Source organism: Aotus nancymaae, unplaced genomic scaffold, assembly GCF_030222135.1.
Source record: "Aotus nancymaae isolate 86718 unplaced genomic scaffold, 86718_ANA_hifiasm-v0.15.2.pri h1tg000067l, whole genome shotgun sequence".
Taxonomy (NCBI): domain Eukaryota; kingdom Metazoa; phylum Chordata; class Mammalia; order Primates; family Aotidae; genus Aotus; species Aotus nancymaae.
The window spans coordinates 6,948,078-7,204,178 of record NW_026988482.1 but is presented as its reverse complement, the minus strand read 5'-3'; the positions used below and the strand labels follow the sequence as shown (position 1 = coordinate 7,204,178).

Genomic DNA, 256,101 nt, shown 5'->3' with positions numbered 1-256,101 from the left:
CGGCCTCCCAAAGTGCTGGGATTACAGGCGTGAGCCACCGCGCCCGGCCACCAGAGGATTTTTAAATTAAAAAAAGTGTCTTGGCAGATGGATGGGATGCAGACTCAGTACTTTTTATACCTTTTTTTTTTTTTAATGGAATCTCACTGTCACCCAGGCTGGAGTGCAGTGGTGTAATCTCGGCTCACTGCGACCTCCCAAGTTAAAGGTTCTGTTGTTGTTGTCCCTAAATCAGCAATATACAAATCTATACAGGGTTCCAATAGCATCTCATTTGTTTCAAAATATTCATCTCCCCAGTTATTTGTTTTGATAATTATTTAGAAGAAAGGTTCTTTCTAGTTTTCTCTTCAAAGTGTTAATTGAGGGCTGAGTGCAGTGGCTCATGCCTGTAATCCCAGCACTTGGGAGCCCGAGGCAGGCAGATCACTTGAGATCAGGAGTTTGAGACTACCCTGGCCAATGTGGTGAAACCCCATCCCTACTGAGAATGCAAAAATTAGCTGGGTGTGGTGGTACATGCCTGTGGTCCCAGCTGCTTGGGAGGCTGAGGCAAGTGAATCACAACCCGGAAGGTGGAGGTTGCAGGGAGCTGAGATTGCGACACTATGCTCCAGCCTGTACAACAGAATGAGACTCTGTCTCAACAAATAAACATACCAGCCTGGCCATCATGGTGAAACCTCGTCTTTATTAAAGTACAAAAAAAAAAAACACTAGCTGGTCATGGTGGTGTATGCCTGTAGTCCCCAGCTACTCGGGAGGCTGAGGAAGGAGAATCACTTGAACCCGGGAGGCAGAGGTTGGCAGTGAGCCAAATCACACCACTGCACTCAGCCCGGGCAACCAAGCAAGACTGTCTTAGAATTATCATACAACTCAGCAATTCTACCCCTGGGTTTATATCCAAACAATTGTAAACATAGGTCCACACAAAAATGTGTACGTGGATGTTCATAGCAGCATTATTAGTGACAGCCACAAACCAGAAACAACCCAAATGTTCCTTCAACTGATGAACTGATTAATAAAATGTGATATATCCATACAATGGAATATTATTTGGCAATAAAAAGGAATGAAGCACTGATACATGCTGACATGAATGAACCTTCAAAACATTTTAAGTGAAAGAAGCCAGTCACAAAAGACCGTATGTTACATGATTTAATACAGGTGAAATGTGCGGAACAGAGACCTCCACGGAGAGAAAGTAGATGAGTAGTTTCCTAGGAATGGCAGCTTGCAGGAGGGGTGGGAAGTGACTGCAAATAGGTCCGGCTGCCACTTTGGGCAGGAGGAAAATATTCTAAAACTGATTGTGGTGATAATCACATACCTTTGTAAATATACTAAAAAGTGATGGAATTTTGCACTTTAAGCAGATGGATTTCATCTTAATAAAGCTGCTAAGCACTTCCAGTCATCTAAAGACACTGTGAAGAGAGTGGGCCAGGAGTGGCGGCTAACGCCTATAATCCTAGCACTCTGGAAGGCTGAGGCCGGAGGATCCCTTGAGCCCAGGAGTTCAAGACCAGCTTGGGTAACATAGGGAGACCCTGTCTTTTAAGAGAAAAAAATAGGCCAGGTGTGGTGTCTCATGCCTGTAATGCCAGCACTTTGGGAGGCCAAGGCGGGCAGATCATCTGAGGTCAGGAGTTTGAGAACAGCCTGGCTAACATGCTGAAACCCTGTTTCTACTAAAAATACAAAAAAATTAGCTAGGCATGGTGGCTCACACTTGTAATCCCAGCACTTTGGGAATCTGAGGTGGGTGGGTGGATCACTTGAGGCCAGGAGTTCGAAACCAGCCTGGCCAACATGGTGAACTCCCATCTCTACTTAAAAAAAAAAAAAAGCAAAAATTAGCTAGGCGTGGTGGTGCATGCCTGTAGTCCCAGCTACTGGGGAGGCTGAGACACAAGAATATCTTGAACCTGGGAGGCGGTGATCTGAGATCACGCCCCATACTCCAGCCTGGGTGACAGAATGAGACTCTGTCTCAAAAAAAAGTATAAGAATGTTCATAGTAGCTTTATTCATAATACATCCAAACTGAAAACAACTCAAATGTCCTTCAACAGGAAATAAATTGTGGCATATTATATAATGAAACACAATACAGGAATAAAAATACCGAGTACCTGCTGCAGTTTGTTACAGGGATGAACTCACAGACATCATGTTGAGTGAAATAAACCAAACACAGAAGAGTACGTAATATATGATTCCATTGATGTGAAGTTCAAGAACAAGCAAAACCAATGGTTGTTGATAGAACTCAGAAGAGTGATTGCTTCTTGAGGTTGTATTGCCTGGGAAAGAGCATAAGAGAGCCTTTCATGGTACCAGAAATATTCTGTATCTTGATCTATGTGTGGTTATACAGGTATAGACATATATACACATATATAGTTATATGTAAGATTCATCAAGCTCTATAATTAAAACTGTATATATACATTTAAAATTGTATATTTTTCAGTGTATAAATTATACCTCAAAACATTAAAGTTGTGAAATTTATATAAACGAAGGATATTTTTAAATTATCATTAATAGCATCAAAGTGATAAGATACTGCATCTATAAACAAGAAGTACTGCATCTAAAAGTAGGGTCAGGCGTGGTGGCTGATGCCTGTAATCCCAGAACTTTGGGAGGCCGAGGAGGGCGGATTGCCTGAGCTCAGGAGTTTGAGACCAGCCTGGCCAACATGGTGAAACCCTGTTTCTACTAAGAATGCAAAAATTAGCTGGGTGGGATGACATATGCCTGTAGTCCCAGCTACTTGGGAGGCTGAGGCAGGAGAATCACTTGAACCCAGGAGACTGATATTCCGTCTCAAAAACAAAAAATAAAATAATAAAACAAAATAAAATAAAACCAGGAACAATAGGAGAACAAGATACAGCTCTTGAAAATTAAAAACAAGGCCAGGTGCAGTGTCTCATGCCTGTAATCCCAGCGCTTTGGGATGCCAAGGCGGGCAGACTACCTGAGGTCAGCAGTTCGAGACTAGCCTGGCCAACAAGGTGAAACCCCATCTCTATTAAAAATAGAAAAATTAGCCAGGCGTGGTGGCACATACCTGTGATCCCAGCTACTCGGGAGGCTGAGGCAGAAGAATTGCTTGAGCCCAGGAGATGGAGGTTGTGGTGAGCCAAGATCGTACCACTGCACACTCCAGCCTGGGCGACAACAGTGAGACTAAGTCTCAAAAACAATAAAATAAAATAAAACCAGGAACAATCGGAGAACAAGAGAGAGGTCTTAAAAATTAAAAATAGGCCGGGCTGTGTAACTCATACCTGTAATCTCAGCACTTTGAGGGGCTGAGGCAGGTGGATGTCACTTGAGCTCAGAAGTTTGAGACTACTCTGGGCAACATGGTGAAACCCTGTCTACACACAAAAAATATAAAAATTAGCCACAGGTGGTGATGCTTGCCTGTGGTGTCAGCTACTCAGGAGGGTGAGGTGGGAGGACCCCTTGAGCCTGGGAGGTCAAGGCTGCAGTGAGCTGTGATTATACCATTTCACTCCAGCTTGGGTGACACAGTGAGACCTTGTCTCAAAAAAATAAAAACACCATAGGCCAGGCATGATGGCTCAGGCCTGTAATCCCAGCACTTTGGGAGGCAAGACAGGTGGATCACTTGAGTCCAGGAGAATGAGACCAACTTGGGCAACATGGCAAAACCCCAGGTCTACAAAAAATACAAAAATTAGCCAGGTGTGGTGGCACATGCCTGTAGTCCCAGCTACTTTGGAGGCTGAGGTGGGAGAATTACCTGAGCACAGGAGGTCAAGGCTGCAGTGAACTGAGATTGTGCCACTGCAGTCTAGCCTGGGCAACAGAGCAAGACCCTGTTTAAAAAAAAGAAGAAATTAAAAACATTATAGATGGAATTTTAGTTCAATCAAAGGTTGAAAGGTAAAGTTGAGGAAACTCCCAGAAAGTGTAATAAAACACAAAAACCAAAGAGATGGAAAATATGGGTAATAAAAATTTAGAAATGTATTCCATGTGATTGGGAATAATAGAAATTGCAGAAAGACAGAATATGGAAGGGAGGAAATTATTTCAGATATGGTGCAAGTAGATTTCCCCAAGCTTCATGAATGTCACCTCATTGGAAGTCGCCCTACTGAAAAGGCCTACTGTGTACCCAGCACACAATGCCATGTTGTGAAATTTAAGAATACAGGTAGGGAAGGAAGAGAGGGAAGGAGAGAGAGAGAGCGAGAACACAGTTTTCATTCCAAGAAATAAAAAACAGAGTGGCATTGGAACTTTTCAAAAGCAACACGGGATGCTAAAAAATAGCAGAGAAGTGACTACAAAATTCTGAAGAAAAATTATTATTATTATTTTGAAACAGGGTCTTGCTTTGTCACCCAGCTGGAGTTCAGTGGCGTGATCTTGGTTCACTCACTGCAGCCTCGACCTCTCTGGCTCAAGGGATCCTCCCACTTCAGCTTCCCAAGTAGCTGGGACCACAGGTGCGTACCACCACGCCCAGCTAATTTTTTTGTATTTTTTGTAGAGACAGGATTTTGCTATATTGCCCAGGCTGGTCTCGAACTCCTGAGCTCCAGGGATCCACCTGCTTCGGCCTCCCAAAGTGCTAGGATTACAGCCATGAGCCACCGCGACAGGCCAAGAAAAATTATTTTCAACCTAAAATTCTATACTTATCTAAATTTGAGTCAAGTATGAGAGTTAAATAAGGACATGTTAAGGCACACAAAGACATCCCTTCTTAAAAAACAAAAACACCCTGTGCGACTTTTGAGGAATCACCTACATGATGTGCTTTGGCAAATAAGGAAGATGAAGTGTTTTTGTATTCAGAGACAATACTGAAAGGCTTTCACAGATTTGAAGTAGTCAAAGTTAGATATATGCACATACAAAATTTTAACAATGAAAAAAACCCATTTGAATTCAAGGCTATAAAACAAAACTTGTAGGGAATATGAAACCCATTCATGGCGGGGCGTGGTGGCTCATGCCTGTAATCCCAGCACTTTGGGAGGCCAAGGTGGGCAGATCACTTGCCCTCAGGAATTCGAGACCAGACTGTCCAACGTGGCAAAATGCCATGTCTACTAAAAATACAAAAATTAGCTGGGCGTAGTGGCAGGTGCCTGTAATCCCAGCTACTCAGGAGGCTGAGTCAGGAGAATCACTTGAACCTGGGAGAAGGAGGTTACAGTGAGCCGAGATCACGCCACTGCTCCAGCCTGGGTGATAGAGCCAAACTCAGTCTCAAAAAAAAAAGAAAGTCATTCATGCTATGTTATAGTACTAGACTCAGAAGTGAACAGTATTCAGGTGGTCAAAATAGGGTAAACAAACACTTCCTCTCAACTCTGAAAAGTGTCATATCCCTAAATGGTGAAGATGGGAGGAGGAACACGGTGTATAAGAGAAGCATGCTCAGTCTTCAAGGAACTGATTATAATTGACTTGAAGTAGAATAAAAAATAAATGTGCAAAAGTGTGTACTTAGTTGTGTGTGTCCTAATGTTGGCATGCTCGTCACACTTTTCCTGCATTACATTTTTGCTTTCAAAGGGGTTAATGCTTCCGAATCGTGTGGTCTGGGAACTCTGAAAACAGGCTCCTCTGTTTGATGCCCCTCTTATTTCTTTTCTTTTTTGAGATGGAGTTTTGCTCTTGTTGCTCAGGCTGGAGTGTAATGGTGCCATCTCGGCTCACTGCAATCTGTTTCCTGAATTCAAGTGATTCTCCTGCCTCAGCCTCATGAGTAGCTGGGATTATAGGCACGTGCCTCTGTGGCTGGCTAATTTTTTGTATTTTTAGTAGAGACAGGGTTTCACCATGTTGGTCAGGCTGGTCTTGAACTCCTAACCTCAGGTGATCCACCTGCCTTGGCCTCCCAAAGTGCTGGGATTACAGGTGTGAGCCACTGCACGGTGTCCCTCTTATTTCTACTGAGAACTTTGCATGCCTTTTGGCTCAGTTGTGTGGCCTTTCAGGAAATTTAACTACACGACTACTGATCAAAACTGACCTGTCAGGAAATCAAGAAATGGACAGAGTTCAAAAGAATGTGGAAAAAAATGAAACTCTACTTAGATAAAGCAAAGGATATGAGAAAGTAAAACTCATTGTGAAGGATGAGGCTGTGTTTATGAGCTGCAGTCTTGCTAGTGATTTCAGAGATTAGCTTGTTCTCTAGGATTTACATTAGCAACACTTGCAAACCTAAAGTGTTGGACTGTAGATTTAAAAAGAAAACACAAATTTCATGCTGTATACAGAGCAGTTCTACAAACAAAGTGGGGTTTTTTTGTTTTTGTTTTTGTTTTTAAGATGGAGTCTCACTCTGTCACCCTGGCTGGAGTGCAGTGGTGCAATCTCGGCTCACTGCAACCTCCACCTCCCAGTTTGGTTCAAGCAATTCTCCTGCCTCAGCCTCCTGAGTAGCTGGGATTATAGGCATTAGCCACGTCGCCTGGCTAATTTTTGTATTTTTGGTAGAGCTGGGGTTTTGCTATGTGCTGGGATTACAGGTGTTAGCCACCGTGCCTGGCATGAACAAAGTGTTTCTATTGTTTTAAATGTGGTGAGGCCAGGCGCAGTGGCTCACACCTGTAATCCCAGCACTCTGGGAGGCCAAGGTGGGCAGATCACTTGAGGTCCGGTGTTTGAGACCACCCCGGCCAACGTGGTGAAACCCTGTCTCTACTAAAAATACAGAAATTGGCCAGGTGTGGTGGCAGGCACCTATAATCCCAGCTACTTGGGAGGCTGAGGCAGGAGAATTGCTTGAACCTGGGAGGTGGAGGTTGCAGTGAGCTGAGTGAGACCTTGCCACTGCACTCCAGCCTGGGTGACAGAGGGAGACTCTGTCTCAAAAAAAAAAAACAACATCAATTTTATGAGATCATGTGAAACAAAAAATATCTTTTAAAGTCATTCGATTATTTAATAAGCAGTTATTGTGTTAGACATTTTCCGATGTACCGAGACTGAAGGTAAAAGGCTGGGGCAGAAGGATACGAAGAAAAACTGGCACATGCAGGTCCCTAATTCGACGGCGTTTCTTCTGTCTACTAGAGGAAACCAGACAGGTACTGCGGTGAAGATAGCACAGTGTAGAAAATTATCAAACAGGGGGCGCGGTGGCTCACACCTGTAATCCCAGAACTTTGTGAGGCCGAGGTGGGCAGATCACAAGGTCAGGAGATCAAGACCAACCTGGCCAATGTGGTGAAACCCCGTCTCTACTAAAAATGCAAACATATGGTGGTCGTGGTGGCACGTGCCTGTAATCCCAGCTACTTGGGAGCCTGAGGCAGAAGAATCGCTTGAACCAGGGAGTTGGAGGTTGCAGTGAGCCAAGATCACACCACTACACTCCAGCCTGGCAACAAAGTGAGACTCCGTCTCAAAAAGAAAAAATAAAAAAGAAAGAAAAAAATAAAAGAGGCACAGATATAAGCCAAAAGCAGCAGCCATCCTTTTGAATTGGAGGCATGAGTGCTGGGGTCAGGAAGGACGGGCCCTATGAGCCTGTGCTTTGGAGGATGGGTGGAGCATGTGGCTGGACTTTGTAAAACCAAGGCCCTTGGCCAGGCACATGGCTCACGCCTGTAATCCCAGCACTTTGGGAGGCGGAGGCACGTGGATCACGGGAGGTCGGGAGTCGAGACCAGCTTGGCCAACATGGAGAAACCCTATATCTTCAAAATATACAAAATTAGCTGGGCGTGGTGGGGCATGCCTGTAATCCCAGCTACTCAGGAGGCTGAGGCAGGAGAATCGCTTGAACCCAGGAAGTGGAGGTTGTGGTGAGCCGAGATCATGCCACTGCATTACAGCCTGGGTAACAAGAGTGAAACTTCATCTCAAACAAAAGAAAAAAAAAACCGAGCCCCACCAGAAAGAAATTACAGATATTTCTGACCCTTGTTAAGGGATTAGTAAGATTTATAGAGTTAATGGTGCAGTCTGGACCTGAGGGCTGGAATCAATTTCCCTGAGACGTTCACTTCCATCCAGCAGAAAGTAGGAGGCTGTCCAGCGAGTCACTCTCTGACCAGAAACTGCTGACACCAGGCACAAGCAGGTTGCTGACTCAGGCGGAGGGGAGCATCCGAACCCTCATCACCCTCAGTGCCTGAATCTTCACTGCAGCCATTGGAGCGGGGCCAGACTTGCAAATGGCCTTTCATGCCACTTACCAAGAGAGAGTGTTCACTACTTTTTCTCCCCTGGGCAGAGGAATACATGACAGTGACTTTCTTGGTATTCTCTCCTGACGGAAGTCAGTGAATTCAAAAGGTAGAGAGTCGGGTAAACTGCATTTCTGTACAGGCCCAAGGCTGGAAGTTGTACAAATATAATCGCGTTTGTGGGTTTGCCTATTTATCATCACATCATTGAAAACCAGATGGATGTCAGTTGACAGAGGAAGAGAAGATTTATGCAAAAAAAAAAAAAAAACCCAGCCGGGCGCAGTGGCTCACACCTGTAATCCCAGCACTTTGGGAGGCTGAGGCAGGTGGATCACGAGGTCAAGAGATCGAGACCATCCTGGTCAACATGGTGAAACCCCATCTCTACTAAAAATACAAAAAAATTAACTGGGCATGGTGGCACGTGCCTGTAATCCCAGCTACTCAGGAGGCGGAGGTTGCGGTGAGCTGAGATTGCGCCATTGCACTCCAGCCTGGGTAACAAGAGCAAAAGTCCATCTCAAAAAAAAAAAAAAAAAAATGGATGAAACATTTTTGTGAAGTTTAAAGACAGGGAAAACAATATCATATTTGTGGAGACACCTACATGTGAAGTAAGATGATAAAAACAAGCATGATGGGCCGGGCGCATGGCTCACACCTGTAATCCCAGAACTTTGGGAGGTCGAGGTGGGCAGATCACAAGGTCAGGAGTTCGAGAACAGCCTGGCCAAGATGGTAAAACCCCATCGCTACTAAAAATACAGAAAAAATTAGCCGGGTGTGATGGCATTCGCCTGCAATCCCAGCTACTCGGGAGGCTGAGGCAGGAGAATTGCTTGAACACAGGAGGTGGAGGTTGCAGTGAGCCAAGATCATGCCACTGCACTCCAGCCTGGGCCACAGAGCAAGACTCTGTCTCAAAAAACAAACAAAACCCACAAACAACAGCAGCAAAGAAAAACAAGCATGAGGATAATAAATGCAGGAGGCATACATACAGAGCTTCTGCTTGTGTTTGTATGCTCTATTTCACAGTCTGAGTGATAATGAGGAGGGTGTTTCCCATTATTCTGTATACTCTTGTGTGTGCCAGTATTTGATATTTAATAATATTTAAACATTTAATAATTTTTTTGTCTCAAGAAGTATTTTACCTTTTTCTGAGCTTTATTGGAATATCCTGAATAGCTGGGATTACAGGCATGCACCACCATACCTGGCTAATTTTTGTATATTTAGTAGAGATGAGGTTTCGCCATATTGGCCAGGCTGGTCTCAAACCCCTGACCTCAGGTGATCTGCCCACCTCGGCCTCCCAAAGTGCTGGGATTACAGATATGAGCCACCTCACTCGGCCAAAACGGACCTACTCTTATGTGTTCAATTGTTTTTTTACCAAAGTATCCAAGGAGCTTGATAGGGAAATTAAGTCTGTTCAACAAATGATACTGGCACAGTTGTCTATGTAAAAAGATATTAAGTAATTTGTTTTCCAGGTTTTTTTTTTTTTTGAGACGGAGTCTTGCTCTGTCACCCAGGCTGGAGTGCAGTGGTGCGATCTTAGCTCACTGCAACGTCTGCCTCTCAGGTTCAAGTGATTCTCCTGCCTCAGCCTCCCAAGTAGCTGGGATCACAGGCTCGTGACGCCACACCTGGTTAATTTTTTTTTTTTAAGTAGAGTCACACTCCTGACCTCAAGTGATCTTCCCATCTCAGCCTCCCAAAGTGCTGGGATTACAGGTGTCAGCCACCGCGCCCAGCCTGTTTTTTTGTTTTTAATACTGAAAACATTTTTTGCTTTCCTGTAGATGTGCCTGTGCATCACATGTTAATGACAAAAAGAAAACTACACACAAACTAATAAAAATAACTGCATCTTCTCATCCCTGTTTAACAGATGAGGACACAGATCCAAGGACGCACATCCAGGACTTGGAAGAATAGATGATGGATCTGGGGCCTACCTGAGGCCACCACGTTTGCTCTTACAAAATTAAATGTAAATCTGTAGGACTTCAGCAGGGAGGTGCTTATCTGATCGAGAGCCTGACTTTAGCATAAGATTAGTCATCTGTACAAATCACTAATATCCAGGAGGTTGGGGTAGCTGGAATTGTTGGCCCATCAAATACAACTGTTGATAAACAATCAGTATCAAAACTTTTGATGTGGTCATTTCATCTTTAGGAAGCAATCCCAAAGACAAACAGACATGTGTTTGCCAAATCAGATTTTCATTACAGGCCTATTTATAATAGCAAAAATTTGGGAACAGTAGAAATATTCAACAATAGAGAAATGTTTAAATAAATCCCAGCGTATTCATGATGAATGATTATGCAGACATTCAAAATAATTTTTTGAAGAATGTTTCAAATGTTTACAATATATTAAGTAAAAGATGATATGATATAAATAGATAAAGTCATAAATAGAGTACACCCAACTTTCCTTATTCTAACTGGTTTTGCTAACATTTTATTATCCTGACCCTCAAAGACCAACTTTCAGGAGAAGAAAGATATTTATCTTTCTGTTTTATAAACCAAAACAAACACACACACAAAACCAATTTACTCCCACCTGGATCTTCGTCCCACTTGAGCCAAACAAGCTCCTCTGCGGAAAACTGATACTCTCAACACTGAGATTTGTTTTGCATAAAAGGGTTCCAGCCCGGGTTCCTCACCTGTGTGTTTCTTCTCACTTTTAGCGGAAGTCAATTTGTCCCAAGAAGAAACAGTACTTGCTGATTACTCAGCTGCCTTCCAGGTGTGGAGACAGTATCTGGGAGCCCAGCACTGTGTCTGGTCTGCAGAATCTGAACAGTTACCTGGAGCAGTGCGAGCAAACCTAGAGGCTTCAGCTTGGCATCCTGGGTGGGTCTCTTCTTTGTTAGGTTTGCTTCCATACGCTCCATATATCAGGCAGAAGATAACAGGGCCGCCATCTTCAGAAAAGGTCGATCTATGTTAGAGTGTTGGGCTGCATAAGCTACCCTACCTCAGGGATCCTCCTGCCCAGGAATTTTATAGCCAGCCTCATTCAGCTGCAGCCTTCTGGGACTACTGAGAAAGCTCAACAAGCAGAGACCTAGGTATAGCTCACCTGCTAAGGTCTAGGGCTGCTAGCACCCTGCTCCCAAAGGTGATGAAAGTAGGGTAGTCTGTTGCACCAGAACAATTGGCTATGGTCTTAGCAAGACAAGTCCACCCTTATGATGAGTTCCGCAGTGGCATTGCTCAAGACCATCCAAACTCTGATTACGGACGTAGTGACATCCACCAGACCCACATTAACACAATTCCCTCTAAACGACAATCATTGCGGCACTTGTCAGCACCTGAAAGTTAACCTACTGCACCTGCTCCAACCCTACCTCCCTTCCTACTACAAAATCATAATGAATCCCACATGAGTCCGTCTTCCTCTTAGAGCCACAACCTAACTTAGGCCAGAATAGCAGTTCCAACAGCATATGCTGCCTAGAATAGTCTACTGGTAAATATCCCTCTTTAATTGTTATTGGCATATAAAATACATACAGTCGAGTACATAAAGGGCACTTCAGTGTGTGCAGTTCAACAAATTCATGCGCACGTATACACCCATGTGACTATTCTGCAGATCATTATAAAACATTTCCAGAAATAAAAAGAAAAAACAAAACAAAAAAACATTTTTAAACTACAAAAGCCTCCTCTATTCTCCCTAGTCAATACTGAAGTTACCACTGTTCTGAATCTTATTACTAGAGTTTTCTTTCTTTCTTCTTTTTTTTTTTTTAGATGGAGTCTTGCTCTGTCACCTAGACTGTAGTGCAATGGCAAAATCTCAGCTCATTGAAACCTCTGCCTCCCAGGTGCAAGCAATATCGGCTAACTGTAACCTCCGCCTCCTACGTTCAAGAGATCTTGTCTCACTGCAACCTCCACCTCCCAGGTTCAGGCAATTCTCCTGCCTCAGCCTCCCAGGTAGCTGGGATTACAGGTGCATGCCACCACTCCCGGCTCATTTTTGTATTTTTAGTAGAGAAGAGATTTCACCCTGTTAGCCAGGATGGTCTCCATCTCCTGACCTCGTGATCCACCCTCCGCGGCCTCCCAAAGTGCTGCGGTTACAGTGCTGGGGTTACAGTGCTGGGGTTACAGAGCTGGGGTTACAGTGCTGGGGTTACAGTGCTGGGATTACAGTGCTGGGGTTACAGTGCTGGGGTTACAGAGCTGGGGTTACAGTGCTGGGGTTACAGAGCTGGGGTTACAGAGCTGGGGTTACAGTGCTGGGATTACAGAACTGGGATTACAGTGCTGGGGTTACAGAGCTGGGGTTACAGTGCTGGGGTTACAGAGCTGGGATTACAGTGCTGGGGTTACAGAGCTGGGGTTACAGTGCTGGGGTTACAGAGCTGGGGTTACAGTGCTGGGGTTACAGTGCTGGGATTACAGTGCTGGGGTTACAGTGCTGGGGTTACAGTGCTGGGGTTACAGAGCTGGGGTTACAGAGCTGGGATTACAGTGCTGGGGTTATAGAGCTGGGGTTACAGTGCTGGGGTTACAGTGCTGGGGTTACAGAGCTGGGATTACAGTGCTGGGGTTACAGAGCTGGGGTTACAGTGCTGGGGTTACAGAGCTGGGATTACAGTGCTGGGGTTACAGTGCTGGGGTTACAGAGCTGGGATTACAGTGCTGGGGTTACAGAGCTGGGATTACAGAGCTGGGGTTACAGTGCTGGGGTTACAGAGCTGGGATTACAGTGCTGGGGTTACAGAGCTGGGGTTACAGAGCTGGGGTTACAGAGCTGGGGTTACAGTGCTGGGATTTCAGTGCTGGGATTACAGTGCTGGGGTTACAGTGCTGGGGTTACAGAGCTGGGGTTACAGAGCTGGGGTTACAGTGCTGGGATTACAGTGCTGGGGTTACAGAGCTGGGGTTACAGTGCTGGGGTTACAGTGCTGGGATTACAGAGCTGGGATTACAGTGCTGGGATTACAGTGCTGGGGTTACAGAGCTGGGGTTACAGTGCTGGGGTTACAGAGCTGGGGTTACAGAGCTGGGGTTACAGTGCTGGGATTACAGTGCTGGGGTTACAGTGCTGGGGTTACAGTGCTGGGATTACAGTGCTGGGGTTACAGTGCTGGGATTACAGTGCTGGGATTACAGAGCTGGGGTTACAGAGCTGGGGTTACAGTGCTGGGATTTCAGTGCTGGGGTTACAGTGCTGGGGTTACAGTGCTGGGATTACAGTGCTGGGGTTACAGTGCTGGGGTTACAGTGCTGGGATTACAGTGCTGGGGTTACAGTGCTGGGATTACAGTGCTGGGATTACAGAGCTGGGGTTACAGAGCTGGGGTTACAGTGCTGGGATTTCAGTGCTGGGGTTACAGTGCTGGGATTACAGTGCTGGGATTACAGAGCTGGGGTTACAGTGCTGGGATTTCAGTGCTGGGGTTACAGTACTGGGGTTACAGTGCTGGGATTACACAGCTTGGGTTACAGTGCTGGGGTTACAGTGCTGGGGTTACAGAGCTGGGGTTACAGTGCTGGGGTTACAGCGCTGGGGTTACAGTGCTGGGGTTACAGTGCTGGGATTACAGTGCTGGGATTACAGTGCTGGGGTTACAGCGCTGGGGTTACAGCGCTGGGGTTACAGTGCTGTGGTTACAGCGCTGGGGTTACAGTGCTGGGATTACAGTGCTGGGGTTACAGCGCTGGGGTTACAGAGCCACCGAGCCTGGCCCCAGTTTTCTTTTCATACTCCTGGTCTGGCTCCTTTTGCTCGGTTGATCTGTGAGACTCAGTTACATTGTTGCATGTAGCAGTAGTTTGTTCTTTTTTGTTACTGCAGCATTCCATTATCTACCGACGTCACAACGTATTTGTCCATTCTCCATTTTTTCTTTTCTTTTTTCTTTTTTGAGATGAAGTCTCACTCTGTCACCCAGGCTAGAGTGCGGTGGCATGATCTTGGCTCACTGCAGCCTCTGCCTCCCGGGTTCCAGAGATTCTCCTGCCTCAGCCTCCCGGCTGGCTATGATTACAGGTACATGCCACCATGCCCAGCTAATTTTTGTATTTTTAGTAGAGACGGGTTTTTGCCATGTTGGTCAAGCTGGTCTTGAACTCCCAACCTCAGGTGATCCACCCGCCTTGGCCTCCCAAAGTGCTGGGCTCACAGGCATGAGCCACCGTGCCCTGCCTGCCCATTCTCCTTTTGATGGATGTGTGGGTTGTCACCCGCTTGAAGTTGCCATGAATGAAATTGCTATGGATGCTCTTGAACACATTGCTTGGTGGACATATGCACTTATTTCTCATGGGTGTATAACCAGGAGTGGAATTACCGGGTTACAACATACGTGTGTTCAGTTTTCATAAATCTTGCAAGACACTTTTCCAGAGTAGCTGAACCAATGTACACTCCCACCAGCAACATACAAGAATTCTAGTTGCTCCGTAATTTCACCAGTAATTAACATTAGTGTGGGTATATGGTGGTATACCATTGTGGTTTTAATTTGTATTTCTCCAATGTTTATTGGTTATTCAATTTGAGTTTCTCCAATTTTTTTTTTTTTTTTTTTTTTTTGAAACAGAGGCTCACTCTGTTGCCCAGTCTGGAGTTCAGTGATGTGATCTCGGCTCACTGCAACCTCTGTCTCCCAGGTTCAAGTGACTCTCCTGCCTCAGCCTCCTGAGTAGCTGGGATTACAGGTGCTCACCACCACACCTGGCTAAGTTTTGGATTTTTAGTAGAGCTGGGGTTTTGCCATGTTGGCCAGGCTGGTCTTGAACTCCTGACCTGAGGTGATCCGCCCATCTTGGCCTCCCAAAGTGCTGGGATTATAGGCATGAGCCACCGCGCCCGGCTGAGTTTATCCAATATTATTGGCCACTTGGATATCTTCTTTTTAAATGAAATGCCTGATTTGGTGTTTCATCCATTTTATTTTTACAATTTATTATGACCTGGGGAACAAGAAGTAGTTTCGTCCATTTTAAAGCAAGAGACGCTGCTGTTGTTTTCATTAACTTGTAGTTCTTTATATATTCGGACCACAAATTTGTGCTAGATAGTGCTATTGTCAACATGGTTAAGCTAGAAATCATGATTCTTCTGAGTGACAGGTCTCACTCTGTCACTCAGGCTGGAATGCAGTGGTGTGATCATGGTTCACTGCAGTCTCAACCTCTTGGCTCCAACGATCCTCCCGTCTGAGCCTCCCAAGTAGCTAGGACTACATGGACATGCCACCATTACCAGCTAATTTTTTTAAAGTTATTTTTTGTAAAGATGGGGTCTTGCTATATTGCCCTGGCTGATCTCAAACTCCTGGCCTCCAGTGATCCCTTCACCTTGTCCTCCCAAAGGGCTGGGATTACAGGTGTGAGCCACCGCGCCCAGCCCATTTTTCATCTTTTGAGGTTAGATTGAATTTCGGAAATGACCGAAGCCCTTCATGTCCAGGCTGCAGCAAGGTGGATGATTGATAGAGGAGTTAACATTTTGTTCAAAACTCAAAACAACGTGAAGGGAAGCTGGAGCTGATTTCTGGAGAAGAGCAAGGAAGAGCATCCTCTCCGTCATGACACCCTGACAATTGATGATTTTGTTCTGTCTTGGGCCTGGCCCATTCACAGTGGAACAGGAATGACCAGGAAGGACAGGGCACACTTGATTGCCTTAGGCATCTGTTTCTTTGTGTTTTACTGATTCGCAATAGTCCACCGTGTCTTTGATGTTCTCAACTTCTTCAAAAGGAAGAAGTAATCTTAACACAATGTGCAAAAATGTACACTTAACTTTTCTTCTGAGTAAATCAAGAAAAAAAATATGGTCTGAGAATTGGTGTTTAATTTCTCTCTCTCCCTGCTGCTCTGCCTCCTTTTGCTCTCCTGGTCCCTTATTTGTAGGCACTGCCCTCTTCTTTGATTTCTCCATACTCCCACTCTTTTTTCCTTTTTTTTTTTTTTTTTTTTTTGAGATGGAGTCTCACTCTGTCACCCAGGTTGGAGTGCAGTAGTGTGATCTCGGCTCACTGCAACCTCTGCCTCCTGGGTTCAAGTAATTCTCCTGCCTCAGCCTCACAAGTAGTTGGAATTACATATGCATGCTACCATGCCCGGCTAATTTTTGTATTTTTGGTAGAGACAGGGTTTTACCATGTTGGTCAGGCTGGTCTCGAACTCCTGACCTTGTGATCTGCCCACCTCGGCCTCCCAAAGTGCTGGGATTACAGGTGTGAGCCGCCACGCCCAGCCGATACTCCCACTCTTTACATCAACACTAATCAATAATAATTCCACATAGACAATGCCTCAAATCTCTCTCTCTCTGGACTCCAGGCTTAATTTTCTGTTGCCTACTCTACAGCTCTTCCTGAAGGTTTCCATTCTTCTACTCACTCATTGGTCCTTTCAGAGACATTTATTCTAAAGGCCTTTCCTAGTCTAGGGACCAGTCATGTGGTCAAAGATACCTCTTGGGATTCCAGCCTCCAGCCATTTGATTCACTACCATCCATCTGAGTTTTCCAAACTCAGGCCCTAGACCTTGAAGAACACAGAAGCTTTAACCCTGTCAAGCTCTCCTCAAATTGCATATTCTTTTTTTTTTTTTTTTTTTTTTGAGACGGAGTTTCGCTCTTGTTACCCAGGCTGGAGTGCAATGGCGCGATCTCGGCTCACCGCAACCTCCGCCTCCTGGGTTCAGGCAATTCTCCTGCCTCAGCCTCCTGAGTAGCTGGAACTACAGGCACGCGCCACCATGCCCAGCTAATTTTTTTGTATTTTTAGTAGAGACGAGGTTTCACCATGTTGACCAGGATGGTCTCGATCTCTTGACCTCGTGATCCACCCGCCTCGGCCTCCCAAAGTGCTGGGATTACAGGCGTGAGCCACCGAGCCCAGCCCCAAATTGCATATTCTTTTTTTTTTTTTTTTTTTCTTTTTTCTGAGACAGAGTCTTGCTCTGTCGCCAGGCAGCAGGCTGGAGTGCAGTGGCACAATCTCGGCTCACTGCAATCTCCTCCTCCCGGGTTCAAGCAATTCTCCTGCCTCAGCCTCCTGAGTAGCTGGGATTACAGGCACGCGCAACCACGCCCAGCTAATTTTTGTATTTTTTAGTAGAGATGGGGTTTCACGATGTTGGCCAGGATGGTTTCGATCTCCTGACCTCGTGATCCGCCCTCCTTGGCCTCCCAAAGTGCTGGGATTACAGGCGTGAGCCACCGCGCCTGGCAAATTGCATATTCTTAAGCAAAATAAATTACTGTTGTTCTACACCACTAAGTTTTGAGAGCGATTTGTTATGCAGGAATACGTAAAGAGAACAGAGGAAATAAACGGAAGATTCACCTGGGGCTCATTACGTTGTATGATATAAGGTAAAAATCCGAGCTAATTCTTTTCCACGTGGTGACCCCAGTGTCTCAGTACCTGTAAATGTCAGAATGTCTTGCTCATATTTTGTTACAGCATTGAATATCATGATTAACACATAATAAGTATTAAAAATTTTTGTTGAGGCTGGGCGCGGTGGCTCACGCCTATAATCCTAGCACTTTGGGAGGCCAAGGCTGGTGGATCACGAGGTCGGGAGACTGAGACCATCCTGGTGCACATGGTGAAACCCTGTCTCTACTAAAAATACAAAATTAGCTGGGCATGGTGGTGCATACCTGTAATCCCAGCTACTCAGGAGGCTAAGGCAGAAGAATCGCTTAAGCCTGAGAGGTGGAGGTTGCAGTGAGCCAGATCACACCACTGCACTCCAGCCTGGGTGACAGAGCAAGACTCCACCTCAAAAAAAAAAAAAAAAAAAATTGCGGGCTGGGCACAGTGGCTCATGCCTGTAATCCCAGCACTTTAGAAGGCCGAGGCGGGCAGATCATGATGTCAGGAGTTCGAGACCAGCCTGGCCAATATGATGAAAGCCTGTCTCTACTAAAAATAGAAAAAATTAGCCAGGTGTGGTAGTGGGCACCTGTAATTCCAGGTACCCGGGAGGCTGAGGCAGGAGAATTGCTTGAGCAGGAGGCAGAGGTTGCAGTGAGCCAAGATCGCGCCACTGCACTCCAGCCTGGGAGACAAAGTGAGACTGTCTCAAATAAATAAATAAATAAAAAGTAAAAATTTTAAAAAAGTTTTAAAATGCTTGTTGAATGGAACTCTATATATCCAACAGGCAAGGATTATCTCTTCTATATTCACACACTCCTTTATCACATTATAGTTTTATTGTTTTCTTTGAATAAATCTCTGGTTGTAAATGAAGTCAATAAAATTTTATTACTATTGTGAAAAGAAGCTGTTTATATTGCATTTTCACTGTATGAAAATAGAACAGAAAAATATAATGAATTTTTATCATATACTGTAAAATCTTGCTTTAATTTAAATTTTAAATACTTCCAGTTTTAGGCTGACATCTGTGATAATGGAATCAAAAGATAACATTAAGAAAATGAAAACACCAAAAATTGAGAGGAGATATTTGCAAATCATGTATCTGATAAAAAACTTGTGTCCAGAATATATAGAGCTCTTACACTTCAATAATAAGGCAAACAACACTCAGTTTGAAAAATGGGCAAAAGACTTGAATAAACATTTCACCAAAAAAGACGTGCAAGTGGCTAATAAGCACAGGGAAATGTGCTCAGCATCACTAGTCGTTACAGAAATGCAACTTTAAACCACAAAGAGATAGTGCGCCACACACAGTAAAATGGCTATAATTACAAAGACAGAAAAGAGCAAGTGTTGGCGAGGAAGCAGAGAAACTGGAACCCAAACGGAAAAATGGCAGAGCCACTTTGGAAAACAGGTAGTGGCTTTCTTTGTTGTTGTTTTTTTTGTTTTTGAGATGAAGTTTCACTCCTGTTGCCCAGGCTGGAGGGCAGTGGCGCAATGGCTCACCGCAACCTCCACCTCCCGGGTCTGAGCGATTCTCCTGCCTCAGTTTCCAGAGTAGCTGGGATTACAGGCATGTGCCACTACGCCTGGCAAATTTTGTATTTTTAGTAGAGACGGGGGTTTCTCCTTGTTAGTCATGCTGGTCTCGAACTCCTGACCTCAGGTAATCTGCCCGCCTCAGCCTCCCAAAGTGCTGGGATTCCAGGCGTGAGCCACTGCACCCAGCCAGGTAGTGTTTTTAAAATATAAATTTGTGTCCCAAAACCCAGCCCTTCAATTCCTAGGAATGTACCCAACGAAAATAAAAACATATCCACACACAAAAAAATGCAATCAAATGTTCATAGCAGAATTCTTCATAATAGCTCAAAACTGGAAACAACCTAAATGTCCATTTCCTGATGAATAAACAAAATGTGGGCTGAGATAGGTGGATCACCTGAGGTCAGGAGTTCGAGACCAGCCTGGCCAACATGGCGAAATTCCGTCTGTACTAAAAATACAAAAATTAGCTGGGCATGATGGCACAATCCTGAGAGGCTGAGGTAGGAGAATCAGTTGAACCCAGAAGGCGGAGGTTGCAGTGAGTCGAGATCACGCCATTGCACTCCAGCCTGGGCGACAGAGCTAGACTCCGTCTCAAAAAAACAAAACAAAACAAAAATATGGTATATCCATATAATGGAATATGATTTGGCAACAAAAATGAATGTGATTCAAATACATGCTTCAACATGGATGAACTTCAAAACATTATGCTAAGTAACACATTATGCCAAGTGACAGAAGCCAGACACAACCACTATATTTTATATGATTTCATTTACATAAAATGTCCAGGAGAGGAAAATTTATAGTAACAGATGGCAAATCTGTGGTAGCCTGGGACTGGGGGTGGGAGGAGACAGTAACTGCATGAGGTGAGTTTTTGGAGTAATAAGAATGTTCTATAATGAACTGTGATGGTAATTGTACAACTTTATACATTTCTTCTTCTTTTTTGAGACAAGAGTTTTGATCGTATTGCCCAGGCTAGAGTACAATGGCATGATCTCATTCACTGCAACCTCTGCCTCCAGGATTCAAGTGATTCTCCTGCTTCAGCCTCCCAAGTTGCTGGGATTACAGGCGCCCGCCACCATGCCTGGTTAATTTTTGTTTGTTTGTTTTTTTGAGACCAAGTCTCGCTCTGTTGCCCAGGCTAGAGTGCAATGACATGATCTCGGTTCACTGCAACCTCCACCTCCCAGGTTCAAGCTATTCTCCTGCTTCAGCCTCCCGAGTAGCTGGTACTACAGGCAAGTGTCACCATGCCCAGCTAATTTTTATAATTTTAGTAGAAATGGGGTTTTCTCATGTTGGTCAAGCTGGTCTTGAACTCCTGACCTCAGTGATCCACTCGCCTTGGCCTCCCAAAGTGCTGGGATTACAGGCGTGAGCCACTGCGCCCGGCCTTTGTATTTTCAGTAGAGACAGGGTTTTGCCATATCAGCCAGACTGGCCTGGAACTCCTGACCTCAGGTAATCTGCCTGCTTCGGCCTCCCAAAATGTCGGGAGTTCAGGCGTGAGCCACCGCACCCAGCCACACATTTCTTATAAGTCATTGAATTATACACTTACAATGGCTGAATGTGTAAATTATACCTCAATAAAGCTGTTTCTTAAAAATAGGTACCTAATTATGTTAGTGTTTTAATCAAGAAAGGATGCTGAATTGTAATCAGAGCCAGGAAGCTGGCAGAAATCTCTATTGAGTCAGAAGAGATGGCTTTTTTTTTTCAGAGGGAAGCAATTGTTCCCAGAGGAGTCTATTGAGGAAAGTCTGAGCCACCTTGTGGAAAAGGAGTGTTGAACTCTATGTCCTGTTGATGCCAGCTGTTTCTGTTAACTCCACTCATCATTCAACAGAAGTCATTCAGTGCTTACTCAATGGCCAAGGATTACTTGTCAAACTGGAGGAGGATAATAAAAACTGAAAAGGCAAGGTCTGGCCTCTGACTTGTCAGCATTTCGAAACTTGTGGCTCCATTTAGCCGTCTTGGCCTTTCTTCCTGTCTAGCTACCACCCTCTCTCCTAGACTTCACAGCCGACATCCTTGCTTTTTCCACTTCCTCTGGCTTTTTTTCCTTTTTACCTATAGTTCAATCATATAGGAAGGTATAGAGAAAAATATATGAACATCAATGCTCCGGTTAGCTGTTAATCTTATACATCTTTTTTAGATCTTAATCTTAGGTCTTTTGTTTATTTTTACTTTTATTTATTTATTAATTTATTTATTTTGAGACAGAGTCTCACTCTGTCACCCAGGCTGGAGTGCAGTGGCAGGATCTCAGCTCATTGCAACCTCCACCTCCTGGATTCAGGCGATTTTCCTGCCTCAGCCTCCTGAGTAGCTGGGACTACAGGCGCATGCCACCATGCCCAGTGAATTTTTGTATTTTTAGTAGAGACAAGGTTTCACCATACTGGCCAGGTCTGTCTCAAACTCCTGACCTCAAGTGATTCACCTGCCTCGGCCTCCCAAAGTGCTGGGATTACAGGCATGAGCCACTGCCCCCAGCCATAAGCAAGGTTTTTATGGGCTCTATACCTAGGAGGGGAAATGCTGGGTGATATGGTATACGGTTTTGCAAACTTGATAGACAGTTCTAAATTTCTGCTCAATTGTACAACTGACGCATATTAGCAGCACCTGAGAATTCCCATTTGTCCACACCTTTGTCAACATACAGTTTTATTAAATTTTACCTACATTAAAGTTCTAGACCAGGTGTGATGGCTCATGCCTGTCATCCCAGCACTTTGGAAGGCCGAGGTGGGTGGATCGTTTCACTCTAGGAGTTCGAGACCAGCCTGAGCAACATGGCGAGACCTTGTTTCTACAAAAGATACAAAAAAATGAGCCAGGCATGGTGGCACACACCTGTAGTCCCAGCTACTCTGGAGGCCGAGGAGGGAGGATTGCTTGAGCCTGGGAAGCTGAGGTTGTAGTGAGGCGTGATCATGCTACTGCATTCCAGCCTGAATGACAGAGTGGAGGTCTCAAAAAAAAGGTACAATATGGTAACCCACGGTGGTGGTTTTTAATTTGCCTCTTCCCGATTACAAGGAGGTTGAGCATATTTCACGTATTTGTTGGCACTTCAGATTTCCTCCTCTGTAAGTTTTCTGTTATTCCTTGACTATTTTCATATTAGATTATTTGTCTTTTTCTTATTAATTTGTTGTGGCTTTTCGATCTTTGTTATATGCATTTATCTTTTTTCCATCTACTTTTCTTTATTTCTCATGATCTTTGCTAAACAGAATTTTAAAAGTTTGAATGTTAACAAATATATAAGCTTTCCTTTGCGATTGTGTTTTTTCTATCTTGTTAAGAAAGCCAGTGGGGTGTGGTGGCTCACACCTGTAATCCCAGCACTTTGGGAAGCTGAGGCGGGAAAACTACTTGAGCGAAGGTGGAAACCAGCCCCGGCAACATGGTGAGACCCTGTCTCTGAAAAATTAGAAGAAATTAGTTGGGCGTGGTGGAGCGTGTCTTTGGTCTAACCTACTTGGGAGGCTGAGGCAGGAGGATCACTTGAGCCCAGGAGGTCCAGGCTGCAGTGAGCTGTGATAGTGCCACTGAACTCCAACCTGGATGACAGAGTGAGACCCTGTCTCAAAAAAAACAAAAAAAATGAAAGGAAAAGAAGAAAGAAGCCAAGTGCAGTGGCTCACGCCTGTAATCCCAGCACTTTGGGAGGCCGAGGTGGGTGGATCACCTGAGGTCAGGAGTACAAGACGAGTCTGGCCAAATGGTGAAACCCTGTCTCTACTGAAAATACAAAATTAGTCAGGCGTGGTGGAACGCACCTGTAATCCCAGCTACTGGGAGGCTGAGGCAGGAGAATCTCTTGAACCCGGGAGGTGGAGGTTGCAGTAAGCTGAGATCGTGCCACTACACTCCAGCTTTCGTGGCAAGAGTGAAAAATAAATAAGTAAATAACAATTTCAACACTGCCACCAATCAGATGATTGCCATAAACAGTTTACAAAGTTTTGAACAGTCCTCTTTTTCCTCAGAGTATATTCTACTTGGATAAGGAATTATGACTACATTTTAAACTAACTTGGAACAGGTCCTCTCTGTCTGTGCCGCGAACTTGATATACAGTTCAGTTCTTTCATTTTGTTTTGCTTTCCATTTTTAAGAGATTGCTTTTACATTTTCATTTTGTTTTATAATTATGTAAATATTTACATAGTTCCTAAATCAAATTTATGAACAAACAAAAAATTTAAATATTAGCTTTATTCCTCTTTTTACTCTCTCCTTCTACAGATAACCTTTCAAAAAATGTTACGGCTTATCCCCCACATACATTTTTTTTACCTTTAGACAGAGTCTCATTCTACACCCAGGCTGGAGTGCAATGACAAGATCTTGGCTCACTGTAACCTCGGTCTCCTGGGTTCAAGTGATTCTCCTGCCTCAGCCCCGTGACTAGCTGGGACTACAGGCACTCGCCACTATACCTGGCTAATTTTTTTGTATTTTTAGTAGAGACGGGGTTTCACCATGTTGGCCAGGCTGGTCTCGAACTCCTGACCTCAGGTAATCTGCCTGCCTCAGCCTCCCAAAGTGCTGGGATTACAGGCATGAGCCACTGCACCCGGCCCCATACTTTTTAAATTCAAGCAATTCATTTACATAAATAGTTTTCATTATGAGATCCATTTTACGTGCTCTCTCCCTCTATTTCTCTCTCAGCAGATTTTCTGGTGTTGAGGAATATACCTCAACAACCCTCCTTGAATCCCTTCGCACGGAAGGAGGGCCTGCCAGGGAGAAGAATCAGGCACAGTTATTGGGACCAATCACGACTCCTCAGGGCAAGAAGGCACTGCTGGGGATCAGGAAAGAACGCAGTCCCAACCAGCTGTGGCACCCTGAGTGCGGCAGGGGAAGGTGGAAGCGTGGCTGGAGATTTTCTTCTCACAGAGGGTCCATTTTCCCCTGCCAGACAATTAAGCGGAGGTTCCTCCAGATGACCTGGATGTGTGATCTGTTTTCCTCTGATTTCACTATTTGTAGAAACATAAGGTTTGTGGAGAACTTTGAGAAATCACATTTTTTGTTTCCTGGCTAGGGATGGGAGGTGAGGAACACGAGGTTCTTCTCCCAAACCCAGCCCACCACTGCCCAGGAGCCACTTCGGTCTCTACCTTTCAGTGGCCCTCGTGCCAAGTGGCTGCCTTGGACGGCCTCTGCAGGTTCCATGTGTCTGTGGGGTAGACATGACCCACTATACCGCTCAACGCTTCCTTATTTCTGGAAGCTAGAACAGTATGAACCCTAACTGCGTGTTCTCAGTTCTTGGAGGACCTCAGGGACTACACTGTGAATCGGTCAGATATCCCAGCTTCCGGAGGGCCATCACCCTGGATTCCAGTCCCTCATAGCCCATGATCCATCATCACATCAATCTCGGGATTCCCCTGGCTCTCTGTGACCATCCCCTGCATCTTCCTCTTCCACTCAGCCCTGGAGGACAACACCTCCTGCTTGTACGCAGACACCAATTCCACTGACCCTAAACCATGATTCTAGGTATTATATGAGTGAGGTACTAGATTTCCTAGCGGTGGCAACTCTAACACCTGGTCGGTCACCTGTGAGGGGCACAGGCTGGAGGACAGACAGAGGAACTGGACAGCTGCCTCAAGCGCCTTTACCATCTCTAGGAATCGCCTTCCTTTGGGAGGGGAAGTCTCTCTAGGGTCAGGCCCCAGATATCAAAGCATCAGAAACACAAAAAACAAAAAGGTGTGACTCATATGGTAGTCCCTTCTCATCCTTGGTTTCACTTTCTGCGGTGTTAGTGACCGACAGTCAAATTGTGGTCTGAAAATATTAAGTGTATTAAATGGAAAACCCCAGAAATGAACTTTTTTTTGAGTGGAGTCTTGCTCTGTTGCCCAGGCTAGAGTGCAGTGGCACGATCTCGGCTCACTGCAACCTCCACCTCCTGGGTTCAAGCAATTCTCTTGCCTCAGCCTCCAGAGTAGCTGGGATAGCTGGGATTACAGGTGCATGGCACCATGCCAGGCTAATTTTTTTTTGTATTTTTGTAGAGACAGGTTTTCGCCAGTTGCTCAGGCTGGTCTCGAACTCCTAACTTTAAGTGATCTGCCTACTTTGGCCTCCCAAAGTGCTGGGATTACAGGCATGAGCCACCGCACCTGGCCTATTTATAAATTTTAAGTTGTGAACCATTCTGAATAGCACGATAAAATCTCGCACCCATCTGCTCCACCTCACCCAGGACAGGAATCACCCCTTTGTCCAGCATAATCATGCTGTAAACACTACCCACCCATTAGTCACTTAGTAGCTGTCTTGGCTGTCAATCAAAAAACATTCCTATGGAGTCCAGTACTATGTGCAGCTTTAGGCATCCACCGAGGATCTCGGAATGTATCCCCTGGGATCAGGAAGCGCTACTGTATATTCACGCCGGGTTCAGAACACTACTCAGACATGTACTTGTTTGTTGACACATCATCTTCCTTTGCAGGTCTGTAGGACAAAAGATTGAAATCCAGTCAATTTGTCTTGATATCTTCAGCACATAAGCGCAGTGTATCCTGGCACACTGCATGCAGCCAGAGCCAGAAAGGCGGGCCAGGGAGTGGCAAACATCAGCGAGAGAGATCAAGGATGGCTCTAGCTGGATTCTCCTTCTATCCACATGGGAAGATGAGGTCCCTCAGGGTTCTGCCTGGGGACGTTTTCTCTTCTCACCCTCTCCTCACACGGCTCATTTCTGACTGTGGCTTCACTGTTGCAGTAAGCAGTTAACTCCCTTCTCTGTATGCCCAGCTCCAGGTCGTATATGAAGGTGGCCACAGGGCTTCCCTCCATGGAGGTCTTCCTGGCGTCTAAAACTCACTGTGTTCAAGATGAATCGCCAGCTTCTTCCCCAAACTGGCTCCTCTTCCTTCATCCTCCATTTCCGTGTGTGTCCCCCTCCCTCTCCCACGTTTTACCTGGAAGCCTGGAAGCATCATTAACTTCCGCTCTCCCCTGGCCTCTCATCCCCTCAGCCATTCAGTTCTGCTGAGTCCATCTTGTACATAACTTGTGAGCGGGTCCATCGCACCCCCTCTCTGCCAATACGCTGCACAAGCCACCATCCTTTCTTATCTGGACACGCAGCAACAACCTCCTAGGAGGTCTCTCTGCCTTTGCCTTCTCGTTAAAGTAGATATACTTTTATTTCAGTCACAGAATCAGGGCTAATTTTAATGCAGGTCAATTTTTGTTTTTGTTTTTAATTATTATTATTATTATTATTATTGAGATGGAATTTCAGTCTCGTTGCCCAGGCTGGAGTGCAGTGGCATGATCTCAGCTCATGCCTGTGCTTCCAACCTCTGCCACCTGGGTTCAAGTAATTCTTTTTTTTTTTTTTGAGACAGAATCTAGCTCTGTTGCCCAGGCTGGAGTGCAGTGGCACAATCTCGACTCACTGCAGCCTCCTCCTCCCAGATTCAAGTGATTCTCCTGCCTCAGCCTCCTGAGTAGCTGGGATTAGAGACACCTGCCACCACGCCCAGCTAATTTTTGTATTTTTAGTAGAGACGGGGTTTCACTGTTTTGGTCAGGCTAGTCTCGAACTCCTGATCTCATGATCCACCCGCCTCAGCCTCCCAAAGTGCTGGGATTACAAGTGTGAGCCACCATGCCCGGCCAAAGATTCAAGTGATTCTTCTGCCTCAGTCTCCAGAGTAGCTGGGATTACAGGCACGCACCACCACTTCCGGCTAATTTTTGTATGTTTAGTAGAGACAGGGTTGCACCATGTTGTCCAGGCTGGTCTTGATCTCCTGGCTTCCAGTGATCCGCCCGCAGCCTTCCAAAGTGCTGGGATTACAGGTGTCAGCCATCACACCTCGCCTGGATATATGAATGTTTTAACAAACAAAGTTGTAATAGTTGACACGCTGAAAGAAACAAGGGGGCAAGACCGTGGTATCTTACTATCCCTTTAAAACATGATAAAGCTTATGGGAGAAGTCCTTCCTCCACCTTATCAGCCACAGGAATGACAAGATGACATGGGTGACAAGAGGCTGCGACAGCCAAGTTGTCAACACACGGTGCAGGCGGAAGTGCAGAAGATTGTGCAGGCTTCACGGGAGACTGGGTGGGCATCAGGACACCACGCCTGGAGCAGAGCAGAGAACAAGATTGCTCAGAGTGTGAAGATCAGCGCCTGTAGCTTCAGAGGAGTTGGGGTTAAGGAATTGAAGACAAAACAAACAAAAATCCTCAATTATCAGTACTTCTGGATATGCCATCCGCTTTGGATCGTGTCATTTGACTATGACTCACAAGAAATACATTTTTACATTGTAATGTAATACAAAAATATATAAGAAACAAAATTTTCAAAAAGAATATATGTTGTTACGTGTGACAAAGTAAAAGTATATCAAAATTTGACCAGACACGGTGTCTCATGCCTGTAATCCCAGCCCTTTGGGAGGCCAAGGTGGGTGAACTATGAGGTCAAGATATCGAGACCATCCTGGCCAACGTGGTGAAACCCCGTCTCTACTAAAAATACAAAAATTAGTTGGGCGTGGTGGCGCGCACCTGTAGTCCCAGCTACTTGGGAGGCTGAGGCAGGAGAATTGCTTGAACCGGGGAGGTGGAGGTTGTAGTGAGCCGAGGTCTCACCACTGCACTCCAGTTTGGGCAACAGAGCGAGACTCTGTCTCAAAAAAAAAAAAAAAAGTATATAAAAATTTGTATTAAAGATTAACAGAGGCCAGGCTCGGTGGCTTACACCTGTAATCCCAAAACTTTGGCAGCCTGAGGCAGGCAGATCATCTGAGGTCAGAGTTCAAGACCAGCCTGGCCAATATGGTGAAACCCCATCTCTACTAAAAATATAAAATTTAGCCGGATGCAGTGGTGCACTCCTGTAATCCCAGCTATTGAGGAGGCTGAGGCAGAAGAATTGCTTGAATCCGGGAGGTGGGGGTTGCAGTGAGAGAAATTTCAAATAAACACTACAAAAACAAAAATTGGAAAACACTGGGATTATAAAAAGGTGGGCTAGGCATGGCTTATGCCTGTCAGCACTTTGGGAGGCTAAGGTGGGAGGATCACATTCGAAACCCTGGATGCCACGAGTTCAAGGCGAGCTTGGGCAACACAGTGACTCGTTTCTTCTGAAAAATGTAAAAAGCAATAAGGAATACCTATATATACTGCTACAGAGTGGCGCCCTGGACATATTAGCAAACGAGGAAAGAAACCCCCAAAATTGCATATGGTATGCTAGAGAGAAGGAAAGGTAGAGGAAACAGGCATGGAAAACCCCTTCTGAACACATCTTGTTTTACACATTTGACCATGGAATCATGTAAACATTTTATATAAGCATAGAATATGTATCTTGTTTTTATTTTTATTTTTTTCAGAGCCAGGGTCTCACTGTCTTACCCAGGCTGGAGGGCAGTGGCATGACCATAGCTCACTGTAGCCTCAACCTCCTGAGTTCAAGCAAGCAATCTCCCCTTCTCGGCCTCCTGACTAGCTAGGACTATAGGTGTGCACTGCTCTACCCAGCTAATTTACTTATCTGCTAATTTTTATTTTTTTTAAATAGAGACAAGATTTCACCATGTTGCCCAGAGTGGTTTTGAACTCCTAAGCTCAAAGCATTCATCTGCTCCAGCCTCTCAAAGTACTGGGAATACAGATGTAAGTGACCACGCCTGGCCAATCTTTTAAATTTTGTGTAGAGACAAGGTCTTGCTATGGTCCCCAGGGTAGCCTTGAACATGTCTCAAGTGATCCTCCCGCCTTGACCTCCCAAAGCCCTGGGATTACAGGTGTGAGCCACCATGCCAACCAAATATGCATTTAAAACATCAACTCCAAAATATCAAAAGCAAAATGAGATAAACAACCCTAATTTATGTATGTTGAGTTGGTGGTATAACCATACAAATATGAATTATTTTAAATGAGTTGAAAATGCTCTAATTTGACTGTATATTCTTAGTGGGATATACCCTAAGGACAAAAACAATTGAAAAAAAAAATCTGTTTTGAACAATCATGTTTGTGTTAGTGTCAGTACTGTTATTCTAAGACTGTTGTGTGTGCATTTTGAGATAAAGCAAAAGGCTGGTTATACTGGTTTTTGGTGTGGGAAGAAAAGAAGTAGATTGAGATAGATGAAGTTAAGAAAAAATCCTGTATTCCTGAGTTTGAATTGGAAGTATCACTATATGGCCAGGTGCAGTGGCTCACGCCTGTAATCCCAACACTTTGGGAGACCAAAGTGGGTGGATCATTTGAGGTCAGGAGTTCAAGACCAGCTTGGCCAACATGGTGAAAACCCATCTCTATTAAAAATACAAACATTAACCAGGTATGGTGGTGCATGCCTGTAATCCCAGCTACTCAGGAGGCTGAGGCAGGAGAATCGCTTGAGCCTGGGAGGCGGAGGTTGCAGTGAGCCAAGATCACACCACTGCACTCCAGCCTGGGCAACAGAGTGAGACTCTGTCTCAAAAAAAAAAAAAAGAGTATCACTATAAATTCATGATGTACTTTATTATTTTTTAAAAAGAGCTTTTTTCTAGCTATGTTCATTGAAAAAGCCTAGAAACAAGCCCCAATCAAGCATCAATGAACACTTTATTCAGATTGTGATATCCAAAATCCATTTTGCACTTAAAAGAAACAGATCTCTAGAGAAATGATTGATTCCAGGTCTGGGGCAGAAAATATACAAACTGAGCCTGAAACATTTCAGAAAATAAGAAAACCACTAAAGGCTACTGAGAGTGTGTTAAGATGACCCAAAAGCACATTTGAAGACGTGTCCACTGCCCCAGAATGGGACAATTGCCCAAATGCCCCAAAATGTCCATGAGAATAATAATTGTAATTATTTGAAATTCCCCAAATATGCTCATGAGTTCATGATGACACTCAAAATTGGTCACCTTTGGAAGACTCAGTGGAACCACATCATTAATTTGAAATCTGATAACTTAAGGGGGAAAATGGCAAGCATTTATCCTGCCTTTTAGACATGAATTTCACTTCAGAGTAAACAAACAGTGGATGAGTTTCTCTTTATATACTTTGGGAGGCTGAGGCGGGTGGATCACCCGAGGTCAGGAGTTCGAGACCAGGCTGGCTAGCATGGTGAAAACCCCATCTCTACTAAAAGTACAAAATAGCCGGACTTGGTGGTGGGCACCTATAATCCCAGATACTTGGGTGGCTGAGGCAGGAGAATCGCTTGAACCCAGGAGGCAGAGGTTGCAGTGAGCTGAGACCGTGCCATTGCACTCCAGCCTGGGCAACAAGAATGAAACTCCATCTTAAAAAAAAAACAGAAAAAATTTCTCTTTATAGAAATAGTTCAGCTGATAAATGAAGAAAGAATGATATTGTCATTTTGTAAACAATAATAAAATAATAGATCTCAGTATCATTCATCAACAGCTGCTAACATCACATAGAGACAACTAGACATCAGGTATGTTCTGTTAGAAATATACAACTGCTATGTATGTCTTCCAGAAAGATCAAACCTCCATCTGATCAAGCCTCCAGATTTAACTACTAATTTAGAAGAAATAAAGAACAGAGGCTGGGCGCGGTGGCTAACACCTGTAACCCCAGCATTTTGGGAGACTAAGGCAAGTGGATCACTTGAGGTCTGGGGTTCAAGACCAGCCTGACCAGCAAAACCGCATTGCTACTAAAAATACAAAAATTAGCAGGGCCTGGTGGAGCACACCTGTAATTCCAGATATTCTGGAGGCTGAGGCAGGAGAATTACTAGAATCTAAGACAGAGTAAGACTCTGTCTCAAAAAAAAAAAAGAAAAGAAAACATGTTCAGTAACACCACATGGACACATCAGCAAAATCCAAAATCTAGACTATGAAAAAAATACAGGATAAATTAATTGTTGGAGAAAAAAAAAGAAAGGGAAGAGGGTTATCTGTTAGGGTTCAGTCAGGGAAGTAGAACCATTTTGGGCACTATAAAGAATTTATTTATTTATTTATTTATTTTTGAGACGGAGTTTTGCTCTTCTTGCCCAGGATAGAGTGCAATGGCGTAATCTCGGCTCACTGCAACCTTCGCCTTCCGGGTTCAAGCGATTCTCCTGTTTCAGCCTCCTGAGCAGCTGGGATTACAGGCTGGCATCACCATGGCCGGCTAATTTTGTATTTTTAGTAGAGACCGGGGTTCACCATGTTGGTCAGGCTGGTCTTGAACTCCCGACCTCAGGTGATCCACCCACCTCGGCCTCCCAAAGTACTGGGATTACAGGCATGAGCCACAGCGCCTGGCCAATATAAGGAATTATGGGGCTTTGACCTGACATAATTCAAGGAGTTGGCTAATCAGTCTATGTAAGTCACCTGCATCTGCTGCTGGGCCTGAAGTTGGGGCAGCTGGCAGTCACAAAGAGATAATGAACGTGAAGCAGGGAAGAACGGCAACAAGCTGGAACACATGTCTGTCTGTCCCTGGAGCCCATGCTGGTCTTTCACCAACGTTAGGCCTCTGGCTTCAGTGATGCAGGTGATCTGCAGAAAAGCTAGGGCAATTCTTGATAGAGCTGCACATACCTCTGGCCCGGGATTTGGTGACGCTGAAGAAGGCATCTGGAGGGAGCTGAGGCGCTTTGGTCTGGCTGCTACCCCACACCAACAAGCCTGCCAGCTGACAACATGCACAAAATACAACGGTGCCTGACATTCTGCCAAACTTCTAGGCATAAAAATGGCTGCTACTTCACTTCTGCTTCCAAATCCCTTACGGCCAACTCTAATTTACAGCTATGCAGGGATGAGGTTTCTGGAATATAGCTAATAAAATATAGTTTAGTGGCTGGTCACAGTGGCCCATGCCTGTAATCCCAGCACTTTGGGAGGCTGAAGCAGATGGATCACTTGAGGCCAGGAGTTCAATACCAGCCTGGCCAACATGGTGAAACCCCATTTCTACCAAAAATACAAAAATTAGCCAGGCGTGGTGGCATGTGCCTGTAGTCCCAGCTACTCAGGAGGCTGAGGCAGGAGAATCACTTGAACCCAGGAGGTGGAAGTTGCAGTGAGCCGAGGTGACACCACTGCACTCCAGCCTGGGAGCCAGAACGAGACTCTGCTCATAAAAAGAAAAAAATATATATGTAATATATATACTTAAGCTAAGCTGATACAATACAAATTCACCAGTCACCTCTTGGCACTCTTACATACCTCTTTTTTTTTTTTTTTGGAGACTCGCTCTGTCACCCAGGCTGAGAGTGCGGTGGTGTGATCTCGGCTCACCACAACCTCTGCCTCCTGGGTTCAAGCAATTCTCCTGACTCAGCCTCGTGAGTAGCTGGGATTACAGGTGCGCACCACCACGCCCAGCTAATTTTCTATTTTTAGTAGAGACAGGGTTTCACCATGTTGGTCAGGCTGGTCTCGAACTCCTGACCTTGTGATATGCCCGCCTCAGCCTCCCAAAGTGCTGGGATTACAGGCATGAGCCACTGTGCCCGGCGTATACCTCTTATTATTTTTATTTTTATTTTTATTTTTTCTTGAGATGGAGTTTCGCTCTTGTTGCCCAGGCTGGAGTGCAAGGGCACAATCTCAGCTCACTGCAACATCCACCTCCTGGGTTCAAGTGATTTTCCTGCTTCAGCCTCCCAAGTAGCTGAATTACAGGCATGAGCCACCATGCCTGGCTAATTTTGTATTTTTAATAGAGACAACTTCACCATGTTGGTCATGCTCGTCTTGAACTCCTGACCTTAAGTGATCCACCCGCCTCAGCCTCCCAAAGTGCTGGGATTACAGGCTGAGCCACTGCACCTGGCCTTACATACCTCTTTTAATCATACTTAGCTTCCAAGTGGAGAAAATAACAAAATCATGCCTCTGCCTAATACAATTTAACTATTCCTCATTCAAACAAAAATATGCTAACGTTTTCCCAAAGAATGCATACAAATGATAGAGGAGCTAGAAAGAAATTATTTAGGCAGGTCGTGAGGGTAAAAGAGTCCTTGGTGAGGTTTCCTTAAAATAAAAAGCAGCCCCCAAATCATTTCTTTTCTAACAAAAAGGAGCCTGAAAAATCAAGCTGCAAGCATAGATAACAAGCTAAAAGCTTGCACAGGTAAATGCGGCCAGCTGTGCCAATAGAAAAGGGCTACCTGGAAGCCAGGTATATTCAATATGGAGGTTACCCTTTCCCTTTTCTTTGTCACCACACGTGCAGTAATTAGCAGGTAACATGGTGCTGGCCAGGTAGAGACCTCATCTGCAAATCCAAAATAATAAAAGATTAGGGTGGGATGGCCAGCTTCGTGCGCTGTGCAAATGGCACACCAGGTCTGACCAATCTCTTGTGCCCTATGTAAATTAGATGCCATCTCCTCAAGCTCGGCTATTAAATACCCTCCCCCAACCCCTCTCATCCATTTCACCACAGGACCTGAAGACCCACTCAGAGGCCCCTCTCTCTGAAGAAGAGAGAGACTTTCTCTCTCTCTCTTTCACCCACTATACCTCTGCCCTTAAATTCACTCCTTTTTTGTGTCTGTGTCCTCGATTTTCTTGGCATGAGGCAAGAAACCTCGGGTATTGTCCCAGACAAATGAGGCCACCTCACAAAGTTCCTTTATTTATCTTTGGGGGAGTTTATTCCTCTTCTAGCTAGGTTATACTCTCCCTTGATATACTGTCACTAAAATACTGAGATAGGAAGTTAGTTACTATTAACATTTCTTAGCCGGGCTCGGTGGCTCACGCCCATAATCCCAGCACTTTGGGAGGCTGAGACAGGCAGATCACCTGATGTCAGGAGTTCGAGACCAGCCTGGCCAACATGGCGAACCCCCATCTCTACTAAAATTACAAAAATTAGCCAGATGTGGTGGCATGCACCTATAATCCTAGCTACGTGGGAGGCTGAGGCAGGAGAATTGCTTGAACCCAGGAGACGGAGGTTACAGTGAGCTGAGATCACACCACTGCACTCCAACCTGGGCGACAGAGCGAGACTCCATCTCAAAACACACACACACACACACACACACACACACACACACACACACACACCATTTCTTGTATTAATGGTAGGGGACTGGCTGGGGAAAGGAAAAATGTGTGTTAATATAAATACAAATAGTTTCATATCAAAATAAGGAAGGAATATTTCTAACTATTACAGTCCGTGTTTTCACAACGGATTGTAGGGTCATAGCCAGCATTTATAACTACTTTCATCCATTAACCATTATCCCTGTCATTTGCTCTCAGTACCAAACAGCTGGTTATGGTTCCTTGCCTGGTAAGGTGAAGAAAACCTTTACTCCTGAAGAATCTCGTCTGTTAGCCGTCCTGCCTGGCTGGGTTAGTTGTAGTTGTCTACTGACCAATCACTGAACATGGAAGCACACACAATATGCACCTAAAATAAGCTGACAATGAGGCTTTCTGACTGTCATAGAATGACTAGAAACTGCACGGGTAACTTTACATCACTTTCCTTTCTTCTTAAATATTCAAAGGGATTATCACATTTTTTATGCTGTGTTTCCAAGAATCATTTTTATTTTGAAGGTTTTAAGCTTTCATTTGTGAGAACACCAATACCAAAGAATACATTGTCAGACCAGGTGCGGTGGCTCACGCCTGTAATCCCAGCACTTTGGGATGCTGAGGCTGGTGGATCACCTGAGGTCAGGAGTTCTAGACCAACCTGTCCCAACACAGTGAAATCCCGTCTCTACTAAAAATACAACAACTAGCCAGGTATGGTGGTGCACACCTGTAATTTCAGCTACTCAGGAGGCTAAGGCAGGAGAATCACTTGAACCCAGGAGGCAGAAGTTGCAGTGAGTCAAGATCACGCCACTGCACTCCAACCTGGGTGACAGCGTGAGACTACATCTCAAGAAGAAACAGTCTGGGCACGGCAGCTCATACCTGTCATCCCAGCACTTTGGGAGGCCGAGGCGGACAGATCACCTGAGGTTAGGAGTTTGAGACTAGCCTGGCCAACATGGTGAAACCCTGTCTCTACTAAAAATACAAAAAAAAAAAAAATTGCTGGGCATGGTGGCGTATGCCTGTAATCCCAGCTACTCCTTGGGAGGCTGAGGCAGGAGAATTGCCTGAACCCGGGAGGCAGAGCTTGCAGTGAGCCTGGATCACACCACTGCACTGCAGCCTGGGCGACAGAGCAAGACTCCATCTCAAAAAAAAAAAAAAATGAAAAAGAAAAAGCAAAGAATACATGTCACTTTCACTGGTTTGGCTTTTGAATGTTTAATATAACCATATTTTAAATAATTTTTATTATGTTGTCTTACATTTGTGTTTTTTCTTTAAAATGTAAGATCAAAATCAGCTTATTAGAATAAGTATTTTTCTCAATTTGTCGTAATTTATACTTTCAGATCCATCAGTTAAACTTGAATCTGCCTTTGTATTTCTTCTATTCAATAATCATTTTAAAAGTATTTTGTATAATAAATTGTCACAGACTCAAAATGTCTTGCATTGATAATAATGCCTTTTCTGAAAAAGACTGAAAAATCTTTTTTTTTTGAAACAGGGTCCCTGTCACCCAGGCTGGATGGAGTGCAGTGGCATGATCACCACTCACTGCAGCCTTGATCTCCAGGGCTCAGATGATCTTCCCACCTCAGCCTCCCAAGTAGCTGGGACCATAAGTATGCATCATCATGCCTGGCTAATTTTTGTATTTTTTGTAGAGACAGGGTTTTGCCATGTTGCCCATGGCTGGGTCTTGAACTCCTGGGCTCAAGCCATCTGCCTGCTTTGGCCTCCCAAAGCGTTGGGATTACAGGAATTAGTCTCTGCGATGCCCTGAAAGCTCTTATCTACATTCATTAGAAAGTCTCAATTTGCCAACAGCAGATACGATAACATTAAACTTTGCTTCAACTTTATCTGCAACCCTGTAACACTGACCTCCCCGTTACAATGACAGTCCAATTCACCAGGATATACCAGGGGAGAAAAGACCAAATCCTAACCAGCTCAAGTATTTTCCACTTCTCTCGCCCAACACGTTGCAGTTGGGCAGAGGATATGCAGTTTTTGCTAAGCATCCTTATGATGAACTCTGGTGTTTTCTACTCCATTATACTCTAGTATATTCTATTACATTTAAAAAAAAAAGCGACTGGGTACAGTGGCTCACACCTGTAATCACAGCACTTTGGGAGGCCAAGGCGGGCGGATCACAAGGTCAGGAGATGAAGACCATCCTGGCCCACATGGTGAAACCCCATCTCTACTAAAACTACAAAAATTACCCGGGTGTGGTGGCATGTGCCTGTAGTCCCAGCTACTCGGGAGGCTGAGGCAGGAGAATCACTTGAACCCAGGAGGCAGAGGTTATAGTGAGCGAAGATTGCGCCACTGCACTCCAGCCTGGTGACAGAGTGAGACTCTGTCTCAAAAATAAATGAATAAATAAATAAATAAATAAATAAAATAATCGCGTTGAGAGCCACTAACTTCATGACACATTAATGGATTGTGACTTGCAATTTGAAAGCCACTACTCCATGGTGGGTTATATTTACAATATTAAAATTTCCTCCTCTTTATTAATGTTTAAATTCATTTAACCTTTTGAGTCTCTGTATCTTTGTTTTTATTCTCCACATTTGTGCTCTTTGATTTCCACTGCTCCTCACAGAGATCTGTACAGGGCAGGGATATTGTGGAAATTATGAGTATGTGAGTTTGTAGGCCATGACGTGATTTCCCGCTGCCTTCAAAGAGAAAAGTCAACCTGAGGAGGCAAGACCTCAGTCCTCGTAGATTTCCTTGTAAGTCTTCCTCTCATACAACATCTCAGGAGCAAGTCTTAAATCATTCTTGCCCAGGTGTGGTGGCTCATGCCTGTAATCCCAGCACTTTGGGAGGCCAAAGTGGGCAGATCACAAGGTCAAGAGTTTGAGACCAGCCTGGCCAACATGGTGAAACTCCGTCTCTACTAAAAATACAAAAAATTAGTGCAGCATGGTGGTGTGTGCCTGTAATTCCAGCTACTCAGGAGACTGAGGCAGAAGAATCATGTGAACCCAGGAAATTGATCTCTGCAGTGAGCTGAGATTGTGCCATTGCACTCCAGCCTGGCCAGTAGTGCAAGACTCCATCTCAAAAAAAAAAAAAAGGTCATTCTTATCTTTGGATCTCTAAAAATTATATCTCTTTTTTACTTACAACTCATAAAATGCTTACTTTTTAAAAATTTAAACACCTGACAAAGAGATATTTTTAGAAAGGGTGGATATTGTTTTGATTATTCTATTGCTACATAATAAGCTGAACAGAGAGATGGCACCTACCTTAGCCTGGCATCTTAAAAAATTTCCTATAGAATAGCAATTCACATCTTGGGATGAGTGGAGGGGGAAGGGATACAGAAGCCACTGTGGGGAATCTTTAATCTGAAGGGGAGAGGCTGAAAAAATTCAACATTATAAGACTGTTTTATATTTGGAGAAGTAAAAAAACTTTCCATAATCTATAATTAATAATTTATAAAAAGTAATTTTAGGCTGGATGCAGTGGCTCATGCCTTTAATCCCAGCACTTTGGGAGGCTGGAGTGGGTGGATCATTTGAGGTTAAGAGTTTGAGACCGAGAGATCCAAGATGGCTGATCAGCTCGGGATTGTAGCTCACAGAGAAAGTGCACAGAACGAGAGGACGCCACACTTTCAGATGAATTTTTGTTACCCACGGACCAGAAGATTCCCAGCTGAGGGGCCCCACGGGTCGCCAGGGCGACTCTTGTGGCCGGCGTCATGGTTTTGCCAGTGCCCCGGAGCGGCGGTTTTTGGTGCAAAGTAAACAGGACTGGGTCCCCTTCTGATCGACGTTTGGAGCTCCGGGAAGACAGAGTCACCCATTTACCTGATTGAAGAAGAGACTCAAGAGGGAAGCCAGACCAGAGATTCCCGGGCAGAAAAACACCACGAATCTTAATGCCGCTGTTTTGGCCGGTGCAGTGGGTTGCTCAGATTTTGGCGCTGGGAATCAACAAGTTGGACGTCCACTCAGAGACCTAATTTGAAAGTAGGCAATTACAAAGACGACAGGTGGATGAACTCACAATGAAGGGAAGAAACCAGCATAAAAAGGCTGAGAATACCCAAGATCAGAATGCCTCTCCTTCTACAGGGGATCACAGTTCCTCATCAACAAGAGAACAAGGCCTGATGGAGAACGAGTGCGTTCCATTAACAGATTTAGGCTTCAGAAAGTCGATAATAAGGAACTTTAGTGAGCTAAAATAACATGTTCTAGCCCAACATGTTTCTCTCTAAAGAAACTAAAAACTTTAAAAAAAGGTTTGACGAAATGCTAACAAGAATAGACAACTTAGAGAGGAATATAAGTGAATTGATGGAACTGAAGAATACAATACGAGAACTTCGCGAAGTATGCACAGGCTTTAACAGTTGAATTGATCAAGCAGAAGAAAGGATATCAGAGGTCGAAGACCAAGTTAAATGAAATGAGAAGACAAGATTAGAGAAGAAAGAGTAAAAAGGAATGCAAAGTCTCCAAGAAATATGGGACTATGTGAAAAGACCTAATTTACGATTGATAGGTATACCTGAATGTCATGAAGAGAATGAATCCAAGTTGGAAAATATTCTTCAGGATATTATTCAGGAAAACTTTCCTAATCTGGTAAGGCAGGACAATCCTCAACTCCAGCTAATCCAGAGAACACCACAAAGATATTCCTCAAGTAGAGCAAGTCCAAGACACATAATCGCTAGATTCACTAGGGTTGAAATAAAGGAGAAAATTCTAAGGGCAGCTAGAGAGAAAGGTCACGTTACCCATAAAGGGAAGCCTATCAGACTCACAGCAGATCTCTCACCAGAAACCCTACAAACTAGAAGAGAGTGGGGGTCAATATTCAGTATCCTCAAAGAAAAGAATCTTCAACCCAGAATCTCATATCCCACCAAACTAAGCTTCATAAGAGAAGAAAAAAGAAAATTTTTCTCTAACAAGCAAGCACTCAGAGATTTCATCACCACCAGGCCTGCTTTACAAGAGCTTCTGAAAGAAGCGCTACAAACAGAAAGGAACAACCAGTATCAGTCATCCCAAAAACTTACCAAAATGTAAAGAGTATCTCTATAATGAAGAATCTACATCAACTAATGGGCAAAATAGCCAGCTAGCATTAAATGACAATATTGAACTCACAAATATTAATATTAGTTCTAAATTTAAATGGATTAAATGCCCCAATCAAAGACACAGACAGGTAAATTGAATAAAAAGTCAAAACCCATCAGTACGCTGTATCCAGATCTATTTCACAAGCAACGACATACAAAGACTCAAAACAAAGGGATGGAGGAAGATTCGCCAAATAAATGGAGAGAGAATAAAAACAAAACAAAACAGGAGTTGTAACTTTCGCCTCTCACAAAATAGGCTTTAATAGTAACAAAGACTAAAAGAAACAAAGAAGGACATTACATAATGGTAAAAGAATCAATGCAACAACAGGAGTTAATGATTATAAATATATGTGTACCCAATACAGGAGCACCCAGATACATAAGACAAGTTCTTAATGACTTACAGAGACGTGGACTCCCGCACAATAATAGCGGGAGATTTTGACACCACATTGTTAATATTCGACGGATCAACGACATAGAAAATTAATAGGGACATCTATGATTTGAACTTAGACCTGGAATAAGTAAACTTAGTGAATATTTATAGAATTCTCCACCCCAGGTCCACAGAACATACATTTTTCTCAGTATCACATTACACCTATTTTGAAAGTGACCACATAATTGGAAGTAAATCACTCTTCAGCACTTGTATAGCATTTCACAGACTTAAATGAAATATTGGTTGGCTATGTGTTTGTTATTTTCTTCCCTTATTCCTTCCTGTCTCCACTGTTAAGCACAATTATCGGCATAAAAGAGGTTTTTAATACCTATTTTTAGATTGCATTCCAGCCCGGGCAATAGAGCAAGAATCCTGTTCTCTCTCCCCCTTTTTCTTTCTCTTTCTTTCTCTTAAAAAAAAAAGAAAAAAAAATCTATCCACAACACTGAATTAACATAGTTTAAAGCTCCAGAATAAAGATATGTATGTTTTTTCTTATAAAAAAGAAAAAAGAAAAAAAAAAGAGTTTGAGACCAACCTGGCCAACATGATGAAACCTGGTCTGTACTAAAAATACAAAAAAAAATGGCTGGGCATGGTGGCTCACGCCTGTAATCCCAGCACTTTGGGAGGCCAAGGCGAGTGGATCACCTGAGGTGTGGAGTTAGAGACCAGCCTGACCAACATGGAGAAACCCCATCTCTACTAAAAGTACAAAATTAGCCAGGTGTGGTGGTGGGCACCTGTAATATCAGCTACTCCGGAGGCTGAGGCAGAAGAATCACTTGAACCCGGGAGGCGGAGGTTGCCGTGAGCCGAGATCGCACCACTGCACTCCAGCCTGGGCGACAGAACGAGACTCAGTATCAAAAAACAAAAAACAACAACAACAACAAAAAACCACTCCTTCTTTCTTGTCCTCTGTGAGACAAACCTGAAGCCTACTCCCCACATCCTCCCAGGGGTCTCACAGAGTTGCCTTCAATGGCAACCTCATTAAAGTGCCCTATATTGGCTTCTTTCTCTTCCCAGCCTCGCTTCCCCACTCTCCTACCAGTGATTACCTCCCAAATAGACAACCTGCACTCAAATCCTTGTATCACAATCTGCTTCTGGGGGAATGCAGCCAAAAACAGTAGCAGGTATTCATTTATTCAACAGCTATGGAGCGTAGACAATGTGTCAGGTACTGCTTGTAACTAGTGTTCCATCCCCCTGGAGACGCCTACACCTAGGATTTCCAAGTGTTTTGAATTTTAAACAATTACGTTATTAAAAATTAAAGAGAAAAGGTAAATTCTTTCCTGTAATCTCGACAGTTTAGCACAAAAGCTGTTTTTATTTCTTCCTATTCCTACCTATTCTTCATCCTGTGTGCACACATCTCACTGGTGCAATTGTAGGTACAATCTGGTATTCTGTGGTTTATATTTCTGCTTAGCTCCTTACCATGCTTATTTTTCTTAGCCTTCGAAATTAACATTTTAATGGCTGCATTATATCGTGTTGCCCTATTGTAGGACACTGCAATATATATATATATATATTTTTTTTTTTTTTTTGAGAACGAGTTTCACTCTTGTTGCCCAAGCTGGAGTGCAATGGTGCAATCTCAGCTCACTGCAACCTCCACCTCCCGGGTCCAAGGGATTCTCCTGCCTCAGCTTCCCTAGTAGCTGGGATTACAGGCGCGCACCACCACGCCTGGCTAATTTTTTGTATCTTTAGTAGAGACGGGGTTTCGCCATATTAGCTAGGCTGCTCTCGAACTCCTGACCTCAGGTGATCCGTCCACCTTGGCCTGCCAAACTGCTGGGATCACAGGCATAAGCCACTGCACCCAGCCACGATGGTTAATTTTATATGTCAACTTGACTAGGCCACAGGGTGCCCAGGAATTTGGTCAGATATCATTCTGGGTGCTTCTGGATGCGATTAACATTCAAATCAGTACACCAAGTAAAGCAGATTGCCCTCCCTAATAGGGGTGGGCCTCGTCCAATCAACGGAAGGCCTGAAGAGAACAAAAAGCCTAAATGTCTACTGAGTAAGACAGAATCTCTCCTGTCTCACCACCCTCCAACCGGAACACTGGCATTTTCCTGCCTTCTGGCTCAAACCAAAACACCAGCTCTTCCTGGGTCTTGAGTCTGCCAGCTTTCAAATTCAAACACACCATAGCTCTCCTGGGTCTCCAGTATACTAACTCACTGCAGGTCTTAGAAACTGTCAGCCTTGGCCAGGTGCAGTGGCTCACGCCTGTAATTCCAGCACTTTGGGAGGTCCAGGCAGGCAGATCGTGAGGTTAGGAGTTCAACCAGCCTGGCCAACATGGTGAAACCCCGTCTCCACTAAAAATACAAAAAAATTAGCCAGGCTTGGTGGCGGGTGCCTGTAATCCCAGATACTTGGGAGGCTGAGGCAGAATTGCTTGAACACAGGAGGCAGAAGTTACAGTGAGCTGAGATCACACCACTGCACTTTAGCCTGGGTGACAGAGCAAGACTCCGTCTCAGAAAAAAAAAATTGTCAGCCTCCATGATCATGTGACCCAATTCCTTTTATTAAATCTCTTTCTCTCTCTCCCTCTCTATATATACCTATGCATGTATATCTAGAGAGTATATATGCATATATATGCTGATTTCTTGTTTGTTTCTCTTGAGAACCCTATTATAGACATGTAGTTTGTTTTTTTTTTTTTTTCCAATTATGGCTAGCACCGCACATAAAATTTTTTGTTCTTGTTTTTGTTTCATGAGACAGGGTCTCTTTCTGTTGCCCAGGCTGGAATGCAGTGGGGCAATCACAGCATCATAGCTCACTACAACCTCTAGCTCCTGGCCTCAAGTGATGCTCCAATCTCAGCTTCCTCAGAAGCTGGGACTATAGGTGAGCACCCTGGCACCTGGCTAATTTTAACGTTTTTTATACAGACGGGGTCTCACTTTGTTGTCTACATGGGTGCACATAACATCTGTATTCATTTATTTATTTTTGAGGCAAAGTCTCGTTCTGTTGCCCAGGCTGGAGTGCAGTGGCGCAATCTCGGCTCACCGCAACCTCCGTCTCCTGGGTTCAAGCGATTCTCCTGCCTTAGCCTCCCGAGTAGCTGGGATTATAGGCATGCACCACTGCGCCCAGCAAATTTTTTGTATTTTTAATAGAGATAGGATTTTACCATATTAGCCAGGCTGGTCTTGAACTCCTGACCTCAGGTGATCCGCCCGCCTCGGCCTCCCAAAGTGCTGGGATTACAGGAGTGAGCCATGGCATCTGGTCCCTTAGGCACCCCCACCCTTTTTTTTAAGACAGAGTTTCACTCTTGTTGCCCAGGCGGGGGTGCAATGGTGCGATCTCAGCTCACTACAACCTCCGCCTCCTGGGTTCAAGCACTTCTCCTGCCTCAGCCTCCTGAGTAGCTGGGACTACAGGTGTGTGCTATCACACCCAGCTAATTTTTATATTTTTAGTAGAGATGGGATTTCTCCAAGTTGGTCAGGCTGGTCTTGAACGCCTGACCTCAGGTGAACCTCCCGTCTCAGCCTCCCAAAGTGCTGGGATTACAGGCGTGAGCCACTGTACCTAGCCACTTAACCACTTTTATGACAGCTTCCCTCACTACTATATTTTGTAGCAACTTTCAACATTCCAGCAGAGGGATTCTTTCCCAGGCAGACTAATCAATATCTTCCTCTCTACTCACTCATTTAGTCACCCTTTTAGCCACCTGACAAATGTTTACTGAGTATTTACTATGTGCTGAGCTCTGTGCCAAACACAGCATAGAATGCTGAGTAAAACAGGCCATATCCCTGCCTTCCTAAAGTGCAGTCTAGGGAAACAGAGGCACCGAATCAGAAATTTCAGAGTGGTCAGATCAGTGAAGTAAAGGAGGATGTTTGGGGTGCAACAGACCACACAGGAGGAAGAACCTGGCCCTGGAAGGCTTCCTAAAGAGAGTGTCACCTAAGCTGAGACCTGGAGAATGAGGAAGGAATTGGACAGGTGAGAGGACTCTGGAAAGTTTCTCTGGCAGGGGATGGCAGGAAATAGTGGAGAGAAGAGAAAGCTTAATATGAAGAAAGCTTAATGGACTAGAGAGACGAGCCTGGCAAAGTTGGCAAAGCCAGGCCATGGAGGCCTCATGGATTTTGTCCTGGGGGCAAAGGAAAACCACGGCTTTCTGTTCATTACTTCTGTTTGGTGTGTTTTCCATTCTTTTCTCCGTTGGATTATTTGAATGCTCTTTATCCATTGACTCTTCACTATCTTTCCAGCGTCATTTAGTGCTTGTTCTAGGGATCTTAGTATGCATATTCTACTTTTCACAGCCTAATTTAGAATTTATATTGTATCATTTTATTATTATTATTATTATTATTTAGAGACAGAGTCTCGCTCTTACCCAGGCTGGAGTGCAGTGGCAAGATCTCAGCTCACTGCAACCTCTACCTCCCAGGTTCAAGCGGTTCTCCTGCCTCTGCCTCCCAAGTTGCTGGGATTACAGGCACATGCCACCACACCCGGCTGATTTTTTTTTTTTTTTTTTTGAGATGGAGTTTCGCTCTTGTTGCCCAGTCTGGAATGCAATGGCATGATCTTGGCTCACTGCAACCTCTGCCTCCCAGGTTCAAGCTATTCTCCTGCCTCAGCCTCCCAAGTAGCTGGGATTACAGGCGTGCCCACCACGCCCGGATAATTTTGTGTTTTTAGTAGAGATGGAGTTTCTCCTGTTGGCCAGGCTGGTCTTGAACTCCTGACCTTAGGTGATCCAGCCACCTTGGCCTCCCAAAGTGCTGGAATTGCAGGCATCAGCCACCACATCTGGCCTGATTTTTGTGTTTTTAGTAGAGGTGGGGTTTCACCATGTTGGCCAGGCTGGTCTCAAACTCCTGACCTCAGGTGATCCTCTCATCTTGGCCTCCCAAAGAGCTGAGATTACAGGTGTGAGCTACGGCACCTGTTCATATATTGTATCATTTTATATAAAAGGTAGGGCTGAGCATGGTGGGACACACCTGCAGTCCCAGCTCATCGGGAGGTTGAGCAGAAAGATAGCTTGAGGCCAGGAGTTCAAGGCTGCAGTGAGCTATGGTCACACTACTGCATTCCAGCCTGGGCAACACAGCAAGGTCTTGTCTAAATAACTAAATGAATGGTAGAACCTTGAAACCTCATTAGTCTGTCCACCCCCACCATCTTTTAAGCTACTTCCATATACATTAGAAATCCTACAAGGAACTGTTATAATTTTTGCTTTAAACAGTCCTTTTTAAATAAATTAATAGGAAGAAAAGTATTTTCTATTTATTGACATATTTGCCATTTTTATGTTCTTCATTTCTCTTCCTGCATTTTTCATGCTCTTCATTTCTTCCTGAAAATTATCTTCATTTTAGTATCAATTGCCTTCAGCCTGCAGAACTTCCTTTAGCATTTTTTATTTATTTATTTATTTATTTATTTATTTTGAGACGGAGTTTCGCTCTTGTTACCCAGGCTAGAGTGCAATGGTGCGATCTTGGCTCACCGCAACCTCCACCTCCCAGGTTCAAGCAATTCTCCTGCCTCAGCCTCCGAAGTAGCTGGGACTACAGGTGCGCGCCACCATGCCCAGCTAATTTTTGTATTTTTAGTAGGGACAGGGTTTCACCATGTTGGCCAGGATGGTCTCGATCTCTGGACCTCGTGATCCACCCACCTCAGCCTCCCAAAGTGCTGGGATTATAGGCGTGAGCCACCGCGCCCGGCCTAGCATTTTTTTTTTTTAAGACTGTGTCTCAGGCTGAGTGTGGTGGTTCACACCTGTAATCCCAGCACTTTGGGAGGTTGAGGTGGGTGGATAACTTGAGGCCAGGAGTTTGAGACCAGCCTAGCCAACACAGTGAAATCCCATTTCTACCAAAAGATACAAAAATTAGCCTGGTGTGGTGGGATGTGCCTGTAATTCCAGCTACTTGGGAGGCTGAGGCATGAGAATTGCTTGAACCTGGGAGGTGAAAGTTGCAAGAGCTGAGATTGCACCACTGAACTCCAGCCTGGATGACAGAGTGAGACCCTATCTTAAAAAAAAAAAAAAAAAAAAAAAAAAAGGGTTCTCACTCTGCTGCACAGGCTGGACTACAGTGGCATAATTATGGCTCACTGCAGCCTCAACTTCCTGGGCTTGAGTAATTCTCCTACCTTAGCTTCCAAAGTAGCTGGGACTACAGGAGCATGCCACCACATCTGGCTAGTTTATTGCATTTTTTCATAGAGATGAGGTTTCACCATGTTGGGGCTGGTCTCGAACTCCTGGGCTCAAGCAATTGCCCACCTCAGCCTCCCAAAGTGTTGAGATTACAGGGATGAGCCACCATGCCCAGACTCTTTAGTGTTTCTTATAGTGTAGTCCTGTTAATAACAAATTACCTTGGTTTTTTTTTTAATCTGAAAAAGTAATTCTTTCACTTTTATTGTTGGAATATATTTTTTGCTGAATATGTAATTCTGGATTGATTTATTTTTCAGAATTTAAAACATGTTGTTTTACTGTCTTCATAAATTTCTACTAAAAGTAATCAGTCACTCAAATCATTGTTCCTCTGTACGTAATGTTTTCATGATTTTCCCTTTATCTTTTCTTAGAATTTTGACTACGATGCTTCTAAGCATAGTTTTCTTTAGAGTTGTCCTGCTTGGATTTCACTGACTTTCTTAACTTTCACTAAATAAAAAAAATTTGGCTGTTTCCTAAAATTTTATCTTTGCTTCATTTTCTCTTTCCTTTGATAACAGATCTATTGAACATTTTATATTGCCCCACATGTCTCTAGACCTCTGTTTATTTTTCCATTTGTTCTTCAGATCAGATTTTTTCAAGCTTCCTGGGTTGTTCCTCTGTCATCTATATTTTCCTGTTAAAATCACCCAGTGAGATTTTAATTTCAGAAATTGCATATTTCAGTTCTAGAATTTCTATTTGGTTTTTTAATATGGTCCCTATTTATGGCCTAAGGTTGCCTATCTTTTCATTCATTGTGAGCATATTTTCCTTTACTTCTTTGAACATAGTTATAATAGCGGTTAAATCCCTATCTACTAATTTTAAATTTTGAGTATTCTCACCATTGGTCTCTGTTGATGTCCTATTTTCCTGAGTCTTCAGACTGTATCCCAGACCTTGTCAATGCTATCTTGTAGAGATTCTGAATTATTTTATATTCTCTAAAGAACATGGGATATTTTAAAAACAGAGAACTAATTTGTATTGAACTTAAACTGTAAACTCCATATCTTTGATGGCAACTCAAATTCTTTTGTTCTTAGGTCACATCTGTCTCATGCCTATGTGGTTCAGGGGTCAAACAGAGATTTGGACAGACTTTATATACAGAATTTATTACCCTTCCTATGTGACTCTTTTTCAGTCTTGGTATCTACCTTCCCCTCTCTAGCACCAGAGGATTCCCTGAATTTTGTCTGGTGCTGTTTTAGCAAGTGTTCTGTCTGTTATAGTCACTACATGCCGTGCTGAGTATGGTCTGACTTCAGGGAAAAAGCTCTATAAATGGATAACTTACCCTGTGATGTTCCTTTTTTTCCCCCTGAGTGTTGACTCCTCTCCAGAATCTGCCTGCTTTTGTTTACTCTCAAATGCCTTCAAGTTTTGTGTTGTATTTTGTCTGGAGTTTATAGTAATCTGTGCAAGAACTGTGTCTACTAGGAGCCACTTAGCCATACACTCTATAGTTTATTCTTGTTTTGAATCATATGCTTGGAATAAATTCTCAGGGTTTAGATTTACTTTAAAATGTATAAAATGTTATGTCTCATGGTATGCATGCTCATAGCTATTTCTTATTAAATATTAATATTTAGAGAATGTCCTTTAAGTCTATTTCTTTATTGTATTTTATTTTTTCTGAGACAGAGTCTCACTCTGTGCCCCAGACTGGAGTGCAGTGGCACAGTCTCGGCTCACTGCAACCTCTGCCTCCCAGGTTCAAGCGATTCTCCTGCCTCAGCCTCCTGAGTAGCTGGGACTACAGACTTGTGCCACCATGCCCAGCTAACTTTGTATTTTTTGTAGAGATTGGGTTTCACCATGTTGGCCAGTCTTGTCTCAAACTCCTGACCTCAAGTGATCCACCAGTCTTGACCTCCCAAAGTTCTGGGATTACAGGTACGGATCACCATGCCTGGCCTATTTATTTCTTGTTTCATTGTTTGTTTGTTTGTTTATTTATTTATTTATTTATTTATTTAATTTTTGAGACAGAGTCTCACTCTATTGCCCAGGCTGGAGTGCAGTGGCATGATCATGGCTCACTGCAACCTCCACCTCCTGGGTTCAAGCGATTCTCCTGCCTCAGCCTCCTGAGTAACTCCTTGTCTTGAATGCCTGACCTCAAGTGATCCACCTGCCTCGGCCTCCCAGAGTGTTGGAGTTGCGCATGAGCCACCTTGCTCAGCCTGTTTCATTGTTTTGACCAAAATGTTTCATTTATTTTATTATTTTTGATTTTTCTCTCCTATTAACTTATTTTCTGATATTTTTATTTAATATGTTTGCTTTGGGCATAGATTCATATTAAAAAAAAGAAAAACAAAACAGAAAAAAATAGCTGGAGGGCTGGGTGTGGTGGCTTATGCCTATAATCCTAATGCTTGTTGAGGCCAAGGAGGGTGGATCGCCTGAGCTCAGGAGTTTGAGACCATCCTGGGCAACATGGTGAAACCCCATCTCTACTAAAATACAAAAAAATTAGCCAGGTGTCATGGTGCGTGCCTGTAGTTCCAGCTACTTGGAAGGCTGAGGCATGAGAATTGCTTAAACCTGGGAAATGGAGGTTGCAGTGAGCTGAGATCATGCTACTGCACTTCAGCCTGGGCAACAGAGTGAGACTCTGTCTCAAAAAACAAAAACAAAAAGAAAAACACAACAAAACAAGCTGGGTGTGGTGGCTCACGCCTGTAATCCCAGCACTTTGGGAGGCCGAGGCTGGTGGATCACTTGAGGCCAGGAGTTCAAGATCAGCCTAGTCAAAATGGTGAAACCCTGTCTCTACTAAAAATACAAAAATTAGCCAGGCGTGGTGGCACACACCTCTGGTCCCAGCTGCTCGGGAGGTTGAGGCAGGAGAATCACTTGAACCCGGGAGGTGGAGGTTGCAGTGAGCCGAGATTCTGCCATTGCACTCCAGCCTGGGCAACAGAGCGAGACTCTGTCTCAAAACAAAAACAAAAACAAAAAACCATAAAAAACAAAAATGAACAAAAAGGTGGAGGATAGAACACGGGAGAAAAATGTTTCTATCTGTGTTCCCATCTTAAATAAGCAAATGCCCTAAGACGTGGACTATAGAAGAGAATGCCTTGTAGACATTAAAATGAAATTGTAGAAGAATATTTAATAATTTGAAAAATAGTTCAGGTACACTGTAAAATATAGTTGATTAAAAGAGACCTAATCTCATTTTTGCCAAAAAAAAAAAATGGTGGGGAGAGTAAAATGAGGAGCGAGTGCTTGGACTCCCGGAGTGGGGTTCACAGACTGAGTCATCATCGTCTAGAGCTCCCACCAGGTGCCCGCATGGGTCTCAGGGCCTTCTAGTTCCAACCTCAAAGCTTGTCAAGTTTAGCATTTTCCACTCTTTACATTCATACCCTTGCTGTGGCCTTATGATGGGCAGAATGTATTTCCATGCCCTGAAAAGAAAATGACTTCCTTTTGAGCTCTGGAGACCAGGCTCTTTATTTTCTTTATTTTCTTTTTTTTTTTTAAATGAAGTTTTGCTCTTTGTTGCCCAGGCTGGAGTGCAGTGGCGTGATCTCAGCTCACTGCAACCTCCTCCACCCAGGTTCAAGCAATTCTCCTGTCTCAGCCTCCAAAATACCTGGGATTATAGGTGCCTGCCACCATGCCCGGCTAATTTTTGTATTTTTTTTTTGAGACAGAGTTTCATTCTTGTGGCCAGGATGGAGTGCAATGGCATGATCTCGGCTCACCGAAAACTCCGCCTCCTGGATTTAAGCAATTCTCCTGTCTCAGCTTCCCAAGTAGCTGGGATTACAGGCATGCACCACCACGCCCGGCTAATTTTGCATTTTTGGAAGAGCCGGGATTTTTCCATGATGGTCAGGCCGGTCTTGAACTCCCAACCTCAGGTGATTCGCCCATCTCAGCCTCCCAAAGTGCTGGGATTACAGCGCCTGGCCCAGGCTATTTCTTATTACTGTTCATCCTCTATCCTGGGCCGGCCCACATAAACTGTATTGCCCAGTCCCAGCCTTTGGAGATTTGAGGTGTGTGCTCCTTTTTCCCCACTGAATACCATGTATTCCTTATGCAAATATTTCCCTCCTCACTGGAAACTCATATCACTACTCAATGAAGCAGTTCGTATTATATAAAATGTCTTGTTATATCCTTTTCCTAGATGTTGAATACCTATAGACACTAGATCATTTGCATAACCAAATTTGGACCAAAAGATTCATTTCTGTTACTTAATGCAAACATCTTTATGTTTTATTATGTTAACCACAATAATTCTACATAAAATAAGGCAATCTATAACACAATAACTTAAAACCATAATCACTTACTTTTCATTGTGTGTCTTCAGTTCAGCCAATATTTAAGATTTAAGTTGCAGGTTGGGTCCATGTTTGTCCCCACATATTTCTCATCTCCCTTGTACCAGAGATTACCTGAAGCATGTTATTTTCATGGCAAAAGGCAGGAATGCAAAAGAAAAGGCCCAATTGTGCTAGCCCATTTTAAGCCTTCCTTCATTATATTCACCCTTAATCTATTGGCCAATGCAAGTCACATGGCCAAGCCCCAAATCAAGGTGCACAGACTATATATTCTGTCCATCATAAGGCCATAGCATGGGTCTGAATGTAGAATAAATACACAGGGCATTGAAGAATTGGGATCAATAATTCAATTTACTGGCCAGGCTCGGTGGCTGACGACTGTAATCCCAGCACTTGGGGGGCCAAGGCAGGTGGACCATGAGGTCAGGAGTTCAAGACCAGCCTGACCAACATGGTGAAACCCCATCTCTACTAAAAATACAAAAATTAGCTGGGCACGGTGTGCACCTGTAATCCCAGCTACTCAGGAGGCTGAGGCAGGAGAATTGCTTGAACACGGGAGGCAGAGGTTGCAGTGAGCGGAGGTCGCGCCATGCACTCCAGCCTGGGAGACGGAGCAAGACTCCATCTCAAAAATAATAACAATAATAATAATAATTCAATCTACCACATTCAGAATGCCATGTTTGCATTTCTCTTTTTCTTTTCTTTTCTTCCCCCGCCGCTGGAGTGTAGATCATGACTCACTGTAGCCTCAACCTCCAAGGCTCAAGTGATTCTCCCGTCTCAGAGCTCTGGGTAGCTGGGACTACAGTGCACACCACCATGCCCAGCTAATTTTTTTTTTTGTAGAGTTGGGGTTTCACTATGTTGCCTAGGCTGGTTTTGAATTCCGAGGCTCAAGCGATTATCCTGCTTTGGCCTCCTGAAGTGCTGGGATTACAGGCATAAGCCAGCACGCCCAGCACGTATTTATTTTATGTGTATTTTTAAAAATTTAAGTAACAGTTCAGCAGCTGTTAGAGAGCAGACTTTATAGTCAAGCAGACTTGGGTTTGAATCCTTCCTCCAGCATTTTGCTGGCTAAGAGAACTTGGGGAAATTACCTCACCTCTCTGAATCATGGCTCCTCATGGTTCCCTATTAATCATCTGCAATTCTATTAGTCACATATAAACTCTATAAATATTTTGGCATGTTTATTTTTTCTAAGCATATGTTAATTTCCCCCATAACCTTAGAATAATACAATTTATTTAAAATTGTGACATCATAAGCTATGATCATGCCACTGCACTGCAGCCTGTGCAACAGAGTGAGACCTTGTCTTAAAAAAAAAAAAAAAAAAAAAAGAGGCCAGGCATGTTGGCTCATGCCTATAATCCCAGCACTTTGGGAGGCTGAGGTTGGTGGATCATGAGGTCAGGAAATCGAGACCATCATGGTCAAGATGATGAAATCTGGTCTCTACTAAAATACAAAAAAAAAAAAAAAAAAATTAGCTGGGTGTGGTGGTGCACACCTGTAGTGCCAGCTACTCGGGAGGCTGAGGCAGGAGAATCTCTTGAACCCGGGAGGTTGAGGTTGCGGCGAGCTGAGATCACACCATTGCACTGCAGCCTGGGCAACAAGAGCAAAATTCCATCTCAAAAAAAAAAAAAAAAAGTAAATTTTGAAGGCCTCAGACTTGCAAAGACAGAATCCCCGGGGCTGGGCCTTTGGAATAAGTCCCCTCACCTTCTGTGCCCACTTCAGGATGGGCTGATTTTCACAGTCAGTGGAGAGAGTTAAAGAGACCTAAGCCACCCCTGCTTTTCATCATGGAAGTCATGGACACTCAGAGAGGTTTTCCAAACATTTTTAACTGACTACAGGGTTCAAGGAAAAGTGTAGTTTTTAATTGCTGCATAATTTTTATCATATGGATGTAACAGTTTATTTTCCTCTTGCTGGACACTTAGGCTGTTTCCAATTTGTCACTATCACAAACAATGTTCCAATAAACATATTGTATGTACATTTTGAACCACATTTTTTTTATTATTTCCAGTGGAAAAATTCCGAGAACTGTGATTACTGGGCTGAAGGGTGTAAACACTTTCATGACTCTCCATGAGTATTATATTACCAAATTGCTTGACAGAAAAGTTCTACCAATTTATTCTCCCACTAGCATAATTTTGTTTTGTTTTGTTTTTCTTTTGAGACAGTCTCGCTCTGTCACCGAGGCTGGAATGCAGTAGTGCAATCTTGGCTCACTGCAACCTCCGCCTCCCGGGTTCAAGTAAGTCTCCTGCCTCAGCCTCCCGAGTAGCTGGAATTATGGCACCCACCACCACACCTGGATAATTATTTGTATGTTTTAGTAGAGATGGGGTTTCACCACATTGGCCAGGCTGGCTTCAAACTCTTGACCTCAGGTGATCCTCGCACCTCGGCCTCCCAAAAGGCTGAGATTACAGGCATGAGCCACCATGCCTGGCCCTAGTTGGTGTTGTTAATGCTTTTATTTGGAACTAGAAAGTGATGATTTTCACTTAGGGTGAGTAAAGTGAAACTCTCATAGAATTGAATGGGGAATATGTAAAGATAAATTTCTTTTAAAAACTGAAGTTGAAAGAAGCAATACAATTTTTGGATATGAAAGATGATCTGATTGTCATTAAAAATCTAAAAACTGATGTCATATACAATAATGCTTGTAGAAAGTAAACCACAAATGGTTCCTAAAGGAGCCCTCATGAGAGTTCCAAGTAAGAAAAATCTGAATGACAGATGAAAAAGAGGAGTAGGAAATAAGCCAGAATCTGTCAATTCACTTCTAAAAAGGGGAAAAAAACCAGAATCTCTATTGATTCACTTCTAATAAAAAGAGGAAAAGTGGCTGGGCGTGGTGGGTCATGCTGTAATCCCAACACTTTCAGAGGCTGGGAGTTCGAGACCAGCCTGGCCAACATGGTGAAACCCCATCTCTACTAAAAATACAAAAATTAGCTGGGTGTGGTGGTGGTGCCTGTAATCCCAGCTACTTGGGAGGTCGGGGCATGAGAATTACTTGAACCTGGGAGGCAGAGGTTGCAGTGAGCCAAGATTACGCCACTGCCCTCCAGCCTGGGCAACAGAGCGAGACCCTGTCTCAAAAAAGAAGAAAAAAAAATGACAAAATGAGCTAAAACTAGAAAATGATTTAAGAAGAATACGAAGGAGTTTAAGAAACCCATTGAGAGGAAAAACAATATGAAAAGAAAATGCTTTATGTTTAAACCAAGATAGTGGAGCTAGAGGTGATCCTAGGAGACTCTGAAGTCACTCCTTAAATTGTCACTGATGTGAAAAGGACAAAAACCCGGAAGAGGAAGCTAGCAGAGGGGCTCAGAGGCAGGCAGCCTGCAGACTCTCCATCACTGGGGCAATCCAAATGGCAGCCGGGCTCCCTGGGCCACTTCACGTTTGGCTGGAAACCCCACGGAGCCCTCTGCTGATTCAGGAGACCCTGCATTGCTGAGGGCCTCTCTGCCCCCTGGCTCCAGGTTTTCTGAGGCTGTCTTCCTTACTCCTCTTTAAACACCCCCCCCCCGACTCAAACAGAACATTAGTGTGTTCAAGTTCACTAAGATACAGGGGTCATGAGGAAGGGTCACATTGCCCCATTATACCACAAACCACGTAAAATTGCATCTTAGACTTTCTTGTTCTCAAGAGTCCATTTGATCATTCCATACTGGAGGTTTCTCACTGGTCTTTATTTCATGAAGGGCCCTCAGTTCAGCAATTTCAGTCCAGTCTAGCCCTCCCTTCCCCTCTCCTCACTCCTCCACACTTTAGGGAGCACCTTCCCCCACCTCTGACCCCCAAGAAAAATTAACTTCCTACTTCTACAAGTGCAGCCTTTTGGCTTTTTTTTTTTGGTTGCCTGAGCCCTGGCCAGATCTTACGCCCTAGGGGTTTATCATGGTATTTCCGGAAACAAAGACAGCTACTTTCCCAAGAAGAATTCTGATAATAGAAATTACCGCTAAAAGACACCCCCAAAAGATGTTCAGCTCCAGCACTTTGCCTTCAGCAAGTGATTTAGACACAGAGATTAAATGAATTGCCCCAAGGCCATAGGGTAAAGAAGCAGTGAGGACCAGAATCCAGGTTTTCTATTTCTAAAGCTGTGCCATTCTTTGGTTTCTGATATGAGTTAGTAACTTACCTCAGACAGCCCGCTTTGGTCTGTTATCAAAAGCAGGATCTTTGCCACCATTCTTTGTTCCTTTTGGTTTTGGCAATAGGTTTTAGGAGCAACTGAGTTGGACTATGAGAATTCCTTACTGCTGGATTTTTTAAAGATCAGAGAACTGCTGACTTCAATAGCACCATAGACCTCGTAGATCACCCATCCCTACATCTCCCATTCTCCTTCTCTCAGTAGAGACAGACAGACATAATAAAAACTCTAAACAGGGCTGGGCGCAGTGGCTTATACCTGTAATCCCAGCACTTTGGGAGGCCAAGGCAGGCGGATCACGAGGTCAGGAGTTCGAGACCAGCCTGGCCAATATGATGAAATCCTGTCTCTACCGAAAATACAAAAATTAGCCGGGTGTGGTGGTGCTCGCCTGTAGTCCCGGCTACTGGGGAGTCTGAGGCAGGAAAATCGACTGGACCTGGGAGGTGGAGGTTGCAGTGAGCCAGATTGTACCACTGCACTCCAGCCTGGGTGACAGAGTGACTCCGTCTCAAAAAAAAAAAAAAAAGTCTAAACAGTTGGGAATGCTAATTTTAAAATTGAATCATATTTCCCACCAACTTTCATTATTAATTTGATGATGTCTTATTACAGAAAAAAGACTTCACCTATAAGATAAATACTATTTAAGAAATCCACAAGATTTTCTAAACAAGACATTAAAAATAATAATTCAAAAATAATAATAATTCAAAGTAAGCCACAAAATACAATTTATCTACTGAACTAAAACCAAAGTGAAATTGTATCAAGCTGCAGAAACACTGCCTCCTCAGACTGGAGCAGAATGCAAAGATGCTTACTGGTGCCCTAACTTTTACATGTAGTCTTTTTTTTTTTTGAGACAGATTTCACTCTTGTTGCCCAGGCTGGAGTGCAATAGCACGATCTTGGCTCACTGCAACCTCTGCCTCCTGGGTTCAAGTGATTCTCCTGTCTCAGCCTCCTGAGTAGCTGGGACTACAGATGCCTGCCACCACGCCCAGCTAATTTTTGTATTTTTAGTAGAGACGGGGTTTCACCATGTTGGCCAGGATGGTCCTGAACTCCTGACCTCAGGTGATCAGCCCAACCTGGCCTCTCAAAGTGCTGGGATTACAGGCGTGAGCACACAGCCTACATTTAGTCTTAGAGTGTAGTTTGAGCTCAGGATGGTCTCTCTTGGAGTATGCTACAGGCGGAGCAAGTAGTTTCTTTCCCTGACCTAGTGAGGGGTCCTAATAACTCTTGTTCTTTTTGAAATAGCAACAATGCCTCCACTTTCCCCCCACCAGCAACACACACACTGCTGGTAACAGCTGAATGTGTGTTATTTAAAATTTGCCAATTTGAATAATGACAAACTTCTGACAACAATTTTACTTTTGGTGTGGTGCTTACTTGGTTGTTCTTTTGGCAAGAATTAGCTAATCAGATCAGCTGCTTCTGAGATCACTTCTGGTGTGAGTGCTAAAGATGTCTTTCATATAAAGGAATGAGATTTTTATAACTTGTTATCCAGGAAAGCATATATCTCATTTGTCTAAAAATGAAACAAATTACAGATAAATTTTAATTTTAAATTAAATTACAGATAAATCACACCAAATGTACCTGGGATAGATTACAGATGCTAGCCACCACGCCTGGCCCCACCTGCATGTCTACAAAGGACCTGCTGCTGGTTTTTTTTTTTTTTAAGACAGAGTCTCGCTCTTGTCGCCCAGGCTGGAGTGCAATGGTGCGAGCTCAGCTCATTGCAACCACTGCCTCCTGGGTTCAAGCAATTCTCCTGCCTCGGCCTTCTGAGTAGCTGGGATTACAGGTGACCACCACCATACCCTGCTAATTTTTGTATTTTTAGTAGAGACAGGGTTTCACCATGTTGACCAGGCTGGTCTCGAACTCCTGACCTCAGGTGATCCGCCTGCCTCGGCCTCCCAAAGTGCTGGGATTACAGGTGTGAGCCACTGAGGCAGTTAACGTGCTGCTTTTGTGTAGCTCAAATTCTTGACCTTCCCAGGTCTAATGGTCCTATCTTGTCCCAGCTCTGACTCTCAAATAGTCCCATTTTGCTCTGCTCGGGCCAGATCATAGAAATAATTTTGTTTAGTTCTTGGCATTGCAAACTTGCATATGCAAAGGTGGGTGGTCAGGGGGGTGAAGAGTGGACCCTGGTGCATGGGAGGAAAGTCGAGGGAATGTGGGTGGGGGAGAAATTGTAAGAACTGAGAGGCCACGTGAATCGGTGACATGGAAGGAGACACTGCTCCGCTTAGCTCTACAACAGCACCTCACCCTACCTCGTGTGCCTCAGAATTCTCATTCATAAAATAAGTGGGCGGGTTTGAAGATCTTGAAGATTTCTTTGAGCTCTAACTGGTTTTGAGTCTATAATTAGTGGGGAAATGATTTCAGCTCAATTCAAGGAAAAGCTTTCTTCCAATCAACGAATCTTCCGATGACAGGCAGCTTCCGGAGGTGGTGAGCTCTCCATTGGTACGGGCAGAGTCGGGGGTGCCCATCTGTCATGAAGCCTGTGCCAGGATCTCCTGCATCCACTGGGCCAGATGGACCAGATGACTGCTAAAGTCCTTTCCAACTTTATCTAGAAACTTTCAAGTAATTGCCAAGAGAGCAACTCCCATTGTAGCAATGCTGAATTGTTCTGAGTCAAGAACCTCAGCGAGAGGAGGGAAAGCCCCAGTCTGCAGTACGGCAGAGACATCCCCACCTGCCACCCACTGAGTGACAAGCTTTGTGGCAGATACTTGACATAAAGCATCTCTCTCTCTCTTTTTAGAGACAGCGTCTTGCTTTTTAGCTTAGGCTGGTCTTGAACTCCTGGCTTCAAGCAATCCTCCTATCTCGGCTTCCAAAAGTGCCAGGATTACAGGCATGAGCCACTGTGCCCCATCTGGCATCTCTAACTCATAGCAACTTTATGAGGTAGGTATTATTCTCCTTTTACAAAAAGAATCAAGGCTCAGAGAGGCTAAGTAACTTTACTAAGGTCACACAGCTAGTAAGTGAAAGAGAATTTAATTCTAGGACTGCTGGCTTCATTACAGCACTTTCTACTCATGTTTTCCTTTCTCAGAGGAGCAGTGTACAATGGGAGGAGGCAAGGAACATGGAGAAGGGTTGGAATGTCAGGGAAGTCAAGTATAGTATAAATTAGAAACCATGAACTAAAGATTAAACTCCCATGGTCTGTGGGCAGGGAAGTGTTTACTTACATGCCGGGTTTGACAGGCCTCTGTACCAAGAATAGACATTTAATTATAAAACAATAGGCTCCTGGTGCTTCTGCCATCAAGACCTTAGAACATGTTGCCTTGATCATTCTCTAAGGCCCACCACAAAGTCGTCTCTGGTCTGAGATGCTGTAAAATTCCTCACAATTGAATCCCAGAGTACCCATGAGGGAAAGATGGGCTGTATCTTCCAGGAGCCAGCTTAAAACCCAAACCCAAACCCAAGTTTCCTTTCTGTCCCCACTCCTTCAACGCTCCATGTTTAGCAAGTGTGGATACACTTGGTTCCACCATGACTTCTCAAATGTGGTCTATGAGTCACCTACCAAGACTGTGTGGAGCACGAGTGAAAACACAGACTTCTGGGTTCCTTCCACTCAAGTCTAGATGACTACAGAAGTGGGACACCGGAATAGGAGGCTTTTTCTTTCTTTCTTTCTTTTTTAAGACAGAGTTTTGCTCTTGTTGCCCAGGCTGGAGTGCAATGGTGAGATCTTGGCTCACTGCAACCTCTGCCTCCCGGGTTGAAGCAATTCTCCTGCCTCAGCCTCCCAAGTAGTTGGGATTACAGGCTGTGTGCCACCATGCCCTATTAATTTTGTATTTTTAGCAGAGATGTAGTTTCACCATGTTGGTCAGGCTGGTCTCGAACTACTGACCTTAAGTGATGCACCTGCCTCAGCTTCCCAAACTGCTGGGATTACAGATGTGAGTCACCACGCCCGGTGAATATGAGTTTTTAACAAGTGCTCCAGGTAATGCATAGTGGAGTTTCTTTTCTTTTCTTTTTTTTCCGAGACAAAGTCTCACTCTATTCTCCAGGCTGTAGTGCAATGGCATGACCTCTGCCTCCCGGGTTCAAGTGATTCTCCTGACTCAGCCTCCTGAGTAGCTGGGATTACAGGCATGCACCACCACGCCCAGCTAATTTTTGTATTTTTAGTAGAGACAGCATTTCACCACATTGGCCAGGCTGGTCTTGAACTCCTGACCTCTCAATCCACCTGCCTTGACCTCTGAAAGTGCTGGGATTATAGTGTGAGCCACCGTGCCCAGCTGCCTATTGCAGTTTCTAAACTACTCTTTCTTGGTAGGGGTTGGTATCTGAAGACCAGGAGATACAACTAGACAAGGCATAACCAAGGTTTCAATGTGCCAATCATTCCCTAAGAGAAGAAGAGTTAAAAACTGAATAGAAAGAAATGGACTTATCTGCCCCTTAATAAAGCAATCTGGGAATTGTATCCAAATTTTTTTCTTTTTTCTTTTTTTGAGACAGAGTTTCCCTCTTGTTGCTTAGGCTGGAGTGCAATGGCGCAATCTCGGCTCACCACAACCTCCACCTCCCGGGTTCAAGCGATTCTCTTGCCTCAGTCTCTTGAGTAGCTGGGATTACAGGCATGCGCCACCACACCTGGTTAATGTTGTATTTTTAGTAGAGATGGGCTTTCTGCATGTTGATCAGGCTGGCCTCCAACTCCTGACCTCAGGTGATCTGCCCACCTTGGCCTCCCAAAGTGCTGGGATTACAGATGTGAGCCACTGTGCCCGGCCTTGAATTTTTTTTTTTTTTTTTTTTAGATAGCGTTTCACTCTGTCACCCAGCTGGAGTGCAATGGTGTGATCTTGGCTCACTGCAACCTCTGCCTCCTGGGTTCAAGCAATTCTTCTGCCTCAGCCTCCCAAGTAGCTCGGACTATAGGCACGTGCCACCACACCTGGCTAATTTTTTGTATTTTTAGTAGAGATGGGGTTTCACCATCTTGGCCAGGCTGGTCTCAAACTCCTAAGCTCGTGATCCGCCCACTTTGGCCTCCCAAAGTGCTGGGATTACAGGCATGAGCCACTGCGCTCGGCCTTTTGATTTTTATTTTTTTATTTTTCTGAGACTGGTTGTTGCTCAGGCTGGAGTGTGTGGCACAATCACTGCTCACTGTAGCCTCGACCTTCCGGGTTCAAGTGATCCTTCCACCTCAGCCTCCTGAGTAGCTGGGGCTACAGGTGCCCACCACAGCACCCAGTTAATTAGAAACATTTTTTTTTTGGTAGTGACAAAGTCTTGCTTTGTAGCCCAGGCTGGTCTCGAATTCCTGGGGCTGAAGTGATCCTCCTGTCTTGGCCTCTCGAAGTGTTGAGATTACAGGTGTGAGCCATCACATCTGGCCAGAAATCCCTACATTGAGAAGCAATTTAGAATGGTGAGTTAAAAAGGAGCGGTGAAGTCAAACCTAGATTGTGATTTTGATCTAGTTATTTGCCCTTGAGTAAGTTACTTATCTCCAAACCACAGTTTGTTTTTCTGTAAAATGGGTATAATAAGGTCAATCTCATAAGTTGTTTGAGCTCATGTATCTAAAGTCCTTAACACTATACCGGAGCATAGTACAAAATCAGTTATTCCATCTTGAGGACATCAATATAAAATATAGATAGGAATAATAATAATAAAACCTTAAAAATGTGAAAAGGCAAATATCCACAGGAAGCAGGACGGTGGAAACCATGAGGTCTGAGGGATTTTTTTCAGTTCTCCTACAGGTGTTTTATTGCAGAAGAATGGACCCGTATTCATCACCCAGCTGCTATATGATGACATAAGTTAGATCCCCAACTCAGAGGTCACCATTTCCAGAGAATCTGTCGGGTTTTCCTCACTGGGAGTGTCTCCAATCTCTCCTCATGCATGTACCACCTTCCACCTTTGTTATAATTGACTCATGTTCCCTTAGACCATAGATTCATTGACAAAAATTGCTTTTCACATTTTTCTTTTCTTCTTCTGTATTTTTTTTTTTTTTTTTTTTTTTTTTTGAGATTGAGTCTTGCTGTCACCCAGGCTGGAGTGCAGTGGCACGATCTCAGCTCACTGCAACCTTCACCTCTCAGGTTCAAGTGATTCTTCTGCCTCACCTCCCAAGTAGCTGGGAGCACAGGGGTGCACCATCATACCTGGCTAATTTTTGTATTTTTAGTAGAGACGGGGTTTCACCATGTTGGCCAGGTTGGTCTCAAACTTCTGGCCTCAAGTGAGTCCTCCCAAAGTGATCCCATATACTCTAAATTATCTCTAGATTACTTAGGACACCAGATACACTGTAAATACTATGTAAATAATTGTTACATTGTTTTACAAACATGTATTATTTTTAAAATTTTTTAAATGATGTCTTGCTCTGTTGCCCAGGCTGGAATACAGTGTTGTGATCATAGGTCCCTGCAGCCTGAAACTTCTGGGCTCAAGTTATACTCCTGCCTCAGCCTTCCAGGTAACCGAGTCTGCTGCTGTGCAAAGCCAAGCCAATATTTTTTCTTTTCTTTTTTTTTTTGTTTTTTTTGTAGAGATAGGGTCTCATATTCTGCCCTCCTTCCTCGCTCTACCCTCCAAAAGGCCCCAGTGTGTGTTGTTCCCTCCTCTTCCTCTTTCTTCCTTCTTTTTCTTCTTCTTCTTCTTCTTTTTTTTTTTTTGGAGACAAGAGTCTCTCTGTCACCCAGGCTGGAATGCAGTGGCGTGATCTCAGCTCACTGCAACCTCTGCCTCCTGGGTTCAAGGGATTCTCATGCCTCAGCCTCCTGTGTAGTTGGGATTATAGGCGTGCACCACCATGCCTGGCTAGGCTTTTGTATTATTAGTAGAGACAGGGTTTCACCATGTTGGTCAGGTGGGTCTCAAACTTCTTGGCCTCAAGTGATTCGCCCGCCTCGCCTCCCAAAGTGCTGAGATTACAGGTGTGAGCCACCGCGCCGGCCTGTTGTTCTCATCTTGTGTACAAGTGTTGTCATCATTTCACTCCCACTTATAAGTGAGAACATGTGGTATTTGGTTTTCTGTTCCTGTGTTAGTTTGCTGAGGATAATGGCCTCCAGCTCCAACTATGTCCCTGCAAAAGACATGATCTCATTCTTTTTTATGGCTGCACCAACAACCTTTTTATGGAGCTTAAAAAACTGATACTAAACTTCATATACAAAGGCTAACATATAAGAATAGCCAGAAAAATACTGAGAAAAGAAAAAAGCCACAAGGGGGTCTTGGCCTACCAGACATGAAAACATACCATAAAGCCTTTATAATTAAACAGTAGAGTACGGTCACGTGGATAGACCAGTAGAAAAGAAAGTTCAGAAGAAGGACCAAGTACATATGAAACTTTAGTACGTAATAAAGATGGTGTCTCAAAACCCCTGGGCCAAAAGGATTTTTAAAATAAATGGTACTGGAGCAATAAGGTACTTACAAAAAATATAAATAAATAAAAGGTAAAATGAGATCCAAACCTCATACCACCCACAAGAACAAATTCCAAATGGAAAAGGATCAGTCTATCTATCTATCTAGAACCATACACATCCAAAAGACTGATAAACCTGATTACATAAAAGTAAAACCTTTTGCATAGGAAGAAACACCACAAACCATGTCAAAAAACAATTAAAACCTGGGAGAAAATATTTGTAACACATATCACAGATAAAGGTCTTACATCCCTAATATTTAAATAACTCATAAAAGTTGAGAAGAAACATAGATCAAAACTCTTCAGTAGAAGAATGGGCAGAAGACATGAACAGAAAACGAATCTCCAACAAGAACAAAAAATACGATCTTTAAACACGTGAAAAAAATGTTCGTTTTCACTCATAATAAGAGAATTACAAATTAAAACTACACTGAGATACAATTTCTCACTTATCAGATTGGCAAAAAGTAAAAAGCATAATCACACAGTTTGTTGGCAGGCTGATGGGAAACAGGCACTCACACAGTGCTGGTGAAATGCAAACTGGTATAATCTCTATGGAGGAAAATTTCACAATATATATTTAACACACACACACATACACACACACATGCACACACACGCACAGTGCACACGTACTATTTTTTGACCTAGCAACTTTGCTTCTAAGAATTTACCCTGAAGATAAACCTCTAACAATACATACACACAAGGTTATTCATAGCACCATTTTTGTAAAATTACAATCTATTGTAAAATTACAAGCTACAGGAGGCTGTGGCAGGAGAATCGCTCGAACCTGGGAGACGAGGGTTGCAGTGAGCTGACATCCTCATATAAATGGCATATGAGTACTATGCAGCTGTTTAAAAAAAGAGAAAGTTTTAAAGGCCGGGCGCGGTGGCTCAAGCCTGTAATCCCAGCACTTTGGGAGGCCGAGGCGGGTGGATCACGAGGTCAAGAGATCGAGACCATCCTGGTCAACATGGTGAAACCCCGTCTCTACTAAAAAAAAAATACAAAAATTAGCTGGGCATAGTGGCGCATGTCTGTAATCCCAGCTACTCAGGAGGCTGAGGCAGGAGAACTGCCTGAACCCAGGAGGCGGAGGTTGCGGTGAGCCGAGATCACGCCATTGCACTCCAGCCTGGGTAACAAGAGCGTAACTCCGTCTCAAAAAAAAAAAAAAAAAAAAAAAGAGAAAGATTTCTGTGAACTGATAGGAGATCTCTCGTTAAATGAAGAAGGCAAAGTGGAAAAGAATACTGGTAATATGCTACCATTTTTGTAGGAAAGGAGGAAATATGCGTGTATATGTTCATTTGTGTAAAAAGAAACACAGGAAAGAAAAACCTGAGTTTAATATGATTGTTTGCCCTCGGGGTTGGGTGGAAATGAACTTGACAGAATAGAAGGAATAGGGAGGGGATGGAATTCCTCTGACTTTACATTCTGTGTTTTGCAACCACGTTCATATTTTACATAACAACAAAAAGAAAAATAAAATCAACAAGGATGGCCGGGAGGCAGCGGGGTGGGAAATAAAGTAGAAAAAACAGAAGCAAATGAACCAATCAAATTTTAAGTATGTAAGATTGAATAAGTACATATATTGCAGGTAATGGGAGCCGGGTTTCGCTGTTGAAGGCGAGAGTTACAAATGTAAAAAGTGGTAAGAATGAATCTTGTAGTGTTTCATTGGAATCAGAAGTATCAGTGTGGGCTGCACATGGTGGCTGAGGCCTATAATCCCAGCACTTTGGGAGGCTGAGACTGGTGGATCACCTGAGATCAGGAGTTTGAGGTCAGCCTGGCCAAGAAGGTGAAACCCTCTATCTACTAAAAAAATAATAAAAATAAAAATAAAAGTAAAATAGCGGGACATGGCGTCAGGTGCCTGTAACCCCGGCTACAGGAGGCTGTGGCAGGAGAATCACTGGAACCTGGGTGACGAAGGTTGCAGTGAGCTGAGATCGCGCCACTACACTCCAGCCTGGGCAACAGAGTGACTCTGTCTCAAAAAAAAAAAAAAAAAAAGATATAAGATATGTTAGTGTGAACTAGAATAGACAGGTGTATGTTGTAGGTCTGTGTATATGTTTATGTCCATAATCTATTACTTACCTCCTCCAACTAAGAGGGTGTAGAATCAACGCCATTCCCATAGCAGTGAGCATATCTAGCATGCAGATCTTGGTTTATAACTACTAAAAAGTACCTGGACTCCTTGGATAAGTGGTTGATTACAGGCGAGGCAGAGAAAGTCCAAACCTACAACAGTATCAGAAGTCCACATGTGCCAGCTTGAAGGGGCTCCTGCTTGCCAAATCTGGGACAATTTGCGCATCAAAATACTTAATAATAGTAAACATTTATAGCACTTTGAACAAAGTAAGAATCCAGGCCAGGCGTGGTGGCTCACGCAGCACTTTGAGAGGCCAAGGTGGGTGGATCACCTGAGGTCAGGAGATTGAGATCAGCCTGGCCAAAAAGAGCAACAGAGCAAGACTGAGCAAGACTCCTTCTCAAAAAAAAAAAAAGAAAGAAAGAAAGAAAGAAAGAAAGAAAGAAAGAATCTATTAGTCCACACTGATACAATATATGGGGTGAAAGGAAACCTCTTACAGTAGAAACCCAACTAACAAATATAAAAGAAATGATGAAATCTGAATCACCACTTGTCAATCATAATAATATATATATATTTTTTAATACATAAAGACAGGGTTTCACCATGTTGGCCAGGCTGGTCTTGAACTCCTGACCTCAGGTGATCCACCTGCCTCAGCCTCCCAAAGTGCTGAGATTACAGGCGTGAGCCACCATGCCTGGCCTCATTTTTTTCTTTTTATTTTTTAAATTTAAAGACGGGGTTTCACCATGTTGGTCAGGCTGGTCTTGAACTCCTGACCTCAGGTGATCTGCCCGCCTTGGCCTCCAAAGTGCTTGGATTACAGGCGTGAGCCACCACGCCCGGCTCATAATAATAATTAATCTAAGCAAGACTCAAGACTAGATACTAAAACTAGTAGTTGAAATTTTGATGGGTAACAAGATATCTACATAGTTTCAAAGTATCTCCCCAAGAGATACTTAGTAACTTTACAATGGAGAAATCTGATACATACTGACACACTGTCTTAACCAAGGGAGCAAAGTTAACATCACCAATAATGGAGCCAACCAACAAGTGCTTCCAGAGATGATGCACAGTATTATCTGACCACAAGGATTACCTCTGTGGCATTCCTGCAAGACAGGTATCACATACATCTCATCATAAGAAAACATCAGACCCATATTCAATGGCATTCTACCAAATAAACAGCGCTTAGTAATCAACAATGTCAACGTCATGAAAAAAAAAGTGACTAAAAAATTGTCCAAATTAAAGGAGACAAGATAACCACATACAAGTGACTTGCGATTTTCTTTTGCAATAACAATATTGACACCATTCATAAAATTTGAAATCTGAATAGAATCTGCAGATTATAGTATCAATGTTCATTTACTGGTTTTTAATCAATTACTGTACTGGGAACAGGCTTTTCTTTTCATTTTTCTTTCTTTTTTGTGACAGAATTTCACTCTTGTTTCCCAGGCTGGAGTGCAATGGCACAATCTTGGCTCACTGCAATCTCTGCCTCCAGGGTTCAAGCGATCCTCCTGCTTTAGCCTCCTGAGTTGCTGGGATTACAGGCCTGTGTCATCATACCCTGCTAATTTTTGTATTATTTGTAGAGACGGGGTTTCACCATGTTGGCCAGGCTGGTCTCGAACTCCTGACCTCAGGTGATCCACCCGCCTCAGCCTCCCAAAGTGTTGGAATTACTGGCATGAGCCACAGCTCCTGGCCAGTATTTTGTTTTTTTAAGACAGAGTCTTAGCCGGGCGAGATGGTTCATGCCTGTAATCCCAGGACTTTGGGAGGCCAAGGCAGGTGGATCACCTGAGGTTGGGAGTTCAAGACTAGCCTGACCAACATGGAGAAATCCTGTCTCTACTAAAAAAAAATACAACATACAAAATTAGCTGGGCATGGTGGCACATACCTGTAATCCCAGCTACTTGGGAGGCTGAGGCAGGAGAATCGTTTGAACCCTAGAGGCAGAGGTCACGCCATTGCACTCTAGCCTGGGCAACAAGAGCAAAACTCTGTCTTAAAAAAAAGAAAAAGGAAAAGAAAAAAAAAAAAGACAGTCTCACTCTGTCACCCAGGCTGGGTAAGAGTGAGATCACACCACCGCGTGATCACTGCAAACTGTGCCAACTTGTGCCATCCAAGTTCAAGTGATTCTCCTGTCTCAGTCTCCTGAGTAGCTGGGACTACAGGCACCTGCCACCATGCCTGGCTACTTTTTTTTTTTTAAGCAGATACAAACTGAAGTATATAGGCATGTGATTCAGAGAAATATAAAAGATAAAACAAACGTTAACATTTGGATTATCTGGTAACTGGGCTGGTGGCGCATGCCTGTAATCCCAGCTACTCAGGAGGCTGAAACAAGAGAATCCCTTGAATCCAGGAGGCGGAGGTTGCAGTGAGCCGCGATCTTGCCATTGCACTCCAGCCTGGGTGACAGAGCAAAACTCATCTCAAAACAAAACAAAACAAAAACAAACAAAAAATTGGGGGTATCTGGGTAAAGAGAATACGGGACCTATTATAATGTTGTACATATGTATATATATATACACACACATATTCTTTTTTTTTTTTTTAAAATGTAGATTTTGGGGAGTATATTAAGAACATACTATAAAACAAAACAAAACAAAATGAAAAATAGATTCCTGGGCCTCTACCCTGAAAATTCGGATCCAAGAGTTCTCATAGTAGGTCGTGGGAATCTGTATTTTTAAAAAGTTTTCTTGGTGATTATAATGCACATCTGACAAGAATGAACCTGTCTCAAAGAAATAAAAATGTAACTAAACACCCATGTACCTACCATCTACTTACAATTCTGTGTGTGTCCTTCCATCTCCTCCTATTCCCTTTTCTCCCTCCTTGAAGATAAAAATTATTCCCAATTTGGAGTTTGTTGTTCCCATGAATGTTTTTACACAATTATCCCATACAAATGTGTCCATATCAACAAAAGAATTGCTTTGCATGTTTTCAAACTTCGTATAGGCCAGCTGGGGTGGTTCACATCTATAATCCCACCACTTTGGGAGGCCAAGGAGGATGGATAGTTTGGGCTCAGGCATTCAAGAGCAGCTTGGGCAACATGATGAAACCCCATCTCTACCAAAAGTACAAAAAATTAGCCAGTGTGGTGGTGCACACCCGTAGTCCCAGTCACTCGGTAGGCCGAGGTGGGAGGAATGTTTCAGTCTGGAAGGCAGAGGTTGCAGTGAGCCGAGATCATGCCACTGCACTGTAGCCTGGGTAACAAAGCAAGAGCCCATCTCTGGAGTGGGGGTGGGGAGAAAAAAAAGAAAGGAACTTTGTATAACAAACATCCTTCTATGATGTAATTTTTCACTTGGCATATGTTTAGTTTTTTTTGTTTAGGTTTTTTTTTTTTTTTTGAGACAGGGTCTCACTATGTTGCCAGGCTGGAGTGCAGTGGCTATTCACAGGCACAATCCGGCTACTGATCAGCAGTGGAGTTTCGACTTTGTGTGGGTTTTTAATGTTGACACATGTTGCCTATTTATTTCATCCAGCAGTGAGGGGAGAAAGTAATGATTCCAGAGAAAATGAATAAACATATGTCCCCTTTGATTCAATATATAATAGTCAATTTACAGCTATGCCACAATGTATCAGTTTTATTGTTTATGGGTAAATTTTTCACTATCACAGTGCTACAATGAATGGTCACATATGTTTCTTTGAGCAAATGTAGAATTTCTTTGCAGGAAAATTGATAGATCAAAGGGTGTGCATGTTTCTCTGGAGTCATCAGTTTTTTCCTCTCTTCTAAATCATGCATAGTCATCCATAGTAATAAAAGAAATACAGAGTCTATGGGCACAGATACAAGTACATGGGCAAATATTTGAAGTGCTCTTCTGATTGCTTCTAGTCTCTCAGTGAAATAGAGAGCAGGCTTATCAGCCGAGACCCCAGGTAGAGAATGATCAATTAGAAGTTGGACGTGAGATAAGAAATAGCCATCTTGGAGGAAGATTGCCAGGCAGTACTCAGGGCCTGTATCTTCAGCTTTACTAGATACTGACAAATTACCATTCAGAGTAATTGTACCTGTGCATACTCTTAACAGCAGTGGATGACTGTTTCTGATGCTCCATACCCTCACCAAGACTCTTGAATCATCAGAATTTTAAGATTTTTGTCAATTTGATTTCATGTACGTATATATGTGTAAATGACAGGGTCTTGCTCTGTTGCCCAAGCTGGAGTGCAGTGAGTGGCATGATTATAGCTTACTGTAGCCTGAACTTTCTGGGCTCAAGCAATCCTCCTGACTCAGCCTCCTGAATAGTTAGGACTATAGGTATGTACCACCATGCACTGCTATTTTTTTTTTTTGAGATGGAGTCTTGCTCTGACACCCAGGCTGGAGTGCAGTGGCACAGTCTTGACTCACTGCAACCTCTGCCTCCCAGGTTCAAGCCATTCTCCTGCCTCAGTCTCCCAAGTAGCTGAGACTACAGGTGCCTACCACCACGTCCAGCTAATTTTTGTATTTTTAATACAGAAGGAGTTTCATCATATTGGCCAGGCTGGTCTCGAATTCCTGACCTTGTGATCCACCCACCTCAGCCTCCCAAAGTGCTGGATTACAGGTGTGAGCCACTGCACCAGGCTAAATTTTTTTTTTGTAGAGACAGGGTCTCATTTTCTTGACCAGGTCGGCCTTGAACTGGCCTCAAGCAGTCCTCCTGCTTCAAACTCCCAAAGTGCTGGGATTACAGGCGAGAACCACCATGCCCAGCCAGTGAATAGTTTTAATTTCCCCAATTACTCATGAGTTGAGTTTCATCTTCTGTGAATTAGCCCATTCATACTCTTTGCTCGTTTTTCCAATGGTTGTCTTTTTCTAATTGATTTGTAAGATCTCTTTATGCAGTTTGGATAATACATCAGTGTTTACACTATGACTGTACAAACATTTTTCCTGTTGAGCCTATGACCATTGCTCCTTTCTGGTATGACCATGTATTTTTCCTTCAGTTAATGATTTCCTTGTTTTCCCATTTGTCTGGCTTTTCATATACCTGTGATTAATTTTTTCCAAATGCTCCAATATGTCTGTCATCCTATCAGAAATAATCACTATGCACTCATACAAATGAGATCCATTTTCTTGTTCCTTGAAGACCTCATTCTGAGCCATCTATCTCTTGTTCCAATCTGTGCTGTCTGCTAGTTGCTCTTGGGATGGCTACATTGCAGGCATTCTGGATTTTACTTTATTTTATAGATGGAGTCTTGCCCTATTGCCTAGGCTGGAGTGCAATGGTACGATCTTGGCTCCCTGCCCTCGGGCTCTCGGGTTCAAGCGATTCTCCTGCCTCAGCCTCCCAAGTAGCTGGGATTACAGGTGCACACCACTATGCCCAGTTAATTTTTTGAATCTTTAGTAGAGACGGGGTTTCACTATGTTGGCCAGGCTGGTCTTGAACTCCTGAGCTGGTGATCCACCTGCCTCAGCCTCTTAAAGTGCTGGGATTACAGGTGTGAGCCACTGTGCCCAACCAGCATTCTGGATTTTTAAATTCAGTCTACCATGTTGGATTCCTTATTTCCCAAATCCCATGTAGTCTTCTTCCATGGTTTTGCTGGCACTTATCTCCCAGCTGCTTCCCCAAAATTGGCATGTCTGAATTCTTGCATATCTTTTTAAATTGATGGTCTCACTAGATTTAGATTTCTAGATTGAAGATAATTTCCACTGTTTTAAAGGTATTGCTCTATTCACTCCTAGTTTCCTTTGTTTTAGGAAAATACATTCTCATTCGTGTTCCAACTCCTTTGTAGGTGACCTATTTTGTCCAGGTGTTTGAGTTCAGAATTTTGTGATGATTTGCTTTTTAGATCTTTTATCATTCATATTGCTGGGCCTTCTGAAAACCTCTTTGATCTGGAGATCCACATCTTTGATTCTGGGAATCTTTTTTGTTTTCCATTATTTCCTCTGTCTTGTTCTCAAATATTTCTAAGTTAACACTTGGATTGGATTTCAGGTGTGGAACAGATACTTTACGTGTCTGTGGCTTTGCATACGCTATTCTTTCTGCCTAGGATGTATTTCCTCTCTTATGCCTTCTATCCTAGTAAATCCCTAATTATCCTTTAAAACCAAAATCAATTCTTTCCTGTTGTTCCCTTCCCCAACCCTAAGCTGAATGGGATGCTCTATCTTGTATGCTCACAAGGCATACTGTGGCCATCTCTAATGCCATGCTATGGTCTGTTTAATAATCTGCCTCCTCCACCGACCATAAATTCCTTGAGATCAGGATGATGTTTATTTATTTTTTGAGATGGAGTTTCACTCATTGCACAGGCTGGAGTGCAGTGGTGCAATCTTGGCTCACTGCAATCTCTGCCTCAAGCCATTTAAGCGATTCTCCTGCCTCTGCCTCCTGAGTAGCTGGGATTACAGGCACGTGCCACCATGCCCATCTAATTATTTGTAATTTTAGTAGAAATGAGGGTTTCACCATGTTAGCCAGGCTGGTCTTGAACTCCTGACCTCAGGTGATCCACCTGCCTTGGCCTCCCAAAGTGCTGCGATTACAGGTGTGAGCCACCGCGCCCAGCCAGGATGATGTTTATCTGTTCTGCATCCTCAGTGATTAGCACTACACAGTGCCATGAATAAAGGAATTCAACAAGGGGACTGTGCAAAATAAATACCATCCCACACATCTTTATTTAATCCTTAGAGCAAACCTCAGATGGTCATTGTTTATTCAACAATATTATCTGAGCCTTTATTATGGACCAGTTTTCATACTGGTCAAAGGAACTTCAGAAAGGAAAATGACAAGATCTCATTCCTCCAGAAACTCACCATGTAGTAGGGAAGGCTTTCCCCTCCTCACGTTTAAAAATTGAGATATAACTCACATACTATAACATTTACTCACTTAAAAATACACTTTGCTGGTTTTTAATATATTCACAATGTTGTACAATTATCACCACTAGACAAGATAGTTTTTATTTGTATGAAGTGCTGTATCATGGGGCCAAGTTAGGGGAAGACATAGTTTACCATAGGAAGAAATGCATTCCACGGGAAGAGCAATATGTGCAAAAAGACAGAATTCTGAAACCGCCTAGCATTTGCATAATATGAAACTGTGGCGCCTGGGGGGGCACTAGAGTTTATAGTGAGGAAACAATTGGGCTATTTTACAAATGAGGGTCTGAAGCTCAAACAGGTGAAGTCACTGGCATAACGCAATTCTCTTATGGCAACTCAAGAAAAGGTGTCTAAGGCGGGGTCCCCAACCCTGGCACCATGGACTGGTACAGGTGGTGAGGGGCAGGCAAGCATTACTGCCTGAACTCCACCTCCTGTCAGATCAGCGGTGGCATTAGATTCTCATTGGAGCTTGAAACTTACTTTGAACTGCGCATGTGAGGGATCTAGGGCGCATGCTCCCTTGTTCCCCGAGAATCTAATGTCTGATGATTTGAGGTGGAGCAGTTTCATCCTGAAACCACACCCTAACCCCTGTCTGTGGAAAAATAGTCTTCCATGAAACTGGTCCCTGGTGGTCGAAGGGATATTACCCCACTACCAAATCATTCCTGATGCACAGGCAGGTGCACGTCCTTCTAAGAATTACCTCCAAATGTTGGTTTTCCCAGCCTTCCAGCAAATAGGCTTCACTTTTTCTTTCAACTTCTTACATTTTCTACAGACACTGGTTATACTGATTACATTATCAGTTGAGCAAAAGACATTCGGCTTTGGCTTTGTAGATTCAAAAGGATCGCTTGAGCTCAGGAGTTTGAGATCAGCATGGGCAACACAGTGAGATCTCATCTCTTAAGAATAAATTCAGCTGGGCATGGTGGCATGCACCTGTAGTTCGAGCTACTTGGGACACTGAGGTGGGAGGGCTGCCTGAGCCTGGAAGTTTGAGGTTGCAGTGAGCCATGATCACCCCACTACACTCCAGCCTGGGTGACAGTGAGACTCCGTTTCAAAAAAAAAAAAAAAGGAAGAAGAAGAAAAAGACTTAATACTTACGAACTCTTTGTTGTTAGACTAAAATGTTTTCCAGGCCCTCTGTGTGATTAAGAAAAAATTCTGCTTTCCTGGGCTTCAGTGTTGCTACCTGAAAAGTAGGATCAAGAAAGCTTGTCCCTTGGCCGGGTGCAGTGGCTCACGCCTGTAATCCTAGCACTTTGGGAGGCCGAGGTGGGTGGATCACCTGAGGTCAAGAGTTCAAGACCAGCCTGGCCATCATGGTGAAACCCCATCTTAATAATAAAATATATAAATGAATAAATAAATATAAATAAAAAAGAAAGCTTGTCCCAGCTACCTTACCACTGTCTTGCCACAAGAACTGCTGGGAAACCATGAGGATCTGTACTGCCTTTGACACTCTTGAGGAAATGTTAGTTTATGCTTTGAAAGATAATATGCCTTGGTTCATCAGTGGCATTAAGTGGGGTGGGGGGGAGGTAACATGCCTACTGCAGGATTTTCTCCAAATTTCTCACCTCTGTTAAACATTCATAAAATCTTGGTTTATTAGGTGTAAACCAAGTCCAGATCAATCTAGATGATCTGTTTCAGCTCTCTGCGGGAGGAACAGAGGGGAATTCAAGAGAAAATAGGTAGAAAGTAAGTTGTCTGGCAGGATCAGTGGCCTCTGGATTTTTGGCTTTGCACTTGGAGGCTGTCCCCTATTGTCTTCAAAGGTCCCCAACCCTTCTCTATCATGTGAAAAACAACTCTGAATTCTAAGATAAGGCACTGTAGATTCTGTAAATCAGAGGTGTAGTGGAAGCATGCTCTCCATTACACTTACAGTTCAAGCCCTCCTTCTGCAGCCCTGCAGTATCCAAAACTCCAGCAGGACAGACGACAAAGTGCAGCAAAGAGCAGTTATTTCTCAGAAAAAAAAGTTTCAAAGTGACTTGGTGAAGCAGAGTAAGAAGAGTTTACCAGAAGCCACTTGATATGCTTTGGCTGTGTCCTCACCCAAATCTCATTTTAAATTGTAGCTCCCGTAATCCCTGCGTGTCATGGGAGGGGCCTAGTGGGAGGTAACTGAATTATGAGGGTGGTTTTTTTAAGCGCGCTGTTCTAGTGTTAGCAAGTATCGCGAGGTCTGATGGTTTTATAAAGGCAGTTCCCCTGCACACGTGCTCTTGCCTGCTGCCATATAAGATGAGCCTTTGGGCCGGGCGTGGTGGCTCACGCCTGTAATCCAAGCACTTTGGAGGCCAAGGCAGGCAGATCACCTGAGGTCGGGAGTTCAAGACCAGCCTGACCAACATGGTGAAACCCCATCTTTTAAAAAAATAAAAAAATAAGATGAGCCTTTGCTCCTCCTTCCCCTTCTGCTATGAGGAGGCCTCCCCGGCCATGTGGAACTGTGAGTCCGTTAAAACTCTTTTTCTTTATAAATTACCCAGTCTTGGGTATTTCTTCACAGCAGTATGAAAGTGGAGTGATACTCCACCACCTCTGCCAAGAATCTGTGCATTGTCTGCTGCCCACGTAAAGCTGTTTTTCATCTTACAGGACTGAATAATTGATGCGTCTAAAATGCTACACAACAACAACAACAAAAAAAAGTTTTTCTAACCTGTTGGAGAGGAATGAGGCCAACCATTCCTGCCACTGTTGTGTCCTTTACATGTACCTGTGAATGGCTGTAATAAGCAAATATGCTGTCCTATAATATAAAGGTGACCATATCAAAAGCACGTGTGTAAATAACCTGAAGATGGTTAGTTCAGTCTGCCGAGGTTTATGCATGCACAAGTCATGTTCATTTGTGATTCTCTGCTACAATTTAGTAAAGGAGCGTCCATACCTAGTTTATCTATTAGTTTGGGGATTAGTAGTAACCAAATTCATTCCCAACTCCTGGAGCAATAAAATCTGATTCTTTTTCTAGAGAAAAAAATATGTGAATAGTTGAGACAAAAGCCAGAATTCAAATAACTGCAAATATCTAGGTGAACACGGATTCATTTTCTCCTCTGGACACCCAATTAGTTAAGAAGATCTCCTTCTGTAGGATAAAGTATTTTAAAGTTCATGAATTCCTGGGGGAAAGAAGAGAAACAGGCATTAAGTGTCTGACCGCCCGTGTCTCAACAAGCTAGGAGTTATCCTTCCTGTAGCCCTCACAAGAGCCCTGAGAGGACTGGCTGGTTTATCTCCTTACAGATGAAGAAACTTAGGCTCAGGGATGCTGGCACATCTCAGGCCACAAAGCTGGGGGCAGAGAGAAGGTCTGAGTCTGGAGCAGACAGGCCATCTACTCCAACAGTGTTTCCCAGACCACAATCACCTGGGAAAATACAAAATCCAGCAAGCGCCGTTCCCTCCACGCCGCTTATCAACAGGAAAGCTTGAGAAAGACAATACTACTTCACGACCCAGTCAGGATATCCGAACCTGTTCCATTCCTACACTCGTGACTTCTCCACCCAGGGACACCCCCCGCCCCCGCGCCCCAACGCCCTCACAAACCCCAACATTTCCGCGATCAAAACCCTTCAACTCTCCCAAAGGTCCCCAGAGATCCAGAGGTTGGAATTTTCTTCTGCCTCCTCATCTCTGAATCCTGCCATTTTTCTCCCTCCTGCAGAATTTCATTTCCTGGCTGGGACCAGGCTCTAACCATCAGGCTTCCAGCCGGGCCGCGGAACTTGCAGCCCGCTCTAGCCTGTCTGGCTCCTGCCCGAGCCCCTCGGCTCCAGCCTGCTCTCATCCCAACCCTGCCTCTTCCGTCGGTCACGTTGTTTCCTCCGCTTGGAAGGACCTCTTTCCTCTCCGGGCCCTTCCCAGTGCTCGGGGAACTCCTACACAGCCTGCGCGCCTCCGCTTCCAGCCACCCTCGCTTCCCACCACCCCGGCTCTGGAACTGAACCGGCCGCGCAGCCCGGCGGCGAGCATCCATCCCTTCCCCGGCCGCTGACCCCAGCGCTCCGGCCTTGCCGCAGCCCTGGCCCCTCGGCGTTCGCTTCCCCACCCGCCACCTGGCTTTCGCTGCGGCCGCCCGGGAAGCCCTCGGCACTTCCCAGAATAGCGAGCAGCTGCCAACGCCAGGCTGCCGCCTGCCGCGGGGTTCCGGGCGCGCGGGGTCTGGGCGGAGGGGATGTGACTCCGCGCTGGCCTTCCGCCTTCCCTCCCCGGGCGGGAAACTGAGGCCCGGCACCGGGAACCACTTCCCCGCGAGAACGGCCCTAGGCATTCCGACTCCCGCGCGCGATCCTTCAACCACACGCGCCGCTAGGTCGCCTCGGAGAGCCTGGCGGGGAGCGGGTCTCGGAGCGAGCGCACCGCCCGAGAACGCGCAGGGCGCCAGCCTCCGCCAAGTCGCCGCGAAACTTGTCTCCCAGCCTGCCCTCGCCTCTCACCTCCGGGACACACCTTCCCGCTCGCCCCGGCAGCCGCGCACTCACATCCGGTCCACCTTGCGCACACCCCTCTCCGCGCTCACTCGCAGCCCCTCTCCCTCCCACGCCCGCGGCTCCCCGGCGCCCCCGAGCGCGCTCCCACCCGCGGCCGGGGCGCGCCTTCCCCGCCCCGCAGCTCGCCCGGCCTCGGCGCCGCGCCCGCCCGGGGTTCCGGCGCCGGGAGCCCCGGCCCGGGGCCGCGACCTGCTTCCGTCCGCCTGGCGCGGGACCGGAGCCCGAGCAGCCACGCCGAGCGCGGGGGGCTCGAAGCGAGGGGCGCCGTGGCGCGGCGCGGGGCGGGGAGGGAAGGAGGGGGCGCTCGCTCGCTCCCTCTCGGCGGCGCACACGCCCGTACAAACTCTCACACAGACACACGCGGGGTGCGCTGCCGCCGCCCGCCGCTGCTCCTCCTCCCGCCACCGCCTCGAAAGGGAGAGAGAGAGGGAGGCAGAGAGAGCGCTTTGTCCGCTCGCCGCCGCCCGGCCCGGGACTCTGCCCCGAGGAGGCAGCAGCGCCGAGTCCCCGCCTCCGCCTCTGCCCCCTGGCGGGCCGGGCCGGCCGCGGTGGGGGGAGCCAGGCTGAGGGTGGGGGTGGGTGGCGGGCGGGCGGAGGGCGGGGAGGGGGGGGCGGAGGAGGAGGAGGAGAGACGAGGGCAGCGGAGGAGGCGAGGAGCGCCGGTACCGGGCCGGGGGAGCCGCGGGCTCTCGAGGAAGACACGGATGATGAACAAGCTTTACATCGGGAACCTGAGCCCCGCCGTCACCGCCGACGACCTCCGGCAGCTCTTTGGGGACAGGAAGCTGCCCTTGGCGGGACAGGTCCTGCTTAAGTCCGGCTACGCCTTCGTGGACTACCCCGACCAGAACTGGGCCATCCGCGCCATCGAGACCCTCTCGGGTGAGCACTCCGCGCGGCCCCCTCCCCCGCCTCGCCCCGCTCCGGCCGGGACGGCGCCGGGAGGGAGGCCGAGTCCGGCGGGCGGCGCCCGGCGGCGGCTCCTGCGCCCCGCGCTCACTTCCACGCACCAGACCCTCAACTCTCGCCGCCGGCCCGCTCCCGGGACGGCCCGGTCCCCTCCCCCCACGGCCTCGGACTCTGCCGTTGCCCTCGGGGCCGCAGCCTTGGGGCGCCCCCCGTGCCGCTCCGAGGGCTCCCGAGGCTCGCCGGCTCCTTGGGGGCACCCCTCGTTCCTCTGGCGCCCCGGGCTGCTCTCTGAGCGCCCCCCGCCCTTCGAGCGTACCCCTTCTCCCTTCTCCTCTGACCTTCCTGTCACCCCCTTTGTCAGGGTCTCCCCTTCCCCAAATCCGGCGTGTCCTCGTCCTCTTTCCCCGCCGGACCTTTTCCCTTCCCGTGCCTCGTGCCCGGGACCTCTCGCCTTCTGGCGTCTTCCGAGCCGCACTCTCCTTTCGAGCCCCCTCCCCACCTTGCCCCCCCGGCCCCCCACTTTCGGCACCCCCTCGGTGCCACCCTGATGATCCCCTTTGAGGTCTCAGGGCTCTCGTAGCCCCGGCCCTCGCACGACGGCACCTCTCCCTCGGTCCTCCCGCGAACCTCAGTCCCCTCTCGCTTGCTCTCTCAAGCGCTCCTATTTTTCTCTGAATTTTTTGTCCGATTTTATTGAGAAGAACTCGGGGCTGGGGGCTTTCCGCCGCCCGTCCCCCCGCCTCCCGCTCGGCCAGAAGCACCTTTTTACGAGGTGCCCTGTCTCAACTCGGTGGGGGCCCGGGTTGAGAACCGGGAAAGAGGCGACCGGGGGGCCCGCGAGCGCGCTGGAGCCCAGACGGGAGACGGAGAGCGACACACACACACTCGCGCGCGCGCACTCCCCAACTCGCCCAGCACAAGCGCCGCTCCCAGCAGCGCGGGCCCCCGACCCCAGCCTGCGCCCCCTGAACCCCGGCCCGCGTCCCCCGAACCCCGGCCCAGCCGGAGCCCCTTCCCCACCGGCGTGTGGAGTGGGGGCGGGGCGGCGGCGGGGCCAAGGTGACACCCGGGAGCGGCCGGGGACTGGGCTCTCGCGGCGGCGGACCCAGGGGGCTTAGGCGCCTTTTCTCGGGGCCACCAGGAGGAGCGGGCAGGGCGGGGAGCCCGGAGGAGCCTTCGGGCCCCGGGGTAGCGGAATGGAGAGGTGGGGGCCGGGAGAGCAGCGGGGCTGCGCCAGCCTTGCAGCTTGAGTTTCAAATGAGCTCATCCTTTCAAATTGGCGCCGCTCTTTATTAAATTTGTTTTTCCGGTAATGCCACCCACGGCTATACCTGGGGTCCGACACGAGCTCGCACCCTTCCCGCTTGTCCCGAGACACGGGGCGCCCACCTTTCCTAACACTGAGAACCAAGTTCGCCCAGCTTGAGCAGGGTAGGAGACCCCTTGGGGGCGCCCGAAGGCGGAGCCCGAGCGTGGAGCTCCGTGCGTGCCCCTCCTCGACCCCCGCGGGCTGGATCTAAGCGAGGTTCTGAGTGCTTCAATTTCTGTTTTAAAGGTAAAGTGGAATTGCATGGGAAAATCATGGAAGTTGATTACTCAGTCTCTAAAAAGCTAAGGTAAATATACTTTGCTTTTTTTTTTTTTTTTTTGAGATTGGTTTTACGTATAAGTAAAAAACGTATACACAGCTTTTAAAAACATGCTCTTGGTCGTTTTTAAAGGGGCTTTTGTTTTGTTAGTGAAGATACATCGTTTGGAAAGCTACTTTTTTTTTTTTTTTTTTTTTTTTTACTTTCATTATATAAGGTGTTTACTGTTCTTGGAAAATATCTGGTGCCTAATTGGGGGTGAGGGTGGCGAACACTAGCCATGTTCAGTTCCCTGGGACCCTGTAACTTGTTTATTAAAAATAGCCTCCCACCCCCACCTCTCGACCCTATCCCCAGCAGAATGGCAGCAAATGCTTGTCAAGACTTCCTGTGAGATGTGAAGAGTAAATATTTACTATGTCAGCTAAATTGCTTAACTAAACTTAGCGATTAATTACTGTTCTCTTTTAGATAGTTTAATGTTGAATAGTAAAATAATTCAGTAAGGGGTCAATATTTTGCATAGCTTTCTAAAGAAGTGGGTTGTTTGGATTGGACGGCAGTTAAAAGCCGGACTTTTTCAGTCACTGAGACTCCTGAGTATAGCTTGTGAGCATTTTGTTGTTGTTGCTTGTAAGAAATGTTTGCGGCTAAAATAAATATCCTTGTGAAATCTATAGTAATATTTAAGTGCACTGTTGTTAATGACGGAGTAACAAGTTTTGTGGAGGTTGGATTTCTCCACAGTGATTTGCTAACAGGAGAAGAGAATGAGAGAAAACATCTTTGTTTCAAGTTTATTGTGGACTTTAAATTTGGGCCCTTTATTACTCATTCTGGATTTTTTTCTTCTGCTGTGTGTCGTAACTTAGTTTATATCCCATTCACATACATTTGTTCACCATTAGTCATTAAGTAGCTGAATTGGAGATGCTCAGTGAACTTTTTGATTACCACCTTTACAGTTTATCATAGTCAATAGCATAACACCTGATTTTTGCCAGGATTGAGTAGAGTTTTAAAACAAACTACCCTATTTTTATAAATGCTTACACGTGTTGTTGAAGGGATTTTAAAAAATTGTGTGCCACATTTCCAGATATGTTTTATTTTAACTAAGCAACAGAATAACTTCTGTTTGCAAATGACCTCTGTGGCATATGAGAAAATTACTTAAATCCCGTTTTTTTTAAGGTAGTTATGATTTACAGCTTCATGTGTAATATTAAGCTAGTTCTGTCCTCTAATAGGAAGGATGTAATGTGTAACTAACTGGTTTTCAATAAGGTATTCTAAATTTGTGTACTTTTCTTTAAAATAATAGTTACTGCTTGAGAAGTCCAAGTTGAAGCTTTCTGATATATTAACTATTTACTGCAAATATAAATCACTATCTCACAACACTTGAAAATGTGCAGAATGAATATACCGAACAGTGAAATAACTACCCAAAATATTTGATACAGTGTGTTTCTATAAATGTCTAATTCTGTTGGCTGTTTGCTGTTGTGGATACTTTTGGGGGTTATAATTAGTTAAAAAAAAAACACTAGAATTTTATCTTTGTTGGTGTCTCATTTCACGTTGCAGTGTACATTACTTAATTTTGTAGTATATGTGAAATACTGGTTTATCTAAAGTTAACAGCTCCTAAAACTTCTCATAAATGTACTACTTTTTAGCTTTTTTCTTTCAAAATGCAGATTATTTGCTGTTAGCCGGAGTGTCATTTAAGTAATTTTGTTCTGTTTAAGACTTCAGAATTAAAGGCATGTCCTCAGTTTTTAGTATAAATTAAAGTGCAATCTAGGATTTATACAGCTCTGTTAGTTGATGATTCCTTTGAACATGTGGGCGATGTGAAATACCCAGGAGGTAGATTAAAATGCGCTGTGTATGATTCACTACACTGAAAATGTTTAACATTCCAAATGTATGCATAAGCTGCTGCTGTAGAGGAGTTGCATCATTTCTGATTGGATGGTTTTAATCTTTTTTCCTTTCCTTTATTAGTTTAAATGCAGAAATTAACTACTTGTACTGCAGGCTAAGGGAGAGATAGCTAATGACCGGTATTGTGTACTGAGATCAGACTTCAGGGATGAGGCAGCTGTATGTTCTCATGTCCTGGACACTACCACGTTGGTGGCTCTCTAAACCCAGGCCACTATGACATTTGAAACCAAAGCTTTTATGTTATATGGTTGACTATTTTGGTGTCCTTGCATGGCATTTCTATGAATATTAACAAGTTAGAAGCAAATTTGGCAGTGTGAAGTCAATTCTATATGTGGTTTTTGTGTTAGTTGAAGTGAAAATGGTAAGAAAACAGTTCATCCTCATTGCCTGCTTACTTAAAAATCATTCAACAATTGAGTGCATTCTCTTTACATTGTAATGATTTCTTTGATTTCTCAGGAATCAGTTTTAGTACCTACATCTCAAATACATTTTTTTAAGTTAATGATAGTTTGGGAGGAGATGTTTTGATCTTAAGTTATGAAATTATTGGTATGCAATTTGCTTACCAATTGGATCTTTTGTTAAATGTTCTAGCATCATTTTATAATAGCATAATAGACTATCATTATTTTCTCAGGATCACTTAGCAATAGAAAACTCTTCTTTTTGCCACATATGTTTCATTCTTATTAAATGCAAATTAGTCTAATGTCAACCACACATAAAGCATTTATCTAAGTTGGTTTCAGGCTCTGTTGAATAAAAATGTTTGAATCTTTTTTCTCTGTTCATATTTCTTGGTAGTACGTATGGTCAAATGTTTATTAAAGAGGAAAAAAACTGGTAAGCTTTAAAATGTTAAAAGTTTTGGAAACTTCCTTGATACAAATTTCATTTTTGGTGTTGATGGAGGTTAATTTAAAAATTACGTACATGTATACACACATATACACACATATTGCATGCCTTGTTTTGAACTAGACATGCTAACTTGAATGTGCTTTTGTATCTAAAGTTGAATGATTCTGTGAGAAACAAAACTTTGAAAAATGCAATTTCTGCCCACCTCTAGGAAGTAACTAAGTGGTGCTAGACATTCTTCCACTGAGATGGTGTGAATACTATGAGATAGTGTAGGAAAAAGCTATGAATTTGTCTTTCATGAGTTAAAAACCAGTAATTGTACTCACTCCAATGCAAATGAATTTGGTCTCCTATAGGAATGTTAAAGAAAACAGTATCTCAATTGTATTTTGCTTGTATGTACTACATTGTGTATAGTTGAATTAAATACCAAAAAGAAAAAAAAAACCACCCAATCTCAAGCCCTCCCTGCAGCAAAGGGTTTTGCTGCGTCAATTTTTAATTTTCTAGAAACAGAAATGACTTTTATTAGGTTAAAATTGTGTGGTAGCTTCCTATTTTAAGAATTTGTTGCCTTAGAAATTAATATCTGCATTTACGTGCAGATATATGTTAACACAATATATGATATTAAGGTATAATGTTACATTTGATTTGGCTTTGGAGATAAACTTTTAGTTTCCCAGTTAAAAAAAAAAGTAATTTTTTCATATGGTGCTAGGTAATACCATAGAGAATTGCATGTCGTTGTGACCTCTAAGAGATAAGTATTAGAATTAAAATAGAAGCAATACAGAAAAAAATTGACTTGGTGATATGGGTTTAAAATTCTAGTTTTTACATTTTTAAAAGACTGGTCATCTGATGCTTTTATATTATTTAATTAAATATTAGAAACCAATGAGATTTATACATCAAAATAGATTTTATGGTTTGCTTGATTTTTTTTTTTCAATTCACCAAATACATAAAAATGTTAAATTGTAGTATAACAATTTATAAAACTATTTAATGGCTGAACACCTAAACATTAATTCTAAAGGTGATTTGTGATATGCATTGCAGCTGCCAAATGGTACTTTTTCATGTGTTTCCTTGTGCTTATGGCTAGGTAGAAGATGATCAGTAAGAGATGGTCTAAGAATTTTGTTTTTTATCACGTTAACCTGAGATTATCCTTTGGTAGAGAGAAGATGAGAGGATATTAATAATATTTGTACAAAGCCTTTTATACTTGATGATCTAAAGTGCAATCTATTTTCTTTAAGAGAAAAAGCGTTTAACTTTTAAAATATTTTTGAAAGACAAGATTTAGAACAAATTGCATATCAAAATTATGTCACTATTTTGAGTAAACAATTGTTTTTGTGTTTGTGTGGAGCTTGCTGCAGATTTTCAAATACTGTATTGGGGAAATGTAAATGATGTTGAATTATGCATAAAAGGATAGTGACTTGAGCACATTTATTAAAAGTCAAAAAGCTATGAAAACCAGATTTCTACAGAAACTGTTTATATATTTGATACTTTCAAGCTTTTCTAAATATTTGCTGTCTGTAGCTGAATCACTCTTCCAAGTCCTCTATGAAACCCTCAAAAGTAGATGAGCAATTGGTCAGAATTGTTAGAGGATATTATTTGAGCTGAATGCTTCCTCTCTCTGATTCAGTGGTGTATGTGCAAGTGTGTGTATATGTTTTTTTGTTGGGGGACAGTTTCAGGAAGATGGTGTCAAAAGGGAGCAGGTGACCTTTAATTGAACAACAGTTGCTCTGAATTCAGTCCTGACAAGGCTCAAGAAAGTTGCTTGGTGATTGAAACCTGTGGCAAAGGGAATGAGGTGCAGTGATATTTGCCTTGAGTGATGAGTAGCTCTTGTAGGTGGTTAGCCTTGTTGTGAAAGCCAAGTCCTAGGTACCTGGAGTAGCTTTTACAGTGAGCGTGCTATTGAAGGGACCACCAGTGCAGCATCTCCCCTCCTTCCTTTTCGCTTGGCTGTCCCCTGTCCCAAATGATTCTGTGAAGGTTTTGATGATGTATAAGCCATTTTTCAAGTTAGAAAATTCAAGATTTGAATATGCATTTTCGTTTAGAAATTCTGTACTTTGAAAAGCAATATGGTATTTTGCATAACACAAATACTTTCAGTGAGTAAACTTCATTAGAAAAAGTGTTATATTGAAATTGTTTCTTTTGGAGACTGTTAAAAATGTTGAATTATACATTTCAAAATATATTTTTAAAAATTATATTTAAACATCACAAAAGTGTCTCCAGTGTTCTTTTCAGTGTTAGAAAGTAGTGGGGCTTGACTAAGCTAATTTTTAAAGAGTTTATGCTCTAAAACTTTCAGTCAAAAGCATTATCTTTCAAAAGCTATGATTAACTTTTTAAATTGAGAAATAGGAGTGTTCTGTTTAAGAAAACATGCCTCCAGAATTTATTAGTAAAGTTTTGTCCTTCTTATATATTCAAATTCAAGTTCAAATTGTTTTGGCTATTCATTCAAAAGCAGTATCATTAAACAAATAGTAGCAAAGAAACAGCAAACACCTACCAACAAAGATAAGTCTTTGCTCCCATTTATCATCACCATTAAAACTTTTTAAATCTTTTACTTTATAATTCGACTTCATGCTTACAAACTTATAATTTTCATTTGGTGGCATGGACTGTATGGGTTCTATTTTGGGCAGCAAAATTGCAGAGTGCTCAGAGCATTATTTTTAAGGTTTTACTTTTCCTGTTTTGATCATGGACTTTGGTCTCTCCATAAAATAGTGAAGAAAAATTATTTTCCTTTGTAGGAAATTTCAGATTCTGTTGCTTGGCTGCCAAAGAGAAAAAGGAATCCAATAATTATTTCTTTAATTTGGTTTAGAGTTTGATGGTATATTGAGATAGAATAAGTACAACAATGAAAATGGTTGCTTTTGCATTAATAGGCAATCAAGCCCCAAAGCTAGCCCTATTTCATCATTTGATAGTCACGTCTCCTCCCCAAGCCTCTGGTTTTCACTAAATAATGTCTGTATTTTTGAAATATATTTTGTTTTATTCCTCATTATTTATCTGTTCTAGACTTTATTTCTTAAAATGTGAACATTATTAGGATTTTCCCATTCTGTTTAGTGTCAAGGACATTTCATAAATAAATCAGATGTTTTAGTAAGCCTGATAAATGAAAATTAAGAGTTCTGATGCATCTCTTGAGCTTTCTCATATTTACTCATATAATAAATGTTGCATCTAATAACCAGAAAAATTTGTATGGGAACATTCCAGTAAGAATTATATTTTCAGTTTTTCTTATTGTCATATAATTAATGTGTCTCAAAGTAAGGATTTGCCTTAGTGGGAAGCTTGAATTTTTAAATTTTTGTTTTAAATGTGATCAGAAAAGTTGTTTGATGATTTCATGTATTGATATTTAAACAATACTAGTAGTATTATCTCAGGGAGGAGTATTTTTTTGTGCCTGCCTCTTATATTCATACAGTACTGGTGCTGTTCCAGCCTCTTTGACACATTATTTTGTTTATTCCAAATAATAATTTTGTGAAAAATAGGACAGTTGATATTATCTCTTTTTTTGGATGAGGAAACTCAGTCTCAGACAACCTTAATAATTTGCTTAAAGCCACATGACTTTTAATTAAGTAGTAGGGCTAGAACCCAAATCTTCTGAGGTCACTGAGTCTCACTCCACTGTACTTCCTTTCCATTTAACATTTTAAATTAAGTCAGATGAATGTGTTTCAAAGTTCAAAGAGTGATCAAGAGTAATAGAAATATATGAAAATAGATTTGTGAATTGAACCTTTGCAGTGATCTTATGTCAGTCTGAGTGATCTGTACTTTGCTATAGTTTTTAGAAAAAAATAATTAGAAACAGAGGTAATTTAAAAACGAGCATTGCCCCTCTTCTTATCTCTGTGATTGTCCATGGGCAGAGGTGGGGAGTGTACCTGAGCAGGTCAGGGGGTTGTTGTTGCTTTGCTTTTTGTAATGATTGTGTTCCTGACATAACAGGACAAACATTTCTTTCAACATCTGAGCCACACAGATGAGGCAGTGAACGGTGGCCCGGGTCAAGACTGTGTGCCATGTGGTAAATGAAAATCTAGCTCAAGGAATCTCCTGGGTGGATTCTTCACAGGGTTCAGACAGCCTGTTGGAGAGATCAGGACTGTGTTATGGTTTACATGTTTCCCGGTAGGAACTTGCAGGTCTTTGCCAGAGGTGGTATCTCTGTGTCACTCTCTACTGAATAAGGCCTTTGGCCTCTCCTTTGAGTATGGTGTGAGTATTAATAGGGATAGTATCCATAAAGTTCTCAGGGTTCTTCAATAATATTACCGTTGCTCAAAAACATATGCTAAATAACGAAGCATGTGAAGTCCAGTTTATTTCTCCTCAACTAAACTTTTCCTGCATTTATCTTCGTTTCCTTTAACTCTTGTGGACTATTGGTGGTGGTGGAGGGAGGGAGGGAGGAATTATCACCGAAAAAAATAGGTGAAAAAGGTTATTTTCATCTCTCCATGCATTTCTTCAAGTTAGTACAGTCCAGAGTCGGGTATGGCATTTTCCATGAAATTCTGACTCAGGAGATAGGGAGAGGAAGAGTGCTAACTAATGTGAGGTGGCCGCTGGGTGCTAGGCACCGGACTAGGCTCCCCGTGTTATCCTCCCCGTAGTCTGCAGATCCGTCTTTATCCTTCTTACGCATAGGGCTCTAAAGCTTCAGACTTGAAAACAACTCCTTGCTCCTGACCAAAACTTCAGAAGGCAGTGGCTACTTTACCCTTGCTGTCCATCTCATTTGAGTACTGCAGCAGAACCTTCGCAATGAAGTAGAAAGTTGTGATCATGTGTACATAGGCCATGGAGTAACTCTGTATATTATTCCTAACTTGGAATAAGAAACAAAATTTCCACATATAAAACCTATGCTGAGAAAGATTAGGAGCTGAAATTCAGTGTGTTTTTAATTTAATGTAATTGAAAAGAATTAAAAGTGTTAGTCATAATTTGAAGGAACTTCCTTGAAGTAGTCCTATAGTAGAAGCATTTATATTTACATCAAAAGAGGTTTTCTAAAAAATCATTGTGGTTGACAGTTAAACGTAAAAAACATACATGTATGCAATGTGAGAGGAGGGCCTGTGTTCCATGCCTTTGACCCAGATATATATGTAGTTTTTTCAAATCCTGAAAAAATCTTGAGGTTTTTTGTTTAGGATACAGAATGTTTCACAAAGGTTGGCATGCTTTCATTTTTATATGTGTTTTTTTTAATATCTATGTCTTAGAGAAGGAAAATAATGGGATTTTTGTAAATTACTTTTTATAAAATGGTTCTTATTCACATTAGAACATTTTAAACCTCTTTGACACATGAAAAAGTCAGTGAAAGCACAGGGAGGAAAAAGATTTGTACCTTTCTTTGATATAATACTTAAGTATCTTATGTGTTTGTTACTTTGTTTAGTAACACAGGACTTAAGATACAGTTATATCACCAATGACATGAGCTATACAAGAGGTTTTTTTTCTAGATAGAGGCCGTGGTTTTTGACAAGAACATGATTTTATATAATTTATGAGAGAAAATAATTACTCTCCTCAGTCAAGAACCTCTAATAGAGCTTAAAAGATTACCAGGAAAGACATTTTTATTACTATATCTTCTCTTTCTCTTTGAAAAATGAAACAAAAAATTGAGTGGTGATTCTTTGGACAGGTTAGCCTCATATCAGTTCATGAAGTAGAGGGTGTTTCTCAGAACGCTCACGTGAGGATAGGCTATGTCGTATTTTTGGATTACGTGGAGACCTTTTACTTTATTCCCTCCAGGTCTTTGTGCAATTTTAACAGTGCATACTTTGAAATTTCAGTGGGTGTTTTTCTTTATCATTGTATGGATAAGGTTTTGAAGTCAAATGTTTTGTTCCTCTTTATTTGAGAGAGTCAGATGTGGATGATAAAAGCAGTTTAACACTGAAAAAGTGCAGTTTAGCCTCTTCAATTATTAAGAAAGAAGGAAGGGAGGAGGGAAAGGGAGGGAGGAGAAGAGGAAGGAGGCGACCATAGAAGCGTAGGTGACTGAACCGTGTGTCCAGCTTCTGCCTTTTCTTTCTGTACTTCCAGAGCACGTGGCAAAGACTGGTCCTCACTGATAGCGTGTGAAAGATAGTAAGCGATTCCAGTGGTGACAGTGGGACTGAAAGTCTCACACAACGTATTCTTTTCTTTGACACTTAAAAACTCTGAGTATGTGGTTGGCCTGCCCCAAAAAAAGGTTTTGCATTTCTTTCTCTAAGGCCCCCTCACTGGCCACTTCCTCCCTCATCCTCCTTCCCCTTTGCATCTCCGTGGGGATGGCTGGGAAAGGCTGGCAGTGCGGTGCCTGGTGTGTAGGCCTTCCTGCAGCCCCGTTGCCCCCTGGTTGGCTGAGGGTTGGGGAAGCCAGGGAGGCGTGTGTGTGCTTGCTCAATGTGTTGGAATGTATGGGTTCTGTGGCATACGCTTACTCGGAATGTGCAGCAGACACATGAGCTTCGACGGTCGTGGGGGTCTAACGCGGTAGGCTTTTGTAACTGGTTGAAAATTTGGGTTACTTTTTTCCCCTGAAGGGCAGTTGTATTTATTCTTTGGGAAGGGAAAGCATCTTCTTTACTTTTTGTTTTTAAACTATTGACGGATAGAAAAGAATGTTGTGGATGCATAAATAATCTGGCCTCTCTCCTGGATCCAGCTGTACTACTGTTTACCCTTTTCTTTTCAAACTGATAGTGATGTCTTCAAGACATGGACACTGAATTTGTAAACTAAGCCTTGTAAAACTCCCTGAGTTGTGCCACCACTAAAGATGATGAAATCAAGGATCTAAGAAACCAAATTTTAAGTTCAGATATTGAAAAATGTGGAATTGATTCTCCCTTTTAAGGAATAAAGAACAAAATACTGGTTGCTTAATTTTTAAAATTTTTGGCTGTTTATTATTTTTAAAAATGTTTACATATTTTTTCTTCTCAAAATATTTGAGATGACAAAGGTACTGGTTACTCAATAATTTGAATTAAAGAAGACAGAGATTTAGATTTGTAAAGTAAGTAAGTCAAAGGGCATTTTAAGAGTTACAAAGGGGCCAGGAACAGGTGGTTGGTTCTAATATAGTTATTTCTACATCACGACGAAAGTTTTGCCAGGGAAGAGTTAGCTCTTTGTTCATTGATTTGTATATTAATTAGTATGTTGTATCTATTTCAATAATGGTTTCAAAAAATGATTTAGATATCAAAATTGATCAGTGGCTTCAGTTCAGTGTATTGATTATGGTCACGGTGTTAATATCTGCCTTACAAATCTCTAGGCCAACATTATATCTTTTATTCTTTGTGGCGGTTTTTTTTTTTTTTTTTTTTTTTTTTAAACACTGTTCCATAGAGTCTTAGGATTCCAAGGAGATGCCAAATTTCTGGGAAGGAGGAATAGATGTATATACATGAAAATCCTGGCTTCTACCCGCTGTGCAGTATGAAGACAGCTGCATTCGTTGCTGTTTTATATACAGAATTGGAGTTGAGTCTAAGAATTGGTTTAGAAAGTTGGTTTGCTGCTTTAAAACACAGTTTGTAAACACCCGCTCTACAGTGTGAAATTCTGAGTCTTGAGTCCATTCCTTGATTTGGCCCTTCAGCAGACCCAAAGCACTTTCTTGAGAAAAGTTTAGACCCTGCCCTTGTTGTTCCTACATCTGCTTTCCATGGAATGGCCCTCTATTTCCTGTCACTTTCATTTTAGTAACAAATGTTTGCTTTGCCAACTGCATGCCAAACTACTGAATCTATGGATTTTTCTATAGTCAACAACTTAGAATGCATGCCCTTCAGGAACTTTCCAGGGAGTTCCTTGGCCAGTGATATTGTGCTCTGGCTCTTGGCAGAGCCAAGAGTTAACTGCCTTTGAAGAGTGATGGGCTTGGTGACACGGGACCCACTCATTCACCGAGAACAAGTTTTGCTTCAGGAGGTGGAAGCAGGGTTGGCCTTCCTAGTCCTTCTTGAGGCAGAGCAGCCCTCCTCTTATCTGTTGTATATGGTGGAGCTCCAAGAATACAGGAGTGATCTTCAAAACATTTTCAATTGGTTAGAACGAATGCTCAGCAAATTAGCTGGGTCACAAGCCATGATACTCCGATATACACTCCCTCAGTGTCAGTCCTGCATACGTGATTTTTGCTCAAAAACAGCCTATTACTTTAAAACAATAAAATACTGGTCTCTCAATGATTTCTTAAGCTATGGCCAAGGGCTCTTGGAAAGTCCTGAAAGTCCTTGGAATTTAGCTACGTGTTGTTAAAGATCCTCTGAGAGGTTCTCAGGCAGAGAGAGAGAGAGACAGAGAGAGAGACAGAGACACACAGACACAGAGACACAGATGCCCCCCCCCGCCCCCAAACTCTGAGCTCTGTCCCCTGCTGTCTGCTCCATCACTCTAGCCTCCCACAGACTGCCCTTCAGAGACCCATGGTTTTGTCTTGTGCACACAATTTGTGTAGTAAGATTTTTGTAAGAGATCACCCTATGTTTACGGGGTAGATGACGTAAGTGGTGGCAAGGGTGGTCTCGGCAGTGCAGGAGGGGACAGCTATTAGTCAGCTCCAGCCAACTGCTGCCATTTGGAAACACAGGGCCAGTGTTCCCAAATCTGATTTTTCAAGAGAAGGATAAGTCGGAGTTCTTATGTTAAATGTCTGAAGTTTTAGATATTGTAATTTAAATTTGTAACAAAATTACAAAACTTTTCTAGACACTGAAGGTCAAAAAAGATAGCTGTGGGTTGAATCTGGCCCATGAGTTGCCAGTTTGCAGTCTCTGCCATGTCATGAAAATCTGTATCTTCTACAAAACATTGTTGAAGATACTGTCCTTTATGTTTAGTATTGCTTACACATAAGCTTGTCTAGGAGTGAGAGGGAAAATCCTTTTCTTGATAGACAGGATATACTAGTATGCATCTTATCTAATGATGATAGCTATTTGGAAACTCAAACTCAAATAAGGTCTTAGTTGCAGTAACCATTTTTCATCAATAATTATTATTTTACTTAATAAGATAATTATTTTCTTCATTATAAAGTGTCCTACATTTTTATCTTTATATGATGATCTTATTGTGTTTCTGTTATAGTAAGCCACCTAAAATTCTTTTGTAAATATAGAATATGTATATACTAAATATGTGACTGTCCTGTAAGTTTATATAGTATTTCATAATACATGTTCATGAAAAAAAAAATAAGCCTCTATTTTCATATAATTGGAGGAACAGGTTTCCACATCAATCTAAATTATACCCTCTCCAATTAAACACTAAGCCAACTATAGATAATGTTTTAAACCACTTTCTAAGAAAATCTGATTCTCATATCTTCAGAAAACATTTTTTAAAGTAAAAACTTGAGTAGTTCTGCCTGTTAAATGTCTGATATGAGGCAAATAGTTTTAAAAGCATACAGTGTGCCATAGGAAAGTTCACTGGTGAAAGATGCTTCTAAGTAGTTTGAAAAGTGTTTTGGTTGCTGCTGCACTCTTCTGTATTTAAGTTAAGGAAATTGAAGGCCGTATTGACTCTGTTTCTGGGTCCTTGGTACAGACAATAATCATTAAGGCTAAACGAAAGGAAACTTCCAGTTGCCTGAGGGACCTTTTTAAAAAACAAAATTAAAAAAAAAGCTCCAGACTACTCTGATAGTTGGCATTGGCATTTTAAAGAATGTGTAACTTACATGCAGAATGAAATAACGCATTAGTGATCACTTTATGATGGTCAGGTAAAGCACATGTCTTGGAAAACTTAGGTTAGCAAATCATGTATGGTAGGCTAGTGTACAAGAGTGGCACACAGGAGCCTGGGAATTCCAAATTTTATTAATATTTGGCTCCTCTCATTTGTGATGGATCTGAATGCTTCTGCAAAAATAGCCAATTCTATTTTCTGGACTGTCCTTTTGAATTTAAAAAATTTGAAGTTCCACAAGAGCTGGGTCTTGTTTTTTATTTGCACAGGTGCACCTTGAGTGCCTTGAATAGTGGAAATGCTGTTCATTAAATATTTTTAATGAATTAAGATTAAAGCCATAATATCATTAATAATTTACTTGTATTCTTCCCTTTTCCTCTTATTTTTCTTCTGTATTTTCAGAATGGAGGGAAAAAATTGTGGTTGAAACATTTTGCTTTTTTGTGAGTGGCTTTTTAAAAAATTACTATTTCCTTCCTTCCTTTTTTCTTTCTTTCTTTGTCCTTTATACTTTTTTCCTCTCTTTCATCTTTCCTTCATCTCTTTCCTCATTCTTTCTTCCTTTTCCACCTCTCTCTCTCATCATATATTTTCTCCAGATTTTAAAAATTCTGTTTTCTCCATCTCCTTCCTTCCCCCTCCCTGCTTTCTTTCCTCCCTCCCTCCTTCCCTTCCTCCATCTGATGAATGGCTTTTTTAAACTTTTTATTTTATTAAAAAATTTTTTTTGTTTTTTCTTTCTTTCCTTCCTTTCTGATAGGGTCTCACTCTGTCATCCAGGCTAGGGTGCAGTGGAGCGATCATGGCTCACTGCAGCCTTGTCCTCCAGGGCTCAGGTGATCCTCCCAACTCAGGCTCCTGAGTAGCTGGGACTACAGGCATGAGCCATGGTACCCCGCCTTTTAAAACTTTGGAGTGAATGTTTGGCCTTAGTGGAATCACATCTCTTCATGGGCATTTTAGGTCTGAAGGTTCTTTAAACCTTCATAAGGTCGGCTGCATTAACAGTCACACAGGGGCTGCAACATGAACACTGGAAAGCAGAAGTTTAGAGCTGGCGGAGCCAGAATAGGTTTTGCAAATCAGTCTTTCTTTTCTATTCTTTTTTTTTCTTTCTTTCTTTTTTAATAAAGTAAGAATAGGTTAGTTTTTAGAATTATAAGATTCAGTATGATTACATGAAAATATAATTTTCCTCATAGGTATTTCTTCCTGAAAGTCAAATTCCATTAAAAATTTACTGGGAATCACAGAAGAAAAACCTATTTGGAAAACACAAAAAAGCCCAAACTGCTATTCACTTATTGCAATATAATAGGTGGATACAAGAATCAGACTTAAGATATGTTTGTTTATAGTAAGTTAAGCAGACAGCATCTAAAGTTACTGTGAAAAAACCAGACAAGTCTAACAGTGGGCAAAGTAATTCATACTTAACCAAGGAAGTGACTGACTAAATTTTAATTGCAAAGCAGAATGCCGTCAAATGCTCTGTATTAGCCCGGGTGTAGTAGCTCATGCCTGTAGCTCATGCCTGTAATCCCAGCACTTTGGGAGACTGAGGCAGGTAGATTGCTTGAGGCCAAGAATTTGAGACCAACCTGGCCAACATGGTGAAACCCCATCTCTACTAAAATGATAAAAATATTAGCCAGGTGTGGTGGCACGCACCTGTGGTCCCAAGCTACTCAGGAGGCTGAGGCATGAGAATTGCTTGAGTCTGGGAGACGGAGGTTGTAGTGAGCTGAGATTGTACCATTTCACTTCAGCCCGGGTAATACAGTGAGACCCTATCTCAGAAGAAGAAACAATTAAAAAAACCTCTGTTAGTAATCTATTAGCAATTTAATTAAAAAAATTTTTTTATTATTTTTGAGATGAAGTTTTGCTCTTGTGGCCCAGGCTGGAGTGCAATGGCATGATTTCGGCTCACTGCAACCTCTGCCTCCCAGGTTCAAGCAGTTCTCCTGCCTCAGCCTCCCTAGTAGCTGGGATTACAGGTACCTGCCACCACATCTGGCTAATTTGTTTTGCATTTTTAGTAGAGACAGGGTCTTACCATATAGGCCAGGCTGGTCTCAAACTACTGACCTCAGGTGTTCCACCTGCCTCTGCCTCCCAAAGTGCTGGGATTACAGGCATGAGCCACCTCACCCAGCCTCTATTAGCAATTTAAAACATCTATCTTTCTATCTTCCTTTCTCTTTCCCTTTCCTTTCCCTTTTCCTTTCCTTTCCTGCCTGCTATCTTGTCCAGGACTCGAATCCCCAAGCTTTTAAGCTATTATCCCACATCAGCCATCTGCATAGCTGAGACTAGGTATGCACCATTACACCCAGCTAATTAAAATAACAAACATTTGTTATCTCACACATTTTCTGAGGGTCAGGACAATGTCAGCATTTTAGCTGGATTATTCTGACTCATCATCTTTCAGGAGATGGCAGTCAAGTAGCCCGGTGGGGCTGCAGTCATCTGATGGCTCAGCTGGGGCTGGAAGGTTGGCTACTAAGCTTACTTATGTGGTTGTTGGCTAGAAGCCTTAGTTCCTCACGACATGACAACAGCCTTACCCCAGAGTGACTAAAACAAGAGAGTGAAGGAGAGTGACATCACATTGTCTTTTACAATGCAGTTACTGAGTCTGCCTTATTTTATTCATTAACATGAGACACGAAGTCCAGCCCGTACTCTGTGGGAAAAGATTACTCAGTAAGTTGAATACCAGGAGATGAGAATCTTTGGGAGCCATCTTGCTGTTTATTTAAGAAAAAGTCAACAAATCAAAATGATACTTAGTTTGGGGCATATACTGAAAAGTAGTAATCTCCTTAAATTTATAATTAGCCTCTTTTGGAGTAAAACTGGAATTTGTTATAAAACAACAATAATAATAATTACTGATTACTGAATCCTTTTATGATTCTTACTGAATTTTCACAACATTTTGTAGAATGAGGAAGGAAGATACTGTTATCTCATTTCATAAACTAAGGAACCGAGGCCTAGATTGTTCTCAATGCTTTAGGTGGGGTCCTGTTTTTAGCATTCAACCTCAGGTTTTTTTTTCTTTTTTTTTCTCCATTCTTTCCCTAGAAGAATGATTCAATTACTTTACCTTTTGTAAAAGACAGTTTAATTGTTCCTTTTCTGTATTATCTGAAAGGCTGATTTTTTTCAGTGCCTAATTGAAAATTTTAAAACACTGCCCTTCTAGTATCAATAAAGATGTTTGTTACTTTTCTGCCAGCAGCAAAAGTCCTTTTTGCTATTTTTGTATCTGGGTGAGGTCCGATTGCTCCAGAATTGTGCCATACTGCGGTTAGCCATGGTCTACAAGAGGAAAATAAATTTACCCTTCTTTAAAATCATTGGTTTTCTAAGAAATAAGCCATTTACTGTACCAAATATGAGCAAATTTTAGGCAAAATGAGTGGTCACTTTGATATCAAACATGTTCAGTTCTTTCCCTTGCTAAAAATACAGCGCGTCAGGCCCTCAGTTCTTTGATACTCACCCTTATTATACATTAGAAAAATACTGCAAATGTTTCTAATGGTACTTGAAACTCTCTTCTTGAAGAAATTTGATAGTGTTTTGTGATGTTTTTGATGTCAAGCATATCCATGTTGGTGTTAAATGATTCATTCTGCCAAACGTACACAAACCTCTGAATTTTGCCTATAGAATGTCCTTCATTACTTTGCCTTTAGTCAAGTATAGTGTGTGGATACTCATTCAAGTCTTTAAATTTTTTTGACTCTCAGTGCTTGGTTTATTTGTGTTACATATTCCCATGTAACCTATTCTCTGAAAGGTTCTGATAACATGATAGTTATGTGAAGTGAAAAGTTATTTTGGTTGTTTATAATATGTATATACTGAGGCTTAGAAAATGTAAGAGGTCCTTAGGAGTGCTTACTCTTTAGGATAGATAGATGCTTTTTTATGATTTTAGAAAACTAGAGTAAATAGAATTTTCTGTATAGATTATATATTTTAGTCAACCAGAATAGATGCTGTGTTATCTTTTGCCACCTCTGCTTTGTGTACTTTTTAAAATTATTTGTTTTTTTGGTATGTTTTTCTTTTTGTATTATTGTTTTGTGTACTCTTAAGTGACTTCTTGACCTTCTCTGTAGCTTAAAATCTTGAAATATTTTTTCACAACACAGTCAAATGATTATAGTTAAACTTTTCTTTTTTTTTTTTCCGCTTTAGAGAGTTTAGAGAGAACTCCGTGTCTTCCGTCGGCAGACTGAGTTTAAGATTTACTTCACATTTGGGCGCAGTGGCTCATGCCTGTAATCCCAGCACTTTGGGAGGCCAAGGTGGGTGGATCACCTGAGATCAGGAGTTTGGGACCAGCCTGGCCAACATGTGAAACCCTTTCTCTACTAAAAGTACAAAAATTAGTTGGGCAGGGTGGCAGGTGCCTGTAATCCCAGCTATTCTGGAGGCTGAGGCAGGAGAATCAGGTGAACCGGGGGTGGAGGTTGCAGAGAGCCGAGATTGCGCCACTGTACTCCAGCCTGGGCTACAAGAGTGAAGCTCCATCTCAAAAATAAATAAATAAAAATGTTTACTTCACATTTTTATAATCTTCCTGAGTTAGGAACATGAACAGGGAATTTGGTGAGCTCAGAGGATCAAATGTGGTCTATAAACTCTATGTCCTTATTGGTTTTTAAAAATATTTTGGCTGCCTGTGGATATGCACCCAAAGAAGTGTATTTTTTCTCGTTTTTCCTTAGTGACTTTTTTTCTTGGTATAATCTCAGCCCAAGGGAAAGGGAGCAGGAAAAATCAGAAGCCTTATGGTGAGCCAAACCACCTCCAGTGACCGGTTCAGGTCTCACACAGTCTTGGTTATTTTCCTCCTTAATTTGCCCCTCAGTTGATTTGTTTTTGAAGTCAAGAACAGCACCATTTGGGGTAGAAGAGAACATTTCCTGCTTGGTAACCAGACAGCCTGTTTCCCAGCCCTCCTGAGGAAGCCTCACAGGTGTCTCCACAGCTCAAGTTAGCGCTGCACTCCTCTGAGGCTCCCTGGATGTGTGCTAACTCTAGTTCTATGGCTGTCAGCCTTTGGAAACGTGTTTCCTGGATTTTCAGAAATACTGGGCTAGTGCAATTGACTTTTTTATTTTTGAGACAGAGTTTTACTCAGTTGACCAGGCTGGAGTGCAGTGGCACAATCTCGTCTCACTGCGACTTCTGCCGCCTGGGTTCAAGTGATTCTGTGTAGCTGGGGTTACAGGCACCCCCCACCACTCCCAGCTAATTTTGTGTTCTTAGTGGAGTGATTTTAGTTTCACCATGTTGGCCGGGCTGGTCTCGAAGTCCTGACCTCAAGTGATCTGCCTGCCTCTGCCTCCCAAAGTGCTGAGATTACAGGTGTGAGCCACTGCGCCCAGCCTGCAATTGATATTTGAACCTGAGACATTTCACCTAAGAGCCTAGGAGCCACGTAAAGTGGAATGAAAATGGTTGGGCATTTTCCATCACACTGGTGGATGTTATTTAATTCGTGGCCTGAGGTTATGATTGGAATTAAATACATTGAGGCTTCATTGATTCAAGCTAGCTGTGGTAAGGGGAAGAGCAATGATAATTAGTGGAATGTTTGAATGGGCATATTTTTAAAAAATTTATATTGTTTTCAACTAAATATTATAACCTGAGAGAACTAACAAAATATGGCTAAAAAAAAATCCTACTGGACCTTCTCATTGATTAGAAAAAATGACTTATATTCAGCATGTCAGTTATATATCAGTACTCCTGAAATGTGTTTAAATAGCTTATTTCCCTTTTATGATCTTGTTTATATTGATTCCTTTGTTGAATACCTACCGTCCTTTAAAGGAAAAATAAATTTTAATTCTGTCTGTAATTTACAATTAGAATTAATACTATTTCACTATTCAATGAACTACAATCTTTTTTTTTTTTTTTTTTTTTTTTAAATAAGACGGGGTTTCACCATGTTGGTCAGGCTGGTCTTGAACTCCCGACCTCAGGTGATCCGCCTGCCTTGGCCTCCAAAGTGCTTGGATTACAGGCATGAGCCACCACGCCCAGCCTCAATGAACTACAATTTTGATTCATTTTAGGTTTTTGATGGCATTGAGACACAAATATCTGGGTGCCATACTATGCTAGAAGTTAGGATGGTGTCTTCATTACTTTCGTGTGACAGAAAGTGGTTAAAAATCCATTCAAAAGAGTTCAGTTTAAATCATGGCAATACAGTATTCTTTAAACAACAGAAAGTGAAAACAACTTTGGTCAGAATACTCACAATTAAAGAAAATAGAAATACTTCTTTTTTTCAGTACTTTTATTTGGGAAATACTTACCAAGAAAAATCCAGTAATCAGTAATACTTTAATTTGGGGCTATTTTATTTTTTTAGATGGAGTGTCTGTCACCCAGGCCAGAGTGCAGTGGCGTGATCTCGGCTCACTGCAACCTCCACCTCCTGGGTTCAAGCGATTCTCCTGCCTCAGCCTCCCGAGTAGCTGGGATTACAGGCACATGCCAGCATGCCCAGCTAATTTTTTTGTATTTTTATTAGAAATGTGTTTTCACTATATTGGCCAGGCTAGTCTTAAACTCCTGACCTCAAGTGATCCACCTGCCTTGGCCTCCCAAAATGCTGGAATTACAGGCATGAGCCACCACACCTGACCTAATTTGGGGCTATTTTAATGTTTGATCATTTGACATTTGATTCTGTACTTTAAAAATAAAATTGAAATACATTTTAGTTTAAAAAGAAGTATTGCCGGGCGTGGTGGCTCACGCCTGTAATCCCAGCACTTTGGGAGGCCGAGGCGGGTGGATCACGAGGTCAAGAGATCGAGACCATCCTGGTCAACATGGTGAAACCCCGTCTCTACTAAAAATACAAAAAATTAGCTGGGCACGGTGGTGCGTGCCTGTAATCCCAGCTACTCGGGAGGCTGAGGCAGGAGAATTGCCTGAACCCAGGAGGTGGAGGTTGCAGTGAGCCGAGATCGCGCCATTGCACTCCAGTCTGGGTAACAAGAGCGCAACTCCGTCTCAAAAAAAAAAAAAAAAAAAAAAGAAGTATTGGCTGGGTGCGTTGCTCACGCCTACAATCCTAGCATTTTGGGAGGCTGAGGTGGGGGATCACCTGAGGTCAGGAGTTTAAGACCAGCCTGGCCAACATGGAGAAACTCTGTCCCTACTAAAAATACAAAAATTAGCTGGGCGTGGTGGCAGGTGCTTGTAATTCCAGCTACTCAGGAGGCTGAGGCAGGACAATTGCTTGAACCCGGGAGGCAGATGTTGCAGTGAGCCAAAATTACACCACTGCACTCCAGCCTGGGTGACAAGAGTGAGACTCCATCTCAAAAAAAAAAAAAAAAAAAAGTTCTGTGGGTAACCTCAGAGATTGAGTCTAGCAAACTCCGTTTGTCAGAAATAGGATAACTGCTAACATCCAGCTATTAAGCAGAAGAGGCTGCCTGGGAGCTGTGTTCTAGTGGGAGGTACAGAGCCTGCAGTCTGCTCATCCCTGCAACGTTAGCTCTCCGAAGACTACTCTCAGCACTTCTACATTTATTTAAGTCCTTCCAGCAATAGAAAAGTGTTTGTGGGTGTTCTCATCTTGAGGAAAGCTTTTCCTTCTGAGTATTTTCTTTGTCAGGGGTCTTTAGAGACTAAACTTTCTTGATGGTGCTTTGTCTGGCTGGTGGGTGTGTAAGAGAAATTTTATACCCAGTTGGTAATGCTGCATTTGGGTTTTGAAATTAACTGCCTGCCACCTCTGTTTCCTCAGCTGTATTAATTGCTGAATGTTTAATTATGTGTGAATAATTTAAAAAATATTCTCAAGACTCGATCACAAATTCAACAAGTTATTTCCACTTTGGAAGACCATGAGTTGAACACCCACTACAATGCGTTAGCCAGCGTGGAGCTGAGAGCGCAGGTTACAGGAGAAGCCATCCCTCTGTCCCTGCACGAATACGCTCTGCTCTGAGGAATCTTCTAGTATATTATTTCCCAATTTGCAGAAAGAAACCTTGAGCAAACTTTCTTTTCCACCTTGCCATTCCGGCACCAGCTTTACGTATTACTGTAATTAGTCAGGAACACGTCTTGGTTAGTTAAGCACATTTCGTATGTTAAGCTGGAATGAGGATGCAACTTAGCAAAGGACTGGTGATCAGAACCTCTCTACCTGTGTGCTCCCCTGGGGTGCATTAGGTTTACCTTCCAGATTTCTTTCTTTACTTTTTAAATATTACTCTAAGTTCTGGGATACATGTGCGGAACGTGCCGGTTTGTTACATAGGTGTACAGGTGCCATGGTGGTTTGCTGCATCTGTCAACCCATCATCTAGGTTTTAAGCCCTGTATGCATTAGGTATTTGTCCTAATGCTCTCCCTCCCCTTACCCCTCATCCCTCGACAGTCCCCGGTATGTGATGTGTTCCCCTCCCTGTGTCCAAGTGTTGAACTCCCACTTATGAGTGAGAACATGCAGTGTTGTTTTTCTGTTCTTGTATTAGTTTGCTGAGAATGATGGCTTCCAGCTTCATCCATGTCCTGCAAAGGACATGAACTCATTGTTTTGTATGGCTGCGTGGTATTCCATGGTGTATATGTGCCATGTTTTCTTTATTCAGTCTATCATTAATGGGCACTTGGGTTGGCTCGAAATCTTTGCTATCGTAAATAGTGCTGCAATAAATATACGTGTGCATGTGTGTTTATAGTAGAATGATTTCTAATCCTTTTGGTATATACCCAGTGATAGGATTGCTAGGTCCAATGATATTTCTGGTTCTAGATCCTTGAGGAATCACCACACTGTCTTCTTCCACAGTGGTTGAACTAATTTACACTCTCACCAAGAGTGTAAAAGCATTCCTATTTCTTCACAGCCTTGCCAGCATCTTTTGTTTCCTGACTTAATAATTGCCATTCTAACTGGTTTGATGCAGTATCTCATTATGGTTTTGATTTTCATTTCTTTAATGACCAACGATGATGAGCTTTTTTTCACGTGTTGGCCACGTAAATGTCTTCTTTTGAGAAGTGTCTGTTCATATCCTGTGCTCACTTTTTGATGTTTTTTTTTCTTGTAAATTTGTTTAAGTTCTTTGTAGATTCTGGATATTAGTTTGTCAGATGGATAGAATGCAAAAAATTTTATCCCATTCTGTAAGTTGCCTGTTCATTCTGATGATAGCTTCCTTTGCTATGCAGAAGCTCTTTAGTTTAATTGAATCTCATTTGTCTAATTTGGTTTTTGTTGCAAGTCATGAAATCTTTGCCCATGCCTATGTCCTACCATCCAGATTTCTTTTATCATTTACTTCCAAGTATTCAGCAAGTACTTTTTTTCTCTCTCTTTTTTTTTCTTTTTTGGCTCGGTTGCCCAGTGGCACCTTCTCGGCTCACTGCAACCTCCACCTTCTGGGTTCAAGTGATTCTCCTACCTCAACTTCCTGAGTAGCTGGGATTATAGGCATGTGCCACCATGCCTGGCTAATTTTTGTAATTTTAGTAGAGAGGAGGTTTCACCATGTTGGCCTGGCTGATCTTGAACTCCTGACCTCAAATGATCCACCTGCCTCAGTCTCCCAAAGTGCAGGGATTACAGGTGTGAGCCACCGTGTCAGCAAGTACTTTCTATGTGTGAGGAGGCATTGGGCTAATTGTTACAAGAAGTACAAAGGTAGGTAGATCATGGAACTGGCCTTCAGCCTAGAAGTCAAATCAGCCTGTAGTTCCTGATTACTCCTGAAATGTCTGGGGACAAGGTCCAGATGCACGCTGTGGGACGGGGAGTAAGTCGCGCTGGTACTGCAGAATTGGTCACGGGCAGTGGAACACTGGCAGCTGGTGGGCCCCTTGAACGTGAACTAGAAGGCCTCTTCCTGCATAGAGCCTCCCCTAGGTGCTTCTGAAGTGTCTGCCCTCTGGTTCTCACTGTAACCTCAGTGGTCACAGTCTGACCGCATGGTTATTTGTGTGCACGGCAGTTGTGTCTGCTAGTCCATTCACTACCTTAGGGAGGCGAGGATGACTGACTTATGGTGTGTGCCCACAGATGCCTTGAGCCATCTCGTAGGAGGTGCTTGCTGAGAGGTTGAGTTGAATTGTATCTGATTTTATCTGGGTTTAACTTTAGTAACCAAATTTCTCAGGAAATAGTGCATACCAGTGAATGAAGTTACCTGTTTTAATTGATGGTTAAAGCAGAAAATTCTTTTATTTGGCCCACACTTTTGAAAACCTTTCTAAAATCTTAGACCTCTTCTTACAGAGACATGTCCGAATATTTTTATAGTAAAATTTATATATATATATATTTTTTTCTTCATTTCTTCTATTTTCTTTTTTTCTTACACATTGCTACAAAGATGTGTCCGATACAGTAAAATTAATGTATTGTAACTATTAGTATTGTTCCACTAAGATGGTGTAATGCAATGGTTCTTATTGTGCCTTGTACCGGCAGCATCAACATCACCTGAAATTGTTAGAACCCCAGCCCAGACCCACTGAATCAGAAAGGTTCAGATGGGGCCTGTGAATCTGTGTTTTAAGAAGGCCTTGGTGTGATTCTAATACATACTTAAGTTGGAGAGCCACTGGCATAGGCAGTTCCCAACCCTGGATGCACATATAATTATGTGAGGAGCTTTAAAAAAAATACCTGAGCCTACCCCCAGGAATTCTGAGTCGGGTGCTCTGGGGTAGGGCCTAACATAGTCTTTTTTTTTTTTTTTTCCAAACACTAACTCGAACCACAGAGTCATTTTTTAAAGTGTCTTCATGTGACACTGATGTGCAGCCAGAGATGAGGACCACCGATGTAAGGGTAGAAAAGAACTTGGGAACTTACTCCACACTATCATCTGCAACTTCATTTTAGTTTAGTTTTCTTGAGACGGAGTCTTGCTCTGTCGTCCAGGCTGGAGTGCAGTGGCACCATCTTGGCTCACTATAACCTCTGCCTCCTGCGTTCAAGCAGTTCTTGTGCCTCAGCCTTTTGAGTTGCTGGAATTATAGGTGCGCACCACCACACCCAGCTAATTTTTGTATTTTTAGTAGAGTTGGTATTTTACCATGTTGGCCAGGCTGGTCTTGAACTCTTGACGTCAGATGATCCATCCAAAGTGCTGGGATTACAGGTGTGAGCTAGTAGGCCCAGCCTGGTTTTGCTTTTGAGACAGTCTTGCTCTGTTGCCCAGGGCTGAAGGCAGTGATGCAGTCTCAGCTTACTGCAGCCTCTACCTCCTGGGCTCAAGCGATTCTCTCACCTTAGCCTTCCAAGTAGCTGGGACCACAGACACATGCCACCACACCTGGCTAATTTTTGCTTTTGTAGATATGGGGTTTTGCTGTTTTGCCTGGGCTGGTCTCGTAGTGCTGGGCTCAAGTGATCTGCCCGACTCAACCTCTCAGAATGTTGGGATTATAGGCGTGAGCCACCATGCCTGGCCTGCAGCTTCTTTCTCCTGAATGTTGAGTAAAGAATAACTTGGAGCCAGGCGCAGTGGTTCACGTCTGTAATCTCAGCACTTTGGGAGGCTGAGGTGGGTAGATCACTTGAGCTTAGGAATTCAAGACCAGCCCGGGCAACATGGCAAAACCCTGACTCTAGACAAAATACAAGAATTAGCTTAGTGTGGTGGTGTGTGCCTGTAGTCTCAGCTACTTGTAAAGATAAGGTGGAGGTTACTTGAGGTTGGGAGCCAAGACTGCACTGCTGCACTCCATCCAACCTGGATGACCGAGTAAGACTCTGTCTCAAAAAAAAAAAGAAAGAAAGAAAGAAAGAAAAACTTAGTTATATTTTGCATACTCAGGGATTTCTTGAACAGGTAGTCTCTACTTTTTAGGGTGTTGCATTCATAAAAAACTCCCTCATAAAAGCAGATGTTTTAAAGCAAATGGTGTTTTCCCACAGGAAAAATGCCATATTTGGGTGTTAACTTCCTGATCAAGGCCTTGGCATCAAATAAATCATGGATGGGACCAATAATATGTCATAAAATCAACAATACAATAACAAACCTCCATAGTCATTAAAAAAATTAAATTATGCTCCAGGTCCAGTAAAATCAGCATGAATGTTGTATAAGAAAAATGCATGTGGTCCCAGGACCGCAGTTTTCTGAGTCTATTATATAATAAATATTAACACTATTTGTACTCTTAGATTTGGAGACGAAAGAACTGGATAGCCTAAGTCTCTAAAAATGTTCAAGGAAGTCTTTAGAGGATGCTTTTTCCCACTGCAGATTTCCTGGGAGTAAACCTGGAGGTGGATAAAACACTGGGGCCCAGTCACTGTCTGTTATTATTGGAGGTGGTGAGAATGCGGTGTGTTTTTCCCTGAAAAGCAATTTTTTTTTTCTTGAGACAGAGTCTTGCTTTTTTGCCCAGAAGTGCAGTGGCGCAGTCTTGGCTCACTGCAACCTCTGCCTCCCAGGTTCAAGCCATTCTTTTGCCTCAGCCTCCTGAGTAGCTGGGATTACAGGCCATCACTGCCACTCCCTGCTAATTTTATATTTTTAGTAGAGATGAGATTTTACTGTGTTAGCCTGGCTGGTCTTGAACTCCTGACCTCAGGTGATCCACCTGCCTTGTCCTCCCAAAGTGTTGGGATTACAGGTATGAGTAATTTTTTTTTTTTTTTTTAAAGAGACAGGGTCTCACTATATCACCCAGGCTGGAGTGATCTTGGCTCTCTGCAGCCTTAACCTCACCAGGCTTAGGTGGTTCTCCCACCCTTAGCCTCCTGAGTAACTGGGACTACAGGCATGCATCACCATGCCTGGCTAATTTTTTTGTATTTTTTGTAGAGACAGAGTTTTGCCATGTTGCCAGGTTGGTCTTGAACCCCTGGGCCCAGGTAATCTGCCTGCCTCGGTCCCCTATAGTGCCGAGATTATAGGCATGAGCCCCTGCGCCTGGCCTCTGAAAAGCATTTTCTTTTTAAGACAGAGTCTCGCTCTGTTGGCCAGGCTGGAGTGCAGTGGCACAATCTCACCCCTCTGCAACCTCTGCCTCCCGGGTTCAAGCAGTTCTCTTGCCTCAGCTTCCCAAGTAGCTAGGACTACAGGCGCATGCCGCCACACCCAGCTAAGTTTTTGTATTTTTTTTTTTTTTTACTAGAGACGGGGTTTCACTGTGTTGCCCAGACTGGTTTCGAACTCCTGAGCTCTGCCGCCTCCACCTCCCAAACTGCTGGGATTACAGGTGTGAGCCACTGTGCTTGGCCTCTGAAAAGCATTTTTAAATGAAGGGACCGATGCACAATTTCTCCTTCTGTTTTGAGTTTCTTCAAAGCTCTGCCTGTCAGCTGAAATAAAGGTGAAAAAATGAAGCCAGCAAACTCCACTCTTAACTGAAAAGCCAGGCATTAGTTGTTGGGTCATTAGGCCTGCTTTCTAGGAGAGGATCTTCAGATGTTCTCTTTGGGGTGTCCAAGTTGGCATAGGCTTGGAAGAGTGTGGACAAATGGTGTGGCCAAAAGAGTGCTGGACGTGGGGTCAGAAGACCTGGTCCAGCCTGGCTGTGCGTACTGCCTGTGTGCCTCTGGATAGGACACCTGAGCTTCCACCTCTCTTACCTGCGTTGTGAGCACAAACACACCTACCTGGAAGAATTGTAAGGACTGAGCAGGTTCATGTGTGTCATTGTACACAGCACAGGAAGCTTTTGATAAGTAGTTGAAATATTGTTCGGCGAAGTGAACATGGAGAATTCTGTCTCTTCTTGTCCCTGAAGTAGAAAGCCTGCTTTTGGTAGCTACCTAAGCAGAAATGGTTCTGGGGAAGCCGGGAGAAACAGGGTAGGGCAGTGTGTTTCTCACTTAGCAAATCCTTCTGGGAGGCCTGAGAGCGGATGGGATTTGGAGTGTGTTGTTGGTGTTGTACCTGGAATCTGATGTGCATTTTGACTGAGAATGCATTGCCGGAATCCTGATGACAACAGCACGTTGCTCAGTAACTGAAGTACTGTTTGGACCAAACTATTGTAGCAAACTTTTCTTGGCAGGTATGCCCTGCTGATATTGAGCCCAATGTGCATTGATAGTTTTATACCGCCTACTACAAAGTAAACACAAGTTCTCAGTGACTGAGTAAGCCGTGACTCAGAGTGTACAGGTACTACACTCTAGATATTCTAAAGCTGTTACCAAATAATGTAGTGGTAGGAAAATTCCTGCCTGTTATATTACCTTAGTCTCAGTTTTTTGTTGTTTTTCCAAGCTCAGGAGTTGTTCTTGTTGTCCCTGGAATCTTTTTTTTTTTTTCTAATGGAATGTCACACTGCCACCCACCCTGGAGTGCAGTGGCACGATCTCAGCTCATTGCAACCTCTGCCTCTCAGGTTCAAGTGATTCTGCTACCTCAGCCCCTCCTGAGTAGCTGGGATTACAGGCGTATGTCACCATGCCCAGCTAATTTTTGTACTTTAAGTGGAGACAGGGTTTTGCCATGTTGGCCAGGCTGGTCTCCAACTCCTGACCTCAAGTGATCTGCCCACCTTCTCCTCCTAAAATACTGGGATTACAGGTGTGAGCCACCATACCCGACGTGTTCCTGGAACTCTTGTTTCAAGAATACACTAGATTCTTTAGCTAGAAATGGTTCTTTAATTTCTAACATGAAAACTGGGTCTAAGGAAAAGAAAAAATGATTAAAAAACATAGCAATCCTTTAAATAAGTTTTTTCATAGAACACACAGAATCTATAGACCTTAGGGATTATCTAGGCTACTCTTCCCTGCCTGTGGAAATTCATACTCAGACATCAAAAAGCATGTCCCATGTTAATGCTGGATATTACCAGAAAGCTATCCTGGCCTGGAGAAGTGGCTCATGCCTGTAATCCCAGGCCTTTGGGAGGCTGTGGCAGGCAGATCACTAAGTCAGGAGTTGGAGACCAGCCTGGCCAATATGGTGATACCCTATCGTTACTAAAAATAAATTACCCGGGCTTGGTGGCATACACCCACAGGTCCCAGCTACTCAGGAGGCTGAGGCAGAAAACTTGCTTGAACCCAGGAGGTAGAGGTTGCAGTGAGCTGAGATCGTGCCACTGTACTATAGCCTGGGCAACAGCGAGACTCAGTCTCAAAAAAAAAAAAAAAAAGGAAAAAACAAAAGAAGGTTCTCTGCCTCAGTCCTGTGTTTTTTGGGTTTTTTCCTCTCCATTATACAATCTCTAAATCATACATCATACAATCTATATCATACAATTTATATCATATAATCTCTTTTTCATATAGTTTGTTGTGTTGAAGTAAAGCTTAGTTTAAGAACAGTATTTTTCTTTTTTTTTGTACACTGATATGACTTTATTTAAAAATTAGCAAACAATACTGTAGAAACATTGATATGTAAATTTCTAAGATGCTGCATCTTAGATTTAGTTGGCAAAGACCACATTTAGTAATAAGCATGAGTTTAGTCTTCCATGTAGAAACCAGATACATGAAACTGTAAAAAAAAAAAAGCCTCCTATTGTTTGAAAATGCCAGTTTAATGTAAGATTGTAAAAATGCATAGATTTTTGCATAAAAGAACTGGCTGTACAAGAGTACTCCCTTTCACAGTATTCCTTTTTACTTCATATGCGAGTTATTGATGATGCTGTAGGATTTAACTGTTAGAGCACTAAAAGGCAACTATGGAGGGAAGATATTGAGGGAAGAGACAGAAAAAGGAATGTAAGTAAGGCAATTTTTCTTAAAAGTACAATGAGCTTAATGGTGTTTTAGGAAGACAACATAAAAATTACTCAAGGCTAGCTTGGTTCTCACTGAACAAAAACAGTGGACTAAATGCTGAGCTCCTTCTGGGTGGATCTAATAATCAATACCTTGGTCGTTATATTGGTAATCTCTGGGGTAGTCATCCTGGTACTCGCCGTGCTACTCATCGGGGTATTCTGCCTGGTAATCACTGTCACTGATTTCCGAACCATTTGTGTCTGTTCCTTGGCTTTCGTTGTGAATGGCAGGTTCTGTCGGAACAGCACAGTATTTGGGACCGTATACTTGCTGCCCAAGCCCATACACGCTCGTTCCTTTCTGGGAGGCAATGTTGTTGGTGCCCGTCTGTAGAGAAATTGTCGAGTTGTCCACTGGCTGTAATATTAGCTTCTGATCACAGATGTCTCTTCTGGTGCTAACATCCCTGCCTGGCTGGCTCCTTTGTTAGTGCCCATCTGCAGACTAATTGTGGTCTGGTCAGAAGGTTTGTCACTTTGCATTTTGAGATCATAAAGATGCCTCCTAGTCCCATAAGCTGTCATACCTGCCTGGCTGGCACATTTGTTGGTTCCCATCTGTAGACCAATTACACTTTGGCCAGCTTTTAATTTCCCTTCATCAAAACGTCTTGTTTGCATTTCTGCATACTTAACTCCAACGTCAATGGTTGTATGGAATCCTTTTGTTTTAGCCAGATCTGCTAGAGCCACCAGAGTCGTCTGAACCTGGGTCATGTTTCTAGTCTCAGAGAGATCATTTGCTTCAAGTATGTGATGTGGCTTCGTTCCATAAGCCTGAATAGCTTTAATAAAGTTGCTGATATTCTCCAACTGAGGCCAGTTTAATGAGGACTCATTGACCTTCACTGAGCCTGGCTGTAGCTTGTTTCTGAGTTCGCAGAAGATGATGCCATCCTTTAAGCCCAGCTGGAAGTTGGTGCCAATGCTCATGCCTGTCACCTCTTCTATCCAGTTGTGAAGATCTTCTTCTGCCTGATGATATACTTGGAAGCGATCTTGTTCTTGACCTCAGCCGAGAGCCCATAGGAAGGGCCCTTGTTGAAAAGGGTCGTGGTGGTTCAGGCGGTGGGAAGAGGCTGTGCTGAGTCCTGGTCTCTCCCTGCTCCTGGCCCTGAGGAGTGGCCGCCTCGGGGGATGCTCGGAGCTCGCTCCTCTGGGCAATGCAGGAGATGGTCATGGTCACGGGGCGTGGACGGTGCCTGGGCTACTGGGTCTGACTTGGTGCCACAGAGCCTCGGGGTCCGCTCTGAAGCACCTGGCTCCTTGCTCGCTGCCTCGCTCTTTCTTTTTTTTTGAGACAGAGACTCTTTCTGTCGCCCAGGCTGGAGTGTAGTGGCATGATCTCGTCTCACTGCAACCTTTACCTCCCGGGTTCAAGCAATTCTCTCCTGTCTCAGTCTCCTGAGTAGCTGGGATTACAGGCATCCGCCACCACACGCAGCTAATTTTTATATTTTTAGTAGAGAGGGGGTTTCACCATATTTGTCAGGCTGATCTCGAATTCCTGACCTCAGGTGATCCACCTGCCTCGGCCTTCCAAAGTGCTGGGATCACAGACGTGAGCCACTGCTCCCAGCTTCGTTTTCTTAAAGAATTCACCAACCCAGAATTGGGTTTAGTTTCCTCTTTGTCTCTTTCAAGACACATTTGAAAATAGCACTGATACATCGTATGATCTGGCAATTGCACTGCGAGGTGTGTGCCTAAAAGAATTGAAAGCAGGGACTAGAACAGATGTTTGTATAGCCATGTTAAAGCAGTATTATTTGCAATGATCAACATGTAGAAGCAGCCCGAGTGTCCATGGCCAGGTGACTAGAGAAACAAATGTGGTACATACATACAGTGGAGTATTATTCAGCCTTAAGGGGGAAGGGAATTTTGACACATGCTGCCACGTGGAGGAGCCATGAAGACATTTTGCTAATGAAATAAGTCATAAGAGGGTAAGCACTATATGATTCCACTGATAGATGGTAGCTAGAGTTGTCTAATTCATAGAAACCGAAAGTAAAATGGTAGTTGCCAGGGGCTAGAGGAGGGGAAGGATGGGGAGTTACCGTTTTATGGGTACAGAGTTTTAGTTTGGGAAGATGAAAGAAGTTCTGAGATGGATGGTGGTGATAGTGTGAATATACTTAACACCACTGAGCTGTTTACCTAAAAATTGTTAAAATAGTAAATTTTATGTGTGTTTTTGTCACATTGAAAAAAAGATGGAAAAAAAAAGATGTGACCTCCAGATAAAGCCAGTGGTGTGAAAGGCTTAAAGAGAAGCACTGTTGGGAAGGGAACTCTGGATGTGCATGGATACTTGAATGAGATGGTAAGTTCTGGGGTGAGGAATACTGGCCTGAGCCCTGTCTGATCTGGCTCTGTCATTAACCAGCTCTGTGATCCCTCATTGGACTCTTAGTTTTCTCATCAGTAATGTGAGGAGGTAAGCTGGTTGGTACTCAACCTTCCCGTCCTAGAATTCTGTGTCTATGATTAAGTCCTTAGCAAATAAATATTTATTTAGGAACAACTGCCTGTGTGAGGATAAGAAGGCAGACACACTTGTGAGGGCATCACGAGTCTCAAGAATCTGCTCTGGGCCAGGTGTGGTGGCTCACACCTATAATCTCAGCACTTTGGGAGGCCGAGGCGGGCGAATCACGAGGTCAGGAGTTTGAAACCAGCCTAGCCAACGTGGTGAGACCCTGTCTCTACTAAAAATACAAAAATATTAGCTGGACGTGGTAGAGGGTACCTGTAATCCCAGCTACTGAGGCTGAGGCAGGAGAATGGCTTGAACCCGGGAGGCGGAGGGAGCCAAGATTGCACCGCTGCACTCCAGCCGAGGGGACAGTGCAAGACGCCGTCTCAAAAACAAAAATGTTTCTTACTGCCTCAGCATGGGACTCTTCCTCTCACGTTTTCCTTATTTTCAGAAACACATAGAAAAGAGTCTCTTACCTAGGCCAGTGTGTCAAAACATAGAAAAGAGTCTCTTACCTAGGCCAGTGTGTCAATTATATCAAAGTTGTTTCTTTTTGGTTTGGAGCATGCAATTTGGTACCAAGTTAATGTGTCCCCTAAGGTTTTATGTAGGCTCATGTTAGCAGAGCTTTGCTTTCGTTACACACACACACACACACTATCAGGTTGAAACCCACAGTGCCATTGTGGTCAGCACGTGGATATGTTGGGTGAGAGGAGGTATAGACAACTTAGCATGAAAAGTAGAGACCATTTTACTGGGCGAGGTGCTTTACATGGACTATCACTGATCTCCCAACACCCCTCTGGTGGTAGCCTTATTCCTCAGGAGAAGAGACTGATGTTCAGACAGATTGTCACTCTCCCAAGGCCACCAGTGAGACAAGTGACAAACCTTAGATCTGAACTTAACATCAATCTTAACTGCAAAACTTGTATTCTTGGCCGGGCACAGTGGCTCACGCCTGTAATCCCAGCACTTTGGGAGGCCGAAGCGGGCGGATCACCTAAGGTCAGCAGTTCAAGACCAGGCTGGCCAACATGGTAAAACCCCGTCTCTACTAAAAATTCAAAAAAATTAGCTGGACGTGGTGGCGTGTGCCTGTAATCCCAGCTACTTGGGAGGATGAAGCCGGAGCATCGCTTGAATCTGGGAAGTGGAGGTTGAGGTGAGCTGAGATTGCGCCATTGCACTCCAGCCTGGGCAATAAAGCGAAACTCTGTCTTAAAAAACAGCAACAACAAAAAAAACCAAACTTGGATTCTTTCTGTCACACCACACCTTTTTCCCCCTGCAGATTGCGCTGGAGTACAAACACTCCTTAATATAGAAAGCCATATAATTGTGCAGTTTGATAATGCAAGAAGACTATAATAGAATCCATAGCCGGCCACATTTGTAACTACCCCTGTGATGTGCTGAGATCGGAATCGTTTGAAGATGTGGAGCCATGTTTGTGATCGCCATAACCAGAGTGTTGAGCACCCCTTGTTTGCCCTCGTGTGCTAAAGCAGTAGAATATTCTGGCTGAGATGGAAGAGGAAGAGCTGCGGGCTGCTCACGAGAGTCTCTTGTGTGCTGTGGGAACTGTCTTGGGAGTCCAGTGCTGCTTTGGGGAATGCCGATGGTGTGACCAGCTATTCTCATTTTGATTGCACTGGCATATTTTTAAGTAGTAGTGGCTCTTAATCTTTTTAACTTCTACTCTAATTTTATATGGAATAGGTCTTGGGGTTTATTTTCCTTTCCTATTCCACTAGTCATTCAGTTAGACTTTAACAAGTCAGAATAGGAAGTATTAATAGAAAGAATACTCCTTGAAATTACTAATTGAGGGTGGGTCCCCTTTCTGTGCCCCCTTCCCCATCAAATTTTTTGCTAAAGCTGTTGTAGTATCTGACACATAATTGGTGCTCCATGGATGAATGCGTGTGTAGATGAAAAAGCTTGCAGTTTTTAGAGAATCATTGTTTATATCCTTGGTAACCTTTATGCTAAATAAATATATATGCAATCTGTTTTTTACCTTTTTTTTTTTTTTTGGAGACAGAGTCAATCTGTCACCCAGGCTGGAGTGCAGTGGCGTGATCTCAGCTCGCTGCAACCTCTGCCTCCTGGGTTCAAGCGATTCTCGTGCCTCTGCCTCCTGAGTAGCTGGGACTACAGGTACCTGCCACCACCCTGGGCTAATTTTTTTTTTTTTTTTTTTTTTTTTGAGACAGAGGCTTACTGTATCCCCCAGGCTGGAGTCCAGTGACGCAATCTCGGCTCACTGTAACCTCTGCCTCCCAGGTTCAAGCGATTCTCCTGCCTCAGCCTCCTGAGTAGCTGGGACTACAGGTGTGCTAATTTTTGTATATTTAGTAGAGAAGGGGTTTTGCCATGTTGGCCAGACTAGTCTCAAACTCTTGACCTCAGGTGATCCACCTGTCTCAGCCTCCCAAAGTGCTGGAATTACAGGTGTGAGCCACCACGCCCGGCCTTGTTTTTAAACTGTTTGTGTTGAGGAGAAAAGCAGGTACTCAGTTTCGAAACTAGTTGGACTTTTATTCTTTACAGCTGCTTTTTTAGAGGGGTCATAATTTGATGTTGTCTGAACCCATTAAGTAATAATTTTTTTTTTTTTTGAGAAGGATTCTTGCTCTGTTGCCAGGCTGGAGTGCAGTGGGGTGATATTGGCTCAGTGCACTCTCCGCCTCCCAGGTACAAGCGATTCCCCTACTTTAGCCTCCTGAATAGCTGGGACTACAGGTGCACGCCACCACACTCAGCTAATTTTTTGTATTGTAGTAGAGACGGGGTTTCACAATGTTGGCCAGGATAGTCTCAATCTCCTGACCTCGTGATAACACCTGCCTCAGCCTCCCAAAATGCTGGGATTACAGGCGTGTGTCACTGCCCCCAGCCATAATCATCTACTTTTAAACAGGATTTGCTATAATTTGATGATTCATCTATGATCATGTATTCAAGCAGATGGCAGTAATATTAATATCTTTAGTAAGATGGACTTCAGTATGAGACGATGCTTCTGGATTTAGTGAGGTTCAGAAATAAAGGTACAGCCTCTCTTGTCTTCAAATACTTGAATGATACATGCCATGTATAGGAATATTGCACCTCCCATCTTTCCTTTCCGTATTTTACCATCCTAGGATAGTCCCCACTGTCACAGTTGCCCTTTATTTATTCTCCTTCCCTCCACCTCTGCCTTAGCAGAGCTGTAATAGAAGAAGTGAAGAATTAGGAATGTGGGTGCTCGTCCCTGGAACCATAGCACTTTTGTTAGAATGGGTTTTTGTGTAGAAACACTGTTACATGAATAATAGATTATATGATACTATAAGCGGTCAGTGGCTAGTTAGGAGACTTAAGTGTATTTCAAAATCAAAGTATTCCATTGTCTTCTCCCTGTTCTTCCTACTAAAGATGAACCCCCTTGATGAGCAGATAGGCCCTGTGAAAGATGGCCTCCAGGTGATGTCAGCTCACTGTGGTGCACACCCGGGGGAAGGGGCTCTCTTATCTTTACCTGGGTGTCAGCAGCTATTGGCCTGGTGCCTGGCACAGAGAACATGCCCAGAGGTCCTTGTTGAATTTGGTTGAGCTGAGGGAAGAAAAACTTACACTTTCTCAATTTTCATTCTCAAAGAAATTTGTTTTTCGAGACAGAGTCTTGTGCTGTATTTCACAGGCTGGGCGCAAGCTCCTAGGCTTCAGCAATCCTTGTGCCTCAGCCTCCCAAGTAGCTGGGATTACAGCTAGAATGTAGGTTAGACTCAAGATTTTATGTTGAACTTATCATCAAAGCTGGAAGTAGGACATGCAGTTGGATTTATTTATCGATCCTTTTGGGTACTTATTCATCAAAGATTTGTGAATCACCTATGATATGCCAGGCACTGTCAGACAGTAAAAACACAGCAGTGGAGCAATACAGTTCCAGCGCCGGCCCTGTAGACAGCCTGGTGGGAGAATATGGACTGTCATTAGACTAGCCGGGTCGGGGGTCGAGTGTCATCTAGAAACTCCTGCCATTTTAGCAATGTATAAGCTGACCTTGAATAAGCCATTTCTGGTGGCAGAATATCTTTTCTTTCCTTAAATGCTAGTGATGAAAAGTAATTTTAAAATTGTTCAGAATTGTCCTTAACAATAAACTAATGCAGAACATGATGTGGGCAGTTTACCATTACCTAGTCTTTGACTAGACAGTAATTCTTATTTCTCTTCCTTTCAAATAAAGTCTTACAATAACTTGGGATATTTTTGAAAGGTAATGCTCTTTTTCAAGTACTCGCTACTAAATTATTGTCTGAGTTTTCTATTAAGGCCAACATCAAGATTCCTTGTGGCTGGTGATTAATTCAGATGCACACTGTTTCTCTTCATAGCTCCCCAATCTTAGGTAGAATTGAGCAGATTTAACATGAACAGCTTCCTCTGGTTTCACGTGGAAAAAACAATTTTAGGAAAGAAAGGTAAGAAAATGGTAATACAGAAATTAGCAGAATAATGGGTGATTGGTGACTGGGGTTGGAAGAAAGTGAAATTTTTCCTGTTATTCTCTTTGTGGTGCGAGATTTCTTTCCATAGATGAGTATAATTTACGTGGGCTGTTTGAAGAGATTACCTTCTTAGCCGTTCCCTTAAAGCTCTTTGTTATGTATATCCTGGAGTCCAGTCACTTCTTCCCATTTGTTTTTGAGTATTTGATCTGTACAGTGTAAAGTCACTTTTAAGATAAAAATTACTGCATTTGGGGGACTTTGGGAGAGTCACTTTTGTTTAAAAGCAAAAACAATTAAACAATACATTATATCAATCTGCCTCTTTAAGGGATTTGAGCACACCTGGTAGCAAAGAGGTTTAACCTAGTTTCTCAGATGAAAACTAGAAATGGAGGAAGGAGGAGGAAGCAGTCCAGGGCGAGCTGAGGAGCTGGTTACCTTTAGCCTACTTCTGGGATGACGCACATTACCCGCTAGGTCAGTCAGCCTCCTCAGCCCAAGCATTAAGATTCCTGGTTGCAGCTGGGCGTGGTGGCTCACGCCTGTAATCTCAGCACTTTAGGAAGCTGAGGCAGGCAGATCACCTGACTGAGTTCAGGAGTTCGAGACCAGCCTAGCTAACATGGTAAAACTCTGTCTCTACTAAAAATACAGAAATTAGCCTGACACGGTGGCAGGTGCTTGTAGTCCCAGCTACTGGGGAGGCTGACCAGGAGAATCTCTTGAACCTGGGAGGCGGAGCTTGCAGTGAGATTGCTCCACTGCACTCCAGCCTGGGCGACAGACTGAGGCTCTGTCTCAAAAAAAAAAAAAGAAAGATTACTGGTTGCCCGTAACAGAAACTCACACGGTCTAGCTGAAGCAAAAGGGCATTTTTTTGCTTACTTAACCAAACTGCACGAAGAGCTGGAATGAGGTGGGTTTTAAGGACATTCATAACCAGGGACTTGAAACACAACTGTGTGCCCTGAGTGGCTCCCTGCTCTGTCTCCCCACCATTTCTCTCTTAGTGTTGGCTTAATTTTTGTTTTACTACAGAGAGGCTTCCTCCACATGGAAGGGGACGTGACTGTGGTCATGGCCAGTCTATAGACATCTTTACAGCTGTGATCTGAGAGAAAACAGGATTCTTTTCCCCAGCTTGAGTCTGACAGATCCCTGGGAAGAATGCTCCCTGGCCTAGCCTAGGTCATGTGTTTGTGACAGTTCTAAGAGGTGCATGATAGGCTCAGCTTGTGTCACATGTCCAGGGAGGACACACAGATTGATATACCCTGAGGGAACTGCTGTAAACAGATGGATACAGCAGTTTTCATGCATTTTTAGTCTATATGGGTCTCAGTTCAAATAACTAGTTAAGATTCTTTCCCTAATTCATTGAAAATCTTGTACAGTCTTTGTTGATGCTGGTGCCTGTAATCCCGGCTACTCAGGAGGCTGAGGTGGGAGGACTGAATATTCACAGTGGCCTGTGAATAGCCTTTACTCCAGCCTGGGCAATGTAGTGAGACCCTGTCTCAACAAAATAAAATGAGGCAGGGCGCAGTGGCTCATGCCTATAATCCCAGCACTTGGGAAGCCAAGGTGGGCAGATGACCTGAGGTCAGGAGTGCGAGACCAGCCTTGGCAACATGGTGAAACCCCATCTCTACTGAAAATATAAAAATATAAAAATTAGCCGGGCATGGTGGTGGTGCCTATAATCCCAGCTACTAGAGAGGCTGAGGCAGGAGAATTGCTTGAACCCAGGAGGTGGAGGCTGCAGTGAGCTGAGATTTTGCCACTGCACTCCAGCCTGGGCAGAGTAAGACTCTGTCTCAAAAAAAAAAAAAAAAAGTTATTTGTCAGTTTTGGACTTTACAACCAGTAGACTCGAGGTTATATTTCTGTTTTACTCTGTTTTTCCGTAGGAACCCAGACTAGCACCTTATGTTATAGTGTGTTCTGAAAAACTGTGGTTGACTGAACCAGTGGTATTAACGTATCAAGGCATTGAAACATGCAGCTTTATTATTATTATTTTTAGAGATGGGTCTTGCTCTGTTGCCCAGCCTAAGTGTGCAGTGGCACAATCATAGTTCTCTGCAGCCTTGAACTCCTAGGTTCAAATGGTCCTCCCACGTCAGCCTCCTGAGTAGCTGGGCCTATAGGTGTGTGGCACCATGTCCAGCAAACTTTTTATTATTTATAGAGGTGAGGTTTCCCTATATTGCTTAGATGGTCTTGAACTCCTAGGATCAAGCGATCAGTCCACCTTGGCCTCCCAAAGTGTTGGGATTGTAGGTATGGTCCACTGTACCCAGCCGAAACGTACAACCTTAGAGATGACAGGGATCCTAGAATCCATCTACCTTCAACAGTTTCAGATATAATATGGGGTCTCCCAAATCTAAGGATCCAGCAGTAAAGGAGAGTAAACACTTTTTCACATTTCTAAATACCGGGCCCTGTTGTAGGAACAGAGGATACTTCACTGAAATAGATAAGGAAGGTCCTTGATTTCATGGAACTTAGATTTACGTGAAGAAAATCTTACATGCTAACTAGAAAGTCAAGTTTCTTTTTTATTTTTGCCTGAAGTTGTACCAGTATAGAGCTTATCTTTTAAGAATGGGCTAACTCATGAATGGATCTGAAGCTCTGATTGTCAATATTTATCTTTAAGTAATTTAAAAAACAAGACAAATTATTAGTAAATGATGTTGATCTGTTGGGGAGAATAAGTGAAAGGAGTTCTTAGGGCTGAAAATGCTGAGAAGAGCGTCCATCCTGACTGAGAGCTCAGTCTTTGTAGCTCCCAGTCTCAGCACTCCCCTCACAGCTTCAGAACTTGTGCAAGCTGCTGCTGCTGTTTTTCTTTTTGGAGACAGTCTCGCTCTGTCATCCAGGCTGGAGTGCAGCAGTGCAATCCTAGTTCACTGCAGCCTCTGCCTCCTGGGTTCAAGCAGTTCTGCCTCAGCTTCCTGAGTAGCTGGGATTACAGACACCACTACCACACCCAGCTAATTTTGTAGTAGAGATGGGGTTTCACCACTTTGGCCAGGCTGGTCTTAAGCTCCTGACCTCGAGTGGTCCATCTGCCTTGTCCTCCCAAAGTGCCGGGATTGCAGGCATGAGCCACCATGGCCAGCCTGCCAGAGTTCTTTTAGCCTCAAATTCTTCAGCTATCAAATGAAAATATCTACTCATTTTTTTTTGGTAGGTATTGAACAAAAGTTAAATATTTTTAAAATGAGTTTTTAAAAAAAATTTAAATGATACATTTTTATTGTGGTAAAATAAACATCACCTTTACCACCCTAACTTTTTTTTTTTTTTTTTTGGAGACAATCTCTCTATGTTGCCCAGGCTGGCATGTAGTGGCGCAATCTCAGCTCATCGCAACCTCCGCCTCCCAGGTTTAAGTGATTCTCCTGCCTCAGCCTCCTGAGTAGCTGGGATTACAGGCACGCGCCACCACACCTGGCTAATTTTTGTATTTTTAGTAGAGATGGGGTTTCACCATGTTGGTTAGGCTGGTCTCAAACTACTGACCTTGTGATCTGCCCGCCTCGGCCTCCCAAAGTGCTGGGATTATAGGCATGAGTCACTGTGCCCAGCCTAACCATTTTTAATGGTGTAACTCAGGAGTATTAACTATATTCATGTTGTTGTGCAGCCATTGCCACCGTCTATCTTCAAATGCTCTTTGTCTTGTGAAACTAACTTCGTACCCATTAGACAGTAACTCCCCATTGCCCACCTCCCAGCCCCCAGCAACCACCGTTCTACACATAGTTACTTTTTTAAAAATAAATGTTAAGATCTCAAAAAATGTTAGCTATTGTTCCTCTTGATCAGGAGTCAGCAAACTCCAGCCCACAAGCCAGATTTGGTCAGTAATCTGTTTTGGTAGGGTCCTTGAACTAAGAAAGGCTTTTACATTTCTGAAGGGTTTTAAAAACAAAACAAAAAATAAAGAAGAATATGCCTCAGAGGCAGTATGTGGCCCACAAAACCTCAAATATATTTATTATCTGGTCCTTTACGGAACAGGTTCTCTCACCCCTGCCGTAGATCTAATCTTTTTTGATCAGGGAGTCCTTTAAGATTTTGATTATTCTGGTAGATCTCTTTTAAAGATACAAGAAAAAAAAAGATTTTGATTAAAAAATTTTATATGTAGCTTTCCACATATCTTAAGAGGGTTCTGTGAATGTCTTGTCTAGACCAGGATTTCTCAATGGGGCCGTGTTGCCTCCAAGGAAGTGAACACTGGTTCTTGCAGGGAGTGAAATCTTAGCTGTTGTAATGATTTGCAGCCTTTCAAAGGACACAGTGCATCAGCAGATACATAGTATATCTGTGGTATTAAAATTTCTTGGCGGGGGGTGTGGTAGTGGGTGGTAATGGAGCGGTTTGAAAAAAGAAAGTTTAATTAGGCTCATTAGGGGAGCAATAATGAAAAATAAGTTTGAAAAACACTGCTTAAAACTGAATTCTGGAACACAGGACATTTATCTTAACCTCTGAATACACCTGCATTTAGCAGAGAATTGAGAACATTTTCTTTAGAATTGAGAACATTTTCTTCAGTCTATTAAATTTGTTATCTTGTAGTTGAATGAAGGAAACCTTAGGTCTACTTTAGTGACCAATTCAGTCTAGAAATGACTTACACAGTGAATTCTACACCCTGGAATTAATTAATTTATTTATAAAGAGGCAGGGTCTCACTTTGTTACCCAGGCTGGAGTGCATCGGCCCCGTCATAGCTCAGTGTGGTCTCAAACGCCTGGGTTCAAGCGATCCTCCTGAGTAGCTAGTACTACATGCCATCAGGCCCAGCTAACTTTTTTAATTTTTATTTTTAGAGGCAGAGTCTTGATATGTTGCCGAGGCTTGTCTCAAACTCCAGGCCTCAAGTGATGTTCTACCTTGATCTCCCAAGTTGCTGGGATTATAGACACGAGCCACCATACCCTGGACATTTTATTTTTTAAAAACATCTTTTAGATCCTTTGGAATTTTGTCAAATGCTTAGACTCCCTGATATATCAGACAGATGCTTCTTGCCTATTAGACTAGAATTCTTTTTTTTTTTTTTTAATCACTTGTTACTAACACAGTAAAATGAGTGTCTAAGTGCTGGGGTATAAAGATCTCCAACCCAAAAGCTCCATGTAAGCTCCTCGCAGTCATGTCCACTCTTTTATTAATTTTTGTTTCTAAGAAGGAATGTCACTCTGTCACCAGGCTGGAGCACAATGGTGTGATCTTGGCTCACTACAGCCTCTGTCTCTCAGGTTCAAGCAATTCTCCTGTCTCAACCTCTTGAATAGCTGGGATTACAGGTATGCATCACTACGCCTGGCTAATTTTTGTATTTTTAGTATAGACTGGGTTTCGCCATGTTGGACAGGCTTGTCTTGAACTCTTGACCTCAAATGATCTGCCCACCTTGGCCTTCCAAAGTGCTGGGATTGCAGGCGTGAGCCACTGTGCCCTGCTCTTGTCAATTTTTTTGGGGGGGGGGTGAGGGGTACCATATTTCTTTATTTGAAGAAATAGTACACAGAACTTAAGTGGATGTTTTGGTACAACTTACAGAAAAGGTGAAGGAAACCCCGACATGCATGCACTGCCTTGGTGACCAGGGAAGTCACCCCGTGGCTATGGGGAAATCAGCCTAAGGCTTAGCTTTCATTATCACTGTCTCCCAGGGTGTGCTTGTCAAAGAGATATTCTGCCAAACCAGATTGGGGTGCTCCCATCTTGCGCAGGTTGGCCACGTGGTCACCCAATTCTTGGATGGATTTCACCTGCTCATTCAGGTAATGTGTCTCAATGAAGTCACACAAATGGGGGTCATTTTTGTCAGTGGCCAGTTTGTGCAGTTCCAGTAGTGACTGATTCACATTTTTTTCCAAATGTAATGCACACTCCCTCGCATTCAGCCCACTCTCCCAGTCATCATGAGCTGGTTTCTTGATATCCTGAAGGAAGATGTGGCCACCTCGATGCTTCTGCAGCTTCATCAGTTTCTCAGCACGTTCCCTCTCCTCATGAAATTGGTGAAGAAAGTATTTGGTAAAGTTCTTCAAAGCCATGTTATCGCAGTCCGAGTAGGAAGACATGGACAGGTAGACACAGGAGGTGTAGAGCTCCAGGTTGATCTGGTGGTTGTTGGTGGCCTCTGCGTCCTGGTGGTAGTTCTGGCGCACCTATGAGGGGACGTGGTCGTCATGGCAGCGGCTAAGGAGAGGCAGCGTGGCGGCCGTGGTGGCAGCTGTGCGCCGTGGTGGTAGCTGTGTGTGGTACTGGAGCGGTGGCGGGGGCCATGAGGCGGTCCGAGGGTGCGGTGTAGAGCTGACAGAGGACTGGCTATGGGTGGCCGGCCGTGGTGGGGGCCGTGGTGGGGGACGAGTGCCGGGTTCCCTCCAAGTACTGTTGAAGCAGGAAACCGTGTCAACTCTTCGCAAAGAACGTTTGGCCGTCAACTCTTAATTGAAAAGAAAACACAGGTATATCATGATCTTACCTGAAAAATTAAGTCTGATTTAGAATACATAAATTTTGATAGCAGACCACTGAAATGTCCAGAATTTAGGTCATCCCGACTTGCCTCACAGCCACAGACTGTCTTAGGCATCTCTGTGTCCCCAGTGCCTCGCACACAGTGGGTGGTTAGTGAATGCACTTCTGTGACTGGCTGTACTGGTGATGTTTCTGCAAATGCCCGTTGTACCCTGGAGTCCTTCCTCCTTACAATTTTTCTTTTCTTTCTTTTTTTTTTTTTTTATGAGACGGAGTTTCGCTCTTGTTACCCAGGCTGGAGTGCAATGGCGCGATCTTGGCTCACCGCAACCTCTGCCTCCTGAGTTCAGGCAATTCTCATGCCTCAGCCTCCTGAGTAGCTGGGATTACAGGCACGCACCACCACGCCCAGCTAATTTTTTGTATTTTTAGTAGAGACAGGGTTTCACCATGTTGACCAGGATGGTCTCGATCTCTTGACCTCGTGATCCACCCGCCTCGGCCTCCCAAAGTGCTGGAATTACAGGCGTGAGCCACCACGCCCGGCCCTCCTTACAATTTTTCTTTGGCCCAGCTTGCCCTCTCTCACAGACCCATTCCTGTATACGTAGCTTGACTTGGTTTCTGCTGCCAGTTGGCGTTTTCACCGCTTTTGTGGGGTTTGATGACGATGAATAGCAGGGGATCGCTGGAACAGCATTCACTGCATGGGGAAGGTGTTCACAGCATGAGCAGTGCTGATGCAGTAGTACTCAGCCCTGTGGCTGCTCAGAGGGTAGTGTGTGGAGGGTCCCTAAAGAGCAGCGTCAGGGATTCATGCCTCCTGCTGTGCTGGCGGTGGCGTTTGACGGGAGGGATGATCCATTCCAGTCGGAGTGCTGAGGAAATTTCATAGAGATCCAGCAGGTCAATGTTCCTCAAATATCTCTACTGAAATTCTCTGCAGAGCAGGATCTGCCAGGGGAGGGAGGAGATTTCGACCAAAGTGACCTCTGTAAATGCAAAGCTTGTCTCCTGCTTTATTTATTTACTTACTTATTTAGAGATGGAGTCTCACTCTGTTGCCAGACTGGAGTCCAATGGTGCGATCTCGGCTCGCTACAACCTCTTCCTCCTGGGTTGAAGTGATTCTTCTGCCTCAGCCTCCCGAGTAGCTGGGATTACAGGCATGTGCCACCACACCCGGCTAATTTTTTGTATTTTTAGTAGAGATGGAGTTTTACCATGTTGGCCAGGCTGGTCTCGAACTCCTGACCTCAGGTGATCCACCTGCCTTGGCCTCCCAAAGTGCTGGGATTACTGATGTGAACCACCTTGCCTGGCTGTTGTTTATTTAATTTTTAAAAATTTTAAAATATTAACAAATAAAGATTATGTATGTTTTTCATATGTATGTATAATGTGTTTCTGGCAAGGTACTCTACTATATGTTTGCTTTAATGTAAAAATATCAAAAAATATTTTAAAACTTCACAAGGGGTTGATGTTCCACAAAAATGTGATATCCTTCATAATAAACTGGGGGGAAAATGGACTACACTCATCCTGCATCCCCACCCACCGCTCTGAATCCTGGGAAGTCTTACATCATAGATGGAGAAGCATAGCTCAGCTACTGGTTATGCACAAGTAGGTGCTAACCACTGCAGCCACTCAGGTCTCGGAAGTGGAGGCCTGTTTTTACATAAAGTGATAAAGACAGTGTGGTACAGAGGCAACGACCTTTGGCTGGTGACAAAGTAACAGCTCTTGTAGATTTTTTCTGGTTTATGTCCTGGAGTTTGTAATCACCTGCTGAGTTGGAATCCCTGGGAACCGTTTGTCCTGCCCTCGGGTGAGAATTTCACTTTTGCTGATCTTAGCAATCACGGTGACTTTCCACCACCTTAAGTCCTTCTTTACCTCTTCAGAGCTCCCTGTAACCCTGGAGAAGCTCAACCCATTCTCCTTCCTGAGGGCCACTGTGGAGTTAGACCTTTTCCGTGACCTTAGCAGAGGCATCAATCTGTTTTCAGTGAGAGTCCAGATGTTTTGAAATCTGTGTAGTGAGGAGCGCATTAACTTTTATTGCTGTTCATGGAACAAGAGGGACCACTCTGGGTTTGCAAGTATCTCGTGTCTCAACTGTGAATTATGTATTTGATGACCTTTAATCTCATCACTGTCCTTTTATCCATAAACCTTCATAAATTGTCGAGTTTCGCCATATTTTAGTGGAATTAAACTTGAACTAAAAACTATGTAATTAATCAGAACTACTAATTGTGTTAGTAACTTGCTGACCCAAGGCCCACAGCTGACAGGTGGTTAATCCTACTACATGACGTCTTCATATGTGTCCTTTAAGATGGAGTTTAAAAAGTAACCACCACAAGACTTTGGGAGAACATCTCAGGTGGGTGTTATTTGGTGACCATTCTAGAAAGCCAGTGACTCCCACCTCCCAGTCCCCACCCTGGGATCCTGGTGTCCTTCATGTCGGCTCTTCTCTGTGCAAGCCCTGTACCCTGTGCATCTCATGCTTTGACATGTTCTAGCCACTGTGTGGACACAGTCATGCAGCTATTTTCAGATAAGGCCAGTGTAGGTATGTCTGTTAATTTACAGTCTGTGCTCATAGTTGATAAAATTACTAGGAATAACTTTTTTGGTGACCACCTTGTAAGTGCCATAGTGTAGTGGAAAGCCCTTTTCAAAGTGTCTCAAAATTAGTGGGTGGTAGTATAACTTTCTATGTGTAAATGAATGTGAGTTTCTTGTACATGGTACATTAGAGAACACCACGCTCAAAAGGTTAATTCGAAGCAGAGATAGTGAAACCTGTCTCAAGATTATTTGAAGCAAACGTGTGATACTTCTGGTCTAGTTGAATGTCAGTGTGATGGAGAGGAAAAGGGGTAGATTTTGGAGTCATGGATCAATGTTAGAAATTAGCTGTGTGATGTTAAGTGAGTTCTTCCACCTCTTGTTTTCTCATCCAAGAAAAGGGAGTTGGGGGCTAATAATTCTCTACATCATTAAAAATTTCCTGGGACATTAAGTTCCTGGCACAAAGAGGGTGTTTTTAAGCAGTACTCACTACTGGGGCAATCTCTTCACTCTTTTCTTCCTGAAAGAAGGAAGGAGTTGTCTTACTCTACTGAGACAGGGTTTAAATTTAGCAAGATCTCAGAGCCAGTACATATGTTTTAAATGGTTATGGGAAATATGCCTTCTATTTGAAATGAGCTGTGCTTGATTCATTTTTTAATACTATATATATATATATATATATATATATATATATATATATATTCTTCCCAATTCTAAAAAAATATTTCAAGTAGCCAATTCACTTCTTATTTATACTATGAACTCTCAGGACCTTATCCCATAAATGCAGCCCTGGTTAGAACTATTCAAAGAGCCTTTGATGCTTCAAACCCACTAACCCCATTTTGCACATTTCCCAAAAGCAAACACACTCATGCATATACACACACACATGCACACACATAGACACACACACACACAACTTGTGACTCAACTTTTGGGAACAATGTTAAAGCAAACAAACAAAATTCTTAGAAAGTTGTGATGTGCTTAAAATAGTTGGATTTTTAAATGATTGAGGAACTTTTCCCATAAGACTTGGTGCTTGCTGCTATAAATAGAGGCATGTATATGTGTCCAGAGACGCTTCTCTGTAGTCACAATGCTTAAAATTCGAAACATGCTGCAATAAACATCTTTGTAATATCCACTTATTTATGCTTATGGATTCCTTCAAGAAGTCAGTATTGTATTATTTGAATATCCAGGATCCACTGGTAACCTTTTAACCCTGTTAACACCAGACCTTTAAAACGAGTTTAACTTCACAAAGCCTGTAAGTCAGGTTGAGAATATTCCACATGAAAAGCTTCCAGGTGTCATTTACCTTTAGAAATGGGATTTTTCAGCCTATTATTCAGGACAGACAACTAGATTCTCCCTTTTGTCCCAGCTCCTCAGGCACTGTTTACATGTCACTAGGATATTTCTAATGTGTTATCACTGTTGAAGCTGGGAGATGGATACTTAGTATTTGTCTGCTTTTGTATTTGTTGAATTTTGCCCCAATAAAGACAGACTTTTTTTTTTTTTTGAGACAGTCTCTCTCTGTTGCCACGTGCCAGGCTGGAGTGCAGTGGTGCGATCTCGGCTCACTGCAACCTCCGCCTCCCGGGTTCAAGCAATTCTCCTGCCTAGGCCTCCCAAGTAGCTGGGACTACAGGCGTGTGCCGCCACGCCCAGCTAATTTTTGTGTTTTTAGTAGAGACAGGGTTTCACCATGTTGGCCAGAATGGTCTCGATCTCTTGACCTCATGATCCACCCACCTTGGCCTCCCAAAGTGCTGGGATTGCAGGCGCGAGCCACTGCACCCAGCCAAAACAGACATTTTAAAAAATGCATAATAGCTGGTGGAATTCATCCTTAATCTACTTTATATTGAGAATAGGGCGTTAGTATTTTTTTTTCCAGTCTATTTCTTGGGTTGTTCAAGGCAAGGTATTGGAAAAGTTAAAAAACTCAAATAATCAGATTTTAGATCCCCGAAATATACATATTATTTGAATTCTAATGTTTCTCCTGAGAATTTCTAACCTGAAGCTGCCTAAAAACTGCCTTAAAATGTTGATAGGTATTATATTTAAATATGGGAGTGTGGCAAATGTGGTGTAATTGAAATAATAGAGGACCTGGAATCACAAGATGTGAGCCAAGGTCTGGCTTTGCCACTTACTGGCTAGAAGGTCCTTGGACACATCATGCAACCTTTCCGAGCTGGTTTCTTCGGGTATAAAATGGGGACAATATGTGCTCTGTGCATTTCTTAAGGATCTTAAAAATATATTATGATACATAGTCTGGTGAGTAATTTGTTTAAGTAGAATTCATATCTGTGGGAATATACAGCAGTAGAAGGAATCACATATATGACATGTTTTCAAGTAGCTCATAGACAGATGAGAAAATCTACTTTTCTGTGTATACACAGAAAAACAAACATCCTACCACTTTTAAAGACATTTTTAAATAGTGCAGAATATACCCAGTACCAGCTGAATGTGTGGTGTGTTGGAGAAAAAATGGTCTGTGCCAACATACCTAATTTGCAAATAGCTACAGTTTGCCAAAGATGTTTAAATTTTCTGTCCATCTTTCTGCAGCTTTATCCTGACCATATCTTCTCTCCATAAACTTATTTGGCTTAAGGAACTATATAGCTACTTGTAAAATATTTGTCCCACAGATAAGTGATGTATTCTCCTTTCAGTAAACAAGCAAGCAGAACATTATGATCCTCTTTTAACCTCCCACCCCTAATCCTGGTCCCCTTCTTCCTTTCCACACGCGTGCATGCATCCAGAGAGAATATATAATGAGGCATTTGTGTTTCTTTTCTTTTGCTTTAAACAACTGTCATACTAAGTGGAACATTCTACAGCTGGCTTTTTTCCCTCATGTCTAGAAGAACTTTCCACAATCTGGCTCATTCATTTTAGCCTCCGTTTACTATTCTGTATTGGTTTGTTTTGCCATTTGCCTATTGTTAAGCTGTTTCCAATTCCAAACATGCTGCAATAAACATCTTTGTAATATTCAATTATTTAGCTTATATACAAGTATTTCTCTAGGGTACGGATTGAGAAGTGGCATTCCTAGGTCTTAAATTATATACCTTTACATTTTATTGGTTAGTGGCGAATAACTCTCCCAAGTGAAATGAACACTATTTCACACTTTGGTTTCTTCCCAGCTTTTCAGAATGGCAATTAGGAGAAGCTTTCAGAGGACAGTTATGGTGGTCTAGAGTAGACCAGAGCTTCTGAAACCTCAGCATGTAGACTCCTTACCTGGGGATTTTGTTAAAATGTAAATTGTGACTCAGTAAGTTTGGAATGGGGCCTAGGGGTTGTAGTTCTAACAAGCTCCTAGGTGTGATGGTCAGGGACCACACTTGGAGTAGCAAGAATCTGGAAAACATCTTGCTCTGGTTCATTTTTTTTATATTGCCTGGAAGTTACTTTATCTGTGTGTTCACATGCATTAACTCAGGGACACAAGCATGTTTCCTAGGAAGCTATATTTTGCCAAAAGAATTTGGACCATAGCTCCCAGTCGTCTTGACCTTTAAAGTTAGATACTGTGAACACGTATGGCAAAATGTTGATGGTGATTGACACTGGGTGATGGGAGCGTGCACATCTGTTGTATGTCTCTGCTTTTGTGCAGATAATTTTGTGGAAATGTTCACAATACACTTTGCAAATAGGAAAAAAGATCCCTTTGAAGTTTGCGTTATTCCTAAAGATTTTCAGCTTGGTACGTGCTGCCAAGCCTTTCCTAGATTTCCTGTGGTAGATGATTTGGAAGTGTTTTATTTTACTCAGTAGTATTTTGACTCATGAGTTTTAATTTTAGCATATCAAAGTATTTCTAGAAGTTTAAAAATAACTGCAAAAAAAGGAGCTTTGTTCCATATCTGCCTACCTTAGCAGCTACAGTCAAATCACCCTGTCTTCCTTATTCAAGAGAGGATGCCATAAAGCGTGGCATCTACCGTGATCACTGCATGATAGTGTGTTAGCCCTGGAGGCACTTTAGACAACCTCTGAGGCCAGAGTGCCCACGCTGTTTTATTGGTGATTGTCTGAACACTGTTGTGTGAGGTTTTGAGGTCTCATCTGGGTTCAACAGAAAAGATTTCTGTGATTAACTAGCAATGTCAGTCAAGGTGTGCTGGGTTGGAATTATAGCACAAATAGCATGTATTGGTTGACTCTGGTTCAGTGAAAGCAGTTATTTTATAGTTGAGGAAACAAGACTCCGCCTCCCAGGTTCAAGCGATTCTCCTGCCTCAGCCTCCCGAGTAAAATGTACATGACCTGCCTTGGGTTCCTGGTTAGCAGAAGAGCTAGTCCTAAAAAACCAGGTGTCCAGATTCGTAGTCGATTCCCTTCCTACCATCCCATCCTGATGATGAGACTCTGACTAGCTATAGAGTACTTGCATGTTGAAGCAACTTGGTAGAGTGGAAGGCATTATTTACCTTTTTTAACTAGGTGATCTTGGGCAAATCAGTTAATCCTGAAAAAGAATATACAGCAGGTCCCGAATAATGTCATTCCATTTCACGTTGCTTCATTATAATTTTGTCAAGAAAAAAGTTGATTCCTGGCTAGCCACTGTGTAGAATTTGCACATTCTCCCTGTCTGCGTGGCTTTTCTCTGGGTACTCCAGTTTCCTCCCATATTCTAAAGATGCACATATTAGGTTGATTGGCGTGTCTAAGTTGTCCCAGTCTGAGTGAGTGTGGGAGTGTGTGTGAGTGCCAGGAGATGGAATGGAGTCCTGCCCAGGGTTGCTTCTGGCCTTGTGCCCTGAGCTGCCAGGATAGGCTCCAGCCACTCTCAACCTTGTATCGGAATAAGCAGGTTGGAAAATGAATGAATGAATGAATATAAATTATTGTAAAATAAAAGTAGATGGTAATCATACAAATGCATGACAGTAAATGATGCAGCATGAGAATGCTCAGCGAGCCTCCACATTTGTGATTTTTTGTTTTTATTTTTTTGGATGGAGTCTCACTCTGTTGCTATCTGAGCTCACTGCAACTTCCGACTCACTGGTTCAAGCGATTCTCCTGCCTTATCCTCCCGAGTAGCTGGGATTGCAAATGTGCACCTCCATGGCCAGCTAACTTTTTTTTGTATTTTTAGTAGAAACAGGATTTCACCATATTGGCCAGGTTGGTCTCAAACTCCTGACCTCAGATGATCCACCTGCCTTGGCCTCCCAAAGTGCTGGGATTACAGGCGTGAGCCACTGCGCCCGGTCCTTGTGATTGTTTTTGAACCGTGCGGTGATAGGAGATGCTCCTTACAATTTTCGCTTTGCAAGCATTTATTCCTTGATTTAACCCACCATGATTATGACTGACATCACTCACTGATGCACTGAAAATTGGGTTAATAATTATCTTATTTTTATGAATCTTTCTTAGATGTGTATATAGCTCATTTACTGAAATGTTTAAAATTAAAACTGTTTTGGGTATTTATTTGGAAGTTCAGTGATTTTGTTGTTGTTGTTCTTGTGGGTCTGTTCTCTCTACTTCATACTGTCCGTCACTCAGGCTAGAGTGCAGTGGCGTGATCTCGGCTCACTGCAGCCTTGACCTCCTGGGCCCAACCCGCCATCTTGCTTCAGCCTCCTGAATGGCTGGGACTACAGGCATGAGCCGCCATGCTTGGCTAATTTTTTTGTTTTGTTTTTGGTTTTGGCTAATTTTTTATAAAGAGACAAGATTTTTCCATGTTGCCGGGGCTGATGGTTTTGTGACCAGAAATATACCTCAAGAATTTAACTCTTCTTTACATTAACTAGCCTGTGGTAAATTAGCTTTGTTATACATCCTTTTGCTTAAACTTGCCATTTCCAAGAAGCTATTGACAACATTAAGTGAGGACTTCCTGTAGTTTCTTCTTTTGGAGGTACTATCTCTCTTTTCACTTTGGCCACTAGGAAGCTCAGAGCTGAACTCACAGCTCTAATGTAGCAACTCTGTAGTACCCTTTTAACCTGAGTAATTGTATTCTAACCCTACTTTCTTTCTCAATCTGCTGCTGTCTTGACCTCCTAATCTAACTTCATGTTTTCTTTCCCTGATGTATTCATTTCACTTATAGTACACTGTTTTATTGTGTATCTTTACCATAAGCTGCCTCAAATATTTGTGAAACAGATGGTATATAAATAAAGAACATTGGAATGTTGAGGAAGTTGTTGTTGACAAGACCGATGCAGATGAAGATCGTGCAGTTGTGAGAAAATGTTGGTTGCTGTGGCATCTGCTCTTTTTATCTCCCTTGTGCTCTTATCTCCCTGGCTGGTCCATCTTCGTTACCTCCAACCCCCATGACACCCCTGCTGTGGCTCTGGCTGCATCCTGGACTCATCTCTTATCTCCACCTTCACCCTGGATTCACAAATGCAGATCTGTATTTTTGACTTCCTTCCTGCTGGATAGCTCGATCTGATTGTCTCTAAAGTCCCTCAGCTCAGGATGTTCAAAACTAGGCTCAGCATCCTTTCCCCCAGGTCCTGTCTGCCTGGATCCCAGTTGCACACCATCAGCTCATTTCTCCAGTCAGTAACCTGGTCCTCACTTTTTACTTTTTCCATTTTCTGATCCTTCACATCTACTCCACAACGAAGACCTGTCACTTTAAATTATAAACATGTTGTGAGTCTGTTCTCTCTCCTCCGTACTGTCTATAAGACTCTGGGATTTTTAATGTATCCTTGTCCACCGTGGGGTTTTTAGTTTATTTTTATTTATTATTTTTAGAGGCAGAGTCTCACTTCTGTCTTCCGGGCTGGAGTGCAGTGGCATGATCATACTACAGCCTTGAATTCTTGGGCTCAAATGATTTTCCCATCTCAGCTGCCCAGGTAGCTGGGACTACAGGTGTGCATTACCACACCCAGCTAATTAAAAAAAAATTTTGTAAAGACGAGACCTCACTATGTTGTCCAGATTGGTCTCAAACTCCTGGGCTCAAGCGATGATCCCACCTTGGCTACCCAAAGTGCTGGGATTACAGGCATGAGCTGCCTTGCTTTCTGCCTGCTGTTAGGCTGTTTCCAATTCCAAACATGCGGCAAGAAACATTTTTGTAAATATCCTATTACTTACGCGTCTATACAAGTATTTCTCTAGGGTAGGGATTGAGAAGTGGAAGTGCTAGGTCTTCAGTTATATACCTTTACGTTTTATTAGGGCTTGGACTGGGGTTTTTATCGTTGCAGTCATCTTCACCCAGTCACCTTCTCCTTTTGTTTCCCTAACCCAGCCCGTTTTGCCCCCCCATCAGTGATCTCCATTTCTCTTCAAGCCAAAGTTCAGATTTCTTAGACGTTTCACACATTTGCTTTTGCTAAGCTTGTTAGTCGTGTATTTTGCCATTCCCCAGCCTTGCCCGGAATGGTGTTACCTCTTCTGTTCTGTTGGTGCACTCCAGTCCACCTTTCTCCCTGATCGTTCTCCTTCCTTGGCATTCTCAGGCTGCTGCTTTGGCCTGTCAAGATCCTATGTACAGCTCTGTTCTAGCTCTTACCACTCTGTGATCTGTTGTTTAAGTGATCGTTTTGATTGGGTGCTGTTTGGAGGGTCCAGATTGCGGCTTCTGAGTCTCTGTCTCCAGAGTTTAGCCCCATGTAAGCTAGCATAAGTGTTCATTGAAATGTTTGCTGAATGAAGAAGACACTGCAATTCTTGGAACAACTCCTTTAGAAAACACAGGTAATATTAACAGTAATCACCTCAACAGTAAGTCATCATTTACTGAACTCTTGCAAAGCATTTAGAACAATACCTGCCTTGTGTATTTTTCTCATAAAACTTCTCAACAATTCTATGAGGTCAGTACTGTTACTATGCTTTTACAAATAAAGAAGCTGAGACATAGAGCTTAAGTAACGTGCTAGAGTTCATCTAGAACTCTAGATGAAGTGTTGGAGCCAAAATCTGAACCCAGCTTCCTCTTGACTGTCACATATACTGTCTGTCAGACTGACTTATCAGTGGGAAAGCAGGAGTTGGCCCCATCGCTGCTGCTTGAAGTTGTTTTTACTTTCTTAGTCTGTGATTTTGCAGTAGTAGAGGAAAACCAGCAGACGTCTAAAACCTGGTGAAAGTCACTGAAATCACACGAGCCCTGTGTAACTGTCTCCCTGCTCTTTCTTCTGCTCTGGACTGTCTGTACCCTCCTGAGTTGTGTGAACTGGAATAAGGATGAGGCCATAATTATTTGCCCTTCCAGAAAGGCACACATTCTGACACTCCTCCAGAAAATTGTGTTCAGCTCTGTGTTAAGGAGAGGTAAAGAACAGCAGGCCGCCCTCACTCCAGCCAGAGATCAAAAGATTCGTTTCTCCCCTCAGTCAGCAAAGTCAGGACTTCCAGGAAGGGAGGGCCAGAAGTGAGAAGAATTCTCTGTGAACTGAGGTGAAAAAGTGTTTGTGTTTGTCAGATCACTTGCATGAGTGTGCTCAACACATTAAAAAAACGGCACAAGGGCTTTTAGAGCACTTGTTTTTAGAGTATTCAGACTGCAAGCGAGTACAGTTGAGCTAATGAAAAGAAAATTGTGAGCCTGTAAGCCTAGGAAGTTACACTAAGAAATTTCAGCAAAAAAAGGAAAGTGGCATGAGAAGATGAGTTGATAAAAGGGTCGTAGAAAACTGTAGGGAGAAGGCCAGTTGCTCATTTTTCTCTGAGCAACTGATCATGTTTCTTTTGACCTTATAAATAAACCCCTCCTAGGCCTGCCCAACTTAGTTTTTATGTAGGAAATTTAAACTTAACCTAAAGTCTCTTTTGTTCTGTTTTTAACTAAGTAATTTTAAGCATAAACACTGAATTTTAAAATCATATATTTGGGGAAATTTTTCTACTTCTAAAAATTATCTGTTCATGTATGTCTCCATTTGAATGTGTAATCTGCACTCAAACTTTGTATAGGAACAATTTATATTTATTTAGTACTTTTGCCTTTTAAATTATTTGGAGGTTTAATAGATCATTCTATCTTAGCCAAAAGCACAAGTTCTGTAGTCTGTAGTGTTATAGTAGTGATTATTCCTCCTTAACAATATAGAGAAGTAGGCATTATCTGTTTTACTAATGAACACACAGAGCAGGTAGACGGCTAAGTGATAGGAGTTAGCATAGCTCGTAGGACATATGAAAATGTGGCCAGCTATCTTTTTGGTTTGTCTGCTTCCCTGGTCCCTAGTGAAGAGATCTGGAAGGGTATGGTGCTATTTAGCCTCCAGGGTAGCAGTCACATGCTTTGCTGCTCTTGGGAACCTGACTGGTACACCACCTCCGGGAGCCCACCTCTGTGACAAAGAGGCCCTGTGAGCCGCATAGCCTCAAAAGTGGGTCTGTTATGGACCCCAGAGCTTTCCAGTTCCATTGTTTTCTTTCATTACCAATAATAAGTTTTGCAGTGCAAGTAATTTCACAGTATTTAAAATGGACAAGACTACTTATTCAAACTTTAAGGAAAAATGAGAGCACAGAAAGAAAAAGAGATTCACTAATTTATTGAAATTGTTGAGAAGTGACTGCAGCCAGAACCTTGGTTATCTAGAAAGTTTTTGGAGAGTGGAAAGTTTACCTCCTTAACCAAATATTTTACCAGTTTTGGGTATCGGTCTTTCTAAAATGGATTTCTCATTACCTACTTCCTTAACAGAGTCTCACAAACATATTTTAATTGTAAAACAGTGCTTACATTTAGACTCTTTTGTTTTTTTTTGAGACAGAGTCTCACTCTGTTGCCCAGGCTGGAGTGCTGTAGCTTAATCTCAGCTCACTGCAACCTCCACCTCCTAGGTTCAAGCGATTCTCCAGCCTCAGCCACCCAAGTAGCTGGGATTGTAGGTGCACATCACCACACCCAGCTAATTTTTGTATTTTTAGTAAATAAGGGGTTTTACTATGTTAGCCAGGCTGGTCTCGAACTCCTGGCCTCAAGGTGATCCACCGAACTCGGCCTCCCATAGTGCTGAGATTACAGGGGTGAGGCACCGTGCCTGGCCCACTTATGCTCTTTTCAAGTTTTGTCTTAGGCTTCTTTAGTTTTTAAGTTCTGTAACTGTTCTTTGAATTTTTTTTTTTTTTTTTAAGATGGAATCTCACTCTGTTGCTCAGGCTGGAGTCCAGTGACACAGTCTTGGCTCACTGCAACCTCCACCTCTCAGGTTCAAGTGTTTCTTCTGCCTCAGCCTCCCGAGTAGCTGGGATTGCAGGCACCTGCCACTACGCCCAGCTAATTTTTTGTATTTTTAGTAGAGATGGGTTTTGCCATGATGGCCAGGCTGGTCTCGAACTCTTGGCCTCAAGCAGTCTTCCCACCTTGGCCACCCAAAATGCTGAAATTACAGGCATGAGCCACCGCATCCGGCCCTGTTCTTTGGATTTTTAAAAGCCATTTGCTGGGTGCCATGGCTCATGCCTATAATTTCAGCATTTTGGGTGGCCAAGGCGGGAAGATTGCTTAAGGCCAAGAGTTCAAGACCAGTCTGGGCAACATAGTGAGACCCTTATCTCTTCCATAAAAGGATAAATTAGCCAGATTTGGTGCACATCTGTAGTCCTAGCTACTAGAGAGGCTGAGGTGGGAGGATCAGTTCAGCCCAGCAGTTTGAGACTGCGGTGAGCTGTAATCGCGCCACTGCACTCCAGCCTGGGCAACAATGAGACCCTGTCTCTAACTAAAAAATAAATAGAACAGAAGCCTTTCCGTAGGATCATCTATTACAGGCTCTTTGTGCTGCTCTGACTGTGACTGCCTAGAGGGGCTCCTCCTCTTATAATTAATATGTGCTGGTAATGAAGGCACCTCCGCCTTGGGTGTCACAGGTGTTATGGGAAACATAACAGACCTCTGGGTGAGTCTTGAGTCTGTTACCAATTTGCCAGATTACACAGATAAGCCATTGAACTTCTCAGTCTTTTTAAAATCTGTTACCTTGGAATAAAGCTTTATCGGGTCATTTGATCCATTTACAAAGGGGCAAGTAAGATGCTTGTGAAAATACTTTCCAATGTATAAAATCCTTTTAAAATATAACCAACTACTCTTTCTTACTCCAACGTGGTGAATCTCTGTTTGCTGGTTTTGCCTTTCCTACCACGTCCCATTTTCCCTGAGAGAACTTGGAGTTTCCTGTGAATCACCAGATATGCTCCCTGGGGTTGGTTGGTCCTATTTGACCAATCCTGAGTCCTAACTATGTGGTGTGCTATGGCAGAACAAGGGAAGAGACTTCATTTTTCGGATATAAATTATACACCCGCCACCACATCCCTTCTTATGAGACGTAATTCTGTTGACATAGGGAGCCTAAGAGGGAGACCATCTCCCTGTTCTGCTTCCTTGAGGACATAGAGAAGGCTCAGGATTCGTTTCCCTTCCGGTGGTTCCCGGATCTGACTGGGTTTGTGTGGGCCTCTGGCCCACAGGGGTGGAACTTTGGAAAGAGGGATACAGTGGCTGCTGCTGTAGGCAGTTGGCAATGCTTTAGATAAAATGTGAGAAGATGGTTTGTTCATTCTTAATTTGTGGATTTTGCTTAATAGATAGGAAGCATGACAGAAACACAGACCTCTTGGTTCATGTGGTTTTGTGACTGAGATGAAATTGTTTCTTTCTTTTTTTTTTTTTTTTTTTGAGTCAGGGTCTCATTCTGTCACCCAGGCTGGAGTGCAATGGCGTGACCATAGCTCACTACAGCATTGGCCTCCTGGGCTCAATCGATCCTTCCACCTCAGCCTCCTAAGTAGCTGGGACCAACAGGTGTGCATCACCATTAATTAAAAAAATTTTCTGGAGATGGGACCTTACCATGTTGCCCAGGATGGTCTTGAACTCCTGGCTTGACCAAACCTCCAAAAGTGTTGGGACTACAGGCATGAGCCACCATGCCAGGGTGTCTCTAATCTTTTGAGACCATGGTTCCTCTGTCTGTAAAACGGACTTGAGAGCAAATTGAAGAGTGGCCTTTGAACTGAATACCTTCACTTGGTCACAGCCTTCACCATTTAAGAGTTATAGGTTCTTCTGAATGTTTGCTATCTCTTCATAAGTTCTTCTTAAACAATAGATTCAACTTTTTTTTTTTCTTTTAATTTAGAGACAGGGTGTTGTTCTGTCTCTTAGGCTGGAGTGCAGTGGCATGATAATGGACGTCTCATTGCAACCTCAAACTCCTGGGCCCAAGCCTTCCTCCCACCTCAGCCAATTTTCAAAACTTTTTGTAGAGGCGTGGGGGTTTTGCTGTGTTGCCTAGGCTGATCTCAAACTCCTGGCCTCAAGTGATTCTCCTGCCTCAGCCTCCCGAGTAGCACAGGGACTGCAGGTGTGTGCCACCACGGCCGGCTAATTTTTGTATTTTTAGTAGAGATGGGGTTTCACCATATTGATCAGGCTGCAAACTCTTGACCTCAGGTGATCCACCCACCTCAGCCTCCCAAAGAGCTGGGATTACAGGCATGCGCCACTGCGCTGGGCTTAGATTGAACCTTTTTTTTTTTAATCTTTTTTTTTAATTGTATTTTAGGTTTTGGGGTACATGTGAAGAACATGCAAGATTGTTGCGTAGGTGCATACGTGGCAGTGTGATTTGCTGCCTTCCTCCCCTTCACCTATATCTGGCATTTCTCCCCATGCTATCTCTTCCCAACTCCCCACACCCCGCTGTCCCTCCCCTATTTCCCCCCAACAGACCCCAGTGTGTAGTGCTCCCTTCCCTGTGTCCATGTGTTCTCATTGTTGAACACCTGCCTCTGAGTGAGAACATGCGGTGTTTAAAGGTGCTTATTGATCTATCCGAAGCTTCAAAGAGAAAGCATGATACTCCACCACTAGAGGGCATTGCTGTCTTAGTCACATGATCTGAATCTACAAGTTGCTGAATTTGAAGCTCCTTCAGTCCGCCATAGAATTAGACATAAAATTTATATCATTTTTATAAGTATTAAATATATACCTATTTAAAATATAATTTAAATATTTAAGTAGTATTAAAGGACCTTTTAAAAATACTTAGATTAACTGAAAATAAAAGGGTTAACATGCAATTCTTTATCATTATCTTGTTCTTTACCACGTTAACCTGAATCCTGCAGAAAAAAAATCTATCCTGAAAGTTTGTGGTCTGTCATCAGCCCTCGGGTTAGCTCAGCGTCATAACACCTTGAACTACATGTTCATGTCGCCCAGGTGTCTTCTCACTGCTTCACTTATGGGGATGCTGTGCCTCTGACTGAGGATGTTTTAATTAACAATAGAGATACTCTTGGGAAAGTTTTCAACCTACCTTCTTCCTTTTTCTGTAGGAGGTAAAGAACTAATTAAATGCTTGTATGGTGTCATGATGCCGCTAAAAAAATAACAGCCCCTTTGGCTCTTTTCCCGCAATCATAAGGAAGTTATGACCTGAATAGAAGGACGAAGCATTCCGCTTCTGTGTTTTTCTCAAGTGAGAACATATTTTTCTTTTGCATAAAGTCACAGAAGTGTACATAAGAACTGAGGATCTGGTAATTGTCCATATTTCAGTTTTTTTTTTTCAGGAACTGTTCCTAGAAGTACAATGATTAGATTAAAGAGTAATAGAAGGATTAAGACACTTGCTATTTAGGTTGGTGCAAAAGTAATTGAGGTTTTTGCCATTATTTTCAGTGGCAAAAACCGCAATTACTTTTTCATTGACGTAAAATAATCATTGCCAATGCTTTCCAAGATGGCTCCACTAAAATATATCCCCATGAACAGTACCCGAAAGCATTTTCTTTTTTTTTTTTTCTTAAATCAGTGAGATCACTGAGTTCCATGTATGTCTACTGTATTCATTATCTCTTGCTGTTTAGCAAATTATCCCAAAACTTAGCAACTTAAAACAGCAAACCTTTACTTATTAGATCCCACTGTTTCTTTTTTTTTTTTTTTAGAGAGAGAGAGAGAATAGGAAGGAGGAAAAAGGAAGAGAAAGAGAGAGATAATGGGGAGGAGGAAGAAGGAAAAGAAAGAGGGAGAGAGAATGGGAGTATTGCTTTCTTGCTCAGGCTAGAATGCAATTTAGTAATGGGTATTGAAAACCTCTTTTATACTGATAATTATACTTAATGATGTAGTCAGGAAGGAATAAGGGAAGAAGATAACAAACAAACAGCCAACCAATATTTCATTTAAACCTATGAAATGCTATGCGATTACTGAGGAGTGATTTACTTCCAATTATATGGTCACCTTTGGAATAGGTGTGAGGTGGTAATGTATGTTTTGTGTATTTGAAGTGGAGAGTTCTATAAATGTTTATTAAGTTTACTTGTTCCGGGTCTGAGTTCAAGTTCTGAATATCCTTGTTAACTTTCTATCTCGTTGATCTATAGAATCGTTAGCTCTTCTTGTTGCATTGATCCTTTTGCCATTATGTAATGTCATTCCTCGCCTCTTTTGATCTTTGTTGCTTTAAAGTCTACTTTATCAGAGGCGAGAATTGCATCTCCTGCTTTTTGTTTATTAGTTTATTTTTGCTCTCTGTTTGATTGGTAAATCTTCCTCCTTCTCTCTGAGTCTTTGTGTATTGTTGCATGTAAGATGGGCCCGGATGCAGCATACCGATGGGTTTTGGCTTTTTAGCCACTTAAAATATATATAAGTTTAATACCGGCGTTTGATGCTAGCTGGCTGTTTTGCCCGTTAGTTGATGTAAATTTTTTATTGTGTTAAAGTTCTTTGCTTTTTGATGTATTTTTGGAAAGGCTGATATTGGTTGTTCCTTTATATGTATAGTGCTTCTTTCAGAAGCTCTTGTAAAGCAGGCCTGGTGGTGGTGAACTCTCTAAGTACTTGTTTGTTCGCAAAAGATTTAATTTTTCCTTCGCTCATAAAGCTTAGTTTGGCTGGATAGGAAATTCTGGGTTGAAAGTTCTTTTCTTTAAGGATGTTAAATATTGGTCCCCACTCTTTTCTGGCTTGTAGGGTTTCTGCTGAGAGATCTGCTGTAAGTCTGATAGGTTTCCCTTTATGGGTAACCTGACCTTTCTCTCTGGCTGCCCTTAGTATTTTCTCCTTCATTTCAACCCTAATAAATCTGGCGATTATGTGCCTTGGGGTTGGTCTTCTTGAAGAATATCTTTGTGGTGTTCTCTGTATTACCTGGAGTTGAATATTACCCTGCCTTGCCAGGTTGGGGAAATTTTCCTGAATGATATCCTGAAGAGTATTTTCCAACTTGGATTCATTCTCTTCATCACATTCAGGTACACCTATCAAACGTAAATTAGGTCTTTTCACATAGTCCCATATTTCCTGGAGACTTTGCTCATTCCTTTTCATCCTTTTTTCCGCATTCTTGTCTTCTCGTTTCATTTCACTGAGCTGGTCCTCGACTTCTGATATCCTTCCTTCTGCTTGATCAATTCGACTGTTTAAACTTGTGCATGCTTCGCGAAGTTCTCGTGTTGTGTTTTTCAGCTCCATCAATTCACTTATATTCCTCTCTAAATTGTCCATTCTCGTTAACATTTCGTCAAACCTTTTTTCAAGGTTCTTAGTTTCTTTGCATTGGGTTAGAACAAGTTCTTTTAATTCACAGAAGTTTCTTATCACCCACGTTTTGAAACCTGCTTCTGTTATTGGAACACAGGTGTAATCTATTAAGCCTTGTTCCGTTACTGATGAGGAATTGCAATCCCCTGTAGAGGGAGAGGCATTCTGATTTTGAGTATTCTCTACCTTCTTACGCTGGTTTCTTCCCTTCATTATATATTTGTCCGTCTGTCGTCTTTATAATTACCGACTTTCTAACTGGGTCTCTGACGTCCAACTTGTTGATTCCCTGCGCCGAAATCTGAGCAATCCACTGAGCCGGCCAAAACAGCGGTGTTAAGATTGATGGTGCTTTTCTGCCCGGGAATCTCCGGACTCTGCACCAAGAACTGGCGTGCTAAGGAACCAGCAAAACCGCCACGCCGGCCACAAGAGTCGCCCTGGCGACCCGTGGATCTCCTCCACTGGGAATCTCCTGGTCCGTGAGCAACTAATTTTCGTCTGAAAGTGTGGCGTCCTCTCGTTCTTTGCGCTTTCACTGGGAGGTACGTGCCCGAGCTGCTAATCATCAGCCATCTTGGATCTGTATCTCTCCTGATACATTTTCAACCCTAATACATTCCATAATGTCTACCAACATATTCCAGAATTGTATTCTTCATTTCAGCAGCCTTATTTTAACATGTTTTATAATCATAAACATTTTTACTAAATAGAAGGTATGTTGATCAATGTTTCCCCAAATAGATTACTATACCGGTAAGACATGTTAAAAAATGGTTCAGTGGGCCGGGCGCGGTGGCTCACACCTGTAATCCCAGCACTTTGGGAGGCTGAGGTGGGCAGATCACGAGGTTAAGAGATTGAGTCCATCCTGGCCGACATGGTGAAACTCCTTCTCTACTAAAAATACAAAAAAGCTAGCCAGTCATGGTGGCACACGCCTATAGTCCCAGCTACTTGGGAGGCTGAGACAGGAGAATCGCTTGAATCCGGAGGTGGAGGTTGCAGTGAGCCGAGATTGTGCCACTGCACTCCAGCCTGGCAACAGAGCAAGACTTCATCTCAAAAAAAAAAAAAAGGTTCAGTGGTCAAATACATTTTTCAAATGTATACTCGTCCCTTTCTTGGAGATTTATGAAGCACACATGCATTTTAAGGCTTGAGAAGTTGTGTAGTAAAGATATCCGTTTAACTTGATGTTTTATAATTTATTTATGTACTTACAGAATCCTTGCTTAAGAGTAACATTGTATGGAAATGGGATTGGAGTTTAGAAGATGGAAATGATGGTGGGAAGTTGTTCCAGAAGGTTTTAGGAAACACTATAGTATTATAAAGATTTCTTCTGAACTTAAGTTGCGTTGGTCTGCGGTCCTGGTTGGGGAGAACAGAATCCGCAGTAGCCGGATTAGGCACAAAAGAATGCATTGAGGTATATAGATGGATCACAGGATTGTCGGGCAGGCTGAAGAAACAGGCTTCAGGTGGAGCTTCTTGAAACTCTGCAGAACTGGTCTGCCAAGAAAGCTGCTGCCTGTGCCACCATCTAGAAGCTTCTTCCAGAACTGCCTCTGCCAAATTGGGAAACCGCTGCGTCCACAGTCGTGTATCTCTATCCTAGCAGGAAGTGGGGCTGGGAAGTTTGTTTTCAGCCTATTTTAAGAAGGATGGGTTTTATACTATGGTGAACTATTCAGTGTGGAGAGAATGTCTAACAGACGGCAGCTACAGTTGGCTGGCGTCCAAGAAGACAATTGTGTAATGTGAGCACCTCGGGATGCAGGTCAGAAAACTGAAGTATAGCCCTGGCCTTGCCTCTTAGCTGCTGGATGACCTTGGGCAAATCCACTTTCAAGCTTGTGTTCTCGTCTCTAAACAGGGTATAACTCACAGACTTGGAGTAAAGATAAAATGAGAGTAATAGGTGTGAATATACCAGGGAAAACTATAAAGTATTAAATGAAATCAGTAGAAGATATTTTTCATACCCCAGGTTTGTCTCTAGACCGGGGGGTTGGCAAACTTTTTCTGTAAAGCACCAGATAGTAAATATTTTTGGCTTGGTAGACGATACTATCCGTTTAGTACCTATTCAACTCGGCAAGAGCAGCCATAGACAATATGTAAATGGATGAGCATGGCTGTGTTCCAATAAAACTTTATTTATGGACACTGAGATTTGAATTTTGTATAATTTTCACATGTCATGGAATATTCTTTTTATTTTTTTTCTAAGCACTTAAAGTGAAAAACATTCTTAGCTTGTGGATTGTGCAAAAACAGGTGGCCAGCTGGATTTGACTTATCAGCCATAGTTTCCTGGTCCATGTTCTAGATGGTTATACTTAAAATATTTTAAAATGTAGGGTTGTTTTGCTTTAATGTAGTAGCAAATACATTTGGGGCTTTGATGATATTGTCTGAATAGTTTTATTGGTGTTCATTCGACCTGACAGTAGCTTCCTCTTTGGCAGTAGAATTAAATATACTCCGTGGCCATGTATGGGACCGTGGGAGTTATTTAGGCGAAAGCATTTTGAGAAGGATGAGTTAGCCACCCAGCCATTGGGTTCTTAGAACCTCCGCATTTTCTCCCATCTCATGTGTGCCTTTGGTTTTGGAAAAGGAATGGGGCACTCAGGTACTTCTTTTTTGGGAAAAGTTGCATTTGGAGACATTCCCATATCCACGCCCACAAACTCTCCTCCGTAAACCTGCCTCATTCCCTTCTTTGGCGTGTTCTGTATTTAGCTTTACAGCTTTGCTGCTTTATAGACAAGAATTCCCCCCGCCAAATTTTGTTACGATTGTAATATCTTCATCCCTATGAGAAAACCGAGTGCCTTCCTTGCACTCAAGTCCCGAAGAATTTCTTTCAGCCAACGAAAGGCAAAGGTAACTTTGACGCCATCACTGGAGGTGGAGGCGTGGTGTGAAGCTGCTGCAGTGGTGTGCTTTGGAGCAGCCTGGTCTAACCTCCCTTGGTCCTCAAGCACTTCCGCATGCCTTTCCTTTATCAATAGATGCACCTTCCTCAATTCTCTTATCCTTCTAGGTGCAAGCAGAGTGTAGAGTGTGATGTCGGTACACTGACATCTAGAAACGGAGAGCGTAGAGGTGGTGTGGCACTGAAGGAGGGCAGTGTGGGAGCAAGAAGGGGAAGGAGTGCTCTGAGATTAAGGAGGGGAGGTGATGTGTTTGCCTTCCTAGTGCACCTGCCACTTGGTGAGACAGGTGAGGCTGCGAGCTGTCTTTGGAGGAAGAGAGTGCTTCTTTGGAGAAGGAGAGTATATGAATGTTTGTATGAGCTTTAACTTGGGTTTACTGATTGAAAGAAACTATATTTAATTTTGCTTTGCTTGTATCCCTTTTATTTGGGCTTTACTAAATATAGCTGGATGGGAGGGACGGAGGGGAAACAGTGTGTAGAGCAGAAGTTAAAACACGCCAGAGCTTTGGCAGCTTTGGGACAGAAAAATAAAACTTTAAACTTGCTTTCTATTTTGAGGCCATCACAAGATGTTTTGTGCTTACGTTCATTCCTAAGTCATAAACGGGTAGTAGGGGCTGGGAATTAAGTAAATTATCCCTTGAAAAATACTAATTTGAAATTGAGATAAAATTAGCAAAGGGAAGAAGGGTGAAGGAAATAAAACATTGGACCCAGCCTGTTTGCAGGCAAAATAATAAACACCTCTTGGGGGTAGAAGAGGCATACCAGTTTCCTTCCAGATTTTAGCCTCTGCTCCTTCACAGAGCCCCATTGTCTCAGAGTGGGGGGCAAGGCTGAGCGCTATGAGAACTGACTTGACAAATAAAGCCTGTCTGGGGATTTTGACACAGGTCAACCCCTTCCTGAAGCAGTGATCTCAGAGGCAACATGATTTCTTACTCACAGGCAGTAGCTGTCATACTATGAGCTGTTTTATCGTAACGTAATTGTCACATACAAGATGTGGTAATTGCCTATTTTTAGGAATCTCCCTGCTGGGAATTGTGGTGAAGATGATCTCTAGAAAAGTTCTCTGTGGTCCTGTGAAACAACCTCCTTTCCCAAGACAAGACTCCCCTTGCTGGTAACCTGTTGCTGCTCTGCAGATGGGTCTCTTCACCTCCATCAAGGGCTGCTTGTCTGTTTTCCCTGAACATTAGGAATGCTTCTCCCTAGGCTTCAGCCTTGGGCTTTCCCCTCAGGTTCTGCTTGCCTCTTGGGACATATTTGTGGATCTGGAGCAAAAACATAAGCAGGAGAAGTGGTGAATGTGTGTGAGGAAGCCACTTTGTACTTAGGACATCTCGTAACCCAGCCTCCTAAGGCATAGCTCTGATGAGGTCACATTCCTGCTTAAAAAATCTTTCATGACTGCAGACAGAGAGAAAAGACTGAAAGGAAATGTGCCAAAATATTAGCAGTGTTTTTTTCTGAGTGTTGAGCTTTCTGGTGATAATTTTTATTTACTTTATGTATTTTACTCCTTTCCAATTACTTATATAAGAGACATATAATACTGTTTTTTAAGAAAAGTGCTATTTTTATAATAAGGAAAAGTACCTTTAAAAACCTTTAGTGGCTCCCATTTGCCAATTATAAATCCTCTCTATGACATTGAAGGTTTTTGCAATACTGCTCCAGTCCTTCTGACCTCACCCACTTCTCTGTCTGCCCTCACTCCAAAGGAACAGCAGAACGGAGTTACCCACTGTCACCAAATACGTTTGGTGCTTTGCCTTCGCTCATGCCCCTTCTTTACCTGTCAACTTCCCATCCTTCAAACAGATTTCTCCTCCTTTAGAGACTATTTCCCATAACATACATCTTGTAAAAGGCTTAAAAAGAACACAAAAACAAAGCCCATTCTTAATCCCACTTCCAGGAGATAACCAGATAGCATTTTGATATATGCTTTGTTCTGCAGCTGAAGAGTAGTCTAGTATACCTTGGATGTCTATTATAAATTTTACATTCTGTCTAGTATTATTATTCATTTCTGTCTTATCTCCATTCTGGATTTTAAGTTACTTGACGGCTACAAGAATGACTTTACATTTTTGCAGCCTCCACAGGCCTTGAGCACAGTGACATTCATATAACACGCATTCTGAAATCATCTGCTGAATCAAACAAGGGAGTAAAGACAAGCTTGTAACTTAAGCACAAACCATAGTAACAAACATAAACGTGCTGGTTACATTATGAATATAATGCTGAGTATATCGACAAACGCTTAAGTCACAGGAGAAATACAAATGCTGTAATGTTGGAGGAGTGTCGGGAACAATTGCGTGACCAGGGATCTTAGTAGGTAGGGTAATTTTGGTATATTACATGGAGGAGATTCGTCAGCCTTGAAGAGAGAAAAAGCTTATTTTAAAAACATAATAAATAAATAGAACAACCAACCATAATATAACTTGGTATAGAAAGAGGAGGTGTTGTATAGACCATTGATTCTCAACCCAGGTTTATGTTTGAATCACTGGGGAGTTTTTTAAAAAAATACCAGTGCCTGGATCCAATCCCAGATCAGTTAAATTACAATCTCTGGGTGGGCTTAGCTTTTTTTTTTTTTTTTTTTTTTTTTTATAAACACCTATATGGGTGACTCTAATGAAACCCTGGGTAGGGATCCCCTGAATCCAGGCTTGAGAATCACAGTCTGGGCAGAGAAACCTTCTTTACAAATAGTAAATATCTTGCTTTTTTCATATTGTTGAAGAAACCGGGAGAGTGGTTCATCTTGAGGAAGGAAGGTTTTGGTGGGGGTGAGAATAGCTACTGCAGATTGTTGTGTGTTAAATGTACTTTAAAGCAATTGGATAAAATGCATCCATTTGCTATTATTAAGAAACACATCTGTGCATCTTAAATTGCCCAGACTTTCCCCATCTCTTAAAGGCTGCTTCCTCCTGACTGAAGTAGACTGCAGCCAGTATAAATTACATTATTGCATTCATCTCTATTATTTTATCTACGCTTCTTCAAGGGATTTGACCCTTATTCAAATACTATCAAAACATACTTTGTCTCAAACATGATATTTCCCAAATTTGTGTCTCTTTTTCTTTCTTTCTTTTTTCTTTTTCTTTTAGACCAAGGCTCCCTCCGTCACCCAGGCTGGAGTGCAGTGGCACAATCTCGGCTCACTGCAACCTCCACCTCCTAGGCTCAAGTGATTCTTGTGCCTCAGCCTCCCGAGTAGCTGGGACTACAGGCACCTGCCACCATGCCTGGCTAGTGTGTGTGTGTGTGTGTGTGTGTGTGTGTGTGTATTTTTATTTATAGTAAAAACGGGGTTTCACCATGTTGGCTAGACTGGTCTCGAACTCCTGACCTCAGGTGATCTGCCCATCTCCACTTCCCAAAGTACTGGGATTACAGTGGTGAGCCACCACGCCTGGCCTTGTGTCTCTTTTTCACATGTTAAAACCTAACATCCACACCACTCAACCCCAACAAAACAAAGACTAACAAGCAAAAAAAAATTTTATGCAAGTTTTCTAATAGTACAAAGCATGGTAGAATATCTATACCAGTTTATCACATGGGAAAGGAAATTAGCATCCCTTAGTCTAGCTATCAAGTAACCATGTACCCTAAAGTAACACATTTTTCACTCCGTGTCCCCTTGGTTTGAATGCAGGGACCATTATTTGGCTAAATTGTGCTTTTCTGTTCTGAAGCACACTTGCATGTTGTTATGTATGCAGTGTGTTTAAATCCTAACCAAAGTGCTTTTGTTGCAATGGAACTATTTCAATTAATGTTTAGGTTTGGAACATATAAATAAAACTTGGGTCCAGATAGTTGATTAATCATTACATTCTGGGGTGCAGGAAGGGTTTTGTTGAATTCTATCAAGGGAGGAATTAATGTCCTCTGCCTGTGAGGTCTTTCCTGAGGAAAGCTTGGGTTTTAACGTTACTCCTTACACAATATTTTTCTTTTGGCAAGAGTAAAGCAGCCAGTACCCCGAGTAAAATGTCCTAAATGGCACTTGGGATAGGGATGGTTCTTCCCACTCCTGGCAGTGAAGCTGTGGTTCTTGTTCTCTGATGCAGACGTGTACACTTCGCAGTGAACGCAGTGGTAATAATGGAGGCATCAGCCCAGGACCCTGGAGTGTGATACCTTCCGTGTCTGTTTTCTTCCTCCTCTTTATTTCCCCTGACCGTCAACTCTGTTACGTTTAATTCTCTAAACTAAAGCTGAATCACCAACATTTTCTTCATGGATCCTGCCCCACAGATACACCTCTTTTTTGTGTATACAGGAATAGGTTTGACACATCCTCACCCAAGTCATCTTTTAGGCATTTCTTTTTCTTCTATATCCTTTCGTGGGAGCCTAACACCATATTTTTGGGAATATCAGCCTAGGTGTCCATCACCAGAAATAATCATAATCAAACGAGATTTTCCTAGGCTTTAAGACATGATAAGATAGTACGGGAATGTCTGGAGAGAAATGTTATGCATTTATTCTTTACTGATTCCCCCACCCAAAAATAAAGTATTCAAGTACAAAATACTTGAAGTATAAGAAAATATAAGAAAAATTCAAATGAACAAAACAAAAGGAAAATTAAGGTTGAATACTAAAGTGAGGACAAAGGGAAATTTGGTGAGAGAAATGTATGTGATAATATGCTACACAGTTACTAAAGTTGGGCAGCAAATTTAACCCTGAACTTTCTAATGGCTAAAGCAAAAAGAAACAGTCGATCCTCTGCTCCCAGATTAGGGAGGAGCCAGGTGAGGCTGCTAGGGAATCTTACTTGTGAGTGTTGGTCAGATACTCCTTGTATCCCCCAGGAAAGTTACTTCCTTGCCTGGGGGTTGGGGGGACAGACCCCCAAACAACTTTAAACAGTGTGAGAGTGGAGTAAGAAGGTCCAGAAAGACGGAATCCGCAGAGGTGGAAAGCCAACTGGGGGTTGCCAGGGGCTGGGAAGGGGTGAGACGGGTGAGGGAGAGACTTCTCAAGGGTACAGAGTTTCTTTTTGGGGTGATAGAAATGTTCAGAAGTTAAATAGTTGGGATGCAAATGAGACCTAATCAAACTCCACAGCTTCTGCACGGCAAAAGAAACGGTCATTAGAGTGAATCGGCAACCAACAGAATGGGAAAAAATTTTTGCAATCTTCCCATCTAACAAAGGGCTAATATCCAAAATCTACAAAGAACTAAAGCAGATATATAAGAAAAAAAGAAACAAACCCATTCAAAAGTGGGCAAAGGATATTAACAGACACTTTTCAAAAGAAGGCATTTATGAGGCCAACAAACATGAAAAAATGCTCATCATCACTGGTCATTAGAGAAATGCAAATCAAAACCACATTGAGATACCATCTCACGCCAGTTAGAATGGCGATCATTAAAAAATCTGGAGACAACAGATGCTGGAGAGGTTGTGGAGCAATAGGAACACTTTTACACTGTTGGTGGGAGTGTAAATTAGTTCAACCATTGTGGAAGACAGTGTGGCGATTCCTCAAGGACCTAGAAATAGAAATTCCATTTGACCCAGCAATCCCATTACTGGTATATATCCAAAGGATTATAAATCGTTCTACTATAAGGACACATGCACACGAATGTTCATTGCAGCACAGTTTACAATAGCAAAGACCTGGAACCAACCCAAATGTCCATCGATGATAGACTGGACAGGGAAAATGTGGCACATATACACCATGGAATATTATGCAGCCATCAAAAACGATGAGCTCGCGTCCTTTGTAGGGACATGGATGAACCTGGAAACCATCATTCTCAGCAAACTGACACAAGAACACAAAATCAAACACCGCATGTTCTCACTCATAGGCGGGTGTTGATCAATGAGAACACATGGACACAGAGAGGGGAGCACTACACACTGGGGTCTGTTGGGGGGAAATAGGGGAGGGACAGCGGGGGGTGGGGTGTTGCGGGGAGAGAGCATGGGGAGAAACGCCACATATAGTTGAAGGGGAGGAAGGCAGCAAATCACACTGCCACGTATGCACCTATGCAACAATCTTGCATGTTCTTCACATGTACCCCAAAACCTAAAATGCAATTAAAAAAAAATAGTTGGGATGGCTGCACAAGTTTGTGAATATACTAAAAACCATTGAATTGTACACTTTGAATGGGTGAGTTTTATGATGTGAATTATATCTCAGTAAAGCTGTTAAAAAATTTTAAGTATGCAATTATAAAAGATAGCAAAATAACACACTGAAGGGGAAAAAAACCCCAAAAAACTGATGAGTCTAATATTCTTGTCTTCCACAAAATGCACACTTCTCGGGGGACGCATCATAACTGAGGCACTGCTTTGAGGGAGTTGGGGTCATATAGGGGAAAAATTGAACTGCGCAGCTCTAAGCTTCTTTCATTGTGAACATTCAGTTTCTGACTAACTGTAGAAAGATGAGGGGGTTATAAGACGGTTGGGGAAATTTGAACACTGTGGGAGCATATTTGCTAGTGTAAGGAAATTGCTTTTCATTGTTAATGTTTGATAATGGTATTATGGTGATTTTTAAAAAATCCTTATCTTTTACATACTGAAGTATTTATGAGTAAAATACTATGATACCTCGGTTTTAGTTTAAAATAATCCAGTGGGTAATGGTATAGATGAAACAAGATGTGTCATGTGTTGGTAACTGTTAAAGCTGTGTTCATCACATCTGTCTCCTTTTGTGGGAATTTAAATATCTTCATAATAAAACGTTAGATAGTGTCTTTTCCTGTTAACTACAAAAATATCTAGCAACATAGCCAGGGTTCTTGCTCATGAGAAATTATGCTATTTGCAGCACTGGTCTCATTTGCTGATTTATGGGTGACTTCTGAGTGATTGGAGGCCTGGGTGCTGGCCCTAAGTCACATGTGTAAGTAGGCAGGAAATTCCAGTAAGGTCATCCACAGCTTTTTCAGCCTTCCCTCTGCTTCTCAGATACTGCTGCATGGGCTAGGGAAGGGATGGTTGCAACTCTTCACAAAGTCAGTGAACCCGAGACTCTTACCTCGTAAGTGTAGTCTTGCCCTTTACAGTTCATTTCCTCCTAATTCTCCCTGCTTTTCAGTGGGATGTGAATGCTAGATACTTACATTCAGTGTCATCTTACAGAAGCTGTATATTTTAGCAAGATGCTAAAGAATGGTGTTTTCCCTTGACTTCCTTCATGAACTTGAAACCCATTCAACTAATCTATCCACACACACCTTTAAGGCTGGACAGAAGCAGGTAGGGGAGAATGTTTGAGAGTGAATGCCAGCTTCTGGTTCAACACGTTTTTCCGTTTCTCTTTGTTCTCAGGGGAGATGGAAACTGGGCGTTTGTATTTGCTCCGTTTCCTTCTCTGATTAGACTGGAACTCTTACTCATAGTAACATGCATTGCACTGGCATCCCAGGTGTTATATTACACTGGATGTAGAGGTCCATCGTAACTGAAACTCATCCTTATATTCAGCAAACGTTTGTGTGTGTCTACTAGGTGTGTCCTCTTCACAGTGGCCTGCGTGGGAGCTGAATTCTCACGCCCGTTTTGGATTCTCAGCATTACCTTCCCCAAAGAACAAACACTGGTTTTAAGAACAGTAGGGGCCTTCTAGGAGTTTACAAGCTGGTTATCTCCAGGTGTTGGAGTGCAGTTATATGTTCTACCACTGAGCACTGTCACCCCAAGCAGTTTGAATTGCTGAAAGCAGCAAGTGACCATGACGCAAGGGTGGTTGGAGATGAGTGTTTTATTTAAATGCTTTGGGCATTGTTGCTTATGATGTCAGTGAAACATCTGAGTTTCCACATTACTTAAAGATAGATATGTGTTCTAAGGCGTAAGATAGTTTTATGTCTCTGTCTCTTACTTTTGTCTCTAGCTTAAGGACTGCCTTGAGATTGTCTTGCTGGAAACACAGCAGAGCTAACACAGTGCCGAACACTACAGATGCCGCCAGTTAACCTTCTCCTTCAGCAATAGCAGCAGCTTACCACTTCCTGAACATCTACCCTGCCTATACTTTACATGCATTATCTCACTTAATCCTCAAAGCAAACCCTGTGAGGTAGGTGGCCCTGTCCTTAGCATACAGAGAAGGAAACCAAAGCTGAGCAAGATCGAATGTCTTTCCACATAACTGGTACTACATCCAGCAGTCAGACCCAGGTTTTCTTAGTTCCAAAGCCTGTGCTTTCTCTTGGGTGTTGTCTCTTCTTGGTGTTTGGTAAATATCTGCTGAATTGACACACACTTTGGATGCTAGACAGGTATTTGGCATACCTCCTAAGTTTATATGAGATGAAATGGTTATAAGTCTCGAAGGCATTAATTGAGTGGGACTCTGACCATGTTTTGTTACCTGAATGTGTATGGAGACAGAGACTGCCTGTATCATCTCCTGTTGCCATTCAGAAGCACACCTTTTCCTCTTGTGATCAGGATTTCACAAAGTGCTCTCAGTGCCTAAGGCAAACTGGCACATTCTCTATGAAAAAGACAATTACTGTTCTTGGTCAGGTGGCCAGTTGGCCCAGTTGATTTTGGAGCATAGTGTTAACAAAGATTAGTCTCTTCAGATATGAGCTAGTTGACTTGGATGTATCTCTGTCTCATAAAAAAAGTGTGAGATATAGTCCCTTAAAGGATTGTACCTAATTGGTACAGATATGACTCATGGAGAGAGGAAAATACAGAAACTGGAACCTTGTTTGTGTGGGTTTTTTTCATCGTTTTATACTCAGCAACTAACTTCGTGCCTTGCACATCATAGGAAGTTAGTAGGTAAATACTTTTGGAATGAATGAGAATGCAGAGGCAAGTGCTTAGTAGCTTTTCTAATGACTTTGTATAAGACGTTGGATTTGAGCTGAACACTCAGGTGTAAATGGATTTCAAGGAAGAGGAGAAGAGTGGGAAGGTGATTCAAAGTGCAGAAAATGGTTTCAAGGGTAATTTAGAAACATAAATGTGCATAATGTGCCCCAGGAGTAGTAGAAAAGACCACTTGTGCTAGGCCAGAGATACAGCCAGAACCATGGAGTATCCTGAGTGTTGGAAGAAGACATTAAGACTTTATTCTGTAGTCTCCTGAGTTTCTTTTATTTATTTATTATAGGGACAGGGTCTCACTCTGTTGCCCAGGCTGAAGTTCAGTGGTGTGATTATAGCTTACTGTAACCTCAAGCTCCTGGGCACAAGCAATCTTCCCACCTCAGTCCCTAGACTAGCTAAGTCCACAGATGCACACCACCATGCCTGGATAGTTTTTGTTTTCTTTTTGTAGAGATGGAGTTTTGCTATGTTTCCCAAGCTGATCTCAAACTCTTGGACTCAAGCAGTCTTCCCATCTCAGCCTTCTAAAATTTTGGATTACAGGCAGGAGCCACCACACCCGGCCACCTCCTGAGTTTCTGATCAGCAGAGAGAGATTATCAAAACACGTGGCCGTGGATGGAATGGATTGATGTGTATGGGATGCCAGTTAAGAGCTTATAGATAGGTTTAACAAGTGTTGGTTAATAAGAACCTGAACTCTAGGGTATGAGTTGAGGAAGCTGAAAAGAAGAGGCAGATGAGAGAAATACTGTGCAGAGAGAGGAAACATGACTTGTTGAGTTAGAGACTTCATAGTGAAGCCTGACAAAGGTAAGAGGAATAATCAAAGATCATTCAGCGATCCTGTAAGTCTGTTTTTGCATTGCTATAAAAGAACACCCGAGACTGGGTTATTTATTTTTATTTATTTATTTATTTATTTATTTGAGATGGAGTCTTGCTCTGTCACCCAGGCTGGAGTACAGTGGCACAATCTCTGCTAACTGCAACCTCTGCCTCCTGGGTTCAAACAATTCTCCTGCTTCAGTCTCCTGAGTAGCTGGGACTACAGGTGTGTGCCACAAGCTAATTTTTTGTATTTTTGTAGAGATGGGAGTTTCACTGTGTTAGCCAGGATGGTCTCGATCTCCTCACCTCGTGATCCACACTCCTCAGCCTCCCAAAGTGCTGGGATTACAGGTGTGAGCCACTGCACCTGGCCAAGACTGGGCTATTTATAAAGAAAAGAGGTTTAACTGGCTCACGATTCTGCAGGCTCTAAAGGAAGTGTGGTGCTAGCATTTGCTTGGCTTCTGGTGAGGCTTCAGGAAGCTTCCAGTGGTGGCAGAAGGTGAAGGGTGAACAGGCGTGTCGTATGGCAAGAGTATGAGCGAGTGAGAAGGAGGAGGTCCCAGACTCTCTTAAACAACCAGATCTGGCATAAACCATGTGAGAACTCACTCTTCACTAATGGGATGGCACTAAGCCATTCATGAGGGATCCACCTCCATGATCTAGTACCTCCCACCAGGTTCCATCTCCAGCAATGGGGATAACAATTCAACAAGAGATTTGGAGGGGGCGTCATTCAAATCATGTCTCTGGCCCCCAAAATCTCATGTCCTTCTCACATTGCAAAATACAATCATCCCTTCCTAATAGTCCCCCAAAAAGATTGTTCCAGCATCAATTCAAAGTCCAGAATCTCATCTGAGACTCAAGACCAAGTTCGTTCTGCCTATGAGCCTGTAAAATAAAAAAGTTATTTACTTCCAAGACACAATGGTGATACAGACATGGAGTAAACATTCCCATTCCAAAAGGGAGAAATTGGCCTAAAGGAAAGGGTAATAGGCCCCATGCAAGTCTGAAACCCAGTAGAGGAGGCATTAATTTTTTTTTTTTTTTTTTTTTGACAGAGTCTTGCTCTGTCTCTCAGGCTAGAGTGCAGTGGTGTGATCTTGGCTGACTGCAACCTCCGCCTCCTGGGTTCAAACAATTCTCTACCCCAGCCTCCTGAGTAGCTGGGATTACAGGCGCCCGCCACCATACCAGCTAATTTTTATATTTTTAGTAGAGACGGGCTTTCACCATCTTGGCCAGGCTGGTCTTGAGCTCTCGACCTCGTGATCCACCTGCCTCAGCCTCCCAAAGTGCTGGGATTACAGGCAGGAGCCACTGCGCCTGGCCACAGGCATTAAATCTTAAAGCTCCAACATGATCCTTGACCCCCTGTCCCACATCCTGGACTGAGAGGTGGGCTCCCAAGGCCTCGGGCAGCCCTACCCCGGTGGCTTCCCTGAGTATAGCCCACATTCTGCTCTCATAGGCTGGAGTTGAGTACCTGTAGCTTTTCCTTGCTGAGGGTGTAAACTGCCAGTGGCTCTACCATTCTAAGGTCTGGAGGGCAGTGGCCCCCATCTCACAGCTCCACTAGGCAGTGCCCTGATGGGGACTCTGTGTGGGGGCTCCAAGCCCCACAGTTCCCTTAGACATTGCCCTAGTAGAGTTTCTCTGTGGGGGCTCTGCCCCTGTAGCAGGCTTTCTCATACGTCCTCTGAAATCTGGGCAGAGGGTGCCAAGCCTCATTCACTCTTGCACTCCGTGTGCCTGTAAGCTTAACACCGTGTGGAAGCTACTAAGGTTTATGGTGTCTTGCACTCTCCCAAGCAGCCCAAGGGGCCCTGTGAGCCATGGCTGGAGCTGGAGCAGCACGGATAGGGGTTGCAGCCTCCTGAGGTGGCGCAGGGCATTGGTGCCCCAGGCCTGACCTACTAAACCATTCTTTCCTCCTTAAGCCTCTGGGCCTGTGATGGGAGGGGTAACCTGGAAGATTTCCGAAATGGCTTTGAGGCTTGGCTTCCTTTTCCTCATGCTAATCTCTATAGCAAGTGGTTGCTCCACAGCCTGCGTGGATGCTTTCTCTACATAGGGCCTGGCTGTGAGGTTTCCAAATTTTTACGCTGTATGTCTCTTTTAAATATAAGTTCCACTTTAAGTCATTTCTTTGTTCCCAATTCTGATTGTAGTTTGTTAGAAGCAGCCAGGACACATCTTTTTTTTTTTTTTTTTTGAAACGGAGTTTCGCTCTTGTTACCCAGGCTGGAGTGCAATGGCGCGATCTTGGCTCACCGCAACCTCCGCCCCCTGGGTTCAGGCAATTCTCCTGCCTCAGCCTCCTGAGTAGCTGGGACTACAGGCGCTCACCACCATGCCCAGCTAACTTTTGTATTTTTAGTAGAGACAGGGTTTCACCATGTTGACCAGGTTGGTCTCGATCTATTGACCTCGTGATCCACCCTCCTCGGCCTCCCAAAGTGCTGGGATTACAGGCGTGAGCCACCGCGCCCGGCCTTGAGGCCACATCTTGAATGCTTTGCTGCTTAGAAATTTCTTCCACCAGATACCCTAAGAGTCATCACTCTTAAGTTCAAACTTCCACATGTCCCTAGGATGTGAACACAGTGCAGCTCAGTTCTTCGCTAGGGTGTAATGCAGGTGACTTTTACTCCAGTTCCCGTTCACTTCCTCATTTCCATCTGAGGCCTCATCAGTGTGGACTTCACTGTCTATTTATTTGTCAGCATTTTAGTCACAACCATTTAACCAGTTTTTAAAAAGTTCCAAATTTTCCCTCATCTTCCTGTCTTCTCCTGAGCCTCCACACTTTTCCTGTCCTCTGCCCATTACCCAGATCCACAGCTGCTTCCACAGCTTTCGGTATCTTTATAGCAATGCCAACTCCTCAGTACTAATTTTCTGTGTTAGTTTGTTTTTGCATTGCTATGAAGGCATACTAGACACCGGGTAGTTTATAAAGAAATGAGGCTTAATTGGCTCACAGGTCTGCAGTCAGCACAGAAATTGTGGTGCTTGCGTCTGCTTGGCTTCTGGTAAGGCCTGTGGAAGCTGCTTCACCTCCTGTGGAAGTCATAGCAGAAGGTGAAGGGGAAGCAGGCATGTCACATGGCAAGAATGGGAGCAAGAGGGAGAAGCGGGAGGTCCCATACTCTTATTTATTTTTTGAGACAGGGTCTTGCTCTGTCACCCAGGCTAGATCTCAGCTCCCTGCAACATCTGCCTCTCAGGCTCAAGCTATTCTCTTGCCTCAGCTTCCCAAGTAGCTGGGACTAGAGGCGCGGACCACCACACCTGGCCAATGTGTGTGTGTGTGTATTTTTTTTTTTTTGTAGAGATGGGGTTTTGATATGTTGCCCAGGGTAGTTTCGAACTCCTGAGCTCAAGTGATCCGTCCCTCTGCCTCCCAGAGCGCTGAGATTACAGGTGTGAGCAGCTGCGCCTGGCCTCAGACTCTTAACCAGATCTTGTTTGCACGAACTGAGAACTCACTTATTACCAAAGAGATGGTGCCAAGCCATTCGTGAGGGATCCACCCCCATGATCCAGTACCTTCCACCAGGCCCCACTTCCAGCATTGGGAATCACATTTCTGGGTTTTGTTTTGTTTTGTTTTTTGTTTTGTTTTGTTTTTTTGATATGGAGTCTCACTCTGTCACCCAGGCTGGAGTGCAGTGGTGCGATCTCAGCTCACTGCGACCTCTGCTGCCTGGTTTAAGTGATTCTCCTGCCTCAGCCTCCCAAGTAGTTAGGATTACAGGTGCCTACCATTGTGCCCAGCTCATTTTTGTATTTTTAGTAGAGATGGGGTATCACCATTTTGGTCAGGCTGGTCTTGAGCTCCTGACCTCATGATCCACCCACCTTGGCCTCCCAAAGTGCTGAGATTGTGTGAGCCACCGTGCCTGGCCTGGGAATCACATTTCAACACGAGCTTTGGAGGGGACACACATTCAAGCCATATCAGATCCTGAACTGAGGATCTTGGGAGAAGGATGCTGCTGTAGTTTTATTTAATGTAAATCGAGATCAGAAGGGAAAGGTGGGTTTGAGGAGATTTTAAATTTGAGGTACTGGGACATCAAGAGGAAATGTCCGCTTAGCTGCAGGGAATGAAGGTTGTACCCTGCTGGTTTCTTTGGATTGGGCAGTTGCCTTATATTCGTGTGACACAGAGGCAAACTGGGCCACCCAGGTATGACTTGTTTTGAGAGGTGATAAATAATATTTCACAAGGGATCTATGAGTTGATGTTTTTCCCCTAGATATTGTATATCATCTTTTCTGCATCTTTCCCAGTAATGTTGGTTCTCCCAAGATGGAGGACCACATGCTGAGGCAATTGGCGAGAAATGAAAAGCAGAAGACACAGACTTGGAGGGGCTGAGTAGAGGCGGCAGAAGGTTTCCTTACAGGCAGAGAGCACCCCACTCTGCAAATACGGTCCCCAGGAGTTACATCACCTCCAGCACCAGAGAAAGCAGTGGAGGCCAAAATTGTACGTGTTCTAGAGGTGAATGCTGGTGTTGGAAAGGTGATCCCGACACTCACAGTGGTTGGTCTTACAAGAATCCTTTGAGAGGCACCACGTAAATGGAAAGGTTTGAACTTTATCTTGTACAAGATCTTTGATTCTTTAACAATGTTAACTAGTTAAAATATATCTTGTAAGGCTTAGATTTGTTTCCCCCACTACCACCCTCAGCCCCCTGCATCCTTTTCGTGAATGAAAACATAGTAAATAATTTATATATCTTCTCACCCTTGTTTATTTTTTTAAAAAAATTTAAAAGTTTTTAAAACTCAGCCTGACCCAGGCACTTTGGGAGGCTGAGGTGGGCGGATCAGCCTGGCCAATATGGTGAAACCCTGTTTCTATCCAAAATAGAAAATACAAAAATTAGCCAGTTGTGGTGGCGTACATCTGTAATCCCAGCTACTTGGGAGGCTGGGACAAGAGAATCGCTTGAATCCAGGAGGCGGGGGTTGCAGTGAGCTGAGATCGTGCCACTGCATTGCAGCCTGGGTAACAGAGGATCATTGTGTTTCAAAAAAGCAAAGGTTTAAAAATTTATGCTTTTACTCCCTTTAGGGCCTGGGGAATGTGTGTAAAGTATATTCAGATTGTATTTAATTTCATTGATAATTAAATTTCCCATTAAAACAAAAGTGGGGAGAAATGTTTCAGCTGCATTGGAGTACAAAAGGACAGGGCTTTATGGATCACCTGCTAGCTAATATTACAGTGTGAAGAATATGAAGAGAAATGCTTTTTAATTAATTTAAATGTTTTCTCTGATTAAGAAAGTCTGTCCACAAGTTTATTAGGTAATAATTCCTTTAGCTTTATCATCCAGTGGTTCTATTCCTGCATATGGCCTAGGGATGGAGTGTAGGGTTGTAAATGTGTATGTTATTTTGCTGGATCCTAAATAGACATAACATGTGCCAGAGAGGAAAGACTCCAAGGGGTTAAGTAAAATTATTGTCCACCTATACCATGAAACCCTTTGTAGCCATTACAATTAATGTTGTAGAAGAATATGTAAAGACTGGAACGATATACTAAGTGAAAAAGATTGCAGAAGAGTGATAAACAGCATGGACCCATTTTCATCAATACATACACAACTAATAGCATTCATCAGATTCTTGACAGTGGTTGTCTTTGGGTGATAGAATCACTAATGTCTTAATTTGCTAATTTCTATATGTATAATTTTATACTGTTATTTAAAGGAAGCATTTGTATGTATGTATCTATGCATTTATTTATTTATTTTGAGATGGGGTCTCACTCTGTTGCCCAGGCTGGAGTGCAGTGATGTGATCTCTGCTTACTGCAACTTCCATATCCTGGGTCCAAGAGATTCTCTTGCCTCGGCCTCCCAAGTAGCTGGGACTACAGGTGTGCACCACCATGCCTGGCTAATATATTTTTAAAAGAGATGAGGTTTCACTGTGTTGGCCAGGCTGGTCTCGAACTCCTGACTTCAGGTGACCCACCCACCTTGGCCTCCCAAAGTGCTGGAATTACAGGCGTGAGCCATCGTGCCCGGCCAGGAAGCAATTGTTGTTGTTGTTTTTTTTTTTGAGACGGAGTTTCGCTCTTGTTACCCAGGCTGAAGTGCAATGGCGCAATCTTGGCTCACCGCAACCTCCTGGGTTCAGGCAGTTCTCCTGCCTCAGCCTCCTGAGTAGCTGGGATTACAGGCATGCGCCACCGTGCCCAGCTAATTTTTTGTATTTTTAGTAGAGACGGGGTTTCACCATGTTGACCAGGATGGTCTCGATCTCTTGACCTCGTGATCCACCCGCCTCGGCCTCCCAAAGTGCTGGGATTACAGGCATGAGCCACCGCGCCCGGCCAGCAGTTGTTTTAAAAGAAGAGAATGTGCACGGATATAAATTTCAGAGGAAACACATGTGTTCAAATGGCATGACAGTTTGCTTATCTTTGGCTGAATTATTATGCCCAGCACCTATTCTTGTTCTGAAAGACCGTTTTTTGAACAGTGATGAAATAATTGAGTTTGCCTGGGGGGCTTGAGTAAAAGTACACAGGTGAAGGGGTTATGACAGTATATGAGGGGGACTGGACTGGAGAAAAGACAGGGATGCAGGAAGACAAATCCCAGAGGACTGCACATGACCTTTTCCCAGGAGAAGCCTTTCTGTCTGTCTGGACATCTTGTTGAGAAATCTGGATAGGTAGAAGTTGGTGGGGAAGAGTTCCTGGATTACAGGTGATCTAGGTAGAGAATTCTAGAAGTCCTCAGCAAGGACCAGGCATGACAGCCTTGATATTTACTGAGTTTTCTATGAATTCTGGCTAAGAGCTTTAGATGCTCGGGTGTGTCTTACTCTAGAATTTGTACCTCTAGGCAATGGGACAAGGCTTATTCCAGGTGAGATGGTTCCTAGGCTAGGGGAATTTCTCTCCTTTCTTTGGAAGGTGTCAAAGTACAGAGAAGTTTATGATCTATAATTTAAAGATCAACAGATAATAAATTCCCAGTGTCAAGGCAAAATGGGGGCATTTCCTGAAGGAACCTTTTACAATGCAGCTTTCCAGTGCTGTGGAGGGGATGTTCCCCACAGAAACGTAACCATCCTCTCACCTTCGTTCACACAACGTAATAGATAAGCCAGGACAGTGATTCTCAAAGTGTGGTCCTCTCACCGTCAATGGGGACCTTGTTAGAAATGCAAATTGTAAGGCCCCACCCCAGATGCACCCAGACATTCTGGAAATGGTTCCTGCAACTTGCTTGTTAACAAGTCTTCCAGGGACTTCAGATACGTGCTAGGAGATAGTCCTTACCTTCAAAGAGCTTCCATTGTCACAGTAAGTCAATGTGGGTGGTAAAAGCCCAGATACCATTGTATTTTTAGTGTACTTTTAATTTTTGTTAAAGATGTGTGTGTGCCTGATTTTTCTCAGGCACAGGCTCATTTATTTCTGGGCCAACCTAATTCGTGCTCTTGGCTTGGAGCCAAGGACATTTTTTAACACACTGCAACTTTGTTAATTGAAATAGTGCCTTTGCCTTCTAATGAGAGATCATATTCTGGCTAATTCGAAGTCTGATTGCAGGTCCTATTTTACTTTTTACACTGGGTAGTAAAACAAGTTTTTTCTCAAAATTACCCGGTGGAAGAAGTTATGTTCATAAAAGAGAAGCTTATGTTAGTGCTGTGTCATCTGGGAGGAAGTGTCATGGGAGTTACCAGAGAGATTCAGGGATAGATCTGGGGATAGACCGACAGTGTGACGACTAGAGGCCAGTTCCTACTCAGAAGAGCAATTAGCCCATTCATGAATTGCTTACACATCTTGTATCAACCTTAATTGCTTGTTTGGACTGTAGACTTTAGCGTTTATTTCAATTATTAATATCTAATCCACAATTGATTTTGTATTTTAATTCCCCTAAGTGTATTGAATCTTCAAGTGATAGCCCCAACTTCTCAGTTTGTTTCTGCCTCCTGACATTTATTTTTAAGACCAGGAGTCTGATAAGTAAACTAATAGGTAATTATCCTTTACAACAGAGCCTTGGCATGTATATGTGTAGGTTAAATTACTGTTCTCAGTAAAATCAAGCCAGAAAAGAGAAAAGTTCTTCTTTTTTTTTTTTTTTTTAAAAGACAGTGTCTTGCTTCTTCACCCAGGTTGGAGTGCAATGGCACAATCTCGGCTCACTGCAACCTCCGCCTCCTGGTTTCAAGTGATTCTCCTGCTTCAGCCTCCCAAGAGCTGGGGTTACAGGCACGTGCCAGCATGTCTGGCTAATTTTTGTATTTTTAGTAGAGACAGGTTTCACCATATTGGCCTGGCTGGTCTCGAACTCCTGACCTCAAGTGATCTGCCTGCCTCAGCCTCCCAAAGTGCTGGATTACAGACATGAGCCACTGTGCCTGGCTGAGAAGTTCTTAGATTACTAATTTTTTTATTTTTTATTTTTACTTTCAAATAATTTTAATGGCTGATAAGGAGACCTTGTAGAATTTCTGAGGTTATCAATGGCATTGGAGTTCTTTGTGTCAGGAACTTGGGGAACAGGTTTTGTAGAATGAGACTTATCAGGCAGGCTTTTGAATGCTGTAGGAACAGCCAGATTTTCTGGGGCAGGGTTGCCACCGTGCAGGCTGTTTGGGTAGGATGAGATGGCAGTTGGTATATTCTAAATCAAGAGTTGGAGAATTCAGCCTTATAATGATTGTTACATATTATGCCTTAGCAGTTCCTACTGCTGGTCTAGAATTTGCTGGTTGGGAATTTTTAGAAATACATTCTAAAACTTGGAGGAGAACTATATAACCTATTGTTGGGAGGAAGAAAACTGATGTTTGAAAAAGTTGCTGTCTGACTTTCCACAGTGGGAATAGCAGCAGGCTTTGTGGCATACTTTTCTGTTTTCCAGTTGCTACTTCTGGTATTAAGGCACAAGTAGTATTTGTTCACCGACACACTGAGTGCAGGCAGGCAGTGTATCCCACACCTAGCAGTGTATCCATTGTGGAACCCCCCGGTTCCTTCCTCTACCTCTTTGCTCCTGTGAGGGTAGTCTAAATAGGTGCCCGTTAAAAAGTGATAGGAAGGCATGTTTGATCACCATGTTTGGGACACTCTCAGTCTCCTAAAGAAATCAAACTAGTCTTGTACATGTACATATACATATACATGCATACACACACACACACACACACATATATTTATATTTATTTTTTATTTTTTTTGAGGTGTGGACTCTCACTCTGTCGCCCAGGCTGGAGTGAAGTGGTATGATCTTGGGTCACTGCAACCTCCACTTCCCAGGTTCAAGCGATTCTTGTGCCTCATTCTCCTGAGTAGCTGGGATTACAGGCAGGTGCCATTATGCCCGGCTAATTTTTGTAGTTTTAGTAGAGATAGGGTTTTACCATGTTGGTCAGGCTGGCCTCAAAGTCCTGACCTCAGGTGATCCACCTGCCTTGGCCTCCCAAAGTGCTGGGATTACAGGCATGAGCCACCTTGCCCGGCCTATATTTTTTTAAAAACCTGTAATAACAGACCATCTAGACCCCACATACCAAAGACTTCCAAGTCCAGGGTTGGTGACAGTACCATAACATAAGGATAGTGAGAAAAAGTGATGAATCAGTGTTACCAGTTTTCAGAGCTTTTATATATGTTAACATCTTAAAAATCGAAATTTCTTCATAGCAGTGAAAGTGTAGCTGTTTATAAATTAAGTTAGAAGCTGTAAGTGGATAATTAATTTAGGAAGAACAAAGGTCCTAGAAAGTTAAAACCATAGTAATTCCGTTGATATGTAGCTGGATAATTATCCTCCGCTCCTAGTGACTTGGAAATTGTTCGTTTTGGGGTTTTCTAGGTCTCTGACTTATTTTTCTGTTGTGCCTGTTTTTTGCTTTTGTTTGTGTTTGATTTTGCCTCTTGTCCAATCACACTTCCAGAGGAAGGCAGGCCCGAAATGAAAAAGAGCCCACACTCAAATTCAGCATGGCCGTATTTGCATACCTGGATCTTTACAGACCTACTTGTACAACTTTACCTAAAGCAGCAAAGAGATCCTTTTCTGATCCTGCTTCAAAACATAAGATCATTTTCTCTTCTGTTATATGATAGTTCAGATAATTTCTACAGGAATCCCTAGCTCCAGAGTCTACCATTGAAATGGAGGTTATAAATAGGTATGTTGGTTGCATAATGTGATATATACTTCCTGTTGGCTTTATCTCCACTTCTGCTCCACCCCCGTATATAATCTTCCTCATAAAGGTTCACAAAGCTTGTAAGTCAAATGATGTCTCATACCTGTTAGTGAGAGCTGGCTTTTTTGATCCAGAAGCGAGAGACATTCAGTTTGAACCTGTGTTCTAGTAAGGGAAAGGCTAGTTCTTCCGAATTATGATTCTCTGGTGGCCTCCACAGTTCTGCTCACAGGAAGGTAATCAAGTAGATCAGTACTGGTTTTTTTATTGTGAGAACATGGAGTTGCTTGTGTGAATTGCCCTGCCCCTGGGAGCTCCTGTCCTTGAGAACGCTGGTGTTTGGAAGCAGCTGCTTTTGTGTCCGTGGTTGCTGCGAGCAGCAGGTGGTGTCTTGGCTTCAGTGGCACTGGAACGTTGCTTCCTATCGCTTTGATTGCCCCTCACCCACTCAGGGTGCTCCCAAGTCAAATTTGTCAAACCAGGTAGACTATATAACAGGTTTATTGTTTTAAAATCGGGTTGGAAATGAATTTGTGTATATATGTTGGGGAGATTGTCCAGTAAACAGTAACTAAACATTTTTGTTTCTTTTCAGTACCTTTTGGAATTAGTATCTCTAGGGTCCTAATAATAGGGTAGGGTCTCTTAAGTCTGGACTGTTTTACTTGTGATTCTATCTGAAGAAAGTTTGTCTTCCCAAACCTAGGTTCTTGGCTACTTAAGTCACCAAGGAGTATGAAAAAGTGGACATGACCTTGCCAAAAAAAAAATTTTCAGACCACCCAGCAAACCAGAGGAAGGTTAGGACTTTTTTTTCTTCTTACATACAACCTCCCTACGGCCCATGGTTTTTATTGCCACCCAGTGGCATTCACAATGTGAAGTGATGCGAGTGATGCTTCTACCTGCTGGGCAGCAGCGACGCTGTGCACTGTGACCAGAGCTGTGTGTTTGGCCGGCTACCGGAGGCACTCGCTGCAGCGGCCAGTGTTTTGTTTGTGAGTGTCTTCTCTATGGTTTCCTGCTTCAGTGAACAGAAGTGGGAGTTGTGGGGGCTGAGGGAAGAGGACAGTCAGAAGACGGTTGGACTCATTTCCTGAATCGTCTTAGGCATTCTTGCTGTCTGTTGGTTCCATCTTGGCTGGGCAGCATTTCCCACTGGTTTGTCAGACCAACTTTCCCAGCCGCCTCTGGGGATGGGAAGGAAAACCACACCTTGCTCGGTGTCAGCCAGTTAACAGGCAGAGTTTTGTTCAGTAAATATTTATAGAACCTCTCTACTAACCTCGAACCCTGCAACCCTGTGCTTTTGAAAAGCTTATTCTCTTTCCTTGGCCTCCCAAGTAACTATTTGGACCCAGCAGTACATCTCACATGGACAGCACTGGTGCCCGTTCATCTGCAGGTATCAGAGAAGCTCATGCTTCCTGACCTTAACCTTGAACTTGGTCGACCATTCCCCTGTTTAGGGTGGCAGAGAGTTCATGGGAAAGCGTCAGGAGCGGATTGTCTTTCACTGTTTTTCCCTTTAATCTGTGAAGTTAAACCCTTGTGATCAGAGGAAGTGCAAAGCAGCGTGTGGGGGGAATGAGGCCTCCAGGCGCAGGGAGCCATGACTTTTCCTGGCTCTGCCGCCCACCAGCAGTGAGGGAATGCCTCCACGCGAGGTTACTTTCCGTGAAATAGAGGTAAAGGCCCTCTGGTCATTTTGGAAATAAATTAGAAACAACCTAAACATTGAACAGTTGGGAATTGGTTAAATCAACTAGGTTTATCTTTATTAAGCAGTGTTGAATTTTTAATGCCGTATGAAAACATGATATGTTGAGTTTAAGAAAAATATACAAAATATCATGGAAACTATATTCCAATTGTTTTTTTTTTTAGAATCACTCTGTCTCCCTGGCTGGAGTATAGTGGTGCGATCTCAGCTTACTGCAACCTCCACTTCTAGGGTTCAAGCTATTCTTGTGTCTTAGCCTCCCAAGTAGCTGGGATTACAGGCACCTGCCACCGTGCCCAGCTAATTTTTGTATTTTTAGTAGAGATGGGATTTTGCCATGTCGGCCAGGCTAGTCTCAAACTTCTGGCCTCAAGTGACCTGCCCATCTTGGCCTCCCAAAGTGCTGGGATTACAGGCCTGAGCCACCGCACCGGTTAGTGATTGCAATTTTATAATAACTGAGAAAGGAAGGTGTCAAATTAATAGTAGTTTCCTCTGGTGGGATTATAGGCGATTTTAAACCTCCTTTTCTGATTTCCTACAATGAACATTTATTACCTTTTGTTCTTTTTTTTTTTGCAGACTACATCATACACAGAAGTACACAAAACACATACGTAGTTTAATGAATGAGTATGAAGTGAATACCCATGTAGCTACTACCCAGATCAATCACATAAAAGCAGCATTACTTTTTATCATTGGAATACTAACAGTAAACATTTTATTAAAAAATACTTTTCCTGAGTTCCTTACTTGGCTATGGTAGGAATAAAATAGGACTGTATAGGAAAGTGCTTTGTTTTTCAAACCTTAAAATGTCCATCAAACGTTAGAAGTTATCTCTCACCTCTCAAGTGCCAAAGATGACAGGTGCGCATTAGCAGTAAGTCATTGCCACAGTATGTGTCCGCTTGTGTCATACAGAGATTTGCACTAAAAAATGTGTCAGTTACACCACTTGCACTCTCTGCGTTTTCCCCTCCTAGGAAACCCTTTAGGCGTCATCTTGATTAGGCACTGGGAGAACCGCTAGGACTGACTGGATGTTAAAAACCTCTGGCTTTCTGTGATCCCTGGAGTTTGTGTTGATTCCTTGGTTTCACCAAAGCCAGAATTCCAAGCAGGAGTTTCTGTTTGCTTTGTTATTGAATTATCTAGTCTTTTACATAGTGATTTGAGGTTTGAAGGAAAGAGGCAGTGGATTCATCATAATTTAATAATTTTATCTGATTCTCTTACTAACATCAGCTATCTGTCTGTCTATCTTTCTATATATTTATTTATTTTTGACACGGAGTCTCTGTCGTCCAGGCTGGAGTGTAATGGCACGATATCAGCTCACTGCAACCTCCGCCTCCCACCCCCTTCAGTTCGAGGGATTCTCCTGCCTCAGCCTCCTGAGTAGCTGGGATTATAGGCCCCTGCCACTGTACCTGGCTAATTTTTGTATTTTTAGTAGAGACAGGGTTTCACCATCTTGGCCAGGCTGGTCTTGAACTTCTGACCTTGTGATCCAGCTGCCTCTGCTTCGCAAAATGCTGCGATTACAGGCGTGAGCCACCATGCCTAGCCCAGCTATTTAATTTGTTAGACCAAGTGCAGAGTGACAATGTGGGATCCCTTGTTCAAAAAACACAAAAAAGCATCATTAAATAATTAAAATATAGGCTAGGCGTGGTGGCTCACACCTGTAATCCCAACATTTTGGGAGGTCAAGGCAACAGGATCACCTGAGGTCAGGTGTTCAAGACCAGCCTTGCCAACATGATGAAACCCCATCTCTACTTAAAATACAAAAATTAGCCAGCCATGGTGGCACACACCTGTAATCCCAGCTACTTGGGAGGCTGAGGCAGGAAAATCGCTTGAACCTGTGAGGTGGAGGTTGCAGTGAGCTGAGATAGCGTCACTGCACTCCAACCTGAGCAACACAGCAAGACTCCGTCTCAAAAAATAAATAAAAATTTAAAAACTAAAATATAAAGCTTTTTCCTTTCTTCCATGGTCTCTCTCCTGATTTGTCATGGTGTGTTTTATTTGCTACATAGAGTCATCATAAGAACAAAAAAGTAATTATTAGTATGAATTTTGTTTGCCTTTATATTGTGCAATGCAGTTTAAAATGCAAATATGAGAGCACTTAGCTTGTATCACTGAAATCACACAATTCCTGTTTTGTACCTCATACGTTGTTCTTACCAAAATTGTGGAAATGCTGCATCAAACCACCGAGCTGTTTTGTTTCACTTTTATTTTTATTTTTTTGAGATGAAGTCTCACTCTGTTGTCCAGGCTGGTGTGCAGTGGGGTGATCATAACTCACTGTAACGTCAAACTCCTGGGCTTGAGTGATCTTCCCACCTCAACCTCCCAAGTAGCTCGGATTACAGGTGCGCACCACACTTGGCTAATATTTTGTTTTGAAATGGAGTCTCGCTTTGTTACCCAGGCTGGAGTGCAGTGGCACCATCTTGGCTCACTACAAACTCTATCTCCCAGATTCAAGCAATTCTCCTGCCCCAGCCTCCCAAGTAGCTGGATTACAGGTGCCTACCACCATGCCCAGCTAATTTTTTTGTACTTTTAGTAGAGATGAGGTTTCGCTATGTTGGACTGGCTGGTTTCAACTCCTGACCTCAAGTAATCTGCCCACCTTGGCCTCCCAACGTGCTGGGATTACAGCCGTGAGCTACCGAGCCCGACCGGCTAGTTTATTTATTTATTTTAAGAGATGGGATCTCACTTTGTTGCCTAGACTGGTCTCAAACTTATTTCACTTTTTTTAAATTTATTTTTTATTATTTCACTTCTTAATATATGCACATTTTACCAACATTCTCCACCATCAGCTTACTAATGTGTGTGTAATGGAACTATGGAAAATGAATGGAAAAGAAACTGGATTATCTCTTCTTTTCCTTCTGAGACATACATCATCATTTTTAGTGTAAGTGGTTGGCTAACATGAAGAAGTAACATGAGTAAGAAGGCTTGTTTATGTTTCTTAGAGTGCCATTGCCTTCTGTCTACATTCAAAGCAAATTCTGGTTCCAGTAGAAAGTGTGGCTTCTTGGGGCTGCACCCACACATACTCAGTTATAGACATGCTTACCTTGTACTTGCTCTGAGTCTTGCTGAACTCCCACACATGGTGGGTCTCCCAAAATCCCGTACTTATAGGGCATCAAATGAGCTGTGTGCAAATGGGGCAGCAAAGAATGGCAGCACGCATATTGCATGTCTCCTGTGCTCATACACATGCTCCATTGTTCCATTGGACTTCACTTACAACACACAAGTTCAAAGACAAATTATTAATTTCTACGTGGTGAAAACAGAGCCTTAAACCAAGTGTGGGGCCCATCTGAGCACAGGGCCCTGTGTGACATGGGTGTATATGTCACACACTCATGAAGCCAGCCCTGACTGTTGTTGTTTTTGTAATGACAGTGGCCAGTTCTTGTCACCCTTTCCGTGGATTTTTGTTCTGGGTTATGAGTTCTCCTTATCTGGAATCCCATGGTACCTGGAATTTTTCTCTGTTCAGAGTGAATTCCAGGGTTTTGACAATGACAAATAGCTCGTATTCATGGGACAAGGTACTACCACTCACCATTGATACCCATTCATTCTTGTATCTTGTGTTTATCAGTCAAATAAGCCATGGATCCTGAGTAGGAAAGAAACTAATCCGAAAGGTCAGCTTTGAGATTTAGGAAGTTCAGTAAAAATCAGAAATGACAACGAGTAGCTTCAAAATTGCACCTGTGCTTGCAGCAAGGTATTCTGCATATAGTACAGCTGGATTTATAAAATTATCTGTAGGCTGGTAAGAGGTTTGAAAACCAGTGACTCGCTGAACTTTTCTCTCAGAGGATTTTTATATGCTATTGGAGTATTTTACCTCTGTGCCTTTGATAGAACAATTTCTCAGGAAGGATATATGTAAACATTCCCTCAACCTGCAGCTAATCTTGACAGTCCCTTGAGTTGAGTAGAGACCACAGAGCTTGGTGATTAAGAGCATAAATCCAGATGGGGCAGACTCAAGCTTACATCCTGGCTCTAACCTTTACTAGTTGTATGGCTTTGAGCAAGACACCTATGCTTCTGAGCTTGGTTTCCTTACTTGTGAAGAAGCGATGATAAGAGTAGCTAGCTCAAAGAATTACTCTTGATCACATTCAGAATATAGGTTAGTTTGACCTTTGACATAGGGTAGGCATTCAATCAGTTTTAACTCTTATGATTATTAGCATATAACAGGAAAAGACTAAACGTGACTATGTGTCTAAGGTTGGAAGGTGAGCAGATCCGATAATCTTGGCTAGTTCTGTTGAAAACTCAGCAGATAGACATTTAATATGAAGGAGAAAATAGTATTGGTCTGTATTAGACTGTGAATGTTTTGAGAATGGAACTGTGTCATTGATTGCAATATCCTCAGCCCAGAAGAGTGCTTGACACATAGTAGGTGCTGTTGATTAAATGATAAATGAATGGTTTAGAATTTTATTCTTCACCTTGTGTGATATGTATCTTTCTAAATATGCAAACGTTTATTTTTCATGCCAGTCCAATTGTGTGGACATTTATGGTTTTGTGTAAGGATCCCCTTTGCTTTTCAACAATTGAGAAGGAAATAAAAAGGCTGGGCATGGTGGCTCACACCTTTAATCCCAGAAGTTTGGGAGTTTGAGGCAGTTGGATCACTTGAGTCCAGGAGTTAGAGACTAGCCTGGCCAACATGGCACAACCTCGTCTGTACTAAAAATAGAAAAATTAGCTAGGTGTGGTGATGTACGCCTGTAGTGCCAGCTACTCAAGAGACTGAGGTGGGAGAATCACCTGAACCTGGGAAGTCAAGGCTGCAGTGAGCTGTGTTGGTGCCACTGCACCCCAGTTCTAGGCAATGAGAGTGAGACCTTGTCTCAGGAGGGGAAAAAAGGGACAAAATTTGATGGCGTGTTATTTTTAATAAAGATGAAGATAAATGGTAATTTTTAGTATCTGAACATAGGGTGACCTGTAGTTGTAAGCACAGTGGCAGATGGCCTGGAGCCTCTGCTGGGATCTCGGCTGCATTGTGGGGCTAGACAGAAAATGAAGCTTCTTGTGGCTGGGTACCTGGACTCCTGGTCATAGCCTTCCCTTAGAGCTCCCTGGCTGGAGAACCTGTCCTCATCACAGAACAGCATCAGAGTGTCTGCTCCTGGCCAAACTCAGCTGCATTCCGGCAGGTGGTGGTGATTCCTAGGGAGCTAAGAGAAAACCAGGCTGTCATTTAGATTCAAAGGAAGATCTGTTTGCCTTTTGATAACAAAAGGGTTTAGGAAGACATTTGAACGATAGGGCACAATTTGAAGGACTTAGTTTAAAGGAAAATAATTGACAAAGTAATTGGAAAGCTATCTTTTTACAGTTTATAAAGAGGTCCCTTTGTGTGTGTTTTTCTGTCAATTTCATTTAAATGCCCTGCACTTTAAACACACTGAGGATTAGAGACCAGGAGTGTTGTTTGGGCTTTGAAAATTCCAGGACAGATTGGAGGCTTGTAACCTAGTACAGTTGCAATGCCCCTCTTTCCTTTTTTTTTTTTTTTTTTTTTTGAGTCCACTGTTGTAATCCCTAATTCACAAGAGTATATTTTTCAGAACACTGCTAAATCCCAGACATGGATATTCATATATTCCACCAATGATATGTGAAAACACATAAAAGGGCAGCTTTTAGGAATATTTTTATTATTTGAAAATGGATCTTATGCCCTTCATTTCTTATGCTATTATTTAAACTGGGTTTTCTGAACTTTTTTTTTTTTTTTTTTTTTTTTTTTTGAGACGGAGTTTCGCTCGTTACCCAGGCTGGAGTGCAATGGCGCGATCTCGGCTCACCGCAACCTCCGCCTCCTGGGTTCAGACAATTCCCTGCCTCAGCCTCCTGAGTAGCTGGGATTACAGGCACGCGCCACCGTGCCCAGCTAATTTTTTGTATTAGTAGAGACGGGGTTTCACCATGTTGACCAGGATGGTCTCGATCTGTTCACCTCGTGATCCACCCGCCTCGGCCTCCCAAAGTGCTGGGGTTACAGGCTTGAGCCACCGCGCCCGGCCTCTGAACTTTTTTTGGAGCTCCAATTGATTTAATTTTGTAGTGTTAGAAAGAAAAGTTATTTGTCTTAATTTATAGATATTTCCGCTTTACCTGAGAAAGTATTTAAGGATTTTTAAGGATTAAAGGTCCTCTTCAAGCTTGACAATCTCAGTTTTAAAGTTTATATTTAGCAAAATTATTGTTTAATACTCTTTTTTTAAAACGTATTCTCTGTGAAGGAAGCAGGAGTGATCTTGTGCCCTTTGTGGAATATTTTCTGATTGCTTTCTCCAGGGACAGAAATGCAACTGTAAATGATAGAGATTAAAACAATAAAACTGCCCAATGAGGCTTAGCCCTGAATTGCTAAACCTTTATATAATAAAACATTTTCTGAGAGAGGATGGTAGTGGCTGCAAAGACCAATAACTGGTTCCTCTGCCTGGATTCATCTCTTTCGTTCTCCCTTCTCTGGTTAAGACTTGCTCATCCTTCAAAACCCAGCTTGGGTATCACCACTTCCCTGAAGCCCTTCCTGACTTCCCTAGGCTGTTCCTGGCTCCCTCTTCTGAGTTGCTTTTGTACTTTTCATGTACTTCTCGAGGAAGGAGCTCTGCCCACAGTGTTCTATAATTAGTTCTGTAATTATTAGTGTTTATCTTTTACACTAGATTATGAGCCCTTTAAAGGCAGGGTCTGGGACCGTTTCATCTTTGTGGCTTAACCCCCAGTTTTATTGCCTGGAAAATAATAGGCACTCAGTTAGTGTCTTTTGAAGGACTGAAGATTCTGCTGAATACTTACAAGGCGACATCAAAATAGATACCAAGTGGGGATACTTAATCTTGGTAGAAATGAATTTATTTTAGATTTTTTCATGCCTTTATTTATGATTTCTAAAAGCAATTCATTAGATTTGGAATAAAGATGATACCCAATGTTAGCCATGGCCTGGTAAGAGACACTGGTAAACACTGGCAGTGAGGGTAGAAATTGGCAAACTCTTTCTGGGAAACTATTTGGAAATTTTAGGCCTAAATATGGTCACATCCTTTGACCTAGTAATTCTATTTCTCAGAATCTACTCTAAAGAAATAAGAAGAAATCACCACAATGTTATAAAGCATTATCCAAGAGACAGCAGGAACAGCTTCCTGATATTACGTGATCCAAACCAAGTCCCTGAGAACTGGGGTGATCACCATAACTTCTTGAGGTCTTTGTTTCATATTCTCCCACACTGTCTCGCCTGTCTTCTTGTGTATAGTAGAAGTTAAGTAAATACTTTTAGGAAATGGATAAATAATTCTTTGAAGTCGAAACATAAAGCACCGAGTGCATAGAATAATGTAACTGTTACTCCAAATGCCGCTATCAGATTTAACAGCAGTTATTTGACATACTTGTTTCCAGTTTTATTTTTTGTTTATATTTTTAATATGCAAATGCTCTATACACACATTCTTCATGCACAGTTACTTTATAATTGGTAAAGTGATTTTATATTTTATACTCTTTTGATCAAGTCAAAAAAGGTGTTACTCCCATTTTATAAAAGGGAAAACTGAGGCTCGGAGCAGATCCAGGACTAGAACTACCACTTTTGACTCCCAGTCCAGTATTTTTTCACAGTAGGAGTCTTTGGAGAACCCTTAGGAAACAGGGAGCACCTAAAATGTTGATTAAGGGAGGGTGTGCATCAGCTCCAGAAAGATGTTGACAGATTAGAAGGAATTTAAAGAGGAGCCAACACTGCTGGAAGAAAGGACATAGGAGAGCTGAAAGGAATTTAGTATGTATAGCTTGGCCAAAGGATGATTAAAGGGGATATGATAGCAGTTCCTAAGAATGTGAAGGATGTAAACATCATGGAAAGAGAAAATGTATTTAGAGTCGATCAAAGCAGTACATAAAAAGAAATACAAATTAATGGTCAACATCAAGAAAATTTCCAAGCTAACAAGTGTCACTGTTTTCATGGTGACACTTGTTAGCTTGGAAATTAGAGTCCCAAGACAAGTATCAGAAGCCCTACATAGAAGACATTTAGGACTAAGGTATTCTGCTAGATTTGGGGAGGGCTTTTCCAGTTCTAATTTTGATGGCTGAGGTCATGTCCCTTCCTAGCATGGATTTGACACCCAGTACTGATGGCACAGCTTTGCGTATCAGGGTCAGATGGAAAACTCTTGTTACAGTCTTGTGGAGGCCGGATTCAGGCATGTCCCCAACATCATGCAGTCTGACATTGCAGAGACTGCCTGTGAAGCCTAACTTGAAACCCTAAGCATTTAGCTCATTAACTCTGCCATAAGGTGGTTGATGCCCCACCTCCATGGTGTCCCCTGCTGGGAATTTCAGGCTGTGAGCAAGATGCAGAGATGCTCTCTTACTGTATAATTAACAGCCACATTGGGTGAGCAAGTGGGCATGTTCCAGTGGGAGGGAATGTCATCCCCAAGCCGTTCCCATCACATGGGTACATGGAATGATCATGCACATATTGTGTGTGTGAAGCCATGTCCCCAAGAGGGGCACCTGGGCCCATGGCAGAGTCAAATAAAATTTGAGGTCAAAACTGTAACAAGTATTCACCTTTCACTGAGATGTGGCTGTGGAATTCTGTCTACCCCATAGGAGTTTGGCAACAGAGATGTCCTTCAAACTAAATAAGAGTTTAGAGGGCAGTCTTAAAAAGAGGAGTGTGGTGTTTAGACTGGAAGAGTTTGTTGGGGGCCTTGGAAGGATCTGGAAGGCACTCAGACTGTGAAAGACTGGGCCACCCCACCTCTGAGTCCCTGTGACCTAGGCCCAGTACCCTCTTAGATTTAGAGGTGCCAAGACAGCTTCACCCAGGTGCAGGAGCTGCTAGCCTTAGGGATCTGAATGATTTGACCCAACAAACTGGACTGAAAAGATGATCTGGGGGACCCCTTGGCACCTGTGGCACTACCACTAAGAAAACATTATGGGGGGGAGGGTGGATTCCTTGAGGTTAGCCTGACTGGAATGGTCCCGCGTTCTGTGAAATCAGAGCTGAGCTAGGACTTGGGATGATGAAGTGTATGCATGTAGTTTATAATCTTTTTTTCCCTGTTTTCTGTGGCCTTCTCCTTTGGTGTCACTATTCCCACCCCCCATTCATTCACTCATTCAGCAAACTTAATGAGCTCCACTTCTGTGGCCAGTTAGGAGTCCATGCTATTAAAGATATGAATTAAGATCATGGTGATGGAAATGAAAAGTTATATTTTTAGAAATATTTAAGAGTTGGGGGATGCTGTTTAGTGGCAGAGCTGTAACTACAACCTGGGTCTTCAGGTTCTTAGGGTAAGGAGACTTCCCCTCTACTATGTAAAGCTTACTGTCTCCTCCCAGAGGAACTCTGTAATTTAGCTTTTCTTTCTTGACCAAGGACTTGGCATGAGACTGACCATAGATATGCCACACAGTGTCATAAAAGCAAAGGTATGAGAAATTTATTCTTGGCAATTTATTAAATCCTTTAAGATAGATATAATTGCTATGCACATGGATTAAGGGATGTAAGGCCAGGCATGGTGGCTCACGTCTGTAATCCCAGCACTTTGGGAGGCCGAGGCAGGCGGATCACCTGAAGTAAGGAATTCAAGACCAGCCTGGCCAACATGGTGAAACCCCATCTCTACTAAAAATACAAAAATTAGCTGGACATGGTGGCTCACGCCTGTAGTCCCAGCTACTTGGGAGGCTAAGGCATGAGAATCACATGAACCTGGGAGGTGGAGGTTGCAGTGAGCTGAGATCACACCACTGCACTCCAGCATGGGCAACAGAGTCAGACTTGGTCTCAAAAAAAGGGTGGGGGCAGGATTTAAATGTATTTTCAAGCATTCATATTGTCACAACATGTAATTCTCCAACATAATGCACATACAATTAACGTATTTTCTTTAGTCTCTAAAATTAATAATCTCATCTGCCTTTTAGAATAAGGGCTGCCTTTTGTAGCCTGAGCGCTTACGTATGCTTTCATGTTACAATACTGTCTTCACTATTACACTGTGAGGGAGCTGCTGTTCTTATCCCCACTCTGCAGTGGGGAGATTGAGGCACATCGGAGTTAACTGACCATGGTCACATGGCAAGCGGCAAAATCTGGATTTGAACTCAGGTAGTCTGGCATCTAAGTCCAAATCCTTGACCTCTGTGCTCTAGGGTTTCTGCCAGGAGGGTTTTGAAGTTGTTAGGTTTTAGCCTGAGTCTTATAAGAGCTATTCAAAGAAAGTTGAACTTACAGTTAATTTCCGTTACAAGCAAACTCTTAAAATTATTCTAGTTCATGTTACTGCTGCCTTAAATAGTAGACAAGTGTCAGCACCCTGTTCACTTCATTGAAAACCCATAAAGATAATTGCCAGGTGCTAACACACACTTGTTGAAAACCAGCTTTCACTGATTTTAACAATGCAAAAGTGAGCAGTTTCTCATCTGCCCAGTGTATGGTTCTTTGCTCAGAAAAAGTAGCATGGGTGAACAGAGGTGCTGAATGATTGAGGAATGGGTTTTGATTGTGCTCTTCTAGGGAGGTAAGGAAAATGTCTATAGGATTTGGGAACTAGACAACATGAATCTGAACTTGGGCTCTAACGTGATGATCTCTCTGATCTTGGGCAAGTCACTTCACCTCTGAGTATGTTTCCTCATCTTTAAAGTGGGGTTGATAAGTTGCCCTACCCACTGTCACAGAACTATGTTAGAATTACGTGAGATAAAGTATGTGAACAGGTTTAATCTCTGTAACTATGTACAGGTGCTTTTTACTGTCATGAGACTCAAGGCTAGGGAGAGAGGTGGCTGAGCAGAGGTGAGCAACTGCCTAGGAGAACGTAAGCAGGTTTCCGTGGGTTACTGTATTAATAAGGAAATGTGCACCCTCTTGTGGCGAAGTAAGGGGGTTAAGGGTTCTTGTGAAAAATACTTCAATGTTGTTATTGTGTGGGTTTTTTTGGTCACCAGAAATACCTTCCCAGCAATGAACGTACACACTCTTTCTAAACAGATCCTTAAACTGCATGGTAAATGAATTATTTAGTCCTTACCCAGTTTTTAATTTTTCTTCATGTCTTTTCTGTTCCAGTCATAGACTTGGTAAACTTTTCATTTTCCTAAACTACTGTGTGTGTTTGTCTGTTTTTAATGTGCTTGTTCCATTTACTTTATTTTTTGCTCTGATTTGATATCTGTTAAATTTTAAATATGTAGGGCTTTCTTTGCCTGCCTGTGCTAACACAGAACTTCTGGGCTTAGCGTCTAGTAGATGCTCAGTAAATGGTATTGAGTAGGTACTGACAGTCTTAACCGTTCCTCAATTTCCTTCTCCCTTTGACTGTGGAGTACCCTCTTTTCTTTGGGCTCAAGCTTCCTGAAATATACAGAAATGGATTGAGAAAGTATGGCATTTCGTCACTTTACATTTTCTCAGGTTCCTCTTTAGTAAAATAAGAATGAGAATAGAGGATTTCCAAGATTCTTACTTTGTAGGGATAAGGGAATCAGAAGATCGTGTTCTTTGGCAGAACCTAAGGAGGCTTTGAAATGTCTTACGCCTATTAGCTTTATCATATCCTCCCCTAGTTCCTAGATGACTAGGGTGGGGAGCAGTTAGAACACGGTATAGTGGAAGGAAAGTGGTATGTGAACAACAGGATAAGAGAACTTTGTGGCGGGCAGGTTGGGGGAGGGATTAACAGGACAGTAGCAACATTCCAGAAAGAAGCTGTAACATCCTGAGGTATGTGAACATTTTTCAAAACTTACACACACGGTATTATCTGTCAGGCCTACAGGGGATTATCTGACTCAACATCCTTTATTCCCACACGTTGCTTACATTAAATTTGGGAAAAAAATATTTTCTCTAATTGAGTTATGAAGTCCTTGGTCATATAGCAGTACAAGCAACAGCAATGACTTTGTAATTGTCTTCATATACTCTTCATTTTATTAAAATTTTCTCTTTCAAACCTGGCTACTTAAAAGCATTGTTTTGGGGCCGGTGTGGTGGCTCATGCCTGTAATTCAGGCACTTTGGGAGGCCAAGGCGGGTGGATCACCTGAGGTCAGGAGTTCGAGACCAGCCTGGCCAACATGGCGAAACCCCATCTCTACTACAAATACAAAAATTAGCCAGGCATGATGGCATGCTCCTATAGTCCCAGATACTTGGGAGGCTGAGGCAGGAGAATCGCTGGAGCCCAGGAGGTGGAGGTTGCAGTGAGCTGAGATCGCGCCACTGCACTCCAGCCTGGGTGACAGAGTGAGAGTCTGTCTCAAATAATAATATATATTTTTTAAGCATTGTTTTGGTTTTAGAGTACTTCAGACATGGGTCTTGCAGGAGGAGGCCAGTGTCTGCCTAGGGAAGGTCCCTGAAGTATGTTGGGGGCTGGGCAAGGGGTGCTTGCCTCGAAGGGTTTGGAAGCCCCATATTTGGGTCTCAGTTTTACAATTTCAGGCTTTACACCAGTCTAACTATATCAAGACTTGACAGTGAGTCAGCATTTCAGTTGATCATACTGAGAATTACTAAACATCCTGCACTGTTTCTCTCAGCTGGTCAACATAGTCTTCCCTGGATGAGCCACATTGCTACTGGAAGATTGGTTGGTGCATGTCAGGGAGTTGCTTAGTTTTATTAATTCGACAGATCTTTTCTGAGCTTCACTCTGCATGCCAAGTACTGAGGAAGGTACCAGGATTAAGACAAAATTCTAGCTTTTGAGGCCTCACACTTCCAGTAGAGAAAAGGCCACATAAACATCAGAGCCATTTACTTGGTGCTATAGAAAAGGGTTATAGGTTGCAGCCGCCCTTCCCCTCCTCACCTTCCCCGCTGACATCATCGTGCTCCAGTGCCTGCTTGGATTTACACTGGGCAGCATGGTTGGAATGCATCTGGCTCAGAACTATGACATACCAAACCTGGCTGAAAAACCTGAAGAAATTAAAAAGGACTTGGATGCCAAGAAGAAATCCCCTAGTTCATGAGACACCAGCACTGCCTTCGGGATACACTGATTGTACTACTCTTGAGGGCCTCCTTTACCATTTGAACCAAAAGCCTCAGCACTCCTCTTCTTTGCTAGACCCTGTGTTTCTTGCTTTAGAGAAAGCAAAATGGGGCCCCAGTTAGAGAACTACCCTACATTCCCCACATACTCACCTCTTCCTGTATTCCCTTTCCAATTGCGTGGGAGGTTCTAAGACTGGAATTATGGTGCTAGATTAGCAAACATGACTTTTAATGGAAAAGAGATATACAGAGTGCCTGGAGCAGAGAGGAGAGGCTGGCAATGTACACCTTGAAGGAGGGTTGGAGTTTCCGAGATGGACCAGAGAGAACAGCGAGTGTACAAGACGAGAGGTGGAGCTGGGAGCACTCTGAAAACCACAAGGGGTCGAGAAGGATCTTTAAAGCTTATTGTCATTAAGCCTTAAAGACTGATGAGAAATTGGGTCCTTGAAACTTAGTTGCTGAGAAGTCTGTAAAATTCATAGTGACTAGTTGTGGTTCCCTCCCACCCCCTTACCTAGAAAGTGATGCAGGCCAGGCACGGTGGCTCACCCCTGTTACCCCAGCACTTTGGGAGGCCTAGGTGGGTGGATCATCTGAGGTCAGGAGTTTGAGACCAGCCTGGCCAACATAGTGAAATCCGGTCTCTACTAAAAACACAAAAATTAGCCGGGCATGGTAGTGGGCGCCTGTAATTCCAGCTACTAGGAAGGCTGAGGCAGGAGAATCGCTGGAACCCAGCAGGCGGAAGCTGCAGTGAAACAAGATCGTACCACCATTGTACTCCAGCCTGGGCGATAGAGCGAGACTCCGTCTCAAAAAAACCAGTGATGCAGCTACACAGCCTGCTAAGGTCTCCTCTCCCTCTAGGTTCCATTCTGTGCAGCAGGGATTTTCAAACTTTTGGTCTCTGTATCCCTATATACTCTTACAAATTACTGAGGACTAAAGAGCTGTTGGTATTTACCACATCTGGAGTTAAAACCAAGGAAGTTTTAAAGTATCTGTTCATTCACTTTTTAAAATTACATTTTAATGTAAATATCAGTTTATATAAAATAACTATATTTTCTAAATATAAATACTGAACATTCACATTTCTCTGATGGTTAGTAAAAATATTTAAAATATTTAAAAATAACTTTAAAGTATTTAAAATAGCTATAGTTTCTAAATATAAATACTAAACATTCACATTTCTCTGATGGTTAGTAAACATTACTAACCATCACAGAAATGTGAATTAAAACCATATTGAGATATCATCTTATACCAGTCAGAATGGCCATTATTAAAAACTCAAAAAACAACAGACGTTGGGGTGGATGCAGAGAAAAAGGAATCCTCATATCCCCATAGTGTGAATGTAACTTAGTACAACCTCTGTAGAAAAAAGATTTCTCAAAGAACTGAAAATAGAACGGCCATAATCTCACTACTGGGCGTCTACCTGAAGGAAAAGAAATCATTGTATGGAAAAGACACCTGCACTTGTCTGTTTATCATAGCACGGTTCATTAGCAAAGTCATGGAATAAACCTGGGTGCCTATCAGCAGATGATTGGATAAAGAAAAGGTGGTATAAATGTGCCGTGGAATACTATGTAGCCATAAAAAAGAATGAAATTATTTCCTTTGCAGCACCATTTATATTTCACATTATCTTATGTGAAATAACTCAAAAACAGAAAATTAAATACTGCATGTTCTCACTTATAGTGGGAGCTAAGCAGTGGCTACACATAGACTTACGTCTATGGGAAGGGTGGGAGTGGGGCGAGGGTTAAAACTTACCTACTGGGTACACTGTTCACTGTTTGAGTGATGGATTCAGTAGAAACTTAAACTTCATTATGTAATATGTCCATGTAACAAACCTGGGCATGTATGCCTGGATACATAAAAACCAAAACAGTGGTTTTTCTACAGTCAAAAATCTTAATGAGAATGGATACATTGTTTTACCTTTAATCTCTCTAATGCCTTGCTTAAGAGAAGATGCATATATTCACTTGTCTGCCTCTGCATTCAATCTGATGCAATATATTATTTTGGTTGAAAAATATAAAGAAAATCTGGGCTCACCCAGGTATGTAATCGTCAAAAAGAAGAGTATTTTAATGGCCTTTTCAGATAATTATGGATATTCTTCTTTGATACTCTACCAAAATTTGACAAGTAGTAGTTTCTTAAAGGTTAGTTGCCACGTGGTATCTGAAACCATATAAACATTAATATTCTGTTACATTGAAATCTTTTACTAATGCAGGGTTTTGTAGCATTATACATTAGTCATTTGGAAAATATCGGGTCACTGGGTTATTCAGATCTTCCGGGTATTGATGTTGCACCATACAATATCAAAAAATTACATTCATCACTGTCATGACCAGTATTGGGAAGCTGCAGGCTGCTAATAGTAAATACAAGTTTTCCAAAATTCTCTTTCTTAAGAGGTCAAATTTGATCATTGGCCACACATACTGTGAGTTGTTTTATTTGAAGTGACAGGCTCACTTTATTCATTTCAAGAAAAATTTGCGAGAGATACCCAGATCTGAATAGTCATTGCTGTCTGTCAGCTCTTTCAAGTACAAATGTCATATCCAGGAAGAAAGTGGCCATTTCAGCTCCCAACTCAAATGATGACACAGTTATGTTTCCTGAGACCTCTTCCCGATGCAGTGGCGCTGTTTTATGCATACTTTCCATTTTGTCACACCGAATATTTTAAAAGATCTGCATTCCAGGGTCAGAATTTTTAAATTAGTAATTGTTACTGCTTTGTCAAGGACAGTTTTAAGTGAAACTGGCTTTTCCCCCTCCACTAAGAGTGCACAGCATTGAGCATAGGACTCGGTGCATTTTGGAGCCCCTGGCTTCATGCAGCCTCAGGCACTGGCAGTTTTAGGCACCATTGCTTTTGCATCATGAGTGAAAATACCCGACAAACAAGGCAAGTAACATCTTGGTATGATTAGAAAAATAGGTTTACCTCCTGGAGCCTCTGAAAGGGTCTTAAGGATCCCAACGGTCTGCAGATCATGCTTTGAGAACTCGTAGGATATTGGTTAAGAGCATGACTCTGTGTCTTGATTGCCTGCGTTTGAATCCTGCTCCTGCTGCGTATGAGCTGTGAGCCTTTGGGAGGGTTTTTTTTTTTTTGAGATGGAGTTTCGCTCTTGTTACCCAGGCTGGAGTGCAATGGCGCGATCTCGGCTCACCGCAACCTCCGCCTCCTGGGTTCAGGCAATTCTCCTGCCTCAGCCTCCTGAGTAGCTGGGATTACAGGCACACGCCACCATGCCCAGCTAATTTTTTGTATTTTTAGTAGAGACGGGGTTTCACCATGTTGACCAGGATGGTCTCGATCTCTTGACCTCATGATCCACCCGCCTCAGCCTCCCAAAGTGCTGGGATTACAGGCTTGAACCTTTTCGTGACTGTATCCTCTCTGTAAAATGGGTGTAACTACCTCACTAAATGAGCAAATCTGTTCAATAGTTAAAACATAATGAGTATTTTTAAAAGTAGATACTGGTTTGATTTTGTGATTGGCTGGTTGATGGACTGGGAAATGCCCAAAGGCCTACTTGCCCTACAGCTGTCTCCTTCGGCAGTGTTCAAGGATGAATGAGATGTCCACCATCGTAATGTTACCTTTGTGGTGGCAAAGTACATGTTAACTGAGTGAAAAAACAAAAACACAAAAAGCCCATATCCTAGAAGGGGTAACATGTTAGCGACCGACTTAACAGGGATTGGTGTATCTGGTTAACTTAACAGGGATTGGTGTATCTGGTTAACCCCCGAGAGTGCTGAAGGGAGCAGCAGGGGGTTGGCACTGTTGGAAAGCTGGAGGGTAGCGTGAGAGTGCAGGGGGGAGGGAGCTCTAGGGTGGGGTGGAGTGGGCTGCGGTGACTTTGCCTCTCATAGGCTGGGGCTGGTCCTGGTCACTTCTTTATTTTGTGTGAATCACAAACATAGTTCAGGCATACAGAACGGAAGTGCCCCTCCCTATGCCTTCTCCAGCTCTGAGGTGCAGTCCGCTCTGGGGCATTATAGGAAATCTCATTAGTTCAGACCTGACTAGTGTTGAACTCACAACTGTTGAGATGTAGATAGTGCAGTGTACAGAAAAGAGCAATAGCTCTGGAATTGGGCACGTCAGGGCTGGAATCCTGGCTCCATCATAGACTAGCTGCATGGCCTTGGGTAAAAGATTTATCCTTTCTAAGTCTCTGTTTAGTCTCTGTAAAATGGGCTGCTAGTATCTCATGAGGGGATTCTAAATATTGAGAGGGCATGTGATAGACACTCAGTAAATGCCTCTTGCCTTCCCTGTGTCAATTTCATTTATCCTCCACTCCATCCAATTTGTAATAATATTCAAACAGTGTCATCATTGCTTTTTAAATTTTATTAAGAAATTGAGTTTTTTTCTTTTTTTTTTTTTTTGAGACGGGTTTCGCTCTTGTTACCCAGGCTGGAGTGCAATGGTGCGATCTTGGCTCACCGCAACCTCCGCCTCCTGGGTTCAGGCAATTCTCCTGCCTCAGCCTCCTGAGTAGCTGGGATTACAGGCACACGCCACCATGCCCAGCTAATTTTTTGTATTTTTAGTAGAGACGGGGTTTCACCATGTTGACCAGGATGGTCTCGATCTCTTGACCTCGTGATCCACCCGCCTCAGCCTCCCAAAGTGCTGGGATTACAGGCGTGAGCCACCGCGCCCGGCAAGAAATGGAGTTTTTAAGGAAAAAAGTAAATACAGAAAGAGAAAGAATTACGATGCTACTGCTTCTCCAGGGATTTCAAGTAAAGTCTTTTTCACAAAACTGTTACTCTTCCTCTTCACTGTTTCTGGGGCCCCCTGAGGAGTTCTGATCCACAGCACTACCTTTTTGTTCACCTGTTCACCGTGTGAGGGATCCAGTTACTGCTCTGTCTTTGAGGCCGAGAGCCTCAGACCAAACCAGCCATGTTCATGCTGTGTGTGTCGCAAGTGAGGAGACTGAAGAAAGATGTATAGGAACGGCTGGGGCACAGCCTGCTCTGTGAGGCCTCTCCCCGCAGCCTCTGGATCTGCCCAGACGGATGCTTTCCAAGGGCCTGCATCTCCCTTGCTGTTCTTACAGTCTCCGCTGGTCCCGTGATTCCTTGTTTCTTTTTCTTTCTTTTTTTTTTTTTGGAGACAGAATCTCGCTCTGTCACCCAGGCTGAAGTGCAGTGGTGCAATCTCGGCTCACTGCAACCTCCACCTCCCGGGTTCACACGATTCTCCTGCCTCAGCCTCCCGAGTAGCTGGGATTACGGGCACGTGCCACCATGCCCAGCTAATTTTTGTATTTTTAGTAGTGATGGGGGTTCACCATGTTGGCCAGGCTGGTTTCACACTGCTGACCTCAGATCTACCCGCCTCAGCCTCCCAAAGTGCTAGGATTATAGGTGTGAGCCATTTCGCCTGGCCTCCTGTAATTTCTTTCATTGTTTCCAGAATCTGGCTGGCTGCACCTTTTTTCCCACCACCCCCTTGGTGAGTTTCAGAGACGCTTATGGTCATTAATGAATCTATTTTCACCTTCTCCCCAGAAACAAGCGTCTTCCATATTACAGATCAAAGAACCTGTTACTGACACAAAAGGACTCTAGCCAAGTAGACTTCCCCACGCAGAAGGCAAGCCCTGTTCTAATCTTGCCTTGGCTTTTGACTTGCTGTGTGGCCTTTGTTTCCTCATCCAGCGATAATATCTACCTCCCAGGAATGCTGGAGAGTTCAGCAAATGTTAACAACTGTTCTCTGAAGGCTGAAAGATAGGTATCGGGTCTATTACAATGGCAGAGAACTCAGAGCACTTTATAGGAATCTAATCTGTGCTTTATCTTTGTGAGGTGGATAAGTGTCAGGTGTTCTTGTGCCCACTTTGTACCCTTAGAAATGTGCATTTCACCATCTCACTTTAACAGTTCCTACCACTTCCCCCTTCCAGACTCACAGAAAATGTCCATCTGGATAGAGACTGAAGACATTCTGGTGTGTACCAGCAGGGTTTGTCATTTCATTCATCCTCCAGTTTGTGTGTCTTGTTTCATTTTTGGTCAGGGATGGAGAGGCCCTCCTCCAACCCTGGGTCCATTCCTTATTATCTTTTGGGTTCCAGTTCCTTTACTCAGTCTTTCATCTCTTTCACCTCTCTAGCGTTTGGCACTAATAATGATTTCACCTTTCCGAAACTTGTTCGTGAAGTTATACTCCCAGAATTCCGCCTCTGTGACTGGCTAACCCTGGTCAAGCTCACCTGTTCTGCTAAACACAAGCATGATCTGAGAGTTGATCTCATCTATTTTCAAGGTTTTGACCAACACCTGTGTTCAGCTTCTAGTCCTGGGTTAATTAATTAATTAATTAATTTTTGGACGGTTTCACTCTGATGCCCGGACTGGAGTTCAGTGGCACGTTCATGGCTCACTGTAGCGTCAACCTCCTAGGCTTAAGTGATTCTCAGCCTCCTGAGTAACTGGGACTACAGGCACATATGCCCAGCTAATTTCTTTCTTTTTTTTTTTTTTTTTTTCCTCTTTTTGAGATGGAGTCTTACTCTGTCACCCAGGCTGGAGTGCAATGGTGCGATCTTGGTTCACTACAACTTCCACCTTCCAGGTTCAAGCAGTTCTCATGCCTCAGCCTTAGAGTAGCTAGGACTACAGGTGCCCTCCATCATGCCCAGCTAATTTTTGTATTTTTAGTAGATACGGAGTGTCACCATGTTGGCCAGGCTGGTCTCAAACTCCTGATCTCATGATCTGCCTGCCTTGGCTTCCCAGTGTGCTGGGATTACAGGTATGAGCCACCGTAGTTGGTGACTATTTTTTTTTTTTTTTTTTGCAGAAACTGGGGTCTCATATGTTGCCCAGGCTGGTCTGGAACTCCTGGCCTCAAGCGATCCTCTTGCTTTGACCCCCCAAAGTGCTGGGATTACAGATGTGAGTCACAACAGCCAGCCTAGTTCCGACTGTCTGACTTCTCACTTAATATGTCTTAGATTATCCTGACATCATGCAAATTCCATGTATTTAGAATGGAATTTACCTTCTGTCCTCTACTCTGACTGTCCACCAGAAAAAAACAATATTAGTCCCTTCTGGATGAACCTGATTATGTCAGGTTCCGCTATTAGTTCAAACCTTGGTGTCATTTGAAGTTCTCTCTTCTTGTTAACCCCCACATCATATTTGTGACCTTTACCACCCTCCCTCTGCCCCAATAATCAGGTTTGCATCGTGTAGTATCAGTGGTTTCCTGCTGGGTCCCCTGCCACCAATCTCAGCCCATTGCAGTCAGGTTAGCCTTCTGGAAACATACATCTTGCTTTTTCACCACTTCCAAACCTTTCCATGGCCATCTGTTGCCTTAAAACAATTGTATTGATTATCCATTGTTGTGTAACAAACCCAAACAAAGTGGCATGAAATAACCACTATTTTGTCAGACTCACAGATTCTGTGGGTCAGGAATTTGGAAAGGGGACGGTGGGATGGTTTGTCTCGGCCTTGTTATGTCTGAGGCCTCTGCTGGGAATATTCAAAGGCTAGGGTAAGTTGACATCTAAAGGCTTACTTGTTCACATCCTTGGCGATTTGAGGCAGGCTGTCAGCTGGGACCTCAGCTGGGGCTGTTGGCTGGAACAGTGGTCTCTCCATGTGGTTGCTTGCTCTTCCTCACAGCATGGTGGCTGGCTTCCAAGAGCAAGCATTCCTAAGAAAGGCATACTATGATCTAGTTTCAGCAGTCACAAACTATCACTGTCACTGTGCTCAGAAGCCTATCAAGGGGGAGGAAACAGAGAAACCCATCTCTCAATGGGAGGAGTGTCAAAGTCACACCATAAGAAAAGCAGATAGGCAAGATTCTGATGCATTCCTTTTTGGAAAATACAATCCACCACAAAGACCAGACTATGATATGGGGGTTCCTTTAAAATCTGGTTCACCTTGCCTTTTAAGTAGAACACTAGAACACTACAACTCACACAACACTTCCTAGTGCCGGGTGCCATGTTGAAAGCAACTTCTGTGTTCTTATTTAATTTAACAATTCTGAGAGTCTAGATGAGGGAGCTGAGTCAGGAGAGTTAAAGCAACTTTGCTGAGGATCATTCAGTTCCTAAGTAGCTGGGTGGGCTTTGAACTTGGAACCTTTGACTCCAGTCTCAACCTCTGGGTTATACTGTCTCCACCTGTACCAGGGCAAAAGCCTAGGTTCAGGGAGAGAGGGGAAAAGGGATAGCAGTTATAAAACCTTTTAGGAATTAGTTTTAGTTTACACTCTGACCTCCCCGCTTGTCTAGTTGCAGCCCTGGAAGGCTTACAGCTCAACAGAAACAAGACTGTTGTTGGCTGATTGATAGCTCCGGCTACCTGCGTCTTCAGACTGCATGTCACCCCAGTGGACAAGAGCCCAGGGAATGATCTCAGTGACTGTGTCTGCCTCTTCAGACCCTAGCCAAGCTGTTTTGCTCCCGTGCTGTCCGGAAGGCTCTCTTCTGCTGGTTCTTTGCTTATCTGTTCATTCCTGCCTGGGTCCAGGTGCTCACTTAGGACTCCTTGGCCCAAGCATGTGTTTGCTTTGACTGCTCGCTCATTGCAGCCCCACGTAGAGTTACAGAACTTTGTCTCTGCATAGTCTGGCATCTCACTGGATTAGTCTCCTCCGGCTTCCCTGGGATTACCCAGACCGAACCTGCTTACCTGCCGCGGTTGCCTCCCGACTTTGCTCAATGGTGTTTTCTCTGCAGGGTCACTGTCCTTTGTCCTCCTCTTTGCCTGGATGTTGCCTGCTTTTCCTTTTGGTTCCTACACCCTCCCTCAAGGCTGGGTATGGCCTTTCCTCTGAACTGCCATTGTATGCTGTCTGTTCTTCTGGAATGATGTCAACCCTATTCCATACTCATCTGTTGTTTAGTTCCATGGGACCCTCACTTGCCTGGGAGCTCCAGTAAGGAAGAAACTGTGCTCCACCTTGGAGCCTCAGTGCCTGTTCAGAGCTAGGCAACAAAAACACTCGGTCCTCCTCAGGGGCTTGGCACAGTGCTGGAACACCCGTGCTGGTTCCTGTCTGTTAATGGATTGACTGGGGTGGATGCCACCCACAGAGACACTGGGGTTGGGAAGAAGGTTCAGGGATCTGGAGACTCAGAAGATGTGGCTTCTCATCCTAAACACTGTTGTTTGCCTTTGAACAAATCACTTCTCTGCGATGCAGCATCCTTATTTATGAAGTGAAGCGGTTGGCCTAACCACCTTCCCAGCCCTAATACCCTGTGAAGACAACTTTATCTGATGAGCTTTTGGCTGTAGGCTGCTGTGGACCCAAGCAGTGAGTTCTAAGTATTGGAAATATGGCCTAATGTCGTCATTTTCAAGGGAGAGAAACAGCTGTTTGCATAATTTTGATTGTGCCCTAGTGTGGAGCTGTGGCGGACTAGATTTGATGGAATCATAAACATGTTCACAAACCTTTCCCCTTCCCACATAAACCTCAACAGAGCTCAGTTCTGAAGACTTAAAAGTCTCCGTTGAATTGTATTGGTTCTCTCCAGCTTAGCCAATGAGGAACATTTCAACAATTTTCAACTCTTACTTAGCAAAGGCAGAACAAAATGACATACCCCTTTGGGAACGAAACAAAGGAATGTTTTTATGGCCAAGAGTTTCTCTATATTAAAATGAAGTCTGAGTTTGAAAACACTCTAACACAGTGGGTTCTTTTTTCTTTTTTTGTATTTTTAGTAGACACGGGGTTTCACCATGTTGGTCAGGCTGCTCTTGAACTCCTGACCTCGTGATCTGCTCGCCTCAGCCCCTAAAGTGCTGGGATTACAGGTGTGAGCCACTACGCCCGGCCACATAGTGGGTTCTTATAGCTCAATTATGATTACATAATTGTATATCATTATTTGTACATATATGTATGTTTATCACATGTATATATGTATACTGTGGATATGTATATGTATGTATGTATATTTGTTTACATAATTACACAGCATCAGGCCAGAGTTCTGTTTTACATCAGAGTCTGCCAGCCCTGGTGTAAAAAGGGCTGTTGTTACAGTTTTCCAGTGAGCTGTGAGCAGCTGAGGTGTCATTTCCCAGAGTCTCTGTGTAACCTTCACCTGATTTTTCTTAGTTTGATTATCCCCCTAGGTCTGCATCCTACAGGCCTCTCACTTTACCTTGCCTGTCTCCACCTTCCCAGCATACATGTCACTTACTTCCAAGCTCACTGTACCGCCTCCAGAAAGCAGAAAATGACACAAAATTGAAAACTTAAATCCATCAATATAAAAGTTCATCTCGCAGTTGACTGGTGGAGGAAGTCGGAGGCAATGCCGTAGTGAAGCGCGATTCAGTTCTTGTTGCAGTTTCTTCCTTAGTTTCTGAAAATAACCCCTGAAGCTGAATTACTCTCATCTTATATCTCACTGCAGTAGCATATCCTGATGGTGATTTCCTCCTCTTATGCCTCAGTTTTACCCCCTATGAAATGGGGATAAACAAACACTTGCAGCTGGGCATAGTGGCCTGTGCCTGTAGTCCCAACTTGTTGGGAGGCTGAGGTGGGAAGATTTCTTGAGACCAGGGATTTGAGACCAGCTTGGGCAACATAGTGAGACACTGTCTCTACAAAACAACATTTTTTTTAATTAGCTGGGTGTGGTGGTGCATGCTACTTAGAAGGCTGAGGCAGGAGGGTCCCTTGAGCTCAGGAGCTTGAGGCTGCCCTGAGTGCACCGGGTGTACTCCAGCGTGGGCAACGCAACTGGACTCTGTCTCTAAAAATAAAATAAATAAATAAAATTAAACGCCAAGTACTTACCACCTGAAAGTTTCTAAGAACTGCCAAAGATGCTGGTTAGTGGTGAGTGAACAATGGTAAATAGAAGACATAGCTGCCACCCAGAAGAGAAGCACCTCACAAACAGAAAACACTGCCCTGACTTGCTGAAGGAGCCTTCTTTTCAAGCAGAAACCGCCAGGAAGAAAGCCAGCTTCACTGAAGTTCACCCAGGCCCTGTCAGCCCTGATGTCAGACGGAACTCGCTAGGTGGGCTACTTGGTGACTTTCCAGATGAGCGTGAGGGAGGTGGTGGGCAGAAGGAGAAGAGGAAGACAGGTGCATGAGAGACCTACTTGAGGCTTAGAGTGGTAAACAGTGTTTTATTATTCTGGAGGAAACCAGCACGAAAGTACGGTTTTTAGACAGACTTGATTTCCAATTAAATGCATAATTCACTTGCTGAGATGAGGAGGTCACAAAATTAAACATTTTAACCATTAAAAGGAGAAAAGAGAAACTACTCAAAAGACAAGTAGGCCGGGTGCCGTGGCTCATGCCTGTAATCCCAGCACTTTGGGAGGCTGAGGTGGGCGGATCACCTGAGATAAGGAGCTTGAGACCAACCTGGTTAACATGGCAAAACCCCTTCTCTACTAAAAATACAAAAATTAGCTGGGCATGGTGGTGGGCACGCCTGTAATCTCAGCTACTTGAGAGGCTGAGGCAGGAGAATTGCTTGAACCCGGGAGGCAGAGGTTGCAGTGAGCTGAGATTGTGCCATTGCACTCCAGCCTGGGCAACAAGAGTGAAACTCCGTCTCAATAAATAAATCAATTAATTAAATTAAATTAAATTAAATAGAATAGGCTTTGGTGAGAGTATTTACACAACAGAAATTGGCAAAAACTGCAAATTACTTTACCTCCCCCTGCAAGAACCATTTGTTAAATATTTACCAGCATAACACTAGATATATCTGTTATTTCTAGTGCCCTCAATTCCAAAGCTGGTAGCTCTCTCTTATAGACCGTGGCCAGAGACTGGAGATTCCTTGAAGATAGGGCACAGGTTCAATGCCCTGCTTAATGCTCAGTGCCCCACAAGCTCCTTGTTGATGGGAGGTTGCCTGGGGGAGAATATTCTCCCACTTTCCAAGGGATTTCACTTTAGAAGAGACAGCCAGCATTGTACATCTGCAGCTGTTCCCACCCCAGAGTTTGAATTTGTATTTATTCTTGGCCCTTGAATTCAGGAGCGCAGCTTGCTTTTCTCATTTCAGTTTGTTTCTACCAAGGCTTCTTTGTACTCCAACTTGCTCTTTTTTTTTTGAGACAGAGTCTCACTCTGTCACCAAGGCAGTGGTGCAGTGTTGGCTCACTGCAGCCTCCACCTCCCAGGTTCAAGCGATGATCCCGCCTCAGCCTCCCAAGTAGCTGGGATTACAGGTGTGCACCACCACACCTAATTTTTGTATTTTTAGTAGAGGCAGAGTTTCGCCATATTGGCCAGGCTGGTCTTGAACTCCTGACCTCAGGTGATCCACCTGCTTCGGCCTCCCAAAGTGCTGGGATTACAGGTGTGAGCCACTGCACCCAGCCTGTTCTCCAATTTTCACTCCCCAGTCAACACTCCTGTTCATTTTGCAAGCTCATCCCTGCCTTTTTTCTGCTCAACTCCTTGAAATGTTCATGCAAATAAGTTGAAGCACATGGAAGAAGAGCTCTGCGTAGGTGTGTCTGAGCCTTTGGCTGCAGCAGATTGCCAGTGACAGCCATCTTGTTAGCACCTTTATTCTAGCAAACCCAATCTGTTTTGTCTTTCATACTACTGTTCATCAAAGATATGCAGTATCTTACAGTTTTGTAGCGCTTTGTCATGCCCCACTATCCTTATCTCACAAGTAACTGGAATCACGAATGACTGCCCTGTGCAAGTCCCTGCAGTCATCTGCCAGAGCCTACCGTCGCAGTGCAAACTCTCCACCTTATTAAATAAAGCCTCTGCAGTTGCCCCACTTAGTATTCATCTGTCTCCCTATTAGCTGTTTCCTGTTTTCTCTTGTCCAAACACAGTCTGTATTTTCCTCTGTCTTCTTCCTCTCCCCACTCAAACTCATCTCTGACCATCACAGTCCTACTGTGGTCCGCACTGAATACCACCTGGCAAGGCATGGCTGGGGTTTGTGGCTTCCCAAGAATGTGGTCCTGTAAGCTGTAAGAATCAGCTCCTTGAGAAGGTCTGGAAAACCCAGAATAGCCCATCAAAATGGTGGTTCTTAACTCCAAAAGATACAGGATCTTATCTCTGGTGTCACTTCTGCTCCGTGTTCATCTTCTAAGTTACTCAGGTTTTGATCATGGCTTTGCTCTTCCTTCTTCCTCCTTTCCGTTTTCCACTCAGATTTAACCCTACCCATCTGCCAGTTCCAGGAGGGAGTTTCTGACATACTTTCTGGTAGAGTTACTGCTCTGTCCCTGGAACTACATCCCACTGCTCCCTTGGTCTTAATCTTCTCAGTTTCACTGTCTGCCCCGCTAGTCCAAGGTTCAGCAATTTTTTTTCAGTAGAGAGCCAGAATGCAAATATATTAGACCTCGTGGCCCATATGGTGTTTGTCACAACCGCTCAACGCTGCCAACGCAATACGAAAAAGGCTGTAGACAATAGGTAAGCAAATCGGGTGTTTTGATAAAACTTTATTTACAGAAACAGGCTTTAGGCTGGATGTAGCACAGAGACCATAGTTTGCCCACCCCCTGCCCTAGTCAGACTCCTGTTAATGTGTGCTCCTGACACCTGTTCATGTAATTGGTTGCCAGCCTGAACATTTGATGTTCATTAGTGCAGCCAGTGCAAGAGATCATGTCTGGGACATGCCCAGCTGGAAATGCACAGTGCAAAGCGTCAGTGAAGTGAACAGAAAATGTCATTCCTGTTCATCCCTCCCTCCTCCTCTGCATGCCAAGACTGGGGTTTTTAGCCTTATAAACTCTAAAGACTCTCAGTGGTCCCCACTTTCTATCTGGTGGGCTTCCCCATTAGTGCAGCCTGGGACATAGATGTGTCTACTTGCTCTCTGTTGAATCCAGGTGCGTTTGTGTCACCTCCTGCATTTGCATTCTGCACCATTTATTTGCCCCTTAGACAGGTGATTCTGTATCATTTCAGAGCTTGCTCTCCAGCCCTGTGGGCCTGCTGATTCACAGTCTTTCTGTTGGAACTCTTGTTTATTATAGATGTTTTTACATGTTCTTAGCCATGGACTTCTTTTCTTCTAGCCTCTACAAACCTTTTTTCTTGGCTCACAGATTACAATCGCTCTATATCTGTCATTGAACAAAGATTGCTAAAACTTTTCTTGAGTCCTGTTCTCAGAATAAACCATTCACAGCACAGAAATTCTTCCTTCAAAGGTTTTTTTGCTTGGACAGCTCAGTCCCTGCATCATGTCTTTGGGAGGAGGAGGCATCTGTTCTGTCCTGGAGGGAAGTCAGCAGCCAGGATTGAAGAACTCTCAGCACTGAGGAGAATGTTAGGAAGAGGCCATCTGGCCCCAGAGAAGTGAAATACATGCCACAGTTACAGATCTGGGTGGTGGCCACGTGCCCAGTGGTCCTGATGCCCACTCTTTCCATGGCCTTCCATTAAATAGACTAGGGTGCCCAGCCCTCCGGAAACCACACCCTCTCAGAGCTCCATGGCTGCCAAAGGCATGCAAGAAACCTGGTCAGAGACAGAGAGAACCCTTTACATTCAAATGATCTGAAATGACCAACATGGGCTGAATGGAGAGGCCCAATTCCATGAGCATGAGGGCAGCCACTCCTGCTGTCTGTTCACTTGTTTATAGTCATCCTTTGAGCATGTAAAGTACTGGGTGGCGGGATGAGAAAATCACAGGAGGCGGAGTCTGGCCAGGCCCAGGGATGTAAACAGAGTGTCACAACAGGACATGATAAATGCCACAAACAAGCCACCCGGTGAGGGCTGTGGGAGCTCTGATCCAGGCTGGGTAGCCTCTCCTCAGCCCCGCAGTTACGGTGAAACGGTAACCAGGCATGACCTGGAAATGAAGGATGTCCTCCCACTTCCATTCTGACGACCAGCCAGCGCTGTCAGGGTGGGCTTCCCCAATGCACCACCATGGCCCTGAGTAAATACACTCTCCTTAACCAGATCAGGGAGCCCAAGACAGCTGAGGGTGCTGCTGTGCTTCCCTACCTGCCCCTGAAGAAAAGTAGGAGGTGAATTCCTTACTGAGGACGTGAGTATGGTGACCAGCCCTGCAGTCTTGGCATCTGAGGAGGGCTGCAGAATAAAACAGCCCAATCCCCAGAGAGCTGTTCTTTCTATTGTTAGCAGAGGCATAAGAAGAAACCTCTGAGTTTTTCTTTGTTTCTGTTGAATATGGAAAGAGGGGAAAGAAAAGAAGGATGTAATTGATTTGCCTTTGGTCTACAGTACAATCTTAGAAATACGATCTGTGGTAAAACAGAGCATATTTATTGTTTATTGGATAAATGATGCAGAAAATATCGTTGAAAGAATTCCAGGCAGGGCACAGTGGCTGACACCTGTAATCCCAGCACTTTGGGAGGCCAAGGTGGGCAGATCACCTGAGGTCAGGAGTTTGAGACCAGGCTGACCAACATGGAGAAACCACATCTCTACTAAAAATACAAAATTAGCTGGGCATAGTGGCACATGCCTGTATCCCAGCTACTCAGGAGGCTGAGGCAGGAGAATTGCTTGAACCCAGGAGCTGAGATCATGCCATTGTACTCCATCCTGGGCAAGAAGAGCAAAGCTCCGTCTCCAAAAAAAAATTCCAAAACTATGTTGGGCAGAAAAATCATTGTTCAAATAAGTAAATGGTTTTCTAAGACCATTACTTTGATGGCAGCCTTATTCATGTGTACTAAAAAAATAAAAGTTCTGGTGGTGTTTTTTTGTAATCAGTCACCTTATTCAATAATACCCTCTACTAACCTAAAACATTCCTAATATATTTAATGGATCTATTTTTTATGCTTTCAAGAAGTGTGGTAAACACCTGTTAAAAACAGAAGAGTATTAGAATAGTAGTTGGAGAGCTGCTTTTAAGATAAAGAGGCATTTAATTTGTTGGTTAAGTGGACCTGGCAGCCACATGTCAAAAAGAAGTGAGGAATTAGGCCAGACATGGTGGCTTATGCCTGTAATCACAGCACTTTTGGAGGCCGAGGCAGGCGGATCACCTGAGGTCAAGAGTTCGAGACCAGCCTGGCCAACATGGCAAAACCCTGTCTCTACTAAAGATACAAAAATTAGCCGGGTGTGGTGGCAGGTGCCTGTAATCCCAGCTACTTGGGAGGCTGAGGCAGGGGACTCTCTTGAACCCAGGAGGTAGAGGTTGCAGTGAGTTAAGACACCATGCCTTTGCACTCCAGCCTGGGCAACAAGAATGAAACTCCATTTCAAAAAAAAAGAGAGGGGCGGGGGGAATCATCAGAAGACTGTCCTGATGGTGGGATATTCACAGCCACAGAACAGGGTAGAGGTATACTTGCACTGTGAATTTCAGAGCTGGCAAGTTGTCTTGTCTGAGGATGAAAAGCCGGTAAGAAGAAAATAGCTTCTGAGAAGAAAGTTAGTGCTGCTGGCTGTGCTCACCTGTCTCCCAGTGTTGGCCTGGTGTCCACTGACTCTGTGTGGGGGCATGATGATTCGTGTCTGGGTCTTGGTGAAAGGTTTATCACCCTTGTGGTTTAACTCAGGAAATAGGAAGTCTTTGCCACTGGTTCTTGCCAACCTGTCCAGCCTGTTGTCTTGCCTTTCCTTGGAAGCATTCTTTCCACCTCTCAAACCAGAGGACCTGAGATTCCTCAGACTCTGCCTCATTCCCTTACTTAGAATGTCTTTCCTGACCCCTCTATGCTCTTGCTCTTCCCTTCGGCCTATCCTGCATCCCCTTCCTCAGGGCTTTGCTGAGGCATTGCCTCTCCTGGATCCCTGCCAGGTTTCCCCTCCTGTCTGTCTGGCCACTCAGGCACCCTCCGGCGTGGTGCAGGCTCGTCTCTTCACAGCACGGCATGTGAGGTGCACTCCCACTAACTTGCCTCCTGGTTGGGAGCAGGTTGTTCACACTGTCTTTCTGGTATCTAACATAGTAAATACTTGGTAAGGGTTTGTGGAATAAATGAAATGAATGAAGTTAAGAAAGCCAGTAGTCACCTGCCTGAATACTGAGAAAAAGCAAGGAAGCCTCCCAAAGTGCTGGGATTACAGACCTGAGCCGCCGCACCCGGCCGGGCCACTTTGCGCATGTGTGAGCATGTCTTGGAAGATAAACTAGAAGTGAAATCCTGGAAGTGGAGCAGTTACTCGGCTGTGCATTTGTAACATCAACGCACGATGCAATGCTGGTTTCCCTATGTATCTGAAAACATGGAGCTATCAAACTTTGTGATTTCTGCCCATCTGTAGGTGAAAAATACTATCTTTTCTGCACTTTATGAATGAGGGTGGTCTAAGTCTCGCTCTGTTTCCCAGGCTAGAGTGTACATGATCTTGGCTCACTGCAACCTTCACCTTCCCGGGTTCAAGGGATTCTCGTGCCTCAACCTCCCGAGTAACTGAGGCTACAGGCGCCTGCCACATGGATGGCTAATTTTTCTATTTTTAGTAAAGATGGGATTTCACCATGTTGGCTAGACTGGTCCTGAACTCCTGACCTCACGTGATCCTCCCGCCTTGGCCTCCCAAAGTGCTGGGATTACAGGCGTGAGCCACCACACCCGGCCGGCCTTTTTTTACTTTCTCCAGAGTATCTCTTCCTGTAACAGAGGAAACTTCAGGGAGTTAAATGCCAAGGGGCAGACTCTGGGTGTTGGGAAAAGCTTCCCTGACACCTTTCTGGAGCAATGGAGGTGTCCCATGCTGTTACAAACACAGTACCTTCCCCAGCTTTAACTTTGTCACCGTGTGTGCAAACAGTGACTCTATGATGCCATTTACTAGCTGCTATTACACTATAAGCCTACTGTGCAGAAATAGGCATTTAAAGATATTTGGTTCACTTTTAGCACAAAAATCTTTAAAAATTCTAAAAATTGCCTAGGAAAAAGCAAGGAGTTGGATTGAGTAACCAACTCAAAAATACGTTCTATTGCTTTATTGAAATTAAGTCAAGTTCTCAGAATTGCTGAGATCAATATTGCCCTATTTTTGTTCTGTTCACTACTATACCCCAACACCGTAAGTGCTTAGCCTATCATGGGTCCTTAGTAAACATTTATTTAATAAATTTGGAAAAACTTTTAGTTTAATCTTAGAGATCATCCCATTCTCCAAAATCAGGTGAAATGTCTATTAACCTCGAGTCAAAACATTTGGGTACAGGTGGTTTGGATTGTTTATTCCACCTGACCCTCAGCTAGGTGAGAGGGTGCTCTCTTGTGTGAGGTGGGAGATACTGTTTGATTTATATGGCAAGAGGAAGGAGCAAGTGATTTGGACAGTCCTCTCCTGTCTTTCCTGCTTTCTTGGGGTTTAGGGCTATATTACAGATGAATTTAATTTTCCTTCATCACTGTAACTATAATGAATAAGATCAACATCTGTTATAACTGGTGGGAATAGTTTCTTCTTTTCAGAAGTAAACTGCTGTCACTTTATCACTCATAAACTGGAAATAAAAGAAATTGGCTTGTGTGAAGACCAGCGTCTTCAGTAAGCACATGTTACTCTTACAGTCTAAAGACAGGATGTGGGATGGAGTGGGCCAGGAGAAAGAAGCAGCGGCCAGCAGCAAATGCCCCTGGGGAACTTGCTGATTGCTGCGCACATGCTGTGCTCCAGACGCTGCCTGGGCTGAAGAGGAAGAAAACAGAAAAAGACACAGGTAGTACGGGAGGAAGGAAATAAACAGATTCAAGTGCTGTTTGGAAAACTAAAGAGAATAATTTTTTGAAAACTAATTGACAAGATGGATGGTACAGTTGATTGGGCACGTGACTCTCTTGGCCTTTACAAAGATGGTTCTGTATTTACCATGTGCCACACAAGGCAAACATTTATATACTTAGATGATAACTTGTGTTATATTGTGTTTGTACGTGTTATTTATCTGAGCTCAAATGATTATGTGTAAATATTTGTTTTTACCCTAGTTAGTCTTAATTATATAGATTATGAGTTGAGGACCGTATAAGGATGATTAATCACTTCTCTAGAAACACCATTCGGTTTTGTTAACTGGAATCTTCATCACAACAGAATTAAAACATTAAAGAAAATGCTTTAGGTTTTTATTCTGTTTAGATCTTGAAAAACTGAAAGCAGGCATGCAGATTTTTGGCTCATAAAAATTCAGCCTTTGCTGGGCGCAGTGGCTCACACCTGTAATCCCAGCACTTTGGGAGGTCGAGGCAGGTGGATCATGAGGTCAGGAGTTCAAAACCAGCCTGGCCAACATGGTGAAACCCCGTCTCTACTAAAAATACAAAAATTAGCTGGGCGTGATGGTGGGCACCTATAATCTCAGCTACTCGGGAGACTGAGGCGGGAGAATCGCTTGAACCCAGGAGACGGAGGTTGCAGTGAGCTGAGACTGTGCCATTGCACTCCAGCCTGGTGACAGAGTGAGACTCCATCTTAAAAACAAGCCAACAACCAACCTCAGCCTTACATCTCAGTCTCACTTCCTGAGTCCAAATGCATGTTTGTACTCAAGCACACATGAATGTTCTTGCTCTTCTGAGGACTTTGTTTAGCTTTCTGGGATTCATGCCACCCTTCCCTATACAGCAATCCATGCTTTGAGGAAGGTTCTCAAACTTGATCTGGCCCCTCGAAGCTCGGCTCGGCCCTGATTGGGGCCAGGGATAAGCAGGTATTTCTTGGGTCGCCATTTCACCCTCAGGCCCTTCCATACAGCCGTGTGCCAGGAGAGCCTGACTGTTGACCAGCAGTCGGCTAATCCGTGAAGGAGTTTACTAGTTAATACCTTTATCACCCTCTCTGAAGTGCATTTATATTTAAGTAAATCCTCTTGAGGAGCAAAGAATGAGCCACCGCAGTGAAGTTTCCAAAATAACCCTTCCTGGAGTTGCTTTTGGTCAGTGGCTCTACACTGCAGTTGATGCTGAGAAGGAAAAGCTGGACATCCTTCCCAAGGCGCATTTTCTTAGCATTTGACAGTGGAGAGGGACCTGTTGACTAGAATTCATCAAACTAAAATACCTGCCTGAAATGTAAACTTTGTTTTGGTGAATTAATAATTCCAGTGACATTTAAAGAGCAAAACTTTAAATGTGTGGAGACCACAAGTCAAAAATACCCACTTCCTAACTGAGAGACTTAGACAAAGGACTCATCAGATCCTCAGTGTATTTATCTGAAAAATGGGAATAACAACACCTACTTCAAAAGGGTGAGGCTTAAATGAGATACTTAGCACCGATACATAGTAACGGTGATTTGGGAAAACCTTCATGCTAAACACACTGTGAAGAATGTTTTGGGTGTACCTCGGAAATGTTATTAGACTTCATCAAATAAAATAAATTGAGAAATAGGGAAAAGATACTGTTCAGTGAAGCCCATGGAGAAGTCCTAGTAAAACTTGAGCTAAAACTACATTTTTTTTTCTCTACATTGCACAAAGTGAGTTGAGGAGAGGGATGGTGGAAGAGAGAGATGGTATTGTCATAGGGAATTATACACAAATCTTGATAAGGATAATCACAATTTTTTTGTGTCAGAGTTTTTGTTTGATTTCCAAATGAGGTATTTGACTCCCCTTCCCCCAAAAAGGTATCATCTTTCATCTTTCTTGGAATAATATAGATTTTTAGTCTTCCTTCAGTTCACATAGTTGTGCTATTTGCCACTACTCCAGTAAAAGTAGCCCCTTCGTTAAACACTGAATATAAATTTTAAATAACAGAATTGTAGATAGTGATGTCCTTTTTAAAGAGCTAAAATATTGAATCTCAGCCAAACACAGTGGCTCCTGCCTGTAATCCCAGCACTTTGGGAGACTGAGGCAGGTGGATCGTTTGAGACCAGCCTGGGCAACATGGAGAAACCCTGTCTTTAATAAAAATATAAAAATTTAGCCAGAGGTGGTGGCACATGCCTGTTGTCCCAGCTACTCAGGAGGCTGAGGTGGAAGAATCACCAGAGCCTGGGACGCTGAGACTGCAGTGAGCCAAGATCACGCCACTACATTCCAGCCTGGGTGACTGGAGTGAGACGTTATCTCAAAAAAAAAAAAAAAAAAAAAAGGATCTCTGAGAAATCTGGTACTCTATTTCACTAGAACAGTGCATGAGGCTTTCAATCTATAAATAAGCATGCTGATTCTTTTTAGTGGGAAGTGGTTTTAACCTTCCTGTTATGGTTCTATAAATCAAAAGATTTATAGAATCCTGAAGGTGGAATGAAACATAATGGTCATTTCATGCAAGTTCTGCTCTAACCCAGTCGGGGAATTTCTTCATCTTGTCCAGCAGTAACCATCCAACCAGTCTTCTCACAGACATCTAAACATCATCTAACGATCCATTGACTTTTCTCCTTTCACTTTTTTTTTTTTTTTTGGGAGAGAGAGAGGGTCTCACTTGGTTGTCCAGGCTGGAGTCTAGTGGCAAAGTCACAGCTTTCAGCAGCCTTTACCTCCCAGGCTCAAGTGATCCTTGCACCTCAGCCTCCCAAGTAGCTAGGACTAAAGGCATGTGCTACCATGCCTGGCTAATTTTTTAAAAAATGAATAACGGCTGGATATGGTGGCTCATGCCTGTAATCCCAGCACTTTGGGAGGCTGAGGTGGGTGGATCATGAGGTCAGGAGTTCCAGACCAGCCTGGCCAATATGGTGAAACCCCATCTCTACTAAAAATACAAAAATTAGCCAGGCATGGTGGCACACACCTGTAGTCCCAGCTACTCAGGAGGCTGAGGCCAGAGAATCATTTGAACCTGGAAGGCGGATATTACAATGAGCCAGGATCGTGCCACTGTACTCCAGCCTGGGCGACAGAGCAAGACTCCGTCTCAAAAAAACAAAACAAAAAATGAATAGCATTATAGAATTACTGTCTCTCTTTGTAGAGGTGAGGTCTTGCCATGTGGCCCAGGATGGTACTAAACTCCTGAGCTCAAGCTGTCCTCCCACTGTGGCCTCCCAAAATGCTGGGATTATAGGTGTGAGCCACTACACCTGGCTCCACTCCTTTCAACAGGAAACAAGAATCTTTGATGGTTTCCTCAAAAGAGAAATCTAGAGTTGTGTTAGGTCTTTTTGTGAGCTAGTAGGCCCTGAGAGGGCTGTGGGGAGGTAAATGAATTACAGTCTCAGACTATTGCTTTTTGCTGTAGTCTAAAAGTTTATGTCCCTACCAAATTCTTTTCTTTTTTTAAAGATGGGATTTCACCATCATGGCCAGGCTGGTCTTGAACTCCTAACCTCAGGTGATCCACCCACCTTGGCCTCCCAACGTGCTAGGATTACAGGCATGAGCCACCACGCCCGGTGCTACCAAATTCTTACATTGAAATCCTTACCCCCAAGGTGTTCGTATGAAGGGGCTTGGGGAGTTCATTATATCATGAAGGTAGAACCCTCATGAAGGGGATTAGTACCCTTATAAAATAGACCCCAGAGAGGTATCCAGTCCTTTCTCCATCCAGAGACACAGCTAGATAGCACCTTCTATGAGGAACAGGCCCTTAGCAGACAGCAAATCTGCTGATGCCTTGATCTTGGACTTCACACCCTCCAGAACTGAGAAACATATTTCTGTTTATAAGCTGCCTCAGTGTGTGGAGTTTTGTTATGGTAGCCCAAAGGGACCAAGACACATTAACTGATTTTTTTTTTCCTGTATTATTCAAACAGTGATCTTTCATGTATTCCTGTCTCTGAATGCTCAGGCAGCATGAGTTGTGAGGGCTGTTCTGGGGCTTATGGTTTTGTGAACATGAGTTTATAGGGCAAGGGAAGTTACTGGGTTTATAACTGCAATTCTCCTGGATCAAAACCCTTTGCAGCAGGTCACCACAGTATTTGATTTAATCCTTTCATGATTTGGCTCATGCTACTAATAGTCACAATGATTTATGTTTAACATTTGTTTTTTTCTCTCAAAAAAAAAAAAAAGTGACTTAGACAATTTTTTTCATTGACTGACTTAGTCTCTGTGACCCTCCTGTGTGGTGTGTGGGTTTGAGAGAAAGAGAGACCTGTAAGAGACAGTTGGGCTGGGAGTGGTGGCTCGTGTCTTTAATCCCAGCACTTCGGGAGGCCAAGATGGGCTGATTGTCTAAGCCCAGGAGTTGAAAACTAGCCGGGGCAGTGTGGCGAAACCCCATCTCTACAAAAACTACAAAAAATAGCTGGGCATGTGGCTCAGGCCTGTAGTCCCAGCTGCTCAGAAAGCTGAGGTGGGAAGGTCACTTGAGCCCAGGGGGTCAAGGCTGCAGTGAGCTGAGATCACACCACTGCACTCCAGCATGGATGACAGAACAAGACCCTGTCTCAAAAAAAAAAAAAAAAAAAAAAGACAGCTAGGGAGAGGATTGGACTTGGCTATCACTGGTGATTTATTTGCTTCCTTGAGCAGCCCTAGATCCTAGTTCATATTTAGCACAGTATGCCCCTTGTACAGAATAACCAGAAGTTTTTAGGGGAACTTTCAAATTAGTGAGATATAGGAAATACACACTAATGAGCATGTGCAATAGACTGGAATCTGACTGCAGCACTAGAGGAGAGGAGGGCTGGAAGCGCTGGTGGTTTTTGGCCCGGCTCGGAGTTGGTTAGCGTACCTGCCTCTCTTTACAGATAATGCACATAAGGAAATCCCTTGTGTCATCTGGTGGAGCTCAGAAATGCTATGGAAACAGGTGGGACCTAGTTCAGTAAAATCCTCCTTTGAACCCCAAAGGACACTCTCACAAGGCCCTCTGTGCTTTCTATGTTGCCTCTGTTGCCCAAAAGTTACCTGGGAATCCTCAAGTTCCTACACGCTGGGTTCCCAGAATTCATGTTAATTTATTCTCTCCTCAGACCCACAGCATAGCCAAGGCTTGGGTTAGAGTTCTCAAGGTAGCTGATCAGACTTGTGGCTAATTGACCATATGCCTGAAAACTGTGGCATTACCCTCCCCACATGAAAGCAGGTCTTTTACCTTTTTTTTTTTTTTAAATAACACAGATGAAATGGTTCTTCATTTTCACAAGGTTCCTCAATAATTAAATATGATTTTATTTTCCCAGCTGATTGCCCACTTTAAGCAACAAATTCTACCATGACTAAATAATTTCTGCCAGGCCCTTGAAATTCATAACAGTGGACATTTAGCGGATCTGAAATTGACTCAGAACCTTCTGTTACCTCTGGGCATTTATAGCACAAAAATAACATAAATATAACATGAAAGGTATGCTGAGGCATTTATATGTTGAAAGTCCTTGGAACCCATCAACTATAAATCGGTTAGATAAGCTGGAGTTACATATATTTTATTCTGTAGTTCTTTACAGTTGGATACATGTGTACTGTATCCTTTACAGTTAGTACACATGTGTACTGTAATCACCAATTAACCAGAATATAGATTCAGTGAAGGTAGCCAGTTCCCCAGCCAAGCAGGATGGCTCTAGGGCAGCATTATGAGTTTCCTGGTAGGAGGCCCTTTCCCACACTCTTAGTTTACTTGAACATGAGAGTGGGAAGTCTTGAGTTCCTGAATCTGAGAGCCACAGGGAAAGGGCCTATATATTTGTATTAAAGAGCACTGTTTGCTTGACTTCAGGTCTCATTCTGCTTCCAGTTAAAATGAAGGTGAAATAAAGCCATGTTCCTTTTATTTTATTTTATTTTTTTTGAGATAGAGTTTCACTCTTGTTGCCCAGGCTGGAGTGCAACGGTGCGATCTTGGCTCACTGCAACCTCCGCCTCCCAGGTTGAAGTGATTCTCCTGCCTCGGCTTTCCGAGTAGCTGGGATTACAGGCATGTGCCACAATGCCTGGTTAATTTTGTATTTTTAGTAGAGACAAGGTTTCTCCATGTTGGTCAGGCTGGTCCCAAACTCCTGACCTCAGGTGATCTGCCCATCTCAGCCTCCCAAAATGTTGGGCTTACAGGTAAGAGCCACTGTGCCCGGTCTTGCTCTTTTTCCTTTTGTTTGAAGGTGAGCTGAGGGGGTTGAAGGCTCATTCTGGCACACTTGTGAACTACAGGTGAAAGGACTTGGTGGGGCAGGAGTGTTTAAAGATAGAGATGGGGAAGAGGCAGCACCAGGGGGTCAAGAAAGGCAGGAGTAGCCATCTCCTTGTGTTTAAAAAATGACTGGCAGCCAGGCGAGGAGTGGATGGGAGAGGAGGAGGTGCAGGCCAAAGACGGAGGGACAGCTGGGAGATGGCTTTTATAGTTCTGTGGCAATGAGGATAAAAAATGCCTTTTACCTATAATTACAGAAGCTTGGTTTCATTTTTTAACGTATTGGAACAGCTGGGTGCAGTGGCTTACACCTGTAATCCCAGTACTTTGGGAGGCCGAGACGGATGGATCACAAGGTCAGGAGTTCGAGACCAACCTGACCAACATGGTGAAACCTTGTCTCTACTAAAAATACAAAATTAGCCAGGTGTGGTGGTACGCGCCTGTAATCCCAGCTACTCAGGAGGCTGAGGCAGGAGAATCGCTTGAACCCGGGAGGTGAAGGTTGCAGTGAGCAGAGATTGCGCCGTTGCACTCCAGCCTGGGCAACAGAGTAAGACTTCGTCTCCAAATATATATGAACTGTGAAATTATTTTTTTAAGGGACAAAGAATTATTTTCCTATTACCAATCACTTTCCTAAGTTACTATGTGTTTGGCTTTTTTAAAGCACAGCACAGTTTTAGGGAGAAAGATCCATATTCTCATTTGAGACTGAGCCAGATACTTTCCTTTCTTGTCTAAAGAGGGAAACGAATACCTCCTTCCTTCTCCTGTTGACTGCCAGGCAAGGAAAAAATAGACAATTTGTTTTCCTGGGTGGAGTCAGCAGCAGAAGTGCTCTTCTCAGCCCCTGTGTACAAGACTCTGAGCTAGACGGTGGAATCGTAAATAAGGAACCTGACCTTGAGGAAATCACTGCGGGGGTTGAGGGGACAGCACTAGCAGATAAGTAATTATGGCAAAGAGTGAGCTGCTAGAAAAGCTGAAAAGTACAGAAGAAACAGTTCTTTCTGGAGATGTTCTGGAAAGCTCAGCGGGGGTTGTATGTGAGCTGCGTTTTGAAGGACACACAGAAGTTCCTCTGGGGAAGAAGGGAACAGGCCTCCTGGGTACCCGGATGAGAAGTCATGCTGTCCAGATGATGCCACAGGAGTCAGCAGATCTCAGAGGTCCTAATTGCTCATGACCCCAGAAGATAATCCCTCAGAATAATCTCCCAAATGACTGACTGAACTCCAGGTTAGTTCATTCTACCGTAGTGATCTCCATTTCTCTTTTTAGTTCTCAGTTCTTTTTCTTCCTGTCCATCCTGATCTGAGATTAGAGGTGCTACAGTCTAGCTTTTTAGAGATTGTTCCTCCAAGTGTCCAGCTTAACAAAGCAGGACATTCCCAGTTACTGAACTGATGTGTAGTCTTTAGCTGAACTGTTACAGGCAAATGCCATTGTTTTAGATACATTCAGTTAGTATTTGGGGTAGTCAGCACTGGGCAGAGTTTCTCTACTTTTGCACTATGAATGAAGGGTTTGCCAAATAAATTAATAGTTCTGTGGCAGTGGGGATAAGGAATGCCTTTTACTTGTATTAGATTTCAAGAATAAGAAATAAGATTTCGAGAATACCTAGTGTAACTATGGAGAAAATGAGATTTAAAAATTAGAAGTAGCCAAAATAAAAGTATCGTTTTACCAACCAAATCTGTTTGGTGCTCCCTTTTTCTGTGCATTTACACATACACATATCGAGTAACAGGTAATTTGGCTTTGTGCTTTCTAAAAGCAGGATCAACTTGGTCTGTAATTACCTCTTTTCTTCTAACAGCAGACTTGCAGAGTTTTCTATGACAGTGCATGATTGTCGACTTCATTTTTAAGAGCTGTATAATATTCTGTATTAGGCCCTATTAGGATATATGTATTCATCTCTGGTGAGTATTTAGATTGTATGCGATCTTTGTTACAAATAATGTTACAGTAGCTGTCTTTGTTCACATCTCTTTGTGCTCATTCATGAGTTTCTTCCAATAGAATATCTACCAGTAAATAGTTGCTTAGCAGTTGGAGTCAATGTTTATTATATTTGGATATAACGAAAATATTTTTCTTTAGAAATGTTTTCTTGAAAATGTGGACGCCTTTTTCTACAAACTGTTAGGCTTGGTGACATCTTCCATAGACAATTTCCATGTAGCCACTGTATGGGTGCTGGCAGTTTTATTCTGAACTATTGCCAAGGGCTACGTCAGGAATTAGCCTTTACAGCATAGAGGTAGAAATTAGTTCTTGATTCTTTTTCCTCCTTTCCATCCGGATACACAGTTAGTGATTCTGTATGGTCATTAAAGCAGCCCTAGTAAAGCATGAATACATTCACATTTAAAAAAAACAGACAATACTGAAGGAGTATGTGGGAGCTGGAACAGAGGGGTTGTCCTCATGACATTCCATAAAAAGGAACTGACAAACCTGGAGCCCCTCATTTAATTCATTATTTCCCCATTTATTTCTTCCATCTCTGTACCTCTCTTTGTGTCTCTCTCTCCTTTCTTTGAGACGGACTTTCACTCTTGCTGCCCAGGCGAGAGTGTAATGTTGCGATCTCGGCTCACTGCAACCTCTGCCTCCCGGGTTCAAGTGATTCTCCTGCCCCAGCCTCCCGAGTATCTGGGATTACAGGCACATGCCACCACACCTGGCTAATTTTATATTTTTAGTAGAGATGGGGTTTCTCCATGTTGGTCAGACGGTCTTGAACTCCCGTCCTCAGGTGATCCACCCGCCTCGGCCTCCCAAAGTGCTGAGATTTCAGGCGTGAGCTGCCATGCCCATTAAAGCCCTGGAGAAGCATGTGACTGTGTACGGCCACTCTTTGGTACCTCTGAGCCCACGAGGTGGTACACCATGGTCACCACATCTCTTTTCTGGCAGCCGCCTAAAATGGGTATTTATAGGATTTCAGTGTCAAGCTCTTCTACTAAAACCACCTCTCTGACATTTAAATGCTTTCTTTCCAGGATCCAGCATGTTCTCAAACGATTTAAAAAAATGTACATAACTTACACTGTTCTTTTTTCTGTTTAATTTCAATACTTAAAAACAAGAAACAATATAAATCATTCAAACCTTTCAGACCAGCAGATGTCTTGGGGAAAGCCTCTGAATGAAAAGGCCCAAATGTCTATTAGCAGGCGATAGGTTAAATACACTTCAGGATATCTATGTAATTGTGAAATAGAAAGAGGAAGCTCTCGACCTCTATATATCTCAATATAGAAAGATCTCAAGAATAGGACTGTTAAGGGAAAAAAGCAGGATGCAGAGAGTGTGTAGAATATGCAGATATTTCTATAAGAAAAGGGGAAAATATGAAAATGTATTCATATTTGCTATTTGCATAAAGAATCTGAAGGATACACAAATAACGTGTAAAAAGTATTTATTTCTGGTAAAAGAAGGGGGTGGTGAGACTTTTCACAGTATAACTTTTTATAGTGTTTTAATTTTTGAATTAGAACTGTATTACCTATTCAGAAATAAAAATATTTCTAAATGACATTTTGCATTGTTAGATAAGGGGGCAACTAAATCTGATCTTGTTGAAACCCACTATCTGACCTCTCCTGTCCTGTTTGAGCCTAGGTACCCTTTGGGGTAGGGTCAGTTGCAGGCTGAGGAGGAAGGGGATAATTCTATAAATAGAATCTGTATGATGACTTAAATTCTAACTACTTTGGTAAGAAATTGAAAGACGAGTCTGTATTTAAATTATTGTTTTTTTTTTTTTAATCTTGGGATTTCTTGGGGCTTTGTGTTTTTCGTTTTTGTTTTCCAAAGTAATTGAAAACTTTATAACATGTTCATGAAGCCCACATAGTGGCTCACACCTGTAATCCAGCATTTCGGTAGGCTGAGGTGGGTGGATCACTTGAGGTCAGGAGTTCGAGACCAGCCTGACCAACATGGTGAAACCCTGTCTCTACTAAAAATACAAAAATTAGCCGGGCGTGCTGGTGCGTGCCTGTAATCTCAGCTACTTGGGAGGCTGAGGCAGGAGAATCGCTTGAACCCGGGAGGTGGAGGTTGCAGTGAGCTGAGACCACACCACCTGCACTCCAGCCTTGGCAACAGAGGGAGACTCTGTCTTTAAAAAAAAAAAAAAACCCATGCTCATGATTCACAGTAGGAATTTTTGTTGATGCCATGGTGAACACAGTGAGAAAATAAACTCAAATGATGGGCTTAAGCCTGTTTTTATTATTTGCTGTAGTTTGTGTCCTGGATAAAGTGTTATAGTCTATGGTTTTATCTTTACAGGAGCAGGAAAATTCAGATTCGAAACATCCCTCCTCACCTGCAGTGGGAGGTAAGCCTGTGTCAGTTTTTGATGGGTTAATGAGACATTTCTCCCTTTTTTAGTCCCATTTTACATTTAGGTATTGGGCCTCAGAATTTCCCACAAAGCTTTTGGGTCCTGCCTCTTTCTTTTCGGTACCTTAATGTATGTGATCAGTCTTGAGTTTGGGGTCATATTTGTTCCTTTCATAGAATGTGTACTTTGATCCCTCCATGTTCTGTGTTTTCAAGTACCATGCTACCAAGCACCAGAAAACAAGCCAGGAAACCATGTATACACCTGGTTTGTGATTTGTATCTCATGGTTTGTTTGAGACAGTGTCTCACTTTGTCACCCAGGCCGGAGTGCAGTGGAGCATCATAGCTCACTCAGCCGGGTCCAGGGATCTTCCCACCCCAGCCTCCTCAGTAGCTGCAACCACAGATGCACGCCACCACGCCTGGCTCATGTTTGTATTTTTTGTAGAGATGAGGTTTTTCCCATGTTGCCCAGGCTGATCTCAAACTTGTAGGCTCAAGCAATCCCCTTGCCTTGTATCTCATGATTTTTAAAAAGATTTTTATCTTTCCAGATTATCATTTGATTAAAAAGTCAATGAAAAGGCAACAAAAGTAGAAAGGTCTTTGTTGGTTTTAGCAAATTTTTGTTTGTTTTGAATTAGTTGCTGTAACAGTTAAGATATGTTTTCAGAGTTGTAAAGCTTGTAAGATTTTTACCTTAAAATAAGAATATGGGGAGTAGCCTTACTGCATTGTTTAAAAACAAACTGCCCCATAGTTTATTCCCCAACCCAAAGAAAATCACAAAGACTTAAAGGAAATAATATTTTATCTAATGTTTTTATTACTTTTAAAAAAGAAAAAGATTATTGGCCGGGAGTGGTGGCTCACGCCTGTAATCCCAGCACTTTGGGAGGCTGAGGCAGGAGGATCACTTGAGGTCAGGAGTTTGAGACCAGCATGGCCAACATGGTGAAACCATGTCTCTACTAAAAATACAAAAATTAGCTGGGTGTGGTGACCGGCACCTGTTGTCCCAGCTACTCAGGAGGCTGAGGCAGGAGAATGCAGCACTGGAACCCAGAGGCGGAGATTGCAGTGAGCAGAGATGGCACCACTGCACTCCAGCCTGGACGACAGAGACAGACTCCATCTCAAAAACACAAAAAAACAAAAACAAAAACAAAACCTGATTACTATGGAAAATCTCAAACATACACATCTTATTACCTTGTAAAATGAAGAGATCCTTGTAAAAGAATTGTTAAGTATTTCAGGAAAGCAGAGTGAACCTTGTTCTTTATTCTGCTTCTCATTGTAAGAGTAGTGTGTTCCAGCCATCATGATGAATGTGATGGTTAACAGTTACCAAGACTCTGAAATTCTGCTGTGTAACCTTAGTGAACAGATTGTTTGGGAGGCAGTGAGCAAATGAAAGTCCCATATATTTGTTCAGTTCTGTTTTTGTGGAAGACCTGAAATATCAGTTTAATTAGATTATTCCTATAACCATCTTTTTTTTCCCTTAATTCATTTGCTGGGAGATACCACTGTACTATTTTTTGTACGTATGATCTTACCTTCCCATTCTGACATGGAAGCCTTCTCTTTTAGGTGTTGGATGGACTTTTGGCTCAGTATGGGACAGTGGAGAATGTGGAACAAGGTAATAAGTGAGGAAGTTAGCCTTTTGAGTTTTGGAGATATTACCTGTTTTTTTCTTATAGGCTGGGTCATCTCCAGCGAGAAATAGTAAGTTCCTATTTCTTTGAAACAAGCTTCCTAGAGTATATGTATGTACATCTATGTCTGAGAGATAGCTGTCTCTTTCTGTCTATGTCTGTATCGTTTTATCTTCTCGAGGAATATTATTTACAAGCTGTTTTTCACATACCGTGCAGTGTGCTCAAGCACTGGACAAACGCTGTCAGGCCAGGGTAAGCTTAATTCACTTAGGAGTAATTGGATTTACACTGTGGCTACTTTCCTTCTCCTGGGTAAGAAAAACAGATCCCTAATGCCTTGGAATGAGTGTTACCCAAAGAATAGGACTCCTATACCAATAATCCCTTGGAGTGCTTATGAAATGCAGACTCCTAGGACTTACTGCAGACCTACTGAGTAAGAGTCTTGCGGGGAAGAGCTCTTGAATCTGTATTTTAAGAAAACGCCCAAGGCCAGACATGGTGGCTCGTGCCTGTAACCTCAGGACTTTGGGAGGCACAGGCAGGCAGATCCCGTGAGGCCAGGAGTTCGAGACCAGCCTGCCCAACATGGCAAACCCTGTCTCTACTAAAAATGCAAAAATTAGCCAGGTATGGTGGCACATGCCTGTAATCCCAGCTACTTGAAAGGCTGAGGCAGGAGAATCGCTTGAGCCCAGGAGGCGGAGGTTGCAGTGCACCGAGATTACAGCACTGCACTCCAGCCTGGGTGATGGAATGAGACTCCATCTCAAAAACAAACAGAGCAAGTCCCTGAAATGATATTTGTGTGTACTCAGATTTGAGAACAACTGTCTCAGGAGCACTGCTGCAAATGCCCAGAAGATACTTTTCTTCCTGCCAGCCTCTTTTTTATCTTCTAAAGCATGAAATACTATGATTTTTAAAAGGAAAACAATGGTACCTAAAGCTGATATCTTATGTAGCTCTTTAAGAGTCCCAGAAAAGTAGATTCCAAGGTCCTGATGTGACTGGCAATAATAAGTGATAAAGATTATTTTTGCCTTGACCTAGAAAACAGAATGTAAATTCAGTCATTTACTGACGTTGAGCCCTTGAAAAAGTCACTTAACCTCACTGACTCAGTATGCACATGTGTAGAATTGAGAAAAAAATTTCTACCCTTCCTCTGTCACTGAAGAGTTGTAACACCCACAGAGAAACTTTGTAATGCATTTGTAGACAGCAGAGTCATGATTGTTCAAGTTCACTTAGGAAAAATTGTAAATAACCCATTTTCTCGCATGCGATCTATTCTGTCTGCTGGTGTAATTAATAGTTTTAAGGCAGTAATTATTCAGATATTTTCCACTCCATGAATATTAAAAATATTATTATTCAGTTTCATGCTGCTGCCTGCCCATGCCCAAAGGTAAAGGGAAAGAGCTCAGGAAGAAGACATGATTTACAAGGATTCTGTTTCTTAGTTATTATTTCCTTTGATATGGAAAACAAGCCTTTTTTTTCCTTGAGACGGAGTCTCACTCTGTCACCCAGGCTGGGGTACAGGAGCACAATCTCTACTGCCTGCAACCTCCGCCTCCCAGGTTCAAGAGATTCTCGTGCGTCAGCCTCCCCAGTAGCTAGGCTTACAAGTGAGCACCACCATGCCTGGCTAAGTTTTGAATTCTTAGTAGAGGCAGGGTTTCACCATGTTGGCCAGGCTGGCTTCAAACTCCTGGCCTCAAGTGATCCACCTACCTCGGCCTCCCAGAGTGCTGGGATTACAGGCGTGATCCACTGCGCCAGGCAGAAAAGAAGACGTTCTAATGATTGGATGGTGTAGGCAAGATGACCTTGCAGACATGAACCTGTAAAAATTACTAGTTAAGACCATATTATAAACTCAGGACATTGCTACGCAAGGAAAATATATTCCATGTCCCTGGGGCAGTTTACAGCTCCTAGGGCAGCTGTGCCCTGGAGAACCCCCAGTTTCCCCCAGACCCCCCAGCTGCCTAACAACGACAGGATAGAACTGATGGGCTGTTGTTTTGTCCTGTTACGTGAGTGATGCCTGATTCAGCAGGAAAATATTTTCAGTAGAGTTTTAGGCAACTTTATAGAACTTTCATGTCCAATGAAATAAATTATTTGAATGGAGCTTAGCTCATCGCAGAATCAAAGAACTGCCTGATTTCCTGAAGACTGACGTCTTTGAAGAACAGAACAGAGAATATGACTAAGAAGTGAGCACAGAATCTGAGAATCCTAATGGATAGCTTTATTCGGGAGGTTCAAACCCAGCCCTTCCTGGGAGTCTACAGCCTCATCTGTAGCACTGGAAAGCAACGAATAGGAAACCTTTGTGGCATTGTTTGTGTGAGCACTGAGAGAGGACAGTTATGGGCTACACTCCCCTGTTGTGTGCTGTGAGGACTTCTCTGGGTAAGCGTGAATTAAAGCGTGCTATGAACACTCAGGGCAAAGGCCAGAGCTGGGCTCGGGGTTTATGACCTGTAGTTCCCAGTGGCAGCTCTTCCTGAGCGTTACATACAACCTCCCGCAACCCAGAAAGGCTGCAGCTCCTTTAAAGTTACTTGACAAAGAGTATTTTTAACAGTAGTCCTTCAGCTTTTTGGGGTTTCAGGTCCCTTTGCAAATCTTATAAAATAATAAACCAGAAAAATTCACATTTCCACAAGTTTGAATCATTTTGGAGGGGTTTATAGAATTCTTGAATCTCAAGCATGTGTCCAGAGTTAAGAATTGTACATTAAAGAGTTTTATTATTACTTTGGAAAGCAGCTTTATCATACTTTTCTTGAATTATCTTTAACTTAATGTTGTTGACTCCAAACTCCCAACAGCTTAAATGTTTTAAAGGGAGGAATTGATCTAGTCACCTTTGTTTGTTTTGGGAAACGTCTATTTTTGGTGTTTAGTTTACTGGTTTGGACTGAGAAAGTTTTGTCTGGCCTTTGAATTTAATTTCTAAGTACAGAAGAAGAGGCAAGAAATTATGATCTAAGACAAGACAACTTATAAGAGTAATCCCTTATTAGCCAATCATAGAGTTTGTACTTCCACCTTTAGCCAAGTAAATTAGAATTGTCAGTTTTATTTATTGTACGTTGTTACTAGATTTAACTCACACACAGAGTTCAAAGGGAAACAAAAATAGCGATTGTTCAGGTTTGTCAATGAATGAAGAATTTACATTAAAACATTTTCTTATTGTTTTATATATCTATACACACACACACAATTATGTAAGAATAAATGTAAATCATAATTAAAATTCATACCTTGATAGTGATGCAATAAATTGATACAAACTTCTAGGAGACCAGTCTGAAAATATGCATCATGTTCTTTCACCGCGTTACTTTTCTTCTGTGATTTTGCCTAAAGAAGTAATTCAGAAGAACACACAGTCCAGTGATGTTTGCAGCAAAGGCGACTTTTAGCAACACTATTTAGAATAGCAAATAGTGGGAACAGCCTAGTTGCCGACGGTTGGGAAATGGTTAGGCAAGTCATGGCACATTTGACTCACTGCGGTTTTACGTAGACATTAAAAATGAAAAATACGAAGAAAATGCACTCATACCAAATACTCATATAAAAGTGTTTATAAAATACGTGAAAAAGATAGTTCTGAGTTGTTTATACGATTGATTACAAATGTGTTGTATACAATTGATTACAAATTATGAAGTCGGATAAACGTAGAGATGTAGGTAACGATGGAGCTAGTGTGATGAGGGCTTTTGTGCATTTTTTTCTCTAATGTTTGTCTGTTTACATTAAGTCAGAGGGTGACAGCGTGTTTTCCTATGACAGTGTAGTTTCTGCTTTTTCCCTAGTCAACACAGACACAGAAACTGCCGTTGTCAACGTCACGTATGCAACAAGAGAAGAAGCAAAAATGTAAGCAGATTTGGGCTTATTTCTGTTTAGATTTATTTGGTTTTGTCTTTGAATTTCATTGAGTTCTGTGTTTTTAAATGTTTTCTAAAAAGACGCAGCTCTGTTAGCCAGATATATGCCACCTTTGACTTACCCATGGAGCTCCATGGCATGTGAGCCACCTTTGACATACTGGTAGAGCTCCAGGGTGTTCCTGCCATCTTTGACATGTTAGTGGAGCTCCAGGACATTCACACCAGGATACTCGTGGATTGTGTAGAGACTTGAAAAATGTTGTGCCTTGGCATCAAAACCAAGATAGGAGCTGTGTCTTGACATGGTCAGGTAGAGAGGACACCACATCTGTGACCCTGTGTATCCTAGACTGTGCTTTGCCAACCACGTGGGACCACTTTTACCTGGAGCTTCCTCCATGCACTGTGAGGAAGCAGCACAGCCTATATCAAAACATGAGTTCTGTGTGTGTAACATTAAGAGGGAATCCACCTCAGTGACAACAGCAGCAGAGAGAATTGTCTGAGAGTGGTTAATCGATAGCACCTGGTTTGGGTTCTTTTCTCCAATCCCCATCCTCTTTCCAATGCCCATTCATTGCTTTAGGGATGGTTAATTTTGAGCTTAGCTATTAATGGACATGAGATAGAGTCTCTTAAAAAACAGTGAGGCCAGCCATGATGGCTCACGCTTGTAATCCCAGCATTTTGGCCGAATCTGGAGGATTGCCTGAGCCCAGGGGTTTGAGACCAACCTGGACAACATAGGGAGACTATGTCTCTATAAAAAAATTTTTTTTAAATGAGGTGGGTATGGTGGCTTGCACCTATAGTTCCAGCTACCTCAGAGGCTGAGGCAGGAGGATTGCTTGAGCCCAGGAGGTTGAGGCTGGAGTGAGCGGTGATTGCACCATTACACTCCAGCCTAGGCAACAGAGCGAGGCCCTGCCTCTCAAAACAACACCAGTATCAACAACAGCTCGATGTGGTGGTATGTGCTTGTGATCCCAACCACGTGGGAAGCTGAGGATTACTTGAAGCCAGGAGTTTGAGACCAGCCTGGGCAAAATTGTGAGACCCCCATCTCTAAAAGAACAACACTAAAAACAAGTTCCTTTTTTGTAGGAGGTCCTGAAAGTGCCTGTCAGGTCACTATAATCAGAATTATGCTCACATTTGGTCTTGCTTTATGGATGTGGCATAACCTTGGCTATACATCCCAGGATTATAGTGTTCTTTTTTAACATGCAAAGATATTTAACCCATTTTCACACTGCTAGTTTTCAAAATGTTAATTTTGCATTGAAAAAGCTGATAGTTCATTTAGGGTTAGCTTTTACCTTGTACACATTTGTAAGTGGAGATACACCAACAACTTACCTCCACGGCCTTTATCTAGCTGCTGCTTGGGTGGACCTCTGTACATGATATTACTCTCTGTATTGCTTTTATTAAATTCAAAAGGTACTGCTTTGTAATAAATTCACAAGCCCTAAACATTAATCTAGTAAAATTGGGTTAATGCTACTAAAAATATCTGAAAAGGGGATTCTACTTCATTTGCCTTTTTTTTGAGATGAAGCCTTGCTCTGTCCCCCAGGCTGGAGCGCAATGGTGCAATCTCGGCTCACGGCAACCTCCGCCTCCCAGGTCCAAGTGATTTTCCTGCCTCAGCCTCCCAGGTAGCTGGGATTACGGGCACCCACCACCACACATGGCTAATTTTTGTAGTTTTAGTGGAGATGGGGTTTCACCATGTAGGCCAGGCTCATCTCGAACTCTTGACCTCAAGTGACCCACCCACCTTGGTCTCCCAAAGTGCTGGGATTACAGGCATGAGCCACCATGCCCGGCACTTCAGTGTCATTTTAAGAATACAATTGTGGGATGTCAATTATCCCCTATCAAATTGATAAATATCTTTAAATAACAGTACTCTGTGCATTTGAAGATTCAAGGACACAAATGCTCTCTTCTAAACTGTCACCGGATCATGTGTGTTGAAACCATTCTAGGAGACCACTGGGCAATACTTCACAGTTCTACTAGGAATTTGTCCGGTGTGCAAAGTTGTAGTTGCAAAGATGCCAATGTGTGTAACTGTAAAAGGTTGGACATAACAGGTATCTAACTATAAAGGATCATTTGCAAAAACCATGATCAATAGGATGTTAAACAGTCATTAAAAATGATACTGATACTGCAGTTGAATCACATGTGAAAAAAGTTATACTGAAAGATATTTAGTGACATTGAAAGATATTTAGTGACATTAAAAAATGTTTAGACTATTAATTATTTTTTAAAGGTTAGAAAATATGTACAATATTAATCCATTTTTATAAACAATATGTTTATATTTAAGACAGTTAAGATAGAGAGTGGATTAGGATTTTATTTGTATTTACATATTTCTGATTTTTCAATATGGATGATGATTAAAATGAGCCTTTTTTTTTTTTTTTTTTTTGAGACAAAGTCTCCCTCTTTTTGCCCAGGCTGGAGTGCAATGGCACGGTCTCAGCTCACTGCAACCTCCACCTCCTGGGTTCAAGCTGTTCTCCTGCCTCAGCCTCTTGAGTAGCTGGGATTACAGGCACCCACCACCACAGCCGGCTGATTTTCTTTGTTATTTTTAGTAGAGACGGGGTTTCACCATGTTGACCTTGTGATCTGCACACCTTAACCTCCCAAAGTGCTGGGATTACAGGCGTGAGCCACCTCTTCTGGCCGAGTCATAATTTTATGCTGATATTTATAAGAGTTTTTGATAAGGGGGAAATGGCCTTGAGTGGTGGAGACCAGGCTGCAATATTGGATATGAAGCCTGGCCAGGCTGATGCACTGTGATTACCTGTTTAACTGTTAACTGCAGTCCTCGAGGGGGCAGAGGTGGTGTCTTCCTTGCTCACCGCTGTATGTTCAGTGCCTGGCATGGCACCCATATAGGCGCCTATTACATGGGAGTGAATGAGCCAACCTTGAGGGAGGGTCTTTCTTGATGTTGGTTTCTGATGAAGCTCCCCTGTCCCTGCTGCGTTTCAGAGCCATGGAGAAGCTAAGCGGGCATCAGTTTGAGAACTACTCCTTCAAGATTTCCTACATCCCGGATGAAGAGGTGAGCTCCCCTTCGCCCCCTCAGCGAGCCCAGCGTGGGGACCACTCTTCCCGTGAGCAAGGCCACGCCCCTGGGGGCTCTTCTCAGGCCAGACAGATTGATTTCCCGCTGCGGATCCTGGTCCCTACCCAGTTTGTTGGTGCCATCATCGGAAAGGAGGGCTTGACCATAAAGAACATCACTAAGCAGACCCAGTCCCGGTACGTGCCTCTGGGGCTTCCTTTGCTTCCTTCTGAGGGGTCCCCTGCGTGCTGGTGGGTCTCAGCCACTCACAGGTCACAATTGCTTACATTAGCAGTGGGGGCTGTGCTGTAAGAAATAGTGGCTTCTCTCAACAGGACTACTAACAGACTAACATCAAGCTGAGGGCTGCAATGAGCTTTCACCCTGAGAGGCTAAAGGTTCATAAAGAGGGTACCGGTAATCTCACAGCCAGGACTGTTCCCATAAGCTAACCAATGCTTATGAATGCATTGATTTCTACAAAAGCAGAGGTGGGGGATCCTAGAACCCGCTCCTCATAGCTCTTCCTCTTCCCCTGAGTCAGAGCCCTGGGGGTGGCCATTCTTTGTGACCGCATAGATAGTCTCACAGAGAGGTGGGTGAGTCACTGCCACGTCAAGCAAGAAATAAAGCACACTGGTTTTCTGTTTACTTTCCTCTCTGTTCAAGGAGACTAAGCTGGTTGTAAGAGTTGAAGTGAATAAAATGTCTTGTGGAGTTGTTGATTTTTATATCTTCCTAAGACTATAGCCTGATGTAATAAAGCAAGCTTAGGACTTGAAAACAAAGACTCATGTTCAAGTTGTAGCACATTAAATGGTTTTATGATTTTAGAAAAGATGTTAACCTCCCTGAGCATCAGTTGCTGCTTCTGTAAAAAGAGGGTTGTGGCCAGGCCCAGTGGCTCACCCCTATAATCCCAGTACTTTGGGAAGCCGAGGCAGGGGGATCATCTGAGGTCAGGAGTTCGAGACCAGCCTGGCCAATATGGTAAAACCCCATCTCTACTAAAACTTCAAAAATTAACCAGGCATGATGGTGTATGCCTGTCATCCCAGCTATTTGGGAGGCTGAGGCAGGAGAATCACTTGAATCGAGGAGGAGGAGGTTATAGTGAGCCAAGATCGCACCACTGCACTCCGGCCTGGGTGACAAGAGCGAAACTCCAAGAGCAAAACTCTTGTCGATAGATAGATAGATAGATAGATAGATAGATAGATAGATAGATAGATGGATAGATGATAGATAGATATTTCCTGTCTGTTTGCCAGGATTATTATGAGAATTAGTACAATCAGGCAGATTGAGTGGAATAATGACTATGAAAGTACTTAAATTCCAAAGCACTCCGTTACTCACACACATGAATTATTTACATGTGCTAGTGCACTTCAGTCAGGTCATTCAGTGAGTGTTTTGTGACCTAAATCATAAATGCTGTTTCCTTCAAAATGTCTTATTTATCCCCAAATAATAGACACTGATATGGATGAGTCTGGAGTGCTGCATCTTAGGAGTGAAGTGAAGAAATAGGGAGGTTACTGTCTGGTATTTCTTTTATTTTTAAATCAGCCCTGACTTTCCCTCCAAGTTTACTGTGAAAGTGACTTTTTTTTTTGAGACAGAGTCTCTGAAAGTGACTTTTATTTATGTCTTTTTGTTCCAAAAATTGTTTAAGGTGGCTTGAAAAAAAAGTCACAAGTTCAACTGAAACGAGGTTAGCTCTCAAAGTGTGTGCCCATTTTTCAGAAGTCAACCAAAGACTTGGCTCTAGGCTTTCTAACAGCCAGCGTAAAGGATAGAATCAATTATGTGATTTTGAAAGTTAACAAAAACAGGTAGGACCACAACTACCCAAAGAAGTCTGATAAAGTCATCAAGCTTTGGAGCCATTAGTCTTAATGGCAGGCTGCCAGTGGAAAGGAAACCAAAAACTTAAGAGAGGCAGAGAGAGGGCATGCCTCTGTTTTCTATCCACACGCAGATATATAAAGCTTGCTTGAATTTGGTGTTTGGATTTGGATTAACATATGGCTTTTAAAAGCTGCAATCAGTTCAGAGCCCGGCAGGGTGCCAGTGTGCAGTATTATCCTTCTCACTTTACTCTTCACTTCTGCAGTCATTTGAAAGACTACACAAAATACTTCATTTACCAAACTGGCTTCATTACCGAGTTGGCTTAGTGCCTTTGTCCTACAGCACTCCTGTAAGAACCGTTCCCTTCTAAATGGAGCTGCAAATAATTAAAATTTGGCACCAGACCCCCTGCACTGCTTGCCTCCTCCTTGGAGAACAGCATCGGTTGCAGACGTGCTAATGACGCCTCCTTGTCTGTCTGCGTCCTTCCTGTACAGTGGCTGGTGTGATGCTTTCTTGGGATGAGGATCCTGTCTAGATGACCTTGTAATTATGGCTCCTGATTCTTTTCCTACAGTGTAGACATCCATAGAAAAGAGAACTCTGGAGCTGCAGAGAAGCCTGTCACCATCCATGCCACCCCAGAGGGGACTTCTGAAGCATGCCGCATGATTCTTGAAATCATGCAGAAAGAGGCAGATGAGACCAAACTGTAAGTTTGCATGCAATGCCCAGATCACTCAACAGAGAAAAAGAATAGATTCTCCCTCATTTAACCCAAGAGATTTTTTAAAAAACTCCTTCTCTGGCCGGGCGTGGTGGCTCAAGCCTGTAATCCCAGCACTTTGGGAGGCCAAGGTGGGTGGATCACGAGGTCAAGAGATCGAGACCATCCTGGTCAACATGGTGAAACCCTGTCTCTACTAATACAAAAAATTAGCTGGGCATAGTGGCGCGTGCCTGTAATCCCAGCTACTCAGGAGGCTGAGGCAGGAGAATTGCCTGAACTCAGGAGGCGGAGGTTGTGGTGAGCCGAGATCGCGCCATTGCACTCCAGCCTGGGTAACAAGAGCGAAACTCCATCTCAAAAAAAAAAACAAAAACTCCCAACTCTGTTTCTCAGTGATGGAGGCAGGGAGGGATTATGTTTAAGAAGCTTGTTCCCAGGTAGAATACAGTGGGAAGTAGATCTTTGGCATTTACAGGATGGCTGTGTCTCCACCCGCATGTCTCTCTCTGTGATTTTCATGCTTCTGTCACCCACTGTTGGTAATCATTGGGAGGAACATATAGACTCATGCTGTCTAATAGAACTTTCTGCAGTGACAGAAATGTTCTATATCTGCACTTGTCAATAGGTCAGCCACTAGCCACATGTTGCTGTTGAGTATTTGCAGTCTGACTAGTGCAGTGGAGGAACTGAACGATTTATTTTTACTCATAGTTCAGTAGCCATGTGTATAGCTAATGCCCATTGTATTGGACAGTGCTAGTGTAGAATGTATGTTGTCACCAAACCTATCATTTATTGTCCTGGAAAAGGTTTCTCCCACCATGCTTCTAAGCTGTTTACACTCTTAACATTGGATTACATTTACTTAGGTAGTAGAAACTGGTTTCCACATGGTTGCTTTATTCTTCTACTTTTTTCTTCTGTCTGTCCTTCCCCCCCCACCCACCATTTTTTTTGTTTTTGTTTTTGAGGCAGAGTCTCACTCTGTTGCTCCACACTGGAGTGGAGTGGCACCATCTCGTCTCTCTGCAACCTCCGCCTCCCAGGTTCAAGTGATTCTCCTGCCTCAGCCTCCTAAGTAGCTGGGATTACAGGCATGTGCCACTACACCCAGCTAATTTTTGTATTTTTAGCAGAGATGGGGTTTCACCATGTTGTCCGGGCTGTTCTCAAACTCCTGACCTCAAGTGATCGGGCCATGTCTTCCTCCCAAAGTGCTGGGATTACAGGCATGAGCCACTGTGCCCAGCCATTTCCCCTTATTTTATGAAGTACTTATAGGAATCCACAGTGTAATGAGGCTTGTCCCAATTCAAATGGCAAATATAGTTCTTACTAAACAAATTGGCTTTGTATTATAAATGAATGAGTGGTGATGGAATAGATAATACAATAAAAATAGACTTTCAGGCCGGGTGCAGTGGCTCATACCTGTAATCTCAGCGCTTTGGGAGGCTGAGGCAGGAAGATTGCTGGAGGCTGGGAGTTTGAGACCAGGCGGGTCAGCATCGTGAGACCTCCATCTCTACAAAAAATTTAAAAAATTAGTTGGGCATGGTGGCATATACCTGCAGTCTCAGCTATTCAGAGGCTGAGGCAGAATTGCTGGAGCCCAAGAATTTGAGCAATGAGCTATGATTGTATCACCACACTCCAGCTTGGGTGGCAGAGCACAACCCTGTCCCTAAAAAAAGAAAAAGGAGATTTTCAGTTTGGCAAAATCTGTTTGTGGGTAGTGGTGGCAGTTTTGTAGAGAAGCAGAGAGGGATGAATCAAATAATGTCAAACATGAGTGTTCCAAAACCAAGAAGATGAAAATGGTCCTTAAAAGAAGTACATTACAGATCTGTTCTTAGATTTCGTAAGAGACTCTATCCTTTCTATTATGAATTATTTATTCTACTTGGGGCTTTTGAAATCCCCCAAATGCCACAGCTTAATTTGAAAAAGCCCATTTCTCATCCAAGTTCTTGGGAACTTTGTGAATAATATCTTTCTTGATTCTTTTTTTTTTTTTTTTTTGAGATGGAATTTCGCTCTTGTCGCCCAGGCAGCAGTAGTGCAGTGGTATGATCTGGGCTCACTGGAACCTCTGTCTCCCAGGTTCAAGTGATTCTCCTGCCTCAGCCTCCTGAGCAGCTGGGATTACAGGAGCCTGCCACCACACCCAGCTAATTTCTGTATTTTTAGTAGAGACAGGGTTTCATCACGTTGGCCAGGCTGATATTGAACTCCTGACCTCAGGTGATCACCCGCCTTGGCCTCCCAACGTGCTGGGATTACAGGTGTGAGCCACCATGCCCAGCCACCTTCCTTGATTCTTCAGTATAGGTTCAAGCAACTTAATAAAATTCTAAATAGTCAAAAAAACTAATTTACATCTTGGGTTTTTATGTTTTCGTGTAGAGCCAAGATAGAGTTCGAATATCTTAGAAAAAAATTTTTTTAAGTGCCTACACTGTGCTAAGCACTGCTGGAGGTTGAGGCCATAACCATGAGCAGGACTTGGTTCCTGCTTTTTTTTTCCTTCCCCACATACCATTTCTTCACCCATTGGTTCCTGCTTTGATGGAGCAGTCCAGTGGGAAAGATACTCATTAAACAAATTATGAGTAATTACACCAAGCAATAATTAAGTGCATCTATAAGAAATGCTACCGTGAGGCCAGGTGAAGTGGCTTATGTCTAATCCCAGCACTTTGGGAGGCCGAGGCACTGGATCACTTGAGGTCAGGAGTTCGAGACCAGCCTGGCCAACATGGTGAAACCTCATCTCTACTAAAAATACAAAAATTAGCCAGGTGTGCTGGTGCACACCTGTAGTCCCAGCTACTCGGGAGGCTGAGGCATGAGAACCACTTGAACCCGGGAGGCAGCGGTTGTGGTGAGCCGAGAGTATACCACTGCACTTCAGCCCGGGTGACAGAGAAAGACTGCATCTCAAAAAACAAAAATTGACTATCTTAATTTTTTTTTCTGCTCTTAATTTTTTGGGGGAGGCTTCGTACTTTTTCCCATAGCAGTTGCTCCAATTTACAACCCGCCAACAGTGCCCAGGGGTTTCAGTTTCTCCACATCCTCCCCAACACTTGGTATTTTCTGTTATTTTGATAACAGCTATCTTAATAGGTACGAGGTGACATCTCATTGTGGTCTTGACTTATATTTCTCTAATCATTAGTGATTAGTGATGTTGAACATCTTTTTATATATTTATTGGCCATTTGTATATCAACTTTAGAGAGATGTCTATTCAAACCCTTTGTTCATTCTTTAATTGAGGTATTTGATTCTTTTGTTACAGAAGTTGTGGGAGTCTTTTATGTATTTTGGATCATTATATCTTAGTCCATGTTGTGCTACTATAACAGAATACCCAAGACTGGTTAATTTATAAAGAACAAAAGTTTATCTGGCTCACAGTTCTGGGAAGTCCAAGAGCGTGGTATCAGCATCTGATGAGGGTTATCCCATGGTGGAAGACCTAAGGCAGAAGCAAATGCATGAGACAGAGAGACGAAATAGGTCCAAATTCATCCTCAGCCCACTAATTCACTCTGTGATAATTGCATTAATCCGTCCATGAAGGCACTCATGACCTAATCACCTCCTGTTACAGTGTAATCACTGTAATCACACGCTGTAACAGTGGCAATTAAATTTCAACATGAGTTTTGAGGGGACTTTGAAACCATAGCAAACCCCTTATAAATGATTGGTGAGTATTTCTCCCATTCCATGGGTTGACCTTTCACTCTGTTGATTATATCCTTTGATGCACAAAAGTTTTTAAGTTTGATATACTCCCGTTGGTCTAATTTTTTGTTGTTGTTGCCTGTGCTTTTGGTATCATAACCAACAAGTCTTTGCCATGTCCAATATCATAAAGCTTTTCCCTGCATTTTCTCTTAGGAGTTTGATAGTTTTAGGTCTTAGGTTTAGGTTCTTAATCTATTTTGAGTTTTTTTTTTTAATATGGTATAAAATAATGGTTCTAATGGTTCAACTTTATTCTTCTACGTGTGTGTCCAGTTTCCCTAGCACCATTTGAAGAGACTGCTCTTTCCCCATCTAGTAGTTTCAGCGCCGCATCAAAAATCATTGAACACTCTACGCGAGGATTTATTTCTGGGCTCTCTATTCTATTTTATTGGTCTATTTATCTGTTTTTATGGCAGTGCTATACTGTTTTGTTTACATAGCTTTGTAATATATTTTGAAAGCAGGAAGTCAGCTCTTCAGCTTTCTTATTTTTCAAAATTGTTTTGGCTATTCAAGGTCCCTTGAGATTCCATATGAATTTTTCTACTTCTGCAAACAATGTGCAGTGTGATTTTGATAGAACTCATATTGAATCTGTAGATTGCTTTGGGTAGTATGAACGTCTCCACAATATTAAATATTCCAATCCATGAACACAGGATATCTTTTCATTTATTTGTGCCTTTAAATTTCTTTTAGTAACCTTTTGTGGTTTTCAGTGTACGAGTCTTTTTCCTCCTTGGTTAGGTTTATTCTTAAGTATTCTGTACTTTTTGATGCTGTTGTAAATGTTCGTGTTTTCCTAACTTCCTCTTCAGATTGTTCATTGTTGTATATAGAAATGTAAATGATTTTTGCGTGTTGATTGATTTTGTATCTCTCAATTTTGCTGAATTTGTTCTAACTTTTTTTGGTAGAATCTTTAAGGTTTTCTACATATAAAATCATGTCGTCTGTTAATAGAGATCATTTTATGTCTTCCTTTCCAATTTGAATGCCTTTTTTCTTTTTTGTACCTAATTGCTCTGGCTAGGACTTCCAGTTTATGTTGAGTACAAATGGGCAGGAGTAGGCATCCTTGCCTTGTTCCTGGTCTTAGTGGAAAAGCTTTGCTTTCAGGCTTTTATCATTAAGTGTGATGTTAGCTGTGGGCTTTTCATAAATGGTCTTTTGGTGAGGTAATTTCCTTTTATTCCTAATTTTGTTGGGTGTTTTTATTATGAAAGGGTATTAAGTTTGTCAAATGCTTTTCCTAATGACATGATCATGTAGTTTTTCCCCCTTCATTCTGTTAATATGATTTATTATATTGATTGACTTTTTTTTTTTTTTAATTATAGTAATGGGGTCTATGTTCCCTAGGCTAGTCTCGAACTCCTGGCATCAAGTGATCTTCCTTCCTCGGCTTCCCAAAGTAATGGGTTTACAGGCATAAGCCACTGTGCCCAGCCCCCCATTAATAGATTCTTGTATGTTGAACAAAACTTCCATTCCAGGAACAGATCCCACTTGGTTGTGGCATATAATCCTTTTCATATGCTGAATTTGATTTACTAGTATTTTGTTGAGGATTTTTGCATCAATACTCATCGGAGATATTGGTCTGAAATTTTCTTTTTTTGTGGTGTCTTTGTCTGGCTTTGCAGTCAGGATAAAGCTGGCCTCACGGAATGAGCTTGGAAATGTTCCCTCCTCTTCATTTTTTTTGGAAGAGTTTCAGGAGGATTGGTGATAATTCTTCTTTAAATGTTTGGTAGCATTCTCCGAAGAAGCCATCTGGTCCTGGGCTTTTCTGTGTTGGGAGATATTTGATTACTGATTCAATTATTGGTCTGATCAGACTTTCCATTTCTTCATGATTCAATCTTGGTAGGTTGTATGTTCCCTCTAGGAATTGATCCATTTCTTTTAGGTTATCAAATTTGTAGGCATACAGTTGTTCATAATATTCTCTTATAATCCTTTTTATCTCTGTAGTACTGGTAGTAGTATTCCCTCTTTCCTTTCTGATTTTAGTTATTGAATGTTCTATTTTTTCTTACTCTAATTAAGGATTTTTCAGTTTAGTTGATGGTTACAAATAACCAACTCTTAGTTTTGTTGATTATATTTGTTTATCTCTGCTCTGATTTTTATTATTACCATTTTTATGCGGGTTTTGTGTTTAGTTATTTTCAAGTTGAAATAAAAGGATGGGGCTGGGTGCAGTGGCTCATGCCTGCAATCCCAGCACTTTGGGAGGCCAAGGTGGGCAGATCACGAGGTCAGAAGTTTGAGACCAGCCTGGCCAGCATGGTTGAACCCCATCTCTACTAAAAATACAAAATTAGCCAGGCGTGGTGGCCCATGCCTGTAATCCCAGCTACTTGGGAGGCTGAGGCAGGACAATCACTTGAGCCTGGGAGGTGGAGGTTACAGTGAGCCGAGATTGGGCCATTGCACTCCAGCCCGGGCAAAAAGAGCAAAACTCCATCTCAAAAAAAAAAAAGAAAAAGAAAAAACAATAAAATAAAATATAAAACAAAATAAAAGGATGACAGACAGCAACACAAAGTCATATGAAAATATATGGTTTTCTGGTAAAGGTAAATATAGTAACCCATACTGTAGTAATTTTGGTGCATAGAATTTAAATGCCAAAAACATTATTTTAAGCTATAAATCTATGTTAATGGGTATAAAAACATATAAAGATATAACTTTTGATATTTGGAGCTGGGGTAAAGGAATACAGTGTTTGTATGCAATTGAAGTGAAGTTGTTACCAGTTTGAAATAGGATGCTATGACTTTAAGATGTTTTATGTAATTACAATAGTATCCTCAAAGAAAAAAAAATCTGTAAGAACATACACTGCCTGCTGGGCATGGTGGCTCACGCCTGTAATCCCAGCACTTTGGGATGCCAAGGTGAGAAAATCACCTGAGATCAGGAGTTCGAGACCAGCCTGGCCAACATGGTGAAACCCCATCTCTACTAAAAATACAACAATCAGCCAGGCATGGTGGCAGGCGCCTGTAATCCCAGCTACTCAGGGGGCCAAGGCAGGAGAATCACTTAAATCTGGGAGGCGGAAGTTACAGTGAGCTGAGATTGCGCCATTGCACTCCAGCCTGGGGGACAAGAGTCAGACTTCGTCTCAAAAAAAAAAATACACAAAAGAAAATCAAAGCACATCACTATTTAAAAAAATCAACAAAACACCAGGCATGGTGGCCCACACCTGTAATCTCAGCACTTTGGAAGGCCAAAGCAGGTGGATCACGAGGTCAGGGGTTCAAGACCAGCCTGGCCAAGATGGTGAAACCCTGTCTACTACAAATACAGAAATTAGCAGGGTGTGGTGGCAGGTGCCTATAATCCCAAACCTCAGTGCTTCTATATATGTATGAAGTCACCTTTGAAAGAATTGAAGGGAGAAATAGATAGCAACACAATAGTAGGAAACTTCAGTGCCCCACTTTCAATAATGGATAAAACTACCAGACAGAAGAACAATAAGGAAATAAATTGGAGCAACACTATAGACCAACAGACATACAAGAACATTCCATCCAACAACGGCAGAATATACACGTTCTCAGGTGCACGTGGAGCTCTCCAGCATAGATAATATTACAAAGCAAATCTTAACAAATTCAAGAAGATTGAAATCATAGAAAGTATCTTTTCTGATCACAACAGAATGAAACCAGAAATCAACAGCACAAGGAAAATTAGAGAATCTAGCATTTTTTGTAGAGCAGGTCAAGTGGTAATAAAGTCTCTCAGTTTTTATTTATCTGGGAGTCTTAATTTCTCCTTTATTTTTGAAGGATACTTTTACCACACATGGTATCCTTGGTTGGCAGTTTCTTTCTTTCAGCACTTCAAATATATCATCCCACTCCATTCTGGCCTGCAAAGTTTCTGCTGAGAAATCTGCAGATAGTGTTACGGAAGCTCCTTTGTATGTTACAGTTGCTTTTCTCTTGCCACTTACAAGATACTCTCTTTATCTTTGACTTTGACAGTTTGATTATAATGTGTGTCAGTGTGGTTCTCTGTGGATTTGTCCCAGTTGGAATTCTTTTAAGTTTTTTGATTTGTATGTACATTTCTTTCCTTATATTTGAGAAAGTTTTCAGCCATTACTTCTTCAAACAAGCTCTATCCCCCTTTCTTCCCTCTTCTCTTTCTGGGATTCCCGTTATGCTTATATTGATCTACTTGGTAGGTCTCATAGGTCCCTTAGGCTCTCTTCACTTTATTTATTTATTTAACTCCTCTGACTTGAAGATTTCAAATGACCTATATTCAAATGTGCTGGTCCTTTCCTCCGCCTGGTCAAGTCTGCTGTTGAACTCCTCTAACAAATTTTTCTGTTCGGTTGTATTTTTCAGCTCCAGAATTTGTTAGGTTGTTTTTTAGAATTTCTGTCTTGTTGTGGATGCTCTCATTTTGTTCATGCATCATTCTTCTGACTTTATTTAGTTGTCTGTGTTCTTGTTTAGCTCACTGAGCATCTTCACAATTATTTTAATTATTGGTTGGGGAGCATGTAGATCTGTGTTCCTGAGAGTCAGTTTTGGAGTTTTATTTTGGTCCTTTGATTGGCTTATGTTTCTCTGTTTCTTTGTATGCCTAGTAAGTTTTTTTGTTGGGATTTGGGCGTTTGAAAAAACCACCACCTCTCACAGTCTTTGTGTACTGGCTTTGGGCAGTGGAAGACCTGAAATCCTAGCTAGAGGTTCTAGGACCTCTCAAACCTTTTCTGATCTCTTGAGCCCTCTGATGTCTGACTGCAGAACCGTAGTCCTTAAATGCTGCTTGCCTCTGTTTTCAGCAGCTTCTGAACTCTGATGCTGATCCTGTCAGTACTCTGAATCAGTGACACAAAAACCAGATTTTCTGGCACCTTCTAGACAAGCCAAAATGTTGTGTGCATAATCCAATCTTTGTTTCTGTCCCAACGGAGGAGCCCAGCCTTTAGGGTTTCCTCCCCTTTGCTCTTCAGTTTGCCATGTAGGGAGTGGGGCTGTGAAAGCACTGAATTTTCTTACTCTTTGTGATATATATATATATATATATATCTCCTCCCAAGTAGCTAGGACTACAGGCATGTACCACTATGCCTGGCTAATTTTGTATTAGCCATCTGCCCACCTTGGCCTCCCAAACTGCTGGAATTACAGGTGTGAATCACGGCACCCGGCCTGGAATTCCTTCTTAGTTTACAATGGACTTCATAGTATAGCTTCTCAGCTGATTTTCAGAGTTCTCACAGAAGTATTCCTCAAATCAACAAGTCTGTCTGTTGTTGATTTGAGTTGTCTGTAGGGGAAAGAGACCTGTGTGTTCCTATTCTGCTATCTTGCTAACATCACTTTCCCTTGTACCTTTTTTTTTAAGAGCAAGGAGAACATCCTTCACCCAGTAGAGTTCTTGTAATACCCTCTGGCCAGATCAGCCTCATGGATCCACTTCCAACCAGTTACTACAAGGGAGGAGGATTATCATGGTTTGGCTTATGCTAATCAAAATTCATGAACTAGGGTCGGTGAGGGACCTGACCTCTCCTAAATCCCATCACCATTTGGTACCTGAACAAAATGACTTCCACTTTTAAGAAAAAAGCAAGATAATGATTTTTGGGAGACAACTATTATACCTGTCTGAAGTGTTAAATTGTTACTTATCTCTTTTAGAGCCGAAGAGATTCCCCTGAAGATTTTGGCCCACAATGGCTTGGTTGGAAGACTGATTGGAAAAGAAGGCAGAAATTTGAAGAAAATTGAACACGAAACAGGGACCAAGATAACAATCTCATCGTAAGCCACTTACTCAGATTAATCATGCCGGTAATGGAACATCTTAGCATTTCAGTATGTCCAGTTCTTTCATCTACTTTTCCCTAAAATGGGAATATAATCAGAAGTGATGCCATTATCTCCATCATCTTTTTTTTTAAAAAAAAAAATGTAATACTTACCAGGTGGCCATTTTTCACTATGAATGTGATGTAAATCACTGGTAAGATATGAAATAAGATGGCAGGGATTCCACACCACAGTGTGTCGTGAGAGAACTGAGTCTTCTCTCCACCAAGACTTGTTTGTGATTTTTTCTTTCTTTTTTTTTTTTTTTGAGATGGAGTTTCGCTCTTGTTACCCAGGCTGGGGTGCAATGGTGCAATCTCGGCTCACCGCAACCTCCGCCTCCTGGGTTCAGGCAATTCTCCTGCCTCAGCCTCCTGAGTAGCTGGGATTACAGGCACACACCACCATGCCCAGCTAATTTTTGTATTTTTAGTAGAGACGGGGTTTCACCATGTTGACCAGGATAGTCTTGATCTCTTGACCTCGTGATCCACCCACCTTGGCCTCCCAAAGTGCTGGGATTACAGGCGTGAGCCGCCGCGCCCGGCTGTGATTTTTTTTTTTTTTGTGGCATTTTATTTTTCCTGTTGAAAACCAAATTTCTCTTTTCTTCTCGTGGGTCAGTTTGCAGGATCTGAGCATATACAACCCGGAAAGAACCATCACTGTGAAGGGCACGGTCGAGGCCTGTGCCTGTGCTGAGATAGAGATTATGAAGAAGCTGCGTGAGGCCTTTGAAAATGATATGCTGGCTGTTAATGTAAGTCCCTACTGCGTTCTTCTCTGCGGTTTTCACATGTGTTTTCAGGTAGCGCTCAAGCCTCCAAGAATAATTGTCATTCAGCTAATGAGGAAGTGCCTTAGGATAGGTATGCAGTTTTTCCTGACTTCCTAGGATAAAGGCATGAAAATAATCAGGAAATCAACTAGTAAATTAAGATAAATACACTGGACAAAACCGTGTGAAGACATTAAAATTATAACTTTGAAGACTGAAATAAGGAATTGCTTATGATACAGTGTTTATTAAGAAAAGCAGGAATAACTGGGTGTGGTGGCATGCATCTGTAGTCCCAGCTACTCAGGAGGCTGAGGCAGGAGGATCACTTGAGCCGAGGGGGTTGAGGCTACTACAGTGAGCTGGCATTACATCACTGCACTCCAGTCTGGGAACAGAGTGAGACCCCATCTCTAAATAAATAAATAAGAGGCCGGGCGCAGTGGCTCACGCCTGTAATCTCAGCACTTTGGGAGGCCGAGGTGGGTGGATCACGAGGTCAGGAGATCGAGATCATCCTGGTCAACATGGTGAAGCCCCATCTCTACTAAAAATACAAAAAAATTAGCTGGGCACAGTGGCGCGTGCCTGTAATCCCAGCTACTCAGGAGGCTGAGGCAGGAGAATTGCCTGAACCCAGGAGGCGGAGGTTGCGGTGAGCCGAGATCGCGCCATTGCACTCCAGCCTGGGTAACAAGAGTGAAACGCTGTCTCAAAAAATAAAAATAAATAAATAAATAAAAAATAAAAGGCCAGGCGCGGTGGCTCAAGCCTGTAATCCCAGCACTTTGGGAGGCCGAGGCGGGTGGATCACGAGGTCGAGAGATCGAGACCATCCTGGTCAACATTGTGAAACCCCATCTCTACTAATACAAAAAAATTAGCTGGGCACGGAGGCGCGTGCCTGTAATCCCAGCTACTCAGGAGGCTGAGGCAGGAGAATTGCCTGAACCCAGGAGGCGGAGGTTGCGGTGAGCCGAGATCGCGCCATTGCACTCCAACCTGGGTAACAAGAGCGAGACTCCGTCTCAAAAATAAATAAATAAATAAAAAATAAAAATAAATAAATAAATAAGAAAAGCAAGATATAAAAGTATATAACTAAAGTTGCAATTATGTAAAATAACATGGATCAGAATGACTGGAAGGCTACATACAAAAAAAAAAAATAGCTGGTATGTTAGAAAAGTGGGTTTTTTTTTTTTCCACGTATGTAGGCTTCCAAACCTTATTGTAATATCCTGTTACTTTTTAAAGTTAAACAATGCGTAAAGTTAACTTCTGATTTCCTCCCTTGCTTGCCGATCTGCACTTTCAGACTGCCTGATAAGTGTTGTCAGTCGCTGGAGCTCTTACTGAGGCGTCTAGCAGACTCGTTTAGGTTTGTCCCTCCTGCAATCGCTACCTAATTTTTACTCTTAATGGGGAGACACTGATCTGGCATTCAGAAACAAAAAACCTTCGAAATATTTGGCCATCAGCAAAAGTCCAGCTCAGCTCAGAGGAGTCCTTTTTTTTGCTTTTTAGTTAGATTTTTTGAACATATACAGAAGTGAAAAGGGTGCTCCAGTAAGCCCTCACACACACATAATCCAGTTTTTGCAGTTACCAACTCACGGCCTGTTTTGTTTCCTATAAAACCTCATCCCTGTCCACTTTCCATACCTGTTGGATGACCTTGAAGCAAATTCAGACCTGATAACATTTCTTAGAGAAATAAATGTCGACAAAGCACTCTGTGGGTTAAACCCAGGTCCCTGAACGCAGCACTTTCTGCTGTACCCTCTACTGTGGCCAGTCATGTGTCCCCACCTCACCCCGACCCCACCTTAGCAGCCCACATCACATGGTAATGACAGGGCCTGATGACAAGAGGTGGAGCAGGAGACTGCAATGTGGTCTTCTCCCCATGCCTGGATACATTCGTGGAAGTATCATCTGACAATCTCATTTTCTTCCTGTGGGTTCTTGACATCTTATGATAAACATCTCTTTCTGTGAACACCTGGAAAAGCTACAGAAGGGACTGAGTGATTCACACATCTTCACCTGAGCTTTCCACTTAGATTCATTCGTGTCTGTGCCAAACTCTCACACTGGTAGGTGAATAACAAAATTACTACGTCTTCTATACCAAGTGAGGTAAAGGTGAAGGATATGAGTCCTGCTACTCCAGATGTTCTTAAAAAAAAAAAAGGCAAGTTACAGAGTGAATGTAGCCAAAGATGAGAAAATAGAAAATGTTAGGAAATTGCTTCGTGTTCAGGGAAACAAAGACAGAAGCAGGTTGGATACAGCCTGAAGTGGGTGACCACGTTCCTCTATCTCTGAAGAGCTGTGTAGTTAAATCCCACCCCAGCCTGTGTAAGCAGCCCCATGTTGAAATGTAAGATAAGCAAGCAAGGTATCACAAAGCTGACGGCTAAATAGTAAAGAGATGAAGTTGTAAAGCAGCCCAAACCTGGGTAGAGGAGTTTATCTGTGTGGGGATTTACATCATGTAAAGGGTCTGATCTTTCCCTGGATAGAGTTAGAAAACACTGTTAATCCAATTTGTTTTAAACAGTCATTCAACAAATACTTATCGAGTACTTACTATGTACCAGGCACTGAGAACACAACACGAAGTATGACAGTCTCTGTCTGCAAGGAAACTCTGGTCTAAAAGGGGAAGAGGTAACTAAACAGGCTATTTAAATACCATGTAATGTGTACTGTCTTAGGGAAGCAGGAATGCTGGAGAGCACAGACAGGGCATTGGAGGGATGAGAGAAAGCTTCCTGCATGAGGGGTCATCTATGCTCAGGTGAAACCCACAGGTCAGTAGGAGTTAGCCAGGTGGGAAGGCAGAAAAGCGCTTGCTTGCCTAGGAAATAAATAGCGTGTGCAGGGGCCCAGAGGTAGTGAGGGAGCAGGACTGGCCAGGTTGGAGACGAAAGGTTAGCAGGAGTGAGGCTGGCAAGGTGGCTGCCATCCCCAGGAAGAGCCTCATTTGCCGTGATAAGATACGTAGACACTCCCAAGGGCGACAGAGAAGCCTTGAAGGAACTCCACGGTCAGGTTGAGATGTAGCACCCACCTCTGATATGGTGTAGGAAGAGGTCCACGGAGCCTGGGCAGAGCCGATCAGGAGACGCTGCTGCCATTCAGACAAGAGAGGGAGGTTGACCCAGGCGTGCGGGCCTCTCTGGTCTCCTCCCTTCATCTGTTTTCTCCATTTCTATTCCCAGCAACAAGCCAATCTGATCCCAGGGTTGAACCTCAGCGCACTTGGCATCTTTTCAACAGGACTGTCCGTGCTCTCTCCACCAGCAGGGCCCCGCGGAGCTCCCCCCGCTGCCCCCTACCACCCCTTCACTGTAAGTAGCTCAGCTGGTGGAGGTGTACTTATGCGCTGGGCACCTCCAGGCAGCAGCATTACTCTGCTATGTGGAATCAGAATGGAAGCTTTCATTTAAAGGCCGTGCTTGAGTACAGATGAATCCAATACAGGTTGAACTCAACATTGCTTAGGACTTCTTCCTAATGGGCAAATTCATATTAAACCATCCTCTAAACATGTATGTTTTTTTTTTTTTTTTTTTGAGAGAGAGTCTCTCTCTGTCACCCAGGCTGGAGTGCGGTGGCATGGACTCAGCTCACTGCAACCTTTGCCTCCTGGATTCAAGCAGTTCTCCTGCCTCAGCGTTGTGAGTAGCTGAGATTACCTGCCACCACACCCAGCTAATTTTTGTATTTTTAATAGAGACAGGGTTTCACCATGTTGGCCAGGCTGGTCTTGACCTCCTGACCTCGTGATCCTCCAGCCTCGGCCTCCCAAAGTGCTGGGATTACAGGCGTGAGCCACCGCGCCTGACAACACGTGTTCTTAAATACAGTATGCCATAACTAGCAAAGAAAGAAACCAATAGCAAATTCATCAACTAGGAGCTCATTTATTATAAAAGAGGACTTGTTAGCTCAAATAAGAACATTTCATGAGTGTTGATCATTTATTAAAATATATAGGGCAGAGATACATGTATCGACATACATACATACATATGCAGTTTCTACCTATATATACAATTCAAATGTATTATGTTTTATTAATAGGCAGTTTTTTAAAGAAAATGTGGCCGGGCGTGGTGGCTCATGCCTGTAATCCAAGCACTTTGGAGGCCAAGACGGGCGGATCACCTGAGGTCGGGAGTTTAAGACCAGCCTGACCAACATGGTGAAACCTCATCTTTAAAAAAAGAAAATGTAACATACATTGTTTGTATCTAAACACTTAGCACAATGCCTGGTATTTAGTAAGTTCTCAGTAAGTATTTATTCACGACAGAAGAAATGTGAATTTTATGAGTGTTTTACTTACTGTTTTCATTGACAAGCATTATTCAAGATTAATACATTACCAAATTGGGGCTCAGGATACTTCACAGCTTTTTTTCATTCCTAATTTTTCTCTACACAGACTGCTTGTTTTTAAAGCAAACCTTCTCTTTTTTTTTTTTGAGACAGAGTTTCACTCTCGTTGCCCAGGCTGGAGTGCAGTGGCGCCATCTCAGCTCACTGCAACCTCCACCTCCCAGGTTCAAAAGATTCTCCTGCCTCAGCCTCCCAAGTAGCTGGGATTAGCCACCATGCCAGGCTAGTTTTGTATTTTTAGTAGAGATGGGGTTTTGTTATGTTGGCCAAGATGCTTTTGAACCCCTGACCTCAGGTGATCTCCCACCTTGGGCTCCCAGAGTGCTGGGATTACAGGCGTGAGCCACCGCACCCGGCCTAAGCTTGCTTTCTTTTAATAAATACACAACCCCAGAATCCAGTTATTTAGAATTAACTAAACTTTTGCTGGTGTCATTGCTCACTACAGACAGCTTCTTGTGTTCCTTACCCTATCGTTTTTTGAGTTACTTATTTGAATTTTTTGTTGTTGTTTGGCTGGAGTATTTTGTCAAACAAGTTTTTACAGAAAACGAGTATAATTTCTAAGCCTTTCTGTATCTGAAAATGTCCTTCTTTTTCCTTCACATGTGAATGAATTCTGGGTGTCTAGAAATTCTAGGGTCATAGTTCCTTTATTTGTTAGAGTCAGAATCTCACTCTGTCCCCCAGGCTGGAGTGTAGTGGTGCAATCTTGGCTCAGTACAGCCTCCACCTCCCAGGTTCAAGTGATTCTCATGCCTCAACCTCCCCAACAGCTGGGACTATAGGCACACGCCACCACACCTGGCTAATTTTTGTATTTTTGGTAGAGACGCAGTTTTGCCATGTTGGCCTGACTGGCCTTGAACTCCTGACCTCAAGTGATCTGCCAGCCTTGTCCTCCCGAAGTGCTGGGATTATAGGTGTGAGCCACCACATCTAGCCTGTAGTTCCTTTAGAACTCTAAAAATGTTACTTCCAGCATTCTTTCTTTTGTAGATACCTTTTCTTCTGTTTTTTTAAGAAACAGGGTCCAGCTCTGTCACCTAGGCTAGAGTGCAGTAGTGTGATCCTAGCTCACTGCAATCTCGAACTCCTGGGCTCAGGTGATGCTCCTGCTGCCTCAGTTTCTTGAGTAGCTGGGACTACAGGTGCATACCACCACACCTGGCTTTTTTTTTTCCCCCTGCTGTCTATAACTTTTTTGCCTTTTATAATATTTTGCCTTTACCCTTGGGATTCAGGAACCTAATTGTGAGTGCTTGGATCTGAAGATCCAAGTTTTTCTTTGGCTCGGGAGAATGTTTGGCTTCCATAATTAACTTCAGTGTTGCTTCTCTCCCGTCTACTTTGCTTTCTCTTCTGAGGTTCCCACTCCAGAACAGGAGAGTTACAGCAAATCTCAGTCTACTCTTCGTGCCCGTCCACGTCCACACTTTGTCTGGGGTTTGAGTGGTTTAACAGTCCCTGCATCGATGGGCTTCTCAGCAGTGTCTGCCCTGCTAGTTATACGTCCTCTACTGAGTGTTTATTTAACCTTGTTTTTCATATCCAGGATCACTCTGGTTCTCGGTTGTTCATTTCTTGTAGCAGTCTATGTACAAATTATGGAAGCACTGTCCTCTTGAATCTCACTAGGAGATCGAATCACAGTTTTGTAAAAAGCTCTCCCTTCTCCCTTGCATTAACTCACTGGGGTCATTTGCGTGTCTGGTGCAGCTGGGCTCCTCCCCTTCATGCTGCTGATTCTTTATATGTGTCTAATGGATTTTAGCTGTCCATTTATATATTTAAATGAACTCAACAGACAGCATAATTACAATCCTTAGGGGAGCTTTTTCATAGCGTGCTCCCCGCACTCCGCCTGAACCAGTGGGTTCAGAACGTCCCAGGTGAGTGCAGCATTGAGTGCGGTGGTTCAAATCTGGGGCTGCAGAGGCAGGCACAGAGATCCGTGTTAGCATCTCGGCTCCACCTCTTGCTGGCTCACCAATTCCCAGCTCCCTCCAGCTTCTCAGGTTGTCCCAGGAGAGCAGGACAGGCAGCTGCCATGTCAGGAGACACTTGGACAAGCTGGCGTAGAGCAGTGCCCCTTCTGCATCTTAGAAAGCTGTGTCCACAACACCGAACCCTCCGGCCAAGTCCTCGCCCCTTCCCAAGGCCCATGTCCCTGGTGCCCAGAGGGAGCACCCGCCAGCTTTGCAGTCTGGCATCACACTAAAACTATTTAAATATTTGAACATAATTCATATATGTGCCTCAAAACACTAGCAAACTGAATTCAGCAGTTCATTAGAAAGACCGTTCATGACCAAGTGGGATTTATCCCTAGGATGCAAAGATGGTTCAACATATGCAAATCAATCAATGTGTTACATCATATTAACAGCAAAATTAGTAGAAGAAAAGAAGTAATAAAGATCAAGGTGGAAATAAATGAAATTGGAATGAAAAATAGAATACAAAAGATCAATGAAACGTAATTCCTATGCCTGATCCTTGCCCTTGTGTATCAGATGGTCACACATCGTAGATTGAACCCGACATTCTCCCAGGAAAAGGGAGAGTATGGGAAGGGGATGGGAAATAGAAGGTTTGCTCTGATAAGAAACACTTCTTTTTTTTTTTTTTTTTTTTTGAAATGGAGTCTTGCTCTGTTTCCCAGGCTATAGTGGTGCAAACTCTGCCTCCTGGGTTCAAGTGATTCTCCTGCCTCAACTTCCTGAGTAGCTAGAATTACAGGTGCCCACCACCATGCCTAGCTAATTTTTGTATTTTTGCTAGAGACAGGGTTTTGCCATGTTGGCCAGTCTGGTCTCGAACTCCTGACCTCAAATGCCTTTTGAATGAATGAGTGAACCAACCCTCACAACAATACTATAAGATATTATTTGAGTCTATTTATGGATAAGACTCAGATAGGTTAAGTTTTTCCAACTTGGAGAGGTGGTGATTCAGAGACTTAAATCTTCTGACTCCAAAAACTAACTTCTGTACATGGGGGCTAATGGCACAGCCTCCGCTAGAAACAAGCTCCTGATTGCAGAGTTCAAGATTCTTTCCCTGTGACAATTTTCCAGCTGTGACTCATGAATAAAAGAGAATTTGTCCTTTTTATCCTTTGACAGCTAATTTTAAAAATCTCTTTCTAACCCTGAGTAGGAAGTCTAAATTTGATAGTATTTATGTGAGAATATTTGAATCTGGAATAGGAGCCACACTGTAGCTTGTCTATTCCTGGCCTCACGTGAGTTAGGAAATGGCACATCATAGTTCAAAAGAATTATTTCTGCCGTGAGGCCTGATTCTTCAGAGGGAGGAGGGCTGAAGTGCCCTTTCCTTAGAGTTTTGAGCAGAAAAGTTGCATGAATTCTCCCCCAGCTCTTCATGGCCCAGGACAGGGACCTGCAGAGGAAGATCTGGAGCTGATGTTCCTTCCAGGGGGTCCTTAAGAAAGAGGTAGAGAAGAGAGAGAAACCGCTTCACCCACCTTCCTGCAAAACTTAGGGTTGCCAAGAGACTGCTGATCTCATGGCGCCCTCTTGTGGGCTTGAGGGGCTGCTGCAGCCCCTTTCCAAATCCAAGCGTCTCTCACCGCAGCGGTGTTAGGTAGCGCTCTGTGGCCCGCAGGTGTGGCTGGTAACCTACACACTCCTGGAGCAGCTCCTCCGGTTGTTCACATCTCTGCCTTCTCTCTCCAAACTCAGCAAGGGCAACGGTTTCATTTTGTCCCTAATGGCTTATACTACAAAGTCCTAACCTTCAGGAAATTCGGGGGATGGAGAGCATGCCTGTCACTGTGACATTTGCTCAGGGGTCCTCAAATGAAAGCTGGGTCACCAGACTCCAAGCCCGGGCCATGTCTGCCCACTGTTGGAATTGTCTTCCTGGGGGACCATCTTGCAGGGTGGGCCTGTGGGGATTTGTTCCATGGTGCCCGGTGCTGTTCACCTCCTTTCCTGGAAGTGTGATGTCAGTGTTGACCAGGCCTTATGTAAAGTACAGCTCACAATTCTGCTGACTCGGGTCAGCGTTCTGCCTGTAAGAATATATCAGGTTGGGTGCGGTGGCTCACGCCTGTAATTCCAGCACTTGGGGAAGCTGAGGCGGGTGGTTCACTTGAGGTCAGGAGTTTGAGACCAGCCTGATGAATGTGGTGAAGCTCTGTCTCTACTGAAAATACAAAATTAGCTGAGCTTGGTGGTACATGCCTGTAATCCCAGCTACTTGGGAGGCTGAGGCAGGAGAATCACTTGGACCTGGGAGGTGGAGGATGCAGTGAGCTGACGTCATGCCATTGCACTCCAGCCTGGTCAATAAGAGCGAAACTCCATCTCAAAAGGAAAAAAGTAGAATATATCAAATGAGACATAGTTCCCTCTCATAGGACTCTTATTAGGATTAAAAGAGTTTATGAATAGACACAAAATATCTATGTTAGTATCTAATGCACAATAGCTGTTCAGTAAAAAGCAGCTACTTGGACGGGCGTGGTGGCTCACACCTTTAATTCTAGCACTTTGGGAGGCTGAGGCGGGTGGATTGCTTGAGGTCAGGAGTTCGAGACCAGCCTGGCCAACATGGTGAAACCCCATCTCTGCTAAAAATACAAAAAAAAAAGCCAGGTGTGGTGGCAGGTGCCTGTAATTCCAGCTACTTGGGAGGCTGAGGCAGGAGAATCGCTTGAACTCAAGAGGCGGAGGTTGGAGTGAGCTGGGATCACGCCACTTTGCTCCAGCCTGGGCAAAAGAGCAAAACTCCGTCTAAAAAAAAAACACAACAGCTACTTTCTAAATTTCTATTTTCTTAATAGCTCTACTTTTTTCTGTCCACATCTGCCCTCCTGTTTCCTACTCCTCCCTCTCCACATTCATTTTTTTTTCTCTCCTCTCTCAGTCTCTCTCTCTTTTTTTCCCCCCCTTATGGAGACATGGTCTTGTTCTGTCACCCAGGCACGGCACCAGTGCAGTGGTGCAGTCATAGCTCACTGCAGCCTCAAATTCCCAGGCTCGCGTGATCCTCCCACCTCAGCCTCCTGAGTAGCTGGGACCACAGTGCACACTACCGCACCCAGCTAATTTTTTTATGGAGATGGGTTCTCTCTATGTTGCCCAGGCTAGTCTCAAATTCCCAGACCCATGTGATCCTTCCATTTCGGATGCCCAAAGTTCAGTCTCCTTTTAAATTTCTCCCTTCTCAGGATTCTTTCCATTCCTTCTGGAATTCTCTGATGGAGCTGACTGATCTGTCTCCCCAGGAACACATTTGCTTGTTCTGAATAACTCGGGTATTGTCCAGCACACACTGTTCTTTTGAATCTACAACTCATCATTCCCCAGAAAATGGAAGGCACCGGCCCCGCCTCTCCACCAGGGGGCGTGGGTGCAAGTGTCAGTGGGTGTGTATGTGCGAGTGCGTTCACACCCATGGTATGTTCCTAGGAAGCCTCAAGCATGACTCAGCTTAGAAATGATGAACATTTAGCCCAGAGAGCCTCGGCAACCAGAGGACATCTTGCCACGCATTCAGTGGTCTGAGTGGGAAAAGTGGAGCAGAGGTCTGAGACGCAGAGGGACAGGCATGTAGACATGACAGTGGAGCCGGCTGATGCCACAGAGAGCCTGTGTTGCGTGTGGGAGATCTTGCCTCCCTGAGGATGGTGATGGTCCCTGAGGGCACCTGCCCACTGACTGTTTCTCTCATGCGCAGACCCACTCCGGATACTTCTCCAGCCTGTACCCCCATCACCAGTTTGGGCCGTTCCCGCATCATCACTCTGTAAGTGCCTCCCAGTTCAGCCGCGTCTGCCGCTTCTCCCTCTCCTGGGGCTGGGCCCACTCGGCCCTTGATGGGCTGGCCACTGAACATTCACAGTGCAGCTTCTGTCTCCTGTGGCTCTGGGTTGTCCTGGGAGGGACGCCCCTCAAAGCTTGAGCACGCCAAACTGCCCAGCACCCGGGCATCCCTGAGGTGCTTCAGAGGCGGGTGCCCTTCCTGCCGCACAGTCCTGCGGATGCTCGCGTGCCTCCCAGGTGGCAGGAACTGCTGCGGACGAGCGAGCAGGAGGCCGGATGAGGAGGCGCTGTTGGCCCTGCAGAGCAGAGTTTCCAAAGCTCTTTGAACAAAGTCTAGCAAATCAGGTCACGCCATTCACACAGACCCCACTTTCAAGGAACCCTGGCAGCCTTGCCCAAGAGCCCCTACCGTTTGTCACAGGATCCCAGGAGGGGCGGTGCACCCCGTCAACCTGGGCTGTCACCATGCAGCCGAGTCAGGACAGGTTTCCTTGTGAAATGCTTCTCTGGCTACCAGATGGGCGGGGCACCTGTCCGTTCCCTCTCACAGATGCCTTGGGGGCCGTCCTCAGCCATGTGTGTTTCATAGCTGCTTTGATTTCTTGGAAGACACAGGAGAGATACAGGTCACATTTGTATAAGACAGAAAACCTGTGAACAGACGGCTCTTAGAATCCAACAAACTGAGATGCTTGAGAGGAGTATAGCCTTGATTGTCACCAGCGCTGCCTGTGCTCAGGTTCCTTCCTCAGGCTTCACGCCCGCAGAGCTGTAGGCCGCAGAAGGATCCTGTCCACCGGTTGAGCCATTTCCTTGGATGGTGGGGCCTTCCCACCATGGGGTTCATGGTAAGGCACTTGGCACCTGCTCAGTGCCTGGAGGAGAAAGCCCAGTTAGAATGATGTCTTCTTTCTTGTCTTGCCCTCCCAAGTATCCAGAGCAGGAGATTGTGAATCTGTTCATCCCAACCCAGGCTGTGGGTGCCATCATCGGGAAGAAAGGGGCACACATCAAACAGCTGGCGAGATTCGCCGGAGCCTCCATCAAGGTGAGGCTGCTCCCGACAGCCCTTGCGGCACCTTCTCCGCCTCCCCTTGTTCCTTCTCAGTCCCAGGCCCCGCCACACCACGCAGAGTCACAATCCCACAGCATCTGGGACAGTTGCTTGCAGGACTGTTCCCATCTGCTCTCATCTCTCCTTTTCTTATTCCTGCACTGTTCAACTAACCACTGAGTTAGGAAAAAAAGTATTAGTAGCAAACCACGCAACCCAGTCTTTTTTGGCTTATTGTTGTCCTCAAGAAGATTAAGCAAAGAAAGGCTGAGGATTTTCCCAGGCTGAGGGAAGGGACCGCAGTGGAGCGATAATTTACCAGATGTCCAAGTAAGATGCTCTAATCAGTCTCCACAAGCCCTGAACTTTGAGAAAATGGTATGGATAAAAAACTCTTTGAGGCCAGGCGTGGTGGCTCACACCTGTAATCCGAGCACTTTGGAGGCCAAGGCGGGCAGATCACCTGAGGTCGGGAGTTCAAGACCAGCCTAGCCAACATGGTGAAACCCCGTCTCTACTAAAAATACAAAAAATTAGCCGGGTGTGGTGGTGTGTGCCTGTAATCCCATCTACTCTGGAGGCTGAGGCAGGAGAATCGCTCGAACCCAGGAGGCGGAGGTTGCGGTGAGCGGAGATCACGCCGCTGCACTCCAGCCTGGGCAACAAGAGTGGAACTCTGTCTCAGAAAAAAAAAAAAAGGATAAAGTAAAGAAAGGTTGAGGATTTTCCCAGGCTGAGGGAAGGGGCCGCACTGGAGTGATAGCTTAGCAGGTGTCCGCATACGATGCTTTAATTAGTCTCCACAGGCCCTGAACTTGGAGAAAGTAGTATGAATGAGAAACTCCTTGAAAAGCAAACATAGAATCATAAACAAAAGCGGATGCTCCACCCCGACTTGCAGCCTGGCCTGAGCAGAGAGGCTCAGGAGGGGAGGCCCCGGACTTCCGGGAAGGCTGCGAGTGCAGACGTGGCTGCCGCCCCAGGCCCACATCCTGCCTCCTCGAGCACAGCGTGGAGAATCGTCGGAGAAGCTGAAAGGGGAGGATTATTTGCCCCTGGTCCTGCTCCAAGCCCAGCTATCAGCTCTGACTCACGGGCAGAATGCCGAGCACGTCCCAGGCCTCACGCAGCACTTTCGAAAACAGAGTTTTTGTTGTTACGCAAAATAATTTGCTACCATGGGACAACCCAGAATTCCAAATGAGAAGTCCCATGACTGGGAGAGAAAGAATGCTTATACTTTCTCCCAAGAAGAGCTGGAATTTCTCCCACAGCAAGTGTGCTAGAGAAAAAACAAACCCAAACATTCTGAGTAGTACAGAAAAAGGATTGCACTGAGGCCATCATATATATGTACATGTTTAAAAGACAGGGTCTCACTCTGTCGCCCGAGCTGGAGTGCAGTGGCGCATCTTGGCTCACTGCAGCCTCCGCCTCTCAGGCTAAAGGGATGCTTCTGCCTCAGCCTCCAGAGTAGCTGGGTGCGCACCACCATGCCCAGCTAATTTTTGTATTTTTAGTAGAGATGGGGTTTCTCTATTTTGTCCAGGCTGGTCTCAAACTCCTGACCTCAAATGATCCATCCTCCCAAAGTACTGGGATACAGGCGTGAGCCACTGCACCCAACCAACCATCTGGGAATTTCATTTTGGTGAATCGTTTTCGCCCTCAGGCCTCATTTATCTCACTTGCAGAGTGGACAGACAGGATGAGAGCCCTGAGGTGTGGGAGCCCTTGTGCCTAGCAGGCCTGCTGCAGGTGAGACCCCAGCCTGGGCACTGATAGGCAGGTGCTGGCCCCGCCCCTGAGGGTGGGCTGAGCCAAGTGTGGAAGACCCCTCCGGCTGGCTGCAGCTGTTGGGCCTTGCCCAGCTTTCAGTCCTGTAGTCTGAGATGCCAGGCAGCAGAAAAGACAATTTCAACTAAAAGGGACTTGAGAGATGATCTCATCAAATCCCTCTCTCGTTCAGCAGGGAAAAGTGAGGCTGAGCGTGCAGGGACACGGGCGAGGCACACGTGTGGCAGGGCTGGCTCTGAGACAGAAACTCTGCCGACTCCTGGGACGTCGAGCCCCTCCTGAGGCTCCCACCACAGTACCTCCTCGTTTACTATTGCCCATGAGGAACTGGGGCCTGGGGAGTTTTCATTGACTTGTCCAAGGCCGCAAAGCTGAAGAATGTGAGAGCCGAGATTTGCCCAGATTATCCTATTTCTGCTCCAGTGTATTTTTCCACCGTAGCAACCTAAGTGTGATGCCGGAATCATTCCCAGCAGGGCCTTTAGGAAAATGAGAGAGACAGAGAGATCAGTCACGGACTGCATCCCGCAGTCCCATGTCCCAGAGGGTCACCGTGCTCCTGGCCTGTGTGATGGGCAGAGACAGCAGTGCTGCATCAGGAGGACAGAAAAGGCTCTACAGCTTAGGAAGGGCCAGGCAGTGTTTTTTTATGCTGGATCAGCAACCCTCTACTTCCCTAGCTCCTGCCTCTCTCCATAGCATAAATTAGGGAGGCCGAGTATTTGTGAAGGAAATTTCCAAATTTTTAAAAGCAATCAACTGGGTGCGGAGGCTCACACCTGTAATCCCAGCACTTTGGGAGGCCGAGGTGGGCGGATCACCTGAGGTCAGGAGTTGGAGACCAGACTGGGCAACATGGTGAATCCCCATCTGTACAAAAATATAAAAATTTAGCCGGGCATGATGGCGAGTGCCTATAATCTCAGCTACTCGGGGGGCTGAGGCGGGAGAATTGCTTGAAACCGGGAGGCAGAGGTTGCAGTGAGCCGAGATCATGCCACTGCACTCCAGCCTTGGTGACAGGGTGAGACTCTGCCTCAAAACAATGAAAATAAAAAAGAAAATCAATCTGGTTTTGCTAGATTCCCTTTGTCTCAACAGGTACCTGAAAGCATCTGTCTCTAAAGCAAGACGGATGATGTCACTAACTCGAGACCCCACCCCCGGTTCTATTTCACCAGTCTTTGAGGGGCCACAACGGGGGCACATTTGATGCTGCTGGGCAGGGGAGAGCCTCACACTCATCCATGGGAGCAGAGTGCCCGGAGGAGGTGGGCTGGGCTAAGATCTGGGTGATGCATTCCAGGAGATGCTGTGGTTGCAGGTGAGAGCTGAGCTCCATCACCTGCCTTTCCTGTAGAACGCCTGGGCAGCAGGCTTCCAAATGCTGCACACGCTTCAGTCAGCCAGTGACGCCTAGTTCCGGATCCTGACCCCAGCCCCACTCACCCTGTGATCCTGGCAGTTATCTCTGGGTCCCATTTGCTTCAGGCATAAGATGGGGTCCTCATTCCTGCCCCTTCAGAGGGCGTGTGCCCATGGGATGACATTCCAAAACTGCAGAGGTGCACAAGTAGCCCTCTGACTTCTGGTGTAGGCTGGCAAATGCCTGGCAGTGGAGCCAGCGGGGGTTTCTTTCGGAATTGAGCAGAGCAGCACAGGTTACGAGGAAGCGGATGGCGACGGCAGAACCGATTTGGTCCGTGTTAATCATGAATCAGCCATTCACCCTTCTCGGTTTGGGTGGTGGTGAGAACTGGGAACCATGCGGCCCTGATCCGCCCTCTCTCATTTTCTCTGATATAAGGACCAGGTTTAATGCCAGGTATGGATCTCAAAGTAGAGTCAAGGGCTCCTGCCAAAAGTCTTAATGGCCAGGCTCTGTGTGACCTGCCAGAGGGTGTCAGACCCCTGGACACACTCAGATCTGTGCTTTTTGGCTGAGGCCCTGCCAAGAAATGGCTGCCCACAGCAAAGGAAGTCCCCCACGAAGCTCAGCCGTCACCTGAGTCTCACATTTATCCTCATGCCTCCAAGTAATCAAGGCCAGAGAACTCTTCACAGATCCCTTGAAGGGGTCCCTCCTTCCAGAGCAGGACAGGGGTCTAAGCATGTCTTGGCTGTGTATTCACAATAAAGCTAGGCAGCCAGCCTGGACCCTGAGGCCCATGGATGGAAGCTGGCTGTTAGCACACACTGAGAGGAAACGAAATTGAACCCTCTGGAGGTGGAGGTCTTCTTGAAGGAGCCCAAGTGACTCTCAGTGGTCCAGAGGCAATCCGTGCACAAATGCCACACGAAGGGTGAACCCCACTTCACCAAACAGATCTCTCTCGAGACTTCCTCTCAGGAATGGCGGCTCCCTTGAACCCCTGCTTTGGTTTTGCCTTAGAACGTGATGGCCCCATCACTGACCATGTTTCTTGTTTCGTATTTGCTCTTAGCTTAGACCTGCATCTGTGGCCAGCCTGGGGCAGGTGTGTAAGACATTATGCGATGCGTCTGTGTCCTGACCTCACTCTTGGCTCATCCTTTCATCCCTAAATGCCTGGTGGGCACTCATTTTACTTTTTTTTTTTAGACAGAGTCTCTATCTGTTGCCCAGGCTGGAGTGCAGTGGCTCCATCTCGGCTCACCGTAACCTCTGCCTCCCAGGTTCAAGTGATTCTCCTCCCTCAGCCTTCCAAGTACCTGGGACTACAGGCACCCGCCACCACACCTGGCTAGTTTTTGTATTTTTAGTAGAGATGGGGTTTCACCAGATTGGCCTCGAACTCCTGACCTCAGGTGATCCATCTGTCTCGGCCTCCCAAAGTCCTGGGATTATAGACATGAGCCACTGGACCCAGCCTCGTTTTACTTTTAATGACATTTAATTTTGCCAAACTGTGTTAATAAGTTTTAATTTTGTATTTGTTTTTAGCTAAAGTCATTTTGAATAAAGCAGGGTATATAGAAACAAAACTGTAACAAGGATCTCTCTAACAAAAATGCCTGCTCAGCCCATGTTTGAGTCGTGTTACAAAACACCCTGAACTCACAGAAGCGGAGAAGCAGGTCGAGCACAGTGGCTCCCACCCGTAATCCCAGCACTTTAGGAGGCCAAGGTGGGTGGGTCACTTGAGCCCTTCTTTGGAGGACTTTGAGACCAACTTGGCCAACATGATGAAACCCTGTCTCTACTAAAAATGCAAAAATTAGCCGGGTGTGGTGACGGATGCCCGTAGTCCCAGCTACTCGGAAGGCTGAGGCAGAAGAATTGCTTGAACCTGGGAGGGGAGGTTGCAGTGAGCTGAGATCACACCTCTGCACTCCAGCCTGGCGACAGAGCAAGACTCTGTCTCAAAAAAAAAAGAGAGATTTGGAGCTTGCTGGGCCCAGCCCGCATGTTTCACAGACGAGGGGATGGAGGCACAGCCAGGGGAGGGGTTTGTAGAGCCAGGCCTGGGACCGAGGTGCTCCCGTTCTTGCTCTGCTGCTGTTTTACTTACGGCGCATTTGCTGTGGAGGAAGCGGTCCTGACCACACTCTAATTCAGTTGTCACTTGCAGCTGACTACCCCACGGGCTGAGAGTTAGAGCAGAGTTACCTCTGCTGCAAGCTCGACTCAATTTCACACCTCGGTGGACCTGCCCTTCCTTCCCTTTGGGCCCTAGGGAGGTTGGCAGAGCGTATGCGCCTCTCCTCCCAGAGCTTTGACTCCCTGGCTATTTCCTAAAACTTGGCTCAGTGCGAGGAGGCCCGTCACTGTTGGTGCTTGGGGCAGGGACAGGCAGTCACTACTGGCCTGTGTCTGACTGTCTCTCAAAAAAAAAAAAAAAAAAAAAAAGGCCAAAGACCCCCCCACTTTTTTTTTTTTTTTTTTGAGATGGAGTCTTGCACTGTCTCTGCCTCCCGGGTTCACACGATTCTCCTGCCTCAGCCTCCTGAGTAGCTGGGATTATAGGTGTGCACCACCATGCCCAGCTAATGTTTTGTATTTTTAGTAGAGACGGGGTTTTACTATGTTGGCCAGACTGGTCTCGACCTCATGAACTGTCTGTCTCAGCCTCTCAAAGTGCTGGGATTACAGGCACGAGCCATCGTGCTGGCCAAAGACCCAAATTTGATACTGAGCATTACAGTTGTGACTTCCTAAGACCAGGGTGGAGGCAGCCTGGCGTCAGACAGAGCCAGGTGTAACGGCAGAAGCAAGACCCGGAATCTCCTGCCGCTGTGCTTGCCGTCCCCGTAGAGAAAGAGGCGCTGGGGAATGTAGCCGACCGTCAGCATTTTCCTCTCCCATGAACCACAGATCGCCCCTGCGGAAGGCCCAGACGTCAGCGAAAGGATGGTCATCATCACCGGGCCGCCGGAAGCCCAGTTCAAGGTTAGTGCCAAGGGCCACCTCAGCCCTGCAGGCTCTGGGCACTGAGCAGCTGCCTCAGAGGCACACTCAAGGCTCTTCTTTGGAAGCGCTGCCTCCATTTCCCTTCCTGCCGCTGCTCACCGGGCACAGGCTCACCCAGTCGTCCCCGCCTCCATCCAGCCTGTTCCTTCTACACGTTCACCCTCTGCTGGGAAGCCCTCTTTCCCCTCCCTCCCATGGAAAAGTCTGTTGGCGCCTAGTTAGAGAGCAACACCTCCTCTGGCGCCTCTGATCCCTTAGCTCTGGATTTGAAGATGGGTGTCTCCGACTTAGTCATTTCTACCCTCAGGCTGCGGAGCACTCACACAGGTGTAAGGGGAAACAGCGTGGTGTGTTGGAAGTTCGGGGAGGTGTGTTTTGCTTTGCTTTGTTCTTGCCTTCTTTTCTCCCCTAGAAAAATAACAGCTTGAGCTTCCTGAAAGTTATAAACACATATTTATTTATAAAAGTACAGTCCTTATCGTTAAAAATATTTAAAATTAACGGCCGGGCGCTGTGGCTCACGTCTGTAATCCCAGCACTTTGGGAGGCCCAGGCGGGTGGATCACCTGAGGTCAGGAGTTTGAGACCAGCTTGGCCAACATGGCGAAACTCCGTCTCTACTAAAAATGGAAAAATTAGCTGGGTGTGGTGGCACATGCCTGTAATCCCAGCTACTAGGGGGGCCAAGGCAGAAGGATTGCTTGAACCTGGGAGGCAGAGGTTGCAATGAACCGAGATTGTGCCACTGCACTCCAGCCTGGGCAGCAGAGTGAAACTCCATCTCAAAAAAAAAGAAAGAAAATGTTTAAAATTTAGCTGAAAAGAGGAAAATCACCCACGTGGAACCAGCTGAAAAGCAGCAGCCTAAGCCAGGCGCAGTAGGCAGTGGCGGTGCTCCTGCAGTTCCGGCTGCTTGGGGGGCAGAGGCAGGAGGATCCCTTGAGCCAGGATTTTGAAAACAGCCTGGGCAGCATAGCAAGACCTCATCTCTAACCAAAAGGAAAAAGATTAGAAACAGTAACCCTTCAACTCGATACTGGACACCATGTGGAATATCCATGTAACAGAATATTACTCAGCCACAGAAAGGAATGAAGTACTGACGCATGGTGAGACGTGAACATCATGCTAAGTAAAAAGTCAGATGCCAAAAGCCCCATGTAGGCCAAGTGTGGAGGCTCGTGCCTGTAATCCCAACACTTTGGGAGGCCAAGGCAGGAGGACTGCTTGAGCCCAGGAGTTTGAGGCCAGCCGGGGCAACACAGCGAGACCCCCATCTCTACCAAAACAATTGCTGAAAGTAGCTGGGTGTGGTAGCATGCCCCTGTAGTCCCAGCTGCTTGGGAGGCTGAGGCAGGAAGATCACTTGAAGATCACAGGAAGCCTTGAAGGTCAAGGCTGCAATGAGCTGTGATCACGCCACTGCACTCTAGCCTCGGTGACAGAGCAAGACTGTCTCAAAGCCACGTATGAAATGATTTCATTTATATGAAATGTCCAAAATAGGCCAGTCCATAGAGACAGAAAGTGGGCGGGGTGCCTGTAACCCCAGCGCTTTGGGAGACTGAGACGGGTGGATCTCATGAGGTCAGGAGTTCAAGACCAGCCTGACCAACATGGAGAAACCCCATCTCTGCTACAAATAACAAAAAATTAGCTGGGTGTGGTGGCACATGCCTCTAATTCCAGCTACTTGGGAGGCTGAGGCAGGAGAATAGCTTGAACCTGGGAGGCAGAGGTTGCAGTGAGCCCAGTCTGGGCAACAAGAGTGAAACTCTGTCTCAAAAAAAAAAAAAAAAAAAAAAAAGTAGATTGGTAGTGGCCAGAGAATAGGAGGAGTTGGAACTAACTGGTAATAGGCATGAGGGTTTTATGTCGGGGAGTGGTATAAAAATGTTCTGAATAGATAATGATGATGATTGTGCAACATACTGACCACAAAAGTGTATACTTTATTTTTTTTTGAGACAGAGTCTCCCTCTATTGCCCAGGCTGGAGTGCAGTGGTGCAATCTCGGTTCACTGCAACCACCATCTCCCAGGTTCAAGTGATTGTCGTACCTCAGCCTCCCAAGTAGCTGGAATTACAGGCGCATGCCACCATGCCTGGCTAATTTTTGTATTTTTAGTAGAGAGAGGGTTTCACCATGGTGACCAGGCTGGTCTCGAACTCCTGGCCTCAAGCAGTCTGCCCACCTCAGCCTCCCAAAGTGCTAGGATTAGAGTTGTGAGCCACCATGCCTGGCCTGAAGTGTATACTTTAAAATGGTGACTTTCAGATTATGTAAATTATATCTCAATATTTTAAGAAAAAAAAAAAAAACATTGAAAGCTGTGGTTCTTTTTCACTTAAAAAAAAAAAAAAAACAGTAGGTTCTTGGCTCCTCTGGCTTTGGAGTTAGACATCAAAAAGAAAGATCATGCTGAATATAGTGGCTCACACCTGTAATCCCAGCATTTGGGGAGGCCAAGGTGGGATGATCACTTGAGGCCAGGAGTTCAAGACCAACCTGAGCAACATAGTGAGACCTCATCTCTAAAAAAAAGAAGTCTAGGTGAGGTGGCTCACACCTGTAATCCCAGCAGTTTGGGAGGCCGAATCAGGCAGATCATGAGGTCAAGAGTTCAAGACCAGCCTGGCCAACGTGGTAAAACCTTGTCTCAACTAAAAAATACAAAAGGTAGTCCCAGCTACTCAGGAGGCTGAGGCAGGAGAATGGCTTGAACCTGGGGGGCAGAGGTTGCAGTGAGCCAAGACCGTGCCATTGCACTCCAGCCTGGGTGACAGAGTGAGACTCCGTCTGGAAAAAAAAAAAAAAGAAAACATGTTGAGCTGTGATTGTGCCACTGCACTCCAGGCTGGACACAGAGCAGGACCCTGTTCTCCATAAAAAAAATTGTTCTAATTAAAAAAAAAAGCAACATCAGGCTCCTCAAATCCCATTACCACCACTGTCACCTCCATCCTTCAATAAGCAGGGGTGTGACCCTATGATGATGGGAGTTAAGAATCCCCTGAAAGAATTCAGTCAATCAAGCGAACATTTATAGGTGACGATATGGAAATAAGACATAGCGTTCCATCCCCTCACCCATCCGGTTAACCCTGACACACAAAAAGCTTGCTAGAGGAGGCAGTCCTGTGAAAACCACCAAAACATGAATGCCCATCACAGTTTTCCAAGTGCAGCCATTGGATGTGGCAGGAGTAGCGCCTCCCAGGGCTGTGAGAGAGCTGAGGCTGGGGTGCGCAGCTTCCTGTGTGTCCCGGGGAGCATGGGAGTGGGGGTGAGCCGTTGTCTGGACCGTCCAGTGTCCTTAGCAGCACGGGTGAAGTGGCTGCTGACTGGCTGAGAGTCATTAGTCATGTCTTGCTCTCTCAGGCCCAGGGACGGATCTTTGGGAAACTGAAAGAAGAAAACTTCTTTAACCCCAAGGAAGAAGTGAAGCTGGAGGCCCATATCAGAGTGCCCTCTTCCACAGCTGGCCGGGTGATTGGCAAAGGTGGCAAGACCGTAAGTGTGCTTCGGGCTCGCTTCATCACCTGGGTCAGCTTCCCCGCCCGGGCCTTGCCTGACTTCCCGACTCCCCTCGGTGCCTTCTCTCCCGATGGACAGTCAGGGTCTTTGGCAGACAAACTAAGGCTCGCCTGGCATCTGAGTCCTTTGAGGCATGAGGATCCCAAGGACAAAAATGTCATCGGCTTCACTCTGCAACTTAGGGCCCCCATCCAGAGCGCTAGAAGCCCAGCACCGAAAGCACCACGTTCCTGTGCCCAGTAATACCCATCTTGGCTCCGTGGTAAATGAAGGTCTCCACTCCCCTTTAGACCCACACAGAGCAGCCATTAAAATGGGAAAAATGAAGGCTGGGCGCAGTGGCTGGCGCCTGTAATTCCAGCACTTTGGGAGGCCAAGGTGGGTGAAACACCTGAGGTCAGGAGTTCGAGACCAGCCTGCCCAACGTGGAGAAACCCTGTCTCTTAAAAATATATATATATATATATAGGAAAAATGGGGGCTGGGCGCAGTGGCTCACGCCTGTAATTCCAGCACTTTGGGAGGCCAAGGTGGGTGAAACACCTGAGGTCAGGAGTTCGAGACCAGCCTGACCAACATGGAGAAACCCTGTCTCTTAAAAATACATATATATATAGGAAAAATGGGGGCCGGGCACAGTGGCTCACGCCTGTAATTCCAGCACTTTGGGGAGGCCAAGGCGGGCAGATCACAAGGTCAGGAGTTTGAGACCTGGCCAATATGGTGAAACCCCATCTCTACTTAAAAAAAAATTAGCCGGGCGCGGTGGCAGGCACCTGTTATCCCAGCTACTCAGGAGGCTGAGGCAGGAGAATTGCTTGAACCCGGGAGGTGGAGGTTGCAGTGAGCTGAGATCATGCCACTGCACTCTAGCCTGGGTGACACAGCAAGACTCCATCTCAAAAAAAAAAAAAAAGAAAGCGGGAGTCCCACCGAGAGATGTGCTACCCACTTGGCGGCCACCCCACTTGGCCTTTCCTGAATTTCACTCCGGCCCATGCCCTGCACTCTCTCCCGACGCCCGGCCTTCCTGACAGATGCCTCCAGTCCCTGACTCTCCCTCCTGCAGGCTCCATCTTCTGGCTGTTTCCCAAACGTGGCTATAGGGGAGCTAGTTTAGCAGTGGGATGGTGAACAAGAAGGACATCTTTTTTTAAAAAAAAAAGATCACCTATATTTTCTACTGGAAGGTGGCAGTAACACACGCAGTGGAGTTTGACAGGTGCCAGGGCATTAACTCTGAGGCCTGTTGGAATGAGCAGCTGGTCTGAAGACCCAGATGTGTTCTGGAACGTGACTTACTGGCCTGGGTGGGGAGATGAGCTCTGAGCAGTTGAGCAGAGCCTAGCGCAGGTTGCTGGCAGGGTGGCAGTGTTGGGTGGCAGGAACCTGGGGGCTCTCTCCGGTGCTGAGTGTGTGTGTGTGTGTGTGATTTGCTGTTTTTGTAAAGTGTTTTTTTTTTTTTTTGAGACAGAATTTCGCTCTTGTCACCCAGGCTGGAGTGCAGTGGCATGATCTCTGCTCACTGCAGCCTCCACCTCTGGGGTTCAAGTGATTCTCTTGCCTCAGCCTCCCAAGTAGCTGGGACCACAGGCACCCGCCACCACGCCTGGCTAATTTTTTGTATTTTTAGTAGAGACAGGGTTTTACCACGTTTTTCAGGATGGTCTTGAGCTCCCGACCTCAGGTGATCCTCTTCAGCCTCCCAAAAGTGCTGGAATTACAGGCATGAGCCACCGTGCCCAGCTGTAAAGCTCTTTATATAGAAACCCTTAAACAGAATTCAAAACCAAGTTCTAGATATAATGAGTCAGCTTTATACCAAAGAATAAAACGGTGTGGAATCAGATGATTCCCTGTCTGCAGAATGCAGTCAGCCTCCCAGGGCACACACTGCGCTTTAGGCAGAGCGGGAATGTAGGAGGCAAAAGCAAGCAGATGGATCAGCAGGGAGTAGAATCCTGAGCCCCTGGGTGTCCCGTTTGGCTGTTTCAGAACCAGTCACTGAATTCTCTGCATTCTCCAGACTGTCAGGTTTCTCCTAAAGCACACGCTGAAGCTGCCTCTGAGCTGGGCCTCATGCCAGAGGCCAGAAGATGGGGTCTGAGCCCGTGGGAAGTGTACGTTCCTGTTGGGAAGCAGATCCAGTGAGGCAGCAGGGAGGAGAAACAATGCAGGCCAGGGTTGGAGACGTGAGGAGCTCGGCATGGGCTGGAGGCTTCACGGGGGTGGCCTGGGATGGGACCCAGTGGCAGGGAGCGAGGACAGCAATCCAAGGGTAGGAACAGCATGAGCAGGACTTGGCGGCAGGGCAGATTCGCAGGGAAAGTTAACCCAGAGGAGGTTTGGGCTCGTGGTCAGCACCCAGGAGAGCATGTCCAGGAGGAATGATCTTACGGGCTGGGGTGGGGAGTGGGGGCTTATTGGAAAGCCTGGGTCTCTGAGCATGTGCAGGCTGCATTGATGGGAACTCCAGAATAAGAGAATTCAGCTGGGTGCGGTGGCCCACGCTTGTAATCCCAGCACTTCGGGAGGCTGAAGTGGGCAGATCACAAGGTCAGGAGTTTAAGACCAGTCTGGCCAATATGGTGAAACTCCATCTCTACTAAAAATACAAAAGTTAGCCAGGCGTGGTGCGAGGCATCTGTAGTACCAGCTACTCAGGAGGCTGAGGCAGGAGAATTGCCTGAACCCAGGAGGAGGAGGTTGCGGTGAGTGGAGATCGTGCCACTGCACTCCAGCCTGGGCAACAGAGCAAGACTCTGTCTCAAAAAATAAAAGAGAGGATTCAGCCTCAGAAGCAGCCCCAGGGGTCCATGGCTGGACTCCCTCTCCCTGTCATTGAGCCTCTCAGGGCCCAACCAACATGGCCCCATGTTCCCAGGGGCAGGGAAGCCCCCAGGGGTTTCCTAGATGAAAGGAGAGCAGAGTCCAGCCTCCTCCCTCCCCTACTCCACCCCTTCCACTCCCTCCTGAGCCCACCTCACTGAAGGGGAGGGAAACGCTCCACCCCGTGGCCTTTTCTCCCTTCACAGGTGAATGAATTGCAGAACTTAACCAGTGCGGAAGTCATCGTGCCTCGTGACCAAACGCCAGATGAAAACGAGGAAGTGATTGTCAGAATTATCGGGCACTTCTTTGCTAGCCAGGTACTGTGCTGAGGGCCCCGTCTCTCCTGCAAGCCTCTCTTCAGTTCTCTGCTAAGCTACTGGTGGCCTGTCAGGTGGCCACAGGCCCTGAGCACCAATCCCCCCCAACATGGAACCTCTCCCTGGTTCTTCCTGGCTCTTCAGGGACGGCCCCCAGAGCAGGGGACGTTGTTCACACCTCTCTCCACTGTCATCCCTGAGGTGTGCTAGGTGCTTGAGGAGGAGCATAGAGTTAAGCCCTTAAGCAAAGCCAAGCAGTTTCCAAGCCAGTTCCAAGCTCCCTGCAACGCGTAAGGGCATGGCCTCAGCGTCCTCGGCCTCCCCGCTGGGAGCCAGGCAAGCCCGCCCTCTGGATTCCTCCCCCAAAGCCTGAGCACTCACTGTGAAGGGTTACATGTTCATGGCAAGCGAGCCTTGTTTCTCATTCTCTCTCCTCTTCCTCCTCCTCCCATCTCACCACAACCCACCCTATCAAAATGCTGCACCTCCACACAGCTGCTTCTCTTTTGCTGGGAAAGGCCAGCGCCTCAGCGTCATTTGGCCTCTTTCTCTTTGATGCTTTTGTAAATTGAGTTTTGGGAGAGGGCATTCCTGGTCTTTGTTCTAAGCCAGGGAAGGCAAACAGTGCACTTGGCATAAGCAGACGCTGAAGGTTTGTCTGAGCTGTCGGCCTGCCCTCCCAGTGCCTGTGCCTGTGCCGAGACCTGATGGTCCAGGAAAGGGCACCTGTCACACTCTGGACCGCCATCCCCACACACACACCCAGTGCCCTTCGAAATTCTCACTTGGGTCTCGTGCAGTCAGAGTCCTGGCCACGCCCCTCTCTGCTGTCTCCCAGCCCAGCTCCTCGTGTCCTGGAAATGTGTCCGCTTCCTACAGGAGTTGAGTTTGCAGGGAGCTCCCACAGGGACAGTGCTGGGCTGGGTGAGGGGACAGGTTCATGTGCGTGCTCCAGCTGTCGAGGGTAGAGCGTCTGGGCTCAGTTCCTCCCTCCCTCCCCTGCCCATCACACTGCTGTCCTCTGAGCCGCTCTAGAACGGGGGCGGGGCAGGAGCAGCAGGGGAGCCCAGGTGTAGCATCTGACTGCACAGCCCACCGTGGCTGGCTCCCTGCTTGTTTCCTGACCTGTCTGTGCAGCAGTGAACTGGAAGCTGCCAGAGTTCCATCCCCTTACCCTGGGCCTTGGGGAGGGAGCGTGGGAGGACCTCTGCCACTTACTCGCAGGCAGAATAGGGGCGGAGGTAGCGGATGCTTGGCTGAGCATACCACCCTTCTTCCCCAAGCCCCAGCGCCTCCCCTGCTGTTTGTCCTCAGAGCTGGGTTCCTTTTTTCCCTGTCCTCTCCTCTCCCTTCTCTCCCTCGCTGCAGACCGCACAGCGCAAGATCAGGGAAATTGTACAACAGGTGAAGCAGCAGGAGCAGAAATACCCTCAGGGAGTCGCCTCACAGCGCAGCAAGTGAGGCTCCCACAGGCACCAGCAACACAACGGATGAATGTAGCCCTTCCAACACCTGACAGGATGAGACCAAACACAGCAGCCAGCTCGGGAGCAAACCAAAGACCATCTGAGGAATGAAGTCTGCGGAGGCGGCCAGGACTCTGCAGAGGCCCCGAGAATCCCAGGGGCCGAGGTGGGGTGGGGAAGGTCAGCCAGGCTGGCCAGAACCACCGGCCCCGCCTCCTGCCCCCAGGGCTTCTGCAGGTCCAGCCATCCACTTCACCATCCACTCGGATCTCTCCTTCACTCCCACGACGCTATCCCTTTTAGTTGAACTAACATAGGTGAACATGTTCAAAGCCAAGCAAAATGCACACCCTTTTTTGTGGCAAATGTCTCTGTACATGTGTGTACATATTAGAAGGGGAAGATGTTAAGATGCGTGGCTTGTGGGTTACATGGGGTGCCTGCCGCGGTAATATATTTTAGAAATAATATATCAAATAACTCAACTAACTCCAATTTTTAATCAATTATTAATTTTTTTTTCCTTTTTAAAGAGAAAGCAGGCTTTTCTAGACTTTAAAGAATAAAGTCTTTCTTTGGGAGGTCTCATGGTGTAGAGAGGAGCTTCGAGGCCACCTACACAAAATTCACCCAGAGGGAAATCTGGTCGGAAGGACACTCACCGCAGTTCTGGATCACCTGTGTATGTCAACAGAAGGGATACCGTCTCCTTGAAGAGGAAACTCTGTCACTCCTCATCCCTGTCTAGCTCATACACCCATTTCTCTTTGCTTCACAGGTTTTAAACTGGTTTTTTGCATACTGCTATGTAATTCTCTGTCTCTCTCTGTTTATCTCTCCCCTCCCTCCCCGCCCCTTCTTATCCATCTCCATTCTGTTGAATTCCCTCATCCCTCCATCTCAATCCTGTATCTGTGCACCTCCCCCTCCCCCCAGGCAAAGCAGTGCTCTGAGTATCACATCACACAAAAGGAACAAAAGCGAAACACACAAACCAGCCTCAACTTACACTTGGTTACTCAAAAGAACAAGAGTCAATGGTACTTGTCTTAGCGTTTTGGAAGAGGAAAACAGGAACCCGTCAAAACAACCCATCAACCAAACAAAGAAAAAAATTCCACAATGAAAGAATGTATTTTGTCTTTTTGCATTTTGGTGTATAAGCCATCAATATTTAGCAAAATGATTTCTTTCTTTAAAAAAAAATGTGGAGGAAAAGTAGAAATTTACACGAGGTTGTTGGCCCAGGGCGTTAAATTTACAGATTTTTTTTAACGAGAAAAACACACAGAAAAAGCTACCTCAGGTGTTTTTTACCTCAGCACCTTGCTCTTGTGTTTCCCTTAGAGATTTTGTAAAACTGATAGTTGGAGCATTTTTTTATTTTTTTAATAAAAATGAGTTGGAAAAAAAATAAGAAATCAACTGCCAGCCTGGAGAAGGTGTCAGGCCAAGTGTGCGACCGCTGCTCTGAACTGTCTTCCGCTAGCCGAGAACCTAGATGGCCTTCTTTTGGACAAACCTTGAAAATGTTTATTTTAAAAAAAAATGACAAAAACAGAGAGAGAGAATATTGGAGATGTCCTGAATCTTAATAGGGTACGCGCCATTAGGGCTTTTTGCGCTAAAGGATGAACATGTACTGGTTTATGTGAACAAGCCATTTTACCACCAGACTGCAATGCCAGTTTCCTCTACTGCAAACAGTGTTCTGTGAAAAAAAAAAAAAAAAGAAAAAAAAGAGAAAAAAAAGAAATATATCCAGCTAACAAGATCCCGGTGTCTTGGTGTTTTATTTTCCTAAGTGTTGCCTCATCCCAGGTGCCAGCTGAGTCCTAGCTCTGAGGGACCTGGGGAGACGGGCGGCGGAGATGGCCAGGATCTGCACAACTACGCTGAGGAGGCTGGTTTTGCGCAGGAAAGTCCTTGGGAGAAGCTAAACTGCATCAGTGGTCCAAGTGTAGTGCCCAGGTCGGTCGCATCAGTTACCACCTGGGAATCTGTTAGAAATGTAGATTCTTGGGGTCCACCTTGAATCAGAAATCCTGGGGGTTTGAGGCCCAGCAACCTTTTCAGCAAGGCCTCTGGGTGATTGCTGTGCACACTGAAGTTTGAGAACCGCAGAGCTAGAGGGTTGGATGACTGCGTGTCGAGCTAGGGAAGACCAGTCCATCCTTATGGAACTTCAAGCCTGGCTGGGCAAAGCTGCTTTCTACGTGGAGGAGAGGGGCAGGATAAGGGGCCCAACAGTTCCGGGGAAGAAGTACTTCTGCCTCCACAGGAAGCTTGCTTTTAAGTACAGGCGTACCTCGGGGACGTTGCAGGTTCGGTTCCAGACCACCTCAGGAAAGCGAACTTGGCAATAAAATGAGTCATACACACGTTTTAGTGTCCCACTGCCTATGAGTGACGTTTACACTGTGGTCCATTCAGAGTGCAATCGGTGTACGTATCTTGATCAAAAATACTTGATTGCTAAAAATGCCAACTATCATCTGAGCCTTAGACAAGGCGTAATCTTTTGGCTAGTGTCCATGTTGATGCTGCCGACAGGAGGGAGGATGGTTGCTGAAGGGGGGGTGGCTGTGGCAGTTTCACTTTAAGTCAATGAAGTTTGCCACATCAATTGACTCTTCCTTTCACAAACTGTTCCTCCGTAGCGTGGGATGCTGTTTGATGTGGCACTTTATCCCCAGTAGAGCTTTTTCCGGAATTGGAGTCAGTTCCTGAAACCCTGTTGCTGCTTCATCAACTAAGTTTCTGTAGTATACTAAAACCTTCCTTGTCCTTCACAGTGTTCACAGCATCTTCATCTCAAGGAACCGCTTTGTTTGCTCATCCATAAGAAGCAACTCCCCCCATCTGTTAAAGTTTGATCATGAGATTGTACAGTCCAGTCACCTCTTCAGGCTCCGCTTCTCGCCCTCTTGCTGTTGTCACCACATCTGCGGTTACTTCCTCCTCTGCAGTCTGGATCCCCCAGTATCATCTGTGAGGGTTGGAACCGACTTCTTCCAAACTCCTGTTAATGTTGGGATTTTTTACTTCCTTCTGTGAGTCACAAACGTTCCTAATGACATGGAGAACGGTGAATCCTTTCCAGCTTTTCAGTTTACCTTGACTTTGGCCAGATCCATCAGAAAAGTCACGAGCTGTGGCAGCTATAGCCTTATGAAATGTTTTCTGTTTTTTTTTTTTGAGCGGAGTCTCACTCTGTCACCCAGGCTTGGTTTGAGTAGATTTAGCATCA

The 256,101-nt window shown here is 43.8% G+C and overlaps 2 protein-coding genes and 2 pseudogenes across 6 annotated transcripts; 2 read left to right on the top strand and 2 right to left on the bottom strand.

The window, feature by feature from the left end:
• The first annotated feature begins 76,386 nt into the window (after positions 1–76,386).
• On the top strand, positions 76,387–255,858 carry IGF2BP2 (insulin like growth factor 2 mRNA binding protein 2). Of its 5 annotated transcripts, XR_010338941.1 has the most exons (17): positions 76,387–76,658; positions 78,241–78,301; positions 205,512–205,560; positions 207,165–207,216; positions 211,084–211,147; positions 214,186–214,458; positions 216,696–216,830; positions 226,301–226,423; positions 227,096–227,231; positions 230,480–230,608; positions 237,372–237,440; positions 238,389–238,505; positions 244,603–244,677; positions 248,081–248,212; positions 251,272–251,385; positions 253,788–254,822; positions 255,647–255,858. XR_010338941.1 is itself a non-coding variant. In XM_021674465.2 (16 exons), exons 1-16 carry the CDS (start codon positions 76,481–76,483, stop codon positions 252,844–252,846), a joined length of 1,800 nt encoding a protein of 599 aa, XP_021530140.1. In that variant the 5' UTR covers positions 76,387–76,480; the 3' UTR covers positions 252,847–255,318. The 5 variants fall into 5 exon arrangements, 3 of the variants coding, with proteins under 3 accessions (XP_021530140.1, XP_021530139.2, XP_021530142.1); XR_010338942.1 differs by lacking the exon at positions 230,480–230,608; XM_021674465.2 differs by lacking the exon at positions 255,647–255,858 and having other exon boundaries at positions 252,754–255,318.
• Positions 106,782–107,648, bottom strand: LOC105721032 (calponin-3-like; annotated as a pseudogene).
• Positions 119,319–122,694, bottom strand: LOC105721066 (ferritin heavy chain-like; annotated as a pseudogene).
• On the top strand, positions 175,805–176,122 carry LOC135270846 (short transmembrane mitochondrial protein 1-like). Its single transcript, XM_064367320.1, has 2 exons — positions 175,805–175,823; positions 175,941–176,122. Exons 1-2 carry the CDS (start codon positions 175,805–175,807, stop codon positions 176,120–176,122), a joined length of 201 nt encoding a protein of 66 aa, XP_064223390.1.
• Positions 255,859–256,101: the final 243 nt, after the last annotated feature.

Bases quoted from the DNA above. Each gene is read 5' to 3' on its own strand.
- IGF2BP2 (XM_021674464.2), top strand. From the start codon at position 76,481: ATGATGAACAAGCTTTACATCGGGAACCTGAGCCCCGCCGTCACCGCC. The intron at 76,659-78,240 runs GTGAGCACTCCG...TCTGTTTTAAAG, and splicing joins CGCCATCGAGACCCTCTCGG to GTAAAGTGGAATTGCATGGG. The intron at 248,213-251,271 runs GTAAGTGTGCTT...CTCCCTTCACAG, and splicing joins TTGGCAAAGGTGGCAAGACC to GTGAATGAATTGCAGAACTT.